The sequence below is a fragment of the Acanthopagrus latus genome, chromosome 19, assembly GCF_904848185.1.
Source record: "Acanthopagrus latus isolate v.2019 chromosome 19, fAcaLat1.1, whole genome shotgun sequence".
Classification (NCBI taxonomy): domain Eukaryota; kingdom Metazoa; phylum Chordata; class Actinopteri; order Spariformes; family Sparidae; genus Acanthopagrus; species Acanthopagrus latus.
The window spans coordinates 2,885,446-3,121,360 of NC_051057.1; the positions used below are offsets into that span (position 1 = coordinate 2,885,446).

Here is a 235,915-nt window from a genome sequence, read left to right on the forward strand (position 1 = left end):
ATAAAATCTGCTTGTTAAAAGTAGTAACTCACTGGATGGTGGACCATTTTGTTTATCTAGTAGTGTGTCACTGTGACGATAGCTAACAACTACCGCCACTTCCAGGTAGACAACTGGCAGATCATTTGAATTGTGGAGATACACCGATCTGGCATAACAGTATGGCCACCTTCTTAATATTGTGTTGGTCCCCATTTTGCTGCCAAAACCGACCTGACCTGTTGAGGCATGGACTTGCGAGGTGGAGCCTCCATGGATCAGACTTGTTTGTCCAGCACATCCCACAGATGCTCGATTGGACTGAAATCTTGGGAATTTGGAGGCCAAGTCACCTCAAACTCATTGTTTGCTCCTCAAACCATTCCTGAACCATTTTTACATTGTGGTAAGGCATATTATCCTGCCAAAAGAGCCCACATCCATCAGGGAATATGGTCTGCAATAATGCATAGGTAGGTGGTACATGTCAAAGTAACATCCACATGGATGGCAGGACCCAAGGTTTCCCAGCAGAACATTGCCCAAAGCACCACATGGCCTCTGCCAGCTTTCCTTCTCCCCATAGTGCATCCTTTCTATCAGAACCAGCATTAACCTCATCAGCAATTTCAGCAACAGTAGCTCGTCTGTTGGATCAGACCACACAGGCCAATCTTTGTTCCCCACATGCATCAATGAGCCTTGGCCACCCATGACCCTGTCACCAGTTCACCACTGTTCCTTCCTTGGACCACTTTGATAGATAGTGACCACTGCACATCGGGAACACCCCACAAGAGCTGCAGTTCTGGAGATGCTCTGAGCCAGTTGTCTAGCCTTTACAATTTGGTCCTTCTCAAACTCGCTCAAATCCTCATGCTTGCCCATTTTTCCTGCTTCTAACACATCAACTTCAAGGACAACATGTTCAATTGCTACCTAATATATCCCACCCACTGACAGGTGCTATGATGAACAGATTATCAGTTATTCACTTCACCTGTCGGTGGTTATAATGTTATGCCTGATCGATGTATGTCACACAGAAAACACATACATTTCCCTGGTAATCTTTAGCCAAAACATGACATCTAATCATGTGTATTTACAGACAGTGGTCCTGACCTATCTGAAATGTCTGCTGTGCTTATTGTATGTACCATGTTGTTTTGTTAGCATCTTTAATAAAACAAAGTTTACCAAACAGCAACATGTCACTGCCACTCAGACCAACTGCTACTACTAGCTTTGCTCAAATAAATAGGATTGTGATATTTTAAATAGGATGAAAAGCAGCCTAACATAGTATGTCACTAGACAAGTTACTTAAAGCAATTAAACTAAATGTTATTTCTATATATCTGACAAGATCCCTGATTAAGTCAAGTTCTTATCCATAAATACATGTTTAATCTTAAAAATACACCCAGCAGTGCCCTTAATCTGATAGTTGTGGTCTTTTGATTTGGGGTTGTATGGGGTACTTATCCCTAGTCAGTGTATTACCTGCAGTAGATGACTGTCAGCTCTCCCACTGTGTACACCTATACATATTATATATACATACATAAACATATATGTGTGTATATATCTATATATCTATATATATCTATATCTATCTATCTATCTATCTATCTATCTATCTATCTATCTATCTATCTATCTATCTATATATCTATATATATATCTATATATATATCTATATATATATAGATATATATATATATATATATATATATAGACAGTCCTTTCCTTTGGCACTACATTCCCAAATTATACAAATTGTCTTCTTTACATTTCTGTTTGTAAATAGATCAAACCACCGGTGAATAAGCAAGCTTTATATGTGTTGGTGCACATATTTGTAAACCTTTTTTTCTATCAAAGATAATAAGCTAAAATAAGCTAATTGCCTCCGAGATCCAGCTCCATATTTAATAGGAATGCAAACACACATATTTCCCACAATGTCAATCATTTTAGATTTGAAGCACTTTCTTACACACCTTAGAATGTGCAAAGAAAATGGTGCTGAGAAAGAAAGTTTGTAGGCAGGTAAACTGTATAGTTGAATTTTTTTTTTTTTAACCACATTCACAGCAACCAACTTGACAATTCTTTTCTTTTTAGCAGATTTTTTAATAAAACAGGTTTCTCATCCTCATTCCAGTTTGGTTCCACGTATATTTTTAATAACTGAATAGAAAGGCATTTTTGAATTGCAATAAAGGTTTGACTGTTTGTTTCCCGAGAGCAGAAACGGTGTCTCCATGACAACTTTACCGTACTCTTTTCCTTATGCGTCGTGAGAAATAACTTGGTAGTTTACCTTTAATGCACTTGAGATGTTTGTTGCAGCAGCTTGAAAGAAAAATGTATATATTCATGTGAATCTAAAGGACAATAAGGTGAAGTTAAACCAAGTCAGGTCATGTGAATGAGCAAAGAGAAGCAGTCAGTATCAAGCTAATAACTGATTTCTTAATTTCCTCACCAAATGCCACCAAAATTGGCACTTGGCAAAAGCCGTATATGTCAGTGGGTTGTGGTGTAAAACTGATGACATGCAATCTTAATCCCATCAGCAACATAACAATCATCAAAGTGACAGCTTACTAAGACTCAGCCAATCTGTCCACATCAGAAAAAGGAACATTTAGGTCGACTTTGAAAACAGTTTATTACGACCCAGATTTACATATCCTGTTACCTGGTGGTCAAAGGACGATAAAGAGCTACAAAGAGCTACAAAGTCTGACAAAGTTTGCATAGGGAGGAAATCGGGGATGGACGGTCGGGTCAAACAAGCACAGGGCAGCCAATCAAGAGGCCACTGTTAGTGTCCAGAGTGAAACCTGAAGTCCAAAATGAGTTCTTTTAACTTACTAATTAGATTTAGTTAGGTCACATACAAAAGTTAGTTACATGACATAGTTATGTTTGTAACTGCTGTTACAAAAGTAACGTAGTGACTTTAACCCAAACCACGATGCTTTCCATCACCTGACCAAACTGTGAGGATACAACAGAGGTCCATTACACCTGTCGCCGCTACGCTGCAAGAGTCATGTAGCTTTTGGAACTGTAACATAAAACATGTTGTTTTCAAATATCACTGGCCATCGACCTATTCAGTCAGTTAGGTTTGAGAATGCGTTGGACTCAGCAGATGACACTCGAACTAGAGAAAGAAATGAGCCACTTTACCAGCATCACACTGTCCATGTCTGACTCTTCTCATGGTGAACTAAAGCTTTCAGTGCTGCTAACAGGGGAATGAGCCAGAGACTGCTGGAGTGGCTCATTATGTCTTTACATAACTGGACTACACATACTTCAATAAAAAATTTACCAAGAGGTCATCATTTATTAAAGAGCCCATCTTGCAAAAAAAATGCTGGATAGAAAATAAGTCAGTGTCTTCCTTGAAATTTGCTTTCAACAATCATTTGTGCGTAGACAGTCCTTTTCAGACTCTCAGTCTTCTTCATCATGTGTTCTCATTTCTGTTTTTAAACTATACAATGAATATATTTTGTAATTGTTTTAACGCTGTCTATTAAGCCAAACAGTATCCAGCATTTTAATAATGATGAGTTTGTTGATCTACTGTGCACAGTCATAGCTGTAGCTGCATTGGAGGGGTGGAGTAGACAGGTGACAGCAGGTGAATCAAAAACCTCCCTCCAAAAAAAACCTCCCTCCTCCTGCCCATCCTCCCTCGTTTTCACTTCAGCCAGGCTGGTGGCACAGTCACTGTACACATGGATCCACATAAATCAAGAATTAATGAAGCACTGCAGAAGAAGCAGTGCGTGTCAGTGAATGAATGTGTGTCTGTGCACTAGATACTGCTTATTTTGTCTTTTCCAGAGTACAACAGATATGTGGTTTCAAAGTCTTACACAACAACAGTTCACTTGACAATTGGCAGGCGCTCCTCCTCCTCATCTTCATCTGAACTTCCTGATACTTCAGCCTCGTGCTGCCTCCTTCTTTCCCTTTTCCTTGTCAAGTTCCATCTTTTTAGCTCTTTGCGGATGTTACTTCTTGTCGCTGTTTTGAAATACTTGTTCATAGGGTGGAGGTGGATGGTTGCAGTACGAAGGGGGAGGAGGATAGGAGCTCATCATCATATGTGTCATGGCAACGCCTGGGTCACCACCTGTCATCCCGTTGACCCCGAAGCCCTGCATACTTCCTGGCTGCTGGGAAACTGGAAAGATGAAGAGACAGTTATCATTTTAAATGCTATAACACAATATTTTAGCCATAACAGGAGACAATGCTGCAAAGAAGCTACAAATTGGAAAACATGAATGCTTCGCACATGTTCAACCCAGCAGCACAGAAGAGAGCTACAAACAGCACTGTTTCAAAGTGGGCACCAAGACTTGTTTCACCAATTCAGTATTTGATTTGATGTGAAATATGGTCACAACCTGCTCCTGGTCCTGAGTTACAGTGTTGAATAATGACCAGAAAGGTGTTTTTGCAGAACATTATGAAGTTACAGTGATGCTGACCTTTGACATTAATAATTTACCCCACGGCATTTTATTGTTACATCTTAAAAAGTGTAGAGTCCAAATGGATATTTGTGCCAGATGTAATTAAATGATGTTAGTGAATTCTCAGTGACTGCTGACCTTTGATCACCAGCATCTGATCAATTAAGACTGATTGGACATTTGTGCCAATCAGACTTAAAAACCTGGAGTCCAAATGTGCCGTTAGCCGGCGGAATCCTCGGTTTTCAACGACGGGAAAGGGCTGGTTGTCAAGTGCAATAAATTCTGTGACGTTGCTGGTAATTGCTTTGGCCTGTCAAAATAGTTGAGATCCATTTACTCCTGTCTAATATAAATACCAGTATGTACACACACACGGAGACAGTGTCAAGAAAGTTGAGATTTATCCACTCCTGCCAGACACAAATACAAGAAAGGGACATTATACATAGTCCTGAAATGATTCTGAAAAATGAGGTCAACATGAGGACAAGAGGAAAGGCCACACCTCAGCCTGGAGAACAAGACGGTGATTTCGTAACAAAGCCTTATGAAATCTTTAGCCGTCATCAAGGGACAATTAGTGATTGAATGGAGAGATAGCTGGGAAAATGTTCTAATAAGGACATAAAACCAAGCCAATGTCCGAAGCAAGAGAGTATATATACCGAGAAGCACAGACTAAAGTTGGTTCTTCCGATATGCTTTGCCCTTGCTAAAGTCTATGCAATTGAGTCTAGACATTGAGTTTATGTCTCTTTGATGGAAGTTAGAGTCAGGTGTTAAGTGTGCAAAACATCTTAAAGGTTCTTAAAGGTTACTCTAGCCAACCAAATTGAAACATTCCCTTAGGGTTTACCAAAAGCCCTTAAAATCCAACCAAGCACCATACCAAGTGCACAGATCATTTAGAGGAGAGCTGCCATAACAGGTGCCAAACCAGAGGAAGCAGGGTAGATGTTCGGATTCAGGCAGTTAGAAGCTAGGCGAGTCTTCTCGCCACCAGCTTAAGCAATCCCTATTTAAATTGCCAGTTTTTAAGCAACCTCTTGTAGGTTTAGGGATCTAACCCTTTATAACGGAGAGCTGGTTGAGTACCTCCTGGACAGGGGAAAAACTCAGGATCTAACAGGCCTTTGTGTTAACTTGGAAACTTGCTGCAGTTTTCAAATGCCATGAATAAGCACAAGCGTAGGCGCTGTTGAGCGCTTGTCTTTTTTTTTAATACACTTTTGTGCTGATGATGACTTAGCATAAATAATATGCAACTAATGTAATGTTTGATGTGATGAAAACCTTTAGGATTACTTTAACTCTCATTGTTGTTCCAAAATTCTTAGGCAACACTATCAATTAGTCCTTGCTCTGTAGCACGCCAGTCCAGAATGACAGCTAACAGCAAACCAAAACCATTCATCAATTCCATCCAACTATTCTCTCTGTGTCAAAGCCACCAGTTATATCACTAAGATTCCTGGTTTTACAAAATTATGTCATATTCTCACAGCTAAATGTCAGAAATGATTATAGGATGTGTTCACATATTTATGCCTTCCTCTGGTGAGTCACCTAGAACTGGGATTTACATGGTGGTTTTTACTGGAGCGTTCCATTCAATTTTCTGCTTGGCTGACTGACACTTTGTAAAAATCTATTAATTCAAGACTGAGAGAGTTATATCAGCTGCCCTACTTTCCCTAACATCAAGTTTTAAATGAAGAATCCTTTAAGGCCACAGTGTTGATGGTAATGAACAGCGTAAATTAGCCGAGGACCAGAAAGACTCCTAGCACATTTTCTTAGGTTTCTTAGGTTAGGTTTCTTTTTTTTCCACAATATTCTTAGAACAACCCAACAGTAAAACATAAAATAACAGTAATATTAACAATACAATTTAGGACATATCCACATTACCCAGACACACATACTCTCGCACACACCCTCATCCCCTTGCACCTATCTAAAGTAAAATATAGATAAAATAAAATAAATATTTTCCATCATCCTTTCTCTGTTTGCCCTTAGCAATGTAAGTTAGTCTTTCCAGACCAATACATTGCATTCCTTTATCCACATCCGTAGTGATGGTGCTTCCATGCTCTTCCAACACAGCGCAATAGCCCTCCTGGCCTGGAGTAGTCCAAAGTCCAATAGTTTAGCCTGTTTCAAACTCCGTTTGAAGTTCTTCAGATATATTCCAAGCAAACAGAGCCCGGCATTTAAAGGAACTTTGGTGTTAAACAAATCTGACAAACATTTTAAAACATCCTTCCAAAAATCCTGGATCTTTAGACATTCCCATTGACAGTGAAACAGAGTACCTTTCTCAGTCAAGCATTTAGAACACACATCAGGAATATTAGCAGACATATGATGAAGCCTGACAGGGGTTATATACATCCTATATCCTATATACATCCCACTTATATTGGAGTAATTTAAACCTTGTATTTATTGTGTTTGTGCTTTTAAACGAGCACCGTTCCAATCCATCTCATCAATATCCTCCTTAATATCCAGCTTCCAAACTTTTAGTTTATTGCATGCTGATTCAGGACTATTTGCAACCAATATGTTGTAGTATCTAGAAACATGTCCTTTCCCCCCTAAATTTACAAGTGTAACTTCCTCAAGTTTAGATAAAGGTGGTGTACACATTATCTGTTCGAAGTATTTGAAGAAGCAAGAAGCAAATCTCCATCTTTGTAAAGATCCATCATTTTCTGAATGCCTTTCATATTCCATATTTCTTACCGGATGTGAACTGTGTATTACCCCAAACAGGCATGAATTGAGACAGTGCTGGCATGTCACCCACATGCTTATGTGCAGCATGCCATATTGAAATTGTATTTTTGAGAGAAGGATTTTTTGTGTGCTTTTTAATGTGTTTATGTCAGAGGAATATAGATACAACTTTAATGGTAAATCCGGAATGAACTCCTGTTCAATGTTTACCCAGGCTGGGGGCACCGCTGTGTAAAAATAATATGATGCTGCAGTCAGTTGGGAAGCCATATAGTACCATCTAAGATTTGGAAGTTGAAGCCCCCCTCTTTCATAAGGCAAATATAGTAGCTTAAGGCGGAGTCTAGCTTTTCTATTATCCAAATAAACTGACCAAATAGTTTATTAAGTTTATCAAAGAACCTATTTGATAATGGCAATGGAGGTGTTTGAAAATAGTATAACAATTTAGGTAAAACTGACATTTTTATAAGATTTATTCAACCCATCATGGAGATAGGCAAATTAGACCATCAATTCAGTACTTCAGTAACACCATCCACCAGACGGTCATAGTTTGTTGGGATCATTTCACTGAGTTCAGGAGTGATTTTAACAGCCAAGTACCTGAAACCTTCGGTAGTTGTCATAAATGGGGTATCTATTATGGGATTATGTCTTTCTTCCTTATTGAGAAACATTAACACTGACTTAGAATTATTAATTTTGTATCCGGATATGCCTCCAAAAGTTTCAGTTAATCTAATTAGGCTAGGAATACTATTTTTTAAATTTGTCAGGAAAAATATGATATCATCATCATATAAAGAGATGCTATGATCCACCTCCCCAATTGTTATACCTGATAAACTCTTATGCACTCTTACAGCCATAGATAGAGGTTCAATTGCTAATGTAAATAATAGTGAAGATAATGGACAACCCTGGCGAGTGGATCTCTGTAGACTAAAGGGTTTTGAGATGGTATTATTGGTTAGAATCTCAATGGCTGGGTTTGTATATAGCAGTTGGAGCCATTTTAGAAACGTTTTCCCTAACCCAAATCTTGGAAGTTCTTCAAAGAGGTAACCCCATTCTATCCTATCAGATGCCTGGCTTGCATCAACTGACAGCACTGCTGTGTCCTTTGCGTCATATTTCTCATGTAGTATATTTAGGACTCTTCTTATATTGTGATAACCTTGTCTACTTTGTATGAAACCTTGTTGATGATCAATAATCAGCTGAGGGAGATGTTTATCTAATCTTCCAAAGAGCGTTTTGCAAAGATTTTTTATGTCACATCCCATTAAACTAATTGGGCTGTAAGAAGAGCATTCGGTTGGGGGCTTATTTGGTTTTAATATTAGGGTTATTAGTGTTCCTTTCCTAAATGACTCTTCATACATGTCCAGATGCGGCCTTAATAGCTGTCTTTTAAATGTTTTGTAAAACTCTATTGGTAACCCATCTGGTCCGGGCGCCTTACCCCTACTGATGTCTCCTATAGCTTCATCAAGTTCTTTTGTTGTTAACGGACCATCTAGTGTTATTTTCTCGTCCTCTGATATAGTCGGAAATTGCAACTGGTCAAGAAATGTATACTGAGCTTCTCTATGTTCTGTACATTCAGATTTGTATAACAATTTATAAAAATCTCTTTGTTTGTTTTTATACTATTTATGGTTCTTTCAGCTTGTATTTTCTTTATCCTCCATGCCAATAATTTACCTGCCTTTTCCCCTTGGTCGTAGTATGTTTGTTTAATCCACATTAGACTTTCAGCAAATGTGTCAGTCGTTAACTTATCATAACTGGCTCTCATAACAGATATGTTATGTAATTTTACAGGGTCATTATCATTCTAAAATTCAGTTTCAGCTTTTTTGATTTGGTTTTCTTGTGAATGTAATTCTTGTTTGTAGCGCTTGGTCTTAGATCTCTTGTAGCTGATCATTTCTCCCCTAATGTAGGCTTTAAATGCTTCCCACCTAATGCTGGCCGTAGGTTCATTTGTATTTGTAGTAATCAACGTGCGAGTGGGTTTTATATGAGCTTGAATAGCAAGAATATTCCCCCTTATTTAAGTTCTGTGATCTCCAAATTTCAACTAATCTTAGATCTTCCATATTGTTAATTAGTGTTTTTCTAACACTGGGTCGAGGGCACAGTTGAAATCTCCCCCCAAAATATAAAGTCCCTCCAAGGCAGGCACAGTAAGAAATAGCTTTTCAAAAAATGATGGATTGTCTTCGTTAGAACTGTATACATTTATAAGATTTATTTTTTGTAACATAATATTACCTTGAACTATAATATACCTTCCAGATGGATCTTGGGTAGTGTTTATGATTTGAAATGGAAGTGAATTGTGTATGAGAATAACTATGCCTCTTGCATAAGTACTGTGGGAAGCCTGAAATATCTGACCTGGCCATCTTTTACTCAAGGAGCGTATGTCTGAAGTAATCATTTGTGTCTCTTGTAGAAAGACTATTTTTGAGTTGAGATTTTTTTTTATCCTGTTTAGTACTTGTTTCAGTTTGGCCCCAGTTCTCTAAATCGTCTGTCTTGGACTCAAGATAGAAAAAAGTATCACACTGCTTGGCTGCAGTTGGTTTAGACATGTCAGCGCCAAGTTTTTAGCGAAAATGGTAGCCACTAAATGAAGGGTTTTTAGGGAAATATTGTGTGGTTGCATGGAGCCTCCTCACCAGTGGCGGCTGGTGACTGAAAAAACTGGGGAGGACAGGAGGAAAACCAGTCCACAGTGTCATGTTATTTTATACAAGTCAACTACTTATCCCTACTTTCTTATATTCAATGAAAATTAAGCAATAAAACAATGACTTACAAGACGTCTTTAAAAAACATTTTATTAAATGGCAAAATATTAATGTACACCCCTTCTGGGATTCAATCCCCAGTCACCTGTGTGGCAGGGAACTGCTCTACCTACTGTGCTACCGCAGCAGTCAATGCACATACTTCACGACAGCACATGACATCACACTCATCACTCATCACAATCGCCCAAAACAACTGTGTTGCTGCTCTGTATTGTGTCCTGGTCGTGCTGCTAACGTTATGTCCTCCAGCAGGACGAACGAAACGACAACTATGAATTATCTTTCTGACTGCCTCTCTCTGATTTCTCTGAACAGTTTATTCTTTCAGAAATTTGCTTATATTTCCTTCGAAACTGATTCCAATATCGCTGAAAACTCCATATTTCTTGTCCGAGCATGGCTGGCAGTGAAAGCTGTAAAATACATAGAAGTATTTTTGGTTTACGGTTGTATAAATGTGAGAATGAAATTTGGGAACTGCTATTGGACCAACCTGCTGTCAATCTTGTATTCTGGTTGCTGATTGGTAAGGGAGGACGGCGACCCTTTGCACGTCATTTTAGGTGTCTTAGCCAATCATAGATCAGCATGAAAAATGAAAAAAACAAAATGAAAAAAATACATAACTATGTGATTTTGAACATCGAAAAATGCCCTGTGACTAGCAAAAATGTCACATGTTAAAAAAATGTGATTTACTTTTTTCATGTGCATGTCAAATGCCTTTGGATAATTTCATAAAACTCAGTTTGATGATCTGACAGTGGTGGAATTAAAATGTTTGTATGTTTTGGTTGTGCTAGCCCAAGTACAAAATGCTGAATTCTTTTCTGCATGTGGATGAAAATGCCTTCAGATTTTTCATCAATCTCAGTTCTCATCTGACGTGGTAGAATAAATAGCTTTTTCTGGTCGCGCCAGTGTCAGTGCATTCAGATTTTCCTTAAAGTTCATTTCCTAAAAGCCTTTGATTCCAATTTGACAGTGGTGGAATAGAATAAACAAAATGTATGTTATTCAAGTGCAACATTTATTTTCAATAAAAAATAATGTAATTGAAATCTCGTTGTTTCTCAATCTGTTTGGCTTTTGTATTGAGTGAATGTCAGACAGTGGCACAGCAATGCCAGTCTGGAACACTTGCAAAACAATACACGCATATCCACGACTGTTTATGTGGCACATACTGTATTTCTAGGAGCACCCCCAGTCAGTGTTGGAGCACACCCATAGCACCTGCAACCATGGTGTCATGAGATTACTTTTGTTGTGAACTGGCACTTGATAAATATATTTGACTGAGATTTGTCAAACTCACTAACTGGACAGAGTTGTTGGTTGCTCAGCTGCTCAGCCAAGTTGCATTATTTGAACTTTTTGAATTGTAGCATCTCCACACATGCTTTTTTTTTTTAATGTACAATTTAAAAGCAAGGTGTGACATCACTGGTTTTGAAAGCTGCATTAATTCAAACTTTTCCATCAGATGGACGTTACTAAAAGAGTGAAAAACATATCTGCTGAAACTAGAGCTGGATAATTTTATATTTTCTGTGAGGGAAAATTCCCGAATGTCCCTTTGTTATTGTAATATACTATTCTTGCAAATGAAACTTCACAAGTATAGAAGATGTGTTGAGAGTGAAAACATTCTGTCTATGGGCCTCTCATGGTTTTCGTCTTGTGATAGTTTAATGGTTTCAGAGCATATGTGATAGAGAGGTTTGAAAAACCTATAGATAGGACAACAAACAGACTCTTCGTCCAAGGAGTTCATCCTGAAGAGCATTTTTTTGTAACATTTCTGTGTAACCTCTCCTGGGGATCTGTGTTCTAACAATGGCTGATGTATGGAACATAAACTATGGGATGTACGTGTATGTTAACCTAATTTGGATGTGGAGATAGTAGGAATGTTATTTCAACTGAGTACAGATGTAATCCCCTGCTACAATTGTGTTTGTGTGTTAGTTTTCTCTGCAGGCTCTGCAGGTGTGAAGTCTCACACAGTTAGACCTTTAAAATTCATGTTTTTTCTTTCATTTCCATTCTTAATATTTGCCTAAATGGCAAAAAAAAAAAACAGGGTCAGTGTGTTTGCCACCTGTCTTTTGCGTATTTGTCTGAATCCTACTGTACCTGGTGTGGTGACAGGGTGCCTGGTGAAGGAGACATTGAAGGCTGGCTCGTCTCTCAGAGGGGATGGATACATCCTCCTGCGGATGAAGAAGCCAGCACCGCAGCAGAATAGTAAGCCCATCATCAGCAGCACCCTGAGAGAACAACAAAGGACATCATGGATCTTTCACTCACCCAACATCATCAACACTGCCATGGTACAGCAGGGGCTGTTTTAGCATCTGATGATAATGCTTTGTAGATATTATCTGCAACACAACAGGCCGACACAGAGGTACCGCCATGACTCACAGAAACATGCAGCTCAGTAATATGTTCCCTCTGGGGAGATACTGACAGTAAAGCACATTTTTATTCATTTGAAGTTTTTTGGTGCATCTCTATTTTATTTGTGTTGTAAGCAGCACTGAACAACAACCACATTAATCCACTTTTATACATCTATTGACCTGAAAAGTTCACAAGTTCACACTGCCATGTCCGTCCTTTGTGAGTCTCGCTTATGGGATTCAGTCAATCTGATTATGCCAGAGCTGTTAAGTTAAAAAGTGAAGCTAAGGGACAGCTGATACAGGGGTAACTAAGTACTGTTTATGAGCGAAACAGGAACCTGAGAAGAGACTTCCCTAAATCTGTATTTCTTTTCTGAAAAATTATCATGATGTCCAATAGCATCATTTCTGTCTGAAACCATCAGATGTCATAAATTCCAACCCTGGAAACCTCATGCTGTCACCTCCGCATTGATCACAGAGCCTGACAAACAAATAGACAGAAGACAGAAGCAGTCGCTGAATTAACAGGTGTTCCTCCCTGTAAGAGACAACAGTAGACACAGCCTGAAATGTAACTCACCAGAAGTACCATAGTCTCTGGATGGACAGGGCTCTCACACAGCAGCGAGTACCACAGCAGTCCTCATAAGAGCGACATCTGCAACAAACAGGCACAGAGTGAGGCAATCAGGTCAACAACAGCAAAAATACAACAGATATGATAATCCTCATCCTCACTATATATATATATATATATATCTATATATATATATATATATATATATATATATATATATATATATATATATATATATATACGTTGCTTACAATAATGATTGTATCACGAGACATCGATTCTGCAATAACTGATACACTTTCAAGACAATCATCTCATGACATATTATTAATCTGTGTCACAAAACCCCCCCACAAAATTCCCCTAAAATGACAAAATGCGGGAATTGTGTATTTATTCACTGCATTGACACAATCTGAAATGAAACAATGTATCCAAAGTGCACTGAGTCTTAAGTCAGTGCCTCTTAATCACACACTAACCGCATCTTCCACGTGTACCATCATCCCAATGTAAACTGGTCATAATGTGACAAAAGGCTGAACTGACAAGAAAGCACAACAGTTTTTGAGTTCAGATGTTTGACGGAAGGTATTGCTCATCAAATTCTTTTCTATCCATGTAAATTAAGTTAATAGAAGCTTACACCACGAGGGGTCATGAGCCCAAGATTACGTGCACATGGCAATACAACTTATATATATAATATACTTAACTTATATATATATATGTATAATGACAGCTGTCACTGTAAGCATGTTAGCATTTAGCTCAAAGTACTGCCGTGCCAAAGAACAGTCTGATGCCCCGTATCCACATAGCATTTTTGGAGGGGCAGAAAAGTGCTCTGTGACAGCAACATCTTGACAATTGCTGCTATATGATCAACACTGCCCCTTTGTGGTTTACTATCATTTGATTTTTATATATTTTATACAATCTGTTGGAGACAAAAATACAGTGATTATCACCTAGGTCAGGAAAAAGAAGAAGACTGTGACATCATCATCATCTTTCTGAAAAGTTGAGAGATTTTCAACTTGAAGCACTTGGAGTGGCTGCACAAGCAAATGCTGGCTCAGAAAAAAACTCTGGGCCCAGGCCCTAACAGTGCCGTTAGCATGACTGCAGATTATTTAACCATAAGTCATGTGCACGCATACCATTAGTTTTGATAGTCCTTTACTATTGAGCACATGGCGGAGGCCTTATTGTAAATCTGTGTTTTCAACTAAACCAGACAGGCTTTATTATTTGTTGACTTACTGTGAAGTTTAGACACACCTTTTGGTGATTTTTTGGCAATTTATATGAAAGCACTTGCAAAGTCATCGCTACAATCAAGCTCTGGCACATCCAGTGTAAGTATCACTTCAAAGTTCCCATGTTCATATCTCCCAACATTGCAAGAAATTTAAAAAGCACTGTGAATTGCATGGCATGAGGCATAGATTTCAGGCTCAATTTTACACAATCCAAAACAAATCACTGCTTTTACTTTGCACTTTGCATTTCTATATAAGACTGGAATAAAAATGTGTACATTAAAACAAATCTACAGACACAGTGCTCATAATTTCTCACTGAAAAATATGTAAAGGGACCAGAATTAATTTGCCTTCTTCACAGAGCAGGGCACTATTGTGCTTTGACATTTCCCTCAGTATAAAAAGCCTTGAGGCAACAGATACAGGTGTATTGTAACAATGCCATTTATCACATTTTCTGCTTCGTAAACAACATTTTTTAAAAGACTGATTTCAAATGGCAGGCCCAGCAGCCAGGGAGCTAAATAATCAGAACAGAGGCCTAAGGTGATTGATCGGTCTATGGAATACAGCAGCAAACCTGCAGTGATACAGCGGAAGAAGTAATAACAAGGTTAGTGAGTGTGTGTGTGTTTGTGTACGTGTTTGTGTGTGTTTGCGTGCATGCATCTCTTGATAGACGACTGTGGATAGCCAGCATGACAGTGCATAGCTTCCACTCCCAGTTCTGTCTTGCATTTCAACGCTATGTCGAGGATGAGCAACCACTGTGCCTGAAGACCCCGGGGTCCATCAAATGAAAACCAGGAGTATATTAGCACCATGGGCCAGTTCCTTCTATACTACCTGCCTGTCTGCATACAGTATATCATGTTTCTTTGTAAAGAAGGTAAGGCGAATCATTTAGACATTTCCGATTTTGTGGATCCAGATGCTGATCTTGCAAGTCTGAATTATAATTAAATTGACATTTTCTCTAGTACATTTAAGTCATAATTATTAAAATAACAGAAGCCACAATGACACCATAAGGCGTCCATTTTTTTTTCCTTTTGAGAATCCACATTCTGAGCCTTTGTTGGTTTGACTGACTGATTGATTTCATTATTGTGTCATCGGCCTCCGGGACACCATTATCAGAAAAGAAGACAAACAGACCAGAAACCAGAACAGCAACATACAGACTACAGACAGCACAACAAATAAACCTGACATCTTCTCTAATCTTTAGAACCAAAAGTAGCCTACACATAAGTATTAAAATTAAACATCCATTTGCTTATTCTGTCATCATCTGACATTTCATTCAAAGCAGGAATTCTTAACTTATCACGATAAAGATAATATATAGGAAAATGATTTTATTCTCCTTTTGTCCTCCTGAATATTTTTAAATCTGATTTTAACAGCCAGAGGAAGGAATCCTGTTCTCAGCTGTGCAACCCTTAGCCTATGGCCTTCACTGTTTTATGTGCTCCTGTTTCTTTAACCAGGTAGCTTCTCACTTGTATTTATTCATAAAATTCTTGATTTTTATATAATTTTAGTATAGTAGTTTTTTAGTAATTAGTAATTTTAGATAGTAAATGGTAATTTTAGATTCTCCAAAGTCTCTATTCCTATATCTGTAACTATCTGACAATATCGGGTTTTAAAAGTATTGTCATTCAAAGTTGGTTTAAATTCCCTGTCCATCGCGATCTCTCTCATAAATATGAAATCCTTTTGGATATCCTTTGGTTTTGTAACTTTTGCCCAGGCCATTATTGGATTTCTTATACACAAATCTGGTGCGAAATCTATGGGTGCCGCCATCTTGCCTGCCACCATTACTGCGTGGCTGCGGACTGTGACTTGGCGGTGCCCTCTAATGGATTTTCAATGAATGCATCCTGCTCATGAAAATGTCAGGTGACAGGTAAATAAACAATGGCAAAGGAAAGGGAACACTGGGTAGATGACATCAGGCAGTGGCCAAAGCTTACCAATGCAGGTAATTTATTGACAACATAATGTATTAAGACGTGTATTAACTGATGACAACAATAAAACCGAACGCTGTCATTACTAGCTGCGTAAATGTTGTTTACAGATATTCATTATTTTATTAATCGCCTGGCATGCGATGAGCTTCAGAACGCAAACTTCAGGGCACTGATTGAAGGGCAGAATTATATGAGCTCCGGTTGGATTGGCCTGATTACTGCACACCATCGCAGCCTGCACAGACAGAGCATGTGCCTGGAACCAGTCTACTTGTGACATTGTAGTGCCAGAGACAGTGGAAAATAGACAGACATAACACAGTGGTCACAGAAAGTGTATGAGTGTCATTTCTACTGCATTTGAGACAGATGACAAAGTTATTGCACATTTTTCAGTGCCAGACATGGTTGGATTATCTATGGTTCCTGGAACCATTTTGCATCATGTGTTGACTGCTCAGCCACAGACACACACTGCGCACACTGAAATAGGTCAACCCAAAGAGTGCACAATGTGTGCAGAACAGAAATGCACACTTTGCAACACAATATTTCAAAATCATGTAAAATGTGGGGAACAGGACAGGCAGAGCTTACTAACAGAGACCAAGGGCCAGAATAGTCAGCTGTGGCTGGACCAGAGAAAAATAAGAATAACATGAATAATTGACACAGATGCACAGATCTTGAGATTAAGTGTCCCACACCAAAAAAGCTTGAAGCACATGGTGGCAGTCTATTAAAAATGATAGAATCAAACAAATATGATGTTAAAGAGAGTGATGGCAAGTACATTCTGAGGGAAACAACATCTGGGATAGGGTTCTATCAGGTCCAGGTGGCAATGCACTGTGCAGTGGACGATGAACAAAGTCCGCCACCTGAAGAGGGTGTACTTTCAGTGTCTGCTCCCAGCAGTAGCAACAAGAATTGCACACAGGGTCATGAAAATATGTGGGCTCAAGTAGCTACACTTTAATGTGCACATGACAACTTACTGGTAATACACATATCAAGAGTTCAATATTCGTTCACTGTTTAAAACTTTACATTTTAATTATCTACATTACATTGTCATGGTAACTTAATACACATCAAGAGTTCAACATTTGTTCATGGTTTAAACCTGTACAACTATCTACATTGTTGTCTGAAACTGTTGGTTGCTTTGTTGATTTTTCTGTTGAAATACAAAGTAATATTTGGTATACTGTGACCTTCATTAGCCTAAGGACATAATCTATACAAAATTAACCACATCACACTCACTCACTCACTCACTCACACACATCCATTTCAGGTGTTTCTTTTTCTTCATTCAGTACTGTTATGGATTAGCTGAGGTTGCAAATTACATAAACCTGCACAAATAGTTACAATCTCATCAACACTTTGCAACATACCAGAGGGAACATTACACTCGCTCGATGTGAATTCTGACATTTGCTAGGCGATGTGTGGATGTCACCTCATGTTCAGGCACCTCCTTACGTCCACATGTGAATGCAGGAAGAGCTAGACTCACTCCTGGAGGCAGTATGTCCATGATGGTATGGTATGGTATGGTATGATGATATCCGCGATCTGCTAAGATCTCATCACCAGGGATCAGGTGATGAACAAAACCACTGTTCTTTGTGATGAAATTATCACTGGCCCTTCCACCAAAAAGTTTTGACACAAACATGACATAGCCATTGGGGGCTATACAGTATAGGAGTTTGTATGTGTTATGATGTTTGTAATTGCTATAATTTTGTGATCTTTTTCTTAAGTTCTTTGGCCTTTGTACAAAGACCTCTGTACTGCCAATGATGCATGTGGCTTTAGGATAATTTTTGAGGAATGTCTCGGGCCTGATTCTGTTCAGCGTAACCCTGGGCAACCAAACAATCACCTTTTCCCTCATAAACCTTGCAAGGACTGGTCTCCAAAATGTAAATATTTTAGATGCTGTGGTTCTACTCACCCCATATCATTTACCCAAGTCAGTAAAGTCAGCAATAAACCCAAACAGAGTCTCATTAAAACAAGCAAAAATTGTTCATGGACAGTCAATTTAGCATTAAGTGGTTGTGAGCAAAAAGTCAACATGATCTGGCCACTGGATTCCGACATCATTCGTCTGCAGAGGCATATTCTCCAAATTCCCAACATCCACATCTGTTTCCATAGCTTCAGGTTCAGAAGTTGAGTTCAGGTATAATGGCTGAGGACATCTTCTTTTGGGGGGAGGTCTAGCTAGTGTTGACTAAAGAGAAAAAAAGAGAGCTTTGCATTAGTTAAACATAACCATCAAGCATATTTAAATTAACAAAATGCGATGCAATAATATGGCTATCCAAGAGACCTACTTACACTGCAATCATAACCCATGAGCAACACAGGATACAGGTTTTCTTTTGTGGGTTGTCCGTCAGGAAAATGTATCCCACACACCTTAGAGCGGTAATGAAGATAAATACATAATGAACGATGCATTGGTTGTAAGTACTTCTCAAATAAGTGTGAACAAGACGGCACTTTAAATAGCACTCTGCACTTTCTCTTATTTAATGTCAAACATGCACAGTTGCACTTTACCATCCTATTCATAATGCCTGAAGGGGGTTTATATGATTGTTGTTCTTTTTTTGTAGGGTGAGGGGCCAAAACTGTTGTTTATCCTGTCCTGTCCAGTCCTGTCTAATCTCTTGTGACAAGTCTCCTGTTGTATCAGATGTACTATACAGCACAAATTGAGTTTCTGCAAGGATGCAGATCTATCTATCTATTGGACATAGTAGTTTAATTAGTTAATATTACCAATCACAGAATAATCAAACAATGACCAGTTAGATGAGTACATTTACCTATCCATCTAGCAGACAATTGTATCCAAAGCAAAGTAATGAGGACTGACTGAGGTCATACAAAGCAGTACCGTAAGAGCTTCAGTCTTGTGAAATCATATTTGCACTTGAAAACACTTTGCAACATGAAAGCTCCAGCTTTGTTTTCGCCTGTGGCTGACGATATTGCTAACAAACTTAGCTAGTGCTGTTACACTGTATGTTACACCCACTGCATGCAACCTGTGGCATTAACAGATTGAACAGTCAAAGCCAAACTTACCACAGTGATCTTGTTTGGCTCGAAGCCATCTCGGTTTATGTATTTCATCCACTTTTGACGCACGTCTTGGTCCTCCACTTGACCAGGAAATCTATGTAATCCATAAGGCCGTAAACATGGGCAGTCAATGTCCAGTCAACCTCCAGGGATTGTGATATATTAGTTAGGTGGAGGATCAAATCGTCTGCACAGATTGCTAATTTTCTTGTCCCACCAACAGTCCTTGTATTTTGCAGTTTTGTCTTATTCATTCGGCAAATGGTTCCATGGCCAAAATAAAGATTAGGGGGGAGAGAGGCTCTCCCTGCCTTGTTCCCCGACAAAGATCGAAAGAGTCTGATATTATACCATTTACTCGTAGTCTTAATCATTTTTAACCAGCTAATAAATGTATCATTAGGGGGCCAAGCCCGAGGGGCTGAGGGAACGTACATGCAAGCAGACACGTTTCTTAGGACCAGTGGTGCTAGGAACCCTACTGTAATTGTAAAGATTTTTATTTTTATTTTTCTCTGGCTAAAGTGGTACTGCAGGATAAACTATGCAAGGGAGGGTGGTGCAATTTGGAGGGTTGGTCCAGACGCCTGCAAATATCTCATACACAAAAAACTACATATATCTGCTTGTAGGGGGAGCTATAACCTAGGCCAATGTGTTTTTGCCTATAACTCCCACACCGTATGTCACACATTAAGAAAAAAAAATAAATGGAAAACCTACTTTTTTGAACTCCTCCTTAGGATTTTGGACCTGATCTAAAGTTATCAAAAGAATTTTGCATGTACACTAGGTGGCACTATCATGGATGCAATCGCGTTTTTGCCTGTAACTTCCACATTTTAAATAACACATTCGCAAACCTTGTATCTATATGTTCCCTGTGTAGAGCTGGGTTTCTGCTGCACATTTCGTTCACTAAATCGCAACATATGCAAAACCTACTTTTTCAAACTCCTCCTTAGGATTTTGTCCCATCTGTGTGAAACTTGGCACGTACACTCTTCAACTGGACCTGATCTATAGTTATCAAAAGAATTTTGCTCAGAATTAGCAATCTGTGCAGACGATTTGATCCTCCACCTAACTAACATATCTCCACTAGGTGGCACTATCATGGATGCATATGCATAACACATATGCACATATGCATAACACATATGCACATATGCATAACATATAAAATGTTTATATCTCTTGAGCGGCAACACCAATTTTTGCGAAATTTGGTTGGTATGATGTAGGGCCAATCCTGAGGCCATGTCTTGAAGGTGGTCATGACTGGTCAAAGTGGGCGTGGCTTAGTACAACGCATCCAAATTGGCACACATTCAGCCTTTTGCACTTCCAGTGCACTTCCCCTTACAGTGAATACCACGGCTCAGGCGTTGGCCTGTGTCCTCACTTTTGCCCTGAGCCTGTCATCTTTTGGGGCCAACTTCCGTGGGATCTGCAGTGCGCAGGGTCCGAGTAGGCGCGGGGGGGTGCTTGGCTCCTGTTCATAACTGCTTGCAGTTCTAGTTAAATCTAAAACTTTGACACACCTCGAATATGAAAGAGCACTTGTTGTTTTGTCTTTAAAGAGTTTTCTATCATACTTAAGGTTCTTCTAACATTATCTCCCAGAGTTCTATTTGAAACAAAATCTTTCTGATCAGGGTTTATAATGTTAGGAATAATAGTTTTAAGTCTATTTGCAAGAATTGAAGTGAGTCATTTATGATCTACATTTAATAGAGATATTGGACGATATGAAGCACAATCTATGGGTTCCTTACCTTCTTTATGAATTATTGTGATAACAGCCGAATTCCAAGTATCTGCATATTGTTTGTTCTCCAGCGCCCAGTTACAGGTTTTACATAGCAGAGGTACTAATAAAGTTTGAAATGCTTTATAAAACTCATTTGTGAATCCATCACTTCCTGGAAATTTCTCATTTTTTGTCTTTTTCATAGTATCATACAATTCTGTCCACTATCATAATATTTCTGCTTGGTTAATTCCCTGTCTATTTTCTCCATATCTAGGTAATCTATTCTTTTTTTAATTTCATCTATTTCATCCAGTATTTGTTTGGATGATCTCTTTTTCTGTTCTGTTTGAAGTATTGTCAGTTTATTTACCAAGTTATTTGTTTATATACCTGTAGTGTCCTGATTTTGAATTAGTGTTGAACTGAATAAACACTGCTTTTACAATGCTAATCCCACTGTACTTGTTTTTGCAGGCCGCAAATCAAGGACAATATGAATAAATGAATTATCAATTCAGTAAGAGGAGTGAGGCAACACAGGCTGGCCTGATGCAATTTTGAGACTGGGAAAATGTTGTTACCAGTAGGCTAAAACTTTAAAGTGTCAGCATTATGGCTTGTCAGATGCTTACACAGCAGAGACAAAAGTGTAATGTTTTTCACCAGAAGAATTTTTGTCAGTTGATTATTTTCCGAGAAGACATCAACACAACAACAAGGCCTCAAATCCTCTCTGTAAAACTCTAATAGCATATGAAATACAGCATCATGGAAAAGGTCCAAGTGGATTAAAAGATATGTTAAAAATGAAATAAATAAATAGGGAACAGATGAATAAATTATTTTTTTACAAGGCATTGTGAGCCTGATCCATAAGGGGCACCAAAAATGCCAAAGATATTAATTTCACCAAATTTGGTGCCCCTACACTTGGGGCAGATCTGAAGAGCCACACTGATAAAATCACATGAACACATATATAGTATACTCTGCAGCTCAATGCAGAGTTAATGTTGATGAAGGTTTTCAGTCATCTGAGTCATGGTAATCCTAAGTGCTGTATTGTAGGCAACTGGCTGTTCAATGCAGCCAGAAATACACCGTTTTATACAGTAAGGAGAAGAAACACTTCCATAAACAAATGACACAACACAGGAGGCCCACCTTCTAAGGTCAGAACTCTGCTGTCCACTTACATCTGAAGGAGAAAAAACATTCCTTTGAGGACAACAGTGTAAACATCTTGCCCAGAGAAGACAGATGGTTTGAAAGAAGAGTACAATAGTCCATTTATGTCAAACTGGAACAATAGTCTTTGAACAGAGGTGGCCTAAGAGACATTACTTACCACCCACCTACAAAGCTGTACTAAGTTCCCTCCTCAGACAGCTTAAAAACCTTATACACCTGGGCTCATCTAGCCTTAGTAACCCTCATGAAGGCTGGTTTCACCAACAAACCACAAGTGGGCCTCTGAAACTCAGCGCTCACACGTGTCCTTAACAACTCTGTAAGAACAAACACACACAGAGTTTCAAAGCAGCCTGTAACTCCCCTTCAGTTAGTTAGAACTGAAGAAGCATCTCGGATGAGAGATGAAACTTTAAGACACCAAAACAAGTCTAGTTGCCTACAATATAGTGCTTAAAAATGTTGAGTTTAGCTTTTTACTTTAAATACCAGCCCACAAAGAGGCCACTTTTGTAAATGTAGCACAACTTAATCCAAATTCCAAGAAACTCAGCCATGTGCATCATTTATGAATGTTATAGGATTTCCCACTTAGGTTTAATGTAGTTCCCAGGGTTCATAAATGTCAATATATGTGGTTTTGTTATTTCATTTTGTGTGTAACATCCTTCAAATGTGAGTAAAAGATACGTTAGAGCAGGGGTCACCAACACGGTGCCTGCAGGCACCAGGTAGCCCCCAAGGACCACATGGACCTGTTCTAAAAATGAAAATTGAATATTGATATTATCAGTTTCCAACCTTGTTAAGTCATTGTTGATAATTATTGTGAGAAATCATTTACATGATCAGTGTCTTCACATAGATGAGTATCATTAATCATTAATAATCATATATAAGTGAAGGCAAACTGAGCAAATGTGTTATTTCAGAGGAGTGTATCAAACTGGTAGCCCTTCGTATGACTCAATACCCATGAAGTAGCTCTGTTTCAAAAAGGTTGGTGACCCCTGAGTTAGATGTCTAAGTGCATTGGCACACGTTACAGATTATGGTCAGAAGGCAGCAGTATTGAGTAATGTTAATATGACCACACAAAGTGCATCATGGTCTCTCTTCCTGGTTTACTTGTGAACAATGCGGAGATAGCGTGGAGAGCAGTGTCGCGGGCAGTCCTGTGAAGTAGTAGGTAACTGGACATATTTCTTGTAAAATATCCAGGTACAGTATAAACATGTCAAAAGCATTAAAGGTCCCATATTATACTGTTTTTCATCAATTTCACACAGCTATCAGAGGTCCAACAGCTCTGTATTCGATATGCATTGCCCCAAACCCATCCGTGGTCCTGAATTTCAGCTGTCTAAAAGTCGCTCTACAGAGCTCTATTCAGAGCAGTCTGTTTCTGTGCCTGCACCTTTAAATGCTAATGAGCTCCATCTGTCAACACCTACTTGGAGAGCCCTGCCTGCTACATCACCCTCAGGGAGAGGATGCTCCTTGCGTTAGCAGTAGCATGCTCTAATGTTTACGGTGGATGCACATGTATGCTATGGCTCGGGGAGATTTTTTCGTTCAACCGAATCAGTTTGACCCGGAATGGGACCCAGAAGGAGAGGCTCCTGAAGAAGTACAGACTCTGTGGCTGCAGCAGGATGTTTCAGAATGGTTAGTGTGTCTGTATAATATTTTTACTGTGACAATCAAGCTCCATCGTAATATCATTAACATTAAACTCGCTTCAAACGCAACTGCATAGCGGACCAAAGTGGAGCTAACTAGTTTCCAGCTGACTTCACCATACTCGTAGGCAACTATAAATACAATCAAACTGCAATGACTCTTACCTGTGGCTCGGTTGCAGTTACTGGGTCAGTTATGAGGGTCAGTGTCGAGGCAAAGCCAGCTTTGTACTGACCCTCGTTACTGAGCAGTCCAGTGTGAAGTGGTCAGTACACACATACAAGCTAACACGAACTGCAGCCGGCACGTTGTCGTTAAAAATGAAATGCAACCACTGTCTCTTCTGTTGTTCTGTAGCTGGGACAGAATATAGGCGCTGATGTTGATTTTTACATCCAACAACAGAGTAATTTGCATGTCTAACTCTGAGCGACAACACTGTGAAACATTGCTATCTTACCGCTGGACACACTGAACTTCACCTCGGGGATGAACTGATGAAAATGATTATTTTAAAACAGTACTTGTAATGCACTGCTGTAAATATACGGTGGATTACAATAGTATCTTATTGTATTTTAAAATAATTGTAAAATACTGTTAAATATTCATGTTTACATGTAAATTAACAGTTAATGCTCAGCTGAATCTGAACAGCCTGTAGGAGCGCCGTGTTACCAGTGGGTGGGCTGCAGAGACCCTGCAGGAATCACTTGTTTTCCTCATTCTGGGAGTTGGCAGGCTCAGGGAGGACCAGCTTATATATGTAGAGACCAGAGAAAATGTGTTTTTCATAATATGGGACCTTTAATTGTTGATATTTGAACAAGATGATTTGTTTTATGCTCTGTTGGAGTTTGTGTCCTACTGTTTTGAGGTTGCGCCCACGACAACTGTGTTGTTAATGTGCATGCTAATGTCCGAGTGAACAAAACCTCTCTATGCTTGTACTTTGTCATGAGAGTGACTGGTTTACATTTTATTTAACTCTGTTTAAAGGTGACTGAGTGAATGTTTTAACTTGTGGAAGCCCTGGGAAGTTCCACATGGCTTTGGAGAAACAAAGGAGAATGTAAGTGTCCTGTAAAAATGTATTGTACCTTCCATGGTAATCTTTTGTGTTCATGGTCATGGTTTTTGATGTAATATATGTATTTGACAGGATGTATTATCTGTTGTCGTTCATTAGCTATGTGCCACTGCCGTATTTTGCCATATTTTCGGTATTGTGTGCATTTTGTATATCTTGTATTTTGTCAATTCTGTTGCCATTATTTTGGGTACAAAGCTGCAAACAAGCTGTGACACTGTTAAAAGTGACCTCTTCCAATTTATGTCAGCAATAAACTTGCAGCCAAACGAACCCCAGAAGTGTCCTGTGTAGCATCTAATTCCATGGGCTAAATGAATTTACTAGTTTCAAGTTGTAGTAGTGAAACATCGTGGTACTTACATGAAGTATATGGGGTATCCACCCTCAAAATACCAGCAGTACTTTTTGGCTTCAACACACTGTAAAAGATAAAGACAGATTAAGGTTAATATTGAGAAATGACATTCTGCACGCAAAACGCATTTTTAGGCCAACCACGCATTGGCTGGACAGCAGGGGAACAACACAGTCTGGATGTAATTGCTGGCAAATGAAGAACAAACATCTTCTCTACTCAGACAAGGGTCAGTGAAACACCGACATGTCAGCTACTTTAGATAGCTACAGTTGCATGAAAAGCGACAACTATCTCACCAGAGTCTCCCCTCATCCAATGTTAATGTAATAAATTGCTTCACTCAAAAGCTGCAAATCCAGCATGACGTGCAGAAGTGGGAAGTAACATGTACTTGTACTTGAGTAACTTTTTAGAGTAAACTGTACTTTCTGGAGTAGTTTCAATGCAGCACATTTATTCTTGCTTGAGTCAATTTTGTAGAAAAATCATTATCGTTACTTAATGTACATTCTGTTAAGGAAAAAAAAAAAGAAAAAAAGAAACAGCTGTCCAGAATTGCCACAGGCCCCTGTTTTTGTGAATGAAATAGCTGGAGGCGGGTCAGTAATGCTGTAGGTCCCTCACAACGTACACACTGGATCCAGTGTAACCCGACACCACCTGCTGAAGCAGCAGCATCTGTGCTGCTAGCCCTGGCCAGGCTGGCCCCTGCAGCAAACGTTCTTTTACTCTTAGCCTGTGCTGCTAGAGCTTTTCTTTTGTTTTCCCTTCATTTCTCGGCACAGCCTTTGCAATTTTTTTACTCACATTCTCCATTTTTGTTACTCTGTTTTTGGTGCACTGGTGTGTTGTTGTTTCTCTCTCTCTTTCTCTAAATAAATAAATAAATAAATAAATAAAATAAAAAACAGCCGTCCATCGGCCCATTATTGATCGGCCCACCGGGAGAAACCCCGGTACTCCTGACAGCCAGTCCACCCTGCAATAGCAGTTCTCTCAAGTGGCTGTGCGTGATGTTACCCTACTGGCCTGGTCCCAAGTCTGCCAAAGCTCTGTTAAGGCAGGAACACACCGGCCCAACTGTTGGACGTCTGAAGCGTTTGGAGAGACTCAGGCGAGGTCGGGAACAAATATGTTCGATGTGTTCAGCTGCGTGTTCAGCTGCGTTGGAAGCTTTTGGAGCCGCTCGGACTTTGTCTGCTCCGATTCAGCATGTGAAGTCTGAGGAGGTTGGCTGTCGGACGTCGGAGCCATATGATTCTCTGATTGGCGGTGTGCTAGCAAATCAGCATGATGTGTGGGAGGGTGGAATACTGTGTGCACTTTGGTTTTCTACACACTACATTTCTACATTCCCTGTTTTCATGTTTTGGAGTGCTGGTATGAAACTGACTGTTATTATGTCTGTTCAGGATGAATTCATCTGTGTTCGTTTGGTAATGCCTCAGTGCATGTTTAGTATGCAGCGGTTTTTGTCTGAAATCGTTACGTTTTGTTTTGATCGAAAGTAAAGAGAGTTGCGTGCAAAAACCTCTCGTCCAATGTCTTTAACACTAGAGCCACCAGCTTATTGCATCTCGCGCAAGCTCAGAACGTACACACTACTGTGCAGCAGGCAGCACGTTGAAACAGTGTGCTGAACAGGTCAGACAAGAGGCAACAGAGTGGTCGGAGAGTGGTCGGATAAGGCAGTTGGATGTCTGGGCGGTGTGTGGGGGGCCTTTATCCTACCCTACCCTACCACAGACACACTTCCACATGACTCTGTCAAAGCAGGATAATGACATCAGGAGAATGGCTTTCAAATAGCATTAACCACTCATACTGACAGACGACAAAACAGCTTTGCTCTTGCTTTCAGCCCTAATTTCAATATTCAAGCTAACAGTTTGCAGGCATGTAACTAGTCAAGCTCATTGGTGCAGTCCAATGAAAGGCGTCAGAAAAGCAGAAACTAAATTATACACATGGTAAATATACTAACTACTTGTGTGGACATGATTGTTATGTTTCAACCCCAGACGTTCTTCATCAAGTCAAAGTAAGGAACACAAGTGTACTTAATAGACAATGATGAAACATCGACTTATTTATCCTAAAACAAAAAGTTATTCAGATCTAGTCACTCTTATCATATTGTCTTCATGTGATTGGATGGACCTGATCTGTGGCAGTCTGTAATGGGAACTGTGGATCTATCTGTCTGGTGGCCATGTTAGTACAAGCCACAGTGCCTGTAGTTTAAGATTTCCAGTCATTTTTGTGGCGACAAAAGCAGGTATGCTAGTTCAAGGCAAACCGTGATGTTTACCAAACCCCAGCCAGGGGCGTTTTGTACTTAAACCTAAACAGGCCATACTGTGTTGTCAAGAGAAAAAAAAGTAAAGTGATACTGAATAAATATCAAGTAGTAACATTAAAAAAAAGTTCATTTTTAACTAATCTGTAAACTTGCAGGTTGCACACCTATTTCTCAAAAAGCTGAGGAAATACAAGCATTTAACTATTTATCTATCCATGAACAAACATGTTCTGTGTCTAATCTGATTCCAGGCTACAATGCCATGCAGAGCAGTGCACTCAGCAAGGATCCCCCCTGCATCCTCACTGCACCCTCCTTTCTCTATTGCTGGCTTCAGTTCAGAAAGCACGGAGCACTGACACTGGCTGGCTGGAGAGTGCCTTTAATTAACTGTCTTTGAAATCATCCCCTTCTGTAAAAATACAGCCTGCTTTGTAGTAGTATACTGAGGATTTTCCGCTTTATCATTCTGTCCCCTGCAACAACGCAGTGCAGGATAGGCTGAGGGTGTCGAGAAGAAAGAGAGAAAGAAGGAAGGTGAGATAGGAGAAGAAAGGAGCTGGCTGGAGGCAGAGAGAGGAGAGCGTATTAAATGAGGTGTATCATACTGCAGGGACATGTCTTGCCTCAGGGTGGCAGGCAACATACACAGCAGCCCTCTCCATGAGAGTGGGGATATCTTCTCAAAGATAACAAGATGAACATGCAAGTTAAAACATGCATTTTTTTGATATAGTTATGAAATTGATACGACATTTACTAATATGGCACTGTTATGCACTGAACTCTATTAGCTTCTTTTTGTAATAAAAAGAGAAGTGCTCAGTACTCTGGAAATTAAAAGCTAACGCAGTGAAGTGGGAGCAGATAGTGTTTGAGAGCAAATTAGATGAAGCAGCACTCAGTCCTCAGTGACATGAACGTTCCCCCACATGTCTCCAATGTGATAACACACAAGGGAGATTTTACTACTGTGGCCGATGCAGTGCCAAGTGGCAAGTACAATACAGAGAGCGGGACGTCACATCATCACATTCATCTCAGACATTAAAAAGGCTGAATCGGCAATTTCAATTTTAGTTACAAAATTAATCAAAATGAGCCCTCCATTTCCACAATCAACATCACTGCAAGACATTTTTATTGATCAATAAATTGCCATTGACGTTGAATACACAGGTGGTCCAGATGCTGGTGGTAGTGGCACTGTTTATGGCTGCAGTCGGGCAAAATGTATCCAAGTTTTAACTGCCATAGCACCAGATTACAAAGCAGCGTCTTCACTCAGACTCCTGTACTCAACCGCAACATCACCATTATACAAAAAAATATTTTTTCCTGTGTTGCATAAAGGTACAGCAACTTGCATTTTGTGGAACAACCCTGTGGTATATAAATGACAATTAAATAAACCTAAAATTGTTGCTTAAAGCTGCAGTCTGGAGTGTTAAGAAAAAAAGTGGACTTCAGAACATTTGAATGATACAGCTCCCAGGTCCCTCCTTCTTCCTCTCTGCTGCTGCAGCCCTGCCTTCAAAGCCCCTCCCACAGAGGAGCCTGCTGTGCATGAGCAGGCTTGTAACCACGGTAACAGAGGATGCCAGAAAACCAAGATGGCGTATTCAAAATAACAACAGCAACATAAGACTGATTGTTCTATTTCTGATCAATATATCTCAATTACAATCCAGGATGTCTGGTGGGTCAGGATCTCAATCACCACATATTATAACTGCATCCATATGATTATAAACAGTCAGTGGGTACATGTTTAGATTAACAGGAGGACACCAGGGAAACACTTTGAAAAAGACACACAGACGTCATCATCATGACACACACTGTCACGCCTCTTGAGGATCCGAATCATCGGTTTTCTGTGTGAATTGCACACTGGTTCGTTTTTACGCCAGAGCTGCTTGGTTCTGTGTGAACAAATAACGGCGGAGAACTGGCGAACCTCCACAGCGGAAATAATGCGGCAACTCCTTGTGAGGGCTACTGTGTCCAATGCCAACATCCATGAGTCTGCAGACAATGCAGTGTACATATTCATACAGAAATGTAACACTTAAAAATATATTATAATATCAATATTTATATCATATAGAATATAAAATAAGTTTGTCATAATGCTCAAATACTGATATTCGCTTTTATATCCAGGATCAGTCTTACTCTTTTGATACACTCTCTTTTCGGAAGCAGCCAATAGCTCCTCCAGTTCTTAAATCTCATCTCAGCTCACCGCAGTAACCCAGATGTGTCGCACAGGAAATGAGTTCCAAAATTAAATACATAAAAAGGATCAATAAAGGGCTGTTGCTGGTGGAAAACAGAACATTGGTTGTTGGATTGCCTCAGGGTGTTGTGACTTTATGGTGTACAGAGAACTTCCAACAACCCAAACTGCTGAGGATTACACTGGGAATAGCTGTATGATTGTATTTAGGCTTGTTGCAGCCCATGCTGTGCAATTCGTCTTATTGTTGGACTCCCCTGCTGAGCCTGAGCAGTAACATGTTTATCAAGCAACTCCCTCATTCTGTCCTAACAGCGAAGTGAAACAAGCATCGGGTAATTTATAACATATAAACAGAGACTGATTAATAAAATTGGCTGTTGCTTAAATTAAAACAAAAAGAAAACCAGACTGGAGCAGAACAGAAATTCAGCTACTTGTTGAGGAGCAACATTAAAGAAAACCTAGTGAGGAGACTATGGGGCTGTAATGAGCAGACAATGAAAATATACATATACATGAAAACTTATGCAACTCTCTGCAAACACTTACTCTGGTGTATGATACTATGAAATGTTTATCTCAAACGCAATTATCCTATCCTCATTACAAATTGCTTCAACTATCATACTATGTATTACAGTTTTTTTCAGTGACTAACAAGCGTTTGTCCAATCAGTTAACACATTTTCGAAGCTCTAAACACAATTAGCACAGCATCGGACTTCTGTGGCCATACCATTCACACATTTCATGTCGTTTTCACACAATATGCAGTCAGTGAACACATTTCCACAATGCTTACATTTTCTTAAGAGACACGCGATACCTCCCAACAAAATTATGGATTGTTTTTGTATTATTTACAAATGTTAACACACAACATGCCACAATAGCAAAAACAATACTCCAAACCTTAGATACAGTATAAAATCCTCTACTTCTGCACTGATATAAGTTCAAAAACAATATATCTCAGCTGATAATGAACTAGCAATTGAATAATTGACACACAGCTGATTTATGTGGGGTAAATTGGGCCAACTACAGCTGATTCCAATGATTTCAGCTGCATTGATAACTATAAAAGGAGGACTTTGAGGAGTGATTTCTCTTGGAAGCAGTAAAAAGAAAAACATTGTAATGTCTGGACGAGGAAGAGTACGAAGGAGAGGTGCAGGTGTAGTGAGAGGTGTAGTGAGGGGGGCAGGTGCAGTGAGAGGTGTAGTGAGGGGGGCAGGTGTAGGAGCAGGCCCAAGGAGAGGGCAAGGTAGGGGTATAAGAATGCGTGGTGGTGGCATTCCAAGGGCTACAAGAACGGTAGTCAGTGATGAAATTCGTGCCACTATCATTGACCATGTCATCAACCATGGTCTTTCACTAAGAGAGGCTGGTGAAAGAGTGCAGCCCAATGTGAGGCGGTCAACAGTTGCCTCCATTGTACGCATTTTTCGACAAACCAACAGGTATGTATTGCATTTTACATGGATTATTTGTATTCTCACTTGACATGTCAATACAGTAAGGCCATACAGAAACGCTAACATAGAATTTTTTGTCCCTCTAAAGGATGCAACGTCTTCCTCCCTCTGGGGGAAGAGGAAAGCTCCTCAATAATGATCAAGAGCTTGCCATTGTGGAAATGGTAGTTGCAAATAATGCAATAAAACTCCATGAACTGCAAACTCGGATTGTAGAAGACAATGACATGTTTGAAAATGTTGACAGTATCAGCCTCACAACAACTGCACGGACATTATCCAAACACAGAGTGCGGATGAAGCAGCTCTACACTGTTCCCTTTGAGAGGAATAGTGAAAGAGTCAAAGAGCTACGGCAACAATACATCCAGGTATAGTGAATATTCAATTCAATCTTCAATTCTAAAAGCTTTGCACTTTGCAAGCAGGTAACCTAGACAGTACAGCACTGTAATTGGTTACAGCATAGTATGGTGTACAGTAATGACATGATTTGCATTTGAAACTTTGTTTCAGAGAGTTATGGAATTGGAGGCCAACCAGGCACCTCATGAGTTCATCTACCTTGATGAGGTGGGATTCAATCTGGCCAAAAGGCGTCGTCGTGGACGAAATGTTATTGGACAAAGGGCCACAGCTGATGTGCCAGGACAGAGAGGGGCAAACATAACAATGTGTGCGGCGATTTCAAACGCAGGATTGCTGCTTCACAGATGTCAGGTTGGACCCTACAATACAGAGCGCCTCCTTGCCTTTCTTGATGATCTCCACCATCACCTCATCCCACAGCAGAATCAAGAAGGTGAAAACATGAGGACCTTTGTGATCATCTGGGACAATGTGGCATTCCATCATTCCCAAGCAATTACAGCATGGTTTGAAGCCCACCCAAGACTAGTGCGTCTGTTCCTTCCACCCTATTCACCTTTCCTCAACCCCATAGAGGAGTTCTTTTCTGCTTGGAGGTGGAAGGTTTATGACCATCAGCCACATGACCAGATGTCCCTCCTTGAAGCCATGGATGCTGGCTGCAGGGAAATCACAGCTGATAACTGCCAAGGGTGGATCCGTCATACTAAACGCTTTTATCCCAGGTGCATTGCCTTGGATAATATCAGATGCGATGTTGATGAAAACATGTGGCCTAACCCTGAAGACCGCAGAGATTAGATAATTACTTTAGAAATGTTGTGCTTTTATTATTTTGAGCTTTTTGCATTTTTTTTCTTTTTCAGAATGTTCTTTTGTGTTTCATGGATATTTTGTTCACTTTACTGTAAGCAGTACTGTAAAAGTGTTCTGTTCTATCCCACTGTAAACAGTACCTATATCTACTGTACCTCTTGTAGTAAACAGTAAATGAATAAAAAAATGATTTGGTTTTTAGTGGAATGCTTTTACATACAGTTCCCAACCAGGAAATTTAGTGTAGAAATGTTGTATTGCATGTTTTACATGCAAATATCTGTAAAACTGAAACAAACACAAGTCTATGCAGTAATATCAACAATAGCCAGTGTTTTGAAGCCTGGTGTACTTTGACTGACTGCATGTACCTTCTGAAGTGAAAACAAGTGTTATTCTTTGACAACATAATGTCATTGTGGGTCAGATTTCCAGTGTTTTGGTAAAGTTAGTTTGTACAGAGAAAGGTGTGTTCTATTTTGAAATGAAGAGTTAGTATATATTTAACAATATGTGTTTTTGAGAAGAAAATTATCCATTTGGCCAATTGTGCTTTGTAGGTGTGAGTCTGTGTTAAGAGTTTAGAAAAAGTATCAGAAGTATGGGTGAGTGCTTGTTAGCGACTGAAAAAAACTGTAAAACCAATAGTATTCTAGTATAATATAGAATTCAAGCAATGTAAAATCTACTCTTCACCCATCTAAGAGACATCCGGAAGCTCTAATCCAATAGTTTCATCTTATTTCAAGATTAGCGTGTAGGCGTATAATTTAAAACTAGATGGGATCAGCTCCAGGCTCCTCAAGTCCTGTGCAGACCAGCTGTGTAGGGTTGTGGAATAGCCACTGCTGTGGAAAACCTCCTGCATGGTTCCAGCACCAAACTTCCCTCACCCTAGGACTTATGGACAGCTACAGACCAGTTGCTGTCACTTCACACCTGATGAAGACCCTGGAGTGGCTGGGCCTCGTCCATCTCTGCCCTCTGGTGGGTCCTTTATGGACCCACTCCAGTTCGCCTATCAACCTGGCATTGGAGTGGAAGACGCCATCATCTTCCTCCTTGACAGATCACTTGTTTCTCACCTGTAGAAACCACGAAGCACTACGAGGATCATGTTCTTTGATTTCTCCAGAGAACTTTTAACACCATACAGCCTGCAGTTTCAGGGCACAAGATGCTTTCGCTTTCTAATTTAAAATATCTCCACACTGCAGACACTTCATCCACATGTATGCCCATATATATTGTTGTGTTTATTCGACTCAGAAAGCTCAGAGAGCTTATGGAATGCAGCGAACTAGCCCCTAACACGCATATTCCTGCTGGCCTGTGAAAGCTAAGGGGCAGTCTGTGTCTACCAGTCAGTCTGTGTTGTGTTTGTGTCGTGGAGGGAGCACTGAAGTTAGGAGGTGGGTTTTATTTGGTTGGACACTGTCAAAATTTAGCTTGCTATTGTTTGTTTCTTAAATCTTACCAACTCAGCTTTAACGACTTTTTATTTTATCTTCCACATAGTGTACATTTTTTTCTTTCACTGGGTCGAGGAGGATACATCCAACCATGTCTCTTTGATCTGTGTGAAGAGCTGAACTGCAGGGTGGCATGCCAGGTTGACCTGCTTTGGTGGCTCACAACATGGCAACACAATAGCTTATTTGTCAGGCTAGTGGTGGAAGATGGGACCATATTTTGACACTTGGGCTGAGAGAAAATGGCAGGAACAAACAGACAGAGAGAAAGATGGTTAACAAAGTAGAGCTGCAGCAGAGGAAAACATTGCATCCCCTCCCAAAGAGACAATGAAGGTACAATTTGTCCATACTGTGCTCTGCTATCACAGTGGTCACTGGTGGGAAGTCCTATCCACGCAAGCAGTGTATAATCAGATCTTCACAGAGTTAGATGAACTGTTGTCTGAAAAACACTGAGCAAGTCTACTAGATCTTTACTAGCCACAACAGCCTCAGCTGTTAATGTTTTCATCATATAATTGTTTGTTTGTGTGTGTGTGTGTGTGTGTGTGTGTGTGCGTGTGCGTGTGCGTGTGCGTGTGCGCAACAAGCTACATGAACAAGCCAGCTAAAGATGTCGGTTTCACAGGTAAAGTCAGCAAGGTTTGGATCGGAAAATTGATGGCTCCTATTGTTAAATTTCTTTTCAGTTTTACAGGCGCAGAGTATGAGAGAGAGAGAGAATGGATTTATTTGGTTCCTTTTACTCTTCACATTGTGTAGGTGGTACTGTTGGGCCATAACCACCATCTAAATAATTTTAATAATGATAAATCTTTCAAATCGTAGACCATAGCTTTAACCGTTATAAACAAAAGATAGAGGATTAGGGAGCGAGTTTGTGTCGCAGAGTACTACATTGATGTTGCAAGGTTGGTTTTCAGCAATGAGACGCCAGGTGTAACAAGTTACAAGTCATGTAGTTAACCATCACAATTACTCCTGAGCTTTTTAATTAAGGGAAAAATGTTGCATAGCTACGGGAAGATCCTGTTACCTCTTTTAGGTTGCTTGTGTTGTAAGCAGTAGATTTTTATCCCTCCTCTCCAGAGTTTTGCTGGACACAATTCGCATTCTGCTTTGGTTTTGGTAGTCTCATTCTCCTGAAATATTTCCACGCTGCTGACGTGACTCCCCATTGCAGCCTTGCAGTCAAGTTCTGTAAAGTGGCATCGATGTGGTGGTATCGGTGGCAATTTTATAAGTACTTGTGCCTGGTATTGGTGCATCCCTAGTTAATGTCCAACGAAAGCTGTCTGGTTAGCCATGGAGCACAGTCTGAATGAATGTTTAGCCTCTGTAGGATAAGCCAGTCCAGATTTGAGATGTCTAGGTACAGTAGTCTCTGATCTGGATCTGGTCTAATGTGCTCTATATGCTGAAAAAACTGAAATCTGCCTTCATTGCATGTTCACAAATAGAATAAAGATCAGAAACTGTCTGAATTAATGTTTCGCCTCTGTAGGATAATCCATATCGATTACTTCATTGATTAATCAAGTAATCAGTGTTTTGCCTTATTTAATTGCTATGATAAATGGATGTCTTTGCAAATGTACAATCAATAATTGTGATTTACTGATATGCTTACTAAATATAATATCTGTATAATATTTGTAGTGGACAGCTTTTTGATTCAAGGTGCCGTCAAAATTGACCTCATGTGGTCAAACTTTTTTTTTTCTGATTGAACTCTTTGATAACGATGAATTTGAGTTTATCTATAGTATGTTTTTCAATGAGTTTTGTTTACTGGTATATTAAAATTGTACTGTTTGCCATAGATGATGAAGAAAAAGGAGGAACAAGACGAGGAAGAAGCTGTGGTATGTACTCTGACCTGCACAAAAATCGCCTCAAAATTTGTGTATTTTCTCGTTGTAAAAATGAATTTTGACTTTTTAAGGTCTCATCCATTACTGCAGAAATTCTGTCACTTCCCGTCATCTTGTTTCATAAACTGTACACTGCTCTGAGATGGGTCAAGTTTGGATTTTTTGTACTGAATGTTTCAGATAAAAAGCAGAACAATTCATATTAAATTAAACACAACAAAACGAAGAGGTGCACAATAACCTGACAGGCTTTTAAAAATGTTATACAATAAAGTGTGTGTTGTAAAACAGCTGATAAATGTAAATTGATTCAGTTCACAACTCCATCAGCTGTCAGTGTTTTTAGGACTAAATGTTGCTGTTGGAGGACAACATGCCTAAGTGATATGGTGCATTGTTAGTATGTTGTTAAATTTGTGCTAGTGTTTTGTTTAGAATATGACATTTTGAGGATTAAATTAACTTTTTGGCAGTTGTAGGAGAGCTGTGTGTCAACAGTTTAAAAATTATTTGATCTGTTAATTTCTTTCAGGATGCCTGTGACACCGATGCATCCGAGTCTAGTCATGATCTGGAGAGCAGTTACGTGCCATCATCTCCTTCATCTTCGGAGGCAGAGGAACCCGAGGGTAAAACAAAATCTACACTTAAACAACCAAATAAAGCTGGAAAACATGTGGTTTCTGCTACCAAAGACTTTAATTCACATGAAGAACCCATTCAGAGTGACGAGAGTGACGGAGATGAGAGAGATGGAGACGATACTGACGTTTACAACGCTGACACTGAGGATGATAAAGACACGGACGACGAGGATGGAGATGAGTGTAAGTCACGCGGCGTCACTGTGAAAACCTGCAACAAAAGGGACAAAAGAAAATGGGATAAGAGACATTATTGTGTGTTTTGCAAAAAACCTCAAACCAAGATGGCAAGACATCTAATGCGGAAACATGATGGTGAAAAAGAAGTGGCACACGTGATATGTCTTCCAAAGAAGTCCAAGAAACGGGCCCAAATACTGGAACAACTTCGCCAAAGGGGTGATTACTATCATAACATTACTGTGTTACAGAAGGGGAAGGGTGAAATTGTCACCTACAGACAACCATCCGAACATACAGATGCAGAAAACTACTTGCCTTGCAACATATGTTATGGCTTCTTCTTAAAAACTGTGCTATGGAGACATGAAAAAGTGTGTCGGAAAACAATGACTGTGTCAGCTGAGTCCAAGAAAAAAAGAAGAGTTCAAAGTGCTGCTTTATCCCTTCTTCCATATAGAGGACTGTCATCAGAAAGATGCTCTGCAATTGTTCGCAGAATGGTCATTGACAAAGTTTCAACTGAAGTTAAAAATGACCCTCTGATATGTGAATTTGGCGATAGACTGCTCAAAAAACATGGAAATGATCGGACAAAAGATGGCCATGTGAGCCAAAAGATGGGGGAGTTAGGTAGATTTCTACTGGCTGCCAAGTCCCTGGACAGAACAGTGCGATCCCTTAAAGATGTTTTGGTTCCACCAAAGTTTTCCTTAGCGGTAGCAGCAGCCAAAAAAGCATCTGGTTTCACCAACTCAGCACATAGATACAACACACCATCTCTTGCTTTAAAATTAGGGCACTCACTGAAGGCAGCATGTGATATCCTGATAGGACAACATGTAAAGGCTGAAGATGATTTGGCTGCCAACCGAGTAAGGAACTTCTTGGGGTTGGTTGCTGCAGAATGGGACCTGTATGTGTCACGCCGTGCACGAACAAACCTAGAAGAAGAAAGATGGAACAAAAAAGAAATGATTCCACTCACAGAGGATGTCATGAAGCTTCAGAAAGTGTTGAAGTCCACAGAGGAGGAGGCAAAAGGCAAGCTCCTGAATGGACCAAACCCAGCAGCTTACAAGACGCTCAGCGAGTGCCTTCTTGCCCAAATCATCTTGTTCAACAGAAGACGCCAAGGCGAGGCAGCAAAAATGCCTCTGGTGACATACAGGGACAGAGCCGCAGAGCAACCAAATGAAGACATCATGAAGTGCCTCTCAAGGCTAGAAAAAGATTTAAGTCATGAGTTTATCCGGTTAGTGGTCAGAGGAAACAGAGGACGTAAAGTGCCGGTGCTTCTTACAAAAGAGATGACTTCCTCACTTGACTTCCTCATTGAAAACAGGGGTGAGGAGAATGACATTTTGGAAAGTAATGAGTATGTTTTTGCAAGACAGAATACCAATTCCCATATTCGAGGTTCAGACTGTTTGAGAAAATATGCAGCACTAAGTGGAGCAAAGAGGCCTGAAACGCTCACGTCGACCCAGCTGAGGAAACACGTGGCTACACTGAGCCAGATTATGAACCTCAAGGACAATGAACTGGACCAGCTTGCTAAATACATGGGACACGACATTCGCGTTCATCGCGAATATTATTGGCTCACAGAGAACACACTACAGCTTGCTAAAATGAGCAAGCTGCTGATGGCTATAGAACTTGGAACTGATGTCTACAAAGGCAAATCTCTTGATGAGCTAGATTTAGGCTTAGAGAGTGAGTATGAAATGTGAAAGATTTCATGTTATGAATCATAATTTGTTACATGATTTACTTTTAAGAATGTGTTGTGGATTTAATATTATTAAAAATGTTTTGTTTTCTGTCAAAACAGCGGCTTTGTCTGCCAAAGATGGATCGATACAAGAATCCCAAGTCACGCAAAGCAATGCTGGAGTTGACAGTGGGGAAACTTTCGAGCTTCCTGAAGACATGGATGGTATGAATTTATTCATTGTCAATTAATTGATTGGTTAGCATTCTCTTCAGTGCTTCGACTTGATTTTATTGCTGAGTTATAAACTGGAAAAGTAGGGAGAGCAGACCATCTTAATAGGAGTACTAGTTGGCAGGCTGGTTCATGAGCATGATAGGCTTTAGGAGCAGAGGAAAGGAGCTGGTTTACTGATTTGGAGGACTAAACACAAAAATGACGTTGGTGCATCTGATAGTAAGACACGACTTGATCTTTTGTTGTAGAACCAGACAGAAGGCCATCAGAGGAAAAAACAGGAGAGACAGGTAAACCCATCTTGTTTTCTCATTCTTCGGTTCTTCTGCTCCTGTGTAATAATTGTCTTGTTCTGTCCCACCATGGACTGTATCCATGTCTTGTTAAGGTTCCTTATACGTAAATCTTTTTTTTTGTGTATTTCTTGTCATGAAGGGTCCTCCAAAAGAAAAAGGACGAAGGAGCGTTCTCGGTCTCCTCCATATTCAGATGGTATGAATTTGACTTGAGATTTGTTCATTCTTTGTTGCCTGTAAATGTAGTTTGTATAAATAATGTTTATGTGGCATTTTCTTTTTTAGAAGAGCCACAAAGCTCCTCCTTTTCCAGACCATTTGAAGTCCAGAAGAGAAGAGAGACAGGTAAACCTATTTTTTTTTTCCTGCTCCTGTGTAATAATTTCCATGTTTTCCTTATCCCATGTTGTGAACTGTTTCTTGTCTGTATACCACATCTATTGCACATCTGCTCATCCTGGGTGAGGGATCCCCCCTGTGTTGCTCAGCCTGAGCCTCAGGGAAAAATGGAGAGACCTCAGGGCCTGAGGCTTCTCCATTTCTTGTGTCTTGTTTAGGTTCCTTATACTCAAAATCTTTTCTCTTTGTGTTTTTATTCTCATGAAGGGTCGTCAAAAAGGACGAAGGAGCGTTCTCGATCTTCTCCATGTTCAGATGGTATGAATATGACTTGAGAGCTGTTCATTATTTTGTTGCCTGTAAATCAGGGATGGAAATTGGCACCCACCAAATGCGGGTGAATTTGCGTGCTGGCGGATGAATTCAGTTTACCAGCCACTGTTGCGGGTTCATTCCGATCACTGGTCAGTCTGCAGATTACCTCTGCTGTCCTCACAGTTGCCACACACGGGCTTGTGGCATTTCAAGTGTCAGACTTTTGGTTCCGTTTGCAGCTCTTTCGGCCCGGCATTGCCTCCGTGTCTGTTGCAGTGGTTGCTTCCACTGCTGCCCACCTTGTGCCGACTGCCGCGGCCGCTTTCCCCTCCATGTATTCTGCCCTCAGCTCCTCTGCAGCTGCTGCAGGACTTTCCTCCGGGCTCTCCTGCTGCTGGTGCTCCTTAAATAAGATGTGGGCATTGATCCCAGGTCGAGGATGATATAGAAGACCGCCACCAGCCATCTTTCCGCCTTTGACGGAGTACGCCCTCGCATCTGGTCCAGGACATCCTTGCTGTACTTGGTGTTCTTGTAGTAAATCACAGACTCTGCTTTTGCCTTTGCCCCACTAAAGGTGCCCACAGTGTATACAGTGCTCAGGATGCAGACATTCTTCCTCAGCTTCCCCTGGTACACAGAGTTGCATCACTTCAGCACCTTGGTGTTAAACAGCTCCGCTCACTGTGTCATTCCCGTTTTTGTTTGCCCATGATTGTAGCCAGGCGATATAATACAACTAAATAATAATTCACTTAAAAGTAAATTCACAAAGAAGCACAAATAATGTAACAATGAAACCCTGCAAAATGATGTGCGGTCAATATGACTGCTTATGGCCGAAATAGGTATTCTTTGTCTTTTGTGTAATTCATATAATCACTATTCTAACTCAAACTGACAAAGTTGTTGCACACATTTGAAAACGGTCAAAATGTCCGTCTTGGCCGTTCTACTGCTAGCAAGCCCTCACTTGGACTCTTCACTGCTTTTAATAATTACTCCGCGCTCCGGTCTGCTGAGCTGGCTACTCTATTGTTGGAGTTTACCAGAACAGAAGTAAATTAAAATGTGGCGTTACATTGTAACGGTTGAACATAGGGAAATATGAAGTACAGTAAATTCTGTAGTTGCAAGTAGATATTGCTATATATTACTAACCTTCTAATCACCTAATGATGCAATTTCCACTTCTTTCATGTGGGTCCAGTGCAATTGAACATATAAAATAAGTTGAAATTTGTAAATTCCTGTAGTTACAGGGAGATATTGATATAAATTTCTAACCTACATTTTAAACCACTGTCTATTCAGACTTAATTTCCTGTGATTTCACAGCCTAGTAGATGACCCTTAGATTCACCCCTGTAATCATTCGTTGGTATCACATAATTACTGATTAACTCTGGTAACAAGTACTGATTTGGAAATACAATGTGCATATCTTGTACAAGAAAAATTGTTTCTAGGCATGGTACTATACAGATCAACGCTTAAATATAAAAGTGGCTGGTAAAAATGTTGAGTGGCTGGCAGATTTTAGAATTTACCAGCCACAGTGGCAGGTGGACAAAAAAGTTAATTTCCATCCCTGCTGTAAATGTAGTTTTGTATAAATGTTTATGTGGCATTTTCTTTTTTAGAAGAGCCACAAAGCCCCTCCTTTTCCCAACCATTTGAAGCACAGAAGAGAAGAGAGACAGGTAAGCCTATTTTACAGGTACAGGGCATGTCGATTGATTAGACAATCAGATTACACCGATTAGTGATTGGCCAGTCACTGCCCGTACGACAATCTCGATTCGCTAGGATGCATGCGCGGAACACTTAGAGTGACGGCGGGAAAGTGATTCAGAAAAATGTCGGCAAAGGATTGCTACGAGTCCGAGAGGAGGAAAAGGGGATTTCTCCCGTGGTGGAGGGATCAGTATACCTGGCTGAACCACCGCGAAGGCGTAATGTATTGTGAAGTATGTCGGCAGTTTCCGGCAAAGGCTGACTGTGGTCAGGGGCATCGCACCCATGGGTAGGGATGTAACGATGCATCGTGACGCGATTAAGAATCGGTAAAGATGTGTGACGATTTGCGCCGGTTAACAGAAAAAATGAATCGCGAATCAAGTCACGTGACACACGTCACTACTTAGGTACGGGGCACAGAATGAGGGAAGACGTGGCGACGGTAGGCAACAACTTTGAAATTGAGGATGCACCAAGCGGTTTTAAATCACCTGTGGCGGCATTTTGGATTCCCCATATACACAAATACAACTGGTGAGAAACGGACAGACAAAACCAAAACAACATGTAAATATTGCAAGAGACTGCTAACATATACCGGCAACACGAGCAACATGCAGCAGCATATTAACCGCCACCACAGTGAGAAACAAAGTAACGTTACACCACCTCCTGAGCGAAAATTGCCTAAGGGGCAAACCACCCTGACGAGAGGCTTTGCATCTCCTCTCCACCATAACAACGCAAGAGCACAAGAAATTACCGTCGTTGAAAATGAGGGCTTTCGGCTGTTGATGAACACGCTGGAGCCAAGATAGAGCCAGATTATAATATATTTAGAACGTTGACATGTTGATTTTCCTCAAGAGAAACGTGAAACTTTAAAGCTACACAAGCCAGTCTTACTTTATTTGAAGAGATTTTATGTTTTGATATTATTTTGATGTGGGATTTGTTTTTAAAAATACAGTTTTTCTTTGTTATTTAAGTTAATAACTACCTCAGTTGCACTTTTTTATAAGACACAAAAATAGTGTTTAATAATTCTGTAAAGAATCTAATGGATGTCCAGTGTATGTTTTCGGTAGTTGTCGGTGCCTTTAAAAAAAATTATGCACCGCGGTCAGCTTTCGCCAGAAACTGCTGACATACTTAACAATACATTATGCCGTTGCGATGGTTCAGCCAGGCATACTGATCCCTCCATTTCGGGAGAAATAATGATGCTGTTTGTACAGTGCTTTCAGAACATCAGTCACCTGAAAAATGATAACAGAATTACAGGAGTGAGAGAAATGATACATCTCAACATATTAGATGTGTTGTAATTTCAATTTTGAAATTACTAATTACGCAAACCCCTATTACTTTTTGCCATCATTGCCAGATCATACTGATTTTGCAGGGACAGACTCACATGACATGAGAAATGGAGAAGCCCCAGGCCCTCAGTTGGACACTGAGGGCCTGGGGCTTCTCCATTTCTCATGTCTTGTTAAGGTTCCTCATACTTAAATCTTTTCTCTTTGTGTTTTTCTTCTCATGAAGGTTCCTCCAAAAGGAAAAGGACGAAGGAGCGTTCTCGGTCTCCTCCATATTCAGATGGTATGACTATGACTTGAGATCTGTTCATTCTTTGTTGCCTGTAAATGTAGTTTGTATAAATGTTTATGTGGCATTTTATTTTTTAGAAGAGGCACAAAGCTCCTCCTTTTCCAAACCATTTAAAGTCCAGAAGAGAAGAGAGACAGGTAAACCTATTTCCTTAAGTTACTGTTAGTAAGTGAAAGAACTCAAAAAGTTGTAATCAAAAATAACTAGATGAATTCAAAGTAAAAAAGGATCAATACAAACACTGACTCATGATTAATTTAAAAAGGAACTATGCAGGATTTGTAGCTTAACTATGGCACATCATTTGTACCTAAAGGGATAGTTTGGATCTTTTGAGATGAATGTGTGTCACATCCTTATCAGCAGTCGTGCATCAACAGACTTTACCCCTACTGCGTCCTGTGAGCCTGTCTAGTTTTGGTTTTGTCCCGACTGTTCGTGAAAAAGTCGGACCTTACAATCGCTCGGCCTATTTTCTCTCCCTGCGTTACAATGTGCGCTGCAGCCTGACAACAACTGTGCCTGTTTCCATCACCTGTTTCACAGTGATTACGGCTCAGATAGTTAACATAAACATGTCTGACTATGACACAAGTGTTGAAGACACAGCAAAAAGTTATACGACTTGAGAGTCCCATGTGCTAGTAATGCAGCGCAGGATGGCACTGTGCTCTCAGCCAGCTGACCTGTAGCTTACCTGCATCTCACCGGCAGCTGTCAGAGGAGCCTCTGCTAGTTCTCTCTCTTCAGCCTGGTATTTGGCTGCACCTTGTTTGTATAAAGAGTTCAGCAAGTGAAGATCTAACCTCCATCTGAGCACTGATCAGTGGAGCTAGAGCACAGTGGATGTGGCTGTGTAGCCTCACTATGGCCATGTATACATGAGAGCTTTAAGTCCAAATACAATTAATTCAGTTTTAAAAAGACCATGTAAACACCTAATTCCTAATGAAAATGAGTATTCCAAATTAAACTGAATTCCTAAGTAAGTGGGTGGTTTATTCTGATTTTAAATCCAAATTAAATCTCCATCATGTATACATTTAATTCCTCTTTAAATTAATTCCAGTGGGTCTGATCTGCTTTACTCTAGTAACAGCCTCTGTGTCTGCAGACCCGGAGACATATTGCTTGTATTAAACATTGAATTGAAAATGCAGACTGATCGGTTCATTTTAAAACATTTTTTATTAATATAAATGTGATTTGTGTACATCCAGAGCCCCAAGGCTGTCACGTCGGGGTAAAAGGGAAAACTATGGAAGGGAAAGGTGGACCCAAATGCAGTAACACCAGAGGCAAAATCAGAAGAACAAAAGGCGAGCTTTATTGAAAAGCTGTTACAAAAACCAAAAGCAGACACACAGGGATGAAAAAACAAAGTAGCAACTAAGAACGAGAAAAAAAGTAGCAAAAGAAAACAGCCAGACAAAGTACAAACCAAAAATTCAAAGTTCAACTTAAACATGGGAAATTCAAAATCAAAACATACCAAAACGGGACAGAAGCATGAACAGGATCAGGAGCAAGAATCAGGAACATGGAACAAGGGTAATCCAAAGACTTAAACCAGAAGACAGCAGACAGAAAACAGAATACAATGACCAGACAAAGAGTGAGGGGAAACACAGAGACTAAATACACAGACACTAATGACATGACGAGGCACAGGTGAGGAGAGAGGAGGAAGGAAGCCAGGTGTGATAATGAGGGGGAGGAGCACAGAAGAACAGACCAGGAGGGAACAAGACAACAGACAGAGGGAGCCAGAGGGGAGAACAAAGGAGAACTTAAAGGACACATGAGGGCATGGAAAATCAGAACATGAGACACAAGACAAGGAAAAACAAAACACAAAATACAACAAGACATGATAAAAAGATGGAAATCATAGACAAGAAACCAAAAACCAGATACAAAGACAAACACAAACAGGAATCATGACAAAGGCAGCACTGCTCTTCTGTTCAGCATACACCTGAAGCTTCAATTTTAATTCAAACAAATTAATGTGACTGCTACAGTTGTTAGATTTCCACAGACTTCCTTGTGTATTTATGACCAGGTGGTGATCAAATGTTACATTCTCTCCAGGAGAGTAGTATGCTATTTATAACCATGTGGCTATACTTTACGTTTCTGGGTATTTCATCAAAATGCAGACATTAATGCAACATCCAGTTGCATGTCTCACTTAGCAATACTCGATTTGCATGATTTTTAAATCAGTAATGAAGTACATCCACTTTTTAGTTGTTAGCTTCCCCGGATTGATTAAAAAGTCTCTGGTCATTGGTTTTATTGTTTTACTGCACATTTATGCAAGAGACATTTGTGTATCAAAGTGTTAGAAATGTTGAAGCACTGAAAACACAGGCAGCATGTTTCATAAAACATCACAGGACAGATCATGAGATAATGTTTGAACTCATAGTTGCCAAGGGTTTGCAAAAATGTAGCGTAGAAATAAGATTTTTACATTATGACCACTTGAATTCATAAATAATATGGATGGCATGTGTGATTTCTGTTACAGATATGGATCTTCCAAAAGTTGTCTGTCGAAGGCCCTGGAGTAAACAGGAGAAAGAAGCTGTATGGAGGCAGTTGGGGAAGTATATCACACTTCAACGAATTCCTGGGAAAGAGGAGTGCATGAAAGCATTACAAGCTGAACGTGCTCTGAAGCAGCGCTCATGGACAGATATAAAAAATCAAGTGTACAATACAATCACTTCCCAAAAGAGAAAGAATTCATAAGAAGTTTGTTCATTTGATGAAGTTTGGACTGGTTTGGTGTTCAAAATGCACAGAGGTGCAGAAATCCTGTCGAGTGATGTTCACTCCAGCAAGAAGTGTTTCTGTTCAAAATGCACAATGTGCTGAAATCCTGTCGAGTGATGTTCACTGCAGCAAGAAGTGTTTCTGTTCAAAATGAACAAAGATGTGCAGAAATCCTGTTGAGTGATTTTCACTGTAGCAGTAAGTGTTTGTGTTCAAAATGCACAAAGATGTGCAGAAATCCTGTCAAGTGATTTTCACTGCAGCAAGAAGTGTTGGTGTTTAAACTGCACAAAGATGTGCAAACATGCAAGACGTGTGATGGGCGCAGAAATTGTAAACGTGTTGCCTACAATAAATTTGTTTAATATGAGTTTGAGTTTCATAATATCTTATGACATTTCTCTAAGATTACTAAATGGCACCTTGGGTTAATTCCAGTTCACAGAAAAATGTTTTAAATAAATGGGGGTTTACAAGGAGTACAAGTTAATAATTATAATACTAATGATAGAAACTAGTTAAAGTAGTGCCTTTTCGGAAAACCCAAAGGTTGCTTTACGGTGTCAAATTATTTCACTTGTAAACCGTGTAATAAGCGGTAATGCAAAGTTAGTTGGTCATCCTAGTGGGGTACATCCCGTTGGGGTTCATTTCTCAAGAACAACCGGCGATCTATACATTATCCCTTACGTAACCAACTGGACAGAGTGAGAGAGAATTGGTTTTTTTTTGTTGTTTTTTTAATATACTAGACTAGTAGTAAAACTGATGACCTAAAATTAGTGACTAAAATAAGTGCAGAAACCCCAAGTTGCAATGCTAGTCATTAAGGACAAATTAATACATCTTAATAGTCTCACAAAATAGTGAAAATAAAAGCTTTGAACTGAATAACACAATTGATGAGGTCACTTTCAGGTTGTTATGTAGCTTTATTGGCATTGTTTCATGCACAGAACATTGAACATTCTTATTGGACCATTTAAACTTGGATAAATTGGCATTTCAATATTAAATATCATATGTCCACAGACAAAAATAAGTTTTAACTGAAGGAAGAAACTGCTCAGAGGCCCATTTAACAAATCTGTTGAATGCTGAGTTGACTTTGGCTTGGTGAGGAAGCTTGGAGCTGTGAGGATCAACCGCTACAAAAACACACAAATCTGCCCGGCAACAGGCTTCGGTCCTCACAACTGTAGAAGTAAAATATTTTTTTTACTTTGTGTTTTCTGAAATTTAAAGTCACATTCTGACACCCCACTCCCATCTAGTGTTAGATTTATTTTTTGCACCATTCTAGCTATAGTGGAAGTGGTGGCCCTCACAAAGAACTCCACGAATGGGGTCCGCACAACTACATAAAACCACGTGTGTGTGTGTGTGTGTGTGCGTGTGCACATGCCATCATGGTAAAATGGGTTCCTGGAAACGTCTCTTGTAGCAAGAACCACCCCGTTGTCTATTTATTTTTCTATTTTTCTATATATTTATACATGTTTATTCTTTTCTATATGTTAAGTCACTAGAGGTTGAGAGTAACGAAATTTCGATTCTCTGCTTGTCCTGTACATGCTGCAGAATTGACAATAAGGTTGACTTTGACTTTGAGAAGCAGTTTTGACAGGCAGTTATTTTTATGTCTGGCTGTCTGTCCATCCATCCATTTGTCTGTGGACAGATTTTCTCATTTACACTTACATTTAGGGCATTGAGCTGATGCTTTAGTCCAAAGCTACTTACAGTAATCCATGCATGCATTCATACACTGATAGCGGTGGCTGAGATGCAAGATGCCATCCAGCACATCGGGACAAGTTTTGGGTTCAGTTTCCGCCCTATCACCGCCATAGTGTCACAAATGCCTACTTTCTGTACCACTGCATAGTTTGGTTAAAACAAAACAAAACTACAACAACAAAAAAAAACCTGACCAGAGAGTGGCAGAAGAGGGAAGGTAATGGGTCCATCTTCACGGGAGCAAGAATGTGTTCTGTACATTTCTGTCTATGATCTGTCTGTTAGACCACGAGGCATCTCCGGCTCATGAGGGGCTAGAGGAAAGCTATGCTAGATACTCTGTGAGGCTGCACTTAGGCACAGAAACTCTTTGAGCTAAATGCTAAATTTTATAATTTCATAATAACATAATACAATATACAGTATACTATATTTACTATAGGTAATTATTTTTGTATCTAACTATTGTCTTTTGTTGCTTCACATTAATTTAAAATGCAATAGAAATAAAAACACAATTCAGCTTATTTTGAAGTAGACTAGTCACAGAAAATGCAATGTATTCAGTTCAGCACTACTGTCATTCATAAAAAATGTGCATCTATAGAGCTAAATAGTGGTTATATTTGGCATTTGTAGACAGCATTTTAAATATGTCTGGGAATAGTTTTGAAGTAAGCCCAATCACAAGCCTAGTGCAAGCTTTAAAATAAGTTATTTCTAAGGAAAAAAAATGTACTAATAAAAACTGATGTGCATACAGATGTTAACTTCTCTTTGAACTTTTTTGATAAAAAAAATTGAAGGAAATATAAGTAGAAGTGCTGCCAGTGGTCTGGCAAGAAATAAACAACACAAATATTTCATTTGTTAGTTCAGTGCAAGTTTCAGTAAGATATTTAAGAGTAGGAAAAAAAAAGATTTGCACTCACTGTTAAAAATAATCATACAAAATGCTATACAAACTGCTGTTTTTTGTTTTTCTTATTTTTTATATAATCATATTAATAATGGAAAGACTCATGGTTTAGCAGCTCTAATGTTTCAAATGTTCACAACCTTAGTTTAACACGTTAACATTTGCTACTTAACAGTACAGTACATACGTGTAGCTGAGGCTGATAGGAATGACAGTAAAATTGCAGATATTTTGGGGGAATTTAAATTACTTCTGATAGTGGCACAATGGAAAGTAAGAGAATTGTCAAAGTGATCTGTAGCAAAATTTCATGTAGAAGCAGCATAAAGGTTTCTGGCACAACTTCCCATAATTCCAAGTTGCATAGAGAGGGGACATTTTCCAAATTTCATGGCAGTCCATCAAAAAATTGTTGAGACATCTCAGTTAAAACTACAAATTAAACCTGTTACTGCTGCTAAATGCCAAGTTGTCGTATCACCAAATTCAATAGGATTCATTCTCTGGGGACCTATGGGACATGTCTGCCCATCGGATTTATATATTTCTTGTGAAAGTTAAGAATTTAAGCCGTTAAAGCAATTCGGCATCTAGTTTTCAATACATTGGTTGGGTAGACAGTTTTGGACCTGGTGTTGTAGAAAATATCACATGGTCTCCAATGTCACTAAGATTACAGTTTTTCTCAGTCGCTTTGGTGCTTTTCCCACATCACTATTAACATCTGCACAGCAGTCAGTGCATTTCTCAAAGTGTGGATAACCTGCAAAAGCACGTCACTTGCTCAAAATGGATAGTCCATTGCTCAAAAGAAAGTATTCATGTCAATGAAACTGCCAGTGTCATCATAATGAGAGGTCTTCTCTCAGTGTTTTCCAACGCAAAATAAAGGTCAGAACTTAGACACACTTCTTTCAACCTTATTGCATTGTCTGCAATCACCATTGAACAAATGGCTTCCTCTTGCTGTGGGGTAAAAAGGGGCCCTCTTCCACCTCTGCGAGGTTGTCTTTCAATCCCATGTCTTGCAGAGTTAAATTACAGTAATGTACAGCAAACATGAGCTATTATGAGATGTTGGATTACCGTCCAATACTCTACATACCTGTTCTCCCTATGAAATGTTTGAATGATTGAATTCACAGTGGTTCTTCCAACATTTGGTTGCACCCTCCGAGCAGCCTCAGCCATTGTGAGGCTGAGATTGACAACATAGTCCACAACTGTAGCCCTAATTTCATTAGGAATCTGCCTATGTATTTGGCCTCTTCTCCCTCTTCCCCTGTTTTGTCCCCTTCCCCTTCCTCTTTGTCACAGAATTGTAGAAATGGTACACTCTATGTCCTGCTTGGTTCATATATGCTTGCCAAGTGAGGCTTCATGGGATTCATCCCTTAGTGACTCTGAACAAGTGGCTTGTCATTGGTTACAACTAATACTTCACACACCTCCTCGTGAGTGAAAGCTGAGGTTCACCCGAGAGCAATTGTGTATGTAATGACTCAAGCAATGAAATGAAGATTAGTTTTATTGGGAACGACTATTCAGCAGCCATAAGTATAGTTCATTTTGACTGACATGACATAAGCAAATGATAATGTTATAAAACAGCAGAGAATTGTATGGAAGCAACTGACACATGTCCAAAAGCGTTTGCAGTTTGTTCCGAGGAAGGAGAAATTGCTAGTATGATGTGCACAAATGTTAAATCTTGTGGAGGTTGAACTAATAGTTATGAGAATTTGCATTCTGATCTGAGAAAAGCACCAAAGTACCGCTGTAATCTTCTTGAGACCATGAATGTTTTGCTAAACGCCAGCCACAGCAATTAAAAAGCACACATGCAAATGCTTATGAGAGGATGTGCCATTAACGTCAAGGGCTTTCTATGTATGTGCCTTCCTCTCTGCATCACTATGCCCACTATTCTGGCTGCACTCAACTGCTGTAGCTGGCCTCAGTGCTACTGAAGGAGATCCTATGCACAGCCCAGGCTCTAAAAGAACATTCAGCCTTGATCCTCCCTCTGAATCCACCTCAGAATCTAAAAGCTTGTGGCAATAATCAGGCTAACATTAGCCTCCTTATCACTCAGTTAACAATGTCACCTCTGGCAGGATGGATGAGTACAGGCAAATGAGGACCATTTCATTAACAAACCATGTGCAGCACATTCAAAGAACAAGGACATAACTGCAATGCTCATATAATATAAAGCTTATATTTCTTCTATAGAGAGACAAACAATTGCTACAATAACAAGCTTTAATTTCACAATATTCCACTTTGTTCCTATCAATCTAAACTAGTGTGGACCTAATTGTTATCCTTTCCCCAGTACTCTGCCAGCAATGGTCACCATCCAGCTCTGTTCATTGTCTTTCTCTAATTAGAGCTCAGTGAAAGCGCTGACAGCGGAAGAAAATGTCCCTCTGTGCTCCCATAGGACAAAAATGACCGTTACGCAACCAGAGAATGTGTTTTCCTGCTTTAAAAGCGGCTCAGATGGGTTTTGGCTAGAGGAATACGGGGGGGGGATGAATAGTTCAAAAGGTTCTTCACTGAACATTAAAGCTTTAGAAGCTGGAGTGTGTGTGCCATGATCAGGATGCGTTTTGCCTTTGAAGTTGCAGGATGCAATAGATAGATAGATAGATAGATAGATAGATAGATAGATAGATAGATAGATAGATAGATAGATAGATAGATAGATAGATAGATAGATAGATAAATCCTTTCAATTTTGTAATAGCCCTCCTTAGGGTGTGTTTGGCCTCAAGTGGGGAAAAAAGTGAGGAGGAATATCAGCCAAGGGAAGTCTCTTATTTCATGCATGACTTAGCAGGCAGTTGTTACTGTCTAACATTACTGGAAGATAAACAGGTTTTAGTACTTAAAATACTAATCTATCCACTGAATGTAAAATGTAAATTTGCTTACATTTCTAAGTGAAAATGGTCAATCTATGATTCCATGAGAACACTTACAGGCCTATAGACTGAGCCCAGTTACAGGAGCAATCCCAAAACCTTTGGTAAATATGAATCATTTACACACCAAAACATGTAGGCCATTTGTTCAAAGTCATGTATTATATATTTAATATGACATATTCAAGATATAGACAGGTCAGTGCAGAGAAAATCTTTATTTAAAATGGGCACAGCCAGTCAGTGCGTGCAGTCAGCCACCTCCAGCCTACACCACACCTCTTGCTAGTACAGAATACACAATATTCTTCTTTTACATTTTCATCAGATTCAGATATGTAGTAAATTATGCATCTGATTAAGACACAACAAATCCTTAATTAAACGTTTGTTGATTTTGTAATCATCAGTAATGTCAAAGTAGTGTCAGTCAGGTTCATTTACATGTGCATTTATCTTCACTGGTCAGACTAAAGTGGTATGTTGCTGTTATTTTCCCCAAAGCCTTTGTCACAACCACTCACACATTTATATAAACAGCTCTGATCAGCTGGAGGGGGGGACTGCCATGTGGGATCAACCCAAATATCTGGGAAAATGTGGGTTTGCTGCCACAGTAATGGCAGTGTAACTAGACATTACTTGCAAATGAGTCCTTAGCAAGTCTAAGCCCTGAGATCATCCTTCAGTTAAGCTGCCACTCCAGTAGCATCTGTAACTGTGTATTCCCTCATCGAGAGTTTCTTGTAATTTATATTAATATAAAGTCAATATAAGTACTACAGAATATTAAAGGTGCACTATGTAGTTATGTAGAGTTATTTAGTGCTTTGTAGTTTGTAACTTTAAAACACTAAAAACAGAAAATTTTATTTTACAGAAAATACTGTGCGAAACAGAGCAATTAAAATTTTGAATTTCTCAAATTCATGAGGCTGGTGGAGCATTTCTTTTTAAACTGAACTAAATCGTGTAATATGTTGGGACCGTTCACATGGTTCTGACATCAGAACACAGCTCAAATGCAGGCTCAGTGCATTAATAAAGCCTGATAGGAAAAGGAAAGTGCAACGACCCTAACGCCCAGTAGGTCGCGCCTGCTTGACACAGTCCCCCCCCCCCAAGGGTTGACAACTCCCATCTCCCATTGTCTGAGAGTGCATCTGAATGCATCATCAGTTCCGCAATAACCGGATGAATGGAGAGAAAACAAGAGCAACTGTGTGCCCAGTCCATTGCCAGTCCCAGAGTTACATGTTGCAGGATGCATCGACTTTCGTCAGCGCAACTGTTACTCAAAGGGGGCAACCAGACGTCTCGACTGCTAAAAGCTGCAGTGTTTCATCTCACTGGACTAGTCAAAGTGCCCCGTGTTGCCAAACATGCTCCGGATCCAGAATAGTAAGAAAACACTCGCTTTGTCCGTTTTCTTTATGCCCTTGTCGACCATGTTTGACGGCCAACACAGGATGCTGCAACTGCCTGTAATCCACGCTGAGGAAGCGAGCTGGATTATAGAGGACACACTACAAGTGAGGCCTATTTAGAGTCTGGGCAGATACTTAGTGTGTATTCTATGATGTGAGCTACAATGATTTGTGCATTTGTGGACCCCTGAATCCTTTTTCATTGCTGTTAGTTTTGCATTGTAAAACATTTCCCATTGCTTGCTTTCCTTTTAGCTCATTATGAACTGATCTGAGTCTCTCCACGCTGTTGAGCAGAAAGTGTTAGCTTAGCCACTGCTATGGGCTTTGGCCCCTTTGTCTGGCTCTCTCGCTTTCCCTCTCTTAACTAACCCACGCGTATACTTACACACACCTTAAAGGAGAACTTCCTTCAATTTAAACATGCAGCTTCATTGCCCTTCACTTGCCAGTACCGAAGACGCAAACACATTTGGTCCAACCATTACAGGGCTCCGCGAAAGGAGAGTTAGCATTGACAGCTAACAGCATGGGGTCAGAACTTTACACTGTGTTTTAAGCGTCTTAACATGCTCCACATCTCACCCCAAAAGTTATGCAACATCAGCAGACACCTTACAACACAGCACTGTAGCGTGTATGACTCAAAATGAATAAAAAAAGTAGTTAAAACTGTGTGATTACGGCCGATTACGCATCTGATGAGGAGGATGACAAATAGCCTCCCGTTTCCGAAAATCCTTTGTCTATTACACCTTTTTTCTGTTGTTCGAGAGAGTGGCTGACGTGCAAGACTGGCCTAGTTCACGCCGTGCGCTTATGCTTCAGTGCGTTCTTATGGGGAAAGCACAGCAGGCTTTCTCTGCTCTGAGTTTCAAAGACTCTTGTAATTATGAAAGTGTGAAAGCTTCGGTCGTGCAAGCATATGAGTTGATTCCATAAGCTTATCGATAACATTTTAGGAACATGAGAAAACCTTCAGATTAAACCAATGTGGAGTTTGCCAGAGATTTGCGCTTGCATTGCCACGATGGTGAATTGCTGCTTCGAGAAACAGGCTAAGAACGAGGCCGATGCTGCTGTCTTGGTAGATGAGTACGACTTAACCCACAGAGCCCACATGCACTCATCAGAGGGATAAAAAGGTGTTGTCTCTTTTCGCAGCGATAAAAGTCTAACCATTAATAAACTACCACCTTCTGGAGCAGATCGGAAATCTGCTATTACTGTCAAGTGAAGGGTCACTGGAAAGGGAACTGTCTAGTGCTGAAATCACAAGTCCAAAGCCCCATTTTCTTATGTGAAGCCTGACATGTTGGCAGCATTTAAGTTGGCAGTAAATTCACAATCCATGGGACCGAATTTCAACTCTCCATTCATTTCAGATGGATTTGTATCCTTGGTGGGAAGTGATGAAAAAAATTCCTGTACAAATCCTGCGTGACACAGGAGCTGACTGAATAATAAAATTACAATGAAATAAATTGATCAGGTTATTACGATTTTATGTGCTAGCGTCAAAAGCGGAACTAATGTGACTCAATGTTCTACACAGAGTAGAGCAATGCACCCAAAAAATAATTAGTGCAGTAGTGGCTCTGTGGTTGTTCTGCATGTCTTAAGGTTTAGGGTTAAAAACGGGGACCTTGGGGTTTAAAGGGTTAAAGTGATTTGTTGCACATAACTGTGTTACTTTTGTTCCTAACCCTCCTCAATAAGGAAATTTAGTTTGTAAATGCCTGGTCTCGCTCTGTTTAAATAGCAAAGCAAACTCAACAAAGCAGAAGCAAATATCCAAATGTCAGTATCCTAGCTAGTTCTACACAATGTTGTGACGTTAACCACGTAACTTTATCAGTCTTGGCTGTTGCATTTCTATAAATAATATGTTTAGTGAGCAAAGTAATCAACACTATCTGCCTGTGTTAAGTCAGGAGGGATGGTTACTTGTGAAATGAGAATAATAAATAAAAAGTGAGAGAAAGAAGAACAGGGTGAGGAGGGAGAAGAGGGTGAGGAGGAAGAAGAGGGTGAGGAGGGAGAAGAGGGTGAGGAGGAAGAAGAGGGTGAGGAGGAAGAAGAAGGTGAGGAGGAAGAAGAGGGTGAGGAAGGAGAAGGTGAGGAGGAAGAAGAAAGTGAGGAGGAACAAGGTGAGGAAGGAGAAGAGGGTGAGGAGGAAGAAGAGGGTGAGGAGGAAGAAGAGGGTGAGGAGGGAGAAGAGGGTGAGGAGGAAGAAGAGGGTGAGGAGGAAGAAGAGGGTGAGGAGGGAGAAGAAGGTGAGGAGGAAGAAGAAGGTGAGGGGGGAGAAGAGGATGAGGAGGAGGAAAACATACAGGGACAGAGAAAGGAACAGCCAGACAGACAGCAAGTGGATCCATGTGGATCACGTAATGCACCATCAGGTTTGTGATGTAGAAAAGGTGTTCTTGTTCAGGCCATTTGCAAAGCAGCGTCATTACAATTCATAGTGCAGTGTGTCCAAACACCTATAGTAGTGTGTTTTGTCAAGATGGATAATGATTCTAGGATCTCAAGTAACCTTAACTGATCTCTGTCAACCATGCTCAGTATATGAAAATTAACTGATAATTAGGGATCTTACATATTTAAAGAACATTTTTACCTTACAAAAAATAAGCATGATTATAATTTCTTTAAGCACATTTTTTATTATTCTTTGTTCGAAAGCATCCAGCAGGCCAAATTGAAACTACTGGGCCTGTAGTGCTCTGGAGAATGTAAACAGGAAACATAATTTGCCATGTGACTTCCACTTGTTGTGGACTACAAATTAATTTCATAACAGTTGACATTTCAACAAATTAGCCCCATTAAATAGTTCCTGTTTGTAAAGCACCCATGGATGTGCAGACAACATTCACTGGATAATTTTGACAGTGAAGAAAATGTAAAAACATGACGATTGTCAGATGAGTACTGGATTATAAGAGGCATGTTTTTTGATGATCAGGCACAAAAGTTTTTGTGTGTCACAGCCACTGCTGCTACTGAAACCACTGACTGTGTTGATGAGTGGGCCAAATGCGTGGGTCAAACTATGTTGTTAGCATGCACCTTTCCCTTTCTATTCATGTGATGTCTTGGCCTCATCTGAAAAACTCAGGGGTCCTGATTCTGATTTTCGCTAAATATCACTATACATTCATAGAATTTATATCATTCTTGAAATACTTTTTTTGACCGTTCAAAACAAATGTAATTAACCAGAATTCAGTATTTCTCCTACAGCACCAGAGCCATGGCTCTTACCAACCAGAGCAGTCATAAGAATGAACATAAAGATAAAGAAAAATTACTAGAACTTTCATGTTTCTCTGTGTGCGTAAAATGATTTAGAGGGGGATGGGGTTGCACTGGGGGAAAGTCAAGCTCGTGACCTAAGCATTAAAACTGGGCTATAGCCCTGTAGTATCCCTAACCCTAACCCATAATATTCGATCTGAAGTATAATTTGAAAAGGTTGTCATTTAGGTTGTTCTCTGGTTTGGAGTTTCTGACAACAGAGCTCTGTAATGTTATGCTGATAATACAGATACTCTTCATCTCCTGAATGCATTATCTCATGCACACAGGTTTCAAGTCTTTTCAGTGAATACAGTGTAGTGTAGCTGTCAACTGTAAATGCTGTTTCATGCGATTAAGTCAAAAAATTAAGACGAGAGAAGATAAATGTATGACTGATATCTCTGAGTCCAACGTTTCCCACAGAATCAGACTTTAACTGTGGCAGTGGCTGTCCAGCAGGGGTGCCATAGAGCATGCACAGTTGAGACCTTGGCCGACTGAGTCAGCTAACTTCTGGTTTAGCACCTAGCTAACATGGATGAGGATGAAATGTAATCGGGTTGCTCTTCTAGACTCTCCAAATTGTACTGGACCAAACTGCTCAAAGACTGACAGTAAAACAAGATTCTTATCATCAGTTCCAATAATTATTGGTTGCTGGAAATTCTTCATGGCATACATTCAATTTAACATATGATCTGGCCCAGGGGAAGCATATGCAGAGAAAACAGGATGGGACAGAGGATGGGACCCCTGAGGCACCCCATATGACAGTGCAGCAGATGATGACATATAAAAACCCATAGAAACAAAAGACCTTCTATTTGACAGATATGAAAAATATTCTAGAACCTGAGATGCCTACATATGAAGTAAACTGATCAATGATGGGCTGTGATCAATTGTGTTAAATCCAGCATTAACTTCAAGAAGAACCAAGATGCAATGTTCTCCCCTATCAGAATGATAGAAGGTCATTAGCAGGGCTGGACTGGGACCAAAAATCGGCCCTGGCATTTTTGGCTTAGACCGGCCCCTCATAATTAGTAGAGCACAACTGACTAGTAATTTATGTATGTGTTCCCCGAAAGAATGTATTATCCCAAACCCAACTCTAATTATTGTGGTGAGGTGTGCATATGTTTACTAACCTGACTGGAGAAAACGCTCACAAACCCTGTCAATCCTAGTTCTACTTTCTTCAAGCATAATGCATCATCAGCATCCTAAATCTCAGAAGTTTAGCGTCTATTGTTAACTCCACCACTTTTGTCTTCTTTGTGTAGTTCAATTCCTTTATCCGTTTTACTGAAATCATCTCTAATATGTATTTTCTGAATTTCCCTGATATAGCAGCTCAGTTCTAATTCTTCAGGTTAAAAGGTGCTCCCTCCTTTAAAAAGCTATGACATGCATTTGTATCAGGCTAAAATCAGGGCTGCTTTATGAACTCATGCAAAGCTATTTGCCTTTCAAGCATTTGACAGTCTTACTCTTACTCAGCATGGGCAAACCTTTTGCTAATAATACTTTTATACTTTTTTTAGCTATTGCTTATCATTTAGCAGTTTTAAAATCTATTTTATAAAACATGTTTAACCACAGCATAGAGGGTTGCTACAAATGGAAACTACTATGCAGCCTTTCAACACACCTTTAACCTAAATATCTAAAATGCTATGATGGAGTCTAAAATGGACACTTGCTGCTCATCAACACTTCTCAGCCTTGACCGTTTGCTATTTTATCGGAATAAGGTGCCGTGGCTGCCAGATTTTGGGAAGCATGCAATACCAATTAATATTGACACTAATCAATTGCCATTGCTCACCATACTCTCAACGGTACTCCTCAACGGGCCTGAAAATTACAGCCCGACCCAGCCCACGGGTTTTTCAGCCCGAACCAGACACCACCGGCAGGGTTTGTCGGGCCGACCCGACCCATTGAGAGCTCTACATGTAATAAAGCTAACGTTCCCTCCATCACCTCAACGTTACTACCTGCTTACCAGCTGTACTACACTGTCCCTGTCAGTCAGCCTGTATCTCTGGCTGCTCCTCTCCTGCCCACTGCTGCTGTCTTCACCTTCAGCCTGCTGTTGCTGGACCATTACTGTCACAGAGGACGTGGAGGCTACAGCAGCAACTCCAGCAAACACGTCTGTGATTTCAGCACATTGTGAAGTATCCACAGTAAGAGTCTTCTCTTAGCACGCAACTTCTCCGCACCCCATCTCCTTCTCTGTGGTTGCTCCATGACAGCGCAGAGAAGGGGTGGGGCCACTGTCGTACTACATCCTGATTGGTTCAGTCCACTGTCTATATTGAAGATGGATGCCTTTAGAAAAAATTAGATATTTCATTGGATTAGCCCAATGTCCTTCAAGAAAATCAACCAATGGGCCGTCGTGGTCGATAAAAGTGATTTATAATATACTTTTTTGATTAAATTATGACAGGCCAGCCCAAAAATGTGCGTTGGCCCACTGGGCATTGCCCGGTATGCCAGATGGCCAGTCCATGCCTGGTCACTAGTAACTCTTAACAAAGCTGTCTCTGTACTTTGTTTTTGTCCAACTTGTTGACTGAAATTTATCAAAAACTTGAGGATGTCTTAGATAAATGATATTTTTGAAACTGGTCGAAAATTATTCAGAATTGATTAATCAAAATCGGACTTTTCAAGAGTGGTTGAATACAAGCTGTATTAAAGTGGTCTAACCTAACCCTAACCCTCATCCCAAGGAGGAGAGGAGAGAGATCCAGGATGGGTCACTTGTAACTTAGACTTAAGGCTGCTCCTGACTAATGCCCAGTCACAGGCAAATAATATGGACAAATGGGCCAAGCAACCTAAAATCTGACTGTTGTGCACACATGCTAATAAAGACCCATCTCCACCATAACACACCAGATCAAGCTGCTCTTGCAAGAGCTGACACAGTTGAATAAAAGGGAATGCATACCTTCATTTTGTTATATAACCCAGCATTGTACAAAGACAAATAAATTGCATCATATTGGATTTGGCAGCACTTTTCGCGGGGAACTGCAACAATACCACCCATAACAAGTTCATTAATGTTGGATAAAATTAAAAAAAAAAAAAAAAAAACTCTGATCTTGTATGAATCCTAATCATGCTGCTAAAATGATTATGGAAAACCATTAATAAAATATGCATGTTTTATTGAGTGACAAGTTAATTAACTATGACTCCAAGTACTCACAGTGTGGTTGTGTTTCATGATTTTCACCTGAACCAAACATGTTATCAGTCTTTTCTCTAGATGAGGTTTTGAGCCAGTTTTTAAAATTCTGTGTTTTACAGTCAACTCAGGGTAAATATTAGTAACTCCATATTTGGAAGTATATATGTTTTAGTGATGTAAGAAAAAATATCTCAATCTCAACTCATCTCTATCGACCATAGAAAAAGCTTTCCAGCATAGTTATACTTCTAAATAGGCTTTCATGCATGCAGGATATGATATAACATACCATCCGGTGCTTAAAGGGGGCCAGTGCTCCCCGGTAAACAGCACTACTGCATTTTACTAAAAAACACTCAGCTGTTTCCTTTCTTGTCTTCCTGCTTTTTTCCATCAGTGCTTTACATCAGTTCATCATTTGTGTGACAAAAGTATTGTGTAGATAAAGTATCCGGGAATGCTCACACACAAACGTTGGGCTGGCCATCAAGTAAAGCTGGGCTATAAAACGATCTCAATCATTTTCATGATAAAGATTTCATGATAACGATGATAAATTTATGACATTATGACACTTCATGATCACTGCTGATATGTGGTCTGGTCGCACATCCAAACCACATCAGGTCTTACAGAACAAGAGGCTAATGAAGCTGAACTGAACAGCTACCTGCAAGCTCAAGAATGTGCAATATTAACAGAATACAGCAGCATGATCATCCTCAGCATTTAACATTTTATTATTTGAAAAGTGATGCAGAGATTTCTCTCTTTCTGTTGGACAGGTAATGATTTGTTTTGTTTCAGGGGGATTTGTTATTTTCATGAAATATGTAAGGTCTGACAACTTGGCTTAGCCCAATGCTAACATTAGCTTATTTGTGTGTTGTTTTTAGCCATGAGAATGGCTAATGAGTCGGCCAAGTGCCAAAAGCTTCTAAATTGAATCTTTGATGAATGAATTAAGTAGGTAAGGCTTTATGCAATACATGGAAACAATTTCTTAAGCTATTCTGCAATGCACAGTTTGGCTGATGTCAGCGTCAGGCTGATTTGTTGTCCAACTGAAGTGACTAATTGTAATTCTCTAGTTGATAACTGTCACTGACTTGAACAGTTAATAAGACATTCTGAAAACCATGTGATGTCTGACCATAGGCCATCATTAAAGGTGACTTCACCCTGATTTTGAATATACACACTATTGACCCCTCATTACTCTGTTCATTAAACACTATTATATTTATACATAAGAGAAATACTATATATTTTGAAAGGAATGTAAAATAACGTAATAAGCAAATGCCTAAAATATGTAATGCTTCATTCATGTTGTATGTATTAGGGATGCCACAGTGACAACATTTTCCCTAAAGATTCACACATTTGTGACAACACCAATGTTACTGGTAGCTAACTAGCTAACGGAGACTAGCAGCGAACACCACCCGCTGCCTCATGCCATCTCCACCCATACTACCACCATGACCAACCCTGCTTGCCGCTGATCCATCTCAGCAGGCCCAGTGTTTGGGCCTGTGTCGCAACCACCACCGGCCTATACAAGAAAATCCTCGACTCACCTCACCATCCGGATGTGACAGCTGTCTCCGCCTGACCCAGAAAATCTTGGAGTTGGAATGGAGAATATTCATCCTGTACCAAATCAAGGATGATGAACGCCTCCTTGACTAACTGGTCACCATAGGCCTCGCTGTCACCACCACAACTGCTGGAGAAATTGAGTCGACTGTCACCTGCCTGGATCTTTCCCAGCCCCCAGACCACTGGATCCAACTGGGAGCTAAGTCCAAAGCCCCGGCTCGCTCCACACTCAGCCAGAAAGAGCCGTGGACTGCCGCCCGCAGAGGTAAACACGGCAGGAAGCTACTGTCTCGCCTCCATCCTCCTGAGGCACTCCATGTTTGCTTCTTCAACACCGCTACTCACTGTCTCCCTGGTACCACAGCCTCCGTCACCCTGGGAAAGATCCAGGAGCTAATACCATCTCACCCTTCCTCCATTAAGAGAATTATTGTTCATGTGGGACCCAATGACACTGCCTGTCAACAATCTGAATTGACCAAAGTCGATTTCAATCACCAAAAAGAAATGGTCTCATTCCAAATATCCTCAGCTCACAAATGCTTGACGCTAACATTCAGCACGCTGTGCAGTCCTTGTCATGTGACTGACTGTTTACACTCCAGACTCCAATCCCGCCTCCTCTTCTCCAGTCTCATCTCAGGTTTGTCATGATCCCAGTTTATGTTCTCCAGTTTCCTGTTTTATTTTTAAAATGTTGCCCTCTAGTGTCTTGGCTAGCTTTCTTTGTTTCCTGCTCTCCAGTGTTTTTCCATTTGTTTCCTCACCTGTTCCTTGTCCCTCTTCACTCCGACTGTTCCTCGTCCCGTCATTACTGTGTCTGTACATAGTCCTCCCTCTTGTCTTTGGCAGTTGGTCTCATTATGTTCCATTCTCATGGTTGCTGCTGCACCTCCAGCGCGCCGCCATCATGGCAGACAAAAAGTGTTGATCCTCGAGTGCGACCTAACAGGCAGGAGAGTAATGGTGGACCGCTCTCAGGGATCAACACCTTTTGTCTGCCATGACAGCAGCATGCCAGAGATGCAGCTACTAACGTGAATTGTCCAAGAAAAACTGTGGAGCAATTTAGGATTCCAAAAAATGAAATGACTAATTTTCAAAGAGCAATGCTGCAGACTGATTGGAACAATACTCACTTTGCGCAACACAGGAGCAAACAGCAAAATGTTTAAAACCAAGGTACCAGATATGGAGTTCACGAGAAGGGTCAAAGGAAAAAAAACAAAAACAACCCAATGCATTCTCTTAGCTCAGTACTGAAATATTTCATCTGATGAAGGAAAGAGACTCTGCACTGAAAAGATCATTGAAGTCCAAGTTAGATAGTGATAGGCACAGGTTCACCTCGTTACGAAATAGAGTAATCAAAGAGATCAGGAAGGCTAAAGCCAACTAGCTTCACAACAATTATCAATGAGGCTAAGGGAAACACAAGGCTGATCTGGGCACAGATTAAGAATGTTAAGGGAATTGGCCACAGGTCTAGGAACCAGTCAGCTGATCAAATTAGTTGTATTACCGCCTCTGGCGCACAGATCCCTTTTACAGGTATTACAGGTGACGATCCTGAGGTGTCGTCCTTCTTTGTGAAATGCAGCCAGACTTTTAATTGTGCCAGGACGACATTTCTCCACAGCGCATCGCATGTAGCAGCTCAGCTCACCTCTGCCCTGCAGCAGCTTGTGTGTGTGTGACGTCATCGCAAATTTGTGAGTGGGGTACGTTTGTTTACAGTGGCGGCGCAGCCCGTGAAGAATCTATTAATCTGAACATGGGAGGCCCCTGAAATCAGGAGGACCCTGGACTTCAGCCCAGGTAAGCCCGTGCCCGCGCTGATTCGCTAGCACACCACCAATCAGAGCGGCTCCAAAAGCTTCCAACGTAGCTGAACACACCAAACATATTTGTTCCTGACCTCGTCCGAGTCTCTCCAAACGCTTCAGACGGTGTGAGGCTGCCTTTAATGTGCTCTTAGTGTCAACGAGTGAAGAGCCACATCAGCCACTAAACTAGATTCAGAGTCAGCATGTTACAGCCGTGGCCAGTTCTCTCTTTGTCATGTTTGTCCATGTGCGTGTCCTTGCAAGAGCATGGCTCTCCCTCCTGACTCTGCTCAGTGCACACACCTTCCTGCAATCAGCTCATCACTCTGCCCTGTCTACATACCTGCCTCTCATCTACTCATCACCCTGTACTACATCTGCCCAAGCTTTCATTCCACTCCGCCAGATTACTATCTCACTGTAGTAGTAGCTACAGGTTCAGGTCCTGTCCATGTGTACACAGGTATTTCTTAAAACAATGTGTTTTGGTCTTCTGTAAACACATAAACAGTGTTTCAGGTCACTGACAACTGAGCCTTTGGAAAACTCTGTCCAGCATTAAGATATTAAACAGTGATTGTAGCATAATTAGTAAGTGTGAATTTGGAGTAGGTGTTGTGATATTGGAGTATTGGACTTTGTACAGTGACAGAATGGATGTTACATTGTTTGGTTCTATATATATATAAAGATGCAAATGAACATTGGTAAGACAACGATGAATAAGAAAGACATAAACAGCTGCTAACTTATTCAAAATATTTTCAGTAGCTAAGCAACCGACCAGAGTACAAAATCTGCTTCATGTTTACAACATCATATGTATGCTGAGTGTATATGAATTGCCATGAGGTATATGTTTCAGGTATGTTGTTGTGTATGATTATTTCTGAAATGGTGCTAAAATGCTCATCTGGACAGAAATCTTCCTTATTTTAAAGCCCTGTTTACAAAATAGCCGTGTGCATATAGACCACACCTCAGGCTTGCACCTTGTATTTTTGCCTTCTTGAGATTTTTCCCATGCTCTAATCTACATTCCTCTTGTTACTCAGCATCACCATTCACTGCTCGTCAGTGTGCCAGCCAGCCATTCCCCGCCTGCCACGCTTCCCCACTCAACCCTGCTCATGCTAGCCTCACTCTAACATTTCTTTCAGCTGCCCTCAACTTCCTTCTCCACTGCCATCATCTAAACCTGCACTTCATAAAACACATTTTTCTGCTCAACCGTTCCATGTCCTGCACTTACATCCAAACTTGTATTCTGAAGACAGCAAGCTTAATAAATCACTTTTAAACATTCTAAATTAATTAGTTTGTGTTTGGCATTTTAATATCATACAAATGCTTTTGAACGTGGTGCTACATGTCCTGAGATAAATGACATGCAGCTCCACTGGTACAGTGGGTATTTAATTGTCTTTGTGAAATATGTAAACTAATTTAAACTCAGCATGTTGAAGTGAGTTGAATTTAAAGCTTTGAATTGAATTTGAACAGCTCACCTTCATTCCATAATAAATCAAAATAGTGCACACACACACAAAATAATGTTATACTTATTTTTTTTTGCAGCCATACAGAGAAAGCACAGATTTGAGCTTATGCTTGGCACAAGTGTATCATGTTTAAAACTTACTACACTGAACCAGTATTGTTCTGAAAAATATTTGATTAGATATTTTATGCAAATTGTACAACTTGGTACATGGTACAACATGGTATTTGAGGCATTTGAGTAATGCTTAAAACGGGGTTCTAAAATGGATATTGCTGTTATGATGTTGTACCAGCACTCATGCTATGAACAGCAAAGTAGTGTAGGATGGGACTACGGAATCCACTAAAAGAAGGGTTATGGTTAGGGTTAAAGTAGGTCCCATGCAGCAACACACTTTGCTAAGCACAGTGCAAGTGCACAGTGCAGTATATTTACTTTATAGATATAATATAGTTTTAAAGGTCCCATATTATACTGTTTTTCATCAATTTGACACAGCTGTCAGAGGTCCAACAACAATGTATTCGATATGCATTGCCCCATCTGTGGTCCTGAATTCCGGCTGTCTAAAAGTCGCTCTACAGAGCTCTATTCAGAGCAGTCTGTTTCTGTGCCTGCACGTTTAAATGTTAATAAGCTCCGTCTGTCAATGCCTACTTGGAGAGCCCTGCCTGCTGCATCACCCTCAGGGAGGGGAAGCCCTTTGGGTTAGCAGTAGCATGCGCTAATGTTTATGATGGATGTATATATGTATCACTATGGCTCTCGGAGATTTTTTCATTCAACCGAACCAGTTTGACCCAGAATTGGACCCAGGGGAGGCTCCTGAAGAAGTACAGACTCTGTGGCTGCAGCAGGACGTTTAAGAATGATTAGTGTGTCTGAATAATGTTACTTTGTTCTTATGTATTGTTATAGTTACTACCATGTAGCTAACGGCTAACAGCTAGCGAAAGCTGTGTTTGTCTCCAACTCAGTCTCCAAACACTTGGACACTGTTGTCATCGTCTCAGTCTCCAGTCTGCACGTTTCCAGACTTTTTACTGTGACAACAAAGCTCCATCATAATATCATTAATATCAAACTCGCTTCAAACACTATTGCATAGTGGACCGAAGCGGAGCTAACTAGTTAGCCAGTTTCCAGCTGACTTCACCATACTCGTAGGCAACTGTGAATACTATAAAACCACGGTGACACTTACCTGTAGCTCAGGTGCAGTTGCTGGGTCCGGTATGGTTGGGACTGATTCTTTTATGAGGGTCAGTGTCGAGGCAAAGCCAGCTTTGTACTGACCCTTGTTACTGAAGCAGTCCGACGTGAAGTGGTTAGCACACACACAAACTTGCATGAACTGCAGCCGGCATGCTCTCATTAAAAATGAAACGCAACCACTGTCTCTTCTGTTGTTCTGTAGCTAGGACAGAATATAGGCACTGATGTTGATTTTTACAATCAACAACAGAGTAATTTGCATGTTTCGCTCTGAGCAACGACATTGCAAAACACTACTATCTTACTGCTGGACACACCGAACTTCACCTCGGGGATGAACGCCCCCCTCTCAGGTATCTGAGAGGAGGAGCAATTAAACCCCTGTCTATGGTCATTTTAGTTGGGAAGGCTTTCATTTAGTGCCTTTAAGTGCGATTTTCTTTTAAGAAGCATTTGGTTTTATACTAGAGATTGTACCAACAATGTCATTATGGTGAGAAATTTTTGAGCATAGATATGTATGTACTTAACTGTGGCCGCAACAACATGTTGGTAGAGGGCTAAACACCACTTACTAACTACGTTTTTCTTCGCTAACGCCACTTTGACAACAGAAACATGCAACGTAAAAAGCAGGATGCACTGAGTTCACACTTCAAACCTTCAAACCTGTAAGTAATGCCATTTTCTTTGTATTGTAGCATGCTGGAGCAATGCTGTAGAATTGAGGGCCAGTCAAAAGGAATTGTGGGAAATGACAAGGGTAGTATGTAACACTACAACGCAAACTCAGCTGGCTCTGTTGTTTAAATTACATTGAAGCTCCTACTGCTCCATGATCCTCACCACGATGTGTTTCATGGTAAATATCATTCGTAACTTTACCATGTTCTTACAATTTTGTAGTTAGCTTGACAACACATGACGTTGTTATGGCAATAGTGATCGTGGTTTTTCAAACATGATAAATGCTAATGATGCCTGCAGAGCATCGTTGGATATCCTTTACCTTAAAACATGTGCAAAGTGGTACAAAATATCTTCGCACTTGATACACCCTAAGTCAATGTTTTTCAAGGCTGTTCCTGGGGCTGTCCTGTCCTTTATGTTTTAGATACATCCCTGCTTGAACACACCTGATTCAAATGACCAACTTGTCATTCAGCAAGTGCTTCCAAAGCCTGATAACGACCCACTGATTTGAATCAGGTGTGTTGGAGCAGCGAAACATCTACAACATGCAGGACAGGCCTCACCCCCATGAACAGGATTGAAAAACACAGCCCTAGGTATCATAAAAACCTGTTCTGCACTGAACCACAATCTAACCAGAAATGGACAGCCATGGAATGGAAATGTTTAATGTCTCTCCAACAAGCTTCGATCAGATGACAACATAATATGCATCTGCTGCCCTTTCACTAGAAAGCTAGATGGTAAGTCTAATTATTGTTCGACTCATGTCACTGATGGAACAGGCATTTAAAGGTCCCCTGTAGAGCTTTTGAGCACTAGTAGCACGATGGAACTTTTTTTGTGTGAGTGGGTGTAAACATGGATGTAAACAATGGTGGATCTAAATGTTTAAAATCTGCTTTACAAATGATTCATCGAGAAGAAAATGTATTTGACACTTTTGTTTGACATAAAACCATGACTTTGACCCTGATATCAATCAGACACCAGTTGGCTTAACAAGTGTTTTTGGCATAGATCATCTCTGAGTCCAGTGGAAAGCTTGGTCATTCACAAAGATAAAGAATCGCAGGAATCCTATGATCCTGAAAATTTGGTAATCCTAAATAGCAGCAGCTCCCAAACTGGACACCTCATTTTTATGGTATCAATCTAGCTTTGCCGTGCGTGCACAGTAGACATCCCAATCTGTTTTTCCACAAGACTTAGTACACTTTTGCTTGCAGTTTGATTTAAAGAGGTTACCCACATTACACTTGGACAAACACAAACATGAATCATGACTTACAAAATTGGCCAAAACCACTGATCATGAGATCCTGATAATATTGAAACTCCAGAGAATTTAAACCTGAGCTTCAAGTGAGACATTTTATGCCAACACTGTAGAGTCACACTGGAAAAATGGCACTTGAAAATAATCAAAAAACACACAGGTGTCAAACCATTCAGCGTTCTTTATGGAACTTATGGCAGCTATTGGCAGGATTTAGATGTGATGACCAGCGAGAGAAGAAACTGTTTCTGAACAATGGCTCCTCAAGAAGTCAGTGTAGATGCTGCAACAGCATCAGCTATAGCAGAAATTGATAATTTATTTCGTAAGAACAGCACCAAAGGCTTTTTTGGATCTGTGAAACAATCAAACTGGATGACAGTCCAGAGGACACTAACTTGATGAGTAACAAAAGTGTTAAAATTTGGCCAACTGAACAGCGGCAATTTCTAAAATCAAGTCCCAACTGTCTAACTGAAATGTTCCTTTCAAGGTGATTGTGTCTTATACAAACATAAGATGGCATAAGCTTTAGCTGGTCAAAGCTGTTGAAAATGAAACAACACATCAGCCACCTAAATCCAAACGTGCTTATCAAAAAGACCACAGCAGTAGCAGTGCATAGTCTAAGAGCTTGAGTCCCTCTAGGCTGCCTGCTCACATTCAAAGTCGATGTGCTCACTAAGTCAGCTGAATGAAATAAAATAATAATGATGAGTTAATAATACATGAATAGAGATGAGTGTTGGCGGTACAGGATTGGCAGGAAGAGTGGGATGGTGACCACATTGTGCTACTTTCACAGCCCTGTAAAATAAAATTAGAGCTCATCCTCTAACAGCGGTCACTCCCATGGCTGAAAATTAGAGTCATTTTCAGATTATAAGAGTGGGTGTGTTGTACAGTAAAGACAAGGGGAATATGTTGGTGGCAAAGCACTGGCTTCAGAGAGAGTGTAAATGTACCAATTTCATAAACTGAATTTTAAAAACCACACAGCATAACGAGACACAGAAACAATGAACAGCATTTCCTGTATTCACCCTCCTGTCTGTCATATACCTTTAGTGTGTGTGTGTGTGTGTGTGTGTGTGTGTGTGTGTGTGTGTCCTAAGGCCCAGTAACCTAGTGAGTGAGTTATAGGGATCTGGGAACAAGGACAAAGGATGGTCGTATCTCAGGTAGCTCGGTTAGCCTACTTGGCCATCCTGCGTGTAAAGCGCATCTCAGCGGATAGTTTACTGTGGATCCATCGTTAAAGGTCCTCTGTCTGCCTCGTGTCCTTTAAATCACAGGCTAGATGGTGGTGGACAACAGCGTCAACCAGTCTAAAGTTAAGATATTAATGATCTTAAGCGCTTCTTGATGGGTCACTTGCATGCCGAGGTTACCGGAGGATGCCATACATCTTACAAATATCCCCATTGTCCTCTATGATGCGAGGCATTTTAGCGTTTAGCGAAGGAATATTGAATTATGCTCGTTTTAAATTGAATTTGGCCAGCAGCGCTCGCAAAACAATACCGAGCGGCACGTATATCGAAGGTACATCACAGGCAGCCGGCTGGCAGACAGATAAGCCCCCAACAAAAACACTTATTATCCGTCCATAACACACACACACAAACGCACACACACACACACACACACACACACACAGGACACCGCCGTCCTGTCAACCACACGCGCTGGTCCACCGAAGCTTAATAATATCGTCGCTCATGATAATAATGGCTCACCTCTAGAAACAGCCAGAATGTCAGGGCCAAATCGGCCAGTGGATTCCTCATATCTCCGCCGGTAGGAGAGCGAAAGCTGAGCTCCGCTAGTGGAGAAAAGACAGGCGAGGAGGAGATGCTCCTGGATCACTATGTCGGTTTCATCCCGCTACCGGGGATACCCAGAGATCAGTTCCAGCCGGTCCCACACGGAGTCCTTTGGGTGACAGGACGGACGAAGGCAGCCTGGGAGACAGTCAGACGGTCCACAGGCGGAGATTAAAGGCATGGTGGGGAGCTGCATTAGCCTGTGATGCTGATTCCACGCCCCTTTCCCACCCCCCCCCCCCCCCCCCCCTCCGCCCTGAGCACGCACACGCACGCATGCACGCACGCACATATACACACATATGTATTATTATTATTATTATTGTTGTTGTTGTTGTTGTTGTTGTTTTTATTATTATTTCTTTTTACAGGAATTATTATTATTTTCACATGCACTTATGTCAAAGGTTTACATTTTCTATACATTAAAACAGGAATGATTCGATTTTTTTGTCTTTTTTTTTAGTGGCACATTGTATCCTTTCATTTGGCATAAATCTACATGAGCCCATGTGGTAATCTCTTGCAATTAGCATGTATCAATCACATAAGATACACTGTAAGGAATTGCTGTATATTTACAGTGGATTTACTACAGTATCCTACTGTATTTTATAATAATTGTAAAATTCTGTTAAATATTCATCCCTCCCATGTAAATTAACAGTATAAATCAGTCAGTTAACAATTAGAGGTGGTAACTGTAACTTAACAGCATAAAACAGTATTTGTAATCAATTGCTGTAAATTTAAGGTGGATAAATACAGTATCTTGCAGTATTTTAAAATAATTGTAAAATGCTGTTAAAAATTCATGCTTACATGTAAATTAACAGTTAATGCTCGGTTAACAATAAGAAACTGTAATTTAACAGCATAAAACAGTATTTTCTGTCAAGCAGTGGAGACAGGTGCTAACATCCCTTCTCGAGTCCAGTCATTATCCATCAGCATCTTACTGATGATTGCAAGTTTATGTTTCTATTTTGATGATAGCACTTCTTTACTGATCAAACTTCTCAAACTACTTATTTTTGAGTGACAATATGTAACTTAACTGACTATTCCTGAACTTTACTTTGGAGAGGACAGCTCCGTCATATCATTCCAGCTAGAGAAGTCCATGTGGAGTTCAACAGAGCAGGTAAAGTAAAGTTATGCTTATCTCCTGAAATTGTGTCCAGTGTTGTTTTGTCTGCATGACTATTGAACTGTTGACATTTCAGATGTTTCATTAGGTCTGTGTCATTAGTTCAGATTGCTAAATAGGGTTAAGTGAAGCTAGCTCTGTAGCTAGCTTGAGCTCAATTAGCCATAGGTGTTGCTGACCTTCATAACGTTTTTTTTATTGTAAAATTTATGTGTAATTATCTTATTATTTATTAACCTAACTTCATTAACTTCATTGTAGACAAGTTTTTCAGAAGCAACCCTCCTTAGTTATATTTTAGGGAGGGTTACCTCTGGAAAACTTGTTGCAAAGTCTCTTGCTTTTCTCTTCTTTGCACTTTTCTTCCTGTCTTTAAGCATTTTCTCTCTCCCTTGAACAGTTTATTGCTCTGGCCCATTTCTCTCCCCTTTTTAGATGTTTCTTTGTCTCCTTCATTAGTATTTCATAATTTTCTATCTTACCAGAGATGTTGTGTTGCTGATTTTATGTATTTATTTATTTACAAGCACTCATCAATGGTGACTGAGGAGACCAGCCAAACGCTGCTGTCAAGTACTCACTGTTCGCTCTTTCTTTCTCCCCGTTTCTTTCTCCACAACTACTTTCTATTGTTCAAATGCAAAAGACTTGTTTTCAAGCTAGACTGTTACACTGTTCTAGATGGTATTTTAATGCAGTGTTACAGTGTTCTAGATGTAAGGGATAATGCCCGACGAGGTGTCCATAATCAGAAATTGATGGACAACGCGGAGGCCTAAGAACCATCTGACGTGCAGCGGAGGACGGTTGCCTCCGCAAAGTCCATCAATTCTTGATTATGGACACCTCAAAGGGCATTGTCCCACTTATACCATGGTCACTTGCCAAAAAGAAGAAATTCAGACCATTAATTTATATTTTCATGCGTTTGGAAGCATTGTTCACTCCTCCAGTAAATAGGACGGACCTTAGATAGGACTTGGCAAAAGGAGATATTGTAGTCCGCTCAGTGATGAGCCAGAAAGCTAAAGCTATGCTAGCAAGATTCAAAGTCAATAACATTGCGTACGGTTGACAAACAGTAAATATTATTATATTATATTATATCGGCCGTGTGTAACGTTACTGTGGCCACAGCCTGAAGTAGAGAGTTGAACAGCAAACAGGATGTGATTATTATTTAGAGGGGAAGTGTACTTTCTGCACCTTGTGTGTTACAGTCGCCACCCTGTGGTGTTCAGAGGATAAAGCACTGAAGGACTGACGAACTGCCCTCAGTGTTGGAAATAAGATATTCAGATTATTTTTCATGTGGATAGGTCAGCTAGCACATTTAGAGCAGTGAACAGTCAATTTGACTGGAACTACTTAGAAGGTGTTCATATATCAGGGGTTAATAGACACCCTGCAGCCAATCAGAATTGAGTATTCCCCAGATTTTATAACACACTGGCATATACTGTAAAATTACCATAACCCACAGTTCTCATACTGTCATGTACTGTAATCCAATACAGTAATATACTGATAAATAAATTACAGTAGATGCACTGTAAAATTACATAATCCAGTTATCCTACCATCATGTACTGTAATCCAAAAAACAGTATTATACTGTAAGATAAATTATTGCAAATGCGCTGTAAAATAACCACAGCACCCACCATTATTCTACAGTCATATGCTGTAATCCAAAAAATGGTAATATACTATTAAAATATATATAACAGGAGTTGCATTGTAAAATAACAGTAAAATACTGGCAACCCTGCTGCCAGTTTTTTAGAGTTTTGTCTTTTTTTACAGTGAAATTCTTTACAGTATAACATTTCAGCATACAGAGGTTCTACAAGTTTTCATACCACTCTTCTCCAGGTATTAATCACTTTTGTGTTGGCCGTATGAGAGAAGATTGTAAGGTGACCTTCCCCATCTCTTAGTTTTCCATACAAGCCTGAAGATGATCTGTTGATGTTGTCTAATGATGCTGGACTGTGGAATGCTTGGTGAAGCACTCTGGTTGGATTTACCAACAGTGCAAACAATATGACTTAGTGCATGTTTTCAAGTGCCTCGGCTCAGTGGCTCTCACTGCTCGGCCAACAGAAGACAAGTTCCTCTGGGACTCTTTGATTTTTATCTAACAGAGTGAAGACCTTCCACTCTGTCTCCTCATTTTTTTTACAAACAGCAGGGGGACTTTTCTTTTCTTGCGCCTGATCATTTTTGAAATGTGCATGGGTATGGCAGACATTACCGTAATGTACTAACTGAGCTTTGGCTATGTAGCCTCAGCACTAATGTGTACCAGCTAACTAGCTCAAACAAGAGCAGGATGGGAGATATGAGATGCACCAATGTTCACTGACCAGAAACAACTGCGCGGTTATGTTGTGGTTTTGCAGTCATGAGCGAGGCTAGCCCATTTTTAGGGGTGCTCCAGCACTCCTAAAAAGGGCTCAGCACCCCTAAAACTTTCTAAAATTTGTGTTCATCTTTGACAAGGTTAAATTATGTCCAAAGCATACTCCGTAGTTGGTGGTTTAAAATGTACATGTGAAGGACGAAAATGGAAACACCCCCGCTTAGCAAATGGTATCATCCTTTTCTCACACGCTACTTCTCCTCTGTACCTGCACTGCTCCGTTTTCATTCTATTTTGCCCTTTGCCAATCATACCTATGGAAAAGTGTTAAGCTAAAGTAAAAAAGAAAAAAATGGGTTTTGAAGTTAGCTGAACCCATGTTAAAATGATAGTTATTTTTCAATAGACATATTTTTTGTTTTTGTGAGAAGAAAGGGTGGATGGTGGCAGTTGGACTCATTGGGTGCTCAGCACCCCTAAAGCTGTGACCCTAGAATCGCCCCTGGTCCAGGGGGGTATTCCAGAAAGCAGGTTTTGTGAAAACTCTGAGTTTGTTAACCCTGAGATGAGAGAAACTCTGAGTTTTCAGTTCCAGAAAGAGAGGTCACTTAAACTCTGGGTCTGTTACTGCAGTAACTTACTCTGTGAACATAACCTGCTCACTGGCAGGTTTACCTGAAGAAACCCTGAGTCTGACGGAGCTGTCTGACAGCGGCTGTCTTGTCCTTCCCAGTCCAATCATGTTGAAGGAGAAATAATTCACATAGTTTTACACCAGGAGGAGAATTTAGATTCATTTAGATGAGCTCTCACTCCCTGACGAGGACTGAACTGAACAGCAGACCACTTCTCATCAGTCCGTCATTTATATTCTCCGGCTGCACAGCGAATATCAGGCTACACATCATCACTGACATGCTCTCAGGTCTGAACAATCCTCTTCGGTTTTTTGTTGTTTTCTTTTTTAATTCACTTTGCAGGTTAATCAATCACCTTCCAGCAGCCAGAAAAAGAGAAATAACTCACATTTCATTTGGCTGTCTTTAACAACGTAATTTCATAGTCCATGTTTCTAGTTTGCTGCCGCATTGAGTATAAGATTAAATGACTTCTAGTTCAGTCTGTAGACAGTCAGTGTATGTCTGCCTCTAATGTTGGTCCTGGGGGTGAGCGATGCCCTCAGCCTCTGGTCACCCAGCGAGCTGACTCAGTACCAGCTCCTCTGGTCACCCAGCGAGCTGACTCAGGACCAGCTCCTCTGGTCACCCAGCGAGCTGACTCAGGACCAGCTCCTCTGGTCACCCAGCGAGCTGACTCAGGATCAGCTCCTCACCTACTCAGCAGGATGTTAGGACACAGATGTGTGTTAAACATTATCTGTTGGTGGTAAAAGCTACTACAAGTTAAAATATTCACTGAATAAACATTTACTTTGTTTAATATGTTAAATAAAACCAGAGTGAGGAGCCATCGTGATACTGTTTTTATATTTCATTTTCAGCCGATTTCAATTAAATAAAATAGCCTGAAATAAAATAAAACAACACACTGAACAACATCCAACCACTTCCTTAAAGGCTAACATAAAAGAAATTTATGTTAAATTCAAAATGAAAAGACAACCGCATCTAAAACTCTGTCAGTGATTTTTAATATGGCCGCAGCTGTGTTACTTTTTTTCCCCAGAATTTGTCTGCTTCATATGAAAGAGGCATCCCATGACCTGGCTATTAACACTTTCATCATTCTTGGTAAATTTGTCATTCAAAAAAATAGATGCATGAAATCCAAACATAATTTCTGGGTTGTGATGGTCCCTGTGGCGGTGCTCCCTGCGGCCTTGGTCCGGGATCTCTCCCAGTGTGGTTGGCTCCCCAAAGGAGCTTCCTCCATGCACCAGGTCTCGCTGCCCGGCCGTGTCTCTTTAGTGACAGCTACTGTATGGGTGTGTATGAGTGTGTGTGTGTCTGCGTGCATATGTGTGAGTGTGTGTATGAGTGTGTATGTCTCTGTCCATGTCTGACGGGGTGGGAGGGTTGGATTCTGTTAATTTTCTTCTCTTGACTTTATTTTGCTGTTTCTCTTTTTCTGCTGTTGTTTGTTTATTTCTGTGAGGCAGTTTGAGGTACTTTTTTCTGTATGAAAAGTGCCATATAAATAAAGATTGACTGATTGATTGATTGATTTTTCTGAGATTTCTTCCTTTCTTTTGTCCTTACACTGTCAATGATATTCTGAGACTTGTCCATGTGCCTTGTTTATTCTGTATTGCAATGTACTATGCCAATATGTTATGTACAATTATCATTCAATAAAATAATTTTTTAAAAAAAGGTCTGCTTCCTGTTTTCTCCCCTGTTGCCATGGTGAATCACAGTATCGGAGCTCCATTGATGATTGCTTTTTACTAGTCATCAGGCATGAGCTCAGCTCAGAGTTACCATACTCAGAGTCGACTTATCTAACTCACATCAGCTGTTCTTGAAATGAAAACTCAGCATTTCACTTCACAGGGTAAGTTAACTCAGAGTTCAGGGTTAGGCTCAGAGTTTGTTGAACCTCCTTTCTGGAATAGCCCTCAGAATTGCCACAGGCCCCTGTTTTTGTTGTGAATGAACTAGCTGGGGGCGGGTCGGTAAGATAACGCTGAGTGGCTGGTATAGGAGGTGGAAGTGATAATTTGTCCAATCACCTTGATGCCTGTCAGTCATGATGGGTCGCGATGTCAGGCACCGTGGGCCGGCCGATGCATGTCTTCTCTACCCGAGTGGGAGAGTTATCATAGTTACCAAGGCAAGGCAGCAGTGTGTGTGTGTGTGTGTGTGTGTGTGTGTGTGTGTGTGCAGTGTGCACAAGCGTGCGCTTATGTTTAAGGCGGGGGTGGGGGGCACAAAGGAAATGTTTGCACCTTGGCCTATCACCACGATGTTACGCTACTGATTACAGTTGTTGTTTAAATTGTTTTTGGCCATAACTGACTTATGGTGATTTTCAAAGCAGCACTCAGTGAGAGATGCTCACTTTCCAATTTTCCTATGTTCAAGTAGATGTACAGCCAGAAAAATGTATGAATTTGGATAGATATTGTGGCAGACATGGTTCCAGTTGTGTTCTAATTCGTTTTTTGCCAAAACTCACTTGTGTGAATTTCAAGCATTTCTGGGTGAGAGAAGCGTCTTCTTGCACTAAAAAATGTATTAAACTGAGAACAGATTTTCAAGTAAGTTTCCCGCCTTAGAATGTGTGGATTGGGATTGATATGGTGACAAGTGGTTTCAGATGTGTTTTAATCCGTTTTTGGTCAAAACTCACTTATAGGGAGTTTTTGTGTTTCTCAGCGAGAGAAGCCTTTTTGCACTTTGAAATAGATTGATGATAATGATGAGATGAGAACTGGTCAAACACCAAATCTGACACAATCTTTATTTTCTTGGAGTTCTTTATTGTTTGCAAGCAAGAGTTACACACCAGTGGTGCACAGACGTTGTATGAGGAGATGCAGTCTTTACTCAGCCTTTATGATAATAAGGAATACATTAAATTTGTAACAGTCCCAAGAATACATATGATCTCCCTCAAACACTTCAACCATTGTTGTGTCATACATACACTTCCACACAGGAGGCTTCACCAGCCCCCTTCAGAATGAAGTCCTTTATGTTCATTTTCACAGCACATCATACCACATACAATACATGAACACATCTATTCACACTCTGCAACCTTTTTTCAGTGTGCTTCCAACAGTTCTGTCTTATGTTACACAAGAAAGAACTCATACACAACAAGACTGCTGCTTGTGCGGTCAGAGCACCAGCTATGAGCTGTGTCAGTAGTGGCTCTTATGAGAACTCAGATAAGAACAGAGAACCAGTGTTTCCTGTGCCTGCTTATCCCTTGCCCGTGTCTTGCAGTGACCTTGTTCAAGAGCAAAAGGAGGATCCTACACTTCAGGCTTTGTATTGCCAGGTACTTCCGGACCATGAAGTGGAGAGTGCAACCTGTTGTTATTTTCTTCAAAAATGGGCTTTTGTTCTGCCGGCTAAGCTAAGACCCCTGGTACTACAGATTGCTCATGATGGCGTGTCAGGCGTGTTACCTAGGGGTAAGGAAAACCTGTGATTGAGTTATGCGACATTTTTACTAAAAAAAGACATCACTGCCTTTATTAAAACTTGTCACACTGACTGTAAAACCAAATCAGGTAATTAAACATGTCCCAGTGTATCCTATTCATGTTGCTGAACACCCATTTGAGCATTTGATTTTCGACTGTGTTGGTCCCCTGCCATGCTCCCAATTAGGTGGTAACTTTTTTCTAACTGTGATGTGTCAAGCTACAAGTTATCATGCAGCCTTTCCGCTCAGAAATATAACCACAAAATCTGTTGTGAAGGCTTTAACACAATTCATGTCTACCTTTAGTATACCTAAGGTTATACAGTCCAATTAGGGGTCTAACTTCACACCAAAGATGTTCATGGAAGTGTTGCATCAGTTAAACATGAAGCATTCATAGTCCAGTGCTTATCATACTCAGAGCCAGGGAGCCTTAGAAAGGTTCCATCAAACTTTGAAGTCCCTTCTTCGTGCATATTGCATTGAGTTAGATCGTGACTGGGAAGAAGGGTTACCATGGATTTTGTTATCAGCTAGGGAGGGGTCACAGGAGAGTCTGTGACTTAGTGTTGAAGAAGTTAAGATCGAGGAAGTGTACATCACCCGGAATGGTGTCACCGAGGCCCCACCCTGGAGCCAGGCCTGGGGTTGGGGCTCGCAGGCGAGCACCTGGTGGCCCACAGGACCCAGCCAGTTCAGAAGGGGCCAGTGCTATGTGATCTGGGTGGTGACCGTGGGTGGGGGCCCCGATGGCCCATTCCCCAGATGGTAACTCTGGCCATGGGGACATGGAATGTCACCTTGCTGGGGGGGGGCTGAGCTAGTGCGGGAGGTTGAGCGGTACCAGCTAGAGATAGTTGGGCTCACATCCAGGCCTTGGGTCAGGGATATGTCTCTTACTGTTGTTTTGGCTTACGGGCCAAACAGAAGTATAGAATACCCGGCCTTCTTGGAGGCCCTTGGAGGGGTACTGGAAAGTAATCCAACCGGGGACTCTGTTGTTCTACTGGGAGACTTCAACACTCACATGGGCAATGACAGCACTTCCTGGAGGGGTGTGATTGGGAGGAACGGCCTCCCCGATCTGAACCCAAGTGGTGTTTTGTTGCTGGACTGTGCCAGTCACAGTTTGTCCATAACAAACACATTCAAGCAAACATTTTCAAGCATAAGGGTGTCCATCAGTGCACGTGGCACCAGGATGCCCTAGGCTGGGGGTCAATGATCGACTTTGTAGTAGTGTCATCTGACCTCCGACCATATGACGTGGACACTCGGGTGAAGAGAAGGGGCTGAGCTGTCAACTGATCAACACCTGGTGGTGAGTCAGAGCCGCTGGCAGGGAGGAAGCTAGGCAGACTTGGAAGACCCAAGCGCATTGCAAGGGTCTGCTGGGAATGTCTGGCGGAACCCTCTGTTGGGGAGATATTCAATTCCTACCTCCAGGAGAGCTTTGACTGGATCCTGAGGGAGGCTGGGGACATTGAGTCCAAATAGACCATCTTCTCTACTTCCATTGTTGACGTGGCTGACGAAGCTGTGGCCGTAAGGTCTCCGGAGCCTGTCCCGGCGGCAATCCCCCAACCCAGTGATGGACACCGGAAGTAAGGGATGCTATCAAGCTGAAGAGGGAGTCCTGTCGAGCTTGGTTAGCTTGGGGGACTCCTGAGGCAGCTGACGGGTAATGGTAGGCCAAGTGTGTGGCTGTGCAGGCAGTCGTGGAAGAAAAAACTCGGGTCTGGGAAGTGTTTGGGGAGGCCATGGAAGAGGACTACCAGTCAGCCTCAAAGAAATTCTGGCAAACCATCTGGCACCTCTGGAAGGGAAGCAGTCCTCCAACAACACTGTTGACAGTGGAGGTGGGAAGCTGTTGACCTCAAAGGGGACATGGAAGTGGAAGGAATATTTCTCCTCAATCCCACTGACATGCCTTCCATGGAGGAATCAGAGGCTGGGGACTCAGAGGTTGATTCATTCATCACTCAAGCTGAAGTCACTGAGGTAGCTCAGAAGCTCCGCGATGGCAAGGCTCCGGGAGTGGATGAGATCCACACTGAGTACCTCAAGTCTATGGATATTGTGGGGCTGTCTTTGCAGACACATCTCTGCAGCATTGTGTGGCAGTTGGGGACAGTGCCTCTGGAAAGCTTGGTGCCAAGAAGAGCTGGGGAAGTGTCTAGGGAGAGGGAAGTCTGGATGTCCCTGCCCCCACGAGCCAGCCCTGGATAAGCGGAAGAAGATGGATGGATGGACGTAGTGTTTGGTCACACTGTGCTTGGCTTTTTGGCCTCTTCACACAGTGATTGGAAAGCAAAAGAGGCTCCGCAAAACTTGATAGATTATGTGAATGGTTTCAGACACCGTTTGTGTCGGGTCAACAAGCTAGCAAAAGAAAATTTACAGGCAGCTCGGCAAAAAATGAAAAGTATCCATGATCGGCGTGCACAATGTTGGGAATTTAGTCCTGGTAATCAAGTTCTGGCACTTTTGCCTTTAGTGGGATCCCCATTACAGGCTATGTTTTGTGGCACTTATATGGTGGCTAAAAAAGTGTCTGATTTCAATTAATCTCAACCCCTGACCAGAAGAAGTCGGTGCAGTTGTGTCATATTAACCTGCTTAAACCATACTTCGGTTGGTCTCCAGTGATAGGACTTGGGTTGTCACCTTCTGGTGTTGCTGTAGCAGTTCCAGGGGGTCAGGTACAGGTACCATCTGATCTGGCAGTAGATGCAGAGGAAGAATTGTGTACACTGGATGATGGCATGTTGAGAGATCAACTTAAAAACTCTGAGTCTCTTGTGAATCTGGATGAAATGTTGACCCATTTGCCTGAACCCAGGTGATCAGAGTTAGTGAAGCTTGTTAAAAGCTAACCTTACCCTGTTTGCAGATACCCCATCTTGTACTCATCTTTTTGAGCACAACATTGGGAGAACCAGTCAGATGTCAGTTTTATAGGGGGCACCACTTGGTTGGTAGCGCGCGCGACCCATGTGCCGAGGCTCTGCAGCAGACCCGGGCTCGACACCAGGCCCGGGTCGCTTTGCTGCATGTCACTCCCCCTCTCTTACCCTGTTTCCTGTCACACTCTTCAGCTATCCTGTCAATAAAGCCAGAAAAAAAAAAATTTAAAAAAAGACTTCAGTTTTATCGTGTCTCACCTGACAAACGTGAACATTTAGATGCAGAAGTCAAATACATGTTGGAAAATAACATTGCAGAGCCATGTGCATCTAGCTGGTCTTTCTCCTGTCTGCTTGTAAAGAAGTCAGATGGTACATTTAGACCATGTACAGACCTGCATAAAGTAAATAAAGGGACCAAACCTGACTCTTTTCCACTCCTCTCTATGGAGGACTGTGTGGATCAGTTTGGGTATGCCAAATTCGTCAGTAAGTTTGACTTGCTTAAAGGTTATTCGCAACTTCCACTGACACACCCGAAGCTAGGGAGATTGCCTCCTTCATTACACCCAGTGGGTTGTACTTGTACACAGTAATGCCCTTTAGGTTGCGTAATGCCCCAGCCACCTTCCAGCACCATAATAAGGTGGTGTCGGGTCTGGTGGGCTGTGCAGTGTGTTTGGATGGTGTAGTTGTGTATAGCGACACATTGGAGGATCATCTACAGTGAATTCAGGCTTTGTTAGACTGTCTGGCTTGGGCTTGTTTGACTGTTAACTTGGCGAAGTGTGAGTTTGCTAAAGCAACAGTTACCTACCTGGGTAAGGTCATTGGCCATGGGCAAGTGTGTCTGGTAAGGACTAAGGTGTCAGCAGTTGACCAATTTGCTGTTCCTATCACCGAGAATGACCTGTCCCATTTCTTGGGTATGGTGGGGTATTATCATGGGTTTTGTAAGAACTTCTCCACAGTGGTCGCTTCCTACTTTTCTTCTTAGTCCAAAAGTTAAATTTGAGTGGTCTCTTACATGTCAAGACGCTTTTGAGTCTGTTAAGTCTTTGCTGTGCTCTGCCCCTGTCCTAGGAGCCCCACAGATGGACATGCCTTTCCCATTGTATGTGGACGCTAGCACAGTGGGAACGGGGGCTGTCCTCATGCAGACTAATGACCATGGTGTTGACTGTCCGGTGAGTTAATTTTACAAAAAATTCAACATACATCGGTTGAACTACTCTATCAATGAAAAATAGGCACTGCCGCTCTTTTGGGCACTGAGACATTTTGAGGTTTTTGTGGCCAGTGGAGCAAGTCCTAGTGGTCTACACTGATCGTAATCCTCTGACCTTTCTCCACTCACTCCAAAATCCAAACCAATGGCTGATCTGTTGGTCTCTTTTCCTACAGTCTCTTCATTTGGATATATGGCATGTAAAGGGAACTGAAAAGACAGTTGCAGATGCCATGTCACAAGTGATGTCCTAAGTTGCTGTTTTTTTTCTCCCTGCATGGTCTTTTTTAGTTCATTTTGGTGTTATCTTCTCTTAATCTGCTTCCTAGGTACCATGGTTGCTTAGGGGGTGCCCTATATGGACAGGGTGTGAGATGTTTGTGTTGTGGTCGGGGATCCTGGTCAGGATCCTCATTTGAAGGGAGGGGGTGTGATGACCCTTCCCACTCTGCCTGGTGGTCTGACATGCTCTGACTGTTTTTTGCAGATGTATGTGGAGCTGGGAGGGTCGTCTGCCTGTACCTGTCTTTCTGGGCTGGGCTTCCAGAGTAGATATAAGGATTGCCTTTAGGGATGTGTCTCTCTCTCTCACCTGGGCCTGCAGCAGGGCCCTCAGCCTCTTTTTCCTTTGATTGGTTTGATGATGTGATTCTGCCTGATGTGATTTGATAGATGGCTTTTGATGACTGTCTGGGTTTACCGTAAATTGGGAAAAGCTGTCTTTATGCCTCTGTCTGACATGGTCTCAATTCCACTTTTCAATAATTTGCCCTTTAGAATTTCCCATGATCATATTACCTGTTAGGGGTACATCCCCATAAACCGAAATGGAAGTGCTCCCTTAATGTATTTCTTTTTTTTTTTAAAAATGCACATTTTTCCTCACATCATCCTTTTTCAAGACCTTAAACTCTGTAATCACACACTTTGTCTGGGCCTACAAACCCCCCTGTATTTCAAAGGCACACTTACAGAAGCCCACTGAGGAGGGTGGCCTAGGTCTCCCTTTCGTCTTTCATCATAACTATTGGGCCTGTAACGCCAGAGCATGGGTTTTTCTGGAAACAAACTTCGGCTGGGTCTGGTGAGGAATACGGACTTTACCCTAGATGGCCTGAGAGAGAATATTGTAATGCTGTATCACTTATACTAGCTGTTTTTGTTCATTGTTTTGTTGTTTTTTGTCTCTGTTTTCGCTGTTTGGTTTCTTATCATATTTCATTCCTTGAACTTGCTTGTCTTTATGATGTTGTATTAGACAACTGCATAAATAAAACACCAAAAAATAATAGTCAGGGATTTCCTTCGATAAAACTACTATGGTTATTGGGAATCACCACTGCAGTCCCTGTAGCCTCTCTACAAAAGACCTTTGATCCATCTGTGAAAATCTGTACATAATTCAGATTCAGATTCAGAATACTTTATTAATCCCCGGGGGGAAATTGCTTTTGTTCCAATGCTCCGTGCAAAGTAGAAATAGAAATATAGCATGAATGGAAACAAGCGCTAAAGATGAAGATGTAAATATAATAAAATGTTAAAGTAGACATTAAGATAAAATAAAATATCAAAGTAGGCAATAAAATACAAATAAATAATAAAATAGTAAAGTATACAAACTGAAATATTTACAATGTACAATGAAATGGTTGTAGCGTTATAAATTAAATGAGAATGTATAGTTATATTGTTTGTTTTGTTTTATAAATAGCCAAATGCGTCCAATCGTCAGAGGGAGGAGTTGTACAGGTTGATGGCCGCAGGCAGGAATGACTTCCTGTGGCGCTCAGCGGTGCATTTAGGAGCAATCAGTCTCTGGCTGAAGGTGCTCCTCTGTTCCACCAGAGCGTTGTGGAGAGGGTGAGAGACATGCTGCAGTATCGCCTGAACCTTCGACAGTGTCCTCCTGTCTGACAATTCCTGTAATTGCTTTTGACATAATTATATTATATTCCTAATATGATAAGACATAAGTCATTTGTAGAGTCCAGCCGGATTCAATGGGCTAAAATACAGTCCAAAGTTTATTTTGTCAACCTTCATATGTTCTGCTATGTTCTTTCCTACTTCTCCAACGCTTAATTTCTGTGCTTTTCGTTTTTCCCTAACTTTCTTCCAAGACCCTCTTAGTTGGGTGGCTTTCCTTTTGACATTTTAGGTTAACCCAGTTATTGACCATCAGGCGTTTCCTCTTTCTCCTACCTCAGTTGAAAAGCACACACACCTGTACCATTTTGCACTTTCCCTAAGCAGATCCTCAAAGCTCTGGAATGGATAACATCCAGTTCTAAAAATACAGTCTTGGCTGTAGATCCATATACCATACTACCACCGTCTAATCTTGACCTGATCAATTTTACATCAATGCTTTGTTGAAATATATACATATATTTATATATATTTCAAGCAATAGATAGATGGATAGATATCTTTATCTTGCACTCGCATTTTATATTTGGTTTGTACAAAACCACACCTTTTGTTCAGTTACTTGTCTCTCTGTGTCTCATACATTTGGGTCCACCTTCCATGCTTCACTGTGACATAAATCAGTCCTTCTTCCTTTCCAAGCCATTGAGCTGCATGGTAAAACACAGCATCTTCTGTCTTTTCTTTTCACCACAACTCGCATTGTTTTAGGAAGCCTGAACCATGTTTCACTTGCATACCAACGACTAATGTAGAAGGTCGCTTATAATCAGGTTTCATGACATAATACAGAAAGACATTGTGAAATGACACTGCAGAGGATCGACTGTCTTTTTTCGAAAGCATTCTGAAAAATGCAAATAGTTACTTCTGTCCTGCAAAAGTAACGATGTACTTCACGCAATGTCACCATTTTCTCTCTTTCATTCTTCTTTTTAGGGCGCACAAAGAATCTTGGGATATGTGAGACCACAGACGATAGTAGCAGTGCATCCTCCAAAAAGAGGGAAAAGAAAGAGCATTTGTGGGCTGCATTTGGATTAGGATAGCCTTCACGCGGCATAGTGATGTAATTGGCCTTCAAATGCGGCCTCCAAAGGAAACAGATTCTGAATTGAGACACAGCAACATTGATCAGCTAGTAGATGGCCATAGTGATACTCTGCTGCCATCCTGTGACAAAGAGCTTCACCCCCACCAAAGCAAATACACTCCACCTGTTGTTGGTGTTTCTATGGCAACTCTCTTCTGTTACCTGGTGCAGGTTAGAAACTGCCGATGCAAACAACAGAGCAGAGGAGCTGTGGAGAGAACAACAGAACAGACATGAACAGCTTCTTGTCAAGGTAGGAGTCACTGCTATTCCACAGTATCCAGAAAGATGTTAACACAGAGGCAGTTTGATCAGCTGCTCTGTCAGAGCTTTTGGCCATATGTTAACAAGCTTTCTTAGTCCCAGTGTTTTACAATAAAACATATCCTTTCGCAAATCGTTCCTCTTGATCTGATCCAGCAGGGATGTCCAGGTGAAGAGCATGGAGCAGACAGTGAAACATGCTGAGAAGTACCTGGGAGAGATCTGCTTGCTGCTGGCCTCCTACACCAGGAAGACAGCCAAGCTCAGAGACAAGGCAGACCTGCTGGTGGCTCAGCTCTTTGACTTCTCCAGGACTGAGGACCCTGAGGTTCAGACTGGCCTTCGAAACCTAGCTGAAGACCTGGCCATGGTGCAGGACTACAGACAGGCTCAGGTCAGGGAAATTGTAGTTATCATCACGGACTGTAAAAAATGTTTTTCATGCATCCATGTGATTTATTTCCTGCATCAAACTCTCAAACACATAGCAGTTGTCATGATGAATGCTTTATTGTTGCAGGTAGAGAGACTGGAAACAAGAGTAGTTTCTCCACTAAAGTCCTATGGAGATGTAGTCATCAGTAAGAGGGTGAGTTCAGATACAGATGTGTGCTTCTGATACTGAGATATCTGCAAAAAGCTAATATCAGCTGATTACCATATTGTCCTGAAGATGACCCTGATTATAAAATGACACACTCCACAATTCCATCTGTTTCTGGAACCACTGCTGTCTTTTTTTCTTCTGAGGACAGTATACAATACAGGAGATTAACTGGACTTTTTTCGTGGTGTTTGAGTTGTGAATTTAAAAGTGATGTCAAGATTCTTCAAATCCAATTTTGATGCGATTGTATGGTCACAGTTTGGTTACATTTTTTATTCAAATGTTTTTTTCAGCACTGATAGTTAATTATTCATGTGAATTAATCACACTATATCATGTGTTCAAAAGTCAATTGGGAACAAAATTACAACATAAAAGAATTGTCAGTAGATGACAGAGGGGTATTTTAAACAATGGCATGACTTTCCTTCCTTCCTTTTTTCTTAGAGTCACTTATTTATTACAAAACACATATTTTCATGTTTTTCTTGTGACAAGTTGTGAATGTGCCCAACTAGGCAAGAGTAGAGAGGAAAAAAAATACTGGGAATCCATTTTTGAGCTCAATAGTTGAAATTGAATACTTTGAATCAAGTTTGTGATGACCTATGTATCTACCTTTCAGGCAGATCTGAAGAAGTTTAACACTGATCTGAACAGAGAGCTGAAAGAGTTGCAGAAATTGGAGAAAATTCGTCTGAGGAACCCAGCAGATCGACAGAGCATTGTATCCTTCACATACTGATATCACTGCACATTCATGAGAAATATGTTTTATTTACTCATTAAACCTTTACTAACCACCAACAGGTCTGTCAGTATATGCTCAAATTGTGCAGTCTAACACTGCTCAAACCCAGATAACTTTAAATTCTACAAAAGACATTTCAAAAGATACCAAACGATGCACAAGACATCCTGAAAATTCTTTCCTTGTGATGGCGCCAAGGGTGGCGCCAGAGAAATGTGGTTGCAGGTGCTATGGGTGTGCTCCAACACTGACTGGGGGTGCTCCTAGAAATACAGTATGTGCCACATAAACAGTCGTGGATATGCGTGTATTGTTTTGCAAGTGTTCCAGACTGGCATTGCTGTGCCAGTGTCTGACATTCACTCAATACAAAAGCCAAACAGATTGAGAAACAACGAGATTTCAATTACATTATGTTTTATTGAAAATAAATGTTGTACTTGAATAACATACATTTTGTTTATTCTATTCCACCACTGTCAAATTGGAATCAAAGGCTTTTAAGAAATGAACTTTAAGGAAAATCTGAATGCACTGACACTGGCACGACCAGAAAAAGCTATTTATTCTACCACGTCAGATGAGAATCAGAAGCTAAACTGAGATTGATGAAAAATCTGAAGGCATTTTCATCCACATGCAGAAAAGAATTCAGCATTTTGTACTTGGGCTAGCACAACCAAAAGATACAAACATTTTTTTTAAAGTATTTTTTTTTCTGGCTTTATTTGATAGTACAGCTTGAAGAGTTGGACAGGAAACAGGGAAAGAGACAGGGAGTGACACGCAGCAAAGGGACCCGGGCCGGGAGTCGAACCCGGGTCTGCTGCAGAGCCTCGGCTCATGGGTCGCGCGTGCTACCGACTGAGCTATGCGGCGCCCAAACATACAAACATTTTAATTCCACCACTGTCAGATCATCAAACTGAGTTTTATGAAATTATCCAAAGGCATTTGACATGCACATGAAAAAAGTAAATCACATTTTTTTTAAACATGTAACGTTACCTCTTCTAGCACTAGCACAACCAGAACATGTAGCATGAGGCACCGACCTATGATGCCACTATCTCAAAACACAACTGCAGGACAGTGGAAACACATCCATATGAGGATTTTGACTGAGATCATGCGGTCCACAAGCCGTGCTTGGTGTGCTGTCAGCATCAGCAGGCATGAGCTCCCTGGCCCCGGGCATTAGCTCCCCGGGCGCAGGCGTTAGCTCCCCGGGCGCAGGCGTTAGCTCCCCGGTCCCCGGCACTAGCTCCCCGGGCGCGGGGCTGGGACCAGTGCTTGAGGCGGTCACGGTAGACTCCCCATCCAACTCCGAGGTACTGTTGCTGCCCAATTCCATAATGGTATCTTTCTCCTATCAGTAACCGCGGGCGAGCTAACTGGTTCTTCCAAACGAGGGGAACGATCTGATTCTGATATCGCGGTGCCGTCAGATTCCACAAAGTTGTTGCTGTCGAGAGGCTGGTCCAGTATGTTGTCGGTATTTCCTCCGGGGACACTTTTTGGCAAGCTTGTCCGAATTCTTTTATTCGGGATGAGGAAACGCTTCATTATGCAGCCAATAAATCAAGCTACAGCTATAGCCAAACATCATTCATAGTCATACAATGATGACGTAGCCGACGCAAATACATGACACCTGACACTTCACCTTTGACCTTGCGTTAAAATCAATGAATACATTTTATAACATAATTAATTAAGGACGTTTTCAGACAGAAATGAGATACAAAGCGTATGAGATGTCTTAAAAATATATTTTATTGAATTAATTTTTACTGGATTTTGTAGGGGTGCTGCGTGGGTGCTATGCCACCACTAGGGGGAGCTGAAGCGCCAGCAAGCCCCTCCTTGGTGCCGCCTATGGAGCACCAATTTCAAAACAGAGCTGGAACACAATTTTGACACTGTTACACAGTCACCAAATTTTCCCATGGCCACTTCTTTGTTATCTTGGCCATGTGATTAGGGTTGTTGTCCTGTTAGAAGATGAACCTTCACCCCAGTCTGTATTCCTGGCGCTGAAAAACATCCCCTCAACATGATACGACCACCACCATGCTTCACGGTAGGGTGGTACTGGCCAGGTGATGAGGGGTTTCCTTCAGACATGAGCTCGGCATTCAGGCCTAAGAGTTAAACCTTTGTTTCATCAGACCTGAGAATTTTGTTTCACATGGTCCGAGAGTCCTTCAGGTGTCATTTGGCATACTCCAGACAGGCTGTCACGTGCCTCTTAGTGGTTTCCATCTGGCCGCTCCGAGTTAGGGTTAGGGTTAGGGTTAGTCCCGATACTGATACCGATGTCTGGGCTTTGTGTATCTGTCGATAGCGATCCGATAACGTTGTTGAATTGATAATAAACTGTGCACCTTCCACCTTATACCGTTCTTCCACCATGTTGAAGAGACTAAAGGCAGCAGACTTTCCTAACTTAACATTACTTCCCTAATTAAGACAAAATAATCAGTTACCAAACATTGTAAACCTGTTTAAAAAAAAATTAATAATAATAATTCTTATTTGTTTTTTAAAAAAAACAAACACAATTGTGAATTCAAATCTAAAAGAGAATGTAATCAAACTTCTTGAATTAAAATAAATAAAATGTAGCCGCAACCAAACATTGTAAACATGTAAAAAATATATTAAGTCCTGCAAACAGGAATTCAAAATAAAACATTGTAGCTGAACCTGAGAATAAACTAATGGAAGTTGGTCAAACAACAACTTGTGCTCTTCCAGCATGCTGACGAATGATGTCGGATGTGCTGTGACGGAGGGGAAAAAAAAACAAAAAAAAACTGGATCAGCCCGTGAGTCTGTTAATTATTCCCATCCCTGATCCAGCTATTTTGTCAATATCTGGGCCAATATCCAATCTTGATATTGGAGTGCTGCAGAGATGATAGTCCTTCTGGAAGGCTCTCCTCTGCCTACAGAGAAATGCTGGAGCTCTGTCAGAGAGACCATCGGGTTCTTGTTCACCTTCAGGCCACTGTGTTCATTGCGACCAGCAGGGTTAGGGTTAGGGTTGTCATGGCAAAGGCTGTGAATACTTATGTACATGTTTTATGTTTTATTTTTAACATATTTGCAAAGATTTTAAACAAACTTCTTTCACATTGTCTTCATGGGGTATTGTTTGTAGAATTTTGAGCAAAATGATGAATTTAATCCATTTAACACAACAATGTGGAAAAAGTAAAGCGCTGTGAATATTTTCTGGATGCATTGAACCTACATTCATATATTCATACACAAACATTTCCTTGACAAAACCCTTTCAGTCTCAGGTAATGTAAAAAAAATGTATGATTATCTCATGAATATCATCACATCACTGTTCCCTCAAGCAGCTCACGCAAACTTTCATGTTTAGTGTTGTCTGCTTTAATTTATATTATTTGACAGGCAGAAGTCAACGCTCAGAAGGCTTCCAACAATGCCCAGCGCAGCATCAGACAGCTGGAAGAGACCATCACAGACTTCCAGAGACAAAAGCTGGAGGACATCAAAGTCAGTCTGACACACAGAGAAACACTGTACACATACATCCATCAGCAGATAAAGCATCAGTGTTGCACAATCATTGCTTTGTTTTTTTGGCAGAGGATTTTCACAGACTTCATCACAGTGGAGATGCTGTTCCATGCTAAAGCGCTGGAGGTCTATACACACACTTACGACAACCTGGAGGCAATGAACACTCAAAAGGATCTGGAGGTAGAACCCATGCCAATGATACAGCTGATAACACCTGAAACAAAAAAAATCTGCCAGAATAGATGACAGATTAACTGTAAAGATATACCCACTGTGCACTACCTTCTCATCAGCAAACACAACATACGCTCATAAGCTGGTGCGTATAAAATAAGGCCATGATATGCCACGCACACCTGACATTTTAGTGTAAACTTAACAGCTTGCTCTGTTCACCCTAAGCAGCCAAAACATCGATATTTGCAGCTTTAAAGGGACTTTTAATAATTTTAAGAATAATATATATTTTTTGATATTGCAGTCTGTTAAATGAAACTTAGCTGAGTGGTATAAACACAGATGAGAATATGGTAGGACAGCTGACCTTGTCATAGATTTTCTTAGTGTTATAAAACACAAGTAGGTTTGCAGCCTGTTTCAAAATGAGAGAAGCTTTTTTTATGCCCCTGGTTCCAGAACTAAACACAGTTATCGTTGTATTAAGAGAAATACTTGAAACTGACTGTTATTAGATTGCATCTCTGGAATACCATCATTGAGTCCAGCCTCCCCTCCACCATGACCATGTGGTACCAAGCTTTAATCCCGCAAATTCTGTTTCTGAGGAATAACCATTAAAATCAGTTCACGTATGTAACTCCCACCCTCTCCCAACAATCACACACACACACACACACACACACACACACACACACACACACACACACACACACACACACACACACTTACTACATGACTCACACCTAAATCACACATTTCTTGGACTCTATTTTCAACATTAACAAGTCATCTTTGAATGACTCTTGCACGTTCCTTGGTCAATATTATTGCAGGTTCTTTCATATGACAGCACTGCTCCTTTATTTAAGTAATGTTCATGTTGTATATATTGTTACCCTTGCCAAGGAGGTTACGTTTTCACCCTATGTCCGTGTTTGTTTGTTTGTGGGTTGGTTGGTTTACACAAAAAATGACACAAAAACTACTGAACGGATTTCTACTAACACCATATTTCTCTGAACTCGGTCCAGAATAGAACCTGCCAACTTTGGTGTGGATGTGGATAAAGGGACGGTTCCAGGGATTCATTTTCACTTTCTTTGGTTATGTTTCTTACATTTTTGCTCATTTCTCAGGGAATGGTGCGTCTATCTTGATTGGAAAAAAAAAATACAAGTGAAGACAATTTTAAGTGGATCCTGGCTCTGGTGATCTTATATTATGGTTAAGCAGTAATTGGGCATTTTAAATTGAGAGTGATACTTTGATATTGGATTAGGCTTGATTGATTGTTGTACTGGATTTTATCCTCATCTTCACTATATTTATTGTTATCCACCTATATGCCAAGGCAAATTCTTTGTCTGTGAAAGCCTATTTGGCAATAAACCTTTGTTTTACTCATTCATTCAATGAGAGGACATTCACAATTGAGTTTCAAGCTTAATCGTCCTTTAGATAACGATAGCAAAGTAAAAGCTTTAAAAAAAAACAAAAAAACAGCTGCCTCTGTCCTGTTTTTGGAGTAAGCATAATACTGTCATCCTGACTCCGCAGCTGTTTAACGGACGGATCCAGATGTCTGACTCTGTGAGTGGGCACCTGGACACCCCACTGAGCAGCTACTCTTCTCCTCTCATGAGCCACTACCCCAACCCTCATCTGGCCTCCACAAAAAGTCAGGGCCTCCATTCAATGCTGGGCTCCACCACCAGCCAAAACCACAGACAACAGAGCCAGCACCTGGCCACCACCAGGAGGGTGAGCCCTGACATCTTTGCTGCCATCGGCGACATAATGAGAGTGCTTGTTACGAATCAGGAGCTTCAGTTATACTTTCAAAACGCTGGCCTGAAACTATTACCGAGGGAGCCTGATTATTCCTTTTTTTCCCTTGCAGTCTCGCAGCACTTTTCAACGCCAGAGAGGCATGGAGGAGGAGGAAGAACTGGAAGGGGAAGGAGAGGATGAAGAAGAAGACGAAGAGTTAGAAGAGGAGGAGATGTATGAATCAGAGATAGAGGAGGGTCAGCACGCCAGCAGGCAGTCTTATGCTGCTCAATATGCTGAGATGCGCAGATGGCAAAAGTAACATGCTGTACATAGAAACACATTCACATACACAGATACAAGTACTTTTACACAGTGCTGTCACTGTGTGGATAAAAGCTACTTTTCCTTCAATATTAATCTTAAAAGTAGAACGTGATTCTCAGGTGCAGATATTCTTTGTAGTATCCTCAGGTTGGTTTTTTTTGTTCACTCAAACAATCTTAATTCACCAAAACCATGAATTACATGTTACATCGCGAAAAGCTATCAGCGGTTTGAGGGTGAAAATATTCACTGTTGTCTCATTTCACATCACTTTGCTTCCTGCCTGTGTCCCTCCACCTGTCTTATTGGCCTTGATTAGTTTGACACGTTCCCTGTTAGTTTTAACCCCCTTGTGTTAAGGTCAACATTTCCTTTTTGAAACTTACAACCTTTCCAGGTACACAATGCCAAAAATGTTAAAAAATTATTGACTCTAACAAAACGATGTTACTTTTCTGTACACACATGTGGACCCTCAGCAGATTAGCCTCCTTGCATATACTGTACAGTTTAAACAAAATTGAGTAAGTAAGTACATTTATTTCATGGCACTTTTATACTTGGAAACCTGTCTAAATATTCTATTCACAAGCCTAATACAAATACTGTTGACTAGTTCATCCTCTCCCTCCCATGGGTGCTGCCATTGTTACGTGACGTTAGACAGCTGGTCCCTCATGAGGGCAAGCTGACAAGTGGGAATTCCAATTTCAATTTCAGTTGTACTTTTTCTTGCAGGATGGCAGAAATCTTTCAAATATGGAAGCAACTTTGTTGTCCCTTCTCACTTTGTCTTAGTACCTCTGAGGCTAGCAGTGCAGCTTTTTTTCCCCCCTTATCCTGTGCTAACTGACTTACCCTTTTACTCCCCTACAGCTTGATTTTAGATACCTCTGCCTTTGGTCTTGGACTGATTTTCTGTGTATTGTACAACTGCTTCAATAAAGACTTTTCCCATCCATCTACTCTGAGTAGTGATTCGCACACTTTAGTACTTTGTCACATCACATTCAATGCCAGCATTTTTTGTTATGTACAGTGACAACATTTTATGCAATTTTGGCCTTCTATAATATAGCAAGTATGATGCTTTTTACTGCAGGACTGATAAACCTCATATTCCAGCCTCATACATGAAAATGATGCCACAAATACCTCCTGCACCATCTGGACCTCTACGCTCCTCACTTCACCTCACTTCATAAAGGTCAACTCTTCATAGCTTGCTGTTCTGGCACTGGACATAATTTGTGTGGTGCAGAATGATCCAACATGGATGTAAATCCCTGTAATAGCTGGTAGATTCAGTTACCTTGCTTTGCCACCAGGTGTCAGTGTTTTCCTTTTGTACATTGCTTCTCACAGCTTTGAGGACATTTGTTGTTACAATTCACTGCAGGCGAATAATTTCCAGTTCATTTTGTTAGTGCAATGAATCTAAAGCTAAATATACACTTTAATGTCATTTAATGTATTTTTTATGTATTCTAAGAGGAACAAGAATTAGATCAGACAGTGCTGTTTTGCATTGCTGAGGGCACAGACATATTGAAAACCAAGAGCAAACGGCAATTAATGTGTCTTCTGCAGGAGAAAACAAATGCTGGAAAACAGTCTTCACCCACTTCTATCCCTGCCCCACATCTGTTACACCTTTGTTGTTGCAAAGATACTTATCATAGGCTCAGAAGACTGAATAATGATAATAATAATAATAATAATAATAATAATAATAATAATAATAATAATATAAATAGGTATTATAATGACAAATGATAATGATAAATGAATGTGAATGTTACACTTCTTACCTCCATGCACATGTGGAAATGACGATCACATCTGGGTTCATCTCAAAGAGTTGTCAAGCCAGATCCAACTGGCCTACTTCTCAGGTGTGTTTGAAGATCTCCAGTCTGCTCCACAACATGAGCAGAGAGATATCTTTGTCACAACAAACGGCTCGTCCGCTTTGTATTCTCCAGAGAGACAGCGGCTAAGATGTGATATGTGTCTCTGAGTCAGGCAGGCATTTATTAAAGGATGCCTTGTTCAGATTTTTTTTTTAACCTGATTTATTTACAGTAAATCACAGCTGTGACTGGCAGCACAAAAGAGAAGCACTTTTTTTTTTTTTTCAAATTTGATTATTACTTTTTTAATACTCACAAATGTCTTTTGAAAATAAAATACTATAGATGTTGACAGTTAACTGTTCATCAGTTAACTGCTTAGATTATTTCTGACCAGTCAAGCAATCAGCTAACTGCTTCACTAGAGCAGTCTGAAGTCAAAACTGAAGCATGCTACCATAAGCTCAGTGTTGGTACATTTCCTCCAGCACAGGATTTTTTCACTGCAGTACTGCAAAAGGCCACTAGGCAATGTTAGACAACTGAACAACACCATCCTATCTTGGTTCCATTAAGGTCATTGGGACAGTACGGTGCCAGATTACAATAAAAATGCTTCTTCTCCTTCACATCATTTTGAATTATTTTTCCCCCTAAGAAATAAGTGTCTAGCCATCGCAAGCAAAATGAACAAAACTGACATCCATAGTTTGAACCATTTGAATATTGTTTTTTGCACATTAAGTCCATTGTCTATATTGTACGTCTGTAAAATGGCAAACCAACCCAATAAGAGATATATGTAACTACTTGTATGGCCTTTTATTTAAACATTAACAGGTCATGACAGTAAGGGACAGTAAGAATCAGAATTCCAAATAAATGAATTCTGATTCTGATAACGGTTGCTGGGGCCAAGTAAACTGTGCTCCTCTGGAAAGGAAAAATATAACCAAAAACTTACCGAATACTAGCAAGTATGTTTTTAACATGGGTTTTGCTGCTTATACTTCTTTACACTGAGTGTATAAGTTGTAAAGTAAGAATAGCTTGCAACTAAAGATGGACAAGTTAGAGGATGCATGTTCAGCACTGATGATGTGTAACACTGAAGTCCAAGAAAACTTCTGTAGTGTCATTCAGTCACAGCTTAGCTGCAACTGCTCTCAAGACACATAAGCACTTTATATTTCAACTGTGCGACATTTAATTATGTATTTTATGTTGTAAAATGTGTAAATATCTTAATCATGTGTGAACCACAGGCCTTATTTAAGGCATTCAGCCAAGAACCTCTTCAAAAAGCCCACTGACTTTGAGACGAGAGAACTAGAAGTGCAAACTAAACTGATTTCCATCATTTCATCATCACTACAGCATTCTATTTAATCTGTATGCCAAAACTGCAGCTTCTATTAAAAAACTGTACTATACTGCCATATTTTGATTTTGATGATGTTTCGATTCATTGTGTAGGCCAAATCAGGTCACATTCAGAATCTGAAACTCTTTGGCATGTAAGCAACATCAACGCTGGGCATGTGTGATCTGTGTTGTTATGGATACATGTGCTATACGCCTATTATCTGGTTAATTGTCAATTTGAAAGCATGGTTAATGGACCAAAATTCATCAAACTTGGGCAAACACAGACACATTATAATGAAGAGCTGTAGTGCTGCAGAGACGCCCTGGCCTATAAATCTTGTTCTCCAGATGCAAGAAGACATGTTTATTTGGTACAAATGTCGCATCACCATGAAAATGTAAATTATGACGCAAGAATGATCGATCCCAGGAATCCTGGATCATATCACAGTCACAATAATCGTAATATTATTTCACCGGTTTAAGCTGGCTAATTTGATCTCGCCTGTTGCTAAAAATCTAATGTGACCATTAGTCGCTCTCCTGGACAAAACCAGATGTCTTTACTTTCCTGCACACAAAAAAAAGGAAAAACTCTGTTGTCGTATAACCACTCATTGCTCCAGATTATCTTACAACATTTCCAATATTTCATGTCTAAAGATGTCTTTCCACAATACCTAAACACAATAGTACAAGGAGTGTCTCTAAATTAAGATGTACAGTCTATCCTCTTTACTTTCCATTTCTTAGAGACCTGTTAAGTTTGTTCAAATGGTTTGTTTGGACTTCCAACATCAGAATGTTCCCTAATCCCTCCATCATTCACGACCAGTAACCAATCACACCAACCAATGGCCAATATTGTCAGTTTAGGAATGTTTAATATTCCATATGGTCAGAAGCTAAAACATTTGAACAGAAAGGTGAAAAAAGTACTGAATGCACTTACAGAGCGATATCACTGGGCTGCATTTATCTGAAATGAGATTATACTGGAGACCAGATACACAGAGCAGGGATACTGGATATCAGAAGTACAGGTAGATAAAAGAACATCTGTGTTGTGTTGTGTGTGTGTGTGTGTGTGTGTGTGTGTGTGTGTGTGTGTGTGTGTGTGTGTGTGTTCATCAACCTAGCACGATGAAACCTCAGTTCTTCAATCTGGTTAAATATAGCAGGGTTCTTCAGAGATAAAAAAATATTCTTCACAGTATTTTTTCATCACATCCATGCATGTCATCGTGAATCATCCATGACACACTTCCAATGGCACTTAACAAAAAAATAAAGAAAAGAAAACAGGTTGGTTACCTTCATTGACATGGCAGGGAGAAGTAGGAGTCGAGGATCAGACTCGAGGAATGTGAATTGCCGGAGTGTGTGGGTTGCTTTGAATCTTCTTCAGGCCGCATTTGATGACTTTAATCAGGTTTTGCACAATATCACGAATGCACCAGACCCAAATTGTGTTGGATGGAGATCAAAAACACTTGAAAACCTAGCTGAAATGATCCTGAAATTATATATTTGCACAGAGAAAAGAACAACAGAGCCCCCCTACGCACACACACACTTTCCCTTTTTTTTTTCAGAAGCAGACACAGAACAAACAAATACAAAAACAAATCATCTGGCACTATGAACACTTGGCATCTGTCAAATCATAAAACAATAGTACAGTTGAAATAAATGACACAATTTTGTCAACAGCCAATGTCTTCACAGAGGCAGCACGGTCAGGAGTCCTATGCTCACTCGCAGCAGTACAGTAGTAGTATTAGTACCAGTTGGTGCTTGATTGAAGGTGTAGAAGTAGTAAGTTAAGAAGGAGGCCACTCTTCCTGTTTGACTCAATGTCTCCAGGAGACCATTCTCAAGTCTGATTGTTAGCCAACCTATAAAGTGCTTTCAAAAAATGTCCTCCTCATCATAATCATCCACATCTATACAACATATCAGTATGTCAGTTAGGGCAATGTTACGAGTAGGAAAAAAAGAGAGGAAGAATTCAAAAGGGTCTATTCAGGCACAAGAAAAGAGCTCTTCTCCTTGTTCTCCTCGGTTCCTTCTCTCCACAGCTTTTCTTTTCCATTCTGGTTTTTGTTCTTTACTTCTTGAAGGGTGTCAGTCTGCCGATGTTGTGCCAGAAGGTGGAGGTTTTGCGCTTGGGCTCTGCCAGCATGAAGACTTGCTGCTGGGGCAAAGCAGTTGGGAGAGAGGGATGTTTCTGTCGCAGCAGGAAGTCATAGTAGGGTCTGGTCACCGCTAAAGGGGATGAGATGAACAGAAAATAGTACGTATAAGATTCTTCTGATATATCACACACAGCTGAGAAAAGCTGAAAAGTTCAAGTTTATTTTATGGCTGCGAGGCGAGGCTGGAGGAGTGGTGTTTACAACATCAGAGCAAACATAAAAGATCTAAGTGAGAATGAAAAATCATCAAGTACACAACATAACAGACAACTACAATTTGACTGACTTTTGTGTATTCATGGTGTTATGGCTACTCTTGCATACAAAAAAAAAGGTCAAAAATCATCAGAGCAGTTTTTGAAGAGGAGGTCTACGACTCACTAAATAATAAGCACTTGCGGAGATGTTTCCAATTTCAACAAAAAAAGGTTTTGAATTTATTTACATAAACAGAAATATTCTCCGGGTTGACTTCAAAAAATGAGCGTAATTTAGCAGCTGATAAACTGTTTCAGTCCTCACTCCTTCAACACAAAATGCAGACAAAAGGCCAAACCAGCTGTCCTCAGGATGGCCTGACTAGAAGGGACCTGAGCAACAAAAAACAGTCATATAAAATAACAGTTCATGTACAATATACATCTTGAATAGTCATCCTTAGCCTTATTTTATATCGTTACCATATACCATTTTCTGAATAATTAATAAAAAGAATTAAGAGGCTCCAACACATAGACTGTGCGGCTTTGTTTTGGTTCTGTTAAGGTTTTCTGTCTTGACTCCTATGACATCTACCTCTGCCAGAAGGAAGCCATCAAAAAAGGTGTGGTGTAGAGGGTCATGATCTTGTCCTATTTATGAATTTCAACTAAAAAATTCATGTTTACAACATAGACTACTAAAGTACTCCATTTCTTGGTCATATGGTCACTGTCTGCGGCACCACCCAGCTGCTGTAATTTCATCTGCAAGAATCCACCGCTCCTGGCTCAGTACAACCAATCAGAGTCAAGGGGAGTGTCTGAGAAGTGTCAATCACTGTCATGCTGGCAGCCCTCTCCCTCACACAGCGTGCACTGGGCAGTGCCCCTCCCCCACACAGGCACAGTGCCTCCTCTTACCTGGTCAGATACGTTCAAACCCAAACTAAAAACATTGGTGGAGAACAGACAACAACAACAACAGTAGTGCAGAAACAAGCCCCACTATTGCCAATGTCTAAGAGTAGCAATAAGAAGACTGACGAAGAAAAGCAGTGTGAAAACAAAGAATTGGACTGAGCCAGAGAGAAAACAAGGATAAATATCAGAGCATCATTTCAGAGGTGGAGGTGGAGACACTGAGTTTGCTGCTTTTCTGCTGGACAAGTAAGGACCCCTGCTTGATATGTTTCATTCTATGTTTTAACCACAAGGCTAAGATGGCGATGGTTACAGTAACACTCACAATAGCGCATATGGTCGTACAAAGTTACAGTTGAGCTATGTTGCTAAATCTAGCTCGATAGCTTGTATGCTAACTCCAGTGTTAAGCTCTGTCTTTATGGCTCCTGATTAGTAAAAGTGTCTTTCATGTGACTGGGCAGTTACAACATTAGTTTGTATTCAGTACGTTCTGAAGTGGTGGAATTTGTTTAGAGAAATAACAGTACTCATGCTTCAGAAAGGCAGCATGGCGAAAATGTTGCACCGGGTAATGATGACGTTGTAACTCCATCTACCGCGATGTGAGGAATATGTTTTGTTACTAGGGATATCTACAGTGATCTGCATGAGGCACTAATGTAGTTGTACTGATCAGAAAAAAGAGCAATCAGGGCTTATGTTGTTGTTATTATTTTGAATGCGCCATCTTGGTTATCTGGCATCCTCTGTTACCGTGGATACAAGCCTGCTTATGCACAGCAGGCTCCTCTGTGGGGAGGGGCTTTGTTTTACATTCACTCATTATTGTGATATGATTATTTTGTCTGAGCAACTGGAATATTTTAATGTGAAAACAGGCGTGCAGGAAGCGTTGAGCTTCATTGCCAGTAACATGAATCAAAGAAAAGTAAAGTATAAGCAGTGTGAATGCAGGCATTTATTTTTAGAGGAGATTTGGTCTTGTTGGAAGTGTGAGTGTAGGAGTCTTCATACAGAACTCTACTGTTCTGAAGGAGGATGAGAATTTTTTGTTCTAGTCAAACCTTTGCTGTTGTTTTTTAAAAGGGATTCTGATATGCTTGAAGAATGTGAGGCCCTGGTGACATACAGTTCCAATAAAGAGTGCTACTGGATGCATTATATATCAGAACTTTTATATTATGAATAGTGAGGTTGTCCATATCCAAGCCAAAGGAGAGAGGAAGACACCCACAGATTGATAAAAAGTTGAGACTTAATAGCCGTCCACACCAGCCCGGTTAATTTTGCAACCGTTAAGTTATGTCATGTCATTATCCGTAACCGCTTATCCCTTTCCATGGGGTTGCGGGGTGTTGCTGCAGGAGCCAATCCCAGCCTTGTCTCAGGGTGAGGGCAGGGTACTCCCTGGACAAGTCGCCAGCTCATCGCAGGGCCCTCACTGATGAGCAATGTGGGGTTCAGTATCTTGCTCAAGGACACCTCAACATGCAGCTCAGCCTTGCCCGGAACCGGGATTTGAACCAGCAACCTTCTGATCACTAGTCGACCTGCTCTACCCGCTGAGCCACAGCCGCCCACCGTTAAGTTACGTTCCTGGTTTTACTGTTCTGTCTACATGCAACCGTGCTTTTGGAACACTGAAACCGTGGTCTTTTGAAACCGGGGTCCAGGGTGAGTTTTTCAGGTTTCAGCTGTTGCGTGTGGATATGACAACCGCGAATATTTCCGTTGCTTACGTCAGAGCTGAACATGTGCCGCTGTAAATATTGCGTGCACAGCAATGTAAACACAGAGTAACGACAGTTAGAAGGTGGTTAGAGGTTGTTAACAATCTAAAACTAAAGCTAGTTACCCAGCTCGGTCCAGACAAACAATTCCTCCTTGCGAGTCGCCATTGTTGTTTATGTTTTGGTATTTGCCGCGCTTTCCCATTCCGGTTTTAAACTATTTTGATTGGTTAAAACAGCCTTCCTGTTTTACGTTACATCGCCACCTACTGCCGTACTCACGTATATTGCATCACTTGGTGGCGGACTTATGGTTGCGTGTGCACAGAGTTATTTTATTACACCCCTGGTGTGGACAAAGCCTTAAGGTGAGCTGAAGGCTTTTATACACACTCTCAAAAGAAAATAAAACTAACGACTTATTAAAAGGATGTGAAGTCTGACTGATAAAAACACTGACACTCAGGTACAGGTGCTGAGTGTCTAATGTTTAACTACTCAAGTCCATGCAATCCACATATGTGCCTCTGTCTGAATCCTTAGGTGCATACCTTTGGGTTTCCCAGCTGGATGGCTTTTGCAGGCATTCAGCATGGCCTGTTTCTTCTGAACCTCAGTGAGAGAGAAGCCTGAGAACAGAAAAATAAATAGTATCATTATGAAACTTTCTTGATAAATAGAGATGTTTTATATGGGAAAATGCAAAACATGATAGAAAACCTGGGCACTGAATGAGTTAAAAGTACTCAAAATGTTGTGTGCATGTGGAGGATATTAGACACAAAGGTAGCGATGTCCTGATGCTTTACTGAGAACAAAGAGAGCACGATCCTTTGTGTAACATCGGCTGTCATACTTAACTGTACCTTTAGCTATGTCTTGATGAAATAATCAAAAATCATTGTAGAGGTGAATATCATTTGTGGAACAGTGAAGAACACTTATCCATGTACACACTGGTTGTTACCAAACACAGTAGATTTTACAGCTTAATATTGCTCCTCTAATATCAGTGCAGACTGGCTGGGTTTGCTAATGCTGGCCTATGAAGCACCTGTTTACACAAACGCCATCGACAACTACTGATGGCAGTGAGGGGGTTGAAGGGTTGATTTAACCACCACCCTTTGTAACTGTTCTGAGGGGTTATTGCAGCAGAGTCAGCAAACCAAAAGACTGACTTTGATTCTGATTACGTAAAAGGTCAATGTTGAACTGTGCATGGATCTGACCTGTCTCCCGGTCATGTTGGACCTGAATCCTCTCGTCAGCGAAGGCCTGGAGCCAGCGTTGTTTATGCTCCGGCTTCTTGGCACATAGGAGGTGGACTTCATCACCAGCCTGTGACCGCAGCTTCAGGGCATTCTTCACGCTGATGTTGAAGTCCTTTTCCTTGCCATCCTCCACATCTATCACCTCCATGTGGTCCATGTCCACCCGACCCTTGTAGTACAGCATGTCCCGGCGCAGGAGGTCCTGCAGCGATAAAGATGCCAAAGATGTTTTGCAGGTGACAGCTGTTTGATGTAGAAGGCTCATTCCCCTATTACACATCTGACTGCCTACTGGTGCTGCAATATTAGGCCAGTCAGTAATTTCAATCAATTATCAAAGTTTTCACAAGATAAAACAGAAAATTAATTGTAAACTTCAATCGTTACTTAATTTTGTAAGTGAATTATTAATATTAGTGACTGTACTTCAGCTTTGTAGGGAAGACCAGAGACTCCATTTTATTTCATGCCCCAATACTGAAGTGTACTGCCATGGTACTGTCATACACAAGTGTGTTTTTTTATTTATTACCTGAGCACATGTAAAAATGGACATGTTTCAGCTGAAATACTATTAAGGTGTCCAAGTATCTTGACATTTAGGGAACCACTTGGAAATTGTCACTATTCTTCTTTTTTTAGACCATGACAGTTTTACAGGACCACAGTTTATGTGGATGCAGACAGAACAGTACAGAACAGTAGAGTGTTTAATTACCTCCACCAAGAAGGTTACATTATAACCTGTGTCTGATTGATTATTTCTTGTAAGGCTGGTTAGTCTGTCCGCATAACAACAAAAAAACTACTGAATGGGTTTCCATGAAACTTGGATGGAGGATGGCTCTCGGGCCCAGACGAGACTCCATAAAATCTTTGCAGATCTGGATAAAGGGATGGATGCAGGATTTTTTTCTCACTTACTTTAACATTGAGAAGGGCCCTTTTTTTTTTAGCAGTTTCATACATTTTTCGGGGAATACTGCATGGACCTTGAAAGATCAGGGCCCGTACTCACAAAGGCTTTTATCTTAACGTTAGGAGTACTCCTAAATCGGACTTAAAGTTTATATGTAGGAGTCGTTTCTTAAAAGTAAATCACAAAGCTGCTGAGAAAATCTGCAGTTAGTTGTGAAAACATTGAACTCATGAACTAGAAGTAACTCTCTGTTGCTATGGACGCACTTAGAAGCGGTGACAACGGTGATTGTTTCACTCACGACCGCAGTTATAGGTCTGTGTTATTAAAACCAACAACACGAAGTGTTCCCGACTGAAGGATCAGCAGAAGAGCTTGTGTTTGTCTCTTTTTTGAGATTTGTGTGCTGGTGTCAACACGGAGTGTTTTATTTTGAAAAGTAACCGGATGTTGTTTGTTATTTCGGCGCTTGACTTCCTGTCTGCTCCGTGCTAAATTCAGCTGAATTGCTGCGTCGTGCTCCGGCGTCCGCCAGATATAGAAGTCCTGCATAAGGGGTGCTCCGGAGCTGGGACGGAGCAGATACGCAGCACAGCGGACCTGGTGGGGATTAATACATAGACTAAATAAAAACATATCAATTCCGCCGGCGTGACGGAGACGCAACGCAGCGGAAACGTATCCAGTGGAAATTGGGGGTTAGTCTGCACAATGCATGAAGTGAAAATAAGGATGTTGCCAACAAGCCCATGACAAAGCCATTGAAAAGCTACTGGATAAAGAAATGTATTCATGAGGAGAACTAAGTGCCCCCCCCCAAACAAAAATGCTTTGGCCAAAGAAAGTGAATTGCCAATAAAAGAGGCATTTGCTCGAAAAGCTGCGTCAAACCACTCTCTATTAAAATTCAGGAATCATGTGTTGATCCAGGCCATTTCGCAACAATGTCCAGAATATTGTAACATGCGTCAAAGACAATTTGTGTATTGATGGAATGCAACTTTTTTCCGATTAACAGAAGTCCTATTCGCACACGACTAGTATAACCTGCGGACCTCCAGTAATTTGTAATAATTGCGGAGGACGTCTGTGATCTTAATCCCGTGTGAATCTGCCATGTACATAATTTGTAAAGTAAAATTTCCACCGCAAATTTCCTACCATATTTTGCCAAACACAGAGGTCATGTGATAATATTAGTCCCATGCGAATCAGCATCTCTGTGATTTGGAGTTGTTTTTTGTTTTTCTTAAGGTTTTTGTGTTTTCTACCTTTTTTTCTGCCTTTTCCCGGTCGAGAATTATGGAGGCTGCGTTGGGGATTATAAATGAAAGTTTTGACAGCATTTTGGGTGCAAATTCAGGAGGCTCATCAGAAGAGCGAAATCTTGAAAGATGATTAGATGGATTACATGCATGGCAGCATGTGGTAAGGAGCATTTTTCCATCCTTCAACAGGCTCACCAGTTATAATATTATCCATAATATCCATATCTAACCATTGTGCTGCTCCAGCAAGGGCTCCGGTGCGATCGACCCGGGGGATCATGTCAGTAAATTCTAGTTAAAACACAAACTTCGCTTATCCTGTGCGAATGCGCCGCATGAAACACAGACGTGGTGGGATGATTTCTAAATCACTTGAGGTCCCCAGGTAATACTAGTCGAAGAGCTGCATTTTCCCTCTTCAACTCAACCACAACTTCAGTCCCTTTGTGGTCCATCCGACACTGTTTTAACAATTCCCTGTCATTTAGCGTCTCCAAAACATTCGACTGTGACTAGGTCTTAGCGAGTTAGGAGTCCTCTGGACTACTTCTAAGGTCTCCCAGACTTAGGTGCTACTTTTAGGCCTAAAATGTTTTGTGAATAACTCTTATTTTCAAAAATTAGGAGTCCTAAAGTTACGACTGACAGGCCCATTATTTTTAGGAGTTGCTCCTAAATTCGCCTGTTAGGAGCTACTTTTAGCCTTAAGATTCTTTGTGAATACAGGCCCTGGTCTACTTATGTCGCTGTTATCTATGAGAAATTACAATGTGATGCATTTGACAATAAAAATGTGCACATAGTGTATTTAATATATTTTTGTTCATATTGGATGTGACTTGAATAAATTTGGATTGAACAAGTTAAATTTTGCTATGCTTTATGATGGTAGAATATAAAAGCGTGTTAAATACAGTGTAAAATCAATAAGGCACCTTTTTGCAGTACACCATCTGATGATCAAAGAGGAAAAACATTCTCTGTTGGCTCTTGGCCTGAGGCTGGGACAGCTTTGTCAATTCCCCTGAAAAGATGAGATCTGAGCTCCTGCTGAGGATGTCTTCACCCTGCATGGATCAACACACACACACACACACACACACACACACACACACACACACACAGCTGTTAGGTGCTGCTCAGCATTGTTAAAGTTGCATTTAACAACATTAAGAGAGAGACTATTTCAGCACAGAGATGCTTTTTGACACACCTCCCAGTCCTCTATGCAGCTCTGCCACTGGGCAATCTTGTCAATATTCTCAAGGCGCCGTTTCCTCTCATTGATGAGCCTGGCCACGTTCTTCATGGCGTTTAAGGCAGCCTCCACATCTTTGTAGTCCCTTAAGATCAGAGGATTACATGGAGTTGTTGTGTGCAGCTAAAGCTTAAAGGATGGGTCTGGCGATGGTCTAATTGTTTTATTATAGTCAAGAGATGCCATGAAAAGACCAACACTGACAATGAATGTATCCTAATAACTATCATGTGTATCCAAAGCCTGACTTATTGCAGTTGCAGACTGTCCAGTAGTTAATTGATCATGGATGCTGTCGTTACCTCGGACAGATAATAAAAAAAAAGTAAAAAATGTAAAATTGGTTGTCAAGTATACCTGGACATGTAAAGTCTAGGTGTGGGAAACACTGATGTGTAAAGTGGTCACAACACAGGGTTCGTTTTTTCACAATATACACAATATAATTAACTTTTAAGCTCAGAAATGTGGATATGTATCAACTGCATCTGTCCTTCTTGACCAATGAGAGCTGGGCTATCTCCGGAGGAAAGAATAAAAGCGATGGTTATTTTCAACATCAGCACATAAATACACTGATGGAGCTCCTGAAAGTTCACCCTGTTACCAACTGGCAAAAGATGTATTCCCTGAAATACCAGCAGACAACAGAGCAGCTTCATTCCTTCATTCCTCGAGACTTCTCAGGCCATGGTCGGCACTCCACTCCTCTATGAAATAACTGTTTTGTTTCTGTTGTGTCTGTGATGTAGCATAAAGGGACCAAAACTCAGTTTCATGTTGCAGTCCTGGTGTTGTAAAATGATAAATGAATGAACCTCGAAATGCTTCCCTGTGTGACACATGAGAGAGTCACCTGTGCTGTGGGTTGGTGTATTTGAGCAGCTCAGCCAGCTGCAGTGGGTACTTGCAGATCTTCTGAACTGGTGTGAGCAGGAAGCCATCCAAGGAAATGTCAATCATCTTCTGGAGCAGTCGGCAGGCCTCGAAGAAGAACACGTATTTGTTGACCTTCATGAGTTTAGAGAGCTGGACGCAAGCGTTCGGGTGGTTGTTGCAATACTCCGAATAGATCTGGAAATCTGTTTGCTACACAGAAAAGACAGCATGACAAGGGGTTAGAGGCGAGACAATGATTTGGCTGGAGTGTTGACCCCAGGTTCAACAGCATGTACTCACATCTAGTGAGAGGAAACTGATGACAAAGTAAATAAATATTAGTTTGCGTGTTCTGAAAAACAATTAAAAAGAGACTTCTGACGTTGTGCAAGAACTGTTTAACATTTGCATGCCATTCTTTACAAACAGTAACATCTCAGCGTGATTTTGAAAGATTCCCACAGAAATGCTTTTCTGCAAGCTGTTTCGATTGACTTTTGTGACTCAGCTTACGTGTTCGAGGAAGCAGCAGCCAATCTCGCTGAGGTGCGGCTGCTCCTTGTTGAACTTCTTTTCCAGGCCTTTCAGGAACTTCCTCTGGAATCGGTAGATCTCCTCAATATTGCCAAAGATAGTGCGAAGCTGCTCTTCGGTGAACATGTCTGTTCTCTTGCGGCACTGTTTGATGTAACCCTAAAGGAAGCAAAAAAATAATAAATACACTTAAAACATTTGTTGCGCAGAATCGCCTTCAAATTGTATTCGCTTATAGATGACAGTCAATACACATGTCTATTTTTTAAAAATCGAGACCCATGCATTATTCCCTGACAAATGAACGCAAATATCAAACACAATCCTATCTTGCAATTTAAAAGCGAGATAAACTACTTAGAACACCAATTTGGCCTGTAGGGGTCCTGAAGTGTGTTTATTTCCAGGAGTAAAAGTACATAGCGATGAACACAGAGATGTTAACAACTTTGATAACTTCTGCTGTATGTTATATAGAATTAAATGACTGTCATCAGATTTGGTAATCCTGAAACTACTCTTGAGTGTCTTAGCCGAAGCACATCATGTGCACTAAAGACAGAGAGGTTTATCTAATCCCCTGGATGCCTGGAGCACCTGATGACATTGGAGGACCTTATCAAGTGTTAAAGCAAATCTCTGGGTAGTATTCACTGACCCGGACTTTTGATATGGTTCTTAAATTCATATAATAGAGGTCTCTGAAAGGTGCAAAGTTTGTCCCCCACGCTACTCAGTCTTGCAACTGACCCACTGCTCTACTCTCTAGGGGAGATGGGCACACTTGAAGCAGGAGGGATCCAGGTAATATCCCTGGCTCTTGCTGACTTGGTCCTGCTCAGTGACTCCTGGGATCACACAGGGAATATTTCTGATATGTACTAAAATGCTTGTGGGGACCCAACGAATTGGCGTGGACGTAGCCTCACACAGTCACTGACATCTTCGAAAGTAATAATGCAAAACAGGGCTCCCAACAACATGGCATTCTGACAAGACTATCATCTTTTACATTGCCTCAGACTGACATAGGTCTGAGATAGGACCACAGTCGAAAAAAATTATCTGATTTTATTGTGTAAATTGACCTCCATCTCCACATAACATCAAGTAAAGTTAACTAGAGAGTATATTCATTTTAGTTTCACCAGCGAACTCTCAGACTTGACATGTTTTAAAGTACTGTCTTCACACAATCCCACGCAGACCTCGCAGATGTCTTTCAGGTGCTTGATGTAGTCTCTCTCCGTGCTCATGATCTCATTGATGACGTTGGTCCTCATCTGCTCTTTGCAGGGCAAACCTGGTCCCAGTAACAAACCCAGACCTGCCCGGTCCTCTTCTCCAGTCTGAGTCTCCTCTAGGTGGGCCAGATACTCCTCCATGGGCTCATCCTGGTTCACACGCAACTGAGGAAGACACAGGTAATCAAGAATGCTAGGAAGAAGAAAGCTATTTTAAATCCAACAATCAACTCCTTAGAAACTTGCAATGAGCTATGTCCTCAGGACAAGCACAAGGAAAAACAGCCCTTATAACAGCTCAAATTTTGTAGGTTACAGGGGATAAGGTGAGGAGCCTTCATATTATTTATTCTGCCAGTGCTACAGCAGCTGCAGTCATTAATCAAACAGTGTAATTAAAAGCTGTATGGCTGGTAATATCTGTCTCATCTAGCAGCCTGGACAGAGTCGTTCTCACCCGTACAAAGCTGGCAGGGAACCAGCCCTCGCTGTCCATGATGCGACCCCACCACCACTCCTTGTTACTGGCATCCACTACTTCGATGACATCACCAGCCTTGAAGCCTAGCTCCTGGTCATCCATGGTGACATGGTCCCAGAGGGCCTCAGCATACACCACGCTGCCATCACTGATCAGCTGCAGAGGAAACACAGCAGAGGCATTTAGCAGATTACTCTTTCAAGAGCCATACATATATATACAGTGTAGGGCCAAAAAAGCAGTCCCATGACAACAATATACAATACAGCACTAAATAGAAGAAGGACAGACTGCTCCAAAAGCCAAAGACTGCTGTTAATTTTGCACTATATCATGTAAATATGTATATATATCTATTCTATGTATTCCCTGTATTTTATTGCTTGTTTTTGCTATTGTTTCTGCTCTTGTAATATGTTTCTTTTCTGTTAATATTCTGTCGCTGCTGTGACAAACAAATTTCCCCGTCTGCGGGACACTAAAGGATTTCTGATTCTGATTCTGAATTCTGAACTTCATCATTCAGCTTTGGTATAGGCTACCCTGCAGGGCAGTGGTGAGCAGACAGTGACTGCTGCTGAAGTCTGAGTGCAGAATTAGTAATCAAGGAGCAGCTAAGGTGGAAGTAGGCTAAATCAGACATAGGGCATGTCACTCCTCACTGGCATGATATGGAGGGTGCAGAATAGAGTACTGGCAGCGTGTGAGCACTGCTGAGACAAAAAGAAAAAGAAAAACCCAATACGCCAAAGACTAAAAGTCCCGGTACTGCTTACCAGTCAGTACTGGCCCGCAAAGACACTGATAGGGGGAATAGGAAGTGTGAGAGACAGACAAGGTGGAGGTAGAAAGCAAGTGATGCTAGAAGGAGATGGAGCCAGTGTTATTGATGAAGAGACTGCAGTGGTCATATTTCACACCACCCTGAACACACCACCAGTTTTACTGCGTCAACACGGCCCCAGGCTCCACAGAGACCATCCATTATGCTGCTCTGCCTCTCGTTCCTGCAGAGGTAACACACATCCTGCTTGACCACGTCAGCCCACCATCTCCTCTCTCTGCAGGCTCCTTCAGACTACCGCACCAGGGTTGGGAAAGACAGTACATTTTATATTTCTTAGCTCCACTGATCCATCATGGCGATGAGGAAAACAGACGATGTGGCTGTTGCTAAGCAACACACCTACATCATACTGCCTTTCTCGCCCGGTTCCTCGTTGACTATACATGACACCACAATATCCTCTTATTAAGAAGTGTTATGATAGTAAACAGACACATTCAGCTTAATGTAAACAGGTCAAGCATCAAGACAGTGGTCACAGTGCTGCTCAAGGGTCAGAGGCAAAATCATTGGCTCTCTCACACACACACACGCGCACACACACACAATCACACTGCGTCGTCACTTTCCCCCCTGATTCTAATATAAGCAGCTGAGCCAGTTTCATCTGGCTCCAAGGTGCTCGTGGCTCAGGCATATGCCTTTTCCTGGGGCGCACATACACTTGTGTGCTTGAAATATAATAAAATACTGTTTTTTAACGTAATATGTGCCAAAGATGTTAAACAATCTGAGAGGGAATAATCAGAAGGCTTGCTCTGCTCACTCTTCACAGACAAAGGCTGTACAACCAACAAGGTGGGCTCTCAAGTGGATTCTACTTCATTTAAAAGGGTTATTAACCAGACATTGGGAACAGCAGGTTTAGTTCATATCTTAGCCGTGTTAAATCACGGCTGAGAGGTTTAAGCCACTGGTGAGTGCCTGTGAAGCTCTGCATTCAAATTATTTATATTAGCAAGAGTGGTAAACCAGAGTAATATGCTTCTATTTACAACAACAGTTTGTACAGGAGCAGTCCTGAGTCTTCCAGGAAAGTATAAATTTCCATTTATATTTAAAGCTTCAATAAGTGATTTATGCTTGTCACAGAAACACAATCAACCATAACACGAAATGGACCAGCATCTGTCATTAAGAAACTCTGGCAAACTAAGTCCCAATAGTAGGAATTAATGTAGTTGATCCAGGATTCACATGGATGTCCCCCGAAGGTTTGGCACGCACATGGACTGTGGATGAAATGCTAAATTTGACCATCATGGTGTGAATACAGTTTACTGCCACCGTGACTTCAATCACACTAAGTCCTTCACTCCTTATTTCACTTATTTTTCTATTTCTTCTTCCTAACAATCCTAACATTTTGCAAATCATTCCATGTCTCATGGAGGGTTCTATTTTTATTTTATTTGTCACATCACTTCAATGCTTGATTCAATTAACATCGATTTTGAGTAGTATCTTCAGATATTAATCAGCAACACTGCTGTGAAATGTAATGTTATTCACTTGTAGGTGGCGGTTCAGTACAAATCAGATTTAGCTGACCGCACTAGCAAGACTCTGTAAGTGCAGAATTTTGAGAGGAATGTACTATTTAAAGCACTTTGGTTATTGTACACATTGTTAACCAGAAGCAACAGATACAGCAGCACCATTAGAGCAAAAGAAATGCTTTTTTTATTTTTGTCAAATTTTTGTCAAATGGGGATAAACGATGGGGAGAAGATCTGGAAAAGACAATTAAGAAGAGCAGAAATCATCCTTCATGGCTGCGCATCTCTGCATGCAGCCACAGCTAAACCCCCTGTTAGAATGGAGTTTCCCAAGTTCGGTGTGTCGAGAGGTTCTACTGATGTCACAGATTTCATTGAGCAGTGCGAGAATTTTCTCTCCTTGAGACCACTGAGTGACACTAAGCTCTTAGGCACACTTAACACAGTTCTAAAAGGGCCAGCACGGAGCTGGTGGTTAGCTGCCCGTAGCAAGATAGCAAATTAGCCAGCGTTTAAAAAGGCTTTGCTTGAAGCTTTCTTGCCCACTGACTACCAGGCTGAGATTGAGGACCAACTCTGTTTGAGTGTGCAGGCTCCTACTCAGTGTGTGAGGGTCTTCGCTTATGATCACCATGCACTCTGCCTGAAGTGGAGACCAGAGATGCCTGAGGAAGAGATTGTGCGGCGCATCCTCAATGCATGCAATCCAAGTTTGGCCAGTGGCCTACGGGGCATTGTTACTACCGTTGACCAGGTGGTAAAGCTGGGTTCTCTGATTGAAAAGGACTGGAGTAATTCTACAGAGTATTGGAGTCAAATTCAACAGGCTAATCCACCTGACCGCTCCTCCAAAAAGCCAACCAGAAGTCCTGAATTTGGTCAGGCCAGGGGTCCCGGTGCAGATGTAGGGTGTTACGTCTCTCCTTGTGGTGCCAGTGGTTATCCGTGGCTCAAAGGGTGATGCAGTCCTGGATTCAGGGACTCAACTCGTTTTCCTCGGCCATGTGGTTTCAGGAAAGGGAGTGGAAGTGGATCCCACAAAGGTTGACGCCAACAGCCTACGCAGCTCCCACAGAGTTAAAAAGTCTCCAGAGGTCCCTTGGGTTGGTGGAGTGGTATCATAAGTTCCTTCCCAGGTTAGCTGACATTATTGCTCCACTTAACAACCTCAAAAAGAAAGGGGTGGTATGGGAATGGTCGGCTCATTGCCAAGCAGCTTTTGAACATCTGAAGCGCTTATTGCAATCACCACCGGTGCTAGCTCAGCTGAGGCCACACCTTGGGTTTCAGGTGCACTGTGACTCCAGTGGGATGGGACTAGGAGCTGTTCTAATGCAGACCATTGAGGGTGAAGAAAGAGCCATTGCCTTTGCTTCCAGAGCTCTCAGTGGTGCTGAGCTGAGGTATTCTACCTCAGAGAAGGAATGCCTGGCAGTGGTGTGGGCAGTTGAAAAGTGTTGAGAAGTGTTTGATGTGTATACGGACCATAATGCTCTGACTTAGGCATTCAATTGCCCTAAAGCATCATTCCGCCTCACCTGATGGACACTCCGTCTGCAGGCTTTCTCCTTTCGGGTCCACTACAAGCATGGGTGCTGTAATGTCATCCCAGATGCTCTGTCCCGTGCCCTGCCACTACAAGAAGGCAATGTGTGTGTGGCTGTTACCAAGTCCTATTGGGCGGATTTACCAAGTTCCCTGCAGGCCATTGGAGAAATGCAGCTTGGCGATACATTGTGCCAAGAGCTGGAGCTAACAGTCGGCCAGCCCGCAACAGGCCGCATTCACTATCAAGAACAACAGGGGGTTTTGTACAGAGGTGTGCCCTCAAAATATAGTGGATTTAACTACCAGTTAGTTGTGCCAGATGTGCTAGAGTTCTTGTCATACTTCCACAACAGCCCATTCCGAGGACATTTAGGAAGGATGAAGACACTCCTGAAAGTTTTGGAGGTAGCATGGTGACCAACAGTCCGCAAAGATGTCTGGAGTCATGTCCGTGCTTGCCTTTCCTGTCAGCAGCACAAAGGCTCTAATATCAAGCCTGCTGGTCATCTCCAGAAAACAGAGGTCAAAGCACCTGACGAGAGTGGACTTCATGGGGCCATTCCCACTCAGTAGGTCTCGGAATTCAGTCCTGATGGTGGTAGTAGATTACTACAGTAAGTGGGTGGAGCTTTTTGCTCTGAAGGATGCTAAGACACCAAAGGTCTGTCAGATCCTGAAGAATGACATCTTCACTCACTGGGGGGTACCCACCTACCTGGTGTCAGATTGAGGCCCTCAATTCACAAGCCACCTGATATCCAGCCTGTGTGAATCATGGGGTGTGGCCGAAAAACTCACTACAGCCTACAGGTTAATAGGACCCTGAAAACCATGATCGTTTCCTTTGTAGGAAACCATAATCAGGATTGGGACCGATGGCTGCCTGAATTCTGCATGGCTATCAACACAGCAGTACATGAGCTGTGTTAGCCCTGGGTCGCAACCTCAAAGGCCCACTAGAACGTCTGATAGACAAGACTCCTGCACCCAGCACATCTACATACCACATACTGCACTCACATACACAACTGATGAAGGAGGTTGAAAAACATGTAGGCGTGGCAAAAGCTAGACAAGCCAGGTACTATAACGCATCAATATGGATGGGTATTATTATGTACTGTGTTCTATTTTTCGGGCCAAATGTGATAAATGGGGAAGAGGGGAAAGATCGCGAGAGGCAACGTGTGAGGCAGGTGGAACCCGCCGGAGTTTGGAGGACGCAGCCAGCAGGATTATTCTGTGTAGTTCCGCAGGGGGAATCTAACAGAAACTGAAACGGATTAAAAGACAACTGGACTACTGTGTGCCCGCGATCCAGATGCCAAACGGGCCGGGTGAGAATTGTGGGAGTTTGCTGCTCTCTTTTTTCTTTTTTTTTCTTGAGACTTACAGTGGCGTTCGTACTTTCCCTTTTGAAATAAGTAATTGAAGGGGGATTGTTAGAAGGATTGTAAGCCCCTGACTTGTCAATATAAAACATTATTGACAGTTACAGTCACAATTTTCAGGGGTTTGGCACTCAAAATCTTTTTTTTTTTGTTGTGCAATGCAATTCCTCCATTTCCTGGGCAACACCTAAAGGTCTGACTAACTGAAACAACCATTACCACCCATTAAAGTTCATATGAAATGGAAACGTTCACTACTTTAGTAAACAGGACAACCTGTGAAGCACGTTGTGACTGGTGTCTGTGAAAGGTGCTATGTAAATAAAGTGTGCTTACTTGTTTGCTAATTTGGGATAACCTAGCCTGCTAGTTCGTAGAAGCCCCTGGTGCAGCTATTAGCCACACAGCTAATGTTATGTTAGAAAGATTCAAAGTCAATAACATTGTGTATGGTCGACAAGCATTAAATATAATATGTCTGGATTTTTAATGTTATGACTCAAATCAGTCAGGTAATTGTCAGTGTTTTATCTGATCTTGTGTTTTTTTTATCATATGCTTTTAATTTATTGTATTTTAACTTTACCTTTCTTTATTTTACTGTTTTGTATCTGTGCGGCACTTTGGTAACGTTGTTGTTTTTAAAATGTGCTATACAGATAAAGTGGATTGGATTGGATGTAAGTGTCCTAAAATCAACGTTAAAATTTTAACTAACAAGTCACAGCCCATGACAGTGGAGGCACCATCTAGCAGCTTGTGTGTGACAGGCACCATCCTGTGGTGGTCAGAAGATGATGCGCTGAAGGACTACACTAAGTGTTGGAAATAATAGATACGATTTTTTTAAATGTAGTTTTATTATTCAACTTGAGGTACCAGCAGCCAGCTGATGCCAGCGCCAGTCATTCTAGATACAAGCTACTTACATACTGTCTGCATGCACGCTGCCCTTTGCACTATTTGCATTTGAGTCTTATGAGACTTCCACAGGACTAGGTGGGTTGTTTTGCCAAAGCAGTTAACAAGCTAGTGGCACAGGAATGGCAGAGAAAGTGCAGCCAAAATCTCCCAATGCTAACATATCAGCTTGACAAGTCGAGTATTAACAATAACCCTGTTCAGTGTTTATCTTCATTATGATAGTGTTGATAATAATGATAATTAGGTGTTTACTTATATGTGAAACATGAGTAGTTGGGTATGGTTAGAGAGTCCCTGAGCCCGATAAAAGAGCCACTACACCAGCAACACACTCCTGTAGCAGCTAACGTTAGCATAAAGCACACAGCCCCTGAGCTGAACAGCGCTGGGGCGGTAGCAACGGCATTATTTAGCGGCTAATGTTAACATTAGCCCATAAGCCAGAGTAATTGTCAGGCAGTGTAGTCAGGCAGGGCTTTGTCATGTGTTTCGGAAGAATGGCTCTGAATTGAGTAGGTGGGATTTTTCTACTTTTAAATTTAGCTTGCTTTTGCTGGTTTCTACAGTCTTACTAACCCCAGATTTAAAAGTAGAACAAATAAACACATTTTAAAAGTCCTAATGACAAAGGGAAATTTGTATTTGTAACAAACTTATAAAATAATAATAACTATAAAAGCTGGTGTTTAAAGACTAGCCAGTACACAGACAATGAAATTAAACTGCTATGATTGCTTACATGGTAAATACAGTATAATGTCCATTTACACAGCTCTAATCCCATCAGTACAATAAGTCATGTCATAGTCACCACTTTAGTGCACTCAGTTACCTGCAGAAAAATGTATTTCACTCAGTTATTACTTCTATTTCCTTCACTGTTCTGTTTTATGAGGAAACTGATAAGCTTATTTCACTGAAATGTACCAGGATGAATTTTCTTAATAACACTTTCTCGGTTTTCCTGTTTCTGATGCAGACACGCTGACGATACATGAATTTTTAGTTGTTGTATATCTTTGGCTATGTGAATCGTATTAATTAAGATATGTATCTGTTTGAAAGAAGAGGCAGAAAATAGATGTATATGTGAGCGAATGTCAGTAATCTCATCTCAATCTCAGTGAACTGTCTTGCTTTCAGTTCTAGTCTCCCTGCACATACTGTGTCCAGAGAGGTCAACTCTGTTATGAGGACAAACTACAATACAGCAGGCTTATTTAGCAATGTGGCAACAGCGGCTAATGTTCTCTCCACTCTAAACACTAGCTTCAACTCATGTTTACATAAGCACTGGTTGGCTCTTTAGGCACAGATTACATCGAGGAAACACAAACAAAATCAATTAGAATAAGTGGCACCAATTCAATAATTTCACATAAACATAAATGAAGCCTGTCTGTTCACTTCTGTTGAGACCAGCAAGTTGTATGCTAGGAACACAATCGGCAATGGTTATCTAAGAGCTGAGGAGCAGTAACAGGGTCACAGCAGAGGGTGTTACATCACCTGAAAGTACTTGTTATACTACTGTTGCTTTTAAAGGGCTGCTTCATCAAAACCAGAAAAAAAATAATCTCAAACTACTTCTACTATATGAAAGAACAGTGTGTTTTTGTGGATTATCCACAGTAACACAGGCTACTGCTTTCAGGAAGAGTTTTCAAAAATGATATGATGTGATGATGTTGTTAAAAAGAATCACTCAGTTGGAACCAAAGGGCTGGCAGCTGAGAGTGACAGACAGCGAAGTCAGAAAGTACTGAGAGACAGACTAAGACGTTGTTGGTTTGGATCATTTTTATGGAATTTGTTGACAGTTAAAGAATAGCATGAGCTTCATCCACAATCTGAATTCCTTCACCTGCGTTGTACTGGGGTGGAGACTGATATCACTGACACAGAAATCTCAAAGCCTGTCTTAATCATAGTTAGAGGTATAGGATGTTCTCCGACAGGCCCAACAAACCCACCCAACAAATTCCTCTTGTTAACATGACAGTGATGACACAAATGCACCCACATCATCCATTCTCACGATAAATGATCTTCCCTCTCCTCCTTGTTGTACCTGTGTTCTGCTGCTGCCATGTTGGACACCCATCAATCCCAGCAGTCCCTCTCACCAACAGGCCAGTCCTCCTCTGCTCCTTGTTGCTTCTGCGTTTCAGTTGTTCGGGTCTTTTCCTCCATTTAGAAGCGTGTGTGTGTGTATCTGTATGTGTGTACGTGCATGTGTGTGTGTGTGACAAAGAAGAGCGGTGGTTGGAGTGTGCTCTACTGGAAGGCCAGCAGGAACATGAGCACCACGTTGATGATGATGAGCAGCATCATGATGAGGAACACCACCACCTTCTGAGTCTCCGGGGGGAGGTTGCAGCGCAGCATGGCGGTGAAGAATCCCATCCTCTGCCTGCTCCACCTCCCCGAGCCGCTGCCCCGAGCCATCAGTCCCCTGGCCTCCTCCTCTTCCTCCTCCTCAGCACCACTGCCCCTCCCCCGTCGCCTTTCCCTCAGTGCTGAGCCTCCACACCACACCGCGTCACCTCGTCCCCTGCCTCGACTTGCTCCGTCTGCGTCCTCTAGTGCTGCCTTCCTCCTCCGCTCGGCTCCAGCGGGCGCCTCCTCTGCTTCTCCTGCCACTTTGCCGATGCCCACCGTTGCCCCGGCCTGCCAGTGGAGGCTGGGTGCCTATCTGTGTCAGCGTGTGTGAGAATCTGCGCTCTGTGAAGCTATTTTTTGTATTACGTGCTGAGCATCTCCCCCCCCCCACTCGTCCTCCTTTACTCCCTTTTTCCTCTTTGAGGAGCAAGCACCTCTCCTCTCTTTTTTCTTTTTATTCTCCACCAGTTCGGTCTTTCTTTTCCTTTGGTTCCTTTTGTCTTTCTCTCAGTCAGGATGTCAGGATGGAAGACGGACGACGGGATGCTGCTTCTCTTCGTTTCATGCTCATGCCTTCTCGTCTTTTCCTTCCTCTTCTTTCTATCGTTCTGTCCCCCTTTTTTTCCGGCTTGATCTTCTCTCAGCGTAGCCTACATGCGTTCACTTGGCTCTCCCTCTCAAACCAGCCAGCCATTTGTTCTCCCTCTGACTTGTTTTCTTCCTCTCCTCTCCCTCCGTCTCTGCCCACCTTTTCTCTTTGTGAAGAGCTCCTGCTAAAATGGTGCTCGCTGCTCTGCCTGGAGCTGTGCTGCCTCAGCCATCCATTTAACTACCAGGATCACCCTCTTTTCCTTTTTTTCCCCTCTTCCATCCCTTCCTTTTTTTGTGTGCCCACCCTTGCATAGCTGGCAGCCAATCAGGATGCAGAGTGTGTCACCGTATCCTGGATACCAGAGTAGCTGAGGCAGGGCCATAGCAACCCCTAGTAGGGTGAGGAGGGGGTGGGGTGTCAGGATGTGAGGGACAGAGGGAGGGGTACAGTGGAGGCCATGCGGAATAATGGACACATCTCTAGGGAAATGTTTGTGTGTGAATGTGTGTGTGTGTGTGTATGTGTGCGTTTTGGGTTGAGTGCTATTTGCTGCATTCATACAGTTACTCTGACCTAGAAAATAACTTGATTGATAAGAAATGTATGTTTTTTGCGAAAACATGAATTACAAAATCTACATTATAAATTAAACAGGCATTGTTGACCTTTATCATGATCGAGACAAAACCCATCTCTGGCTGTTTATCCTCTCACTGAGTAGAATTTGTAGCATCATTTATATCTGCTGGGAGGCAATCTTGTAAAAAGATATTGCTGTCTGAAAGCTGAGAATAAGATGGAAGTTTATAGGCGTGGAGCTGTTATTAGTTCACGTGACACTGAAAATGTTCTAGACCCCCTAACAATTACATTTCTGTTGTATGGAACAGTATGGTAAAAGCATGCAAAAATGTATCTCCTCTTTCACATATGAACACTGGACAATATCTAGAGAATCAGATCAGGATATTGTCAACATGGGCATGTTCACATATGCAGCACACGACAGGAAACCATCCGAGTCAGACGTGTTCGAACTACTCCGTGTGGTTTGGGCAAGGGGCAGAGACTTCTTTACATTACATGTATTAAGATGCAATATCAATGAAAGAATGGAAAATAATATACAAGCAAGCAGAGAAGAGTGCGAAGCAGCTATACACCTTACACAAACATACTACTGCTCTGACAAAGCTGCAACATTTCTGATCCGTGTCCAGCAGCACCGTGAACGGCCCATATGGCAGCACGGGAGACTGAGCGGGGATATATTCTGAGCAGATGTTTTGCTGAATTTCAATGATGACAATGTTTTAATGACATTTTCCCATGCCCTGGTGTATGTTTGAGTATACGTTACAGCTAATTAAATCACCAGTAACACGGAGGATTACACATTGTCGACACTCCCACTTAATCACTGTGAATTCAGTCTGAACAATTGTCTGCTCCATTCACACACCAGACTCAGGGCTATGGGGCTGTCAGGGTAAAGTCTGGGGTAAATAATGCAGACATTTGTGTCCACACATACAGCTCTGGATAAATCCAGAGTTACTGTGTGTTGTGTATTGACTGCTTAAGTTTGTCCCTTATGAGCTGCAAGATGTGCCTCCCCTCCGTATACGTGTTAAAACCTCTTCCTGAGTTGAGAAGCAATACAAGTGCGCCTGCAATCCTCCTTGGTCTCCTTCTTCATTACTAGTTGTAGTACAAAACAGTATAGTACACAATACTGTGCATGTGTGAAAAGGGCTTACGTGAGCCTGGAAAAACTCTGTGACCACCCGGCTGAACTGCCCACTTTGGATAAATCAAACTTGATGCTAGCCAGCTCAGCAAACACACTGTACCCAAAATGTTGTTTGATTACAATCTACTTCTGTTACTATTATACAACATTGACTGTTCACCTTTTATATTTCATTACAAACATGTGTTTACTTTATTCCGATTAGGTTTATTTTCTTTTTAGTCATATTTCCTTCACATTACAATGCCTATTCCTCTTTCTACCATACATTTTATACAGATGTTTTTAGTAGATTTGTTAAGTTTTGTCATATATATCATCATAATACTACTTTACCGTTTATCTTTAGAGGTCAATATATATTATTATATAACAAAGACTATTGGACTTTTTATGTATTTATTGTGCTTAAAAGATAATGTGTTTTTTCAGTAATTGATAGATATTGTTATCAAATTCTTTCTGCAGTTTTCATGAAAAGGTCTGTCTTTACTGAAGAACGACCAGTGGATTAATACACATTAGGTGCTTAAGTGAGTTATTCAGTAAAGGGTGCACTGTTTGTTTCCAAACAAAGTTGGGACATTGTGTAAAATGTTAAAAAGAAACTAAACAAAACAAAAACAGACAATTATTTGCAAATGCTTTTCTACCTATAGTTGTGAAAATAAGTCTTATTTTGTGCTCCATAATTCAGCACACATTTTTTAATAGGAATCAGGTGTGAACTGCAGCCAGTCTACTTGCTCCACTCTTTCAATACAAAGCCAGGCTTCTGTAACACATGCAGAATGTGACTGGAATAAGCAGGGACATCCCAGAATAAGATGTCATCTGGTGGCATGTTTTGCTGTATAACCTGACTTTACCTCCAAGCATTAGTGGTGCCTTCACAGATGTGCCTGTCCCCATGCCATGGGCGCTAACACACACATATGTTCACAGATGCTGGTCTTTGACCTTTTCACTGGTAACACTCTGAATGGTCTTTTTCCTCTTTCGCCCAAAGGACATGATGTCCATGGTTTCCAAAAAATGATTTGAAATGTGGACTTGTCAGAGCACAGCACACTTGTCCACTTCTTAGATTATCTTGGGCCTGGAAAAGTTTGCTTTGTTGTTTGTAATAAATGATCATAATCAAAGTAGTACTCTGTCAATACTGCAAACCAAATTTCTCTTCAAGTGTGAAACAGAGCTGAGAGCTGGTTACAACTACACTGCCCAACCTAAGATATGGTCATGTTCTTTTTCAAGAACATAAGCATGTCTACGTTTTCTGGCAGCAGCAGAGACCTTTGGGCCCAAACTATGTCTACTGCAGTTGAAAAGACATGTTCACTTGGAGTGGAGGTAGCAGGGATGGAAAGGTATGCTATCTTTGTAGAGGTTTGAGACCGCTGCGCCAGTAAAATGTGCACATGGCGGGAGGCTGTACTTCAGTTTTAATGTGTGGAGGAGGAGCAGATTTTCCACTGCAGAAAGCTGCAATGAAACGCCGATGTCTTCCATTATTGTCATGGCTCCACCACTTGACTGTGGAAGTTGAGATGCAGAGGTGTTTGTCAGTGCTGTCATGCCCTCCAGTGTTTTCTTCACAGGTGCAGTTGATTTTAGTAGAGAGCTGTGGTGGTTCTGTCATCGTCATTGCAGAGTGCTCACGTTAGCCGTGGAGTACGCCACTATTCTCTTACAGTGCTTACATACTGATTGTGTCTTGTCTGTCGCTCTGTCACCGTTTATTGTTTCCAGCAGGTATGCAAAATGCTGCTCCATTGAGATCCCTCCTTTATCATAGTGTCCTTCATAACAGAAATCAGTGATCCACAGGATGGCAGCAAAGCTCTGACTCTGTCTTTTTCTCAGGGAGAAGAAGACAACTGGTCGTGTGCTGTTTTTATTGGCTATCCCTTTCAACCAATCCAACAGAGTGTACACTAAATGTACAATAAGATGGTATCTCCAAATTGTTGGTCTCATAACTGATTTTAGTGACAGATAGTTACAGCACCATTATCTTGTCTCAAACATTGTGCACCAAACTGCAAAGACACCAAAACCTCTTCATCACAGGAGTAGACAACTTAGACAAGTAGACAAGTTTTACATGTTCCACAAAAATGAAGACTGGGCTTTAAGGGTAACCCCACCAATTTTACATACACTATATTACCAAAAGTATTCGCTCACCCATTCAAATGATCAGAATCAGGTGTTCTAATCACTTGGCCTGGCCCCAGGTGTATAAATTCAAGCACTCAGGCATGCAGACTGTGAAACAAGACATTTGTGAAAGAATGGGCCGCTCTCAGGAGCTCAGTGAATTCCAGCGTGGAACTGTCATAGGATGCCACTTGTGCAACAAATCCAGTCGTGAAATTTCCTCGCTCCTAAATATTCCACAGTCAACTGTCAGCTCTATTATAACAAAATGGAAGCGTTTGGGAACAACAGCAACTCAGCCACGAAGTGGTAGGCCACGTAAAGTGACGGAGAGGGATCAGCGGATGCTGAAGCGCATAGTGCAAAGAGGTCGCCGACTTTCTGCACAGTCAATTGCTAGAGAGCTACAAACTTCATGTGACCTTCAGATTAGCCCAAGTACAGTACGCAGAGAGCTTCATGGAATGGGTTTCCATGGCCGAGCAGCTGCAGCCAAGCCACACATCACCAAGTGCAATGCAAGGCGTCGGATGCAATGGTGTAAAGCACGCCGTCACTGGCCTCTAGAGCAGTGGAGACGCGTTCTCTGGAGTGATGAATCACGCTTTTCCATCTGGCAATCTGATGGACGAGTCTGGGTTTGGAGGTTGCCAGGAGAACGGTACATTTCAGATTGCATTGTGCCAACTGTGAAATTTGGTGGAGGAGGAATTATGGTATGGGGTTGTTTTTCAGGAGCTGGGCTTGGCCCCTTAGTTCCAGTGAAAGGAACATTGAATGCTTCAGGATACCAAAACATTTTGGACAATTCCATGCTCCCAACCTTGTGGGAACAGTTTGGAGCGGGCCCCTTCCTCTTCCAACATGACTGTGCACCAGTGCACAAAGCAAGGTCCATAAAGACGTGGATGACAGAGTCTGGTGTGGATGAACTTGACTGGCCTGCACAGAGTCCTGACCTGAACCCGATAGAACACCTTTGGGATGAATTAGAGCGGAGACTGAGAGCCAGGCCTTCTCGACCAACATCAGTGTGTGACCTCACCAATGCGCTTTTGGAAGAATGGTCAAAAATTCCTATAAACACTCTCCTCAACCTTGTGGACAGTCTTCCCAGAAGAGTTGAAGCTGTAATAGCTGCAAAAGGTGGACCGACATCATATTGAATTCTATGAGTTAGGAATGGGATGGCACTTCAGTTCATAGAATGAGTAAAGGCAGGTGAGCGAATACTTTTGGTAATATAGTGTATGTGTTTTCATAGGTCTTGGAGGGTACTAGTACTCAACATGTAAAGGTACTGCCTCTTGTGGCTCTAATGGAAGTTGCGTGTCATTTGACTGATTGACATTTAGATCTCTCACAGTGGCTAAGTTGCATTGTTGGTAACATAGGCACTAGCTTTTAAAAAGGAAGAAGATATTTGTGTACACCTTTGTTGTTATTATCATATGAATTGTTGAAGAATGGGCAAAAATGTGTTTTGTCTGAACTTTGAATTTTGAACACCAAAATCTAATCACTTTGTCCTTGCATTTTTGCAAAAACATTTTAAATGTGAAATTCTCTCAGTGTAGGAGAATGGGGTGCAATAAGTGTCAGTTCTTCTGACCTTTGACTACAATTCTAATTAGTTCATCCTTGATTCCAAGTGGAATCACGTTGATACATGGGATGGGATGTATGTATGTACGACCTGAAAACATAATGCCTCCGGCCATTGCTATAACCGGCACGGAGGTAGAAAACCTGTTAAGCCCCTGGTAGTGTCTGCGAGAAAGATCCTTTTAAGCTGCATCAGTCAGCTGCCACTCCACACTCAGAGGCGGCAAGGGGTTAAATTTCGCTCCGGCGCTGATTCGCCTCTGGAGGTAGTATCAGGGCCATATTATTGGAGAACCGATTAGCTTTTCTGTCTGAACCTAACCTAACAGTTTGACGATGTCCAAAAGGCATGTGTCCATTATGTCATAATATGTAAATGTCCATCAAGCTTTATTTTGAAAGTTTAACCAGACATGGATAGAGCATCATGGTTTGAAGCTTAGGATACTGACCAGACTGCTGTATTTGACCAGTTGGGAATGAGCATGTGTTGGGCTGCATATAGTCCCAGCACACTCCAGCAATAAGTGAGGGAGATGAGTAAAGCATAATTTTTGGCAACTGCGATCTTCTCTCATTTCAAATATGAACGTCACTAGTGGTGACTGAAAAACGATCAACGTTCAGAAAGACGCCGGTAAGAAAATGAACCTGAAACTCTTCAAATGAGGGCACAAAACAGGATTTTAAAAAGTGAAAGTTTGACATGACACTCCCATCATCAGCATGAAATTATGCCATTGCTCCCACAATACAGAGATCAGCGATCATTTACTGTCACACTGTGTGACTTGACTGACATGCTGCAGAAGGGTAGTTATCTACGCAGTAAGTCTCATTTTACTGAGCATGTGTATCAGCAGAATCCACAGCATGTATCCATGACAACCAAATAACCCAGCAACCCCAGAGCTTGTTTTACCATCCCTATTAGCCAAAAGGCAGTGAGAGCCATACCTAGTCCTCTGCAGAGGCCAGCCTCTTTCTCACTTGCTACCATCCTAATGCAGTATTTGCCATTTCCTGTCAGTTTACTACACCTGAGAGCAACTGTAGAACTGGTGTCATTAGAGTAAGTCTACTGGAAGGCAGTGGTGGTCTACAAGCTTAAATGAGATAGTATTTTTTTTAACACTGGATACATTTGGATGCAGACACTGTCTTTACCCTACAACTGGGGAGAGCTTTATAGGAATTCATGGCAGTTAGTCACAACAATGAACACATTTGTTTCATTCCTTAGAGGAACTGACTCGAACAATTCTGCCCCGCTATCAGAGCCTCCAAATGTTTTTTTTTTAGATTAGATTCTTTAGATGGCTTATGCTTTTCTGTGATTTGTTACAGCAACTCTGGCTTGTAGAGATTGACAGGAAAGGGGTGGCGAGGAGAGAGGAGAAGAGATGCAGGTTTGAATCCAATTCAGACTGCTGCTTAGACTTACTCAACCTTAGTACACAGGGCCCACGCTCCACCAGTGAGCTAACAGTGTGCCAGGTGTGAAGACATCTTAACCTAGAAACTACCATCCTCACTTTCATTTTTAGTGTAATCAACAGAAGCCCTAGTTCAACAATTTTGTATGTAATGACTGAAGCAATGAAATGGAGACTATTAGTTTTATTGGGAACGACTATTCAGCATCCATAAGTATAGTTCATTTTGACTGACATGACATAAGCAAATGATAATGTTATAAAACAGCAGAGAATTGTACGAAAGCAACTGATACATGTCCAAAAGCATTAGCAATTTGTTCAGAGGAAGGAGAAATTGCTACCATGATGTGCACAAATGAAATGTTGTGGAGGTTGAACTAATAGTTATGAGAATTTGCATTCTGATCTGAGAAAAGCACCAAAGCGACTGAGAAAAACTGTAATTTGCACACAAAACACAACATACAGCTGTTGTGTTTGGCAGGTTATGTAACATTGATGTCACGTCTTTCTTTAGGTAAGGAATGTGTTATAATTGGCACTAATCTCCTGTTAGTGTCACTGGTGGAGCGTTCAGCTGTTGAGCTGAGACCTGGGGACCTGGTTTAGTCATTTCAGTCAGAAAACTTTTTTTTTCACACATGAAAAAAGAACTTCTCAACCACTGCCCTCTAGATGTCAAATCAAAAATGACACAATGGCAAAACAAGACACACACATAATGTACTTATTCCATAAGCATAATCTGAATACTTCTACACATATATTCTTTTAATCTTCAATCACAGTGTTTTTACCATCAACACAATTATTTCTATCATTCAGTTTTAGAAAAGACATCTCCATATTTCCTACCTCATTTATGGCTAGCTGCTCTCCTCCGCCTCCTCCTGGGTGCCCAAAACGATGTCCAGAACCACGAAAGTCTTCATACAGTAGATCCTCCTCGCTGCCCAGCTCATCGCCAAGCCCCGCCTTCTCTGAGGCCCCATCAGGAACAACCACAGCTGAAACAAGGGGAGGGAGAGGTGGACAGAGGAGAGACAAAGACAACGGATAGTCTGATAAACTGAGTAACAAATGATGTGTTGACCTTTCAATACATGGGCTGATAATCATCAACAGAGCATATAAACAAATAAAAAAAGATTGGCAGGTAGGTATGGAATCAGACACTTGGGTTTCAAAACAGAACTAGGTTTGAGTCTAGAGGATGAGTTCAAGAGCTGTGAGACTCTTGAACTCATCCTCTAGACTCAAACTGAGGAATGAAGCTGCTCTGTACTTTGGTGGCATGGCTGCATCTTTTGCCAAAGAAGAACTAATGATTAAGTAATTTGTATGCAAGGGGTCTATTGGTGACTACTTAGTAGTGTTCAAAGTAACTAATGATTCAGTAATTAGTAGTTAATGATGCATCATTAGTTCGTGCCAACTCATGAATAAAGTGGTCAGTAAGTCAGTTCAAAGATATTTATGAACTAATCCATAACCCATAACTATCTTCTATGTAGTCCTCGAATCACAGTTATTCAGGAATAGTGATTCATTCCATAGTTGCTTTTCAGTAACTAATCACATTTTTGTGTACTATATGTTAAGTGTTACCCATTTTCTGAACTTTTATCAGAGCTGTCAGAGAACACACGTCGTACAAGCAATACATTTCTTATTATGAGACACTGGCCTCGTTTGGACAGATATGGGTCACATCATTCACATCTGATATGATGTCCATGATTCCAAAAAATATTGTCACAACATATCCCTTATCAGCAGCCTCATCCCATACAATGTAATATGAGGCTTTCACAAAGCAGCTTTATGTCTCCTACCATCACAGAAAGAAGCTTTGAAGTGTTTGTGGCTACCAGTCTGATAAGCTTAAAATACACTTGCTGCTACACCTCATCACAGGCTGCTTTGCAACAGCTGTTGCCACGGAGGATGTAACCGTGGCGAGAAATCACCGTGGAGACGGAGAGAGATGAATATAATAAAAGAGCACATAGAGCCCCTGGGCATTGTGAAAAAGATACAATTGAAACAGGCTTCCTGTTTGGTCAAAATCTTGCAAAATATCCTGAAGGTATATTTTGTTTATTCTTGTGAATATAGACAGCAGCATCTTACACATCATATAACACCATGTAGTTTATTTAACATCGCCATCACAGCCATCATCAGGACTGGGGAAATTACAGGTGGTGCCCTCATGGGGGCAGTGTAAGACATCCTGACTGGTGATGCGTGATGCTGTAGAGAGCTTGAGGAGCTCCAGGTATTTACTGCCCTTTCTTCCTGTGCAGAGAGCTCCACCAGACTGTCTGGTGCATACAGGGGTGAAAGCAGCAATAACATGTTCTCCAGCAAGGCACTGCCTGCACTGCCTTCTGGGGGCGCCAAAAACAAACCAAGGAAACGCTACCCTACCACAGCTTGAATGTTATTATTTCACATTATATTGAAGCAAAGCACTCAAGAAGTAGATCTGAGATTGTTTGAAGTTAAACAGCCAGAGCAGAATGGGTGATGACACGAACAACCGGTTTTCACAAGTAGAATTTCCCTTTCATAAACTACTTAAATATGGTAATGAACACACACAGCGCAGGACTGGCATTCAGCTCTGACTGTGGCTGGAGTAAACCCAGGTCAAAAAGTTGCTGTCGATCCCCCACTATCTATGAACTGTACTCCCATGAGTGTACATGCATTGCGTATGCACACTTTTGCCTCGAAGTTCCAGTCAAGTACACTGCAGACAGCAGACACACGCGGTAGCTTCATTATATGTCGACAGACCGATCAATATGTTCCCAACACTCAATCGCTACATTAATGAAAATATGCTCATTGGTTCCAGGATTACTGTGCCAATTTGATTAAACTTTGATCAAGCTTTATCTAGGACTATGCACCATGTGAGGATCCGTAAAAAATGGGGATGCAAAACGTAAATAAAAGCAGAGGACAATATTTTCCAATGAACCGTGTTTACGAAACAACAGTTTAATGAAGTGTTCCTGGGCCAATGTAATGTCCCTCATACAATCGTTTCAAACATGGTGAACCTCCTGTATTTCTAGCTGAGCCTTACAAAGATGCCACTTTCTTACCCAATCACGATACTATCACCTGTTAGCAATGAATCTGTTTGCCCATGGAACATTCTAAACACATTTTTTGGAGCAAAGCACAGCTCTCTCAGCAGTAGCATAACATCATGGTGATAGGCCCAGGTGCAATTTTTTTTTTTTTTTGTGCTCCCCACCCCCGCCCTAAACACAAGCGCACACTCATGTGCATTGCACACACACACACACACCTGGACACACACACAGCCACTCGAGAGAACTGCCATTGCAGGGTGGACTGGCCATCGGGAGTACCGGGGTTTTTCCCGGTGGGCCGATCAATAACGGGCCGATGGACAGCCGTTTTTTATTTTATTTATTTATTTATTGACTGATTTATGTTTTCTGCTGCCTTGCCTTGGTAACTATGATAACTCTCCCGCCCGGGGGAGAGAGACATGCATCTGCTTGGCCCCCAGTGCTCAGCTGCAGACACAGCAGAGAGCCCAGTGGCTTGTCTGTCTAAAGAATACCTGGCCCAATGGCCCTATGAGAGGCCCAGGAGTCCACCTATGCATGTTCTAGACCCCCCTCATCCCTAAACCTAACCCTCAAAACAGGGCCTGTGGCAATTCTGGACAGCTCTTTTTTTTCCTTCCATCATGGGCCCCTGATGGCATCTGGGCCCTGGTGCAGCTGCACCGGTGACACCGCCGGTACTTACGCCACTGTCTCTCAGTGTTTTGTTGCCCCTGTCCCAACTTATTTGAAACGTGTTGCTGCCATCAAAGTCAGAATAAGCATAGGTCTTTGTATTACCAAAGACTGAGCCCTGGAGTTAAAATACTTAGATTTTGCATCTGTTTTGAGTTTAAAACTATTTTTTTTCATTATGAATGATACATTCAAATATCAGCATAACAAAGTGAGAGAACAGCTGAATCTTTGAGGATGTCCAGGTATTTAAGAATACCTTAATATATGTTTTGCCCCCCTTTTGCTTTAGTGACAGAATACACTAGAATCCACAAAAACCTGATGAGTCATGTTTTCCCAGCATGTATTGACAGTGAATGGCCTTTATATTATTTATTATTTATTTACCTAATTATTTGTAATTATAATTGCATAAACAACTGACATGCACTGCCCTTACGGGTCAGGGGTCTTGAAGCAGTTCAACCAATGCTGAATCAACATATTTAAAAATGCAAAAAAAGTAAATCAATCAAAGATTCAATCACCACAAAGGATATAATCAGCTGGTAAAGCTTTTAGAGACCAAGCACATCATTCTACATCCAAGCTATTATTATTGTCATTATGATCTATTAACTTCCACTCTGCTCATAGCTTGGACAACTAGCTTGATGAAAAGAAACCTAATAAACACAATGTAGGATGTAACATTGACAAGACATTGATTCCACTACTGCTCTATCATCCACTGAGAACAAAAGCAATCAGTGTCACGTATTGAACAGCAGCAGCTTCTGGCAGGCCACTGTGTGTGTGTGTGTGTGTGCGTGTGTGTGTGCACGCATGTGTGTTGGACACTCACACACACACACACACAACTAAATTGCATTGTTTACTCTTTGCCTCTCACATGGCTGCTCTGCGTGTCCTTGAGAAATCTGTGTGTGTGTGTGTGTACCTGTCTGTGACCCCAGAAAGCTGAACCTGAAGTATATTAGTGTGTGAGTTTGGAGTGTAGCATTTAATCATCCTGAGCCTCTGGATGTGGGTTAGCCATATTAATGGATTAGAGTTGTCTGCATAGAGAACAGTCAATACTGGCACAGATGTGTGTATATGTTTGTGTGTATGTGTGTTGTTGTGGTTGGCCGAGGAATCCAAGCGTAGTGGTTGTATTTTCATTAGATGTGTGTGTGCTGCGGGCTGCAGCACGTGTCTGCTAGCAGTGCGTGACTGGACGGCCTCGTATGACTGGCTGCCGTCAACCACTTGGCCTGCTAACCGGGTCGAGGGGAAAAGAGGAAGCTGACTGGATGGAGCGGTCATGAGGCTTCACGTAAGGTACTTTGTCAACTTACACCCACCCACACACACACCGTCCTGCTGCCCCAAATACTGACTAGGGCACCAAATATGGATTAATCTCCATTGTAAATACAACCAAAAAAATGCTTTAGTTCCTCCTGTTTGAATAACCTTTTATAAAAATCACAGAAGCCAGCTGAGGAAGTTATTGAGCCTTTTAAAAATGAAAGATTTAACAAACGTGTTAAGCCACTGGAGAGTAGGGAAGTCAGAAAGTATAGAGAAAGAGACCAGACCAACACATTGTTGGCCTGGGTATAACATCACCAGAAAAATCCTTCACAGGATCCAAGGGGGTAAACGTAGCTTAACAAAGAAGCTACAAAAAGTAGTACACAGATGCTTCAAACACATCTTCAACCCAGCAGCATAGAAGAGCTCTACAATCTGTTAAAAATATGTTTGTGAATGGTGTTAAATAATGACCAGTGACCAGATAAGTGTTTATGGATACCATTGTGATATCACAGTAAAGGTCACCTTTGATCTTTTGGACGTAAAATGCCATCACTTCATTTTATCCTATTACACACTTGTGTGAACTTTTCTCACAATAAGTTCTTCTGAGTGTTTTGCGAGGTCACAGTGACCTCTGACCTTTAATCAGTCCATCCTGAGTCAAGCAAATATTTGTGTCATATTTTAAGAAAGTCATCACTCTAAAACTGACGCATCCAGGGGTGCACAGGTGGGCGCAAGTACATTTGCTATTTGCACAACGTGGGAGCTGAACATGAAAAAATTACAGCTTTTAAGAAACTGTTCAGCAGGAAACGGGTTAAGTCTTACATGTGTTCTCCCTTCAGTGCAATGTGACACTCCTACTGCCCCTCTCCTAGGAAGTGATGGAGTAGAATCGGGCACCTTGCCAGTGTTCCTCCAAGGTGACAGAGGCGCCCGCCGGCCAGCGCCTCGGCTGCCACTTCCCTACAGCTCAGAGGGCAGGCTACACATACTCTCACGCACACACATTCATAGATGAACTTTTCCCCTCTCTACAGATGGACTGACCCCTCAAGGAAAAGAGGAAGAAGCTTCTTGGATCCCTTATGGTTTTAATTCCTCAGCTAATGAAGGGGGATGAGACTGTTTGAAGCACCATCGGTTACAAGTTGAGCTCTCCACTGGGACCCAGTGGCACCCTCAATCCCACCTGTGCCAATGTGGACAGAATCCAGTTATAAAATAATTTATGTCACTTGAAATGTGCTTTTCAATAGTATAGTACATCAACTATAAAAATACGTACTTACCACTACTACTAGCACTAGTATGGCAGTATTAGTAGAAACAGTAACAGCGCAGTACTGGTGTAGGCTGTGGTAGTAGTAACGATACCATACTAAAGTAATGGTTGTGGTAGTAGCAGGGGTGTTATTAGTAAATGCTGTTTACTACCATTCATAGTAGAAATACTAAGTAAGTTGTTGTAAGTAGTAACCTATAATATCATTGGTAATAATGGCAGGGGTAAAAGTAGCAGCAAAATAAGCAGTAGTAGTAGCTGTAGTATTAGTAGGAGTATTAGCCTTATTGTAGTATTGGTGGTAGTAGTAAACTCTGTAGTATTCTTAGTCAAATCTGTCGTAGTAGTTGTTGTAGTGGTCACATTAATACTCCCAGTAGGACTACAAAGTTAGCATTAGCAGATGAGCACATTCAGTGGACGACTCCACTCACCCAGATGCACCACTGAGCGCCACAGGAAATCATTCCTGCATGTGGTCATTAAACTCTATAATGTCTCCCTAAGAGAGTCAGACACCCCTCCTTCTGTAACCTGACTCAAACACAGACAGAATCTTTTTTTTGAATTTAAACTGTACATTTGATCTTTTATATATATGTGTGTGTATATATATATATATGTCCCTCCTCCGTCCCTCCTCCTTCACGATGTGTTACTTGTTGCTAGATGTAGCATGTTGTTTAGGTGGTTCATGAATGTGACACAAAGGGGCGTGGCGAGAAAGAAGGAAAGCACAGCAAAACATGTAAGTCTGCTTTCCTTCATCTTATATACATTCCTGCAACAAGCATAACATTTCCTACTAGTGTGATGTATGAATCATGTGTGTGAAACGGAAATGATATGAACTTAATCATGATTAAGAGAAAGTTTAGAGCTCATCTCACGATGATTGCCCATAATGTCGTCTGGGACATTTTTTCCACATTTATTTTTTCATGCAATTTTTGCTACTATAGGTATGGCAAATCAGTGTGGGTTAGGGTTGTTGTAAATCAGGCATCCAGAGCTTCAAAGTGATTTCAATAAAACATACTTTCACAACACATGAACATATATAGCTTGTTCTGCATCTTGTCAGTGGAAGCCAGAAATTCAATGACATAAGCATAAAACAACACAATAAGTGTAGAGATAAAGACTATAGTGCACAGAAAACCCTATCATGCTGACCAGAATCTGAACCAACACTTACACCATCATAGATCAGTAGTGAGGAGCTTCTTGCACAAAGCACATCTTATCAGTGACAATGAAAACAGACAGAGGGAGTTGCAGTGATTGCAAGGATAGCATGATGAGAATTATACCCCGAATTAAGACCAGGACAGATACTGCTAACACTAGGATCACACCACAGAAGTTTTGGGGTGATCTGCAGTTGTTAAGAAGCACATGATCGTATAAATGTTCAAACTTTTGTCAGTAAGGACAGATTCTGTTAGATTCTCCACAATTTAGTCTTTTTTATTGGAAACCAGAAGAACTGACAAATAATTAATTCAAATTTGCCAGCATGGTAAGCAAGGTGACAGGACAGTGGTGACTCCCTACCTTTGAAGCATAAAGTCATAAGTTATGTCCATTCTTCGATAATTTGGATTCCTTTACCCCGTAAGGGTCCACTGATCTAAAGAATCAAAAAGTGTTTTTCATCAAATTAATCCAAGCTGTGAAAATTGTCCTGTGAAGTCGACTCTTGTTCAACTAGTCAAATACAAACAAAGTATAATTTCCCTGCTTCCTGCCCAATGTTGTTGGGTATTTTTGTTTTTGTTATATTGCTGTCTACAACATGAATGTGCCCCGACCTCCAGGACAGCCCTTGCAATACAGCAAGTCAGTTGTCCTTCTGCAGTTATTTTACTGAACGTAGTGCAAAAGTAGCGTAATGCATTACTCTGCACAGACAGTAATACAGAAACATATTACTTTCAAATGATAATAATATAGTGATATGTGATAGTTACACGTTTATTAAGTAACTTGCCCAACATTGTACACAACCCATGTTGTACATCTCTCCAAAATGTATCTGACAGACTTGTTTCTTTTGCTTTCATTTTATCTCACTGCAAAGTACAAATGTTACTCCAGCAGTTTGTTGCACCACAGTCTCCATTTGTTTACATCTGCTTCCCCATGACATCATGTGAAGTGCTGTATTGTTCTCTCTGGCATAGTTGTATTGTAATAATTGTAATAATATCTTGCACCATTTTTTCAATCACGGTTGCACCAATATCATTTTTTTCCAAGCGTGTAGGAGTACGAGTATTTTCATGTGTGTACTTGCCAAAACCGAATACCAGTATTACAGATGCATTGAATTGGAAGACAGATTTATTTTCTTCTCTGCTTGTTACAACAACTTATGATAAATGTAATTAAAATAGATATAAATAATCATCATTTCCTGTGTTAACAATAAACATCCACATTGGCACTGTCCTCATATTTGACAAAATGAAACTTAACAAAGTGTCAATGAAATCTGACAAATTAAACAATGAAACTTATTACACAGTTAACACAGTAAGCTTAATATCTTGATTACTCAGTTACTCTCAATAACTACTGCACAGTCTCCACATTTGAATCAGTGTGAAATATACTGAAGTAGCCTTGTAGCTGTATCAACATCTACATGTAATCAAGACGGCTTTAAGGATGGCTGGTGAAGTTTTGTGAGTATGAGTACCAGTATATGAGCACAGTTATCAGCCTGATACTCGATGCCAGTATTGGTATCGATGCATCCCTATCTATAATTATTGTGAGCAGGTTTAAGTTTAGAGTGAAGAATATCAATAAAGATTCCCCTAATATGCCTGTCAGACCAAGTCACAACTGACAACGAGTCAGCACTTACCACAAACAACCCAACACCTTTGAATCTCTGCTGGTACACATGAGGGCAGACTGGTGTATGACATCATCATGACATCAACCGTGATAGCTGCTGGGCAGACTGCAGTGAAGCAGTTAGGACCCGAGACAAGAGAGCGAATAAACACCAGAAACAGACAGCGTCATCTATCTGTGAACACCAAATCATACGATGTAGCATCCACTGGGAAGAAGTCAAAGGTCATCACCAAAGAGGCAGTAGATGACCGGAGACAGACCAAGGAGCTGATCAAATCCACACATGAAACCTGAGTCACCTCCATCACAAATGAGCAGTTGTCCCAGTTGTACCAGCCTTGTGCACAGCTACCCAAAAAGTCTAACAGGCAGCTGTAATCGCTGACAAATGTGTTAATACTGATTCAAGTTTTGTTGATTAAATGCATGCTTTGTCCAAATTAAAATGATGTCATTGCATTGTGGCATTCTGTATATTTTTTGTGCTGATTCACAACATGTAATGTGGAGAATAAATTCCAATATCCCACAAGATCCCCAAGAAAGTGATAGTAAGGCTGAGACAATTTGTAAAAATATGGCTCATTCTATTACAGCTGGATCCTCAAGTCGTATTATACAAAGTCAGACGTTGTGGCATCATTTGCTCAAATATCATTGCTCAATTAGCATCCTGCATTCCTGCCATCAAAAATAGTAAGCCCTTTCCTTTACCAGCAGTTGTGCTGCTGTACACATTACTGCATTCCATGCACAGTTTTAGAATCCTGACACAGGTGTATGGAAAGCTAAATAAATGATGAGGCTAGGAGCTCACAATGGCCACAGACACACATAGCCCCTGGACTACAGGTGACACAGAGCAGCCCCAGGTGACAACAACATCATTCTGTTCTTGTGAATGATGAACAGCCTTCCATTGATCTGTGACTGGGGTGTGATTAGGGGTCAATTAAACCTTGCTACCCCGCTGAACAGGGTACAGGACATATCCCTCGAGGAAACTACTGCCACAGACAAAAGTAACGAGGCTTCAGCCTGTGAACTCTTAGTTATTTTCTTTTCAGTTTTTATACTTGACTTGCAGGCTTTTGACAGGTGAGCTTACAAGTCATATATTGGTACGATCAGGTTTGATTGGGTTACTTAGAGATGCCAGCAAATATCATGTGAGTACCAGTTTGAAATTATTTGGACTTTACACCTGCACAGGGAATATAAGGACAATATCAAGGGGACATTCTTAAGTGTAGCCTGAGTTCTATCAAAACAATATCTGTAAAAAGAACATTTTAATGGATATTCTAACGTCAATTACCTTTTTACAAGGTCTACATGTGGGAGGAATACGTTTGCTTTGACTTTTGTCACTTGAAAGTTGTCATTTTTCACTGCTTGCACACCGGTCTCTTCTTGGTTAGGTTAATGCACAAAAAGGAATTGGTTAAAGTAAGGAAATGTTTCTGGCCATAATAAAAAGTAAAAGCTTGACTGCTTTACTGCTTTAAAAAACACAGGTGACCAATGACATGGCAATGACTCCATTCTATTCAGTGTCCCAATAGGCCAATATGTCTGGCAGTGTAGGGTTATATATCTCTGGCAAAAGAACAACCATCATGAAAACTATTCCAATACCATTCCAGCTGAGCTGTGGAACTGGCTCACCTAAATTCAAAATTTCTTCTGTAAAAAGGGTCTATGAGAAACAGGTCTGTTGCTTGAAATGGACAGCAACAATGGTTCAGAAATTGTTAATAGAAAAATTCTATTAGTTATATTTAAAGTCTTAGAGGCAGTGAGATGACTGTCTCCTCGTTGTGGCCTGGTTGAAGTCATACATACGTTACACAGCACAGTCACATGTCACTGAACAGACTGCACTATTTTTAGAACTAGTTGCTCTAGGAATTCTGTTATCTGGATGGTAGGGACTACAGAAACAGAAGGACTCAGCCGTGGTGTCTGGAGACGTGCTTCTTTGTTCATCACGTATTTTGAGAAATGGCCGGCTGGCTGGAGGAAAATGAATAGTTTGTCTGTAGAGGCTGGCCACATCGGGTCCTGAATCAGAGACAGGCGGGTCAATGTGGATCACCAGCGCAGGCACCAGTTTGTCTCGCATATTAATTCTCACCAAAATGACTTTTGGCCATGGAGCCACACATGCACAGTGCTGACAAGGTTATCTGCCACTGTGTACAACATAAAATGAGATGCATATCCTTTCATATTTGGGTTTGGTCCCTTTGTAAACAAGAGGTTACATTTTTTTTTATAGCTGCAGCTATGTAACCATATGGTGCAGCTTAGAAGCGTGACTGAATGTAGCCCAGTGACACCTATTGAAATTCAAGGTGCAATTTTTTTTATAAATTCAGCCAGCCAGGCCTGGGGGAGGATGACAGATGGAGGTGTGAGGAGAGACAACTCATATTGTGCAGTGTTGACACGTATAAAGGTGCTGCTTTAGGAAAGGACACTTTATGTGGTCTCAATGCTAAACACTGATTAGTAAAGAAAAAAAAAGAGAAGGAAATAACGTTCTTCATAATACCCTAAATGTTTAAAAAAGGGGGAAATCATTTTGAAACACAATGACCCTATGCGGATACTATGCTGTAGGAAAGTGCCGTCATTTTGTTCTGTTGTCAACATGAACACAGATGAAAGAAAGCCATATAATGGAGGGTGGGCTCTGTGTCTTCTAAGCTTTTAAATTACAGCAGACATCTTCAGTCTTATACACAGCACAGCCTGAGGTGCTTTTTCTCAGAACTGAGGGAGGCACTCAGACCGATGAATCTGCGCTCTATGAAACTACATAAATAACTTTATATAACTTCCTTGTTTCAGTCTTTTCAGACAACAAATATAAAAAGAATAAAACGGCTTTGGCACACAAAATTTGAAACAGAAACCTACACTGGAGCACGTATGACTTGGATGTCTGAAAATCTCCATAGATAGATTTTCGGACAGTTTGACATTGACAGAGAGTTGTTGTCGTTTGTGACATGCAGGAGAGAAATTGAGAAGAACTTTGATCCTGTTCGAAGTGTTTGTTTTCTGTGGGCCACCGTTGTTATTTCCATTGTCTTAACTTCGCTTCCTCAGTGTAGCTAGCCAGCTGAACTGTTTACCAGTCTGGTGGACATGGCTCGCAGTATTTCATTGATTCTTACATACTTCTGCTGCAAAAGCAAATCAAAATGCCTTTGTAACCACATGATGGGATTTACTGTTGCTAAGTTAACTTTTTTCTGGTCAGTGACTGGTGATTGCAGCTTTACTTGTGAAAGCACACGATCAAAGCCCCTGCGGTGTCTGCCTGGCACAGTTAATGTACATAAACAGCAAAGCTTACCTAAGCATTGGATTTAAAAAAAAAAAGTTTGTGAACTATGCAGTGATTAATAAATTCTCTTCTTTGAAATCTTCTTTTGAATGTTATGCAGTCGTGAGCACACTGCTAACAGTGGTCTCTGGCATGGAAACCCTGATCACTTACCGAATAGCATTAAAACAAAATCTTCCTGCTTTTGCCTTTGCCAGTAAGAGAGGACAGCAATTTCGGTGCATCTTCCAAAGGTTTGACAGGAAATTACAAGATAAGTAATTCAAAACAAAAAAAAAACCAGAGTGGTCAGTTTCCTGGTGAGGATAGTCTCCTAATGCCTCATTTGCACATAGGAAAAAACATGATATGGCTGATCTAATTAAGTAAGTATCATATTAGATAAACTAAACCAGCTCGGCCAACACACTTAATAGATACCTCATTATTGGTAAGGGTACTTTTGGCAGTATTAACGCATGGAGACCCTGAAGATGTATTTAATATTAAGTTATATATAACAGTTAACCTGAAACTTCAAAATTTTAGCAGCCTTCGAAATTTAAATCACTTCCTGTTGGAAATGAAGTTGTATTTATGACTTTTCCTTTGTGTTTTTGGCATTTGGCATCTGAGACTGAGGTCAAAACAAACTCCTGATTCCCCTCGGTGTCTTCACTGAGCCAAAGTTAGACAAAACACAGCTGCAAAGGTCAGATTCAGACGACTGAAAACGGTAAATAACCATAAGCGTATCCCACAGCGATGGACCGGAACTGTTGCAGAGGGCAGAGATGCAGTAAGCATGCCATGAAAATGCTGACGGTAAAATACAGCTGATTAAGAAAATCTGGCTGCTTGTCTGAAGACAGAGCACGGCCTCTTTTCTGCCGATAACAAAAGAATGATAAATGCAAGCAGCAGAAAGCGTTTGTGTCAGCGTTTTCCATGCCTCGTTAGAGTTTCCATCTGACTTCTGATGGACTTGTAGCCCACAATTGTGGAAACAAACAGCAACAGAAATAATAGATGCCAGGTTGACTGAATTCTAATATTCAATACTATCATCCTCCGTTGCTTTTTTTTGGTTACTTATTTTATTTTGCTGGACAGCTAATCAACTGCTGACCGTACATGGCTGCGCTGAACTGACCACATACGTTTTTATGGAACTGCTCACTCTGAAACGCTTCCTCCACCCTCCCTTAGCACTAAATCCTCTTTTACTGTGAGGGCAAACTTCACTCCTGTCTGACTCACTGCCATTTGTTCACTCCTCACAGCACTTCCTTTAGCTAGCTTTGAGACTTTGAGTTACTCAAAGACGTGTAAGCTGTGATGTGAGCTCTTAGTTCCACTGTTTTGAACAGACAAAACTAAAGACAATTTTATTTTTGTTTGGTTGCTACGTCCTAACGCTTACCCCATCCCACCAAACTAATCCCTGCCAATGAATAAAGATTGTAAATTGTAAATTGAATTCTCTTTCACTCTTAACTCAAACCAAATCCTAACGCTAAACTAAAGTCACTACAATACGCAGAATAGAAGAAAACAGCATACAAGCTACCATCCTGGTGTAAATCAAACAAACTGAGAAAGCCACACAATATATTACATCATAACCTGAAATTCTGCATGTTCAGTTGAACCATTTCACAAATGTCTGGACAGTCAATTTCTTAGAAAACCTCCACATATCTGGTGCTCCCAATCTACACATTCATACAGAACAGACAAACCCAGTGCAGCAGTGAGCGCAGCACAGAGGACACAGATGTGTGTTGGTGGGGAGGTAGCACTTCTTGTTGCTCTGTGTTATTACTTGTATATTAATAGTAACAGTGGACTCGTGGGACAGCCAGGGGCAGAAGACTGGTGGGAAAGAAGAGCCTGGATGACCCTTTCACTGTCCCCTACCCCCTGGGCCCTGAATCATCCAGCCTAGTTTTGGATTAGTACAGTGTGGTCTAGCAAATCATGGAATGGATAGAATCTGTCAACATGCAGAGCAAATGTTTTACGTACGACTCATTAGAAAATAATTTGAAAGCAATGATTGTGGATGTTAGGGACCTTATCAGCATTAGACATGATTTATAGATGTAGTGAACTGTGCTCAGCTCACCATGATTTGCCCGAGGTTACAGACAAAAAGGACAGAACTCCTTGCTGATAAATAAGGGCAATTTTTTAATCTAAATACTGACTAATAACGTAATACACAAAGTATTAATACAGTGCAGTCTGTGTAATTAAGCAACACTCAGATAGATAATAAATGTGAGATAAACGTACAATACTGAGGTGAAAGGGAGAATATACATCTTCTGGCTGACCACTTGGCTGCAGTTTATGAACACTAAATGTTTCAGCTTACTTTTCTCTTGTCTTTTGTTAAGTCTGCAAGAATGCTTACCTGTCTGCCTGTGGCCATAAACATGGGAGAACCTCTGGGTCACCACACTGGAAATAGGTTGGTTGCCGAGCAGTGGGTCCTTCCCTGGTCTGGGCAGGTAAGGGCATACGGCCAGCATACTGTTTTAGGTGTTGAGGCTGACACAGCTTTTAAGACAATTCAGAAGATTCAGCTCTTATTGAGTCCTTGTGATGTTTTGGCCACACGAACTTCTTGCTAAGCTTGAATTGTTCCACTGACACGATGACAATGTCAAAAAGGAAACGACAATCTACAGAGACCTTGAGTTTTCATGGTTCAAAATTAAGCAAAGGAGCAACTTTTCAGTTTATTACTGAGGCTTGTTTTGAAAAAGGTTAAATTAGGTAAGGGACGAAGATACTGAAAATGTCAGAGAAAATCAAAGACAAATGCAAAGTTTTCTGAGCTTAAGAGAGGACCAGACTGTTGGTTGGTGGGGTTCTTCCTCAACTACAGGCTATATCACCTGGGACTCTGGTCTCTCTGGGTGGCCAGGGGTCGAGCTGCAACCCAACAACATAACTTGTTCTCTTTGCCTGTATTGTACAGTGGAAATGTAATGAATACAGAGAACGCTATGGACGGCATACATTTTACAGTTTTTTGGCTGACTTTTTATTGCAATACAAATATTCATCCGTATTTAATAAATATTCACATGTAGCCAAAGACATCCAGCTGAGAGAGGTGAGGCAGCTGCTGTGTTGACCTGGAGCTGTGCTCTCTTTTTGGCTGCAAGAACTGACACAAAAGTCTTCCACTAATTCTACCATCTGAGGATGTTGTCTCTGAGTGGATTTACTTAGCATTTGGAACTGGTGTGTTCGTGCATCTTTACATCGACTGTGCTTTCGCAGAGAGGGGCTGTGAAGGTATAAGCCGAAGAATGAATCAGTAGCAGCGGTCCATGAGCTGACTTCAAACCTGGAAGCTGCCATGTTTTACTGTTTATTTTGTGGACTAGCCTGTTGAACTTGGTCTTAACATGTTACACTGCTGCTGTGGCTAGACATTGCAGTACCAAATGGAAAGGGTATGGCGGCCAAAAATTGAGGCAGATGAAGGAAACATCTTTACTAAAGTCAACCAAACAGTAAGAGTAGGCCAGTTGGTTAGCTGCCTATAAAGTCTTTATCATGTTGCTTTTTGTACTTAATACTGCAGCACTAGCCTAGCTACTGTAGCATTAGCATTGTTGTTACACAAAAGCCAGTTTTGCTCTTCATCAGTATTGCAGCCCTTAATACACATGTACTTGAGGGAACAAAATAGTTATGTCTGAAAAAGTGATCAGAGTCAAACTGCAGCAAGTCATTGCTTACCCACATTTGTATATTTTGTTGTGTTGTTGGTCTTGAGATGGCAGTGTGGTAACACAATAAATATGAATCTATGGTTTCCTCATTTTAAATAGTTCCAACAAACAAGATGGATAAAACATCAAGAAAACATTATCTGATTAATGTTAGCTGTTCTACTGACATTTTTGTAACTAATTTACATGAACTCAGACTTTGCTAAGAGAAAGAATACAAAAGTGTTCATTCCTCTGGAATGCAGCTCTGACAGTCATCCTTATCTCAGGTCACTCAGAGTGAGTGGGGAAGACGCTGAAATACACTGTGTGCGTGTGTGTGTGTGTGTGTGTGTGTGTGTGTGTGTGTGTGTGTGTGCAAAGGCAGGGAGGAGAGGGAGGAAAGGGGGCTGCAAAGAAGTGTGTGTGTTTAGTCTGCTTTGACCTGATCTCCAGCTTGGCAAGAATCATTTAAGGGTGACTGTGTTTCAAGTTAAAACTTTAACTATAGGAGATAAGGAAACCCATTAGCAGAGCACAAAGGTGATTTTTTTTTAAAAGTTGGACTTCGAAGCATGCCAAACCCAGCTTGTTTTCCAGCTGGACCTGTGTGGGATATGGGGTAAAATTTTATTAATGAATTCATTCTTCTAATTGTTCAGTTTGGAGGAAGGTCTGAGACTGAGAGAAGTGAGACAGTAGCCCCTTTTAGATAGAAAAGGCAGCACATTTGCAGCAAGGTAAAGGCTGCAATGTGCCGCCTTGTCAATCTAAAAAGGAGGTGTAATAATCTCCCTTTTCCAAAAAGCTGCCACTTTGCCGCCACTGAAGCAAGTGTAAACATGTGACGTGACGTGAAGCTTGAAGTTTTTACATTGCACCCCATCGGAGTTTAGAACTGGGTTCTTAGCGGGGGGCTTTTAATTTGAAAGTAGCGACCGTTCATAGCTTGTCACAAGAGATCTGAAACTCACAATGAAGTTTGAGCCCTTTTTAAATACAAATGGTTTAATTGTTAGTAAAGCTTGAAAGGGAACTTTTACCTTCAAGCAACGGTGTGTAACTTTTTTATGTGTGTTTTGTGAAGCATACAAGTCAACATGTGAATGCACCATGATCTGAATGCTTAGGGAAATAGGAGTGAATCCTAATGAAAGAGATTGCACAGATATATGAATCGATATCATGTTTTGGTTTTTTTTGTTGTTTTTTTTACCATTCATCATACAGCCTGACTGACAATGTTTTGGAAAGGATACCTACAGTGATAGACCTTTTTGTTAAAGACCAAGATTTGTTTTGTCAAGCCAGGTTTGAGTTTCAGACCTACGCTGGTTGGGTTATCAAAGCGGATTCAGCTTGACCTCTCTGCTGGTCTGAAAGTCTGTGCCTTTACATGACACTTAAGAAAACCGAATTACTGTGTTAGTCCGACTATGATTGAATCTTTAAGATACATGTATACACCTCAGTCTGACTAAAATTGGACCAGATCGGATTTTTCATAGTCGAATTAAGGCGCCCAGATTATTCGATTGATAGTCACATTACTCCTGCGTGTATACGTTCCAGCAGATCGGATCAGATTTTTGCGTTCTGCTCAGGCTCGAGATTTTTCCCTGGGGCCATGAGCCGGAAGTAGACGGACAGTGGTGGCGTCTTTCCTCCGAAATCACTGCAAGAAAGAGCACCATAGTGCATCTAGTTTGTGTAATTATCATGTACACCATATACAAAGTGTACAAAGATATAGCATCATCTCGCTCTTCGTACGCCATCTTTCTTGAATGTCGAGGCAGCTGGTGATGTAAAGAGGTCAGCCGGAGGTGTTTCTGTTACCACTAGTTGAAATGGGTACAGCGCCACCTAGCGTACCAGTATATGACATGCTCCGGGGGCCATCAATAATGGAAAAGTGATTGGTTGGGGTTTGGCACGTGGTACCTTTCACCATCGCCAGTTGGTTAGTCGCCACCAGCAAGGGGAGACAGGATAACAATGGCAGCGAGCAGAACATGCTGCTGCATGTGACTTGCCTGAAGACCCCCCCGCTGCGCAAAGCCACTTCTGATGGTTGGAGATACAAACATTCCTTTGAATTCGTTGAAAGTAAGGAAAATAACTTGACTGTAAGGTGCACACTTTGTCCGTGTTTGAAACTTCTCTCCACCGCTAACACTACCTCGAATTTAACGAAGTGCCTACAGAGACAGCACGCACACACAAAGCTTGTTGCTAAGGAACCGTGGAGCAACATGAATGAGACGCCAAGCAAGCAAGCACAAGAATGTAACTAGTAATGTAACTAGTAATGTAACTAATTACTTTCTTCAGAGAGTAAACATGTAACGTAAGGCTTTACTGTTTTTGAGAGTAATGTGTAATGTGAAATATATTACTTTTTTGAGCAATGAGCCTCAACACTGGTTGTGATCATGACGAATAAAAGTGTTTAAGTTAAGCCTCTGAAGCATGATCTAAATCACGGGACACCTATTTAAGGCACACTCCCTCACACAGAGAATAAGAGCAAAATCTGCCGCTCTGAGTTTACTGCCTCACTGTGCCACGCACAGGGAGGAGTGTGGACTTGTCGTTGATCTTCTCTGATGAGGGCTTCCAGGCTCTGACCAAGTGACATGAAGAGAAATGACACAGTGAAAGAAAGAATGGGTATGATGGAGGGAAGAGGGGGAAGGTATAGACTGCGTGCAAGGAAGAGCTGGGCTGAGCTGAATTACTCCTCTGGCTCTGTGGTTACACCCATACATGGGTAGTATATGAAGGCCAGCACATATACAGGGACAAGGACACAAACCCACTGACTGCCACTAAATGGAATGTGACACACAAACACACACACACATTTCTCCTCTCTGAAGGACTGTAAAGCCCCTCCTCCTGCTGCTCTCCACATTCGCCTGTATCATTATCAGAGAAATGGGGGAGCTGGAAGGAGAGGAGGAGTGAGAAAGGGGTAAGATAAGGTAAGAATGGTAGATATGTAATATCACTCATTTCATGTGTCTGTTAAACTGTTGGCCTTAAGGCTTTCATACACACTGGTTGTTGCTGTCAAAGGTATATTATTCTTAAAAAGCAATGCTTGGATTCATAGGAAAGCAATTCATTCCAATCATCACTTATTACTCACTCGAAGTAGAAAGTCCAACCCAACCCAAGTTTGTAACTTTGTCGCTTGAGATGTGAATGTAACATAAAATTTCCACTACAGCCACCTAGCCGGTGGTTTACCAAGGAACACAACATCTTGACAGTTGCTATTTTCATCTCCTCCACCACGTCATCACAGATCATCACTGTCCCAGTAACTAGCTAGCTACTGTGGTGATTAGCCACGTCGTTGATCGACGCTCATCAGCTCCTCTTGTCACGTTATGAAGTAAATGCAAACTAACAAGTTCTACACGCTACATTATTCAATATATTCGATTATTATTTTTTCCCTTAGTCTGGAGGCACAGGGGACACAACTCTGATAAGTTGACCCAATTCTTCAAATAAGTTTTTCGCAGGCATGTAAGGAGCCTTGCTAGTACAGTAAATTACTTTGGTCAAGTGAGCAGTGCTTTGCAAAAACCTTGTAAAGCCGGCTGTTGCTTGGATTCCAAACATCTATTTGGATTTTTGTGTACTGGTGCTTGGCACTGCCAAAAAGGACAAAAGACTTGCAACCAATTGACATGAGGTGAAGAAAAGGAAAACTGTATATACTGTATTCATTTGTTTGACACAACTTGAATCAATGCAACAAAAAGCAGACTTAGATACATTTTCAATTTTAAATGGCATTCAAAAAAAAACAATACAAAAAAAAAAATCTAATAAAAAACTGAACAAGATTCACATGAGATGTGCAGACGTGACTCTTGTTCAGTTTTTAATTCTTTTGAAATGCCAATTAAATTTGAAAATGTATGGATGCAGTCTCACTTCTTAAGTGACACTCAGTAAGGGTCAGCACCTTAAGGTGTGATCTTCTTGAGTCTGACAGGACCAGGGTCTTATCTGACATACCAAGCATTATCAAAGTCTGCTTTCTGTTTTTTGGCAAGATACTAGAGATGAAATGTTTTGGAGAAGAGTCCATGTCTCTGTGAAGGAGCCAAAGCACATGATCAAACAATTCATAAAAATTAATAATTAAAGGCTCCAAAAAAATGTCACGTTAAATGTAAAGGCACCAATATGCTTCAAATGAAGTGCCATACAGCATGACACCCTGCCAGGCATTTTTCTGATGTTGTCATTAGGTGGGCTGCGGTTGGTTTTTGTAAAACTACACAGCTGGCAATAACACCTGTTTTATGCAGCTTTAGAAAAAGTGTCTATGGGTGAGGCAAGATTTGAACATATTTGTCAAGCTCTAACATACAGTCAGGCATCACTCTGTATAAGCTAACTTGGTTCAAGCATATGCCATCCTTATTGTTGCAAGGGCGTAACCATGATATAGGGGGTCCAAATGAGAGCCCTTCCCATGATTTTCTTTTTTTTAAGCACATTTCCAACAATTCTATGATATTTTATACATGAAAATTTGCACATTCAGAAGTTTTGAGGAGAACATCGACCATTTGAATTCATATGTAAAGGGTAAGGGTAGGTTTATCTCTCTCTCTCAATCTGCCAAACAATCATTGATGATTTATTTTGCTTATTTAAAAGTAGTGGTTTGATCTAATACTGAGTGAGGACATTCAAGCCAGGCCACACGTTCTCTGGCTAGGCATGATTTCTGTGCTATTCATACACAAAATAGAGCAATTAGCACCTACGGGAGCTCCACATACGTCATGGTTCGTTTTCGTCATGTGGCACAGATGAATGCGACATTCACAGGCTGTAAATTGACGTTAACTTCTGAAAATTAGGGAGGTTTTCGGGTGTTTACTCTAACTTGACCAATAGGTTTTCACATATGGGGGAGCTACTCAGCATACTGAGGTGCGCTCCATTTCAGTATGCTGGCACACTGCGAGGGTGGGCAAACGGTTTAATACCTTAGGATGGGTAACCTCCAAGTTTACAACTGGGGGGGGGTGGGGTTCACACACTTGTGCTTTCCTTAAAAACAGAAATAAATTGAAAATGAATAAGAAATAGCGAGACAGATCTGTTGACAGGGTTTACAAAAGAGTGCATATTTAACATATTTTCAACTGGATATTGAGGGGGACAGATTTTCTATTGGGGAGGACATGACCCCGACGAATGCGTGGTTACGCCCATGGTTTGCTGTAGACTGGTCTGCTGTGAACACAGTGACTGACAACTATGGAAAGCCTAAGCTTAACACATCTCCCTTCGGTCAGTACAGGCCGCTGGGTCTAAGCAGCCACAAAGCCATTATAAGAAGAAGAAGAAGTCCATCCCGTGACTTAGCAGAGGAGGTAAAACAGATTTAGCAGGGACAGGGAGTGCACATTACTGAAAACTTGAGAGACAATGGAACTGAGCTGCCCTTGTGGCTGGCAGAAAGCAAAAATATTCAATAGCTGAGAGTGATACTGACATAGAGTTCATGGTCTATCAATACAAGTGTAAGTGAAGCAGACATTTGAACTGAAACAGGGTCTACAGGGTCAGGCAACTAAGGACAAGTCAGAGAAAAAGGCAGAGACATGGGTATATTCTGACAAATCTACAAAGACAGATAGATAGACTGAAAGAAGATAGATGAAAAACTAGATGTACCTGGGCATTTTATCATGTCTACACTTTCACATAAGAGGCAGAAAGCGATAGGTGGAAAAAAGTTCCTAAACATCAGCAAGAAGTTGTGTCAGAAACAGCTCAGAGGATGCGAGGGAGTTGAGATCCTAGTAGTGAAAATGTGCCTAGTACCACTCACGAATACATTTAATGTCAGAAAGACAAAAAGAATGAGCAGATGCAGGATTGCAAATTAATTCCAATTCATCAAATCACCCTTCAGCATGGAGACGTCAGAGCTCTGAATCCAGTGACGCATGAAATAAAGATTGCATTGAAAAGATATATTGAATAACGTTCAAAGATTGAAAGGGAAAAGAGGAATCTAGCTAGAACACCACTGGCAAGTTATCCCCAAGAAATATTGTAAGACATGCAAGAGCATTATCATTGCCTGGGCCAACGGTCCAACAAACTCATATTTAAGTGGAGACATTGATATTTATGTTAGATTATAAAACACAATCCTCCACTGACTCTCTGGATCAGCATGAAAGCTGCAGGCTCATGTTGTTCAAATTCATCCTTTAGCCAAACCACTGCTATTTTCTGACAATCGATCCTATGATCTCAGTTTGCTTTCCGGATATCCAGCTCGGTAGAGAGTATACAGTTGTGGTCAGTAATTCACGTACACTTGTAAGGAACTTGTGACCATGGGAGTCTTCAGTTCCAATGATTTCTACACCTCTCATTTTTCCGTGATGGAATGAGTAAAACACATATTACTTTGCCACAAAAAAAAACATTCATTAAGGTGAGGTGACAAGGACTGTTGACCAGGACTGTATAGCTAATGGAGCTGGATTACTTTGCAACTGGCCACGCCCACTTCCACCTAGAACGTTTTTGCGAACTCCTCCTGTCCGATCTGCGTGAAACTTGGCATGTACACTCTTCAGCTGGACCTGATCTTAAGATATCAAAAGAATTTTGCTAAGTCAAAAATGCACAGATTATTAACCAACACATTTCTGTAGGTAGCTATGAAAATGTAAACTGTTTGATATCTCAGTCAAACTAAATGCTATTAACTACAAATTTGAGATCCTTGGTTGCCATGACACCGGGAAGGGATGAGCTGAATTAGGTGGATTTTGGCCTCTAGGGGGCACTAAAAATATGTGAAGTTTATATCTCTTGAACAGCTACACTGATTTTTACGAAATTTGGTCAGTATGACGTAGGGTCAGTCCTGAGGCCAGATCTTGAAGGTGGTCATGACTGGTCAATGTGGGTGTGGCTTATTACAACACAAACAACAAACATTAATTTCAGCCAAATTATTATGCTGAGAGCTTTGAAATGTATATGGTACATATAGAATAGGACACAGTTCTTCCATACCAAAAATTGCACATGTACTCCACTTGGTGACGCGAAAATGGATGCAATCGCGTTTTTGCCTGTAACTTCCACATTTTAAATAACACATTCGCCAACCTTATATCCATATGTTCCCTGAATAAAGCTGGGTTTTCTGACATAGAAATGTGAAATTTCGTTCGCTATATCGCCACATATGCAAAACCTTTTTTGAACTCCTCCTACAATTTAAGCACCATATGGAGGTTCTATGGTTGAGAAAATGTAGTGCCAAAAGAAAGGCCGGTCTGACGGCGATGTAAAGCAGTTTGAATTTTCTCTATACACTTGAACTGTTATAGATTTTTTAAGGTGAGTCTTGTTTTAGGTGGTTTAGGTGGTTTCTCTGGACCCCCTTCACTGCAGTACAAAGCTGAGTGTCTGGGCTGGAGCGGCTCTCTATTTCTCCAAACTGAGGCTGCGCTGATCAGTGATTACAGTAGGGAACAGATCGACTATAGAAATGTACTTTATATGACCCCACTTCAAAAAACACAAACTATCCTAACTATTTTAAAGAACACATTCATAAAAATCCCCACCCACTTCTGCTGCACTTTTCTTTTGTTAAGTCACCACACACTAATCAACATAAATGCATTTTTCCTTGTCAACCTCATCTTTTGTTGCAATAACAGAAATGTAATGAAACAGTACTGATGTGGGGTCACTCCTGAGGCCAGCCATATACTTAAGTAACGATTGGTCAAAGTGGGCGTGGCTTAGTACAACACACCCAAATTGGCACACATTTAGCCTTTTGCACTTCAAGTGCACTTCCCATTACAGTGAATACCACGGCTCAGATATTGGCCTGTGTCCTCACTTTTGCCCCAAACCTGTAATCCTTTGGGGCAAACTTCCGTGGGCTCTGTGGAGGGGGGGGGGGGTTCTAGTTTTTATGTTATTTTTAATTTTTGAATGCAGAATTTGTTGGTTCTGAAAGCATGCTGGTGATGTTGGAGGCTGGCAGGGACATTGTCGTTGATAGTGAAGACAAAACACTCCATCAAGATGGGGGTGAGAGGCACAGGGTGGTATTCGTTAAGACTAGACACAGCAGATCTTTAAGGTATAGTAACGATGGTGGCTGTCTTGAGGCAGGAGGGAACAGTCTCCTGCAAGATGTTAAAAATGTCAGTAATAACATCAGCTCGCTGATTGGAACATGTTTTTGGTACACAGCCAGGTATATTATCTGGACCAGCAGCTTTATTTATATTCACTCTCAGCAGGATTTTTCTCACATCCTCTGTGGTTACTGACAGTGGTCAGTTCTTTTTTTATATTTATTTAACCTTTATTTAACCAGGAAAAGACTCACTGAGATTAAAAATCTTTTACAAGAGTGTCCTGGCCAAGACAGGCAGCAGCATAATCATACATACACACAAACACAAGGTGGAAACAAACATTGAAGTCACTTAGCATCCAAAATAGCAACATTTGAAGGTCAGCTACAATAATAAAAGCCTCAGGCAAAACATCTACAACCAGATGTTTCTGCCTCCAGGTCATCTAATTTCCCCTTAAAAGTCTTCAATGAGATCAACTCATTTTGTTTCAAAGTTTTCTGTAACATGTTCCAAGCAGAGGGAGCAGCAAACCTAAATGTTTTCTTTCCCAGTTCAGTTCAGACTTTTGGGACAGACAGCAAGAACAAATCCTGAGACTGTCCCAGCATTACTTTGGTTAATGTAGGACAAAAGGTAAGAAGGAAGAAAATCTAAGACTGCCTTGTAAATGAGAAAATGCAGGTGTCTCAGTCCGCATATTGATAAGGAGGACCATCCAACCCGTTCATACAGTGTACAGTGATGAGTAAGTGCTTTAAAGGTCCCATATTATACTGTTTTTCCATCAATTTCACACAGCTGGTCCAACAGCTCTGTATTCGATATGCATTGGCCCAAACCCATCCGTGGTCCTGAATTTAAGTTGCTCTACAGAGCTCTATTCAAAGCAGTCTGTTTCTGTGCCTGCACCTTTAAATACTATTGAGCTCCATCTGTCAACGCCCACTTGGAGAGTCCTGCCTGCTACATCACCCTCAGGGAGAGGATGCTCCTTGCGTTAGCAGTAGCATGCTCTAATGTTTACAGTGGATATATATATGTATCACTATGGCTCGCGGAGATTTTTTCATCCAACCGAACCAGTTTGACCCAGAATTGGACCCAGAAGGAGAGGCTGCTGAAGAAGTACAGACTCTGTGGCTGCAGCAGGATGTTTCAGAATGGTTTGTGTGTCTGTATAATGTTAGTTTGTTCGTATGTGTTGTTACATTTACTACCATGAAGCTAATGGCTAACAGCTAGCGAAAGCTGTGTTTGTCTCCAACTCAGTCTCTAAACTCTTGGACACTGTTAGCATCGTCTCAGTCTCCAGTCTGCAACGTTTCCAGACTTTTTACTGTGACAACCAAGCTCCATCATAATATTATTAACATTAAACTCGCTTCAAATGCTATTGCATAGTGGACCGAAGCGGAGCTAACTAGTTAGCCAGTTTCCAGCTGACTTCACCATACTCGTAGGCAACTATAATTCCTACAAACCGCAGCGACACTTTTCAGTGGCTCGGGTGCAGTTGCTGGGTCCGGTATGGTTGGTACTGATCCTTTTACTAGGGTCAGTGTCGAGGCAAAGCCAGCTTTGTACTGACCCTCATTACTGAAGCAGTCCGATGTTAAGTGGTTAGCACACACACACAAGCTAACAGGAAGCGCAGGCGGCACGTTGTCGTTAAAAATGAAATATAACCACTGTCTCTTCTGTTGTTCTGTAGCTGGGACAGAATATAGGCACTGATGTTGATTTTTACAACCAACAACAGAGCTATTTGCGTGTCGAGCTTTAAGCGACAACATTGTGAAACTCTGCCGTCTCACTGCTGGACACACCGAACTTCACCTCGGGGATGAACCCCCCCCTCTCAGATATCTCCTATCACCACGCAGAGGAGGTCGGCCTATGATAATGACTCCTTTCCTTACGTAACGACAGGAGCAGATTCTGAACAGCCTGTAGGAGCGCCATGTTACCAGTGGGTGGGCTGCAGAGACCATGTGGGATTCACTTGTTTTCCTCATTCTGGGAGTTGGCAGGCTCAGGGAGGACCAGCTTATATATGTAGAGACCAGAAAAAACATATTTTTCACAATATGGGACCTTTAAAACCAGTGATGAATTTCAAAATGCATTTCAAAATGATAAGCATTTATATTTCATACGAGCTCATTCATGCGTGCTTGTGCCCTCCCAGAACTACCATTCCCCACGCAGGCTTATGTTCATTTTTAAAAAATTGCGTCAGTCCAATTTTCCTTCAGGTGCGGGTCGGGCGTCAGTAACAATTTACAGCGGGTCGGCTCGGGTGTGGAATGTAGTTTGTGCTACTGTCGGAAAAAGGGTTGGATCCTCTAGATAATTATCAAGCTAAATATCCAACATGCTAGTTAACGTCAATGAAGGAAGACGATGGTAAAATATTTCCTTTCTCTAACACTGGATTTATTTATGCCAACGGTTTTACATGAACTCTGATTTTTTGTGAATATACAATAACAAACTAGATGTTTCTGATACTCTTCAACTCACCGTAACAGTCGGTCATAGGTGACATTTTTGTCATTTTGTAACTAATTCACCGCTGCTTCGGAGCGACACACAGACCCTCCATCTGTTACCATGTGTGTGTGTGAGTGGAGGAGCCTCTGAGTGCAGTGCAGCACACTGCTCCAGGTTCAAAAACATATTATTATTTTTTTCACTAATATAGCCCTGAATTAGCAGCACTGAAGTCATCAAAAGTAATGCAAACAAAAGAGACTGTCTGAAACGTCAGTATGCGTTGGAAAGGCGGAAATATTTTTTCACATTCCATAATTAGACTATGGTGCGGTAAATTAGACTATGGCGGGCAGCCAAAGTCTCGTCAATGTATGGGAAGCACTGTGATGTGACCTTTTTGATCAGCTGGGAGCAGATAGGCAGATGAAGTGGGGAAATATAGTCTGATAAGCCAAAGTGAGGATGTGGGAGGTCTTCGTAACTGCCAGGAATATTTGTATACACATGGTCCAGGAGATTTCTTCCTCTGGTGGGGATCTGGACATGCTGAATTCAGGTAAATAGTTCTGAGGTTTGTTTGATTTAAACTGCTAGCTACTTTGACAATTCCACCCAGTTGTTTACCCATGCTGCTGCTGATGACATCATTTCTGCAGTGCATTTCTGAGTTAGCAACAATAGGAATGTCCAAATATAAACACTGGTCGATTCCCTTGGCAGTTAATATTGTTGCCATCTTGGCATAAATAATTCCACAACTGATGACCACTGTCCATCCACTTTGACCGTGTTTGAGGACCGGGCATCATTTCAGTAGACATCGAGAGCCAGCCCAGCACAGTTCTGCGTTCTGTTGGCTCTGAGCAAAGTGCATCAATCAAGTGCAAAAGCTTCAACGAGCATGTTAGGAGTGAACCATATTTGAGGAGGTGTGCCCAAAAATGTTTGATTACTGTTGCTGAGTGAGCCAGAGTCTTATTTCATCCATTTTATGTTCCTGTTAATACACAATAGCAAGAAGAGGAATTGGTGGAGGAGTAGCTTTAGGTCCAAGTCGGGGTCAGCTTGATCCTGACTCTCTTTCCTGTGTTAATGGGGCGATGGCATTGCTTTCTGCGACATTTAATTCCGCAGGTCTGGCTGGCTGGTCTGGAGTTTCAGCTGGTTGAGATCCTCTCACAGTCTGCTGCACTTAATCCAAACCCCACACCTTGTTTTCAGATATTCAGGAGTGAATCTCTGTCATAAGCAATGCATGTGTCAGAAGAAAGAGCCAAAACGGCAATAGCAAAAATAAATAAATAAATAAATAAAAAAAATAGCACATTAAAACAAAAAGGTAGCAAAGTTTTATGAACCTGCTGGCTGCTGCATCTGCATGTGCCACTGTTGCTATGGAAATAAGCTCTGTAAGTTGGGTTGGAAATGGACAAAATGTTTTGGTTAGTCATTGTGTGCCTGGCTCAAGAAGAATGAACAACATAATTTCAAGTAGCAGCAATTTTCTATGTCAATACCTATGCTAGAAAACACTTCAACACCAATTATAAGGTATAAACTGCAGTTCTTACACACATCATAGTGCATGGGAAGATGTTACATGCTCCATTTAGATGTGTCATGACCATGTGCGAACAAGACTTAAGGGGTATACAAATACAACAAATAGTATTTCACAAATTACTGTTCTTAGTGACTACTTCATCATCACAGACACTAGTAATCGTTTTGAGATATTGTACTTTATGTAGAAAAAAAAATGAAGCACATTGACAAAGACAAAGCTTTCATGTCTACTGTAAATCAGTTGTGGCTGTGCAATGGGATCATCTGATCCGAAACGATGCAGTGGAAGCTGGAGAAAATTGTCAACCTGTTTTTGAATTGCCAACATCCCCCACCTTTACAATAACCCCTGATCCTGTATGTGCCTCCCTGCCTGACTGTCAACACCAGAGTGAGCAGCCAGCAAGCAGGCAGCAGTACCACCAAACCTCACGTCAAACCAGCTCACCCTGCGCTGCCCTTCCCAGTGGTGATGGGCAAAGTGGCCACAAGACAAGAGAACGACGGATGTGATGTAGAGGGTAGAAAGAGAAAGAACAAGAGAGTTTCAGCCTTAGTTCCTCTAAGCCCGGAGGGAGGGGGGGTCGGCATGCCTTGCCATCAGAGGAAATCTATTTAAAGGAAAACAACTTCTCACTCTCTGCCTGCCAATGAGAGAGCAGAGATAGTGAGGCAATCTCTTCATCCTCCTCTCCTTTTACTCCAACAAAGACAAAGAAAAATAGTTTTAGCTTTCTCTGAAGCTGCGGTGCTGCCAAGCCAGCCACAGGGAGGCACATGATTACACAGTGTAATGTCAAATTGTGGTTTAATGCGGCATTAGACATATTGAGGCAGGCCTCTTAGTAAATGATACTCACAAGCATTACTTCAGAACTGAAGAAGCCATTTGGAGGACAGGCAAAACATCCCTACAGTTGTATTAGTCTAACCGCTGCTACATACAGTTTTTGAGGACTGATTATTGGTGTATTATCAAATGACTGCTGGCAAGTTATAGTGAATATAGTATTAGTATAATCAAAAAAGTCTTACTATTACAGGTGTGCTGCTAGCCCAGTTGCCAGGATATTACCTTGGCAGTTAACATTTTTACAAACAACACTGACCAGGTAACTTAGACAAATGGGCCACTGCAGTCCAGCTCCCATCACTATATATTTTCAAGGACAACTGAAGACATTTTTCAGTGGTTTTAGTGCCATCAGATCCAGGTGTTTTTTAAAAAAAGAGCTGCAGACATTCCCAGCGGTTTTTGGAGACAAAACAAAGCAACTATTTTTCAAAACAGGTATTTTAAGCCAATCCATGATGCTTTCTTAGGCCCAATAAAGTGTTTTTTTGTGACTAAAACCTAAGCGGAACATAGGCACAGTATAGTGACAAAAAAGAGAGAATTCAACCTAAACAAACAGAAAGATTCTGGAAAGTTTAAATGTTACTATAATCTAACTGTGGTTTAACAGAAACACACTAAGCTAACATTTATTCTGGTGATTTGTTTGGTGCTGCACTACACCCAGGATGCCCACACCCATAATAGAAACCTGCTTTTGAAATGGGTCGCCACCAGTTTAAGATGAATATTGAACTAAGGCTTGCTGATAACATAAAACCATGCATGATCACTTAAATGACTCCCATGCACATCACATCAAATCAACACAAAGGAGGGAGAAGGAAACTGGAGAAGTACACTGAATAATATTATTCATTAGAAATCAAGAACATTATGATACTTAATTGTACCCTTGTGTTTCAGTAATCCACATATAACAAATTTGAAATCAAAACAAAATTTTAAAAAACAAATCAATAGTTCAGTTCTAATTTACGATTTAGTTAATCGTCATTGATTTGTGGAAAAAAAAAAACCCTCACTTTGGTTGCTGCATGACATCATGTGGCCCTAAACAACAACCACCACAGCATCCATCTCTTTTATGGAGCACCCCATGTTCCTCTGACATGACATAATGGGCTGTTTGGAGACACCAATGCCATTAAGCAGAGTTAATTGCTCCCTTGCACTTTGCGTTGCACTTTAGATCCTCCTTCCATTTTGACACTCTAGTTCACTGCAGGGACAATATCAATTTTATATTACGTTCGTCTTCATCAGACATAAGAAGGAAAATGCTGTGTAGCATGTTTTGCCGTTGCTCTTTTGGGTAATACTTTCTCTAAACCCTGTCAGTGGTTGAGGTTTGATAGTATAATCAAATTCAAATCCAATATTGAATTAGAATTTTCTTTAATCCCATATCAAACATGACCCTGTTAACTACAGTATGGTCATAAATGACTAATATTCAAAGAATGGTGGAGGTCCTAAGAATCACCAGAATCCATTCAATAAAAACACAAGCACAAAGATTTGCACACCAAATTGTTCAGTGCTTGACCAAAAAACTCTGTGTAGTCCCACTCACGGACCTGAACCACAGCTGGACATTCACTTCAGCTTGCTAACTAGTCAACTCAGGAGAGACAATTGAATTGGATAAAGACACCATTATCCTCAATAATCATCTACCCTCTAATGTACAGCACGTGCAGTAAGTCCAAAAGTCCATTTACTTCTATTCTTGCATTTGTTTTGAATGTAATACTGTTTTGCTTACATGCTAATATGAGCTTAACAGTGTTCAAAAATGTACATGAATTTCAGTTTGTCCCCATTGTCTCTGATGACAACATGCACTTGACACACTTATTTGTGCAAAACCTGATGACTCATGTTAGCCTCATGATGCTTGCATCTTGTGATGTCACAGGATGCTTTGCTTTTTCAGTCTTCAAGTGCCCCCTTAAATGTTTACTGGAGTTAAGGTCAGGTGACTCTGGAGGTAAGTCCATGATAGTGGGGACACCCTGGTCTTCTTTGATCTTCAAATAGTTCTTGTGAAACTTTGAGGTGTACTTGTGGTCAGGGAGAGAGCTGGCTTCTGGCAATTCAGTGGCTGTCTCACTCAGGGCTCAACTTCTCTGTGTCTTCACTCACAGTGAAAAGATCTGGGACAGTTTAAGGTTCAGCCACCCATTTTATTTGTATTGCCACTTCAGTTCACCTAGCATTAGGAGATGGAATTGAGAACCGGTTCCAACTGACCAATTCCATTGGAATTGTTCGCCTCCAACACTATCGATTCTTCTTGACGATTCTCTCATTTCCTGCCTGCACAAGATTTTCCGGTTTTCCTGAAATTTTGCGTCGCGTTACATTTTGCGTTTGCCACACTCTCTATGACGACCTTCAACTGCCAGGCGGCATCATGGAAAGGAGGAAGCAATCTAAAGCCAGGCTGCATTTCACCAAACAAGATGAGAATTCTAACGTGTGTAATCGGTGCAATGTTGTAATATCATGTAACATGCCAAAACATTTGTCCACCCAGCATGGAATTAAGTGCTAAGTTAGTACTCGTATGAAGGCAGTCGAATGAATTTCTTTAGACTATATTTTCTTTCTACACTACATCTTGTCAAGGTGTTGTTCAGTATGCTTGAGTTGAATATGTTCACAGTCTTGAGCAGACATGATTTTGGGAAAAAATAAAATGGTTGTTTTTGGTGCAGAAAACTGTGTAGAACTCCTTTTTGCCACTCAATTAACTACTCCGGAATCTATGAGAATTGATAAGGAATTGGATTGATAGGCAGAATCGACAAAGGCATTGATACTGATAAAAACTTATCAATTCCCACCCCTACCTAGCATTGTAAATTCTTGCTACAGTGTGTGAGCGCACACTGTGCATAGTAACTTTAAATGTTAGCTTAGGCATATAAAATAAATCCAGATGAAGTCATATATCTGGATTGCACTCCAAGTCCAGTGCTGTTGAGTCATTGCAGCTACATGTCAGCAACATGGGTCAGCTGTGAATTAGTTGTCTTGAACACACCCATTCCTCCTGCGCACAAATCACATGAATTTGTGAGTGAGAGGATAACCCTGCACGTTAACTTGCAACTGACTGAGAGCTGACTAGTGACACATCATTTCAGAATGAGACTTAATCCAGTTCGTTCACCCACAAAATGTTCTCTTTTGTAAGAAACATTTATGAACAATGTTAATCAACTTGACTTATCAGCCATCACAGTCACAGACTGTCATAATCACAGTTTTTTTATGTCCTCTTGTTTCCTATTTTATTTTGAAATTGAGCCCTCATGTGTTGCGTGTTGCTTTTCAGTTCCTTCCTCTCTGTGGCTTTCCCTCCTTTCAGTGTTTTTCCATTCCTTTCCCTCATCTGTCCTTTTCCTGCCACACTTCTTCTTTAGACTCTAGAGTCTTTTCTAGACTCTTCTCTAGTGTCTTCTCTAAAGTCTTCTGTAGCCTCTTCTCTAGTGTCTTCTGTAGACTCTTCTCTAGTGTCTTCTCTAAAGTCTTCTGTAGCCTCTTCTCTAGTGTCTTCTGTAGACTCTTCTCTAGTGTCTTCTCTAGTGTCTTCTCTAAAGTCTTCTCAAGACACTTCTCTAGTGTCTTCTGTAGTGTCTTCTCTAGAGTCTTCTGTAGTGTCTTCTCTAGAGTCTTCTGTAGTGTCTTCTCTAGTGTCTTCTCTAGAGTCTTCTGTAGAGTCTTCTCTAGTGTCTTCTCTAGTGTCTTCTCTAGTGTCTTCTCTAGAGTCTTCTCTAGAGTCTTCTCTAGTGTCTTCTCTAGAGTCTTCTCTAGTGTCTTCTCTAGAGTCTTCTGTAGTGTCTTCTCTAGAGTCTTCTGTAGTGTCTTCTATAGAGTCTTCTCTAGACTCTTCGCTAAAGTCTTCTCTAGAATCTTCTCTGGTCTCTTCCCATCGGTATGTTTCTGATTTATGTTCCCTGTGATTTCATTGATCTGTACTTTGTTTTTGTTTGCACTTTGTTCTAGCCCTTTAGTTGCTACTTTGTCTTTTTGTCCATTGTAACTCATTTTGTTTGCCTTTCTTTTCTAGAATGTTCTCTAGAGTCTTCTCTGGTGTTGTTTCTAGTGCATTCTCAAGTGTCCTCTCTAGTGTCCTCTCTAGAGTCCTCTCTGGTGTCTTCCCATTGGTATGTCATGTCATGTCATTGTTCTTAAGGGCAGGGTACTCCCTGGACAAGTCACCAGCTCATCGCAGGGCCCCCACTGATGAGCAATGTGGGGTTCAGTATCTCGCTCAAAGACACTTAAACATGCAGCTCAGCCCTGCCCAGAGCCGGGATTTGAACCAGTGAGCTTCCGATCACTAGCCGACCTACTCTACCCGCTGAGCTACAGCCGCCCCCCCATCGGTATGTTTCTGATTTATTTTTCTTGTTCTTCATTGATTTGTACTTTGTTTTTGTTTGCACTTTGTTTTAGCCCTTTAGTTGCTACTTTGTCTTTTTGTCCATTGTGACAAATTCTTTTTTTTGTATCATTCAGCTTAAGTTATTGAAGCTCGCTTTTTGTTCATTCATGCCTCCTGTATGTGGTCTGCATTTGGGTCATCACTTTGTTTGCCAGACCTTAACATTAAAAAAAACATACAAAAATGTTTAAAACAACTTAGATGATTTTAATTTTGGTCTCAGTTTCCTTGAATTAAACACATCTTATCCATCAACTAAGAAAGCTTCCCAAGAAAAACAATGGTAACACACAAAACTTTTAATTTGGTCATGCCCTACCAATACAGACTGAGCTGAGCTGTAGTGAAGGATTAGATTACACCTAGTTGATGAATGGATAAAGGGATGTTATTGAAGTAGTTCTGCTCTGTGTTTACCCTGACCCAATCTCAACCATGTAACTTCAGCAGAGGTAGAACACGAAGATGCCTAAGGCTGATTGGCTGCGACCTATTTCCCAGAGAGCCCTGTGCTTCGCATTTTTTGTGATGGATGCTTTTAGACATATTTCCCTCCTCCCCTTGTACTGTGTTGTGCCCCACAGATGAGGACAGTGTGTGTGTGTGTGTGTGTGTGTGTGTGTGTGTGTGTGTGTGTGTGTGTGTGTGTGTGTGTGTGTGTGTGTGCGTGTGTGTGTGTGCGTGTGTGTGTGTGTGTGTGTGTGTGTGTGTGTGTGTGTGTGTGTGTTTCTGGGTGGCACAGTGGGCTGCACAGTTGCCAGCTGGCCTTGCTTTTATTAAAAGGCCCAGTGGAAGGCTTTAACAGAATAAAGGCCCAGTCACAATCATGATTTGACACTTGACCTCTGTGGCATCATTGTGACAAATTGTATTGCGATTGGGGCCACGCAGCAGAAGGAAGTGACATGAGACATGGTAGTTTGGGTTAGGTTTTACAAAGCTGTGAAGAGGCCATGAAGCACCATTGCTGAGAGAGAGCATCATGCTGTATGATGGTAAATGAATGAGAAGGAAGTCTGACAAGCGGTGAGGAAACACTCAAGGTTCAGGATTAAAAGCTACTTGCACAATATAGCAAGAAGTATTTGTCCAGATACTGAACTGTGCCTTTAGTCTAGCTCTGTCACTTCTGTTTCCTGGTTTGGCCCTCAGTTTCAACAAAGGAAAATCTTAAAACCATAGCATACTATGCTATTTCAGACAATAGTGTGCCATAAACTTTCTCATCTCTATCAGACACCATTAGGATGAACTGGAAAACTGACTGTGAGCCAGACATTACCACTCAACATCAGTGTTGGACCCCCAATGGCCACCAGCTGTTAACACGAGAGACCATGCACCATAGCTTGTATTGTATGACTGAAATGCAAAATGGTACTGCTTTAATTGAATGTCTTCATGTGCAACGTACTTGTAATGTGTAATTCTTCCCACCATGCTTGGATTATTATGAAAAATTACAATATATAAGCAGGGATCCTACATATGGAATTTTTACTTCACAAAAAATTAACTAGCATAAAAATGTAATCATACACGATAATATAAATTGTCATTAAAAACAAAAACAAACACTTTTTTCTACTACAGTGCCCAGCAGATAATTATACAACTCCTTCTTTTTCAAATCAAGGGCAAACACAACAAAATGTGTTAGGTGCATGCATTGGACCAACATATCTTCCAAAGTAAATGGCAGAATATCTTTCAGGTGCCTTTTCTTATCTAATACTGCCATGGGCAGGAAGACGTCACTTGGCAGTATTGATTTATATAAGGGTTTTCTGTTCTGCCGCCACAATGAGTAAGGTTTTGTTAAATTTAGGCAGCTAAGGGTGTGAGTCTGCTTCAAACAAAGCATTTGTCGGATCATCTAAGAGCTCTGAAAAACCTTCCTCCACATCTTTCTGACAAAGGAATTGTGGGGGTTGAGTCCATCTATTTATGAAACACTGAGAGTGGTTATTTGGAAAAGGTACAGACACTTTTGCCTTTAGACATGGTCAGGTGACACGCTGTGGAAATGTGTCTGTTTCATACATGCAGAACCCTTTAAAATACTTGGTTAGCATTAGGAAATGATCATTATAGTGGTTAAATGCCAGCGTTGTCTGCTCGAACAGTGGTCTCTGATGTTAAAATCCCATGCTTTGTCTTAACCTCTGACCTCCTCCCCCTGGGGTTTCATGTTGCTATTATAAAATCATGCTAATTTGATGTTTGGACCTGACGGACCACAATCATCCTTCACATGTCCACAAGAGGTCGCTAGCCAAAACAAGGTTGAACCAAATGCTTCTTCAGGTCTAGACAGGAAAGCAGGGAGGGTCGTCCTAAATGTAACACCTTACAGTTATAACTTGATACCTTGTTAGGTAAATGTCATCATGTATTCATGTCGACATGTGGTCAATACAGTAGAATACATCCCTGAGAAATATGAGCAGAAACCATCCACTCTGAAGGGAATGGCAGCTGTAGAACCAGTTTCACAAAAACTAAGCATGAATTAAGATCCAAGAGTCCTTTTTGAACAGAAATGTTTGACTGTATGTTGTGGGCCTTAAATTCACTCAGTTGTCTGCATGTATATGTTCTCCACCGCTTAGCATGGTTTCCAGATGCCACTCTAATATCAGTGCAGACTGGCAGGCTGCAAATGTTAGCATGTAAAGCACCACTAGAGGCCAGGTACTGAAGCACTGATTTTTTTTTTCTTTTTTGATGACTTCGATATCAACCAATTGATAAAGATTGGTTGTGAACAAATTGTGAGCAATCATCAGCAGTCTACCTCCATCAGATAAATGGTAAATGACATTGTGACAATACCAGGACTGCCACAGCAACGCAAGAGAAATCACCACAGCTAAAGACATTATATTCTAAATTTGCTCACACAGTTAAAAATAAGACTCTTCATTTGTAACATCAGTCAGTATCCACATTCACCTTAACATGGCTTTCTGTATTGAAAAAAACTTAAAGCTGTCTGTGATAGCCAACACCTTTGTCTAACAATATCACATGTAGGTACATATGTAACCTTGGAGTAAAAAAGAACGATGAATTGAAGCATCACAGGCCACAGATTGAAACGCAGCCTTCAGCATATGTTTTGTTGACACATAGGACCTAGGTTGTCAGGGTAAGAGATAAAAGGCTGCACTGAGTGTGTGCTATGTGCCTACAGCAGTGTTTGGGAGTTTGGATATGAGTGAAAGAGAGACTGCAGCTACTGAGAAACAAATGGAAAAAGGATTAGGTCAAGGACACGACCATATGTAGCTGTACACCATATGTGACTACACACGCCTTAAAGAGTAATGTACTCTTTGAGTAATGTATGTTTTAACAAAAGCATACAAGCACATATTCTTACTCGTTCCATCACCATCCGAGCAACAAACACCGACTAATGGTCCAATGGGAATATTCAGTGCTATCCGACCCTCCTCCCACTCTACTGTACATCTTCAGCCCTCCTCCTCCTCTGACTCCTCTCCGGAATGTACACACTCCGTACTTAACAAGTTAAAAAACACAGCTCATCACAGACACACACACACACACACACACACACACACACACACACACACACACACACACGCATGTGCGCACACACACACGCTCATTGACAAAGCCATGACGACAACAACTGGGACTCAGAAAAAAGCTAATGCGATGCCATTTCAAAGAGGCAGATGTGCATAAATGCCACAGTGTTCGGAGCTAATATGTCTCCCCATCACTGATTTTGCTGCTCCCAGCTTTGCATTACACAGCAGTAAAAATCCTGAGCTGAAGGCCAGTTCCTCTCCTAGTCCTCTTGCATTCATGCTTCAAGTCTTCTTTTGTCTGTGTTTGCTTCATAAGTCATAATCACAATCAACACTGGCAACAGCCAGTGAGAAGAAGAAGACAACATGATTATGATGTGGACATGACTGACAGTGCAATCACACGTTATCATTGCTGCTGCCCTTGGTGTGGTTTCAAAATGACATCTGCCTTCCATTTTTTCCCCAATGCCATGTAGTAACAAAAACACTGGGGTCTCCTGGTCTTGTCAAAGATACATAATACCTTTATAGAAACCTATCTTATTCCAAAAATGTTAAAAGCTCTATTAGACTGCACTATGTCAAACTGCATCAAGTCTCACCGAATCATCCCCTATTAAAATCACATACCTGTACCTGAGTCGTTTTGGAGCCCATATTGAATTGTCTTACCACTAAACCCAGAGAAAAAAAATGTCTTGGGTTCGATATCAAATAACTGTGGAAACTGCAAAAGAATAAGATCCCCGATGATGGAGGAGGCAAAGAGAGAGAGTGACAGAAATGGAGGTAAATCAAGAGTGAACGGACGGGCATTCACTCGATGGAGAGTGCTCCAGTGTTGTGTCAAAGTCTGTCACTAAGCTGACATGTGTTCCTCCTTACCAGTGGGACTCGAGACAAAACCAACAATATCTATACTAGATGAGTCAATAACAAAACCTGACTACTTATTATTAAAATAAAGGCCTGTGCTTTACTCTGTCTGTTCATTGCACTGAAATTGGGGTTTCCAGGTAAACTGAGATTCCTATGGTTTTCGTTTTGCTTCTGGATGGTAGCCAAACAGCTAGCAGAAGCCATGTTGCTATAGCTGTGGAACCACCAGTAATACCACAGAAAACGCTTGGAGAGAGAGAAATTGAAACATTAAATAAATATTTCTTAAAAGTATGACATGGTGGGTGTGCTAGTAGTCCATGTGTTTCAGACACTGACCATATAATGAATAAAATCCGTGCATGAAACTTTGATGCATGTCATTCCTCCTCTCTCTATATATATAATTGATGTCACTTTCAAATAACCAAAAAAAAAAAAAAAAAACAGTCTCTCTCAAGTACTTGAGTGGGCCACCATGGGTGCAAACAAGCACATACATACACAGTATAGTATGATACCCATGTGTGGAGCAGATGAGCACAGAGATTTCAGACAGTAGAAAGAGGACTAAGCACACTGAAACCTGTGCTGTAAAAACAAAGCTGTTGCTATTTTCTGTCTGTCTTTCTACATGACTAGAAAACCAAGCAGCTGGCCCACCCAAACACATCAACACAGCACCAACCCTGTCAGCAGGTGTCATCTGAATGGCTGGCATGATGTAAGCGTGCACATACAGCAGCACACACTGTACTTCTAATCCAGCCTTAAATAGTGCCCCCTGGCAGTGTGTCAGTGTGCTGGTGTGCACATGTGCTACATACAGTGCACTATCCGTGAGCATCTATGTGCAAGATCTGCAATGATTTGCATCGTGTGTGCACAGCACTTACCTGTGGTGGAATGCAGACTCTCCAAGCTCCAATAGCGAGACAGGACCCCCCTCAAAGTGCCGCCCAAGCTACCTCCTCCTCCGCCTCCACCCATACATCCACCCACCCCGAGACCTCCGTCCACCATGCTGTCCACCCCTCCGCCTGTCGGGCTTCCTCCGTCAGAGTCAGACCCAGGTGACAGCCCCGAGCTGCCGCTGCCACTGCTGCCACAGCTGCCCCCAGGCAGGGGCACGCCCCCCTCTGAGCCCTGCTGGGTCCGCATCCCAATTTGGATGCACAGCAACAAGGGGGGAAACGAAGTGGGCAGTGAAGAAGTAAGTGGAAATTAAGAGGAGGCGAGGCGGCTGAGCAGGTGGTTTATTCCCCCGTCAGGGAGAAAGCGCAAAGGAGGAGGAGGAAAGGGAGGAGGGGCTGGCCTCCTGGCTGATATCTGCTGCTGCACTATTCTATGAAGCAAGCTTCAGCTCACAACTTGCTGCTTCCTCCTTCCATGCACAGAAAAGGAGAGCTGTAGCAACACTCCTCTCCTCCCTTCACCTCTCTGGATCGCTTGTCATACAGTGGCAGCCTCCTCGCTCTCTCTCTCTCTGCTGCTGTTTCTCTGTGTCTCTCTACCCATTTGCACACTGCTTCATTTCCTCACATTAACTCACACAGTCCATCTCTCGCTCTAGCTCTCTCTCTCTCTCTCTCTAGGCTGACATCAGCGGGGGTCCTGCAGGGGGGTTTCTGCAGCTCGACCTTGTCATTTGCCCGCTAGCAACAGCACGGATGGCTCGCTAATGGTGCAGGATCCATTTAGGTGGGGAGACAAAACAGCCAGCCCTCCCTCTATCCACCCCCCTCCACCCTCCCAAACACACACAAGAACACACACACACACACACACAGATAAAATACCACACATAATGTTGGTTTTCTATCCTACAGTGAGCTACAGAGCAGATTTTCAGATTAAATTCCTGGATATATTCAGCTACACTGGGCCTGTGACCGTAATGAGTTCAAGTATATATAATGCAGATGCTCTACAAAAAAGGTGCATCAACATAGTACATATAATATGGATCTGTGTGGCTCTCAGAGGTCTGGAGTTGTAAACAAAATCAATCTCTGACTTATATATAGCAATATCCACTGCATTTCAAAGATATTAATGAAATGACAGATAGTTAGATAGCTAGATAGATAGCTAGATAGCTAGATAGATGGATAGATAGCTAGATAGATAGCTAGATAGCTAGATAGATAGCTAGATAGCTAGATAGATGGATAGATAGCTAGATAGCTAGATAGATAGATAGATAGATAGATAGATAGATAGATAGATGGGGTCAGACATCAGCATTGAGCGAAAATGAAGTGTAAAACCCTAAAACTAGCCCTGTTTTGGTGAGTTTTATTTCATTAATCCCAGTTTAATTCAAATTCACGTGTATGGTTGTTTTTCTTGTTTAATGAGGAAAGTAGAAGAGAATTCCATTTCCTGACATTTTGTGAGTTTATTTTGCTAATTTATTACACTAACAACTGGCATATTTCTCCCAGCTGAAGTTACGGGGGCTATTGGATTATCGCCTCTTGCCAGCACAAAGTGGTAATATGATACAGGATGGGCCAGGGCTAGCTGATTAGCATGCTAACTTCAGTGCCTTTCCCACACAGTACATACGCATATTTAATATAACATCAATGCTGTTGTTTCTTCACACGCTGTTGATATTGGTTTCTTTGAATGTTTCAAACCTGTTTCTGTCTCCACCCCAATACAGTGGACATGAATAAAACTTAATTTATATTCCTCACGGCTTTTAGACTTGACATAAAAAAAAAATGAGATCAATACCACTTTTTAGAAACTATATAAGCAAAAAAAAAAAAACAGAACGGCATTTTTTAATGGAATGACTTTCTTGTGATCTGCCCATCTTCCTTACAGCGATCCCATGTTTGTCGCTGACTTCACTGTTTTGCTCCATCAGCCCACACACAAAATACAGGGTGCCAGGGATGAAAATGTCACAGTGATTGGACAGCAGCAGATGGAGTAAAGCCAAAAAAGCAGATTGCGACACCAAGACAGAGACACCAGATATTATCTGTGGCACAGCACACAGAGACACACGCATAAACATACACACACTAAAGAAAAGCAGAGAAAGCAGAAACTGAAAGAATAGGAAAAAAAAGAAACCGCGCAGAACTAGATAGTACACCCTACCAATCGGAATGCTGAAATTCCTTCTAATACGGCTTCAATTGTGCCATAATTAATAAGCAGTCCAAAGCCAGTGTCAGTTAATGAGTAATGGTTAGATCTAAAACCACACACCTGAGGTGCATGACTCGAACATATAATTTGTAGGAATCCCATATCAAAGTGCTTGAACTTACTTTTTCTATTTTGTATATTTTGTTGAGCAGTGTGCAGTTGCGTGCATTATCCCAAATGTTTCCAACAATGCTGAAACCTAGAGAAATCCAAAAGTTCACTCAAAATAACTCAAAAGCGTGTTTTATAAGGATGCTGATGCTTCTTTTGGGTCAGCAAAAGAGACTCATGTCAGATAGATTTTCATCAGCAACGGTGGTTGTTTATTGATGTGCTCACAACCACCAAAGTGCGTGAGGATCATTCATTCATTTTCCATAACCATTTATCCTTAACAGTGACGAGGGGGGTGGAACCTATTCCAGTCGACACTGGGCGAGTGTTGGGGTACACCCTGGACAAGTCGCCAGTTCATCACAAGGCTGACATAGTGAGACTAACAGCCATTCACCTTAACATTAACACCTACGCATCCACACTTATGAACATTTTTATGGCTTTGGGAAGAAGCCACACCCAGCCAGGTCTCAAACCCAGCACTGTGCTTCTTGCTGTGAGGCAACAGTGCTAACCACCGTGCTGTCCGATCATTTGTTTTTATTTGCTTTGCTCATGAAGAGTTTATCTGCAACAAAAAGCCAGATAACTTTATTACATTAGCCTTGAGCTGATGGTAGCCACAATGGTAGTACATTTTGTTTTGATAGAGAGCCCCCCAGAGGCAGAAGTTGCATACTGTATGATAACAGCTGACTGTCCGATTTTTCAAGTTCAGACCACCATTATGAAGAGGTTCCAGCAAATTAAACAACCTTAAAGAAGATTACATAAGAAACAGAGATATATCACTGAACAGATTATCTGTGCTCTGCTGGGGATCCCAATGATGCATATTACTGTGTAAAAAGTGCCTTATTGTGTGTGTGCAGTCCCCCTCTGTGAGTGAGGTTGCACTTGTCTTATGATTGAACTCATAATTCAATCTAGTCAAATGAATTAAAATATACTGAGGACATCTGCAGAAAGACCTTTTTTTTTAGGACCTGTTTGATACAGCCATTAACACTGCAATGGGAAAGTCTAAGGAGCCCAACATTGCTCTGAAAGAGTGCATTATTGATTTGAAGTCAGGAATGTCTAAGGAGCCATTTCAAGAAGGAGGATAATCTCCAAATTCTTCACGAAAACCTAAAATCATCAGCAGAAGACTGGGTTTTGGGTGCAGTTGGGTGTTCCAACAGTACAATGATTCCCAAACCACATCACAAGTGTTAAAAGAATGTCTAAATCAGGCTAGGTTTTGGGATAATCTTCCCAAAGTCCTAGCATGAACCCTATCAAGGACATGTGGACTGAAAAAAACAAGTCTGTACCAGGAAGCCAACAAATTTAGATGAATTTCACTGATTGTGTCAAGAGGACTGGTTAAAATCCAGCTATCTATCTTGTCGTCACTGGTAATAATGTGATGGACACAACAGTGGACAAACATCTGATTATAACACAATACAAATCAACAGCACCGCAAACTGTATCCTCAAAAAAAACCAACAAAAAAAACAAACATAAGTTGAATCAATACCTCATTAAACTGTTTCAACTAAAGCTATACATAGAAGAAGAGAGAATTGCATTTCAGCAGTGTCATTTTTAGGGTTCAAGATAGAAGCTCTGTACTGACCACATGTGTCTACTGTACATTTTTGGGATATAAATTAAGTTTAAAAGAGCCATATCAGAAGGTCCTAAAGGTCTAATTTTCTTAAAGCAAGAAAGAGATATTTCATAATATGAACATTAATTTACTCATGCATGTGAGAATATTAGCTTTTCTTTTGAAAAAAGAAAAGCTTTATGATGTGATAATGTCTTCTAACGCCAAGGTATCCAAAAAATATAATATGGTAGTTGTAAAAATCAACATATAAGCCAGTATGGTATTGGTATTTAGCATTTTTCTGATTATCAGTCTCAGTTTTTCTTGTGTCTGATAATTGATCAAAAATATAAATTAAAAAAATGTACTACTTTAGCTCTGATGCAGCGTCCTTTTCAGTCAACACTGTGTTCTCAATCAAAGTTGCTCCATCTTAGTTGTAATACAAGAAAGTCAAAAGTCAAAGCCTATCAACTCTAAATGTAGTGAATTGGAGGTGGCAGAAAATGGAAACATTCCAGTAAAGTACCTTTAAAATTAGTACGGTAGTAGTACAGTATTTGAGTAAATTGTGCATAGTTACATTTCATCACTGGTTATTCTAAACTTTGACACTGAGATTTTCATGTTGACTGCAAATGCATACCAGTTCCAAATATCTGTCACTGGTCTACAAGATAACATATCAGTCGATCTCTAATATGAGCCGGTACTGAAACATTTGAAACAACACATTGCCCTAAATGTTTCACATGATTCTCAGTGCTGGTGTGTGTCAGTGCGATGGCTAAATGTTTTGTTTGTTGGTTGGTTGGTTGGTTGGTTTTAGCAAGAGTGGTAAATGTCACACAAGCCCAACAAGAAATAAAAAGAGCATGCAATAATTTGTTGTCCCCAAAGAATCTGACGGCCTCTTGCTATCTGTATGGTTCTGTGACCAGTCAGAGGGACGTTCTGAGCTTTGAGTTTCAATGAGACTTTACTGCAGCCAGCAGGTTAAATAAGGAACTTCACTCTGAAGGTTCTGTGTTCATATCAGCCTCAACCATGGTGCGCCACGTGTTTGTGTTTATAGCACAGGTGAAATGTAATCCGTGAGTCAGTTTAAATTACACCCAGGACAGATTCAACATAGACTGACAAAGCTGAAATAGGCTTGGACCTTCCAAGACCAGGCAGCAGAGATAATGTGTGTGAACTGAAGGCAGACAGACAGACAGACAGACAGACAGACAGACAGACAGACAGACAGACAGACAGACAGACAGACAGACAGACAGACAGACAGACAGACAGACAGACAGACAGACAGACAGAGGCACAGTGCTGCATACACATTTAGTCTGACAAATGACAGACAGGATATAAGACACATTTCCACATATAACTGCTGTATTATTTTCCAGTGACCATATTTCTAAGGTGGCTTTGTGGGTCACTTCTCTTTTTTATGAAGAGTCATGATCTGTTTCGATGTCAGACTGTGAGCGCGATCAGATCGAACATCCCTGATCCGTACCTCTGGCTTTTCCATACACACAGACGCCAGCATGCCTCTGCTGGGCCTCTGATAGTACGCATCAGTCTCCCCTCTCCACATCTGTAACTTTTTCACAGACAGGGATAGTGCTGGGCGGTATACTGGTTCACACCGAATACCGTTGTATATACAGGGACACGGAGGTTCTACGGCTGAGAAAATGTGGTGCCAAAAGAAAGGCAGGTCTGACGGCGATGTAAAGCGGTGTGAATATACACTTGAACTGTTATAGATTTTTTAAGGTGAGCCTTGTTTTAGGTGGTTTATTTCTCTTTTTCTCTGGACTCCGTTCACTGCAGTACAAAGCTGAGCATCCAGGCTGGAGCGGCTCTCTACTTCTCCAAACTCCAACTCCAAGATATGTACTTTATATGACCCCACGTCAACAAACACAAACTATCCCTTTAATAGCGGGGGTTTAACATCAGCATGTGTTTGACTGAGGAGGTGAGAATATGGGCCATGAGTCTATAATTAAGTAAATCTATCAAGTGTCGCCACATTTCTTCCGATGCATATGTTGAACGTCACTGTTCACGGCCAACTTGGTGCCTCACGTCACATCACATGTTTATGCCAACACCAGTGGAGGCTTTTTGGGAAAGAAGGAAGATTAAACCTCCCTTTTAGATAGACAGGACGGCAGAGTGCAGCCTTTACCTTGCAGCAAATGTGCCGCCGTTTTCCATCTAAAAGGGGCTAGTAATTCCTCTGTCAACCAGTAGAACATGCTGGGAACACCTGATTATGCATGAAAAATAAAAAATACCGTCATATACCGTGAAACCCTTTTGAAAAATACCCTGATATACATTTTTGGTCATACCGCCCAGCACTAGACAGGGAGGCAAAGAATCAACGCATGATTCCCACACTGAAAGAAAGGGCAGTGTGAATGGGGCTACAGCCTGTAGGGGGCCAGAGTTGCAAAAAATGCCAAATCTACAAAATCATGCTTTAAAAATAATTAGGGTCATTAGAGTCATTTCATGCATCTTCAAGCCTGCAATTTCCTCATTATCTTGATATACTTATTTAGGGTAGAAAAGTCTTTATCCTTGTCTGGAAGTGGTCCAATGTAGCATCTTTATTACTGGGATGGTACAAACCTGGAGGGTGCCAAACTTCCCTCCATGATTGGGACGAGGAAGGGCTCAATTCTGCAGCTTGATACAGGTCTGAGTGACCCTCGCTCTTATCCATAACAATGGATACCTTAACAGACAAATTGCATTACAATTTGCCTTTCATTCACTAATTCACATGCACGCGCACACACACACACACACACACACACACACACACACACACACACACACACACACACACACACACACACACACACAAAACTGGTAGCAGAGCTGCCATGCAAGGCACTGGTCTGTCCTTAAGGAGAAACTGGGAGTTCAGTGTCCTGCTCAAAGACATTTGACACCTGCATAAGATTGAACCCCAAACACAGCAACTGGTAGACAACCTGACCTCTCATCTCACACCACACAGGCAAACCATTACACAAAATAAATAAATGTGGTTTTGGCTAAAGATATCATCTTGTAACCAAAATGTCACAGATTCAAAATGGTCCAAGAGCTAGTCCATCATTTGACAACAACAGGTGACTCTGAATAAGAGTGCAGCATTGAAAAATACAGAAGACTGAACCAGTGACTACTTACAGGAGGCGGAGATGTGTCTTCTCCAGCCCAGGCAGTCAAGACCGATGGGGGTGCTCTGAGAGAAGCAGTGGGCCCTGAGGGGCATCCACTGGAAGGCCTCCATTGGCCCCAAGGTGACCCCAGCTTCAGCCTGTAGAAATAGAAGAGGATTCATTCAAATTGCTGATATTATCACTGACGTTCATTAGTTTTCTGAACCTGGACATGGAAAGACAATCATTTATTAGATAAAATCCAGTGATATGCAAAGAAATGAATGGGCATGCACAAATAAAAGTGTAAAGTGTGAAGAGTGGAGAAAAAAGATTACGAAGACATGCCTGAAACAGAAAGTAAAGCAATGACAGACGCCCTGGCTTCACATCTTAAGAAAAACTGTCAGATGCCACCAGGGAGAAACAAACTGTCCAGGAAGAATGGAAACTCAGGAGCAGGGCAGAGAAGGAGGAAAATGAGGATTACAAAGACTTCCAAGGTATGGATCTTTGTTTGCAGCTCACCGCGCCACATCTCACTTTGTCCATGTCTTCAGACAACAGTGTGTTGAGTTGGCCCAGACTCCCCCTGATGGCTCTGGTCAGTTTGCATTTGCATTTCTTTTGCTCTTCAATCCAGAGGTCATCTGAACACTTTCGCCTTTGCTGCCGGCCCCCTACATCACAGCCCACATCCACCCAGCAGCCACTCATCAGCCCAGCAGAAACTACAGAGGCCTTCCCCTCTCCTTTCATCTGCAACAGCTTTCTTGTTCTGGACTGGCTGGCAGGTCGCCCACCGATTTGTGTGCCCTTTTGATAGCACAGTGAACTGGTTAGTGACAGTCATCTCGACTATACAAAATCGACTCCCTGTGGCTACCTACAAAGGGTAACCAATTTTACACATTAAAGTTTGTTAACAGGTCTATGGGATTACTACTGCATATGTAAAAGAAAATAAAAAAAAATAGCACTCCAGAGGTAGCAGTATGTTATTTATCATCATTATATTGTGGGTAAGGCACCAGTGTCACACTCAGCCATTACATGGATTTTGCCATCAGTGCCTATATAAAATAATGTGCTTGATTGTGGCTGTGATATACAGCTAGAGGGCTAAACACATAATCTAGAACTAAAGCCACATCTCTTAACAACTACTTTGGGAAGTAGTACCTCTGGGGCAGTCTCTCAGCCTGGAGGACTGACCATCACAGTGATTTTCTTTTTTCAATACAAACCCATATAAGTTGCCAAAGACAGTTACAGTTACTACGTTACTGTTGTTTGGTCGTGTAATGTTGCTTTGTGGGACATTCTCTTACCACAGCTATTCTGCCTAGTTGCTACTGTAGCACGCTGGAGCAACATTGCAGTATTTAGTATTAAGGGACAGTCAAGAGAAACTGTGTGGACTGCAATTAAATAAAAAAATAAGTTTGCAACTGTTTTCACATGCCTTGATGTGGAACGTAAAGGGATATTCTAGTGTAAGTTTAATCCATGGTCTAACACACTGTGACATAGAGTAAGACCCCCTTAGAAAGGAGTTTGTCTGTGTGTTTTTCGCTTATTCTTGACATCCCCATCAGTATTTTTCTATACCGTATTCATCTCCACTGCTTTTGTATTAGAGATCAGATGAAGTTAAGCTGGAAACTAACACTGGTGAGGGTGATACAGGGAGAGCCAGCACTGCAGATTTGCAGGTAGGTGCTGTTATGAAGGGTGAGGTCATTTTTTGTTGATCATGAGATGAAGGTTTGAACCATCACTATTTTGCCATACCTTATTCACCTAACCTTAAAGGGTTAGGGTGCTTGTAGTAACTGCAGTCTCATTGCATTGTGTGACATTGTGACATCACTCCTAACTTCTAGTTACTTTTAGGTTGGATATTCGGCCGATATTCACTCAGATCCAGCCGCGACTTTACTGAGGTTCACCCAGTGTTAGCAGCAGGAGGACGGCTAGCTCACCTCCCAGAGCCTCGCGCTGAATCACTGGACACTGATTTAGGAACCGTCATTAAATTACTTAGCATAAATACATTAATACAAAATAATTGCAGTTTTTTCAATATCTTCCATGTCATGTGACCCAGTGACTCCAAACCAGCAGCAGATTGTATTAGTAAACTGGATGAATGAGACACAGCTCGTTTTATTGTATCTTAGTGCTTCCTCTATTTTATATGAATATTAATATACAGAAATTATGATTTTTTTTCTCAATAGCTTCCATGTCATGTGCCCCACTGACTTCTGAAACAGATTCTGTTTCCATGAAAAATCTATTATAATTAAGAAAATAATGGTAAAAAAGTTCTCCAATGCTCAAGAGGTTAACATGTTTTCAAGCAGCAATGTCATGCCCCCAGACCCAACTAGTGTCGCCAGGTTACCGACTCAGAGCAGCACTGCTACAAAACAGTCTAGGGGAAACACTGTGTTCTAAGAATTTTGGACATGTGGGGCAAACTATTTCTTTCTTAGCTGAAGCTGACAACGGGACAAATAAATGTAAAGAGAGACCTAGTGGAGCCGTATATTTCGATTAACAGATCTGGTTTCCGATATGTGTCCCCCCAAATGTTAAACTAATTCCTACGCCCCTGCTCAGATGGCTCTGTTGTTAATGTTACATGAAAGCTTCTGCTCTGTGAACAGTCAGTGTGTCTGTTGCTGCTGTATGTAGATGATCTTAACAGACAAGCCTGTGGTACACTGACTATTGTACTTACATAAATGCACTCCTGGGTTTTCATCAAATAAATAACATTGAGGGCCTAATCCTGCCCATTGTTTAACCAACATTTTCAAGAAGGCTCTTCAGAAAATAACATGTAAGTCTGTCCCTCACTTTTATTTCCATTTGAAGCCAATAAACACATAGATTTGGTTTTTAAATGGTTTTCCCTGCTTCCTTACACTGCCATATAGAGTGAAAGAGGTAGAATGTTTTGAGCATTTCTGTTATGTTTGTAGTACCATGATATGTCCTATTGCCCATGCCTATTAAGCGCCACGATTTTTAAAGGACGGAGAACTTCTAGAATAAACAAGACGACATCTCTGGTTCTGCTGCATGGTACTGCAATGTTACCCGTGGACTGCTTTTCAAAACCTGTTGCCTAACATACTAGAATGCCACTACATGCCACAACTGGAGCCAATTCATCAAATTGCATTCAGCTTCTTCTGCAGCCTTAAAAGGCTTTATACAACTTTGTTCGTATGCAGTAGTACACACTGTAATGTGTAAAATTGTTAGAACTACCCTTTAACTCTAGATTGTAACTTGGGACAAGTATGCAGTCATTTTTGTCAGAGTGTAATAAACAGCATCACACAAACTACACCACACAGGCCTCTATCGTTTAACAAAAATATTCACAAACTATTCCAATTATTATAACTATTTGTGAATATTTTTGCTTTCGAGGATATAGTCATAAGAATAATCATTAGCAAACTACTTTACTCATGAGTCAGTCAAAATGAGCTTCCAAGCTCAAATTTTTCCTTTTGCCAGATAACATTGCAAGGCAATGTGAATTCTCAAGTGCTATACTTGTGAATATTGCCCTTTATGCATTAGAGGCCACATCGCTTTAGGTGTGTGTGAACAAAGGAACAAGTGAATGTAAAATATCTGCACAAATTGTTCTGATCATGTGATTGGTCGGCTGTTGGCAAGGCTTAAGGGTATTGTGTACTGAGTGGGTGTTTCTCTTAGGGAAGTAATTGCACTATAATCTTGTTTTGTTTCATGTGGGATGAAACCACAAGAGGGGGCTACTTGTCAAGTTATCCTGCTTTGGCTCTGCATATCAGGAATATTGTAGGAACTGCCATAGAGGTAGTACTACAGTAAACATCTAACTCACAGAACGGAAATCTTCGATTTTACTAGGGCCAAAAGGAAGGAGTTGACTCTGCTGTTTAATTCCCCCTCTTCATTTAGTTCACAGAGACACTTGGGAATAGGTTCTTGTTGTCTGTCCCAACCCAGATACTGAAAGAGATAAATACACACCAGTAGCCACTACAGACTGACTGGTCTTTGATATTGGCCTTTTCCTCTATTTCATTCCAAGCCAGAATTGGTAACTAGGTGGCAGGGATGAATCACTGAGGTCGCTGAGACCCCACTTGCATCTTGTGCCTGTACAGGTATCCTTATAGTGATGTTCAAAATACAAAAAGGACGGCCTGCAGTTACACAAATCAGAAATCCGAATAAGGTGAAACACTGTGATCGAGATTTGTAAAGATGTTAAAATGTCTTTTATTTTTATAATTTACAAAAATCTGCTCTGTGTCTGTGTCTGTGTGTTTTCTTACCTCTACTTCGTTGATGGAGCCAATGGCATACAGGCTGATGTGTGACTGGCTGTCTATTCTGCACTCTGCTCCATCCAGAGGGCTCAGGCTGAGACACAGAGGGCTAGCTGAGGGTTTTAGCGTTTTAGGTTTCTCGGGGGGGTCTGTCAGTCCTTCCACACTAACCGACTGGCCCAGAAGGATAGGAGAAACAGAACTGGCCCTTGCTGAGCGAGGGTACTGAAAAATTTTGCGCTGAGCTGCTGGCCTTGGGCTGTTAGGTTTAGGGCTCATTGGCCGTAGGGGGCTCTCAGTGAAGCCCTCGCTGGCCGTTGGCTGAGACCTGATCGAGGATGGTGAAAGTTGATGAGTAAGGGTGGCAAGTGAGCAGAGGCTCCAAGGTGAGACTGGACAGGTGAAAGTGGGTGGTGGGACTGCAGAGTCATCTAAAAATGGAGGTATGCCAGACACGCACACTGTGGCAGGTAGACAATTTGGGGAACACTTTCTTCCATAGTCCGTAGATCTGCCTCCGTGGGGGTTTTCCTCTCCAGTCCCTTGTGGAACTCCCCTCTTGGAGATGGGATCAGTGTGGCGGAGAGCTCTGAGGGAGGATGGTGACCTTGGAGTGCTGAGCCTGTTCAGGAGTGGAGAGGATTTTAACTCTCCACGGTGTTCCCCAGAAGCCATGTGACTACATTCCCCATCTGGCAGTGAAAGAGTTCTTTTCAACAGCTCAGCCTCCTTGGCCCTTTTTAGCTTCCTCCCGGATGGTGTGGCTTTACCTGAATTGACATCAGTCCCCATAGTGGCCTGCTCTTCATTCTCCTTATCCATCAAGCGGGACTCAAACAAGCTGGAAAGAGACTTGTGTGCTTGTGCGAAGCGCATACGGATGTTTAAACTGTCATTGCTCTTGCTCCTCTTGTAGGTCTGCCCATTGGGTGACTGGACTTGGCTGTGAAGAGGGTTGTCTTGGCACAGTCCTCCATTGTCTTCCCCACTACTACTGTGGCTGACCAGCTGACGTACGTGGCGAGTGTGGGGAGTAGAGGAGAAAAAGCCACAGTCCTCTTCTATCTCATAATGCAAAGAGGATTTATTGAAGAGGTCACTACTGATAAAAACCTCATCATCTGAGTTTTCCCTCTGTGGCGCTTGCTCAGGCAAAAGACCCTCACCTCCCCCATCTGATGACTCCTGGGGTACCTTCTCACTTCTAGCACCCTTTGAGCCCTTAGCCTTCCTAAAAGAAGGCATTTTAGCAAAGACAGAAAACTTAGAGCCTTTATTTCCTGTCTGGTTGCCCTTTGTTTTGTTTCTCTTGGTCAGTTTGTCAGGGTTGGCATTTGTGGATGAAATAGCCAAGTGAGGATCTTCTAACTCATTGCAGTTGCTGCTAGCTGAGGTATAAGACTCAACATCACAGGCGACAGTCATTAGTCTACTGCACTTGTCCTTACTACTATGTAGGAGTGGTGTTGCTGGGTTCACCTCAGGTTCTAACTCAGCTGTGGTTAAAGGGTCTTCCTCCTGCTCAGGCTCGTGGTGTGGACTATTGAATATGTCCCCTGATAGGTTAACATTGTCCTCAACTCCCTCTGTAGGCCTCATGATCTCATATTCTTTCTTTGTTTCTATTCTTAAATTATCCTCTGTTGTGCCACAACTTTCCAGTGAACGCTCAGCCTCAACAATTGGTGCTAAACTGCTCACAGCCAGCAGGTTTAGGCTGACATCAGGGTGTGAGTATCTAAGATTCCTGGCCTCCTGCTGTGGAGATGGCAAGCTGATTTCCTTGTGCTCTCTGCATTCCTCATCCAGAGCATGTTTCTTAAATGATTTGGTCAAGCTGCCTATGCTTTCATTAGGTAAGTAGTGATCCCCTGGTTGGCTACAATGGTGACTCTCTTTAGATTTACTGTCAACTAATCGGCCTCTGATCTCTGAATTTAAGGGCTCAGAGCTTTCATGTCTTTCAGAGTTAGGACACTTATAATCTAGACTTTCAACAAATGTCTTTTCGGTTTTAAGGTTTTCTAGCTCATTTGCTGGGCTTAAATGGCTGTGGCTATCAAGGTCTTTCTCCAGAAAAGATTCAGAGTCCTCACTGCTCCAGTTGTGTTCGTGGTCAAGTGGAGACAGGAACACCTCGGAGTCTTCCTGAGATATGATATCTTCCGTCACTTTTGTTGATGGCTCAACCACGGGGCAATTTATTCTCTCATTACTTTTGTAGTTGCTGTGGGCTCCCCCTGAGAAATAGCTTACTTCCTCTCCTCTCCCCCCTGCATTTACACTGGTCTTGCTGTTATTGTTAGAGTCTGAGAGCGGATCAAAAGAGGCTTGCGGGCTGCAGGGAGGTTCCGGGATCTTCAACTCCAGCTGAAGTTCCTTAACATGACTAGAAATTCTGCTGACAGTAGAGTCTACATTTGTCGAGGTAATAGCCTTTTGTGCTACATCTGGGCGTTCTTGGCTAGAGTCCTGAATGGACTCAGTAGCAGCAGGACATGTTGGTGTTTTTCCTATCTCTCTATGCACATGCCTAGCAAAAGAGGCATCTGGAAAACTGGGAATTGCTTTAGCAATTACTCTCAGCTCTCTGCACTCAGAAAGCTCTGTTATACCAAGCTTCGACAGTGGAAGTTTTACTTTGCTTATTGCATCTACACTTTGTTCCTGGTCAAGATAAAAATGACTGAGCTCCACCTCCTGCTCCTTGTTTTGCCTTTGTAGAGAGCACGGTGATCCTATCCTCCTCGCTCCCTCAGAGTTCTCTGATAACAAAGGGGAGATATCCTCTGCTCCTTGGCCATGAGAAAAGAAATGCAGATTATTTGAGAGTGGGTGATGAGGCAGACATTCCTCTGGCTCCTCACCAGCGTCAGATTGAGTATGAGTTGAATCACGCCCTGAAAACCAGAGCTTTTTGATAGAATGGAGCTGTCTATGAGGAGGTATTTCAATAGTAGTACCCCTCTGATTGAACCGATACGGGATTAAATTCTGTGTTCGACCTGGATCTTGCCATGGTTGTGACCTTGTGGTCTGAGGGTGTTTTTGTTCTGTTTGCTCCTCCACACCTGAGTCTACTAGCAACACAGGTGAGGCCAGAGCAGAAACCTCTGGAACAACAGTCAGCTCAGTAGCACAGGTATCCAATGGATAACAGGCTGTGGTCTCAGTGGAAAATGTGATAGAGGAACAGATTTCATTTACTGTCCCCGGTGGTTTAGTTCCCTCTGTTGTACTGCCAACACACCCAAACTGATCTGCCTGGAAGCAGACACCTGACACCCGTGCCTTATCCTGTGGCTTTGTTTCACTAGTACAAACCTGAGGGTGGATCTCTGACAGTCTTCTGATGGGTCCCTCTTCACACGAAGTGCCTGAGCAACAAATATCCACCTTTTGTGCCGATACATTGATTTGAGTATTGACAGACTTTGTGTTATGTGATACACTATTTGTCTTTGAACAGCGAGCTTCTGTGACGTTTGGACTTGATCTGACAATTTCTGTAACTAACTCAGATTTAGAGCGTGCTGGTGCGCAAATACTGTCTAACGATCGTGCATTTATTTTTTGATGTGTTCCAAGTGTGTTAGAATTATCCTCCCCATTCTCACACGAGTCCCTTTTGTCCTCATTATGCACTTTTATAACTGCATGTGTCTCTCTGTCTCCATTGTTTATACCCTGTTGATCTAAACTCTCTCTCTGTCTGTGACTGTGTCTATTAATACAGTCACTGTTGCATCTATTTAAACATGTGTTTCTCTCTACAGTGCTGAGCAATTCAATGTTCTCTACTTCTACATCCTGAACATTATAGATGTGTTTTCTATCTGTGATTCTTGTCTGTAAACTTGTCTCATGTTCATGTGTGCATTGCTGTTGTTTTGTCTCCAAAATCTTGTCCTCTGTGGTATCTATAAGTATAGTGCATGTTTCTGAGTCTGTAAGTTTATTCCGCCTGTTGGGATCGCTTTCCTCAGGGTGCACAAATGACTTCACTTCTTGAGTGTCTGGTGGACTAGTTACCTTTGTGTCAAAGGTGTCTGTGTTGTGTAGCCTTTGTATATTTAAACTGCGTTGCTCCGCGCTCCATGTGACTGGAGTTTCTGTGGACTGCTCCTGGTGCAAGTCTAGTTTTGGTTTATGTGTACTTAGATGAGATTGGATCTCAACTGATCCCACGTCTCTGGTGGCCAGCTTCAGGGGACTATTAGGGTCCCCGCTGTTCTCTGGACTTTTCCTCCTGCTACATGTGGATCGGTCAAAATAAGTCGCTGTGGCATCTTTGAGGCCATCCTTGGTTGTCACTGACTCTCTCTGCCGGGCTTTACTCTGCCCAGTGTGGAAGCTGCTGCCTGTTGTTCTTTGATCAATGTAGGTATTCTCCAGTCCCAGGAGGGCATCCAGTGAGTCCTCTGCATCTGGACCCAAATCTGACAGGGTGTCACTGTGCCAAGAGCGGGAGTCAAAATACTCATCGGATGTGTCACCCCCTCCTATTCCTCTCTCGCACCATTCCAGGGAGTCAGCGCCCAAATCCCCCTCCTCTAAACATAATCCTTCAGAGAGGTGGGGGGAGTCTTCAAGGGCTTCCTGGGGCTGTTGAGACAGTAAAGAGAAGGAGGGTGAGATAGCAGTAACAACAGGGGGTTTAACACAAAGCCATGAAAAATTTTACATTCGATCCTCATACAGTGATACATACATGAGCTGCATAAGCACAGTTATTTAGAAGGCACTTTGTAACCTCCAGAGTAAGTCAACCAAATTCACAAATCAGCAAGTCGTTAAGATTGAATCTAAAATAACTTAAAATTACTTGTCAAATATAAAGTGTTAAAACATTCTTCTATTAAAAGTGGAATATCTGACTTTTTTTGCCCCTAGTTAAGTTGTGGGGAAAAAAAGAAAAAAATACATCTAATCACACACTGGTCATGAAACTCAGATTAAACTGTAAAATCAGGCAGTGCTGATCAAATATGAATTAAGATTTTATTAGTGCATAGCCTATTTGTTACCTTAAATCTTGTTTTGATATTTAGTGTGCAGTAACATGCACATGCACTTACATGCATGCATGGCTAGCCGGGCTACCAAAGCAACAAAGAGAGAAGCTCATGGAGGGAGTGTGTAGTCGTTCTCTGTTCAGGGCACCATTATACCACTGTAGGGGTGGAACCATAGACATAATATACGTAGACACCTCATAGACTGACGCTGCCTATTGGAGCTAATGTATCAGCGCGGCCACCATCTTGGATGGGTCTCCAATGCTCTCCCCCTACATTTATTTCTACTGAAGAAGGTGTATCCACAACTACAATAATCATAACCTCTCGAATTTTTACCGGATTTTCACACGGTTACAAACGGCAGAGATTTAGTTACGATATAGGGCGCTGTCACAAAAATAATAATATTGCAACCATAAACTGCACAAAATATGGTCATAGTTGCTCGCTCTCTGTTGATTCCGATTGACTCTGGTGCTAGCCTTCAGTGAGGAGACCCAACCAAGATGGTGGTGATGTGGGATTACGTTCTAGCATGCGATGAGGCATCTGTGTATGTCTATGGGTGGTACAGTTCATCAGAAAAATCCGTCCCGTTCGGTACGCTTATCACGGTTCGGGGCGCGTGTGTACCACTCGGTTCATAGGCACGCGCAACTTCTTTTTCTTATTTACTAAGGAGGCGAAGTGTGTACACTCCAGAGCAGCAGGTGGCGGCACTGAGCTGGATGCCAACCGCCAGTAAACAAGAAGATGAAGAGCTACGAGTCGGCTGTGTTTCCAGCAGCTAGCTTGCGAGCTTCGATGCTGGAAACACAGCCGACTCGTCAGAGCAGGAGAGTGCAAACAGCCGGCTACATTCTGAATGAGTAGCAGACGAGTGAGTGAAGTCTCTGGGTTAGACTTCCTCCAGTCAGCGTGAAAAGCACATACCTGTCAGTGTACAACAGAAGCCATTCTTCCACCTCTGAAATAACATAATGTTACACAATGTTCTGCAGGTAGCCAGAGGCAACTGTAGGTTTGGTGTATAAATGTAGCATAATAAAATGAAATGAGGTCGATCGATTGTTGCAAAATAAAATAATTTATATGTAAATATTTTTATATAAATATTAAGTAGTATATTGTAAGTAGGCTATTATAATCTCTATTTGGGAACTTTATCCATTTACACCATTCCAACCTCAGTACTCTATTATTTATTTGTTTTATTTTGTTTTATTTTTTATGTTGTTATGTGTTTTATTGCATTGTGTTTTTTACAACATTAGTGGTTAAGAGACAATGGGCTAGGACTGAGTTTCCATGGTGATTTTGCAATACTGACTCAAGTGACTTGCACAACCCAGTTCAGTTTAGTGAGTGACTCATAATGACTCGAATCCGTAAAAGGAACCATGTTTACCAGCTCTACTCCAGGGCTACTGAAAGTTTCCTGACTGTGACTGCCCACTACATTACATTAGTGACAGTGAATAACTATTTGTTCTTATCATTTGTTAAAGATAACTTTCTTTGCCAAATAAATGAAAAGCATGTTGGAACTAGCAATATCACCTCTGTTGCAGTGCCAGAATATTATCTACTTTTAACCTAAGACTGTCACAATGATGTAGCAAATGTCAGACTGCCTCATTCTTTCAGTTTTAACCTGACTATACAAGACATAATTGATTTTCCTAACGATCAGTGTATACCGAACCAAACCGAAAACCGTGACCACAAAACCGTGATATGAACCAAACTGTGGATTTTGTGAACCGTTCCACCCCTACACCACTGTATCTTTATACAGCACAGAGGTGTTTATAAAATAAATGTTTATACATTTTCCCTTTTAAGTCAGCAAAAATGTTATTGAGGTTATATGAAGTTCGTATTTTTTTCATCGTCTGCTGCTTATTCTTGAAACTCTCAGTGTCTACTTTCTATGGTATTAGTTGGTTGACAGTGGAGAGCCAGCAATGTTTGAAGACAAGCTGTGAGGTTTTGTGCTGCAAACTGGAGAAATCTTATATAGCCTCTTTGGGTTGATGACACGAGGCTTCCACAACTACCATTTGCAATTTAGCACTTATCTCTCATGTTAAAATGCTAAATTTGTATTTCACTCAGAAAGTGGACTCTAGTTAACCTTGCTTGATAATGTAACTCACAGTCTGCTAGCACAACATACAGAGTGATGGAGCAAGGTATGCTACTGGAGTAGAACAGGCTGAAAAGTTGATGAATTGAAGCAATATAATGAAACATTATTAGTAGAGCCCATTTGATACTGGAGTTTTGGGGTTGTTCCATAACTGAGGAGTAAAAAGAAAAAATCCAATGGTGATATATTGGCCAATTTTCTTAAACAGAATTTATACATAAACATTTTGGCAATGACAGCTGTGCTAAAGATATACACACACACACACACACACACACACACACACACACACACACTGCAATTCTGTAATTGTAATGAAATCCTCCAAAGTAAGATTTTTACTTACTGTCCAGCGCTTCAATGCATCAACTGCAACTGGCACCAAAGCACACAGGTGAGTAGAAAGCCAACTAAGCACTCCTCCCATGGCATCCCTCACACATAAGAACGCAGTTCATGCACACAATTGTAGGATCTCCTCTTCCCCTTTACTAAATGCCCATAGCTTCCCTGCCCTTCCACTCATCTTCTCTTGTCTCTGTGTTTATCTTCCATTATCAGATCCGAGTCTTGAATTACACCATTTGAATAAAGCCTTGCAGCAAGATAACTGTACGCACAGGGCATGTTAAATGTGTGGTCCTTTTACAGCAGCCACGACTTAATCCAACCTCAAAACAGCAGGTACGCAGGGATCCCTGTGTCTCAATAACAAGGAAAGACATTAAGAAGCCCTGCTATAAATACAGAGCTGCAACTTCAGGCAGAGCAGGGTGCATGACAACTCAACTCAAGGACAAGTTCCTTTAATGCGAGCTCAGTCAAATCACATTAGGAAGCAAATAGCTTCATGGTTTGTATATAAACTGGACATGGTCTACACAAGACTGTTAGACTGTGTTGTGCATCAGAATTCCATTCTTTATGTGTTATGGATGAAATTCAATCACTATCCACTAGTTCTACTCCAAGTGTGTCTGACATGTCATGGAGCAAATGGATTGTTGAAGTCCTTTCTACATTCAAATGTAAATCCTGCAGAATTTGGATTTAAGCAATAAAAATATGTTTATTGTTAAAACAATGGGCCACCAAAGAGCATCTAGTACAGCAAAAAATACAAAAAACATACATACAATTATTATTCAACTGGTAATAAAATTATAGCCAGTAATTCTCCTAACGCAGTAGGTAGCCCTTTGCTGCATAAAAGTTGCTTATGAAGGATAAAGGAAGAGAGGGGGATGGGGGGGGTAAAGAAGACGGGGGAGTAGAATGACAATAAGTAGAGCACGCTAGTGGTTGAAAGATGCCTTTGCCCATATGGACATTTTTTTTCAAGTTTCAGAGGAAGACGACACAATTGCAATTTGCAATGAATGTGCAGGAACAGAGTTTTAAAACAACAAATCTTGTAAATCATGTAAAAATTGCCATGAAAGTGTAGTAAGCGAAAATGATTCAGCAGCAGCTAGCTTTGCCACACATTAAAAAAGCACCTACACTAGTGCCTATTCAGCAGGCTTGTGGCTAACTGATAGTTATGACTGCAACTACTGATCCATGAGCCCCAGTGATGACCATCACTATGGTCTTTATATTGAATGATGCCATCATATACTTATCCTCAAGTCCATATAACAACAAAGTCAAGGCTGGAACACCTAAGCCTGTTCTGAGCAATAAGAGATGGTGATGTCATAGTTTGGTTTCATAGATCCTCACTCAGACTGTCATGCTACGGTCCAAGCAAACACAGAGGTCATGTGATAATGGTCCCATGTGAATCAGCATCTCTGTGATTTGGGGTTGTTTTTTTGTTTTTCTTAAGGTTTTTGTGTTTTCCACACCTTTTTTCTGCCTTTTCCCGGTCGAGAATTATGGAGGCTGCGTTGGGGATTATAAAACATTAAAATTAAGATTAGAAAACAAAAAAATTGGTCAACATGAACAGTATAATCCTTTGCTATTTATTCTATTTATTTATTTAAGTTTTTTTTTTTTTAAACACCTTTATTTGACAGTGCATAGACAGGAAATGGAAGAGCGAGGGGGTGTGACATGCAGCAAAGGACTGGCTAGGATTCCAACCGAGGTCCGCTGCGTATGTGGCACGCCCTCTTAACCATTCCACTATCTGCTTGCCCAATCCATTGCTATTTAAATGCCAAATGACCATAGAACAAAACCACATAAAATCCTCAGGGACACAAGGCTCCTCCACAACTGTGGACGACTGTTTATAGCAGAGTCCCAATCATGCACATCTTACCTACAGATCTCAAACGAGCCAGGTAAGTGAAAGAGGTGGAGGCGTGCTCACCAGGATACTTTACGGGCAGAGGACCAAGCCTCCTAAGGTCAGTCACATGACTTTGTTGTTAAATGGCCCTGAGAATAGGTAGATGTTAGCATCATTCAAGGTAAAGACCGTGGTTATGGTCTGAGCGAGGTTGAAATAGATCTGACCAAGGATTTCACCGGCTAAGGAACATGGAACCCAGGTATAAACCCAGCCTTTGCAAACATGTCCCTGCCTGCCCTGTATGACATGGTTACCACACACATTTGTAGTCTGATTGATGACAAAGTAAGCATCATGCGTGTTACTACGGACATACTTCTATGATCTATACTCTAGTGAGTATGATCAGTTTGACAGCAATAGAACAGAAAGGATAGCTTTTTTTTACCCTCAAGTGCACATTAACTGCAGGTTTGGAACTTTTTAAAATAGGAAAATGTTATTTATTTTTTTTTTTTCAGTTATCGGTTCCAAGAGGCTGGTACTTATCAATACCGATAACAGTTAAAAGAATCCATATTGTGCCTCCCTAAAAAATACTTAGTAGACAAAAGAATCTCCATTCAAGGTCTACAGACTCACTTACTGTGGAGCTCAGTGAACAATATTTTGTCAACTGCCGTCAACAAAGTCTTGAATGAATTGTGAAGCTTTAAAAACAGAGTAATTCCCGGTCTTACAATTTACAGATAGACTTAAGAGTTAATACCTGCATCACTTTTAAGATATTAATGAACAATCAACAATATGATGTATGGTAGTCTAGTTATGGTATTCCTAAAATAACCACTAAAATGGATTTATCATTGTTGACTAAGTGTACTCCATTTAGGTTGATTTTTATTCCATCTCTGACCTTTTTGTCTAGAAGACAGGAACAGAATTGAATTACCATTTCAACAAATACATTATGTTTTGTTATGCTTAAAATAGAATTTTTTGTCACTGATTATAATCCTTATTGGTTTCCTCAAACAATTTTAACAGCAGATAATCTATGCTTTCTACTGCTCTATTTCATCTGTTACATACTGGTTTCAGTGTACAGCAAAGCCGTCAAAGCAAACCAACTATTGCTGTCCCAAACTCTACTCATCTGTGTTTATAAATGAGTAGGTGTACTGATTATTGTACATAGTATGTCTACAGTTAAAACTAGGGAAAAACTGATATGTTCAGAGCCAATGTCAGTCATCGGTGATCAAGGAGACTGTAGATGTTTTTTTTTTCTTTTTTTTTAATGGTCTGATTGCAAATATTATCAGTATTTGACACTTGAGTTCTTCCTCTTTCAGCTACTTTATATTTCCACTCCCCTAGATATATTTGATAAGTTCAGCTACTACCTACTTTACAGACTCAGATTGTTCAGTGCTAGTAGGCAATTACTTGTGGTATGTAACCAATAAGAAACTAAGACAAAACACCCAGCTCATGAAACTTTTACATTTGTTTTTATAAACAAACGATTTGGCCACTATAATGTTGGCATTTCCATCCATACTCACTTGGACATTAGCAGACAAATGTTACACTCCCCACTCCTGGGATAAAACCATTACCTAGAACCAATCTGCCCAACCAATCCAGACTGAGGTTGCCTGAGGGGCAGGACGAGAATGATAAGAAACTTCACTCATTGGTTAATCCAGACATGCTCCATTCACAGAGTGGCTGCTGTTATTTTCTGCTCATCAATTAGAGTTGAGTGTTTTAAAGAAGCTTAAAGGCTTAGCAGAGCTCCCTTTCTGGCAGATAGTGGAGTAGCTGATTCTTCACCACAGTTACCCTAGCATGCACATGGTGCATGTTATTGTCCTCTGTATCAGGCAGAGCCCATACCTTTGACTGAGCACCCAGCTGGAGTTGGAAAGCTATCACTTTAGCTCTGGGCCCGTATTCACAAAGACTTTTATCTTAACGTTAGGAGTACTCCTAAATCAGACTAAAAGTTTTTATGTAGGAGTCGTTTCTTAAAAGTAATTCACAAAGCCTCTGAGACCTACTTTTAGTTATGAAAACACTGAACTCCTAAACTAGAAGTAACTCTCTGTTGCTATGGATGACGTCATTTTATAAGGACGCACTTAGAGGCGGGGACAACGGTGATTGGTTGTTGAGTGACAGGCCAGCCCATTGAAAAGTCATTTAGGCTGCGCAATGCATGAAGTGAAAATAAGGAAGTTGCCCAAAAGCCTACAAAGTACACAAAGCCTATGATATATTGGATAAATATATAAATATAAATATGTATTTATGAGGAGAATTAAGTGCACCCCCCAACAAAAATGCAAAAATGACAAATTAGCAGATTGCGATGAAAAAAGTGAATTGCCAATAAAAGCGGCATTTGCTCGAAAAGCTGTGTCAAACCACTCTCCATTAAAATTCAGGAATCATGTGTTGATCCAGGCCATTTCGCAACAATGTCCAGAATATTGTAACATGCGTCAAAGACAATTTGTGTATTGATGGAATGCAACTTTTTTCCGATTAACAAAAGTCCTATTCGCACACGACTAGTATAACCTGCGGACCTCCAGTAATTTGTAATAATTGCGGAAGTTGTCTGTGATCTTAATCCCGTGTGAATCTGCCATGTCTGTAATATGTGAAGTAAAAATTCAGCCGCAAATTTCCTACCATATTTCACCAAACACAGAGGTCATGTGATAATATTAGTCCCATGCGAATCAGCATCTCTGTGATTTGGGGTTGTTTTTTGTTTTTCTTAAGGTTTTTGTGTTTTCTACCTTTTTTTCTGCCTTTTCCCGGTCAAGAATTATGGAGGCTGCGTTGGGAATTATAAATGAAAGTTTTGACAGCATTTTGGGTGCAAATTCAGGAGGCTCATCAGAAGAGCGAAATCTCGAAAGATGATTAGATGGATTACATGCATGGCAGCATGTGGTAAGGAGCATTTTTCCATCCTTCAACAGGCTCACCAGTTGTATAAAAAAATGTGTATTAAAAATATCCATATATAATCATTGTGCTGCACCAGCAAGCACTCCGGTGCGATCGACCTGGGGGATAATGTCATCATTTCTAAATCACTCGAGGTCCCCAGATAATACTAGTCCCGTGTGAAGAGCTGCATTTTCCCTGTAGCCAAATACCGGAGTGTTGCCAAACATTTTAACTCCGGCGTTATTGGATTGTTTCGGTTGGTTGGAAACGTTATTGCGTCCCTCACCAACTAAACCACAACTTCAGTCCCTTCGCGGTCCATCCGATATCGTTTTAACAATTCCCTGTCATTTAGCGTCTCCAAAACATTCGGCTGTGACTTGGTCTTAGCGAGTTAGGAGTCCTCTGGACTACTTCTAAGGTCTCCCAGACTTAGGTGCTACTTTTAAGCCTAAAACTCTTATTTTAAAAAAAATAGGAGTCCTAAAGTTACGACTGACTTTATTTTTATTTTATTTTTTTTAGGAGTTGCTCCTAAATTTGCCTGTTAGGAGCTACTTTTAGCCTTAAGAGCCTTTGTGAATATGGACCCTGATCTGTATGATACATACTAAAGAGTTATAGAAAATACACTAAGGTGCTATTTTGGCTTTCACTCATTTATTTATTGAATTAGGATTTTAATTTCTCATTGTGCCTTTTTAAGCTGTAAATTAGGCATGTACCACAAAGATCATATCATATAAGGTGTATATTTGAGTTAAGATTTTATATAAGTTATCATGGATTGCAGCATTTAGCTCCATATGAAATGATATTACGTGTGTGAATTCAAACACACCCATGATTGACTTGTTTTGACACCCAAGTTGTCAAAATACAGATTCTCCACAAGCTCCGACGGAACTAAATCTGTTATAATGAGAGGATGAATGTGAAATGGTCTGCACACTCTTGCAACAACAAAAACAATAAATAATAGCTCAGGGAACCCTATATTAATTGTTTTTCATTTCAAGCCAGACATAGATTAAATTCTCAGTTACTTCTGCCAATTATTGATTATGCGTACATTGCTATCAGAACACCATTGACATTTAGCATAGGCCTTCAAATGTTTGATCAAACTCTATAGAGATAGGATCGTCCATGTAGATCTCACCATTGCTTAATGCAGGAATTACATAATTAGTTGGGGCGTAAATCCAGAAGGACATTTTTACTGGGTTCAGTTTATCTTTGAATGTGTGTATTCTAATATTCCTTCCTATTTGAAACAGATTTGGTTCCATCTAGCTCTTCATATTAGCTCAGAAATGTGCAATATCACTTGTTTTCTGTAGTACACAGGTCATTCCAATACAAAGTCCATCCGAGTGGAATCAATTTATCTTCTATACTACTGTCCTATAGCTGAGGGCTGGGGCGTGAGCGAATTACGTTATGTGTTTGTGTAGTATTTCTTATGATCTGTTTGCATTTGTGTCTATAGGACCTCCCTGACGAGATGCTACATATCATCGCGAGAATTCTTTTATGACTACTTTTGCATTCCCTCGCAAAACTTTTGTCTTTTCCTTCTTTCTGTACCACATTCTTATGGATCAAACACGCCGACCTCTTTGGCCCCTCCCCCAGTCTTCTGCCGATCCAGTTGGGGCCAAATCATTCTTTGCTCTTTGAGTTTCTCTGGGCTTGTTCGATCGAGCTGAAAGGCTGGCTATCCACTCCTGTCAGCCTGCCCTGCTACTGCTCTGCCACCCAGACTGTCTGTATTACCTAACTAGTCGAGAGATAGTGCAGCTGCAACAGCCACAATTATCAGTGTGTTTTACTGGTGGGGCAACTACGGCTCACAATTCGCACGTACCTTCCGCTGCCGGATGGCGGACTGGCTGAGAACCTCAAGCACAGGACAACCACTGAACGTATAGTAATGCAAAACTATTGCAAGGGAACCCAAAGTAGTCCTGAAAGGAATCCTCAACATGACCCTTTGGGGGCTCTGTACCATCAACTACTAACCTTGTTTCATATTAAAGCAGGAAGACTGTGGCTTTGTTTAGGCTATATTCTGCACTGCACAGTTATGCTGGTGAAAACAGACACTTCCTGAATGTCTGTTGATGTGCGAACCACAGACTAGGACTCTCTTTTTCTCAAAAATCTGAGGGGAGATTGTAAAGCTGTTGGATCATCTGCAAGAATGGCATTTAATATAGGCCTATGCTGTGCAGCTGGTTACTGAAATGGTGTTTGGTACACATTCATTTGCACTGGACACATAATTACTCCTCCACATGTAGCTCAGCTGCAGTTACAGCAAAGGAATCACGGGTGAAAAAAATGAACTGTCATTCATGACGAAAGCAGGTAATGCTTGAAGAGAGAATACAGAAAGGAGACAAGTACAGAGAGAGGAAAGCCAGAGTGCATGCATTAAGGTGGATATTAAACCAGCGCTATGTAAGACTAACGTAGGCAACCTCTTAAAAGGTATTCTGAAGAAACTTGATTTTTTTAGTCTCACTCCCTTTTAGTCTCACACAGCCACTCTGTGGGAAACCCTGACATCATACAGAGTTGGTCCAGCACCTCACATCCACACAGCAGTAAGTGACACAAAGTGGTGAGGGAAAACTTCTGACCAGAGAAACTCACAGCATGGAGGTTTTTTTCTTCCTCTCTACGAACGCCCTTACATGCACAATTGTGATGGAGCGAAACATGCTGACTGACTGAACTCCTATTAGAAAAAGCATAGACACACACAGGATACCTGTATGAAGATAGGGCTTCAATCTAGGGTTTTATCTTCTACTCCCCCGTCTTTCTTCTTCGTCTCACTACCTTTAGAACCAACTGTAGCCTCAGCATCCCAGCTCTCCACAGAGCCAGCTCCACCTCCTGACAGCTTCCCAGACGCCACCCACAGTCAGCATGGAGGGAATGTGGATGTGGGTGCTGCAGCCACGCTGGGGACAGCCAGCTATTGTGTCACCAGGGCTCCACTGAGTTCACACATACACACATCACACACATACAGGAACAAGGCTCATCTTTCTGTTCTTCAAGACGCAGTATTTGTCGTTTCGCTGCACCAGCTGCGACCAAGCCTTTAACTCACCACACTAACTTCTGCTCCACCCGTTCACATGCCGGTTAAATACAAAGAGACATCTCAAACTGTCTGATGTTTTCTTTGTGTAACTGACACAATAGCAAGCGACTGACGTCAGGCCAGCATAAATCATCATGCTGATACTTTATAAAGCTTCAACGCTAGCCACACACACACACGCAAAACTTACCTCTTGCAGTTGATGTCGTTGGTGTTGCCAGACTGTGAACTACTCTTTCCTCTCTGGCACTACCCTTCTCATTTTCCTCTCCTTCTGTTTCACCTCATCCACCACTGCTCCCCCCATCACCAACACAGCCCCTCCTTCCTCTGCCTGTTGTCTGAGGTCACCAACAACTTGTCGCCTACTGTCTCGCATCTCAGCAGAGAGAAGGCAGAACCTGATCTTTATTGTGGAGGCTACTTGGAATAAAGGAGGGGAAGGAGGGGGTGGTGGTGGGAGTCACTGGGGTAGAAATTGACACCTCGACATACACTACAGTGAAGCTCTACAGATATTTCACACTTGTTAAAAATCATTTTGGGCTTGGTACTGCCCGGCTGAGAAGTCAAGGAATGCTGAGATGTCTTTACCAAGACCGAGGAACAGCACTCACATGCTAGGAGACTTTAGCATTGAGGCAGAAATGTAGATCACAGACACATTTGAGCCCTAAAAGACATTTTCCATACACATCCATTTACTTTTTATATTGAGTGAGAGGCTTTCATTAGAATGACAGGGATGCCATGCTTGTATTACTTATCCAGATTTTTTTTAGTTATTGTATTTATTTATTGTATTTATTATTATTGTTATGTATTTGGACAGTAAGGCCGTTTTTGCTGTTTTGAAGATTTGAAATTCAATGGTGACTTTGAGATAACATCTCTTGGTTTTTACTTCCAATATAAGGCATAGGTGCAGCACCTAAGCTAAATGAATGTAAAATCAATCTGGAGTGCACTGGGACTACCTGACTTACCTTTCCAAGATCTAATGATTCTAGTTAGCCCCCAGTGGATGTCTTCTTTAGCAAGTTTTAAAATCAAGCCGTGCGTGGAATTGATTTATCTGCTGTAGCTTTTCTAAGTTTTTGTACACAGATATAATCATGCAAATGATGTGAAATTCACATTTTCTTGGGGTGTACTGCCGACCATCATCCAAATATGTGCACATAAGTCTAAGTCTGCCTAGGATCCAGTGTCCAAACAGTTTATTATGACAGTGAAGCTCTGGCAGCACACTGGAGAAAGCTGGGATGAAGGACTGGCGTGGCCAGGAAAAAAAATAAATAAATAAAAACCTTAACTGTGGGTTTTTATTGACTCAATTAACTCACACAGATACTTTATCATAAAATGGACATTTTGGGTGCTGTAACAAAATCAGGGACTCACTCTGTTCCCACAGACAAATATACTCCCAATCCTTTTTAACATGTGAACCTCCTTTGTGAGCCCTACAAACACAATATTTTTTAAAAACATTTAGCAGCAGTTATATGGTATACAGAAAAATGGCCTAACCGTGAATATTTATTGTGAATGTGGTTACACAGATGGAACAAAGAGGGCTCACTTATCGGAGGTCTATAGTTACAGCAGACAGCCGTCTCCATTTACATCAGTCACTCAATTATTTATGCGAGAAAAGAACACACAAGCTGCTGCTCACAGGCAAACATGATGGCAGATATATTGTGGACACACACACACACACACACATTTGTCCCACTGAACTAAAGTCATTATGGGTTTACTCTATCTTCAAACTAATGGTTGTACATTAGATTATTATCCAATCTTTTAAAATAATGTGCTATAAAAACTAAATCTGAATTTAAAACAAAAAAAAAAAAATCACATTATTTTCACAACTGTATCACCAGGAAGAAGAGAATCAGAACATATATAGAAAAGAAACATTAGAGAAATACCACAGTTATACCTGAGGTCATTTAGCACTGTCTATCTGACCCATTCCATGCTCTCTTGTCCTACTATGTAAAGGTTCATTTAATTGTAATTTTACATCAAAGGCTTGTTAAAGTTGCCGTCCCTTTACGCTGTACACTTTATGCTAATCAGTGTCCCAGTCTCACTTTTTTCGTCTCTCCCTGGCTAACAATGGTATTACTTGAAATAATTTTGCAAGTCTTTCATCTCTTTGATAGTTTCTTTCTTGATAATACTGTGGATTCATTCTCAGATGTCTATCGCTGCCTTATTCTGCTCTGCCTGCTCAGTCCCAAGAGAACCAACAGCTCCACCATAAGGTCTGACAGGCCAACTAACTTGTCTGTAACTCAACCTGAATCTGAACATGTGACTGCTTGCCTTGGCTTCACCTCCTCCACCCTTCTCTAACCTGGATGCTATCAGCTCATACTAGACAGATGGCCACCTTCAAATATCTCCCTTGAACTGTTCATGAAAATAAATGATTGAATGAATTCCAGCACTTTGTATTTTGGCAGGTTTAAGCTACGCACTGCAATGTAGTTCTTTAATTTAATTCTACCATGTCAAATTCAAGCTGAAAAAACATTTCATTCAGTAACTAAAGCTTAAAGCTAGGGTCTGTAATGTTGTTCAGAAACACATTTTGTTATACTGGGTGAAATGGTCCTGCTGTCCTGAGAGTAGTCAATACATGATGTATTCAGAAAAAGGAACGATAATAATCAGACATCTGTGGCAGCTGCAGGACTGAGAAAAAGCTGACCAATCAGTGTGGTGTTTGAGTGGTGGAGATAACTGGATCATGTGAAGGGCCTGAAAAGTGATGCAGAGGTTTCTCTCTTTCTGTTGGACAGGTAATGATTTGAATGTTGTATGAAATATGTAATTTTTGCCAACTTGGCTATGTTTGTAGCTTATATTAGCCCAATGCTAACATTAGCTCCTTTGTGTGTTGTTTTTAGCCATGAGAATGGCTAATGAGTCGGCCCAGTTTCCACTGGATACGGTCCCCTGCGTTGCAGCTCCGATCTGGTTTTGCTCCGCCTTCCGGCAGTCCCCACTGGTTGCGGCCTGGGTCCGCCATGGTGTAGTACGGTAGACAGCTGGCCTCACAACCAGTGTTGCCAGATCAGATCAACAGTTTCCAGCCCAATCACATCTTAGAACCTGCCCAATCCAATAAAAACCAGCCCAAACCACAAAGTTGACAGACACCCATGTAAACCCGTAAAATCATAACACATGCAATAGAAAACACATCCAGAACTTCATATCTGCATCAAATAACCTAATAAAATAACATAAGTGATAAATAGGTTTTTGCACATTGCAACCAATAAGAGCGCAGTAAATCAATGAACCTCTGGCATCCTAGCGCCAGGCCCAGATAAGTAATAATGCCAGCTGCACATAAAAAGGTGCACTTTTAAGCTGTGTAGGACTAATACATTTCATTATTTACATCACAAATTGAGGATGAGGACTACATGCAAAACAAAACAAAATTATGCACATACAGAGCACCTCGCCCTCCCTCCCTCTCTTTTTCTCCTCCTTTCCACGCCTGTGGTGCTGAAAGTTGCACAGCGACCTGGCCGTACAGCAGCTGATTGAGATTCCAAGCACAGAAAAACCTTGAAAAACTAGTTTTTAAATTAACAAGCAAATGCCATACAAGTAATCAGTCACAGCGCAAATAAGATAAGGTGACATAAAAATCTTCTCATCAGGATCAGTGTCTTTCCATTAACTTGAACAATGAGAGAGCAAGCTGTTTTCATAATATTAAAAAGTCACCAATGTGGACAAAAGCAGCCCAAATTTTATTCACCTGCCCAATGTATTTTTTTTCCCGCTTGGTGTAAACAAAAGAAGCCCAATTGGGTGGAAAACCACCCAATCTGGCAACACTGCTCACGAGGTGTGCTGGTGTCAACATGGAGCGTTTTATTTTGAAAAGTAACCGGATGTTGTTTGTTATTTCGGCGCTTCACTTCCTGCCTGCTCTGTGCTAAATTCAGCTGAATTGTGCTCCGGCATCTCCTTCTCCCTGCTGAGTCCCACTGCCAGATGCACATTCAAGTTTGTGGGGGCGTGGCTTTGGACGGAGCACTGACGGGATGGGGAGGGTGGAACTTAGAGGCAGTGCCACTTTCAAATCTTGCTAGCTCGCTTGCTAGCTCTCCAGGATTGATAGACTCAAGCTTTAATTATTGTGATTAATCATGTTAATTACTACTACTGCTACGAGTCCATGAACGAAAAATATTAATGATATAATGAAAAATATGAATAATGTTATATTTCCTGGTTTTGTTTTCATTTACACATTTGTAATGTGAAATGTGGACCACCATGAATCCCCCCCCAATCTAATCCCCGAACAACACTTTAGCATATTCATTAGGAAATGTTATCCATAAATTATTTATACTGAACTTGGATTTTTCTTTCCTCGACCCTTTTTAAAACACACAGTTTCTAGCTAAAGCAGGAACAACAGCTATTCCCATTGACTGTCTGTCCTGATACTTTTTCATATGCAAAAAGGCAATAAAGTGTTTCCTGTGATTTGTGGGCAGAACTGATGTCAGTCAACATGAATTAGTGGAAAGGTCATCATTTACTCAGTTCGCCTGAGCACATTTGATTTGCTAACCGTCCACAGCCAGCAGTAAAAACAGAGCACTCCAGTTAGTAACAAAGGCGTCTATTCACTGCTTACACAATGCACTATTCTGTCTTGCCCTGAAACAACAGCTAATGAGCTGAAATTCATTCATTTCAAATGTCAGAATACAGTGAAAAAGCAAACTGCTCATGTGAAAACAGCATCACTTAGAGAATGTGTAAGCAGTTTTTCAAATAAAGTTTGTGGTTCAACACATTTTTGTTGATTTGTGAGAAATCTTTGCTCTCGAGAGACACATTTGTGCTCTCTGAAGTCAATTCATACAGCGCAAATGTGTGCTTTTGCCTCGTTGCCTATGTTCTGAAGTATGTTCAACTTCTTTAACTCTTTCTGTATTTTATCACACTGGTTAGTTTTGGTGTATTTGCATGATGTTGTTTGAAGTTACTAATATCTGTATTTGATTTTACCTATACAAGCATTATGTTACCATGTTGAAACAAGGTGCAACATTATTAGACTTTATTATTATCATGTAATTTGTGTTTTAAGTGATTGATAAAATGAAAAAAAAAAAAAACTAACTTCCTTTTCCATCCACAGATAGGAAAACTGCAGGCGCTAAAACAAACACATAAGCACACACATAAGCACACATAAACAGACACACACACACACACACACACACACACACACAACACACAGCCCTTTCACTTAGCCCAGCTTGTCTCCCCTCCAAAGGACACTACCATGGAAACAAAGCACAAAGAGAGGTACCTCTGAAAACAGGCCTCAGAGATCTGGGTTAGAATACCAATAACTTGTGTGGGAAAGAAGCAGCCAAAAAACTGAAGTTTATCCTCTGGAGACTCAATTATTCTGGCCAGCATTTCCTCCTGCACCAGCTTCTCACACACACACAAACACGATCTTCATTTATTTTACCATCACGTGGATAATACTGTAAAATCTTCATAATAACAACCATGCAACCTGGGCCTACCCACTGTGTTGTTAAGAGTTAAGACCAATGTAAAAACCTGGACAGGATGTTGGAAGGCTGATAAGTTACTGGGATGGTGGAAGGAGTTTATGGTGCAAAATCAAAGTTACAGTTGGTAAGCATTTTTTGTTATATTAGTAAAAAAAAAAAAAACAAAACACTCAACACATCGAATGCTCTGACAAATAAAAGAAAAGAACTGCTGCTGGCCTCTAATAAGCCTGTCCAACTGTCACACTCAGTTTTTATAAAACGATTGGACACTTGTCTGTCAAGCTGCTTACCTAGTTACCTATACGTGTTCTACCTGTTACCTTTGCACTTGTTGTGTATGACTTACACAAGTCTTACACAAGAGTAGGCAGATGCATTGCTACAGCTGTTAGCGAGCTAGTGGCAGAGAAATTGAAGCCAAAACTTCCAAATACTAACATAGTGGTGAGTAATAACAATAGCCATGTTTTGGGGGGGTTTTTGTGTTCATTATGCCAGTGTTAGGTATTTTATTACATGTGAGACATTGGTTATGGTTAGCGATGACAACAATATGCCGCGCTCACATCACACAGCTACTGAGTCTGTTCTTCAAACACTTGCTAACTCAGTAGCACTAAGCAACCCTAACCCTAACCCTAACCCCTAAGCACACAGCCCTCAACCTAAAGAACAAGTGTGCTGCAGTGATAGACTGATGTTCAGCAGCTAACTGAGAACCACAACGCAGAGAGTCCCCGAGCCCAGTAAAAGAGCCACAACACCAGCAACACACTCCCGTAGCAGCTGATGTTAGCATTAAGCACACACCAGTAGTAACTATCAAACTGGGTATAGCTGGGTACGGCTACTTTACTTAAGTCTACATGATTGTGGCATTTCAGCATTTACCACGGTTCTTTGTTTCTGTATTTATTAGTCTAAAAAGGTAAAAGAGCTCATTGAATGTACTGAACAAGCCACTTATACACCTCCCAGCTGAGAGCTTCAGGGCATTCTGTCACAGAGCGTAGTCAGGCAGTTCAAGTGGCTCTAAAGGGAGGGCTGGGATTTCTTTAGGTAGGATACTTCAGAAACGTAGCTTGCATTTGTAGATTTCAACAGTCTACTTCAGCTTTAAGTAGCTTATTGGGAGGAGAGACACAGCAAGAGACACACAAATTCAGTAACAGCAGGGCAGTAGTAGCGTAATTGTACCATGGACACAATTATAACACCCGTATTCTCTCTTAATGTAGTCATGTACCTTTGACGTCAACGTGCCTGTCACATTAGCCCCCATAAAAATACATTGATATATCTGTGAAAATCTATTTTTGTGTACGGTAGTGCAAATATGAAACTAGCGGTGTTTTTCTACCCCAACAAACTGAACTATAACTGAAAACTATACATTTTTGAGGAACAACATCCTGATGGTTTTCTTGGCTTATGCACAGCAGTGAATAAGGCTTTTGAACAAGTGAGACAGTGGGAGTGGTATTTGTTTCAACTGTGCCATATATGTGCTCCGTTCATATTTACAATTGTAGCTAGGAGAAAAAAAATAATGATAATCAATATAATAGATTCCAGCTGTTACAGTGATGAAGGTGTAAAAACACATGTTCGAATCTCTCTGTATGCTGCATCTAATGTGCTGTGCTGACAGCATTCAGTTCAGACTAGAGCTCTGAGGCAAGTTATACAGAAGTGTTACAAGTCTGACCTAGTAAGACTGCCATCATGACTTTCAGGACAGCCTATCAAATTGCCATCAGATTAATGTAAGGAGGTGCATGCTAAGAAGCTGTCAGAAACATTGGAGCCAGCCTAAAGTTTCATCAGTGTTAACGGTGTGAACCCCAGGCTGCTAATGGATTCATTACAGCCTCCCTGACTCTGACAATGAAGGAAAGATTTAATAACTTCTGTGTGTGCCAGAATTGCACAGGAGAATCACTCACAATGACAAGTAAGCTGTGTATCGGCCTGAGAGGGCCCTGCCCTCCTGACCCTCTCTCACTGCCAGACCAGCCCTCTTCACAACATTCACTGGACACAAAGTGACTAATAACGCAGAGATGCCATCTCATTTTCCAAACTGTGGGAACTCACCACAGGAGTCTGATGAGGCCTGTCTAAATTCCTTCCATTGCAGCTTTCTGCAACGGTTATACATGAGTGAATTAAATATTTCATAGATCCTATATATGGAGTTCACTGAGCAGATAAAAAACCTAACACTTCTCCTGACGCTTAGTGTGTGGGCAGTTTTACGATAAATAGTAAAATAGAAAATGCCGAAACAAATTATCTAAACACAGCCAAAGTAGATTACAATACACCTGCTGCGCTGACCTGACAGGTTGAAAAAAGATGCAAGCATTATGGCCTGTTGGGGTTAGAGGAGAAAGTCGGTATCTCTGCCTCATCTACAGCGGGAATTGATGACCGTGCAAATGTGGCGTTAGCTTAATCGGTAAAATAAGACCTTGTGTGCTCATTGCGTTCAAACGGTAGGGTAAGAGGATTGTAAGGTTATCAGGGCAAAGTCTGGGCACAGTACCTTGCAATGTGGCAATAGACCCATATTACACCAAAGAGTTCAATAAAGAGAAACCCATAGAAGCCTTCAGTGATGTGGGGTGGATGTGCTCTAACGACGGGACGCTTGTTCAAAGATCCACCCGGACACATTTTAAGACATAAAAATACTTGTTTATTCACTCATTTAAATGACTTTTCATTCAAAAGTAATTATCTACACGTAATTATCCACACGCCTGCCTTCGACCTCACTGAAAAACCCAGAATGTTTTATGTAGATATTATTTAGTTCAGCAGTTTAAGTACTTGTCACAGGATGCTTCTTCGTTGAGAGTGTGTTTGCTGGAGGCTTCAAGCTTCCACATCACACTTATATAAGTTGCACAGTGATTCGCTTGCAAACTAGTTGTGACGTCAGAAAATCCTGCTGCTTCATCCATGTGTTCTCCTCCAGTAAAGCTCCAGCATGAACCACTAGATTCCCGGTGGACAGAAGCACAGGGTGTGGATCACTCACTGAACCCCGGCTCAGAGCTCCACTCACATCCCTCAGGCCTGACTCCCACTGCTGTAGCATCAGTCACCAACCAGTTTACTCAGCAAGTGTAATAAGACATTTTCGCTTATACTCAGTTAAAAAGTAATACTATTTCTTTACTTATCTCTTGGAATCAAAAGTAATTGATGTAACTCGTTATATTACTACATCACTTCTCACCTCCAAGTGATACACAACCTGTTTAGCCAGCTTCTCAACTTGATGACCTCATTTGTCATGTTGTGCAGCTGTTTATTTTTTGAATAGGGGAAACATAATTATCTTTGCATTCAATTTTGATCGTAGTCTGTTTTCATGACATCTCATAAGTGGCTTCGACTGATAACAGATCAACTGGTCAGGATGGACTGCAACAGCCAGAAAGTGCAGTGCATTTATTGGGGAAACTACAGGTCTCAATCCCACTCATTAGCACCGCCGCTAAGCGGAGACTGGAACATGCAACGCTCCCGAGCGAACTGATTACATTCTGTGCAGTCAGTGTCGCTGCGACCTGCAGTGACATTTCTGGGGAGGTGTACGTCAGGCAATGGTGTAGGGCAAGCGCTTCGCTGAGGCTACACTTCAACAATTAACCACATCCCAATCTTGGATACTCTCTCAACTGCTATGACATCCAGCAATTACATTACACCGTGATCCTTTTGATTTTGAGGTCTAGTACTTTTAGGTCTAGTACTTCAGGCATCTGACAAACGGGGTCTATTTTTTATCTTTATCAATATGCTAACACAGCAATGTTGTATACATTAGATAGTAATAATTAGCTTCAGGTAAATGAATTGTTACTTAATCTCAAACTAAAAAAAATTAATCTTTACAATAATTAAGACATTAGTCATCACGACTCTGATTTAAAAAACGTTGGGATGCGATGTGCAATGTAAAGAAAACCACAATGAAATCATTTTGAACAGTCCACAACTTTTCTAGTCTTTTACTGTCCTTGTCCCAGCTGGTTTGAAATATGTTGCAGCCATCAAATTCAGAATAAGCTAATATTTACAAAAGTCAGTTCCAAAAACATAAAACATATTGTCTCCTGTTAATCGATGATTGATTGATGTTTTGGCTGTCAAAAGTAGGATAGAAAAAAAGTATATAAAAGTGAGTAAAGGCAACCTTAATGTAAAAAGAAAATAATAGTCACAATAATGAAATCATGACAGCAGTTCATATATAAGATGATGATAAAACACAATATCTGCACATGAATGGCCTGTCATTATCTCACTCATCACCTTACCCCAAAGGTTAGCCAGATCTGACCGCTAACACCCCATCTGGATGGTTTAATGGTTAGTGGAGGATGTTCCAGTACAGTCTGCATCGAAGAGGGAGCTCTGAGCTACACTGTTCACTCATGAAACCTCGTGTGAGCCCATGATTGCGACTACATTATACCCAGAGTGATGCAGAGAGCAGGTTTAGTTTACCATCGCTCTCTCAACAATGCTGTAAATCCTAACAGGTGTCACTTTATTTTTCTGTTAATGTGGACATTGTGGTACCCTGACACTGCTCAGTGTTGAGTGGGAGGTAGTGTGGAGGAGCAATGGTGTTGAGAAAGTTACAAGCGGCACTCCTGAAGGCCAAACACTCATCCTGCTGCACTAGCGTTATAATGTCTGACGTAGTGTCTCTGTGGTTTTGAGTGCTGCTGTCAAAGCCTCCATCTTCAGAGAGGCTGACAGCACCCTCATGTTAATTATATTTCCACCATGTTTAAGCATTATTTCAACGTATTGTTTGAATTCAGGTATTTTGTCAACAGTAAAGAAGTAACCACATTCCTCTGTCAGCCAGTGTAGTGAAACTACACAAGACGAACCAAGACCTGCATCTTTCTATTCAGCGGACTCTAAGCGAACTGAGAAGGCTTACCTGGAAGAAAGTGCGGAGGAAATACATAAAACTTAGCATTCTGGAAGAATTCAGTCAGTGAGCAACATGTAGCCGTCTCCCTCCTCCTCGCCCCTCCCCAGGAGTTCTCTGCTGCCCCGCTTCAGATCTCTGGGTCTGTGGAGGCTCCAGCTTCACAACCTGTTACTATTTTAAACAGACTTAGCCCTGATCACAGCGGCAGAGAAAGAGGGAGGGAGGAGAAAGTCCTGCCACAACAGTTACTTAATACTTTGAGCTTAACCAGCAGAGCCCCGCACAGGTGGAGGGCTCTGCTGTTCACACTACATTCTGCACTACAGACACCACGGTACGGATCTTTTATGCACACAGTAGTAGAGAGATCTTGAATCTGTAAAGAAGTCTTTAAGAAGCTTGTCTGTAGAAGTAGTTCTAATGCTTTGACATTTAAGTCCAGACTGGATAAATAGCAGACGATGTGGCCACACTGGATCAGCTCTGCCATCCCAATGATCAACAGCAGCCAAACATTCTGATCCTTTCTCTAATGTATTCTGTGGTGTTGAAGAAGACCCTTCGCTGTGTAGCATAACTATATAGCTACAAACGCACTGAATGTCGTTGTAATTCCCACAACTCCAACAGACTGATCTCCGAACCACAGTCTTCCCTGCAGATGATCACATAACTTCAGTTTCTGAAGTTGCCTTCTCCTGGTTAAGTTACATTCATATTAGAAAAATATCATTTTTCATGCATGATCAACATATCATGACTATTAGTTCTGAACATTCAGTTCCTGTATTAAGTAGTTCTTGAAAAATATTGCGCAAGAGATTACCATAAAAAATGGTTTGTATGTTTAATCATGTCAGTAGCGGAAATGGAAATAAAAAGCACTTACAAGCACTACCAGCAGTCTAATCATCACCAAATGGCAGCGGCAAAAGTCACCAAACACTGCGGACGACAGGAAGAGTATCCACAGACTACTATCTGACTCACTGTCTGGTACACAAATGAATTTGATGAGCCGTGAGGCCTGATCTTTGGAGAATAGGATGCAGTTTAGTATTGCAGTACGCCCATGAAACCCCTGCACTGTCTCTACCACCACTACTTAAAGGGGAAATTCATACAAACTCACTTTTTTGGTGCTTGCACACACACATTTAGGTATCTAGAGCACAGACCAAACCACAAATTGTCCGTGTAAGTTTTCTGTGAGCTGCCTGGGTCTGAAAACATGGGATTCAGCGAGCTGGTTCAGATTTTGGCCCTCTCATTATGTAGCAACTCATATGAATAATATTGTCCCCAGACTGAGCACCTCCCCTCACACACCAAACACACCTGCTGTCAGTGGCAACCTACTTTTAATGTGTGAAAAATCATTAGGGTTTTTAAAATGCGTGAGTATAAAATTCACAAAACTAGAAGTGTGGTCCTCACACATCATTATGCATCAGTAGGAATGAGCAAACAGTGACTCCACTGTTCTGTAACCAAGGGCCGAGTGAAAACAAAGGGACAGGGGCTGTGCTGCTCCATCACACTAACACACAACCAAACAATGTGGTTCACTTTTCACTATCACTCAGACTCCTTTAACCCCCATCACTTTTATATATATATCATTATTTCAACAGAAGGGTTTTTTAATTGAACAAATATTACAATTTCAGCAAATGATTAGGTCCCGACAGACATCAAATTTGATATAAACTCAAAATATACAGTAGCACTAATATCTTACAGTAGAGCACATAGATACCTTTATTAATGGTAGCACTGAGTATATTCAAATACGAATACAATCAAACTACAAGGACAAATATAGAAACAATAAAATGATAAAATGCTTAAGCAGCTAAATAAAATACATAAGGTGCAGTATTCACAGTAATAATAATTTAGAGCAAATTATTTGAATGTGCAAGGTGTAATTTAGCCATCCAGTATGTCACTACAGTCACAGATGTTTCAGGAAAACCAACTGCACATGACACATGATATCATCAGCGACACAGGCAGTGTAAGATCATGCCAGGCAGAGCTAGGATCAGGTGCAGTCTGCATACATACTCTCATTATTTCCTGAACATGATGGACACCTGTACTGTGAGGTGATTTAGTTTAGTACCAAGGGCAAAGACAAATTGCACCCCCTTCTGCGTCAAATATAGAACTACAACTTATTTTTCTTCATCCGCCCAGGGAAACTGAGCTGAGCACCACTTATCACTGCGTTTCACTTTAACACAGTAAAAGTGTTCACGCCGACCGTGTATCCATGCAGGCAAATTACTTACAGTTTAAAATCTCCTCCTAGCTCACTACTGATGCATCCCAACACAGAACACAGGTGGTTTTCCACAGTGAGCTGGAGGAAATTCCTGGATCTTACAATACTTTCGACAATGTTTCCCCTTTAATGTACTTTGGCCTGGCTCATCGCTGATTTTCACACAACTCTAATATGAAGAATGCAAGTAGTAAGTAGTGCATGAACAGAGACTTCTGAATGTGTCTACTGTGACAGTGAACACAATACAAAGCCTTTTAAGCAGCTATTATGCTTATCCAGCCATGTGATGAATAAGGAGGCTAAAGTAACTCAACTGCCTCGTCATAGCATGCACAGTTTCAGCGGCAGCAACAACATGCTGGCCTCTTCTTCACACAGTGGGAGAAACCCACTTACCATAACAAACCTGACAGACTTCGCTCAATACAAAGATTTCCCACCGTTAAAAAAAAATTATTAATTTTTGAAAAGTAAATTAAAAAAACAAAGAGAGCAGCAGTAAGCTTTAGTAATGATACGCTTCCAGTAATATCTTCCTGGAAAACAATCTAAAATCAATAAAATATATAATCTGTCACTAGGTGTCCCACCACTGGTACAGGGCCAGGTTTGTTTCAGTCAGCATCAAAGTTTACAAGAATCTAAGATATGAGGCATACAGCAGAGCTGGTGCACTGTGCTTGTATTTGCCATACCAGTGATAGATTTACGACTACAGACGGAGCTGACTGTAGTGTCACTTTTTCACGTTGACCAGACCTGGTGTCCTTATAAAGTATTGGCTTTATACTCGCAAAGGTTTTTCTTCAACTGACAGTAACAAGTGTTCTGAGGAGGAGCTCCTTTACTCTGCTCGCCTCAACACGGGCAGGGCTGACGGAGCAGAGCAGTCAATGTTGGGGATGACAGCCAGGCATGAAACGCTACTATGCGTACTGGTAACAGGACTAATAACGTTGGAGCTTCACAATAATACAGTCTTTAATAATACAACCCAGGTGACTGTTTAATGCAAGATTTAAGTTCCCATCCCAAATATAACTCAACTTTCAGCAAGTTCAACCTTTCACCTGCATCTTGTGGACTTTGCTGAGCTATTGGAACAAGTGCATATGTAACTGTATGACCTCAGTAGGGAAATCTGATTAATAAAAAAAACAGATGTATTGCCTCTGGTGTTGGTAAAACTGTGGTTTCAAAGTTGGGGATTATAGGCAGAACATCAGGTACTCGTACTTGAAATGGCTCTCGTAACTGAGGCTGGAATCGTTACATGTCAGTGCTGTTTACAAGCATCCTCACTGAGGGGAACAGCCCAGAGGAAACGAAAATTGGAAAAGAGATCTTAGTAGTGTCTCATTCATTTCTCCCAGACAACTATGAGATCTATGTGAGACCAAAAGTGAGGCTGTGGCTGATTTCTCCGGTTTCTCAATTGTTTCTCCTAAGAAACAGGTGCAGAAAATCTCAACTTGGGCTCCCTGTGAGTTCCAAAGGAGATCTCATCAAGCTCTCAGTGAAGTTTCAGAATGTCTCCCCAGTGCTGGAAAGGAGCAAGGTTTAAGCGGTAAAGTCTCAAGTCTCACCTATAGAAACATATGAGAAATGTTTGAGACCAAAAAGGACTACGACTATGGCGATTGCAATTACTACATACGACTACAATTTTCCTCTGGGAGTGGCTATCACAGGACCTCATATGGCAAGATAAAGGGTTGTGCCTAACGGGAGGGGATTACGACAAACAAACAGGACGGATCAGTCATGGTGTCACCCATCTTGCAGCTAATGTGCACTGGTTAATGGATGATACAGGCTTCAAGAGTAACGGAATACATGTAACAGGATTACATAAGCAGGATACAACAAAAAATGTTGACTGTATTCTGGTAAAGTTAAAGAAAAAGATATAATCCGATTCCAGATATCTTCAGTAAAATAGATCACTAACAGGATTACAATTGTAAGATAAAGAATGACTAGTCTGTGAAGGGGGAGAGTGACAACACTCACAACACAAGTCTCACACACCCCTCAAGATTTCTTTTAAAAAGTCATCCTATTGATATGTCTTTTCTCTACTCTTTATTTGTTTATGTTTGGTACAGAAGTAATAAAAAAGTAACTCAAAGTTATGTTACTGACTATATTTTGTAAAAGGCAATTAGTAACTGTATCAGAATAGATTTTTTTAAAAAAAAAACAACTTTCCAATGCTGACTTGATCCACATGAGAACCCACTCTCACTTAGCTTGGCCTTAAAAAACTCCAATCATCACTTACAGTCCAATGTCAAAGATAAATGGCGAGGAGCATCCCACACATACCGCAACATTTTTTTCAGTGTGGGGGAGTGTGGGGACAGGAACGTGCAGCGTGTCCAGGGGAGTACTCACAGCTAACAGAGCAGGAGCGGACGATAAATATCCGGTTCCGACTTCAGACAAGGACAGAAATGCTTGCTTAACAGGGACCGCCGAGAGCATCCCATTGAGATTCCCCAACGTCTTGTTCCATCCAGAGTGCTGTTTGTTAATAATTCCAACTGTGTTGTGCTGTAGATCCCTAGTCTGCACAGGGAGTTTTATTTCATTTTATTTTTGTTTATCATGTGTGATCTATGCCGTTCCTGTGTCTGACTTCCTGTCTGGCTTGATCTGCTCTGTGCGGCTTGACACAGCTATAGTCTGCTTCCATCAAAAATGAACTCTGCACGTATTCTCTGTGGAGCAGAGTGGAGATCTGCCCCTGGGACACTGAAACATGTAGTGGCGCGCCTCGAGCATTGTCTAGAACGGATGCTGTCAGCTCTGGCAATCATATCGGTGGAATCAGAGGGTTACATGGCTGAACTGTCAGAAGCCACAAAATGTGACATGGAGTCAGCACTCACCACAAACCACCATAACATCTCTGCTGGTACACCCTAAAAATAGGACACGCCAGAGAGGCAGAGAGACTACTTTAAAAGACTACTACTACTAAAGAGTTACATGCACTGTGTAACAGTGTTCAAACCTTAATGCACTGAATGCTTCTACATTTCAACAGAAATGTTGACTGAGAATTAGTTCTGAGGGAGGTCCTCCTACAGACTAACAGGGACTGAGTGAAATGCAGCCAATTCGAAAATGTGCAGCTGCCTGGTTTCTTCTGCATCACTAAAGCCAGCCATCTCCAGGGAGCTGCAGCCATGACTAAGGCTATTCTCTGACAGCCCAACTTTTCTCTTCCCAGAAGGCTTGAAATAAATTGCCGTGCTCTGGCCAGGCTGCCCGCTGCCTGTCAGGATTACAGAGAGAGAAACATCGCTGTGGTTTAAGAGCCACATATGTCCCATTTAGACATTTGGCACCTCAGAAGTTGGACAAAACAAAACAGGTTTGGATTGATCAGACAGACTGAGTCTGTCAGCTGAGAGATTCAGCATATGTTACCAGTCATAAACTTCCTGAATGATGTGCTTAATTCACAAAGCAGCTGGATAGCAATACCAATATCACGTTGAGGGACAAAAATGTTTAAACTACAGGAGATTAAACTGCTAATTTGCAAGATTCTTGTGTTTTAGCTGTAATCATCTGCTGTACGTAACCTATGTTGGACAGTACATTCCAAACTTTCTGTAATGAGGCACAGTTTGTCAAACTACGACTTACAGCACATGCAAAAGATACAACAAATATTAATAATCCCCTGGCTAATGGCAACACTGAGACATACTGCGCATTGTGTTGTATCAATGATTCTGCCATATTGGGCTCCATCACATACGTACAGGGAGCTGAAAAAATGCCCTCAGATTCATCTTCCAGCATGACAATGACCTGACCACACATCAGAACAAATCTCAGTATTCAGTAAGGCGCTTCTGTTCATTTCTTTATGAGGAACTCATAGGTGCACAGTTAGGCCAAAACAGGCTTAATGGCTGCTCATATCAAGACCCCTCTGCTCGGTGGCAACCACAATGTCTTAGGCTCCACTCGAGCTTGTCAACCAGAAACACGGCAACTATTTCACAACTTAATACCTTGTCCTCATATGGTCCTTTGTTTTCTGCTTTGAAAAAAGCTTTTTTTTTTTCGAGGAATTTCAATAGGCAAAGAAAATGAACTCAACAAAGGAGGTAAAAAAAAGGTTTAAAAGGAACATACCAATATTTGGGGTAATATACACTGCTGAAAGAATTAATGGAACCATCACAGCATAACAAGAAGTCAGTTTGACTTCAGGGACATCAATGACCAAACTGTAAGAAACCCCATAGCACCCATGAGGGTGTGTTCACAGCCCAGCACCATGCAGCTCGATCGGCATTTGTGTGAGAACACCAGAATTGGCTGGTCCATCATCAGGACCCTGTTCTCTCCACACATGAGCACATGTATCCGGCGGGAAGTCTGGAGACGCCGTGGTGAACATTGTGCTGCCTGTAACATCAACCATCACCGGTTTGACAGTGGGTCAGTAACATTTTGGGGAGGCATATCCTTGCAGGATTGCACAGACCTCCATGTCATAGCAAAACGGTACCACAGAGGAGAATGCTTGGAAGCATTGAGGCCATTGAATCGCCCTGCTTGTTTCCCTGACCTAAACTCAATTAAGCACCTATGAGACGTTATGTATAGGTGCATCCAACGATGGCAAGGTGCTCACTGATGCCCCGATCAAGGGCAAACATAATAATTTTTTTTTTTCATTGAATGAAAAGTTAAATCTTTGAAAACAGTCTATGAGTGTCAGAATATCTTAGTATATGGTATGCCCCTTTTTGCTTTAATGACAGCATGCATGAGTGCTGGCATGGACTCCATAAGTTTGTGCAAAACCTGATAACTCATGTCATCCCAGCATGACTCAACAGTGTTCCACAAAGCGTCTTGTGATGTCAAAGAAGGTTTGGCTTTGTCAGTCTTCAAGTGCTCCGTAAATGTTCAATGGGGTTGAGGTCAGGTGACTGTGGAGGACAGCCAATGACATTCAGGACTTCTTGGTCTTCTATGGTCAAAGTAGACCAAGATATTTCTGTCAAAGCTTTGAGGTGTGCTTGGCCTCATTATCCTGCTGCAGTATGAATCCTTCTCCACAAAGATCGACCAGAGGGTGGAGCACGTCTCTAAAGAATCGAGTGATGCCTAGTCTTTTTCTGGGTGTAGTCTAGTCTGTGCAGGTGTCTGACTCCGGCCCCAGACTTGAATCTTCCCACCAGCATTTTTCACTGTGGGTTTGAAACACTGTGGTATCATTCTCTCTCCTGTTCATCTCCTCACATGCACCCTTCTGTTACTGACTACATCTCAAACATATTTCCCAGTGATCCACTGGGAAATTCAGGCATTTCTTAGTCCACCTCAAGTGTTTGGCCTTGTTTTTCCCCCTGAGAAGTGTTTTAGTTGTTCTCCCAGACCACTACTAAGACAGACCTCTTTTGACAGGAATTTTCTCATTCAAGTCCGGTTTTCTTTATCTAGTGAATTCTGTTTCTAGGATGGGGTTGCTTTTTGGTCTCTCGGGGAACTAAGCTTGGTGTACAGACCTTCAGGTGGCGATTTTACTTTGGGTCTGCCTGATCCTGCTTTGGATGCAACTAATCCATGTGTTGCCTTTCAAAGTTCCATGCACTGTCCCCTTAGAAACCTTTAATCTAATTATGATTTGACATTTAGAATCTTGAGAATTTTCAATCCGGTGTTAGCCTCAAACCCTGGTGTAATATAAAAGGATTCATTTAATACATTGGCATGGTTGCTCAATTGTACCCATTTGTCTTTACAATACTAACCTGTGAAGGAACAGAGACCTGCAATGGCCTGAGGAAATGTTAGCCAAAAAAATATTCATATTCATAGAACCTTACATATGCTGCCAGTGTGCATTGTCCTTTAAAAAATACCAAATCAAATGGGACTTGGATCAAAATCATATGCCACCTTCTCCACACCACGTTCAATTATATATGGTCAATACAAAGTGTCTTTTGAATGTTAATGCATGAAAATGATCCGACCACTTATCAGTAGCTTTGCTGATGCAACCCTTTACTGAGGTGCTTCTACTTTCAGTGTGCAATGACAGCCTTCCCCTTTAACCACATACTGAAAGAGCCTGTTCCCAAACAAGGTGTCATCTGTAACACAATGTGGTCACAGGTTAAGACCCAGAGGTCAGGAGACCATTAACACATGACTTCATGTGTTCAGCCTCACTGCAGTAATGCTGCTGCAGGACTGTCAGCAGTATGACACACACACAAACTATTATACTCTGTCTTTCATGCCACTGAAAACACCTGTCAATCGCAGGAGGGGACCGAGTGGATTTTCTAGAACATTTCCCATTGGTGGACAACACGGTGGCCTTCGTGCAGCTGTAACATGCCAAGCTTAAAAGATCAGGACATCCATATGACAAAGAAGGGCTCAATGCTAAAAAATGTTCAAATAGTAGCACAGACTCCCAGTGCAGATAGGAGGGGGATGGTAAGTCAAGCACACAGGGAGCTTATGGTGTTACAGGCAAGTGTCTAGTAATGAACAAGAATATATATATATATATATATAAATATATAAAAGAGGTGGTGATACTGTGACAGGACTGTTTATGTAGTTTTTCAAGCTTTATCTCGGTGTTGTCTGCTTCAGTGATGTTTAATTTTCTTTTGAAAGCACCAGAATTACATTTCTTTCTGCACTACAGCAATGCCTTGTTGTGCTGGTGTGTTTAATGTGTACGTGTTGAAAATATAATCACTAGACCACCATGATAAAAAGTCAATCAAAACAGAATAAGAATGGCAGAATCTTGTGTTTTCTCTTTACAAGTGAGTGAAAGACAGTGGGCCCTCCATCTCCTGGGTAACCAACAGTTACAGGAGGAAACCATCATGCATCTGCTATTTCATTTGCATAACAAGCATTGCAGGGGCCCGGGCCAACTCTGTGAACCTAAAAGAGCGTTACAGCTTGTGCAAAGAGCCCCTTCACTTATCTCAACCCATTCCCTTTTCTGCAAGTAGCCACATAACCAAGTGTTTTGCTTCTTCGAACTGAATTATTGATGAGAGGGACTAAATCAGCTGTCCAAAGAATGTTGATAAGGTTGAGAATGTACCTTTAGATCCATTCATTTAGGCCCCAACTCCCCCGAAACTGTGTTGTATTTGGTCTCACTATTATGCCTTGGACAAGAAGAGAGTCATTTCCCTGCTGATATTTGGGAGCACTCCAGGGTGCCCTTACCTGTTACAGAATATACGAGGAAAAAGTATTTGTCAATCTTTACCATGTTAGGGTATCAAAACCTAAACTAGGTTTGAATCATTTAATGGTACATTGACTAACTGTTTTATAAAATGGAGCATGGAGGATGAGTTCAGGAGGGTGGCTATGTGGGTGTGTGTGAGTAACATGTAATTCAAACTGATCATATGGTGTACTAATACTGACCTGAAAAGTAGCTAGGAGCTAAAGCTGTGAAATAAATGCAGTGGAGTAAAAAGCAAAGCGTAGGAAGGAGGAGTGGAAAGAGTATCAGAAAATGCCACTGAAATAGGCCACTAAAATAATGTGCATGTAACTATAAATTGTCTTAAATTACAGCACTTGAGTATACTTCCTGGGTCACTTTTAAGCAATGATTCTCACAAACTAGGCAACCAATGTAGCGTGAAATTACTCAAAATATCACAGCACTGTCTTCTGTTGAGCTGCAAAAAAAATGGGTTGATGCTATTTGCTTACATTTTATTCTGCTATGCTAAACTGCGACAGTACTGACATACTGTAGCTGGAGCGCTTCCTTGCTTACATGGCAAACATGTGATAAGCATGTGTGAGATGATGACAGTTGGGCATATTGTTTATATACTTACCAGCTTTGCATCTCGCCACCTAGCTCTTAGGTAACAATATGTAACCCCTGTATTGCAGTTAGGGGGTTAAGCACGTCTCTGTTAAGATGTGCACACAGCAGTCCCTGATTTCCCCGTTGCTGGGTGAGCCTGAGTCGCACCTAATCCGCTTTATTTTCCTGCGACTGAACATTAGCCAGAAGAAGTCTTGGTAGAGTAACAGCTCTTGGTCGAAGGGTCAGCTTCGCACTGATGCCACCTCTCTTTCCTCTCTTCCTGGGGCATTGCTTTCTGTGATGTTTCGTCCCACTGATCTAGCTGGCCACTCGGGAGCTGCCACGGATGGAGATTGCCTCAAGGTCTGCTGCACTCAGTCCAAACCCCACGCTTCCCTTTTTCTGATGTTGATGAGTGAATCTCTATAGTACGCAAAGCGCATTATTAAAGGAGCGACTGGCCCCTGCATATACAGTTGTGCCATCGCCATAGCAGCACAGATAGATACACAGACATTAATGTCAGATGTTTTGACCATGCTTGAAAACAATTAGCTATTTGTGTCTGATCTCAGGCTGGATGTACTGTATCTAGGGCTGAGACAGCTCCTCAAAGGCAGTGGACATGTTACATGAGGAAGGCATGATGGCGTGGATTGCAAAATGGAGGATGAGAGGAAATAGCAAAATGCAAATGAAGAGACTTGACAGCAAAAATGACAGAGTGTCAAGACTGGGCTTGTCACAAGCTAAATAAATGCAGCAGCTCATTAAGAGTTAAGACCAGTCTCCCCGGTTGTTTTCCAACTGCTGGAAAAGTAGTTTACCCTGCAGACAGCAGGTAATAAACCCTGTCAATATTAAAGGTACTAAAAGGTAGTGGAAATATACAGTAGATCTGGCACTTTGGCACAGTTACCATGGCAAATCATCTAACAATTTCTATTCATTCAATTTTTTTCTGAGGTACTTTCTGGCTCTGTAGAAGTAACCTCCTGTGTGTGAAGCTTTCTAAGTAACTGGTAAGTTAAGTTAAGTGACTGACAGTGAGATCCATCTACTCCTGTCTACGAGATATCAGTACACTCCTGCCAAACACCAGACATCATCCATAGCCCTGAAATGATTCTGCAACATGTCAAAGCTTGGCCTGCTGCATAATGTTTGCCATAAATTCATTTAAAATAGAAGGTATTATAATCATTGTTAAAATCATTAAAGTGAGACATTGGGAGAGGAAGTGAGAAAGGGAATGGTGCAGTGTGCCTGTGTAAGTTAAGGAACTGCACTTAAAGTTTGTCACTCTGTCTCTAATGATCAGAATGAGAGTTAAATACTGGCGTTGCAAAGCGGAACAATGTATGTGCAATTATGTTTGAAATCAATGTATTAGAAGTTAGCAATGTAATGAAGGTGATTATGTTTAAAATCAATGTATTTGAAGTTAGCAATGTAATGAAGGGAATGTTGAAGCATTAAGATGAAGCAAAGAAGGGCAAAGGTGGATGTTAAGGAAAAGAAGGAAGTAGCAGAGTCTACGGTTAGGGGATGTACTCACTTGCACTGATCACACTATGAGTGACCTGGTGAACTGGAGCATGTTAAACTGTTGAACTTGGCTGTGTATGTGGTGAAAAAGTGTACAATGTGATTAAAACCAATGTATTAAAGTTTGGAAAGCTAATGATAATCAGTAAAAAGGTGTTGAGCTGAGGTCATGAGGAAATGTTAAAGAACTGGTCGGATCAACATGAGGCCTAGAGGATGTGTCAGAACCTGATCGCGCTTTGGACACGGACACAGACCGTGACCGGCGCATGTTAACGTAAATCTTAATCGAGGAGTGATTAGCCAGTGGATGGAGAGATGCTCAAAAATTGTCCAAATAAGGGCACGAGACCAAGCTAATATCGGAAGTAAGAGGGTATAAGACGAGAGGAGCACAGACTAAAAGACGTTCTTCCACCCGCTCCAGCCTGGAGACGACACCTGAGACTGATTGCGTGAACAGCCTGGACATCACAAAAAGGATTACAAGAAATCTTCAGCAGCAACAAACCAAGGGAATAAGATCATAAATCGGATTAACCATTTTTCCAACAAGATGTGGATTATAATTTGGAGTACAACAGATTGCCCATTTTTTGCCAACAAGCTGTGGATTACAAATTGGGGCAAAACAGATTAACCATTTTTACCAACAAGCTGTGGATTATAATTTGGCATTGGAATACTTTTGTTCACTCTGCTGGGAGAATGTCTCAACTTCGAGGGATTTTCGAGAGATTTGGCCGGGGTTGGTGATTTACCTCAAGTTTGGGAGCTTTCAGCAGGAAGGGAGAGTCAGGCTATGGATCAACCAACCCCTCTTCATCTCAGATCAAATCAAGTAATTTAACCGACCTCAGATCTTAATTTGATCTAGTATTACCAGGTTTAGATTTTAGAAATATTTTTGGATAATGACTGATTGTAATTTAAATGAGTATTGAGCTGTATGCTTCGCCCTAGCTAAAGTTTATGCAATACAACCAACACAATGTAGTTAAAGTAAGCAGTGGACATTGAGTTTATGTCTCTTTGATGGAAGTAAAAGTCAGGCGATAAGTGTCCATAATATCTTAAAGGTTCTTAAAGGTTACTCTAGCCAACCAAATTGAAACATTCCCTTAGGGTTTACCAAAAGCCCTTAAAATCCAACCAAGCACCATACCAAGTGCACAGATCATTTAGAGGAGAGCTGCCATAACAGGTGCCAAACCAGAGGAAGCAGGGTAGATGTTCGGATTCAGGCAGTTAGAAGCTAGGCGAGTCTCCTTATTACCAGCTAAAAAAAGCTAAAAACCTTTTTGTAGGTTTAGGGATCTAACCCTTTATAACGGAGAGCTGGTCGAGTACCTCCTGGACAGGGGAAAAGCTCGGAATCTAACAGTGACTTCTACAATAAAGCCTGGTCAAGCTTCAGGATCAGTGAGACTCCTTAAAATGTACCATGACTGGACAAATACAAATAAATACCAGAATACAAACAGTAGTACTACACACAGTCTGTGAGATAGGCCAAGATTTTTGTGTTTTCTTTCTGATCCCAACTGGTCAGATTGTATGGTCCAAGTCTTAATGAGACCAGTGAAGCAGAGCTCGTTAATATGCTGTGTAACTATGTTCCTCCAAAACAATGAAATATTACCCCATCTGATCTTTTAGTGGACTCACTGGACAGGAACAATGGTTTGGTTTTGAAATCTTAAAACAGTATAAAAGAGTCATGCTTTTCTCTTGTTGGCCCAAAACCCAGTTATCTGCTGTCCTTCTGTTGATCCCTCTCTTTCGGTCAAAGAAGTGGCTGAACATAAGTACATCCATTCATTTTGGTCTTGTCAACATACAAAAAAATCTATCTTGTAATCTACACTAGTAAACTGTTATGATCCCTGTGGTAATATTGAACAATCACCGCTGATAAAGTGGTTCCACTTATCTGTAAAAAATATATTTCAAACTTGTTTAAGCTCCGTGTTATTTAGTAATTTAGAAGCTTTTATGATAAGGCAGCATTACAGGATATGGTGTGTTTTCACCAGCAGTAACTAAACATGATTCCTGAAACAGCTGACAGTGAACACAGCAAAACAGCAGATGTTCGAACGTACATCAAGAGGAGAGAAACTAAAACGATTCAGTTAGAAGCTGCAAAAGCAATGAGAGGTGAACATACTGACTTCTTCAAATGTCTTTGTCTCAGGTTTCCTGCACAGACATGAGTTTAGTATTGATTTGTAACAGAGGGGCAGATGGAGGTTTGACCTTACTCGGGGTAGGGTCCATCATGGGCACGGATTGCTCAACTCAGCCCAGTAAGCTGATGATGGAAAAGCAAATCGGCAGCAGCACGGATTGACTCAGCGCGACCAAAAGTGCCGGTGGAAAAGCCCCACTAATGACCAGGCAGAGAAACCACAGGTCCTGAAAGAGGAGAGTCGGTCATTATGCTCCCTCTGGCTCATTTCATTCTTACGTGTGAGGAATGCTTTCTTTGGCTTTCCCCCTTTGCATTCTGCTTGTCTACCGGCCCTTTCAACCCTTCCTCTCTATTTTCAGCTGCTGGGAGAATTTGGGTTAGAGGTGGATCAAAGTAACCCAGTGCTACTATGAAGCCTTGGCTCACATTCACACAAACAAGTGATGTCATAGACATGCTGGATGAGCCCGTAAATATGACAGCTGCTCAGTCTATGCCTTCACTGTAATGGACATTGGCATTTACCACACAAGCGACAAACTCCCAAAGTCAGGACAGTCAAAGGATCAAGTGTACGCCACTCTGTTCAAACTTCAACATTCTTTATTTTGTGCATCACCCCAGAATAATGAATGGGCTTCAGCCAGCGGGGGAGTGCTGGCACTCTTCCTGTTCTCAGCTTACTATATTGTTTTGCAACTGAACTTCAATTGTCAGCCAACACAACACATTTGTATTTTGCCCATCTTAACCATATTACCATATATCATTGATGAGAATGAAGCAACAGAAAACTCTAAAGTATTGGCATGACAAGACCCTTTTGCACCTTCCCTGCACAAAATAATCGCCAAAGAAAACACATTGGGAAATGGAGTGTATTTATACTAATCCGAGTATAGACTGTAGATCTACTCAATTTGGAAAGTTACATGAGATGACATTTGTTGTGAATCGGTGCTATACTGATTAAAGATTGACTGATTTTGCTTTAGTTTTCTCAGTGACCACTCAAAGTGCTTCACATCAAAAGTCAGCATTCGTCCATGTACGCACACATTTATACACTGATGGCAGAGGCTACCATGCAAGGCACCGCCTGCTCTGCTCATCAGGAGAAATAACCAGTCATACGCACTCAAACACACAATTTGGCTTAGTCTTCAACATGTAGACTGCAGAGGCTGGGGACTGAACCATCGATCTTCAGACTGGAGGATGACTGCTCTGCCTCCCGAGCCACAGCCAACCAAATACACAGTTGTTGTTGATGCGCAATGCATTTATCCAGACATTTTTTGGTTGAACTAAACCACCCGTAGCAGCACATTTCTGTACCTGTGGCAACATGCCGGAGCTTCTTTCACACACACCGGCCGACTCACTTCCGCCAACAAACACACTACACTTCACCACACAGGCTACCACAACTCTGTTGGGGGGGGGGAGTCCGACCACTGACACATAGGTTCAGAGCAATAATCCACATGTAGCCTAAATCTAATGAATAAAATATTTCCTTTAATAGACTAAGCTTTGACTTTGCCACTGCAAAATAACCAGGGATTACCACAGCGTTTCAGGATTGCACGACAGTGGGAGATTGTAAACAGACTGTGTTTACAGTCTTCACCTCTCCAGCAGCTGTGAAGCAACACATGGGAGATTTACTGTAGCCTCGTTTGGAACTGAGATTCACTGAGAGACTATAATCTGCACTGCACATTTACTGTTGGAACTTATGGCTAACTTTCCTTCTCTGCTCCACTTATACTCACCGCCACTTACACCGCTGCCCCCTCGCTCCACCATGCACAACACGACCACACATTGTGTGCTGCTCTATTCCTCAAAGGTCTTACTGATAACATTTTCATGTAGACAAATCAATTATATTTTGTGCAGAATAAGAATATTGCTTTCCTTAAAAAACATTATGATTTTTAATGAATGGTTCCAAAAATGTGTCGGGACCAAAAGGATGCGGGAATGCCAAATTCAGTGGTTGAGTGTTATCAATAACTGCGCCACTTTCCACTTCCTACTTATAACAAATGCTATAAGAGTGTCTATACAAGAGTAATATAACATACTACTGCTATAATGACTGCAGAATTCCTGATTACAAGACAGAAAGTTGTGTGGTGTAAAGAGTACTTTAATGTAGTGTAGGAAACTGTTCGACGGTTAGGAAGTCACAGATAAAAAAAAAAAGTGAGACTGGGAACATGCCAGGACAAAGCCGAGACAATGTAAAGCAGATGAGAAGACTGCAGCCTCTCTCATAGCCATGGATGCAATAAGGGAGCATGGGAAATGGGACAGTTGAGTCTTTCCTCGCCATCTATTCCCCACAGCTTGGCTGGATGTGAAAAGACACAAATTCCTGAGTATCTCTCTTGTGTCAACTTTGCAACTGTGTGTTAAAGTCTGGATGGCAGCCCGTTCACCCCACCAACCCCACTCCAGCCCTAAGCCTCTGAGAGGAATTTGTTAGCTTTTCCTCTAGACACTGATATAGTGATGACTGTTGTGTGTGTGTGTGTGTGTGTGTGTGTGTGTGTGTGTGTGTGTGTGTGTGTGTGTGTGTGTGTGTCTGTTGAGTTCACACATTTACACACTACTACCAACACAGAGGTCACAGAGCGCCATGTCTGCTCACATTTTGACAATGTTTGTCCATAAAAGAGAGGACAGTGCGGCAAAAGAGAGGAAAATAAAAGAGTGCAGAAGAATGGTATCTAGTGGCAGCTCCAAACATATAGGGAGCAGCAAATCAGCAGAGTCACCAACACCTGAGGGTGTTTGCTAGCTCCCCTTGGCAGCAGTTGCTAGCTGCAGTTAGCTTCCTAGCTTTGTAAGCCATGCTGCTAGGACTCTATTTGCTGACTCAGTCTACTAGGACTGCAGCCTCAGGTCGAAGGGAAGTGTCTCCAGGCAACAGGGCTCATATGCCTACCAGTGAACATGGCCAGGCACCAGACAGCGACCTGACAAAGCCTCCAAGACTGACAGATGTCATTTTCATGACAGGAGATCCGGTGCGATTTACAGTATGATGATTCACCATGGCTCTGACCAGAGGCAGAGTTGGGTATCAGCAGAGTGTTTATTTGTCCTTTATCTGTGACTTTGAGATTTATTCTGACCACCCCTAATTTGCAGTGGTTTACAGTGAGTACAAGTGTCAAGTTCAGAGCCTCAGTGTTAGTCCCATAATCCTGTGACTGTGGCAGAATAAGAAAAGCAGCAGAACATGTGTTTTCGTTTCCTGACTTGTCCGAGGTCAGTTGGCCATCAGAGAGAAGTTAGGACCCAGTGAAGTTCTGGTCCAACAAAGACAAGACAAATCAAACACAGTGGAACTAATGAGGCTGGTCATTACGTTACTCTTACTTTTGTCACCTAAAAGGACTCTGTGGAGCTGAACTCTTCTTCCGGCTCACGCACAGATTCCCATGTTTACACAGTGAGACAAAGCCTTACTTGTTGCCAACACAGGCCCCCACACAGTATTTTTTTTTTTTCAGCTCTACCACAAGATACCGAAAATTGCAGTTCGTCGAATGGCCACTTGAGGCTGGGCCCAAAAGCTGGTCAGTCCCCATAAAATCCCATGTTACAATGCCAAACTTAACAGCAGAAATAAATATGTCACATACCCGTGATGTGCTCCTTCATGCTTGCCCATTAAACTGGGCCACAGAGAAGGCGGCAGTTAGTACTTGGCACCAGTGAGGCCCTGGCAGCTTTAAATGCCCAAAGCCCTTTGAGATGCCTTCAAACACAAATGCACTGACTAAAGCGCCGTGAGCGACTGCCACTGAAAAGAAGACATACAATCAGCAGGAGAAAATGGCCCGTCTGTGCTGACTTCTGGATCAGCTGCGCAGTTGCTAGGATAAAGGCTTTTCCTGACCTAACAATTTTTTACTCCAAGCACTCTTGAAATGAAAATTAAAAAAAAAAAAAAAAAAAAAAACAGACACCGATCATTTCGTGTTTACAAAGGTGAACAACAGCTGCACTGTAGTTTCGTTGTGTCATCAATGAGCTGTGGGGAGAGTGTGAGACAGGTGTTATTTAGTCTGTTGCAACTTCACCCTACATTGAAACACTATTGTCCAAAACTAAATCTTGCTTGGAAACCTATGGATATATCTTGGTCATTGTATTGCTGGGATGCCAGTCATCGGGTGTTACATAAACTTGTGTCCATGTGTAATTGAGTGCACGATGTCATCAAAGCAAAAGGGAGACAAATATTAAGACATTTTGAAATTCGTGGACATTTTTCAAAGATTCAACTTTTTCCTCAAAACAAAAACAAATCAAAAATAAACACTAGATAAATGTGAAATTAGGAAAACAGCTAGCAGCAGAAGCAACAGCATGTCCAGACAAGCTCCCATAGTTATATTACTGCTGTGTGCTGCGGTTTTACCCGACTTAACTCCTTGTAGTTCTGTAAATTATAGAGGGGGAATCTGACAGTTTTTCCTCGTGCTGTGCCCTCAGAGTGTGGAATGGAGTTGTTTTGGTTTTTTTTTAACACAATGAGATCCACTCCCAGGGGAACATCCCAGGGACCACTGACAGTCAGACTGTATGGGCTGGGATATTCAGGTTCAAGTGGGGATCACAGCACTGAAATCTGTTTCTTTTTTTTGCCCTGTGTTTATGTTTCAGAGCAGACTGAAAGACAAACACAAGCGGCTCAGCTCTTCCAAACCAAACCACTTCAAAATATAGACAGGATGTATATATTACAGTCACATTCATTTTATCCTCCATACTAATAATCACTTTAAAATCAAGCTAATTGCAACACAAAATAAGTACCAAAATGTGCACTTAGTGCACACATGGTCTACCACAACTATCCATACTTTAATGTCCATATCTGTAGAATCCTGTGCACTCTCGTTCTTTCACTTTTTCTCCCTCGCTCCCTCTTGTTACCCCCTCCAGCTTTCTCATTCTTTCAACAGGGTAAAGGAGTATCATATCATCATATTCATCAATAATTATCAAAGTCAGACTCCATGTAAACAGATAGGTTAGGCAGGAGCTTCGCTGCAGCAACCATGCAGCCGCCCTGCAGTGCACAGGCATCCAGCGTGTCCAGCCGGTCAACGTTTCCAGCAGCTCAGCAATCAAACTGATACAGATAATACAGCTGCAAAAATGAGTGAACAGCAGCAAAAACTGCCCACAACACTGAGGGCATAACATTTCAGATTGTTATTTAAAAATAAATACAACAAGGCTTGTGTGCAGCATGTTAAGCACAACAGCGTCTTAGTTCACTTACTTATCTTAAATGCAAAAAAAAAAAAAAAACATTTACAAAAAATGTGCAGTATTTCTACGTATTGATATTTCAATGCTTTTGACAATACTAAAAGTAACCGAAGTACTGAGAGGTGAACACATATGTCTCTGGTAACCAACACTGCCACAAACATAGTGACAACTGACAGCTTCAGTTTAAGAGAGGAGACCTCAGGGTGGCCCAGTCAGCTCTACTACCAAGCAGGACCACAACAGTGTGGGTCAGTGAGTTATCCACTGCTATGACAGCAGGAACCCTTTGCTCCCAACAGAGCAGAGCCAGCGAGACAACTGTCTAAACAAAAGTTAACAGTTACAAAATGACTTTCCTACCTGTTGAGGAGCAGACCGGCCTCTGAGTTTCTGAAGAGAAGAAAGAAAAAAAACAGTGTTCAATACAAGACAGACAATAACGGACATCCGTAACTCCTTCAAACCACTTCTGCAGCATACTCCAAACTTGTAGCCCCTTGACAAAATAAGTTAACATCAAACTACATGGTGTGGTACAGTGAGGGTGGTCTACTACTGGAGAAGAGCCAGTGGATACCAGAATCAACTGGGGAAAGGTAAGACCTGAAAAGTCTCAAGAACCTTCCTGGCTTCAATTCAACTGGAAATGCTAACACAGAGCTGTGCTACAACTGAAATGCCTACATGGCACGCAAGGATTGATTAAAGAAAAAAAAAAAAAAAACCTCCTCATGCAAGGTGTACTTTCTAGTTGTTCTGCTGACTCCTGGTCAGTAACCTTTGTAGGCTTGCCCTGAATGCTTTGAAGCTTCTACCAGCAAAACACTTCTTTGGAGAAACTGAGCTCAAGTATTGTCTAGTTTTGTTTCATTTTGTTATGTCATGTTTTGTTTTGTTGAAAATACATTTGCGTTCATTCAATTCACACACCTGTGAGTAAATCATATTAACAGAGGAGAGGACACATTAGCCCTACAAGGAAAACTAGGGGTACTAAAATAATACTATGAAGTTGGTTATTCTTCTCAAACGCTATACAGTGTTTCTTTTGAACTGTTTACATATATAATGTAATTTGGACATCGGAGTTCTTTTGTTCACTCTGATGGCATGAAGTTTGGACTTTGAGGAAATCTGGGGACCTCGGGGTTGAGAATTGTCACAAGAACCTCGACTTTGAGCAAGAAGAGAAAAAGAAGTCTGACCGGAAAGGCCTGACCATCTCAATCTCTACTACATCTAAGTACTCGAACCCACTGCAGCTCTTTTAGATTAATCTTTATTATATACTGAATTGTGATCTTCATCAATGAGTATTCTTGATAGTGATTGATAGTAATTGAGATGCTCTAGCTAAAACCTTGTAATAAACCTTCAATTATAGTTAAAATAGAAGTTGTGCACACTGATTCTATGATTCTATGATTCGCTGATGGAAGGAAAAAGTAGGTGTTAAAAATATCTTGCAAGTTCTTAAAGGTTACTCCATTCCATTTTTTCCATGATGGTCATGGGGATGTTACCGCTTTTTACTGGGGCCAAATCCAGTTATCTATGGGCGAAGGCCAGGGTACACCCTGGATGAGTCACCAGCTCATCACAGGACCCTTACTGATGGCAGAGGCTGCCTTACACAAGGTGCCAACTGCACATCAGGAGCAATTTGGGGGTTCAGTATCTTGCTCAAGGATACTCTGGCAGCTCAGTTCCACCCCAGGGGAACCGGCGACCTTCCGATCACTAGTCCACCAGCTCTACCCACTGAGCTACAGCCGCCCCCTTAAAGGTTACTCAAGCGCAACACATCGAAACAGTCCATGAACCTAGCACCCTACCAAGTGCTCAGACCATTAGGAGGAGAGCTGTGGTTAATGGGCGTGGTTGGTGACCATATCTGATTCGAGGGCTATTCATGTCAGGTGGCAAACAGCAGGAATCAGGGTAGACGTTCAGACATAAGCAGTAAAAAGCTTGGCCAGTCTCCTCAATACCAGCTTAAGCAGCCCCTATTTAATTCAATTTTAAAATACCACCTTATAGGTTTAGGGACCTAACCCTTTATAACAGAGAGCTGGTCACCTCTCCAAACCTGCCAAAGTATGAGTAAAACACTTAAAGTACAAGTACCCAGACTCAATTACAGTCATTTCAGCCCAACCCTAGCTCTCACCTGATTATGTCAGCACAACAATTTCAACAACAAACATCGGGTGAATGTCAACACTGAAGCAAGCGATGCTGAACATAAGTTCAGGATCATCACTCTCGGAAAATCCTGGGAAAGTTGTGATTTGGTCCATGCTGACACAAGGTGACAGGAACATGTAACCGTGACTAAAAAGCCTTTTCCATTCACCCTCACACACCTGCACACGCTGCATGTCTGCAGTCATCCATGAACTGAGCTGAGCCTGCAGGCAGATTTAAGACATGACTTTTCTTGTCCCTCAAATCAACAGAAGACAAGTCCACGGACATTTTCCGCCTTGTGGAGCGACCCTCTTCACGACACGCCCTTCTCTCGTTAAGCTGGGAAATGGTTTTGTCAAGACAATATGCAGAGAAATTTTGATGATGCACTGCAGCATTTAAACAACTGACCAAAGTGCGAAGAAAACACGCCAGGTTATTACACACATCCTGTCATCCCCATATTTGTAATGTGCTTTGGTGGGCGACAAGTAAACACTGACTTGTTTTTAATGGTCACATAAGAAAAAGGTTGGGAACCACTAAGACCAATATTTTACACTATTTGACAAATTATTTGATTGGAAGTTTTATTCTTGAAATTAGTTTTATGTTTTCTCAAATTCCTATATTTGTTTGACATTTAAGAAGTTTTTTTGTTTGTTTGTTTCTTTTGGCACAAATCTAATTCCATACTTTGCAGTCATTCTAAAAACCAACAGTTTGTTTCAGGAAATAAACAGATGATGGCTACAAAAAGATGTGTGTCCTGTCTGCAATACAATAGATGTATATGTAGATGTGAGGAAAAGTGCTTCTAGTATGCTTCAGTGTCCTTATAAGGTTTTTAAGCATATTTTGATGATTATCAGGATAATAACGTGAATCACAATTGTTTTGCCAAGTTCAGTTGTGATATAACATTTTCATATGGCCGCATGCTTAGTCACATTGTTAGATAAGTTTAGCCTTGTCGTGATGAGGCTTACCTCCTCTAGACAGGTTTCTCCACCAAAAAGACAGACAGTCAACTAAAATGATCTCCTGTTAACATGATAAACATTGTATCTGAACTCCAACAAGCTGCACAATACTGGTCCGTCCCTGGTCAACTATTCCAAACGTCTCCAAAAGATTTTAGCTGCTAATCTTTCTATGGCTCTAATCCGGAAAGGATCAATACTCATTCATGAACCCTGAGTGGAATTATGTGTTTTGCTTTTGTTTTCAACCAAGCAGCATGGCATCAAATGCACAAAACAGAAGGCAGTCAGGTCTAATGGATTACCTCCATTTTGTAGAAATTCAGCTTGTTATTGTCCTCATGTCGCGCGTTCTCTATAGTACAGAACAAAATACGGCACTATCACACATAACATGAGGCTGTTTCATCAGCATGATTGTTTTGAAAGTTTTGGGTAACTCAAACTTTCATAACTGAAACTCTGGATCAGCTGAGAGGATTATTGATTCAATCATAATCCGTCTATTATTTATGCATCATTAAGTAGAATTCCACTGCAGCTTACCTACTACACTTCACCAAACACAGAGGTCATGTGATATCACTAGTCATGTGATAACATTTACATTTAAAAGATGACAGAGAAGCTTCGGAGCAAACAAAAATTGGTATATTGGAGTACAGGCACAGAGCCTCAAATCAGCTGCATATGCGTATTGGTTATAACACTTGGACAGTCTGCAAATCAATTCTGAACTTCATTAATAACATAATGTCAGTAAAAAAAAAAAAAAAAAAAGTGAAACATAGACTTTGCTTGTACTGTGCGAATGTGCCACATGAAACACAAAGGTGAGGTGGGCATTTCTACATGGCATGGGGGTTACTAATACTAGCCTCGTGCAAATACGACTCTAGAAACAGTCTATTTTCTCCACTGAAGCTCAGAGACTTACTGCATCTACCTCTGTATATCAAACGGTGGAATTCATTTTCATGTCGATCTCATGTCGATGCTTTTGTTTGTGTTTTCCCTGGGAATGAAGTGTTTGAGGTCAGAGCGTTATGAACATTGTGTCATTATGAAAGGCGGCGTGGCGACATACTTGGTGGGAATACACAGTGGACCTGTAAACTGTGCCAGCTACTGCTTTTGTAACGGTTGTCCAGTTTAACCCACTGTAAATGTCGAATACGTAGAGTGCATTTTATTTGTATCGAAAACGTTTGAGATGTTTAAAAGAGAAAAGATGATATTTGTGGAACTCACACTTGTGTGTCCGTGTCCATTTTTTAGCAGAAGGTGTGATATTTCCAGTGTTACATTTCTCAGAAATCCACAGTATTCAAATGAACAACAATGGTTGGTAATCCAGTGGAGTATGTTACTAAAATACTATTTGGTCTGTTTACAGCATCTATACTCCAGTCAAGTATGCTGTGTGTGATTGAACTAATCCAACATAACTCTGTGGGGATGTAGTTTCCAGCAGTGTAGTCCCACAGTGACAAGTCGCCTGAATACAGCATTTCACCCTAATAAAGTTCCAGACTTTGACACGGGCCACACACACACACACACACACACACACACACACACACACACACACACATCAGTTTGGGCGCTGTAATCAATATGTGTGAGGACTAATACTGTGGAAGGTCCCTGTACTGAAACACAGCGTGGGTACAGCCCTGTACTGAACGGGACGTGCGGCGCCTCTCTTGATAATTAGGCCCAGCGAAGTGAAGTTTAAGTGCCCGAGTTCGTCTTCACTTTGAAGCGAGAGCGCTTTTACAGTCACAGCTCAATATGTAAGGAGAGAATCTCACCCGGTACCATCTGAGCAGAGCCCAGCAGAGCAGGTACGCCGCCAGGCTGAACTTCGCGGCCCCGTACCTCTCCTGGAGGGAGGTGAGGTACGCGAGCAGCTCCGGCCGGCCGCCGCTGCTCGGCTCCTCTCTGCGGGCCGAGCCGCTGCTCTCCGCGGCGGGGTCCCCGCTGCAGCCCCGGCTATCCATTCCTGTTCCCCGCGGCTGTCGGCTTGTTTCGGCTCTGGAAAGGCTCACAGCTCACTTAGAAGTAGCTCTGACTTGTGTTCAGCCACTGCCTGGTACTTCTTCCCATACTGTCAGCTCCTGGGGGCAACTTTTCTTTCCCACAGACACTTGACGCTGATGATGCCAGCGGCGAACCGCACCGAGCACACGCGCCGCCACAGCACCTGACCCCGCAACTCACCCGCAACTGACCCGCACCTGTGAGCCCCGAGTCAAAGCTCAGAGAAATATCCACATCAGAGTCTCAGGTCCAATCCAGGCTCAGTGTCTGTGCTGGGATTTATCGCCATGCAGTCTCCAATACACAACAACGACAGGGCCGGCATACAGCGCCCCCTGCTGCCAGAGTCATTTCAACACATGGCTTTCCCTTTCTTTATCAAATGATGAGTAACCTGCACCCAGCTCCCAAGTTTATTAAGGTAGCATTTGACATTTTCAGTTAATTGCAAATTGGATGTCAAGCTGATTTTCATCAAAACAAGTGTGTCAGGGTGTGTCAGCAGAGATCTGAAGGTTTCAGATGGTGAGAGTCAGTGCTGACTCCTCGTGACTTTGACTCTGGTTGATGTTCGGACAGTCCCAGTTGTTGGTGTAGTATTGCCTGTCATCCTATGGGATCTAATCGTGACATTAATGTAAACACAGAGGCTTTCACACAAGCATTTCCTGGTTCATGACTATCGCATTTTTCCATGCCCCCAAATATTTACCATGTTTTTTTTTCTTTTCTTTTCTTTTTTTTTTACAACACATTCACATTGTTTTTGATAAATGTTTAAGAAATCCACAAAAATATGGATCAAACAAGTATTTTCAGATGACAGTAGAATGTTGATGTATTTATTTATAGCTTGTTGAACCTGCGTTCACAGACTGCTTGTCATTTGTGAACTTAAAGGAGAACTTCGGTCGATTTAATCATGCAGCTTCATTGCTCAAGCTACCCTTGACTTGCCAGTACCGAAGACGCGAACACATTTGGTCCAACCAGTACAGGGCTCCGTGAACGGCGCGTTAGCACTGACAGCTAACAGCATGGGGTCAGAACTTTACACTGTGTTTTAAGCGTCTTAACATGCTCCACATCTCACCCCAAAAGTTATGGAACATCAGCAGACACCTTACAACACAGCACCGTAGCGTGTATGACTCAAAGTGAATTAAAACGTAGTTAAAACAGTGCGGAGACAAAAACGTATTCCAGCATTTATCTGTAGCCTCATGTCAGATGTCACATGAATGAATGTAGACTTAAGGGTCTGCATTTGGAATGATACCTATGTCCAACAGGTCGTGTGTGGGTGGCTCATGACCTTCCCTTTCTTTACTTTAAACTGGCCTCACCTGATCTGTAAATTATTCTAATTTATTTTAAGTAATTTATGGTGGCACCTAACATGTCATTTGTTGTCTGACAAATTTAAAATTAAATACATTTCCTGATTACCAACTGATAGTGAGATGTTATTACATATGTTGATCTGATTATATACTGATCGGCCACAACATTAAAAGCACTAATAGCTGAAGTAAATAACGCCGATCATCTAATATCAGCTAAACTAAGCTTTTTTATTTCATTCACTCCAAACTGACATTCTCCTACACTCATAAATGTTATAATGTGTTTGGTTTTTTTTACACAGATATGTAATACAAAGGTGTCTTTCAATACACTTCAATGACAAACTCATACTGCTGATCACTACCTCTACTATTAGGTAGAGGCTCACAATTCAAAACTACGTGGCGTTTTTTGTTATTGCCTGACAAACTAAGACAGTGTCACAGGGCAGTTAGGGCCGTCCTGTCTTGGGTTTCCTGTCTTGTGAATTGCACGTTTTATTTTGAAAAGTAACTCTCCTCTCATTTCAGGTCACTTGCTCTTCCTCTTGTGCCACCGGTCTGACGTCCCCCCCGATCCCTGAATGTTTCCACCTGTGCTCCCTCCCCTGATGTGTATACAGCCTCCGTCTTCCGCTGTCCTGTTGCCAGAGTATTTCGTCCTGCGTGCACCTCCAGCCCTTGACCACAGCCATTGATCCGAGCCAAGTATTCGTTTGTATTCTAGATTCCTTTGTTTTCTCCTCGAGAAGAGTGATATTTTGTTGTAGTATTTTCAGATCAGTCTGAGTGTTTTCTGTTCTTTGTTATTTTGTTAGAAGTACAGTGTAGTATAATATTTTGTAGCCCTAGTATCCTCCCATTTGGAGCGTTTTCTGTTGTTAATATTTCATAGTAAGTCCTCGATAGAGTAGACCAGTTTTCAGCCTGTTATTTTCCCCTCTGTTCGGAGTGATTTTCTGTTGCTGTATTTTGTTGAGTTTTGTCCTTGCCTTGTCCCCTAACCCTTTTCCTGTTTCTAGAGGTTGTATCATTTCATAGCCTATTGTGTTGTCACTCTTTCTTAGGAGTAGATTCAGGAATTCTCAGAATAAAGACTTGGTTAAACGGTTCTCGCTCTGCTTCTATGTCCTCCTGCCTGACAGATGGGAAAAAAATCCACGAGTGAGACATATCGCTCAAAAGATGAACTTTAATTTGCATTGTAATGGTATTGTTGTCACATCACTGCACACTATACAAACGGATATTCAGATATAGAAGTGTGATCCATTATCTGTTGTGTCAGTATGATATTTCCAAAGGATGCTTGTAAGATACACCACTGAAACAATCAGATGAAATGTGTCAAGTGTCGAGAGCTTGTTAAATATGAACAGTGACATTCAGAATGTGGGCTTCTTTTTCCATTAAAATGGTTTCTTTGCAGTTATGGTGTGCACACTGCTGACCAAGCGCCAACCCTTAAACATACAGTAGAGAAAACACATGCATACTGTATCATACAGAACAACCAGTGAAGGATCTTGTGATTTTTACGTTGTGTGACACCGCAACCAGATCAAAGTCATTTTGACACATAACCTAATAACACTAACACTGACTAGAAATAATCTTATCACATTACAAAACTAGAACTGCTCCGTAACTGTTGTATTGTTGTAAGTTGTATTTTTTAAAGGCAAGCACAGACCAAATGAAGAGACACACACTTTAGTTGACTTCAACTTTGTGCAGATCCTCTACAGTGACGTAAACTACCTGGAATGACACAAAAAGTTACACATTATTACATTATTATTTCATTTGGTATAAATAGATAGCAAGATGTCATTTAGATTCCAAACTTTCCACATAAATTAACTGAAACCGCTTAGATAGAGTAGATAATGGTTTATTATTCCCACAATGGGAGGACTTGCATTATTACAGCAGCAAACGGGATGGCAAAAAAAGAAGAATCCATTCAAATAGTCTTAAATGACAGAAAATATGTAAAATATACATAAAGGGAACAGTGCTCCATGGCATTACAACATAAGAAACACAAAGAAAATCAGAAGAAACAAGACAAAAGCTTTACAAATCCTCCAATTTCACTGGCAACCACCCAAGAGCTTTTTCCATGTAACCCAGTGGCTATTCTTTGATCATTTCCAAGATGTTCTTGCAAAAGTAACGCTCCAAAACGTATATACAATCTATGCTGTTAGCAGCCTTTGCTTCTGCTCCATGTACAAATGCTATACTCCTGAAGGTCTCAGTCAGAAGTCGGTATATCCCTTGGGGGCAATGACAATGTGGACTGCTGCTCCATCAGCAGGGCTGTGATGTAATTCTGCCTCTGCATGACGGTGAGAACTTTGTCATGGTCCACATTGGTTTGTATGCACATCAAAACCTCTGTACTTAAGTGTGAGTAGCGATTTGACTTTGCAACTCAAGCACTTCCTTTTGTTGTCTGATTTGCTCCTGCCCAGGCTTCAACTTATCAGCATTCAGCTGCAGCAGATGAGGGGCACAGCGCTGTCTTTTCATGTTGCAGAACAGTGTGATTAATCCATTGAAGCTGAGCTTTTCAACAAAATGTGGTGGCGGGCGAGCGACGAGAAAGGAACTTGAAGTAATTTCTTACGTGTGGTGTTGCGAAAAATTGGGTCTGCCATGGCAAAATGTTAATCAGTTTATTGGTATGAAGAATAAAAAGCACTTGTAAAAGGATCATCTGCCTTCAGGTGTGCTGGTGAGGTGAAAACATTCCCGCAGCTTATTTTGTGGTTGAGTTTTAGATTTTCCTTTAAAATTTCATAACGTTACAATGCATCCTTTCAACTTGAGAATTGACCTGACATCAAATGTCTCTTGTGGCTGATTCTTCATGCCTGCATAAATGACATCTGAGATCAAATGAAGTGAAAAGAGCGCGTCCTCACCTGATCGTGGCAGGGATTGGGGTGGTCACAAATGTCCTGTGAGAAGACAGAACGCACCAACATTTTCACCTCTTCAGGGTAAACGTAGGTGGGCTGACACGGGTTCCCCTCTTTCACACCAACCTTGCGAAACATCTGGTATAAAAGTGAGAGGAGGATAAAGGGAAGAAAGCTGCGACGATATTTCATGACTGCTGGTGGCTGTGAAAATGCGAGACTAACTCTTGAGGATCCATATTCAAAGGGGTGTACTACGAAGCAAGATTAGTGGGTCAGGAACATATGTTGAGTGTGAAGCCAGGGTTTTCATGGAGGTGGCTCTCCTTTAAAACCTGGGGAGATCACGATGGTAACGTACACCACAGACCTAATTTGCTCTGGACCATGTTAAATGCTGAGGATGATCATGCTGCTGTATTCTGTGAATATTTCACATTCTTGAGCTTGCAGGTAGCTGTTCAGTTCAGCCTCATTAGCCTCCTGTACTGTAAGGCCTGGTGTGTTTCGGACAGTGAGTACTAGCGCTGGTTATGTCTTTGTACCGCGTCAGTTTCTTCTCATATGGGGTAATGGCCGAAAAAGTAGCGGCAGTTGTTGGTTGTCGAAGTGAAGTTTGACTAGTAGAAGCAGTGGGGCTTGTCTGTTGGCTACTTGCAGGGAGGCTGAGGCTAGCATGACAGTGCAAACGCATGCTTTCGGAGTACTGAATGGGTCAGTACCTGCTGACATGATGGAAGAGGTTAGTGGTCGCCGACACATATTGCACCTAATGCCGGTCTGTCATATCTCAGACTTCAGGTAGCTGAACTATTTTCAAAGAAGGAAAGTGGTATGACCTCGCTTTGGTTCAATTTCTTCATCTTTGTCGGAATCCTCACACTCGGTTGAGCTAGTCAGACGGCTCATTTTCTTGTGTCACTTCAACACCGTCATTCTCAGTTGTTGTTAGTGACAGGGACCGGAAACATGCATCCACCACATGCATTTATTTCTCTGCCGTGCGATTGGCTGTTGGTGTAGTGTTTTCTAGGGAGACGACAACAGACTCCCACCAAAAAAAAAAAAAAAAAAACTTTATCGAAAATAAAGGTTATACATTTATCATCGCTGGATGCATCCAACACCTTAACCTATGTACGTGGACTACGCTGCAGTGAGCATTTACACATGTGCACTGGTGTGTCTGCATTGCTGGCGGTCGTGAGCAGATTGCCAGCTGACTTTGAACTGGCTGATTCTCCAAGAGCGGACAGGCAGAGAGGGCTATACATGAGAGGGCAGCTCACCCTTCAGACATTCAACCTGTCCACTCTCTCCAACAGCGAAGAGAGGCTCCGGAGGAGGAGTTTAATCCAAGACGAGCAGCTGCCAGCAGGTCACAAGGAACTGCAACAACCAAAGAGCGCTTTATCGGGGAAAACTACTGCTCAAAAACACCGCTAGGCATCACAGGAAGCTGGGAAATGTGATGCTTTCGAGTGAATCAATAACAGTCCTCGTGGTCCTCGGTGGCGCACAATGCACTCCTGCATTGCATTCCTGGGGAAGTGTATATCAAGCTATGGCTTAGAACACCTTCATAGAGGCCAGAGGAGGTTCGTCCATAGAGGCAGAGGAGGTTGGTCCTCCTCTATTTTTGAGAGGCAAGACGAAGATCTTTTTTTTTTTTTTCTTTTTTTTTTAAGAAAGAGTAACTATTTGAAATAAATCATTACCAAATCTCAGTATCATGTAAAATGATGCGCTAAGGGAGGACGTAAACAGGAAATACTTCTATGTATTTTACAGCTTTCACTGCCAGCCATGCTCGGACATGCTCCTCTCTCATGGTCTTATTGTCATTGAATATAAGAAAGTAGGGATAAGTAGTTGACTAATATTGACATATAAGATAACATGACACTGTGGACTGGTTTTCCTCCTGTCCTCCCCAGTTTTTTCAGTCACCAGCCGGCGCTGGAAAGTCCATAGTGGAATGAATGCGTGGCCCCTGTCACCAGCAACATAAGTTTCAAACCTTTGGAAAAACAAGTCATTTGTGTTTGCCTTCAGATTTACCCATATGGTCTTGCTCTCACCACATAATGAATGGTTGTTTTCTCATTATTATATGAGCCTCCAGGTTAAAGGCATTTCAAAAGTTGCACAGTATATGACATAAAAATACATACATACATAAATACTGACCAGTTTCCTCTGCAGAAGCCTGTAGACCTTCTTCCGACGGGCACAGTCACTTTTCAGGGGTTTAGCGGCCTGAAGCAGTGATGCTATCCACACAGGAAGTCTGAGGAACAGAAGAATTCATTTGTATTTGTATGCATACTATGGATGGTGGTTGGCTGGACTGAGGTAAGGCCTTTTCTCGTTAGTTGTTGTAAATGTTGCAGTTGGAGTAATGGTTAGTCATTCGACAGTCACCTAGATTGCACTTGGCAACAGTACGTTGACGAAAACTAGCAATAGCTTTGCTAATGCAATCCAACAGTGTTTGATGCTAAAGTGGAGCACAGCTTTGTTCAAGTGTCACAGTGCAAGGGTCACTGCAAGTTTCAGACCAAAGCAGTTGTCATTTTCAGGCACAGGCACTTTGGCGAAATAGCAAACATACTTTCGCTCCTGGGATAGTTGATCCTAAAGTGTGGTTTGGGTAGGCGTACTGATGAGGAATTGCTATGCTGAGGCAGCAGAAAGTGCCAGCGCTGTAGACCAGTAAAAAGCTGGTCTAAAGTCAAAAGCGCCTGTTTCCTGTTATTTAAAGAGCGCGTTCGATGCATCCACACAGGGGGGTTCACACCGTTCATACACTCCGATTTTTTGATTTGAGAGAATGTTTTTTTTATACATTTCCATGAATGCAGTAATGTACTATACCAAATATCATTGCACATTTAATCAGCAGAACTAAAAACTGTAGTTCTAAACTCTCCGAAGTCAGGAGTTTTAAATAATCAAGGAAGTTCATCAGCTGTCCCTGGTGTGCATTGTTATTAATGTCATTAACATGGTCAAAAAAAATTCAACTGTGGCCATGAAATAAGTAGAACGTGCGCACAAAATACTAATTTGTGGCCATGAAGTAGGTATAATGTGCGCACAAAACACCAATTAATAATATAAACATCATTCCTGGACAGCTGGGTAAGCAAATCGAGCGCACCTTCTCTAGAAACCACAATAGCCTACGTGATGTACTTAAGGTGTCTTTTCTTATTCTGTTCTAGTCAATATCTTGTTATCCTGCATTTAGGCATTTTGGTTGTACAGCTGACAAGTTGATGATTCTTATTGTGTTTAGTACTTCTGCTAACTCTTCTGTGATGTCCTCATATATTTCCAACAGGTTACTGTGCTTGCTTAGGACTTTTTCCCTTTTAATTTCTTGTTCCACAAGTGGCCCTTAGCTCACAGCTGACCTGGGAGTCATTCTTTATTCTCGTGAAACTGTCTAATCTGCATTGGATGAATATGTAATGACCTGTCAGGCCAACTTATACCCAGTCACCCCGACTTTTTCACAGATAATGTGGTCTTGTTGGCTCCATCAAGCCAAGACCTCCAGCATGTCCTGGGTCTGTTTACACCCGAGTGTGAAGCGGCTGGGGTGGCTTGTCCCCTCCAGGTTGGGGGAGAGTTCTTGCCTCAGGTGGAGGAGTTTAAGTATCTTGGGGTCTTGTTAACGAGTGAGGGAAGGATGGAGCGTGAGACTGACAGGCGGATCGGTGTGGCGGCCGCAGTAATGCGGTTGTTGTATCGGTCTGCCGTGGTGAAGAGAGAGCTGAGTCGAAAGGCGAAGCTCTCAATTTACCGGTCAATCTACATTCCTACCCTCACCTATGGTCATGAGCTTTGGGTCTTGACCGAAAGAATAAGATCCCGGATACAAGCAGCTGAAATGAGTTTCCTCCGCAGGGTGGCAGGGCGCTCCCTTAGAGATAGTGTGAGGAGCTCTGTCACCCGGGAGGAGCTCGGAGTAGAGCCGCTGCTCCTCCACATCGAGAGGAGCCAGTTGAGGTGGCTCGGGCATCTATATTGGATGCCCCCGGGACGCCTTCCTCGGGAGGTGTTCCTGGCATGTCCCGCCGGGAGGAGACCCCGGGGAAGACCCAGGACATGCTGGAGCGACTATATCGCTCGGCTGGCCTGGGAACGCCTTGGGATCCTCCCGGAGGAGCTAGGGGAAGTGAGGGTGAGGGAAGTCTGGGTGTCCCTGCTCAGGCAGCTGCCCCCGCGACCCGGCCCCGGATAAGCAGAAGAAGATGGATGGATGGATGGATGGATGGATGGATGGATGGTATATACTTTAACAAGAACTTGGCACAGGAATTTCGTCTTCAGTTGTTTCTAAACTGATTTGAACACAGATGGAAACCTGTGATTTCCAGGGCTGTGGTGGCAATAAAAGTTGGTAAACTATAAATGTGATAGGCAGCTCTCAAGGACTCCTGACCTGACATCCAACCTAAACTGAAGGCTGGGAAGTTGATGAAAACCCTAGCTTACCCAAATGAACAGCAGAGATCAACATACTCATCCATGGGAAGGTTAGTGGAGGGCAGCAAGGTCTGTGAACCAAAACACATAGTCTGTATGACTTACAGCACACTCACTTTTTTGGTTTGTTTATCCGTTAGACAGAGTTAACAGAAAGAAACATCCAGGGACGTCTTGCTTTCCAAAAAAAAGACAGCTGCTAATGTACCAGTGCATTTCACAAATGATGTCCTGACACAATGAGTTATTTTTTTTGTCATATTCATTACAAGAGTAAACCATAAACACAACACATTTCTACCAAACAACCGCAGAACCTCAAGTTTCATCACCTCGAGTGTTTGAGATCCAGTTCCGTTGAAATAATTGAGAAATGAAAGAAAAATCCAGCCTTCAGGAATACTGGATTGGACAGCTAAATCTGACATTTGCCCAAATAATGAGGGGTCTGATTTATGTTAGCAGCAGGAGACATCAGTTTAAAACACTCTTTCACTTTGCAATTGAGGTGGCACAAGTTACGTCTTAAGCTGGTTGCTAAGTCCCTAGTGTGTCTCAAGTCCTTAAAGATGCAATTATTAAGAAAAGTCTTATTCCCAACTCGTCAAATAATGACGCTCTGGGTTTCCCAACTCGTCAATATACCAAAGCATCAGGTTTTGACAGGTTGGGCATAAGAATCAACAATCTTCTTTTCTTGCAAATTGTGCCTTTTAACAACTCATTCTGTAAAATGTTATTTTATTGCTGACTGATGCAATTGGATTGATTCGTATCTGTTCAGGAAATAGAAGTCAAAAAATGTAAAGTCACAACTCTTTGGTGTTGAAGTCTACGGTAAAGTTGTCTTTTGCCATCACCTAATGATCCCTCGCTCCACCCCACCAGTTAACATAGCTTTCAAAAATATGAACAAAATCAGTCTTCTATAACAGCATCTCAGTCATATTCAGTAATTATGTTTATTAGGTTATCAAAAAAAAAAATACTGTTGGACTGTTGTGTATATAAAATATCACAAAATACAAAATAGTGTAAGATGCCTGCCATAGATTCTGTGAGCCCAGTGTGACATGTGCATATTCCTTGGTTTGTCAGAACAGCAGTCCAGAAGTAAAATATAGTTAGTTCAAAATAATATTAGAGGGGAAAAAAAGCAAATCTTTCGTTAGAAAAACCTAAACAAGAAACAATATGCTATATTTACAATAAAACCACTTCTAAAGGGATGCGTTTTGAAATTCTATCAACACACTGATTAATCGAATAATTGTTTTAGCACTACTCGGTTGAGTCAAATCATCTGTAATATCATCCCAAACATTTACTGGTCCTGAGTCAGTGGTGGTGGCAGTGGAGTAACTAGCAGATATAGTGTGATGTGGTTGTACAGGAGTCATGATCACTGTGAACTACATTAATAACACCTCTGTGGGATAATCAGCTGACAAAGTACAACACATGGAACTTGTGTCAGCCTGTTAGTCTGTAACACGGTAACACACAGGACTTCGCATCAGATCCATGCTCTCTGTCACACTGACTGACACATTCATTTCATCACATCACCAAGGTGACGCCGAGTGAAGAGGTTACCTGTGACGGTGAGTGGAGCTGTGACGTGTTGAGCTCACGTGTAGCGGAGCGTTAGTACCGCCAGCGAAGTGACGAGGGGACACGTGTGGACAGGACAGGACAGGACAGGACAGGACAGCCTCGGAGGACGTTTCCTGCGTAGCATCGGAATGCTGACGTTGTGGTCGTGACGTCACGATCTTGTCGCGCGTGACAGGAAGGCGTGGTCCGATTGGCGACAATAATTAATTGTCAAATCGGCAGTTATGTTCATTATGCAATAGAGTGATGCCACTCGTGTATTATGCAGATGACTTTGAAAGGAATATGATACATAAAACAAACTTGAATGGCACTCAAAAGAGTGCATACCTCCGCTGATGCTTAAAAGTCTG

At 41.4% G+C, this 235,915-nt stretch overlaps 4 protein-coding genes and 1 long non-coding RNA gene across 15 annotated transcripts; 3 read left to right on the plus strand and 2 right to left on the minus strand.

Annotated features, from left to right (window-relative positions):
- Nucleotides 1–1,905: 1,905 nt before the first annotated feature.
- Nucleotides 1,906–69,612, minus strand: vopp1 (VOPP1 WW domain binding protein). Of its 2 annotated transcripts, none has more exons than XM_037079572.1 (5): nucleotides 69,325–69,612; nucleotides 25,505–25,563; nucleotides 13,061–13,138; nucleotides 12,206–12,339; nucleotides 1,906–4,195 (listed from the first exon to the last, which is right to left on the minus strand). In XM_037079572.1, exons 1-5 carry the CDS (start codon nucleotides 69,373–69,375, stop codon nucleotides 4,023–4,025), a joined length of 495 nt encoding a protein of 164 aa, XP_036935467.1. In that variant the 5' UTR covers nucleotides 69,376–69,612; the 3' UTR covers nucleotides 1,906–4,022. The 2 variants fall into 2 exon arrangements, with proteins under 2 accessions (XP_036935467.1, XP_036935468.1); XM_037079573.1 differs by lacking the exons at nucleotides 1,906–4,195; nucleotides 12,206–12,339; nucleotides 13,061–13,138 and adding exons at nucleotides 17,280–18,561; nucleotides 18,669–18,749; nucleotides 19,425–19,515.
- Nucleotides 30,694–33,345, plus strand: LOC119008861. Of its 2 annotated transcripts, none has more exons than XM_037079569.1 (3): nucleotides 30,694–31,256; nucleotides 31,287–31,898; nucleotides 32,044–33,345. In XM_037079569.1, the coding sequence occupies exons 2-3, from the start codon at nucleotides 31,617–31,619 to the stop codon at nucleotides 32,695–32,697; spliced, it is 936 nt and encodes a 311-aa protein (XP_036935464.1). In that variant the 5' UTR covers nucleotides 30,694–31,256; nucleotides 31,287–31,616; the 3' UTR covers nucleotides 32,698–33,345. The 2 variants fall into 2 exon arrangements, with proteins under 2 accessions (XP_036935464.1, XP_036935463.1); XM_037079568.1 differs by having other exon boundaries at nucleotides 30,694–31,238; nucleotides 31,269–31,898.
- On the plus strand, nucleotides 38,734–39,326 carry LOC119008866. The gene is made up of 3 exons (XR_005071575.1): nucleotides 38,734–38,827; nucleotides 39,088–39,129; nucleotides 39,275–39,326. It is a non-coding gene; the product is annotated as an uncharacterized LOC119008866 (long non-coding RNA).
- On the plus strand, nucleotides 66,898–92,625 carry LOC119008858 (CBY1-interacting BAR domain-containing protein 2-like). 3 transcript variants are annotated; one of them, XM_037079563.1, is made up of 12 exons: nucleotides 75,308–75,440; nucleotides 76,841–77,031; nucleotides 81,035–81,138; nucleotides 84,376–84,457; nucleotides 84,628–84,862; nucleotides 84,989–85,057; nucleotides 85,701–85,802; nucleotides 89,132–89,137; nucleotides 89,256–89,360; nucleotides 89,454–89,567; nucleotides 91,125–91,328; nucleotides 91,468–92,625. In XM_037079563.1, exons 4-12 carry the CDS (start codon nucleotides 84,390–84,392, stop codon nucleotides 91,657–91,659), a joined length of 1,095 nt encoding a protein of 364 aa, XP_036935458.1. In that variant the 5' UTR covers nucleotides 75,308–75,440; nucleotides 76,841–77,031; nucleotides 81,035–81,138; nucleotides 84,376–84,389; the 3' UTR covers nucleotides 91,660–92,625. The 3 variants fall into 3 exon arrangements, with proteins under 3 accessions (XP_036935459.1, XP_036935458.1, XP_036935457.1); XM_037079564.1 differs by lacking the exons at nucleotides 75,308–75,440; nucleotides 76,841–77,031; nucleotides 81,035–81,138 and adding an exon at nucleotides 66,898–67,049; XM_037079562.1 differs by lacking the exons at nucleotides 76,841–77,031; nucleotides 81,035–81,138 and having other exon boundaries at nucleotides 75,372–75,440; nucleotides 84,625–84,862.
- Nucleotides 92,626–95,749: 3,124 nt separating this feature from the next.
- arhgef4 (Rho guanine nucleotide exchange factor (GEF) 4) lies at nucleotides 95,750–225,442 on the minus strand. Of its 7 annotated transcripts, none has more exons than XM_037079545.1 (15): nucleotides 224,944–225,442; nucleotides 220,317–220,346; nucleotides 174,697–179,295; nucleotides 170,888–171,160; nucleotides 170,373–170,502; nucleotides 124,793–124,944; nucleotides 107,771–107,950; nucleotides 107,278–107,478; nucleotides 106,049–106,228; nucleotides 105,513–105,745; nucleotides 104,612–104,741; nucleotides 104,334–104,465; nucleotides 101,170–101,413; nucleotides 100,489–100,566; nucleotides 95,750–97,153 (listed from the first exon to the last, which is right to left on the minus strand). In XM_037079545.1, exons 1-15 carry the CDS (start codon nucleotides 225,130–225,132, stop codon nucleotides 96,996–96,998), a joined length of 6,909 nt encoding a protein of 2,302 aa, XP_036935440.1. In that variant the 5' UTR covers nucleotides 225,133–225,442; the 3' UTR covers nucleotides 95,750–96,995. The 7 variants fall into 7 exon arrangements, with proteins under 7 accessions (XP_036935440.1, XP_036935439.1, XP_036935441.1 ...); XM_037079544.1 differs by having other exon boundaries at nucleotides 170,873–171,160; XM_037079546.1 differs by lacking the exon at nucleotides 170,888–171,160 and having other exon boundaries at nucleotides 178,723–179,295; nucleotides 224,944–225,438.
- Between the last annotated feature and the right edge of the window lie 10,473 nt (nucleotides 225,443–235,915).

Coding starts and splice junctions, on each gene's coding strand:
- LOC119008861 (XM_037079569.1), top strand. CDS start 31,617: ATGCAACGTCTTCCTCCCTCTGGGGGAAGAGGAAAGCTCCTCAATAAT. Junction 31,899..32,043: donor TACGGCAACAATACATCCAG/GTATAGTGAATA, acceptor ACTTTGTTTCAG/AGAGTTATGGAATTGGAGGC.
- vopp1 (XM_037079572.1), bottom strand. CDS start 69,375: ATGAGGAATCCACTGGCCGATTTGGCCCTGACATTCTGGCTGTTTCTA. Junction 13,139..25,504: donor GGATACCCCATATACTTCAT/GTAAGTACCACG, acceptor TGTTTGTTGCAG/ATGTCGCTCTTATGAGGACT. Junction 4,196..12,205: donor GCACCCTGTCACCACACCAG/GTACAGTAGGAT, acceptor TCATCTTTCCAG/TTTCCCAGCAGCCAGGAAGT.
- LOC119008858 (XM_037079562.1), top strand. CDS start 84,390: ATGCAAACAACAGAGCAGAGGAGCTGTGGAGAGAACAACAGAACAGAC. Junction 85,058..85,700: donor ATGTAGTCATCAGTAAGAGG/GTGAGTTCAGAT, acceptor TCTACCTTTCAG/GCAGATCTGAAGAAGTTTAA. Junction 89,568..91,124: donor ACACTCAAAAGGATCTGGAG/GTAGAACCCATG, acceptor CTGACTCCGCAG/CTGTTTAACGGACGGATCCA.
- arhgef4 (XM_037079544.1), bottom strand. CDS start 225,132: ATGGATAGCCGGGGCTGCAGCGGGGACCCCGCCGCGGAGAGCAGCGGC. Junction 171,161..174,696: donor GCTCCATCAACGAAGTAGAG/GTAAGAAAACAC, acceptor TGCTATCAAAAG/GGCACACAAATCGGTGGGCG. Junction 124,945..170,372: donor AAGACACATCTCCGCCTCCT/GTAAGTAGTCAC, acceptor CCCTTGTTTCAG/CTGTGGTTGTTCCTGATGGG.